Source organism: Crotalus tigris, unplaced genomic scaffold (genome assembly GCF_016545835.1).
Source record: "Crotalus tigris isolate CLP2741 ecotype Arizona unplaced genomic scaffold, ASM1654583v1 scf7180000024480.717441, whole genome shotgun sequence".
NCBI lineage: Eukaryota > Metazoa > Chordata > Lepidosauria > Squamata > Viperidae > Crotalus > Crotalus tigris.
Window position 1 is genome coordinate 238669 of NW_024100650.1, and position 288358 is coordinate 527026.

Sequence of the window (288358 nt, forward strand, 5' to 3'; positions counted from 1 at the left end):
GAGAAGATTTGGGGAAACTATCAACATCTTTATTTGGCCAGATGAGAATATTTAACACACACCCCATTCTTCATGTGTAATATATTTGTTTTTAGTTCAGTCCTGACATGCCCTTGAAACTTACTTGGCATGGTTTTTCAAAAGTGGCTTGCCAGTACCTCCTTCCTAGGGCTGAGACAGCATGACTGGTCCAAGGTCACCCGGCTGGCTTTGTGTCTAAGGTGGGGTTAGAACTCATGGTCTCCCAGTTTCTAACTAGATATTATAACCATTACATCAACTGGCCCTGGTTATTTCAAAACAGACTATTATTTTCAGAAAGTGCTATGCATGAGTAAACCTGAGCTCATGACTAATCCAACCTACTAGGAAAAAGATTGCCACTAAAGCAGTGGGACTTGTCTAAATTTGTTCCACCAATTGCTTAGACTCATTGATTTCTGATCTTCATCTCCGAAGACCAAATGGGTTATTTTTGAATGATTATCAGGTATGTTCTATGAATGGAGTACTCTGCTTGGTTTCAGCATGCAAGGTATTTCTTTTTTCTTTTTTTATTTCTGCAAAGGCACCGTATACTTTCCCACTATTACGGCACCTTCCATATGTTCAGGCAAACAGCTTGCACGTTACGATTTCTGTCAGTTTCTGAAAGATCCTAGGTAATTCATGCCACTTCTTGTAGTTAACAATACAAACAACCCTTTGAAAGTTGCCAAGGATGAAGTGATGGGAGTTTTGCATTGCCAAGTTGTTTCTTGCTAGCTTTGGATCCACCGATTTTAAGCATATGTTTCCTTTGTCAAATAGTTTCTCAACCTTTTGCTCAGTCACCTGTTCCAACAATTGTTCTCCTTAATTGGAAAGAAGATGATTAGAAACATTGTTGTATCTGATCATGCTTTGAACATTTGAGATCGCTGACAAGTTTTTGAAAATCACTCTCTTTTAAAATTAAATCTTTATAGTAACTCACTAAGTCACCCATATGATTTTCACTTCATATTGGTTTCAGTGTCAGAATATTGAAGCCAATTCTTTAGAATCCTTCACTTCCTGGTCATGTTCTACAGGCATATGTGATACATGTTTTCCTATGAAAGCTTCCTACCCAATTTTAAATGGCTAAAGATTGGGAGGAGGACAAACAATCAAGAAACAATTTTTTAAAACAAAAGTTAAAAAGAGAGATATGGGGAAAATGCTGGACCCATGCCAGAACATCACTTGCGGCTCTCACAATTTTTCCACATCAAGCGAGTTTTACCCATAAAGGAGAATATTTGAAGCTCAGAGCTGACACGAGGGGTCCTTGGTGCTCTCTGAGCTTTGTTGTTTTCTTGCAGATGTTTCATTACCCAAACTAGATAGTATCAGGACTAGCAGGGATGATGTTACTTAGTTTAGGTAGTGAAACGTCTGCAAGAAAACAACCAAGCTCAGAGAGCACCAAGGACCCACCCTCCCAAGTGAGTTTGGAATTGGGTTTAACCAAATTAGGATCTGGAATGGGATTTAAGTTTTGTCTAACATTTCTTTTGTAAACAAAAATGTTGTGCTATAATCCGGCTTAAAACCAAATAATTCTTTCAGGCTGAGTTCTTTATTCTTTCATACCTGTGGACAAAATCTTGTTAAAATGAGGACTCTACTATCTGTAGCTACGCTATACTCGGTGAACTGTTAAGGAGGGGCTGTCTTCACCTTCTTTTCTCATACATGCCACTTACTTCTCTTGGAATGAACCCCTCCCACCTGGGAATCCACCTCCTCATCACACTCCATCACATCTATTTCATAAATAGGGGTCTGTAAATTTGAACAGTTTCCTATATTAGCAGTAACTCATGCCCTTTGTTTGAGAAACAACCAAATTGAAAATATGAATTTTTAGCTATCGGCAATATATAACTTTTTCCCATGGGGCTCCCCACAGTTTTCAGCAAAAATAGGTAATCTTTAGTTTTTCTCTCCTCAATATTTGTTTGTTTGGGGGGAGGGGGGGAAGGAAGGAGCTATAGAAAAATCCATAGATTTTTCTTCCGTATAATTCCACAAGCCTGGAACAATGAACCGTCCTCTAGAAGGATAGGGATTTTAAGCTAAGTAAACGGAGGTAGCCAGGAACACTGTATTCTTAAATACATCCAAAGGGATGGCTGCATCCTTTTGCACATTTATTGGGAGTCAGCTTGATTGGATTTATTCAGATTTGGGAGGAGGGAGGCATTGTGGGGTAGAGGCAACACAGAACCACATAACACAAAAACACACAGACACACATACACACACACACACACACACACTTACACACATATGGAAATATGTTGACTGGTCTCCCTGTGTTTTAACGTTAATCTGACAGAATGAGAACATTTTTTTAAATTATTTTCACTATATGTTAACTGTGTTTAATTTTCACCAATTAGTTTGTTCATTCATTCATTTATTCATTCATTTGTAAAATTTATTTGCCGCTCATCTCATATCCATATCCATTATAACATGAAAACATTGAAAAACATTAAAATAATCCATTATAAAAACACAGCAAATTAAAAAAAACAATAACAGATAAAACGAAAGAGACAAGATGGTAAAGAAAGGAGCCAGCAATTTTATGGTTGCGGCATTAGAAAAACGCAGCTAGCTTGCTTATTTAGTATGTATTATTTTTGTTTGGCAGTGCTTACATCCAAGCATAATACAAAATCTATACTGCTCTTATTGTTATTGTTTTAACCCTCTGTAAGCATGATTGATGAATGGAAGGCTTTCAAATCAAATCTATAATTACATTTTTTGGTAGTTAGATTATGGTTTGAGACAGTGTATGAAGGGTAATAGTGAAACCTTGATTAATCAAATCTCCCTACAGTGGACTCTGCAGGCAATGGGCCAGATTTGTGCTGGACATTATATAATAACATCATCATGCAAATAGTGCAACCTACATTACTTGCCTCAATTTATCAAATTTGCACAACGATGTCTTTGTACAAACCATGGAAGCTTTCACCAACAAACATACTTTCTAATTTAGTGGGAAATAAAAGATACCCCTATTCTATTTAGTTCATTATATCAAAATTTCACTATAATTCAGTAACTGAGTTTATGCCATGAGAACCCTTCCTTTAAATAGTACTATGCATAATTTCTGTAATTAATTTTAATTATATATCGATTAAATCAAAGTAAACATTCTGGCCCTCCTGAGTCTTTGTCCTCTTTTGGCTGTTTTTGTATCCTGTTTTTTTTTTTTTAATCCGCCATCCACCTGCAAGGCTTCATCTCACTTTAGTGCTACACCTCTATAATAAACTTATTTTCCCAAGTAAATATATTTCTCAGTGTGTTTAGTATAACAATTTAAATACTGTAGACTAGTCTCAAGAATTCACCTGAAAGGACAGAGGAAATATATACAGTATGTCTAAGCTTCTTTGTTTAAGGAATGTATGATAACTTTAGTTCAACAAGAAAATCAATGCTTAGTGAGTCTAAAATCTTCTGAAGGGTAATAAAGTTGGCATTTGAATTAGATTTCCAGTGTTATGATGGCTTAGATATAAACTCTTCCATGAGGTGACAATGCAAACATTTTCTAACTGAAGTATAGTTTCATATTTGTAGCAGTCAAGAGATCTGAATTATCTAGGGTACCATTTTATGATTGACTTTGTACTTGATTATTGGTTAGTTTTTTGGGAGTGGCCAGTATTTACTTTTATCTTCTCCTATGTTGCCCACATCTTATGAGTGAGCTTTCTGCTTTTAGGAAAGAAGTCGAGACCTTTCTTTTCAGCAATGATTTCAATATTTTTAAAGTTAGATTGCAACGGTTTTATGTTTTATTTTTCTTTCTTAGCTGCGCTGAAAGACAGGATACATTCTACTAAGATTATAGATGATTTAGTTCCTAGGTGACGGTATCTAAAAATTATGATTGATTTTAAAAAGGCTAAAAATGATGAATCTGGTTAGTATTTAGATAGGAAAACATCAGAACACCCTAAAATTTTAAAGTAGACTAAGAAACTTAAGTAAGATTTTGGAAGCAGTGGTAGTGGCAAATCACTTCTATATTGCTATCAAGAAAATTGCATGAATGTGTCTATAAAATCATCAGGACTTAAAGGGCATCTTTTCCTGTATCATTATCACCAAAATGTCCAGTACCACCATTATTATTATCACCATCACTGATGTAATTGAGAAATTTGAGAACATAACATAGAGAATTTTACTAAAAGCCTACCATGATAGAATTGCCTGTTCATAATATGGCTTCCGTACAGAGTGCAGACACAAGGCAGACTGATATATTTGCTCTCCTTTATTTTGGTGGATGTTAAGACCCCTATATATTTCCATGTGGAATGGAATAGAATAGGATAAGATGGGATGGGAAGGGATGGGATGGGATGGGATGGGATGGGATAAAATAGAATAGAATAGAATAGAATGTTGTTGTTGTTAATTGCGAAGTCATGTCCGACCCATCGTGACCCCATGGACAACGTTCCTCCAGGTCTTCCTGTCCTCTACCATCTTCTGGAGTCCATTTAAATTCACACCTACTGCTTCAGTGACTCCATCCAGCCATCTCATTCTCTGTCGTCCCCTTCTTCTATTGCCCTCAATCTTTCCCAACAGTAGGCTCTTCTCCAGTGAATCCTTCCTTCTCATTAGGTGGCCAAAGTACTTGAGTTTCAACTTCAGGATCTGGCCTTCTAAAGAGCAGTCGGGGTTGATCTCTTCTAGGACTGACCGGTTTGAACGCCTTGCAGTCCAAGGGACTCGCAGGAGTCTTCTCCAGCACCATAGTTCAAAGGCCTCAATTCTTTGGCGCTCAGCCTTTCTTATGGTCCAACTTTCACAGCCATACAGTGCAACTGGGAAAACCATGGCCTGGACTATACGCACTTTTGTTGGCAGGGTGATGTCTCTGCTTTTTAGAATGCTGTCTAGATTTGCCATAGCTTTCCTCCCCAGGAGCAAGCATCTTTTAATTTCTTGGCTGCAGTCCCCATCTGAGGTGATCTTGGAGCCCAGAAAATAAAATCTGTCACTACCTCCATTTCTTCCCCATCTATTTGCCAGGAATTGAGAGGGCCGGATGCCATGATTTTGGTTTTCTTAATGTTGAGTTTCAAGCCAACTTTTGCACTCTTCTTCTTCACCCGCATCAAGAGGCTCGTTAGTTCCTCTTCACTTTCTGCCATTAGAGTGGTATCATCTGCATATCTTAGGTTGTTGATATTTCTCCCGGCAATAGAATAGAATAGAATAGAATAGAATAGAATAGAATAGAATAGAATAGAATAGAATAGAATTGGAAGGGACCTTGGAGGTCTTCTAATCCAACCCATCTGCTCAGGCAGGAAACCCTGTACCATTTCAGACAAATGGTTGTCCATGTAATCCAGATTCCCAAGATGGGGTGCCTGAATTCCAGAGGAACAAGAGACAGCCGAGTTTAGAAATGGGGATCCTTGTCAGTCAACAGAAGTGCTGATTTACCACCAGCTTATCAAGTATTTAAGAGGCGCGGGCTTGGCAGCAAAAGGAAACAACAACAATGACTTAATAGCCAGCCATCAACTCCCCAATCAACAACTAAGAAGCCACACATAACCAGGCACCATATAAGTACCACACACAGAATAGCTCAAAGCACACACTCTGCTAGAAAGACATTCCCTGAGGATTGGCTACAGCAGGAGTCTGGAAGCTTGGAACACTAAACATTTGGTCCCAGTGACTGACCCAGATTGGATCCTCCAGGATTATCCCAGGACACTTATATTTGTCTTCATTCATGAACTTTGGATAGTTTGGCTGGGAGGAAGAGGCTCAAGAAAGCTTTCCCCTAGAGGTTCTCAGAGTATATTTTTAATGATGCTAGCAGTTTGTTTTAGTTTAGTTTGGAAACTGTTTAGAAGACCCTCAGTGTACCTTTGTTTTTGGAGCCTGAAATCAGTAAACATAAGAGAGTCCATAGGAAAGGGGAACAAAGGGAAGCAAATGTGATGCAAGCTCCACCTCTTTCATGGCATTGCATGCAGATACAAAACACAAAAGGGATGAAGCTTACATTGTGATACTGCAATGCTTTTTTCATTATTCTGACTAAAGCCTTCAATACCACAGACACCTTTGGGCTTGCTTCCAAACAAGCACTACTCCAGAGTCAGCCAAACTTTTTATTTTCTAACAATGCCTGTGGGACCTACATGGAGTACAAGTATCTTCTTTTAAATCTATACAATGCTATAAGTCATTCTTTCACCCCTATGTAATTATTTGAAAATGCTTTTTAAAAACAAACAACAAAAACAGGCAGAGGGTCTAATACACCACTGCACGAGGCATTGCATATTGATAGTTTAGCATTTAATTCAGCCTGAACTTTGTTCAGCTTTTATATCCAAATACACTGCAAAAATCAAAGTCTGCAGAGCCAATTTTAGGAAAGGCATGTAATGTCTAAGGCAGGGAGGTCCATCTTTGTGGCAAATAGCCAGGAGGAATTAGCCAGTTGTAGAAAATATAGTATGTGCATCAGAGCAGAGTGAAATTAAATAACTACTTTGCTCCATTCCCAAAAGGTTATCTGTAGGATCTTTTGTTGGTAAGAGAGTTAGAACAATCAATCAGTGGAATGGCTTGAGATTGGACAGCCATTTGTCTGAAATGGTATAAGATCTCCTGCTTGAGCAGAGGGTTGAACTAGAAGACCACCAAGGTCCTTTCCAGCTCTGTTGTGCTGTTATTCTGTAATCTTGGCAATTTGGCAACTTTAAGCCAAGCGGTGGTGGTGCAGTGGTTAGAATGCAGTATTACAGGCTAATTCTGCCACATGCTAGCAGTTCGGTTCTCACTGGCTCAAGGTTGACTCAGCCTTCCATCCTTCCAAATTTGGTAAAATGACGACCCAGATTGTTGGGGGCAACATAGTGATTCTGTAAACTGCTTAGAGAGGGCTGTGAAGCACTGTGAAGCGGTATATAAGTCTAAGTGCTATTGCTATTTAAGAGGCATGGACTTCAACTCACAGAATTCCCATGCTTTAGAGCAGGGGTGTCAAACTCAATTTCATTGAGGGCCACATCAGCAGTGTGGTTGCCCTGGGGGGCTGGGTGGGTGTGGCCAGGGTGGGTGTGGCCTACTGGGTGGGCATGGATGGAGTGGGTGTGGCCTAATGAGTGGGCCCTGGCCAGCTCTACATTTCTCACATCAAAGGTGCCTGTGGGGGTCTGGGCAGGAGTGGGACAGATCTGAGGGTCTCTAGCAGAAGGGGTGGAACCGGGGCAAGTGCCACGGTATGGTCCATTTCTTCATTCCTCACAAAGGGTGACACCTCCCCAGCATGCACCCAGGGGTGGGACCAACACGGCAGGGGCTGGTTCCTCGCTGTTTCCAGATGGCCTTGTGGCACTAAGACTGAATGCATTTCAGCATAGATGGCCACCACAAAAGATGGCCAGGGCCAAGGCAGCGGGGGCCATTTCCTCACTGTTTCCAGGATGGATTCGCGGGCCACATGAAACCACTTCATGGGCCGCATCCGGCCCCCATGCCTGACATGTTTGACATGTCTGCTTTAGAATAACTGCATCAGGATTTCCAATTATCTCTATGAGTGTGGAGAAGGGATATTACTAAGCCCCATTTTTGTTTGTTGCAACTATGAAGACTTGGGTCCCTTAATCAGATTAAAGACTCTGAGAGTTCCAGGACATAACATTTATTTCAAACCTCTAATTTCCTTCTCCTTGCAATGTAGTCTGTTAAAGCCAATACCCAGTAAATGAAATTTATGAAAAAATATACATATTGAAATAACTTCTAGAAGTAGAGTTGAATTGATTATTCATTTTGGTTTCATCCTAAATAAATTCATTATTTTATTTTCAATTCCAGTCACTCTGCTGTAAAAGGAGCCTTAGTTAACCAATTCCAAACAATTTTTATGTCCATCAAACTTGCTCTGCAATTTCTCTCCCTCTTTTACTCTTAATCATGCCTTGTTCTCTTTGACCACATTTTTTTTTGCAATTATCTTTTTCTCTCTATACACAATTCAGTATGATGCAATACCTTTCTCTTAGCCTTATTGTGTGCAGCAACCATTTTCTTATATATATTTTTCTCATTCTCAGTTGCATTCTTTTTCATACCTCCTATTAATCCTACAAAGTTTTGTCAGACTATAATATATATTATTCACTCTGTTCAAAGACGTTTCTACAGCTTCTTTCCTTCCATGCATTTTCTGTTCATTGTATGGGTAAATTAATCTGTATTTTTAATACTTTTCATACAGGAGTTATTCTGTTATGCACATTGAAAAGTGATGAATAAAAAAGCATGATTGATTAAATTGTTTAAAATGAAAGACTGAAGGATACAAGGGTGAAAAGAGATTTGGAATGTGGACAGATTATTATTTGGGAGGGTCAAGATTGAATATTCTAAGAAATGAAGAAAAGAAAAAGTCAAAATGAATAATAGAAGTAGAATGCATGTAGAAAGAGAAAGAAATGGCTGTCCGACCTCATCTTCTTAAAAACATCCAGTGTTGGAGCATCCACAACTTCTGGAGGGAAGTCATTCCACTGATTGATTGTTCTAACTGTCGGAAAATTTATCCTTAGTTCTAAGTTGTTTCCAGGGCTTTTTTTTTTTTTTGTCACAGAACACCCAGAACAGAGTTCCGGCACCTTTTTTGGATGGAACCTTGTAGGGTAGGCAAGATGGGTTGTTTGACGTGTGTGAGTTCCGGCACCTTTTTTTTTTTTTAACAAAAAGCACTGGTTGTTTCTCTTCTTGATTAGTTTCCATCTTCTTGTCTTGCTTCTGTCCTGCCTTCAAGTGCTTTGAGAATCGATTGATTCCCCTCATCTTTGAGGTAGCCCCTTAGATTTTGGAATACTGCAATCATGTCTTTCTTTTCAATAAATTAGAAATTCCTGCAACTGTACTTCACACATTTTAGCCTCCAGTCCCCTAATCATCTTTGTGCTCTTCTCTGCACTCTTTCTAGAGTCTCAACTTCTTTTTTACTTCGTGGTGACCAAAACTGGATGGAATATTCTAAGTGTGGTCTTACCAAGGCATTATAAAGCAGTACTAACACTTCACGTGATCTTCATTCTCTGCTCTATTAATGCAGCCAAGGACTGCATTGGCTTTTTTGGCAGCTGCAGCACACTGTTGGCTCATATTTAAGTGATTGTCCACTTGGTGTCTAAGGTCCCTTTCACAATTACTACTACTGTGTTTTCCCCAAAATAAGACCCAAATGGAAAATAAAGCCTAACATGCTTTTTCAGGACACTCATAGTATAAGTCCCACCCCAAAATAAGCCCCAGTTAAGATCATCAGTCAGATGGACGCATTTAGTACCGTATTTCACCCAAAATAAGACCTAGCCAGAAAATAAGCCCTAATGGGTCTTTTGGAGCAAAAATTAATATAAGACCTGGTCTTATTTTGGGGGAAACACGGTATTGAGCAGGGTACCACCTATACTATACCTGTGTATTTGGTTTTTCTTGCCTAAATGTGGCTAGACTTATACTTATTTCACATGTTGAAAACTTAATCTTTCTAAATAGATTAAGGTGGAAATCTTTCTAAAATGATTCTACACATGCATTTTCCTGGCACTAGTTGCTCAAACATTTGCTCCAGCGCAGCACCCTTTTCACACGTGCTTGTTCTTTTCTCTCGACAAATCAATTATTTCATGTGGCTAAGATGGTAACAATAAAGCTAATTTAAGAAATCTCAAGGGATGTCTGCCATGTCTCTGTTTAACTAGCATTCAATAACTTGTACCTTAAAAGAAAACATGGAACTCTCCAGCTTCCTGACACAGATTTAGCATACATGTTGAATTCTCATAAAAGACTGACTTCAGTTGTGAAAAAGCTTGTCATCCATCAAAAAATCTTGAGCTTGAAAAATGGTATAAGCAGGCTTGTTGTTTTTTTTCCAGCTGTTGCTGTTATCCAGCCAGGTGGGAGTTTATGACATTTGCAGAATTTTGCATATCTGAGGTGCTACAAACCACTGATTTTTTTTTTTCTAGCTTTTTTTTTCTTTACAAGCTGCTTGGAAGTCTGTGAACAGAGCCTATGTAATGCTGCAGCTGATATTCTTGAAAATAGGAGATACTGTAATTTTGATGTCACAGAATCACACAGTTTGAAGAAAGTTTAAATCAGCGGTCCTTAACCTTTATGGCTTGGGCACTTGGTGGGGAGAGGAGAGGAGAACTGGCCCATGAAGCAGTAGGCCAGCATGTGCATGCATGTGCGTGCCTCTCTACTGCTCATGCGAATCAAGACGCTCATGCAACTGTGCCCACCATTCACGCAACTCAAGCTGTGCATATGAGCACTGGCCCACTGCTCACATAAGTTAAGCTGTGTGCATGTGCTGTCCTTCTGCTTGTGTGAGTCGAACTGAGTGAGTCGAACTGAGTGCTGCTTGTGTGAGTCGCACAGGTGTGGGACCTGTGCAGCCCACTTCCAAACCGGCCACAGCCCGGTAGTGGGACCTGGCCCCTGGTCTAAATGGTATTTAGTACATGGTTAGACAACCATGTGGGCCAGTTATGAGATTATGATGTGAGCAGATGTGTCCAAACACAAAACAGGTAGAAGACAACTTTGGTGGTTAGTAGTTTAGTTAGTTAGTTTTTTGTCACCTATTTCAAGGAGTTCTTTCTTAATTATGATTAAGGAATTAGGAATTAATTTTTCCTTTTCTTTAAACAAAATGTTTAATTTAATCTGTCATCCATTCAAACGGTTTCAAGCTTTCTTGCAACCCAACTATACTTTAATTTAATTCTTTAATTCAAGATTTTATGGTTGTTCATCCTGTGTGGTAGAAAACAGACTATAGTGAAGTTATTGAAATCAATGGCAGCAATGAAGGAAATAAATTAAATTCCATTCATTTCAATGGGATTTAGCCTTGGTACTACCCATCAATTGTGGAAAAATATATTTAGAAAGATAGTATAGAAACATATTAAATATGTAAATTTAAGCAAATTCTAGTGCTGGATAGGGAAATCTGTCTGCATGTTTTCCTATCAGTTTTCATTCAGTTTGATGAAAGAGAATACTATCAGAGTCTTTTAAAGGACAATTTCAGAGAAATTCTTACGGGGTGTATATAATATTATTGTATGGATTTATTTACTACATAAGGTAGCCAAGGGGTTATCTGAATGGCCTGTCTCACACTGTTCGATTGTTTCTCAAATGATCTGCTGCTTTCCTGGTTCCCTGCTCTCCAGTTAAGTACCAAGTAAGCATATAATGGATAAGTTCCTTCTATTGGCATTTTTTTTATAGTAGTGGTCCTACTGTTACCGGAAATGGGAAATCCTGCCTTTAAGAAAATTCTTGCTCCCCTGGAGAATACAGAGAGCTCCAAAGCTCTCTTTTGCACAGCTTTCTCATAAAATACCATTCATGTTTTGAGACATAAAGTGTATTGTTTTATTGATGTCTTGAAATGAGTTCCTTGTTTATGCACTCTACAAGTATCAACCAGCTTTCTTGTGTCCCAATCCCATCCCTTACCCTCACCCTTACCCTTTGGGACTGGTACATTTCCAAACTGTTGGTTTGGTTACTCATCAAAATAACTATTTTCTAAGGCTGCTTAAGCAGCCTGTATTACTTTTAATTATATGAATCTTGAGGAGGGGACTAAGATGGGGCAGAGAACCTGGTAAGTGCCAATAATGCTGTTTAAGAGTTATAGAATGCCACCAGACATATTTGTGTCCTATGCTGAATCAAATCCAACCCCTGCTAATTTAGAAAAACCCCCTTCCCTTCCCTTCCCCTCCCCTCCCTTACTTTAAGCTCCCTTCCCTTCCCTTTCCTCACCACTGATAACTGATATCCAAACCAAATCTAATATCATTTTATCTCTTCTTCTCAATTATTGGATGCCATAGTCTACTGTTTATGACTTCACTGCTCATCATACAGAAAATTAAGTTGTCACAATGGATTAAGAAGTCGTCCAATGAATTCAGTGTGCAGAGACAGATGTTATTTACACGAGCTGCTTGGTATTCTGAGCAGATGTAAATCAGTAGCACATACAGAAATTATTAAAGTATCTGGATCGTGATGAAGTGTATCTTTCTTGATTTATGAAGCATATGCAAAATGTATTTAGCAATATTAGACATGGAAAGAATGGAACATTTTTTTCTAAACTAATGTGTTCAATAATGTAGGGGTCACAATTGCCACAGCTAGATGTCAAAGACTGAATGTAGGCAAGTGCAAATAAAAGCCATTCCATAGATCTGAAGTGCTTTATTTTTCTTTAATTCATATAGCTTTCCCATACAAATACGAATGAGAATAGTTCACCAACTCCTCTCCATGTAAGGTTTTTTTCTTACTTGAGAGGAAAGTGAAAGACAATGTGTAAGCTATTAAGCCTAGAGTATATACAAAACATTCTTATTAAATGGAAATAGTTAAGTCCCAGGAACACACATGGGCAAAATTATTATTGAATTTGAATACATGAATTTTTATGCCATGATTCCCATTAGTCTCATGATAGCTTGCAGCAACCCAAAAAACACAAAATAAAATACATAATATATAAATCCCAAATCACAACAATAATACCAAGAAACAGTGAAATAAAAATACATTACAATAATAACAAAATGATAAGAATCATAGACAGTGGCAAGTGACAATTCTTAAAACATTTCTCTAGAACAGTGGTTCTCAATCTGTGGGTTGCGACCCCATTTGGGGTCGAACGACCATTTCACGGGGGTCGCCAAACAACGCAGTCCGCCATTTTTTCCCCTTTTCCTTAGCTGTGCTACTCCCTTTTATTCTATTGGCTTTTGAAAGCCAATAGAATAGACTCTCTTGAATAGAGTCTAATTCTATTGGCTTTCAAAAGCCAATAGGAATTGTCCAGGCTGTCTCTGCCCTGCTGAGCCCGCCAAAAGCCCCATTCTGCAAACGGTGCTGCAAGTTGTCTGCAGCGAAGGAGAGCTATCTGGAAGCTTCCACCCCTCCCTGCTGAGCAACTACTAAAAATGTAAGTAAAAGAGGGCCAGGGGTGGGAGGTGGGAGGCCGGCGGGTGCAAGGAGGGCTGCTGGTGCATGTGGGGCCCAGCGGGTGCCTTACCTCCCTTGGGCTGGGCCAGCTGGTGGCCCAGCCGGTGGTCGGCCTGCTCCATCTCTGCCGCTTGCCAGCTACGCCTCAGCCGGCACAGGGGGCAGCACCACGCATGCGCGGTGCTCCCGGGCAGGGAACGTCCTCGACTTATGACTGGTTGGGTAGTCCTTGACTTACAACCGGTTGGGTAGTCCTCGACTTATGACCGGTTGGGGGGTCACGGCATTAAAAAGGTTGAGAACCACTGCTCTAGAAACAGTTGTTTTTCACAATTTTGTGAGGGCCATTAACAAAGGGCAGTCTAATTTCAAGAAGGAGGCCATTCGAAAGTACAGGCACCATACTGGAGAACATAAATTTGTAGCTTTAGTCCTGTTTGCCTTATGGGGCAACAGAAACAACTTTTCTTGCCAGTTTCTCCTTGAATGGGCCAACTTTGAATGGAATCAAAAATATCTTGGTGGGAAAATGCTAAAATATGTAACTAAATCCTAAGATCCACTAATTAAATTAAATAAAAATTAGACGAAATGCCATTGGAATCATCCTTAGTTTTTCTTCCTAGTCCATTCTTTTTTTTTTAATTGAAAATTTTTACAGTTTTACAATAAAATACTCCCCCCTCCCACCCCCCCATCACCCTCCCCCCTCCTTCCCAGAGCTGAATACAGGGTTAAAAAAACAAGAAAAAACATACATCTTAAATAAACATCAAACAATTATAAATACATTCAAAAACAAAATTTTAAATACTTTAACTCCAATACATAAAAATTACCCTTAAGCATGAATTATTCAAAAGCTAAATAAAACTTTCTAATCTCATATTTATTCTGTATAAAATTCACCCATCTTTTCCACACCAAAATATATTTCTCTTGCGATTGGTCTTTCAGATAAGCCGAAATTTTTGTCATTTCAGATAAATAAGAAACTTTAAAAAACCATTCTTCTAAAGTAGGCAAAGAATCCTTCTTCCAATATTGCCCTATCAGCAACCTTGCCGCTGTAATTAAATTCAACATTAAAATAATTTCTTTATTGTTACAATCAACAATAATACCTAACAGAAACAATTGTGGTGTAAATTTTATCCTTCTGTTAAAAACTTTCTGAATATTCCACCAAATCTTAATCCAAAAAGCCTTTATATTTTTACATGACCACCAGATATGATAGTACGTTGCATCCAAACAACCATTCCTAGTCCATTCTTGAAGTATATCTTCAGTCTCCATTCATATGCCAAATGTGGCCATTGATCCTAATTTCTGACAATAATGTTCCAATTTGTATCTTGAAAAATCTATGAGAAGCTCTTATGCCAGTCTAGAGAAAAGAAAGACTAGGGGTGACATGATAGTAGTACTCCAGTATTTGAGGGACTGCCATAAAGAAGAGGGGGTCAACTTATTTTCCAAAACACCAAAAGGCAAGATAAGAAACAATAAATAGAAACTAATCAGGGAAAGAAGCAACCTGGAATTAAGGAGAAATTTCCTAACAGTGAGGACAATTAACCAGTGGAACAGCTTGCCTTCAAAAGTTGTAGATGCTTCATCCCTGGAGGTTTTTAAGAAAAAACCAGACAACCATCTATCTGAAATGGTATACGGTTTCCTGCTTGAGCAGGGGGTTGGACTACAAGACCTCCAATGTCCCTTCCAGCTCGATTCTGATTGATTCTAGATTTCTTGATAGTATGGAGCATGGGTGTCAAACTTGCTGCGTCATGTGTTGCGATGTATTGCAACTTTTTTTGCATTGTCGGAGCTGGGGTGGGTGTGGCCTCTGCATGATGTACCCGGCCCACGGGTTGGCAGTTTAACACCCCTGGTACAGAGGATTGCGAGATATGTTATATGGAATGTTCTCAATTCCTGTGCAGTACTAGTCCATAGTTGGACTTCACCTCCTGAATGCTCCTTAAATGTTAAAACTCATCCTCTGATCGATTACAAAACCTTGCTAGAGTTGAACAAGTGAATCTTCAGGAAGCTTGCCCACCAGTCTTGAGTTTCTGATGAAGGGATCCATAATGAGTTTCTATAGAATTGGAAAGATCCCAGAAACCAAGTGTGTGACCTAGAAAGAGTACAGAGAAGAGTAACAAAGATGATCAGGGGTCTGGAGGTTAAAGCATATAAGGAACGGCTGCTGGAACTGGGTATGGCTAGTTTAATGAAGAGAAAGACGAGGGGGTACATGATAGCAGTGTTCCAATATTCAGGGGCTACCACAAAGAAGAGGGAGTCAAGCTATTTTCAAAAGCCCCTGAAGGCAGGACAAGAAGCAATGGGTGGAAACTAAACAAGGAGAGAAGCAACCTAGAATTAAGGAGAAACTTCCTGACCGTTAGAACAATTAACCAGTGGAACAACCTGCCTCCAGAAGTGGTGAATGCTCCAACACTGGAAGTTTTTAAGAAGAGACTGGACAGCCATTTGTCCGAAATGGTATAGGGTTTCCTGCCTGAGCAGGAGGTTGGACTAGATGACCTCCAAGGCCCCTTCCAACTTTACTACTATTACTATTACCTAAGATGATATTTCTCCAATGAGAATCTTACTCCATCAACATTTGTAGGCTTTTATTTAGTACAATCAGCTCATATAAAATAATTAGACTGGAAAATTGGGGGGAGATTCAGAAAAATTTCTACTGAGATCTGGTTCTCTACTGAGATAGTCATCCCCAAAGGATTAGAAAGTAATCTAAGTAGGTCGTCAGAATGTGCCTGTCTCAATATGTTATCATTTTGTGCATCATAAATTTCTCAGAAATGCTTACTCCGTTACTGATATACGCTATAATATCGTGGGGGATAATATGCATTAGCAATGAGAAAATGAGCAGATGGACAATTCAGGAATGTTTCACAGAATCCACCTGCAGTTTAAAAAACCAACACAACAAAAGAAAAGGCTGCTTCATTTTTTTACTGGGGCCAAAGGAATACATCTGTCTTATAGTTTCTTTCCACATCATTTTAGTCTCTTGAGTCGAAAGATCATTTCTTCCCATGCTAGATTAGTGATGAACTAGAACAAGGATATAAAGTCAAACTGTCCTCAGATTGTTTTCTAATAGCATGCTAAACCTAATTGTATTCACTGGAAAGCAAAAGCTTGTTCAGAAGGCCGCAATCAGCACTTTTAATAAACTGATCTAGCCCAAGAGCCCTCCCACTTGGTAGAATTTGAGAAGGAGAGAGAGAGAGAACATGCAATGCAGAACTGCTAGTAAGAAATGGTTGGTTCCCTAAAGAGGAAAGAATTGGAACATTTCAATTCAGCTCTTATCATATACAGATATTTAAACAGATTTGGTGAAATTGTTCTTTGGGCTCTCGGGCTAAATACACTGTTGAACAAGTATAGTGAGCATTTCTTTTGTATTATTTCCTGTTCTCAAACTACAGCTGGGCACTGAATTTATCTGGAACCCAAACTCTGAACAGATGCAACATGCCTCATGCCAAGGACCTGGTTTCAACAAGGCTGAACTTCTATAAAGAGACCAAATACTGTTTGGAAAGTATAACTGAATGCTTTGATATTTTGACAGCTGATAGCCATTGGACAGATATTTTGACAGCTGATAGCCATTATTATTTATTAGTAGGAGAACACTCTTTCTTTCTTTCTTTCTTTCTTTCTTTCTTTCTTTCTTTCTTTCTTTCTTTCTTTCTTTCTTTCTTTTTCTTCCTTCCTTCCTTCCTTCCTTCCTTCCTTCTTTTTTTTTAGTGAAAATTCATGTAATAGAATGTTAAACCAATTGTGGTTGACATATTCAGCCATGCATGCATTGATATACATATCTACTGATATGGTTTCTATAGGTAGCCTTTTAGATTTTAGACAAGTTCTGAAAAGAGACCAAATCCTTTTTTGGAAAGTGTAATTGAACACTTTGATGGTTTAATGTGCTGTGGAAAGGCAAATGATGAGGATTTCCACATGAGGACCTTAGGCAGTCTGAAAGCAGTTCTGTAGCATGGTAATTCCACATGGACTGTGTTGGAAAAATGATTATTTTGAGCTCAGTTGCAGCGCAGGAGCCCTAGTGGTGCGGTGGTTAGAATGTAATATTGCAAGTTAACTCTGCCCACAGCCATTCTTCTGAGATCAATAAAATGAGGACCCAGGTTGTTGGGGAAAACATGTTGACACTGTAAACTGCTCACTATAAAGCACTAAGGGGTCATAGATAAGTCTAAGTGCTATTATTATTACTAAAACCCTTAAGTAACAGAGAAATGATATCTGTCACAAACCATATGTGGATCACTGTTGAGCCTACTCCCTTACATGCTGTTGGAAAAATAAATGCAAGCATGCAATAATACTCCTGCAAGCGAAATTTAACCCCAGGGGATAGTTTTTCTCTTGAGACCAGGAGAAACATTCTTTAAATTGGATAAAAGAAGTCAGCCTAATCAACAATGAAGAAGTAAACAATAGCCAGGAGTCAAGTCTGTCCAGGATCTGGACAGACTTGAACACTGGGCACTAACTAACAAAATGAAATTCAATGGTGAAAAAAGCAAGGTTCTACATTTAGGCAAGAAAAACCAAATGCACAAGTAAAGCATAGGTGGCCCCATGCTCAATAGTAGTAACTGTGAGAGGGACCTCGGAGTCCTAGTAGACAATCACCTAAATATGAGCCAGCAGTGTGCTGCAGCTGCCAAAAAGGCCAACACAGTGCTAGGCTGCATTAACAGAGGGATAGAATCAAGATCACGTGAAGTATTAATACCACTCTTCAATGCCTTGGTAAGGCCACACTTGGAATACTGCATCCAGTTTTGGTCACCACGATGTAAAAAAGATGTTGAGACTCTAGAAAGAGTACAGAGAAGAGCAACAAAGATGATTAGGGGACTGGAGGCTAAAACATATAAGGAACGGTTGCTGGAATTGGGTATGTCTAGTTTAATGAAGAGAAGGACAAGGGGGGACATGATAGCAGTATTCCAATATCTCAGGGGCTGCCATAAAGAAGAGGGAATCAAGCTATTTTCCAAAGCACCTGAAGGCAGGACAAGAAGCAACGGGTGGAAACTAATCAAGGAGAGAAGCAACCTAGAACTAAGGAGAAACTTCCTGACAGTGAGAACAATTAATCAGTGGAACAGCCTGCCTCCAGAAGCAGTAAATGCTCCAACACTGGAAGTTTTTAAGAAGAGACTGGACAGCCATTTGTCCGAAATGGTGTAGGGTTTCCTGCCTGAGCAGGGGGTTGGACTAGATGACCTCCAAGGTCCCTTCCAACTTTACTACTATTACTATTACTAAAGCCCAATCAAGGAACTGCCAAACAAGCTAACAGTAAACAGTCTAACCAAAGAACCTCTAAGATCACCCCCACCAAAATCGACAAGGCAAAATTGAGAACATACCCAATTCCTTTATTAGCACTGATGATGTTACCTAGTTTGGTAATGAAATGTCTGCAAGAAAACAACCAAGCTCAGAGAGCACCAACGGCCCCTCAGCCTAATCTTTTTGGTTTTTTGAAAGGCTTAATGAAGTGGAGAATAAATTGAAACTCTTTGTTGCATATACCCTACAACTATTTCCATGATCCCTATATGGCCAATAAATATTTGCAGAATGTGAATCTCCAAGGTAGGGTGCCCAACGAGAACATCTCCTCCGATTTTTTGCTTTGAAAAGAAAAAAATCAGTAGCCAGACAAGATTCAGCCATGTGCCAATGAATCTCAATATTTGTTGTGCTACTGAGCTTTGGTATGTTTATTTATTTCCTTGATTGATATCTCACTTTTCTCCTCCACTTGCTCAGAGGAGGTGAAAATCCATAACATGTAGAATGCAAATATATATATATATATATATATATATATATATATATATATTCAGAGACATAAATTTAAACCAATGTAAACTTTGTTTAACAATGAAAAGCTTGGCAAAAGAGATGCATCTAGTTTAGTTTACTTAAGAGACATCATGGAGCAACCTAGTTTCCAGATCAATAGGAAGCCCAATGCATTTTTTGTTATTTTATGCTAGCTTTCTAAATATTTTAGCGCTATCCAATTATCCTCCATTTAGGCTGCAAAAATCAAGCACAATGCATCCACCAGCACTTTCATCCTTGTCTTCTTCAGCATGTTATAAAATACAGCCATAAATCTCAAACAAAAACAAATCATTCATGAGACAAACTAGCACATACAATCTACAGAAGAATTTGCAGATGTTGGATATTATAATCTTTCCTCTAAGCTTAAGCACCACCACCCCAGTTTCTACCTTGGAATCTTTTTTTGAACATGTTTTGCAATACCATTCTGAATCTCTTGCAGCTGTTTATCGCCCTTGATTGTAATCTGCTGAGCTGAGCACAAGACTCCATATGAAATCTTAACAGGGGTGTAAATCTCCACTGAGATGAGATGGAAAGAAGTTCGAAGTTAGAATAAGCAAAGTTATCAAGGTAGTTACAAAAGCAGGAAGAAAAAAACCCACTGCCATGTACTCTTGATCCTGACCTTGCATTTATTTATTTAAAACTATTTATATATCACCTTTACAAACTACCCAGTGCTCTCAAGACAATTTGTTAAGATGGACAAACAACCCAAAATCCATAGCCTGCAAAATGCCAATATTTCAATTGTTGGAGGTAATAGGGAACAGGATGAAAAGAAGAACTTACTATAAGGCCAAACAAAAGAAACTCAATAGTGTTAAAAAAAAAAGGAAGCATGTTTCTCTATTTATTGATTTTTAATGAGATTTTGACATTATTGCACTTTTACCCCTTTCACTTTTGGCTTTCTTCCCTGTTCAGCATTGAGCTTGGACTTTATTTTTATTTTCTCACCCCACAACTAAGATTGCAGGTATATCAACTGAATTGATTCTGTTTTTATAATAAACTTGAGTTATCTTTTTTTCCCCACTCCAAGATTGATTTCATTGTTCAGAGGTGCAGCACAGAAAATGGGAAAATTATGTACCATACAGGGGATAAAATAATCGGTAATATATGCCTACATAGGGACACAGATTATTTATTGTATATTTATTATTGGAAAATGAATGCCTATCTTTTTATGTTAGCTGTGATAGGTAGATTTTGAGGGGTTTAGATGGGCACATTTGTCTAGCACTAGAACAATTGCCACAATTACTTGTTTGCTTAGGTCCTTCATCTGTGCCATTCCAACAGTCATTGGGAACAAAAATTGGTTTCCTGCTGAATGCAGATTTCAGTTAAATATTTGGGGCTTTTTCATCTGAATTTGATGATGGTAAACTCAAAACTCAGGAAAAAAGATTATTTACCTCTCATACCTCACAACAATGAATTAGACAGGGATATACAACTGTTCAAAGTTACAATGCCATTTTTCTTTTTTAACTACATATCCATGAAAAATCTACAAACTACCAGAGAGTAGTTTTGACAGTCTAAGATTGCTAGTTCATTTTGTTTGTGCATGCATGTTATCCATGATACACCACAGGGTGTGAACTAGCTTTGCACCAGCTAGTTGGGGGGCATGACAGGTCATCTGCTGCTTTTTTCTGCCAACCTCACCTCACATCCAGGCAGGTCCAGCCCTTCCTCAAGGAATGCTGCTAGCTTTTCCCACCAGAATGGTACCTATTTATCTACTTGCATTTTTACATGCTTTCAAACTGCTGGTAGGCATGAGCTAATGATAAATGACAGGAGCTCAATCCTCTACACAGTGTCATGGGCTCTAACTGCTGGAGTGCTGACCATCTCTGGCCAGAAATCCAGCATCACTAAGCCACTGCGCCACTGCACCCTCATAATGCCACTGATAAAGTGACTTATGAATGGTCCTCACACTTATGACTGTTGCAGCAAAAGAGTTGTATCTAGTCACATGGTCAAAATTGGAGGTTTGGGCAACTGACATATATTTATAATGGTTGCAAAGTCCCTTACTGATTTCAGACAAGCAAAATCAATGGGGGAAAGCTACATTCACTTAAGAACTATGTGATTTGCTCAACAGCTGATGTGATTCACTTAACAAGTGTGCAAAAAGGTTGTAAATCTACTTAAAAACTGCTTTGCTTAGCAACAGAAATTCTGGCCCCAGTTGTGCTTGTAAGTTGTGTGAGATACACAATAAATGTACATGTTGTAATTTTTCATTTCTGGTTAAAGAATAGGCATGTAGAGGCACTTAGCTAAGGTACTTTTAGAAAAGGAGATATAGTAAGCTGGAGGAACAGAGAGGGACTATATACACTGACTCAAAGCATACTTTTAGAATAGTGCACAGTATTGTAGAATAGCATATTGTTTATGAATGACATATTATTCAATTTATATAAGGTTTATTCTTTATTCATACTACCTAAAGTTAGTATTTTAAAGTATAACTATGAACCAAAGAACAGCTGTGTTTAACCGAAGCATGAACACTGTAGCTTCTAGGTGAAAAGAAGGCATTCTTATAAACAAGGGAAAACACAAATCATTTGTAATTGTTGCAATTATCCATATATGCCATTTAGGTAGACAGGCTCATCTTATAGATAAGCTACATCCTGAGTTAGCAGGATGTCACAAAACATGCCACAAACAAAGAAGGGGAGATAAGACAGGAACAAAAGAGGCTTTTGATCTAATAATTGGAAGGTCTGTTTGCTAGGTGGTCAGAAAGCATGTGATTAATCCAGATCTATCAACTGTAAAGGAAGGAGATGGCATAATTCTATGAGGCAGGGTATAAAAGTTTATGCTGAAATTATTCAAGTGTGGCCTTTTACTTACAAGTAGAAGGGTTCACCATCCTTTGCAAATGCTTCAATAAATTCTTCCAACATCCTTGGAGTTGAATCTTTATTCCTCACAGTTGTTGACTACTTGTACATGATTCACTAAAGATCTATCTGCTATGTCTCTCTGCATGTCCTCATTGTTAATTTATTCAGAGATAGGAGACCTGGAATGTAAAGTTTCCAACATATTTAATATGTATTATGTGACACTAAGGTGCTGAAGAACCATCCTCCCCAAGGCCTCTGATGTTTGGGAGTCAGCCATACTCTAGTTCTGTCCTTCAGAGAAGTAAGGAAGAAATGCATGAGCTTAATTTAAAATCCAGGATGGAAAAGATTTCAGAGAGAGGAATGGAAATTGCTTTAATAAATAAGATTATGGAAAATTCAGACTGAGAATCTAAAAAGTATTGTCCACTCTGACTGGGAAAATTTTTTCCACAATCTCAAGATCTGTTCCTTTATTGTCTTCTACCTTTATTTTTTCATTGATTTTTCAGAATTTGAACCATATCTGCTTCAGGCAAAGCACATGGGGTCCACCACATTACAGTCCATTTGCCATTTTTCTGAGAATGGAAGGGTTTGCCTTCTTGATCTTTGACTCAGACAACAGTTAGAAGAAATTCTATTCACAATAATACTTGCATGGCTCTCCGCCTCTGTGATCTAGTTACATGGGTGAACTTTAGAGCTACAGGGGCAATACAAATATATGCACCAACATGAATGCAATTTTAATGCTTCTACTTATAGTCAGTACATATGGGCATTGGAAGATCTCCAGTACAATTGCAAGACTGCTTTGTTTACAAACGTAAGTCTGTGGTACAAATAAAATACGAACACCAGGAGAGTATAAATATAAAAATATTTCAATTTCAATTTCAACGCAAGACTACGCGGGCCCTCATTAATGACCAACATAGGCGAGTCGGAGCGTTGAAACAATGGGTCCAAGATTGCCAAAGGCAATGTGAGGCCATGTTATCGAGACATCACCTCCAAGAATTGATTCACCATACTGAGACGGTGGAGAAGAAAACGAGACAAGAAACAGCAACACGTCTCAGTCACAAGATGAACGCATTACGTAAGTTAAAATATAGTAACAGCTATATGGGTGGACTGGTCTGTAACCTCTCTTCTAAAATACTTACCCATTCACAACTCACCTTGCTGCAGCGTGATATAGGCCATAACCTGATGGACGCTAGTGCTTTAGATTTCATAGCGGCCCTAGAGCCAGCTATGTATAACATAGGGGGGGATGAAGATACTAAGAGTTCGATAAGGCAACAGGTCACTGGGCTGCTTACAAGCCATAGATACCATCACGTGCTATCTAGGGATGAAACCCAAGCCCTTCGGCAACTTAAAAGAGATGATAGCATTGTTATACTCCCAGCAGATAAAGGGAGGATGACCGTTGTCATGGACAAGACGCTGTATACTACCAAGGCGCTCAAACTCCTCAATGATAGAACAGCCTATAGGATAGTTGAGAAGGATCCCTCAGTTACCCTTAGGAATAAAATCAACAAACTGCTTAATAATCTTAAACGCAGTAAGAAAATCAGAGATGATACCCTAAAGAAGATACGCCCCCGTGACACGGCGCTCGCTAGATTTTACGGGCTCCCAAAAATCCACAAGGAAGGCACCCCACTTCGCCCTATCGTGTCATTTATAGGTGCCCCTACATCGGGATTAGCGAAGTGGCTTAGCACTCGTCTGGGCCACCTTGTGGAAGGCAGCCCCACAACGGTCAATTCTGCAGAAGAATTCCTCAATAGAATTAAGACCCTTAGGGTGGAGGATGATGAGAGGATGGTATCGTTTGACGTTACCTCCCTCTTCACATCCATCCCCCAGGACTTAGCTATTTCAGCCCTGGGAGAGCGCTTGAGGAATACAGAAGGGAGCCACCACCAGGACTCCCTTCAGACAGATGACCTCCTGCGATTAGTGGAAATATGTCTTACCACCTATTTCACCTTCCAGGGTACCATCTTTGAACAAGTTAAAGGGACACCCATGGGCTCCCCCATTTCTAGCACTATAGCGGAAATAGTACTCCAACAGCTAGAACACAGGGCTATGGCATTATACCAACCCAAATTTTGGGTTCGGTACGTGGATGACACATTTGCGATTGTTAAAAAAACAACATGTAGCTACCTTTATGAGAGTACTAAACTCGATCTGCTCCGACATCCAGTTTACAGTGGAGGAAGAAAAACAAGGTCACTTAGCCTTCCTGGACGTGTCAATATACCGCCAGTTGGATGGGTCGTTACTTACAGGGGTGTTTCGTAAACCCACCCACACGGACAGAATACTCCACTATAGGAGCAACCACCCCGTATCTCATAAAGCTAGCTGCATTAAAGCATTGTTTAAGCGCGTGGACTCCCACTGCAGCACTGAGGAGTTTAAGAAGAAAGAAAGGCAATACCTTTTCCGGATTTGTCAACGTAATGGGTATCCTTTGAGGTTTATCAGACAGTACGGTCTTACACCCCAGTCCTGGAACAACCAAAAGAGAGAGGAACCATTATTACAAAGAATGCGTGTTTCCTTACCATATATTAATAACGTCTCGGAAGCAACAGCCAGACTGCTGGCCCCCCATGGAATAGAAGTGGCCCACAGACCCAATCAGACATTACGGTCCAAAGTCGTTCGCCCCAAGGACCCACTCCCTGCCATGGATAGATCAGCAGTAATTTATAAAATCAATTGCAAGAACTGCGATGGCAATTATGTGAGTGAAACAGCTAAGCGTTTAAGATCTCGCTTGCATGAACATCAGTTAGCTATAAGAAGGGGCGAGCAGCATTCTCAATTGTGGATGCATATGACACAACATGGCCATCAGTTTGACTTTGTGAATGTTCACGTTATGTCTGAGGATGCCACTAAGGGAGGCCGGCTATTGAAAGAGGCATGGTATTCCAACAAAGATGCGGTTAATCGTCACATTGACTTACATCCAGCGCAACAAGCATTGAGGAAATGGGATTTTAAACACCATGCCAATCATTATAAGTGGTCCGAACAATGCTTGTACAGCTGTAAACGTGACGAGATACCTGGCCCCCATCCTGAACAGATAGATGGAGCTTTGGCCAACCCTCTACACTCCAGGGGCACCCCTGTTTCGCCCGATTAACACCAATACCACTCTAATGAACGTCTGAGAAGGCTACCACTGTCAAACACACGTAATCATCCACCGATGGAAGATCTCCCCCTTCCCCAATATCACCACGACAGACCCCCACCCCCAGAACTTAACAACAACTGTGGAGAGTGTGGAAGATCCAGCATGAGGAGTCTGCAGCCTGACGCTGTGGGTAGGGGGGAGAAGAAGAACGAAAGCACAGCTCGATTGCCTAGGCATACGGTGAAAGGGAGAGACACGGAGTTCTGCCTGGACTCCCTGCAGACAAGGAATACCCCCACCAACAATACAGCCCCCCCTTGGGACGAACATTTTGAAGTCCCTCCAAAGACAAGCACAGGAGAGGAGAGTGAGAACGCGGGGAATCAGAATGCAGAGATCTGGAGACCTGGTGTCCGCCTGAATACCGTCCCTATCAGCAATGGGGATGAGCATGTGATAGGGAGGAGGGGGGATTATGAATTGAGAGACGGAGTAAGCACCCGATCATGCAGCAAACAAATGGAATGGTGGAGAACTGTCGACACGAAGATTGCCAGGATGGAGGAGGAGGGCATAGACCCCCAAATATGCAACACCCGTATGAAAGTTACTCATGACAGTGGAGGAGTGAGAAGAAAGGGTGTGGAGCAGGGATTGAGAAAGGCGTGTGGGGGGGGAGCGTCTGTGAGCCCAGGGAAGCTTGTAACACTGATAGAGGAGAAACAGATGCCCCCAGGGTGGAAAATGAAAACAAAAAGGGGAGGAGGGTCAGTACTATGGAAGGAAATAAGGATAAAGGGGTGGTGGAGGAGATGAATGCCAGTAATGAGATAGTGGAAGGAATGATCCGGAAGAACCATAGAAGGAAGCGTAAGGAGAGTAATAAAGAAACATCTGGAACACTAATTAACCGGCCGGGACCAGTGACACGGTCCATGAGCCAGCTGCAGATGCTGGCAAAACCCATTTAAGTCATCATTGTTTACTGGCTCCTTAGCCCTGATGATGTTTGGAGTTTCCAAACGAAAGCTTGGCAGCTTTTAGTAAAGTATATTTTTATATTTATACTCTCCTGGTGTTCGTATTTTATTTGTACCACAGACATGCCCAGGAGTCGTATTTTTATGCAAATTTTCCAAACGTAAGTCTTTATTTATTGACTCTTCTTCTTGTGCCATATCTGTTATTGGATGTTGGCGATCATATTTGCGATCCTGTTTTTATCAGCAGCTGCATGAAAAAGTGCTGCTGAGTTTTGTCCAAACCAGTTCCTTAGATTTTGAAGCCATGATGTTCTTCTTCTGCCTGGACCTTGTTTGCCTTCAATCTTTTCCTGGAGGATGAAATGGAGTATGCCGTATTTTTCTGGGTGTCGCATCACATGTGCAAAATATTCCAACTTTTGTTTTTTAATTGTTTTGATGATTTCCCTTGGCTTTCCCTCCTTATCACCTCCTCATTTCTGATCTTGTCAACCCAGCTTATATGTAACAGCCGCCTGTAAAATTTATATGATATGTAAATAATATGAGCAAGTTTTTATTTACATGCTTGGACTATGATTGGTTTATTTAAGAATGTGAGAAAGTCTTCACTAACATGCCTGGGTTTTACTAACAAGCCTGAATTATTTCTGCATATAACCTTCTTATATGTCAGTACCAATTTCTTATATGTCAGTACCAAATTTCGTCCTTGTATTAAAAGAAATTTGAACCGCATTGTGCTTCAGTCCTTTAGTAATTGATTTATTAATCGTTCTGGTGTATCTTTTCCCAGCTACTGTATTCTTTTTTCAAAGATTCCATTTCTTATATATTTATTTATGTATCAAACTTCTTAGCTGCCCATCTTTCTCCCTCTTTTCTTACAAAGAAATGATCCACCTTCCTTGCACAGCAACATGTTATCATTAAAACAAGACTACAGTGAAATGGATTAGTTATTATAGGTAGTCCTCAATTTACAACCACAGTTGGGACTAGAATTTTGGTCACTAAGTGATGTGATTATTAAGTGAGTCATCACATGACCAGACTCAATTTTATGACCATTTTTACTGTGACCGTGAAGCAAATCACATAGTCATTAAGCAAAACATGGGGTCGTTAAGCAAATCTGACTTTCCCAGTTGACTTTGCTTGTTGGAAGACAACTGGGAAGTCACAAATCAGGATCTCATGACCACAAGATATTGCAACTGCCATAAATGCGAGCTGGTTGCTAAGGTCTCAAACTGTGATCAAGAGACACAGGGGTAGCACGACTTGTAACTGTGAGGATGTGACATAAATGACTTTTTTTCCAAAGCTGTCATAACTTTGAATCATTATTAAACAAATGGTCACAAGTCAAGGATTACCTGTACTAGAGCACGGGTAGCAAACAGAAGAGACCTTATTCTATATAGCAAACATTTGGTGCTCATATCACCCAAGACCCTGGTGAAGCGGGCACAGCAGTGCCTGAATTTTCTGTGTCACATGAGAAAAGTACATCTTCCTTCCCCAGTCCTTACCACTTTCTACAGAGGGACGATTGAGAGCATCCTGTCATACAGCATCACAGCCTGGTTTAGAAGAATCACTGCTTCAGACAGGAAAGCGGTGCAGAGAGTGGTGAGGATGGCTGAAAAGATTATTGGCAGTTCCCTCCCTTCCATCCAGGACATGGTATATAAGCGTTGCTTGAGCAGGATCTACAAGATTGTCTGGGATACTACATATCCTCTTCATGACCTGTTTTCCTTGTTACCTTCCGGGAGGAGGCTCCGTGGTATCTGAAGCAGAACATCCAGATTCAGTCACATCCAGATTTGTTCCATACAGTATAAACATTGTGAACTCTAAAGCTTCCTCCTTTCGGTATGTATTCAAGATGGGCAGTGATTAATATTTACATATTGCTTATATGTAAGGGTGTAGGTCTATACATATGTTGTATATAGTATGTTTAAATGTGTGTTACATATGTGCCCACTTTGAGAGCAAGCAAGATCTATCTATCTATCTATCTGTCTGTCTGTCTGTCTGTCTACCTATCTACCTACCTACCTACCTACCTACCTACCTACCTACCTACCTACCTACCTACCTATCTATCTATCTATCTATCTATCTATCTATCTATCTATCTATCTATCTATCTATCTATCTATCTATCTATCTTAGGTGGGCAGTGGATCTGGCTTATGGCCAGGATCATCTTATTTAGACAGCAGTTCCAGGCTTCAGTTCACAAACCTTTTAAGCTAAAGTGCTGGCATTGTAAGCCAGTGCTTTAAACCAAATCCCCTTGCTCTTCTTGTTCCATAAATGACATTTAACCCCCAAATTGAAGAAATTTGTTCATTTAAGGGGATGTCCAGCCAGTGCAGAATTTTTTGAAATTAAAATCTGGAGCTGCACAGATGATATGAAATCTAGATGCTTCTCAACCATCAGCAATAGTATCTTCTTGAGCTTGGAAACTTTTTTTTTTCAGGATGAAAATTTACTAACTTGTATTCAGCAGCTGTGGTGTGTTTCCATAGTAGAACTTCCTTGGTTGACCATTCCAGACTTTTGAAATTCAAATCTGAAAGAGATCAGCTCAGTTACTTGTTTCTGTTTTGTAACTGGCAAACTTGTGTGCATTCATGCAAGCCTTCGCTGTATAATTTAGTGGGTGGGTATTGCCTTTTATATTTTTGCTTTGTACAATATTTTAAATCTGTTTCAAGTTATGCACTTAATGTGTTTTTATTTTACTTTTGTTAATCCCCCTGACAGCTGTACCCACAGCTTGGGTATGAATACAACAGAGCAAAGTAAATAAACAAAGCCAAACAGATTATTAACATATATTTCTCCCAATCAGCAATCCATAGGAATCAAAGCATAGAAATGAACCAATTTCTGCTGTTTTATGTAGCTGGAAACTAAATACAATGAGTAAATTCCCTGCAGGTTCATTCAACTTAGCTGAGTTACACTTTGTTGAGCAATACATACTTGAATTATACTTAGTTGTGTATAGCCCGTAAGAATATTGGTATTGTGCTTTCTGGAGCATTTTAGCTATCATTCTCCTTCTGCAGGATAAAATTGGTAATTTAGGAAGAAAAATAGTGGTCTTTGCCATGTGAAGAAACTTAGTCATGCGGTGATATCAGAAATGCACAGACTAATATATATATAATGGATTACACAATTTCACTGTGGAAAAGATCTTGTCAATATGTTGTGTCTCACATACAAAACTTCAAGCAGTGAACACTGTTTTGAATGTCTGGTTTACTTGTCTACAGTACAAACATTATCTAGTTAAAGGGGGGAGATATGAATCTGTAGGCAAGTCAAGTCCAATGGCGTCAGGAGATTTGTGAATTACTGTCACATCCTAGTTGAGGGAGCTTAATATACTGTATGCAGTGGTGGGATTCAGCTGGTTTGAACCACTTCGGCAGGACCGGTAGCTAATTTTTTGTTGCCCAGGCCCAGAATGGACTTCCGGACGCAGCATCCACATAGAGAACTGGTTGTTCACATATTTGAATCCCATCACTGACTGTATGTATGTGTGTATGTACATATGCTGTACATAAATACATGCACACACTCAGAGAAAAATCATTTTAGCCCTTATCTGTCCACTTGAAGATGAAGGCCTCTTCCTCATGTTCCCAACCAATACAGTCCTGAGCTTTCTTTTGCCAATTGTGCTCACAATACTTGCTGTGGTTCTTTTCATTACCCAAACTAGGTAACCTCATCAGTGCTAGTGACTAGCAGTGATGATGTGAAACATCTGCAAGAAACCAACCAAGCTCAGAGAGCACCAAAGACCCTTCCTTTATGGAACCAATTCATGGTCCGGAATGCCCATTTATAAGTCATTGTATGAACAACATAAATATGGGAACGACAATAGTACAGTCTGCTCTTTTTGTAAAAATACAGAACTACATAATGTGCAGTTTATCTTCAACTGTTCGTTCAGTGACTGTTCAAAATTATGATGGCATTGAATGAAGAGATTTACAACTCCTGCCTGAAGTTCCAACTGCTGCAGTACCCTCATTGGGGCATGTGATCCAAACCCAAGTGCTTGGCAGCATACTACCCTTACAACTACAGGGACAATGTAACTCCCCCCCTCCCACACACACCCTGGGCTGGGAGGTTTGTATGTCTTTGTGGGCCTAGCAGGCTGAAACTTCTGGGTATGATGGGGAAAGGAGAAGGGCCAGGCCTTTTTTGGGGACGGGGAGCGAATCACACCCTGACCTAAGGCAGGTTTCCATGTGCTGGTGGATGCTTGGCCTCCCAAGGCCTTTCCTGTCTCAAAGGCACCCAGTGGTGGGATTCAAATATGTGAACAACCAGTTCTCTGTGTGGATGCCACTTCCAGAAGTCTATTCTGGGCCTGGGCAACAAAAAATTAGCTACCGGTTCTGCCAAACTGGTGCAAACTGGCTGAATCCCACCACTGAAGGCACCCCTATGCAGTCACTTAACAACCTCCATAGTTATTCAACAACTGCGACAGGGAGAGCTGGGAGTGTGATCAATCAGTAATGTGGATGTCCTCCTTAACAACCACAATGACTTAGAAGCCAAAATTCTGGGCTCAATTGTCGTAAGTCTAACTACCTCTAATCATAAAATCAGGTAATGTAAAATGTCAGAGTTACAAGCCAGAATTTTGGAATCGGTGAAGAAAAATAAGTGGAATGTCCTTCTGAGGTAAGTTTGATCCTGATCACTTGATAGACCTGTTTCTATCCTTCTGTTAGAGCTTCTGGGTATGCTCACAAACAGGTGAACTGCACTAATCACATCCATTATAACTTCATAAGTATCTGTCTGCAGCAACTTTTTCCTTTTTTAAAAAAGAAACCCTTTCTTTTTTTCCGCAAATGTGCGAGATAAATACATAAAATAAAGTAAGCAGCTTTTTTCTCCCTCTGCTTCCTGGTTCTGCTGACAGAGACTTTTCCCATTCAGTTTTATAATTAGGTACCAGGCTCTTGTGGAAAGACATAATAGCAGTAGGATACACTGAACTATTTGTAAATATTTATGGAGGACAAGGGATGTTTCCTGTTGATTTTTTTTTATTTTACCCCAATGTACCTATTACATTTCTTCACTAAACTTTTCTCAACTAAACTTAAAAATAATTATCATCCCAAATGCAAATTGCTGGCTTAATGTTAAATCTCCTATAGGTGACAAGCTGGGTGTTAAAATGAGATTAGATAGCTTCATAGTTCAACATCAAATGAGACATCCAGCCATTGAATGACCCAGGTGACCACATTAAGCTACAACATATGTGATGCTATGGGAATATAGGAATTTGTTTGATTAAGTTTAGACATCTCATGTTGTAGAGTCACTCTGCTGTTTTAAACCACTAATGACATGTCAAGCCTAATCTTGTCATTTTCAGCATTTCCAAGCCTGTATACCTCCAAATGTGCAAACTTCTGAACATCCCGTATCCTAAGCAATGACCATTCTGATGAATTTATCCATCTGAATTTAAGACATTTATCATTAAAAAGGAGTAAAGAACATGTAGGCCTGTGGTGGCGAAACTATGGCACGCGTGCCACAGGTGGCATGCAGAGTCCTCTCTGCGGGCATGCATACCTTCACCCCAGTCCTAGGCCTTCAGCTGGGTTTTATAAAACCTTTTTGCTTTAAATCTCCGCCGCTGTGTACAAAAAAAGAGATTCACTCAATCAATCAATTTCAACTTCTCACGGGGAAAAAAAAGATCTTGCAAAGTTGGAATTGACTGATTGAACTTTTTAGTCCCACCCAGTCTGCCATTACCACCGCAGCGATGCCCACCCAATGGGCCACGCCCACCCAATGGGCCACGCCTACCTGACACCTGACGATACATAAGTGGGTTTTGGTTTGCAGTTTGGTCACTCAGCCTCTAAATGGTTCGCCATCACTGATGTAGGCCATAAATTATTTGTGGCAGAATCCTTAAAACTGCATTACTAAACTTAAGTGATAAACCACTAAATAATCTTAGTATAATTTTCTGAGAGGCGCTGTGGCCTAGAGGTGAAAACTCTCGCCTCCCACTCAGAAGGTTGAGAGTTCAATCCTACTGTAGATAGTGGCAGATATTTCTCTATCAGGGTGCAAAGAGAAAATACAGGTAGTCCTGAACTTATAATGACAATTGAGTCCAAAGTTTCTATTATTAAGTGAGACATTTGTTAAATGAGTTTTGCCCCATTTTATGACTTTTCTTGCCATAGTTGTTAAGTGAATCACTGCAGTTGATAAGTTAGTAATCCAGTTGTTAAGTGAAACTGGCTTCCCCATTGACTTTGCTTGTCAGAAAGTCACAAAAGTTGATCACATGACCATTTATGACAGCAATAGTCATAAATATGAACCAGTTGCCAAACATTTGAATTTTGATCACGTAATCATGGGATGCTGCAAAGGTCGTAACAATGAAAAATGGTCATAAGTCACATTTTTCAGTGTCATTGTAACATTAAACAGTCATTAAATGAACTATTGTAAGCCGAGGACTATTTGTATTGCTGCAGACTCCATATAGACATCAGGAAGGGCATCCAGCCAGTAAACACTCAGTTCCATTCAGTGGCTCTGACTCTACTTAGAACAAAAGGGATTAATACCAATAGCAATACCACTTAGACTTATATACTGCTTCACAGAGCTTTCCAGCCCTCTCTAAGCACTCTACAGAGTTAGCCTATTGCCCCCAACAATCTGGGTCCTCATTTTACTGATCTCAGACGGATGGAAGGCTGAGTCAACCTTGAGCCAGTGAGAATTGAACTGCTGAACTGCTGAACTACTGGCAGTAGGCAGGCAACAAAAGTAACCTGCAGTACTGCATTCTAACCACTGAGCTACCACAACTGGATTAAAAGGTTAAAAAAAGGAAAAAAATGTCAATGCAATTTTCTGCCTTTAAAAAAATGCTTAACTAATGTGTACGATAAATCACATCCCTATTTGAGCTTTTAAGTGTGTGTGTGTGTGTGTGTGTGTGTGTGTGTGTGAAATCTAAAAGACCTGGTTGTATTATCACTGATGATGCCTCTCATGATTACTGTGCTCCTTGTGATCCTTAGCTGCTGGGGGGGGGGGAGTTGCAGTCTCTTGCCATAAAAAAAAGTTGCCATAAGCCTTGTAAATGTCAGGTTGAGGTTGAGTTGAGGATCAGTTCATCAGCCTTTTCCAACCTGAATCCTTCCTGAAGCATCAAAGTTGTGTCATGTCATTCCCAGACATAATATCTGAGAATGAGGGGAATCAAAATCCAATTTTTCAGAGGGCATCTAAGTATACTGTATGTGCACTAGGCTGGCAAGTAGCAAGAAAAAAAGTATATATATTTTGCTTCAAGCTTGAAACAAAACAGGACCACTTTTCATAATTTATCAAAATGCCAAGAGTCAGACAGAAGAGAACTTGAAATATTTTTTTTTTACATTCTATTATATTTGAAACAAGCTCTTACGCCTATTATTTTTATTCCAGGACTATACAATTTTGGTGATTCAGTCCATGGTGATTGCTTTAGGCACTTAAAAAAAACAGGGGGGGGGGAAATGACACAAAAGCTTGCTTTTAATTTGTGTAGAAAAAAACCACTGCTTAGCCAGAAAAAGGAAAACAAAAGTAATGTGCTTGTATCTGCCTACCTTTGGTTTCACTGATAGCTACAGGATTTTAAAAGCAAAACACTTCGTGTTTTATTCTGTGCTCAGAACATTCTTGAGACATGAAGGGTTTTGGTTCTGGACTTGGAGCACTCAGTGTGGGTGGTGTGACTTAAAGCATTTCTTGTAAATGTCCTCCAATGTTTAGAATTTTTGCTGTGATGCCGTTTCTACTGCAGTATTTAAAGAAGTTGTTCCGTTTAGAAACTTCATTCCCCTTACTTTTTGGAGCAGGATTTAAATGGCATTATTTTGTAGCAAAATAGAGACACCTGGAGAAGTCAGTAGGTTTGAGGTTGCAGTTTGTACAACTGTAATATGAAATACAAATATATGTTTTTTTGGGGGGAGAGAATCATTAAAGAAAGAATGAAAGCCCCAAAGGGAATAAAAATAGATTCAGCATCCATAGAAATATGATGGATGGGTGGAAACTCAGCAAATTTAAAAGCAGAACAGATGGGACAGTGTGAGTAGAGTCTTGAATGCAGCATCCTGCATATGAATGTTTTCAGGCAAAAACCTCATCAGGTTTGCTATAATTAGAGCGGCACATAAATTGAAGTAAAATAATAAAACCCAGATTGCACATCACACTAAAAGCATGGTTAAATAGCATATACTATACCAATACTAAGCAAAACGAATTGGATGAATAAAATGAGGGAATATTTTCTTCTCCTAAGACACTTTGGCTGTCGACAAACTTCTATAGCTTCAAAGAAGGGGATGATTCAGCATTTTTCTTTCTTTTTGAAGATGGCCAAAGGTATAACTGCCATTGTTATTTTCAACCCCTCTGAAATCTCTGTGGCTGCCCAATATCTAGGGAAAATATAGTGGGAAAAAGTCCCTTTTAATAACTCAGTGTAGGGATTTAATTGTTACTTGAGAGACATGAGAGAAATGATTGCAGACTGGAAAAAAAAACAAGACAAAATAAGATATATTGGCTACTTCCTAGTACACAAGCACCCTATACCAGCTGTGACATTGCATTTTTCTTCTTTTCTGAAAGAAATTTCTAAAGCACAAAGGCATTGAAAAAACGACTTATGACTGTTTTTCACACTTATAGCCATTTCAGCATTCCCATGGTCACATGGCAACTCATTCATATTTATGACGGTTGCAGTGTCCCAGGGTCATCTTTTGCGACCTTCTGACAAGCAAAGTCAAAGAGGAAGACAGATTCACTTAACAACCATGTTGCTACCTTAACAATTGCAGTGATTTGCTTAACAATGGTGGTGAAAAGGTCATAAAATGGGGCAAAACTTACTTAATAACTGTCTTGCTTAGCAACAGAAATGTTGAGCTCAGTTGTGGCTGTAAATCGAGAATTACTTGTATAGATTTTCTATGCAATTTCAATGAATATGAACCAGGCAGCCTCAGATGTGTATCTTAGATGTGTAAGGAACTGACAGTCTTCAAGATGGTGAAATCCTGGCCTTGCCTTCCAATATGCCTTGATATCCCTCAGTTTGAACAGCTTACAAACAGTGAATGCAAATAAGAGAGGGGGGAAAAATCCAAATAGTGGTTCTAAGATAGAGCCACTTACATATTGGAAAGAGTCCATGACTGCATCTGAATTTTCTGTAAAGTAGGGATTTATCTAATTTTTATTACTGTTAGAGAACTAGGAGCCAGAAACATTTGCTGGAATACTGGAAATTGTTTAATGATCTACTGGCAATTTCTGTCCACCTCAGTAAACTGAGATGAAACACATAGTTTTAGCTTCAATATTTTTACCTTCAATTCCAGTATGGAGATAAGAATGACTTGTATTTCAGGACAAATGATGAATTTATAGCAAAATAATGTTTGGGAAGCATTTGAAAGTTTTGCGTGGGACAGTCATATTAATAATTATTCAATTTTGAGATATGTATCTTTTCTTCCATGCTTTTGAAGCATGTGGAAAAATAAATAAATCCTTTAATCGCATTTAGAATCAAAATTGTGAGAATACAAATGTAAAATTTATAGCCAGCATTGTTAAAACAGGGTTGCATTGTGAATATTCATATTGTGGGACATAAATATTCTTAACCTATCACCATTTTTTGTTTTTTTGTTTTTTTGTCCATATTATGGCTGATGTTTAAGTGTTAAAATTAAATTGTCAAAACTGACTAGCAAGGGTTAACTAGACAAAAGGCTAATAGGAAGAAAACTTAAGGTTCCATGTTCTCATTCTCATTGATTGTAGAACGTATTTTCACCTGGTTTGTGAACACACCAAGTTGGAAGATTTCTTCATTGTGGTACATGGTGATGGTAGAGATAGAAATGTATTCCACATGAAAGTGATCTAGAGGTAATGTTGGAGAATATAAAGTTCTAATGTGCAGGACCAGATAAACACAGAAAAAGCCATGGTGGTTAAAATACAGTATTGCAGGCTAACTTTGCCCATAGCCAGGAGTTCGATCCTGACTGGCTTAAGGTTGACTCAGCCTTCCATCCTTTTGAGGTTGGTAAAACGAAGACTCAGATTGTGAGGGGCAACATGCTGACTCTGTAAAGCACTGTGAAGTAGTATATAAGTCTAAGTACTATTGCTATTGCTATAGATCTTAAGTCACAGAAAAATGATATCTGTCACAGATCATATGTGGATTTCTGCTGAGCCTGTCCCTTACATGCTATTGCAGAAATGTCAAACTTGCGGCATCATGTGACATCGCACAACGTATCTGAACTTTTTCCCAATTGATGGCAATGGGGCGGGTGCAGTTTCTTTGTGACACGTCTGGCCCATGGGACGGCAATTTGATACCCCTGGGCTATTGGGAAAATAAATGCAATAAGCTGACTCTGTAAACTGCTTAGAGAGGGCTGTAAAGCACTATGAAGCAGTATATACATCTAAGTGCCATTGTTATTGCTATAGAAAACTGACGGCAGAAAAAAACTTAGTAGACCATTGAGTCTGATCTTTGAGGGGGTTTTGCTTGTTTGTTTTCTTTTTATTTTATGCATATATTATTTTTAAATATTTTTATTTCATGATAGACATGTGTTTATCCCAAGCATGTTTAAACTCAGTTACTGATTATTAACCCCATTACATCTGCTGGAAGTTGGTTCCAAGCTTCCACTACTCTTTCTGTGAAGTTATACTTTCTAATATTACTTTTGAACTTCCCTCCTGTCAGTTTGAGGTTATGTATTCTTGATTTTTGCTTAATAAAAATTACTTAAGATAGCTTTCATAGTTGGTGAGTACTCAGGGTGTGGGGATGTAGGTCAAAGGGCTTACTTATATTTCTTCCATATCTAATTCCTATCAACCATAGCTAATGCATTCCACAATCACTTGAGTAAGAGCATTATTTGTGCTTCAGTTTTGCTTTCCCCCTCTCCCCCACCGGTTTAGGGAATCAGATATATTAACATAAAATTCAGCTCAACTGGTGTTCTGTAGGAATGTACAAAATTTGTCAATCTGGAATCACAGGGATATCTGTTTTTAGAAAATGTCAGCAGTTTCCTGGAACAACATGGTCTATAAGGAGGTTCAGTATAGATCACAAGAAGTGAAACAAAACTTTTTGGAGTTTGATTGATTGTTCCTTTTTCAGATTGCTTCATTTCAACATTTCTTTTTCTGTGCCTTTTGACTTGGTTTATAATTATTGTATTGTATTGTGTTGTTTACAGTTTTAAGCACAGAATATTTAGACTTTTCTTTAAATACACTGTTGCTTTAATTGTTTTTAAGTTGTAAATTGTTTTTAATTGTTCTGCATTTGGGGATTTAATAATGAAACACAGTTTAAAAGTCTAGTAATAAATAAAAATTAAACGAGTAGGGGGAAATACCTATGGCACTGAAAATTGCTACTTTGGTATAATCGAGAGTTCAAATGTAATCTAGAGACCCATAGGGTAATGCCGTGAATAAAGTATTGAACTAGAACTGAGAAAATGCAAGCTGAAATTGTGTCTTCCCAAGGGAGGCTTACAAAACAAATTTGGATCAGACACTGCTATCTCTTAGAACAAGGTTGTTGCGGGAAAAAGTTGAAAATGCTGTAATTTACACCACTTAAACTCCTGGAGGGAAAGAGAAAATATATGAATAAATAAATGAATATATTTTGATACTATCATATTTACCAGTTCAATAGTATTTTTCCACAAAATCTATGCCAGATTTGTATATTATTGTAAGCCACAATATAGTTTAAATGAAATGGAATCTGCTGTGATGCAATGGAGGAGGTTGTGTTGTGATAGAAGGGTGGGGAATGTGATAGGTTAGGGGTTAACACAGCGTTCCCCAAACCGGATTTTTTCCAATATGTTGACTGGGATTGATGGGAATGTTGAATCCAACATATCTAACATAAATCAGATTTGTACTGTATGCATTGGATTCATGTCTCAGATATGCAGTCATCCAATCAATTATGTGATTGCCTATTAATTGTGAAAGGTATGTTGCTAGAGACTTCCTGATGTTTCCATGCAGAATATAATCCTAATCCTAATCCTAATAGAGTTGGAAGGGACTTGGAAGTTTTCTAATCTAACACCCTGCTCAGGCAGGAAACCCTATACCATTTCAAATGGCTGTCCAGTCTCCTCTTAAAAACTTCCATTGTTGGAGCATTCTCAACTTCTGGAGGCAGGTTGTTCCACTGATTAACTGTTCTAACTGTGAGGAAATTTCAATGTAATTTCAGTGTAATTTTAACGGAAACAGAAATCCTTGTTTCTATGAATATTTTGACAACTTTCAGAGGAAGTTCACAATAACGTGCCAAACCATAATTTTGTAGGGATTTGTTTGCTTATTTGATCTGGTTTCACTCCTTTTTTCTCTTAATCTCTTCATAAAACTTAAGAGGAGTAAAAGTAATTCCATTCTGTGAATCTCTTCCCAGAAAACAAAGGACATTTCCAGTATTGAGTTCATTTTTGGATATTTAATGAATAATGTAGATCCCTGAGTCTGCCTGGGTTGACTACAATAATTAGTACAGAGTAAACAAACACTTTATGCCTTGGTTTATGAATGGAATGGTGCCACTTTAAATATTAATATGTTTTGATTGAAGTGACCAATCAATTTATGCAGGGCTGACTAACAGCTTCAGTCTGTATAATGAAACCAAGCTGATTAGCAAAAGGTACAACTATTTTAACTCTTTCTGAAGTGGAATCTCTGTGGTGAATGCAAGGGGAAGAGAGGCATAAAAAAAAGTTTTGTAATGACTTATCAGGAGAGGGAGCTGATACAAAGGAGTTTCCTTTGTGATGCTTATGCAATAAAATACACACTTAATGCAGAAGATTTAAAGGCATGAAAATAAGCTGGCAAAATGCTGGATTATTTTATATCTTTCTATTCCTTTCTCTGCTTTTCTTCCCAAATTGCCCATCAAGATTCTATCCACTTTCACACTGGTGATCTCCATGTATTTCTATCTATCTATCTATCTATCTATCTATCTATCTATCTATCTATCTATCTATCTATCTGCATATTGAACTTGCTTTCCCCCCCCCATTTCACATCAAACTCTAAAGTCAGTTTGCTCCATATGGTGCATATGAGTGAAATAGTGGGCATAAGAAACATTTATAGAAGGGCCCAGCTTGATCTTTTAAAAGACATGTTTATACCGACATTAATGTTTTATAAGAATTCAGTACATATTACTGAATTAGTCAGTTCAGTAGCATTAGTCAGTACAGCTATTTTATATAATTTATTATATGTTGTATTATTCAAGACTTGTTAGTAAGACAAAGACATGTTCAGCCATGCATGATTATTTTCATAAGTAACTAATAGCAACTATTGAATTCAGTTTACGATATGATGTGTTTTCATATTTGCTTGTGTTCTCCACAATTTAAGATTGAATGAATGTATAAGAAGAGATGGATATATGATAGCTATCTAGCTATCTAGCTATCTAGCTATCTAACAATATGTTTTTTCTGATATTTTCTCACTTTTTAAGGGTCCTTATATAACAAACAGTTCTACATTATTTAGTAAAAAGGCTTGCTTCAATTTTTCATGTTTTTCCAAAGAAAGCAGAACATCACATGTAGATTCAACACTGGTAGTTGTGTTTTTAATTATTTCTTTAGAAATCATATATCCATATCATTCCATTTATAAAAGCAGTTTGGTTTAGACTGCATCATTATAAAATTAGTAAGTATCTCTAGTGTACATTATTTAATGACATTCATATGTACAGTATTTTGTTGGATGTGGCTCCAGATGTGGACTGGTAAAGTGAAACAGAAAACTCTTACCTCCTTATGGCCATTAGTGCCATCTGGATTTTTGCAGACCAGATATGATAGCCCTATATACAATAGGCTATTATAATAAGATACCACACACATGATTCATTCCTGGACTAAAATATCTGTGAACAACTTTTTAGCAATAACAGCTTAAGTTGGTTGAAAACAACCATTTGATGGACTATGAGAAACCAGGCAAGGTGTTTTCCCCACATTTACTGTGAATTTTGTCCATGATAGATAAAGAAGAATTCTTAGGAAAGAGACTGGAGAAAATTCTCTTTGTTTTTTAAAATCAAAATGTAGCTCTTTTACTAGAACCATATTAAACTTGTTGAGTTTTTATTTAGTAGTAAATGTGTAAGCTAACACAGTAATACTTTAAAAAGATGACATAGTTTAAAGAACACAGTTTTAACTTTAACCTATTGGTTTTAAATGGTAAATAACAGAAAGTGAAGGATATTATTCACAGTGCCCATTTCAAAATGTGGTCAAAGCAGAGCTTCTGTTTGATGCCTACCCAAGCCAGATCAAGTTAAGATAAACAATCATAAAAAAGTTCAATAAAACCCTTGAAGTTGCTTGTTAAATCTATAAGTATAACAGATCCACCAAATTTCTGTTTGCAATTCTCATCAATAGGATAAAGTGAACATCAAGATGATCTTGCCTGGATTTGGAAGATAAGAAGGTCAGGCAAGGTGTCCTTGAATAAGAGACAACCAGTGAATCCCATCCCAGAAGAAAGCAGTGACAAAGCACCTCTATATACTACCTCCAGGAAAATGCTTGGAGTATCTGTGAAAATAACAGAAACTTGAAGGAGAATTTAACTTTCATTTTATTTATAAATGTGCATATATTATTTGGATAGAATACAATGTTATTTTATATTATTCAGGGTACTCGAGTCTAAAACATATAAAGAATGATTGCTGGAATTGGATATGTCTAGGTTAATGAAAAGAAGGACTAGGAGTGACATGAAAGCAGTGTTCCAATATCTTAAGGGATATTAAAGAAGAGGGAGTAAACCTATTCTCCAAAGCACCTGAAGGCAGGCCAAGAAGTAATGGATGGAAACTAATCAAGGAGAGAAGCAATCTAGAACTAAGGAGAAATTTCCGGACAGTTAGAACAATTAATTAGTGGAACAACTTGCCTCCAAAAGTTGTGAATGCTCCAATACTGGAGCATTTGTCTGAAATGGTATAGGGTTTCCTGCCTGAGCAGGGAGTTGGACTAGAATACCTCCAAGGTCCCTTCCAACTCTGTTATTCTGTTATTATCTTGAAGATATAAGCTACCTGAATTGTTACTGGAAACAAACAAATAGGTAATGATAGATGACCGTAACATTATTAGATATGCAACACAGCTTCAAAAGGAGTATTGAACATACATCAGTAACCTGGACCCCAAGGGATTCTGCATGGTGTGCTGAAACAGCTAGGACTGCAAATACAATAGGGTGTGTGAGTCATATGGATGTTTGGGACATGCTGGTCCAGAGAAGGTCCATCTCTAAGGTCCCACAAGATTTAGGAACAAGATCTGGAACAAACTCACCTTGCCAGATATTACCAATTGTGTATACAGAATGAGATAGTTCTGTATATTCTTTTTAATATGTTATTTATAAATGTATCCTTTAGGCAATTTGTTTCTCTCAGAACCTCTTTCTATGGCATATATCCTCCTTATTTTGTCAATATGTAAGAGTGGCCATTCAAAAAGAAGCAAACATGGAGACATAAATCTTTCAGTTTTTCAACCAAAAGAGTAAATTTATGTGTGGGGAAAGGAATATATCTTGAAAGGCAAAGAATCTATTAGTTGCATGAATAAGCCATAAAAATGCAAGTTGAGCATTCAGAATAAATAAATATAACTTGCTGGGCAGGAGACAAAAAATGAATAAATTCTACACCTTCTAGATCATAGTGAGAATAGGCGTTGGTATTATAGTACATAACTCATTGAAAAAATAAATTGAGCACAAGAAAGTTGTTTAAAGGGCAAATTTTGTGATAGGGATTCTAAATAAAGACATTGAAAAGAAAATGGCTATCTCAGGGATTAGTAAGAAATTTTATGACTATTTATCAATCTATGAATAATAATTCTTTCTCTTTTCATCACTTTGAAAATGGGGCACCCTTTTTACTAGAAAGTATTTTTTGGGATCCATATGCAGATCAAACATCTGGTCGTTGCAGATCAGCAAAGAAATCTGAATTCCTAAATGTTATGAAGTTATTTTAGAAACCAAGGCCTCATTCTACCAGTAATGATTGATGAACAGAGTTCAACTGAGCTAGTTTTGAAGATTTGTTGCAGAAAAACACCAAATTCCAGTAATTAGTTCCAGGATAAATTTCCTGACAGTGAGAACAATTAATCAATAGAATAATTTGCCTCCCACAGTTGTGGGTGCTCCATCACTGGAGGTTTTCAAGAAAAGATCGGACAGATAAGGTCCAATGGTTGAAGATCTACTTCCTTGGGCAGGTAAGTTGGACTAGAAACCTCCAAGTTCCCTTCCAGTCCTATGGTTTCATCTTTCAAGCTTCCTCATTCAGCTTGGCAATTGCTAAGGAATTGGGGAGTTGACTCTGCATATCTGTAGAGGAGATGCTGTGCAGATGGGGAAATCTGCTTTGGTTTATGTAAGTTCTAAAATAATATTGAAATGCCATTTAAAATAAAATTTGAAGGAGAATGGACAAATGTTCAGTTAGATATAGAGGTAGTCTATACCTCAATTGAGCCCAAGATTTATGTTGTTAAGTGAGACAACTGTAAGTGAATTTTGCCCCATTTTATGATCTTTCTTGCCATAGTTGTTACCTTCATCAGTGCAGTTGTTAAGTTAGTGACACAGTTGCTAAATGAATCTGGCTTCCCCATTGACTTTGCTTGTCAGAAGGCCACAAAAGGTGATCACATGATCCCAGGACACTGCAATCATCATAAATATGAGTCAGTTGCCAAGCATCTGAATTTTTATCATGTGATCATGAGGATGCTGCAACAGTCGTAAGTGTGAAAAATGATTTTAAGTCACTTTTTTCAATGCTGTTGTAGCTTTGAACAGTCACTAAATAAACTGTTGTAAGTTGAGGACTACCTGTAGTTATATTTCGAAGGAAGAAAAATGGTTGTTAGGAATAATTCAAGATCTTGGGGAAGAATGGGAAAGAATTACATTTTTAAATTAAAGAAAAGTCCCATATTCTTGATCCTATTCCCCATATAACTTCCATATTTATTTATTAGAAGAGAAGTTACCATTTACTGAATGTGGAAGAAAGTGAAATTAATTCAACAAGCCAGGCAGAAGGCTTGAAGAGTGATATCTGGGTTTAAACTGGATTGTGGTAGCGAATTAGGGTGCCAACTATTTAATTTGTTGTTTTTCCTTTTCCTCTGACAAACACTTTGTTTTTAACAGCTTCATAAGAAGCAGATTTAATATAGCATTCTCCAAAGCTGGTAATACTATCTACCAATTTCAGTCAATATAGACAGGAAAAATTAAAAGTGGGTGTGTATGTTTTAATAAGAATATGGTAAGGAGCCATATTTTTTTTCTAATTGTGAAACAAAATATGAGATTTGAGAAATATAAGTGAAAAAATTGAAAGTACAAGATTCATTCATTTCAGCAGTGAGAAAAACGTAGGATTCAGAGAGGTATGCATACATTTTTTCATGTTACATGAAGTTATTTCAGACTTTGGAACTGGCATAAGAAAAGAACCAACAATAGCTGTGTTTGCCAATTTTTATTAAAATAAGTAGGAGGAGGAGCAGCCTACTTCTAGCTAAGCTAAATTTGAATGCTGCATGCATCATTTACATAAGTCATAAAAATGCTTTGATGGAATAACTATACACATGAATGAAGGATTAACTACATTTCAGATTTCTTGCTCCAAGCTCCAAGTTCAAAGATATTTAAAAAAAAGGGAGCCACAAAAATTAAGGGATTGGATTATGTTCACTCTCTGAAGAGCTGAAACATTTAAGGTTTAACTGAACAGGGGGGGGGGGAAGACAGCTAAAAAAAGATGGTAACATTTAGGAATTTGTTAGATTATGTAAGTTATTGAGAAACAGAGAGGAATTCTCATTCAAGATACTAGGCGGGTATTTGTTAATTAGTCTTCAATGTGGGTTAATGGAAATTGAGGACATCATATACTGCAAAAGTTATATTCCAAATACAGTGGAGTAGCTGCATAGAGAAATTACATGTGACTTGAATAAACAGCCTGACATTCATGATATTTTTTCTCTTTAAAATAGCTAGAATTCCAAGAGGAAATTTTGATGCAGTTACAGGTAGTCCTCAATTTATGACCACAAATGAGCCCAAAATATCTGTTGCTAAATGAGACAGTTGTTAAGGGTGTTTTGCCCCATTTTATGACCTTTCTTGCCACATTAAGAGAATCACTGCAGTTGTTAAGTAGTACAGTTGTTAAGTGAATCTGGCTTCCCCATTGACTTTGCTTGTCAAAAGGTCACAAGAGGGGATCACGGGGCCTGCAACCATCACAAATACGATAGAGAGATAATCTATACCTCAAAATTTATATTGCTAAGTGAGATATTTGTTAAGTGAATTTTGCCCCGTTTTATGACCTTTTTTGCCATGGTTGTTAAGTGAATCACTGCAGTTGGAAGGATAGTAGCAGGGTTGTTAAGTGAATCTGACTTCCCCATTGATTTTGTTTGTCAGAAGATGATCACATGACCCCGGGACATTGCAATCATCATGAATATGAGTCAGTTGCCAAACATCTGAATTTTTATCATATGACCCTGGGGGGGTGCTGCAATAGTCGTAAGTGTGAAAAATGGTCTTTTGATTGCATAATTAGGAAAAATGGTCATAGGTCTCTTTTTTCATTGCTGTTGTGATTTTGAACAGTCACTAAACCAATGGTTGTACTGTAAATCGAGGACTACCTGTGCAGTACACAAAAATACAATTTTTCCCTCTCTCCTTCCCAAACTGACCCTTCTCCCTTTTCATAGGAAGAAAACCCAAATGACGACACAGATTGGGTTAGGCTTGCCACAGGTTAGTATTTTGTCTTTGCAGAGGAAAAAATAGAAGTGGATAGTTGCTGTCAAACTTGAAAAAAACTACAGAATAAATTGAAAGGAGAAAAATTAGCCATTTTTATGTTCTGTCCATGATTTGTTCAAATGAATGAAGAAATAAAACATGACTTTTAAGAGAAAGACTGGCAACTACATCAATAAACAGAAGGATATTCAATAGAAAATAAATCTACTGGACAATGGAGGAATTCATTTATGTCTGGAGATTTCTGGTGATGCTTCCATCGGGCAGAGCCTATTCTTGCTTCCACCACAACTAAAGACATATTGGGACTTTTAACTGCCTGCCTGCCTGCAAGATAAAGCAAGACTTCCTTAGCTATTTGAGTTCATTCCACTGCTGTTAGGTTAAAACCAAAGCCTCTCAACATTATCCAAGTTTCTGCAGAGAGAACATGAATATTATTGATTTCTTCAAAGGAAGAACGGTTTCTTTGCCAAGGCATGCCTTCTGAAAGGCATGATTCCTTCTCAGTCATGCCGGTAACATTGCTAGAGGAGTTTAATGGAAAGTAAGAAGAGAAATCAGGAAGGCTGCAGGGAATAGGCTTTTAGAATGAAAAAGAGGATTTTTATCTAGGTCCAATAGTATGACAAAGATGGAAAACAAAACTGTATATCTCTCAGATCATCATAATGCAACTGGGGTAGTTGGCTGCATGTTCAAAAAAAACCTCTTATATAGGTGATTCCTACTTAATTTAACTATGTTGTAATCCTGAGCATCTGGTTCCCCCTTTTTCCATTTTTCCACAAAGGGGAGAAGAACTCCCTATAGATGCTGATTTCTATCTAGGTCCCAATGAAATGTGTATTTAAATGATTATTGTTGTTATTGTTTAGTTTGTTAAACTGAGCTTCAGTTTTATGTCAGCTGCCCAGAGTCACTCTTGTGAGATGGGTAGCTACAAGAACTGAGAGACTGATTGAGCAAAATAAATAAAATGTGAAATTATGAAAAGGAAGGTGTGTGAGAGGAAAGAAAGGGGATGAGCAGGAGTTCTTCAGAGGACCTTTAGGGGATGCTATAGGAGAGTTGGAAAAAAAAAGAGGCAGATTTTTCTGTTTTATAGGAATAATACACATTACTTACCACTATAATTCACTATTAGGGATTATTGAGTAGTGATGGTTCTAGAACAGAGCTCTCCAGTTAGGCATAAAGTAAATCATCAATATACAAAGTCAATGCTGTTCTGCACATTAAGAAGAGAAAGTGTCTTATAGGTGATATATAAATTCATTTTAATAGACAATACGGTGATTCATGGCTTCTGCTGTTAAAGTGGGACAAAGATTTGTTAAATTTGTTTGTTTGTGCATTTGATTAGAAAATTTTATAGCTGCTCCACTCATTCATGGTGACTCTGGGCAACTTACAAAGATAAAACTCTACTACACCCCCCCCCCCAAAAAAAAAGTTTAGCCCTCTGGCAACAACAGTCAGTTCAACCACTTGATGGGCTCCATATCACACTGGGGTCCCCACAGGTCTGTTGGCAGAACTATGTCTTTAGGGCTGTATGAAAGAGTGTTAAATCTTATCTCTAATAAGATAAGGGCCAATCTTATCTCTAATTAAGGAGAATATTTGTAACTCAGGGTTGACATGAGGAGTCCTTGGTTCTCTCTGAGCATGCTTGTTTTCTTGCAGATGTTTCATTATCCAAACTAAAACTGATGATGTTATCTAGTTTGGGTAATGAAATGTCTGCAAGAGAACAAGCAAGCTCAGAGAGCACCAAGGACCCCTCAGTTTTATCTCTGTAGGGATGAAGTTCCACAGGGAGGGAACCACCGTGTAGCAGGCCCTTCTTTTTTGGCCCAGCTAGATGGATTATATTCCCTGTTCCCCCACTCTGGCGGGTCAAGTAGATATGACAGGGAAAAGATGGTCCTTCAAATAACCTGGTTCCAAGCCATGTAGAGCTTTGAATGTTACAATCAGTGTCTTGAATAAGACCTGGAAGCAAACTGGCAGCCAATGCAGCTCCTGCAAGCAAGGTGGCACATATGCAAATCTAGACTTGTGCACAACCATGTGGGCCACTGATTTTTGGACCATTTGATACCTGTTAAAGGCAACCTTATGTAGCAAGCATTGCAATAGTCAAGACTGGAGGTGACTGGGGCATGGGTAACTGTGAACAGGGATTGTTGGTCCAGGAAAGGACATAACTGATACACAATTATGCAAAAGCCTTCCTGGCCATGACTGAAATCTGCTTCTTCAGCAGGAACTGTGAGTCCATGAGAACCCCCAGATTATGTACTAGGTACGTCTGAGGCATTGCAACTCCATTCAAGACCACAGATGACAATTTTCCATGGACCAAAGAATCCCAAATCCAGAGACATTCCATCTTGCCAGAGTTCAGTTTTAGCCCTTTGCTCCCTCCCCTTCCTACCTGTTTCTCTCCTAACCTACTATCACCAAAGCTGCCCCCAAAGCAGAACACTATGGGGTTATAAAATTTTGGGAGTTGAAATTTCATCTCCCACAGTTATGCAAAAGCCTCCCATGGCCAGGAAGGCTTTTGCATAACTGTGTATCAATTTTGGGAGATGAAATCCACATACCTTAAAGTTATCAGGTTTGAGAAACATTGGGCTTCATCAATATGAGGATGTCTCAGCCACTTCTTCTGCAACAATAGGGAGATTGGGCATGGGGTAGCAGCTGAATTACCATCATATTTTGCTAGTGAAAAAGCATGAAGGGCAACCTCTGCCTTGTTCATTTTGCACATCCCATTAAAGTCAGAGATGAAGGGATTCAGCTATGGCAGGAACACAACATGCTAAAGCAGCTTCCCCAAGGCCCATCCAATACATATTCAGTCTCAAAACTCAATAGAAATGGATGAGAACGGCATTCCCTCCAATTCAATAAGGGGGAAAAAAACAACAACATCATCAGCTGCTTCCATTGGTTGCAGTCTTATACTGAGTCAACACTTTTCAATCCAAATGAGAATTAATAGGGGAAACTTGAAGGAGAAGGACTCTAATGTGCACTAAAAAAAGGTTCTCATTTGTATGTATTAAAAATGAGCCCTATTGTTTACAAGAATCTTTCATCCAGTCCAGTCCTGTGCAAAAGCAATCAGACAAGCAAAAAAAGTGCACAAAGAAAACAATGGACAACATTTTGTCCCATTGGTGAGCCCTATGAGTGAACTAAAATTTTATGTCCTAGGCCTCCATGTGTAGTTAACAAAAGCTGAAAGTATAGTTGTGTCTTTCTTGTCACTGGCTGGATATTTGTCAGATGAAGTGTATGAAATGTTGTTGAAACATGAACACAACTGGAGGGACATGAACACAACCAGTTAGCAAATATGATTATAAAGCACTTGGACTAAGCATATTATAATACAATAAATAATGAAACCCCAGATTTAATTTAACAATGTAGGATGATGCATCCCTCGAAAAAGTTTGAAGGCTACTTCCCCCCCCCTCCTCTTCAACTGGAACCACTTACAAATTTATAAACATGCAGTTCTTCATTTGCCTGATATTTTACTTTATTTTACTTTGGACTAATGTCATCATTTATTATTTTCATTTCTCTCTTTTTTTCTGGGAGCCTTAACTGAATTATTCCTTCCTTAAAAGATTGGTTTCAGATCCCGGCAAGTAGATTTTTTTTATGGGTATTGATGAATAATTCCAGCATCTGTTTACTATCTGAAATGCTGCTGCTATCATCTAACAGCCAGACATTCTGACTCCACTCACCCCAAAGCATTACCAAATTGCTTTGCCTTTGCAATCAATGCTATTTTATACATAAATGCGCATGTGCATGAACACACAGGCAAATGCATTATGAATCTAATAAGTTTTAATTAAGTTCTGTAACACTGAAGTGGAGTATTAGGAAGCAGGTGTTCCAGTGTTAATTAAACAGTGTGCATTTTCTGCAAAGCCTTTGCACAGAAACAATGTCAAACCCTAGGGGGTAAGGAGGGTTCAAAGAACTGTTCAGGGCTGACGTTATTATGGCGTTTCTTGCAAAGTCATTTCTAGCTTCTGTAAAACCGTGAGAGGGAGAGTGGAAAACATAACCCCATTTTTAGCTCAGCTAGGGAAAACACTGCAAATTCCAGCTTTCTCTTGCCTGGTATCACACAGATATAAGAATGTTAAAAGGAGCCCTATTGGAAGCTGGACAAAAGTCATTTAGTGTGGTTATTTATGGCCTAACAAATGCATGGGGAAACTGAGAAGCAGCATTGATTCATTCACTATGAGTATTTTCACACTGACTAGCTCAAAATGAATTTACAAAGAATAAAATCAAAACAGATCAACATCTGAATGGCAAGAACACATTCCAATGCATAGATTATGCATAGCCACCTGATTATCATTTCACCTAGTAACATCAGTCTACAAATATTTTTTCATTTATTTATCAAATTTAGATACTGCACATCTCACTGTGTAAGTGGCTCTGGATGAGCCATGGTGGCACAGTGGTTACAATGTAGTATTGCAGGCTAACTCACTGCTCACTGCCAGGAGTTTGATTTTGACCAGCTCAAAGTTGACTCAGGCTTCTATCCCTCCAAGGTGGGTAAAATGACCCAGATTGTTGGAGGCAATATGCTGACTCTGTAAACAACTTAGAGAGTGTCACAAAGGTGCTTTGAAAGAATATAAATCCTTCCATTTCCCATCATCCAGTCAGATCTGAAGAAGCTTCTTGGAGGAGAAGTGAAACATCTTTGAAGAAAAACAAGAAAATCCAGTTTCCTCTTGAAAAAGCACCTTTGAAATAACCATGACTTGAATGACTGGGAATCTCCATACATACTTCGAGAGTGAATTGGATCTAGAAGCAAACTGGCACTCAATGCAGCTTCCATAGCCAAGGTGTTACATGTGCAGTCCTTGAGTCACTTAGAACTGCTGTATAGCTGCATTCTGCACTAGCTGTAGCTTCCAGATACTCTCCAAGGGCAGCCCCATATAAAACTCATTGTATTCTTCTATGGATTGTTTTTCTCTACCATTACTGATTGGGCTGATTCAATAAAGTAGGAGCAGAAACATTACTACATAATACTCACTATCAACCCATAGGTAGTTTCATAATATATTTTGGTTGCTGGAGTTCAACACTGCTGACAGGTCTAAAAGAGCAAGAATTCCATTGTGTAAGTCTGGACAAAAATCTTCTACTGTTTTTTGGTTTTGCTAACTTGGGTCTGAATTCACACTAAAAGTATATTAAAAAGTAACTTCTTTCTGTTTTTTGTAAAAACAAACTTTTTAACATTTTGGTTTTCAACATGGGAGTTTCTGCAAAAATTTCAACTTAGGCTTTTCATTAGACATTTTGGAGGCTGGTGAACTGTTCATTACTCATCCCTGATACTTCTTTCTTAGAAGAACGGGAGGGGGGGATTTAAAATAATTATAATAATAATAATGGCATTGTGAAAACCAGGACAAACTTCTCACAGAAACTTTCTATTGATAATGTCCTTTAAAGAGTCTATTATAGTGACCATGTCCTCTCCTTTTCACCAGAAAATAAAAGAGTCATGCACTTTTAGAAGTTTCCCCATTTCTGCTTATGAACCAAATTTGTTTTTCTACTTGAATCCTGGAGTAGGAATTGGCTTCTTCCAAAAGGCAAATTTTAAAGAATTTGGTCCACCCCTGCTTCCTTTTCTGTGGCCTTGTCTCTCATCGTGACAACCAGCTTCTGTCACCCCTGAGAACAATTTAGAGCAGGGGTCTTCAAAGTTGGCCCTTTTATGACTTATGGACTTCAACTCCCAGAATTGAGTGGGAGTTGAAGTCCACAAATCATAAAAAGGCCAAGTTTGAAAACCCCTAACTTAGAGCAATGATTCTCAACCTCAGCAACTTTGAGATGTATGGACTTCAATTCTCAGAATTCCCCAGCCAGCACTGACTTTAAAGTATTACCTGCCCAGAAGAAGCCAACATTTCTAATGTGTCTTACTTTATCCAGACTATGCCAACTCTTCTGACACTCCATAAAACCCCTGATCAGAGGCAGATAGCAAAGCATCTGTCCTCCTAATCCAGACATGTTAAACACAAGGCCGGGGGCCGAATGAGGCCCGCGAAGTGGTTTTATGTGGTCCATGAAGCCATCCTGGAAACAGTGAGGGAACGGCCCTGCTGCCTTGGCCCTGGCCCTGGCCCAGGACAGCCGGGAGTCAATGTACAATTTTGTGGTGGCCATCTTGGCACTTGCCCTGGTCCCACCCCCTTCTGCTAGAGACCCTCAGATCTGTCCCACTCCTGCCCAGGCCCCCACAGGCGCCAATGATGTAGAACTGGCCATGCCCACCCAGTAGGCCACACCTATTCCATCCACGCCCACCCAGTAGGCTGCATCCACTCTGGCCACACCCACCTAGCCCCCCAAGGGCAACTGCAATGCTGATGCGGCTCTCAGTGAAATTGAGTTTGACATCCCTGCCCTAATCTAATTCAATGGGCAATTCTTCAGTGTCATGGTAAGCCTGATAGCCCTTAAAAGCAAATTGAAAACTAAGAGCTCATTTGTCACAAAGCTTTTGAAAAAAATGTTGTTCTTAAATTGAAGAAGGGCATTTTCTGTACTGACTCAGCTTAACCTCTCTATAAATGTGTTTCTGGGCAAGTTGGAAAGTTGCTTAATAGAAGCAGCAGAAAACATTTTCAGAGAAATATTGTGGTGAAATGCTGGAAGATTAATCTCCTATTAAGGGTCTATAACATTTTGCTATTTTCATCCATTCTTCCCCAAAATAGAGCTGCTGAACATGTGTGTGTGAGAGAGAGAATTTGTGTGTATGTGTGTGCACATATGGGTACGTACCCATTACAATCTATGAGCAATATTTGAGGGTTCCCCCCCTCAAATTGAAGCTTGAAGCAATCCATTTTGAATCTGTCTGTTCCTAAAGTGCAAATGGAAATTGAATCATGCTCTCTTCAAATCTGAATTTTCCAATTCAAATTAAATCATGACTGATATTATCTTGTTGTCAGATTATTGGGAAGAAATCCATGTAATTTTATCAGATTTGGAGAGATCTTATTTTAAAACCACTCTCCTAAATAAATAAATATGGAACTGTAAATACTAAATACCTTTGGGAATTAAGTCATTTAGTAGCTTTGCATTAAAAAAACAACAACAACCAACAGCCAATGATCCTCAGAGTATTTAATTTAAATTAGTCTGGCCTTCTGGCAGCTAATGCATTTTGAGTTTATAAAGGGACATCCACAGTTTAATCAACTTCAAAAAGAAGATGTGCAACTGTTTCCTCTGTCAGCTCTGGTTAAAACAGATAAATATTAAATAGGACAGCAATGGCTACACTATTATCTGATGCATTTGAGCTCCAAATTAAATTCTATTAACTGCCATATTGCTTAATTCCCAGGAAACTGTTTCAAATTTCAGCTTTGTCAACGTTTTGTAGACATGTGAAGTATTTGAATAATCCTTGATTTATGAACACAGTTGGGATCAGAATTTCCTTTTCAAAGCAATTGTTAAGCGAGTCGCACCCAAATTTATGACCATTTTTGCCACAGTTGTTAAGCAAATAACTTCAGTTGTTAAGTGAATCATGTGGTCATCAAGTGAATCTGGCTTTCCCCCATTTGTTTCTCAGTAGCTGGCTCAGAAGATTGTAAATGGTAGATCACATGACCCCAGGATGCTGCAGCCATCGTAAATACATGCTAGTTGCCAAATGCCTAATTTTTGATCACATGATTGTGCAGGTACCACCACAGTTGTAAGAATGAGGACTGGTTGTAAATCACTTTTTTTCTATGCCACTGTAACTTTGAACAAATGTTTATAAGTCGAAGACTACCTGTATCATGTAGGAAAGGTGGTTCAAATCTATTGTGAGTCTACTTATTGTACATGCTGGCAGTTTGTTAAAGAAACTAGGCCTTTTTTCTGAGGTAACACAGTAATTATATCATCTCAAAAATACAGTATGTACTTATTGAACATGTATTGTGTGAAATCAAAGTATTAAAAACATTTGTCTGAGCTTAGAGCAAAACAATCTGCTTACATAGATTGGGTTATACTCTAGTAAAACCAGATTCGAAACAATTTGAGTTTTCTCCTGTTTTGTCACATGACTTTCTCAAGAGTCTTCTCAAACTTAGTCTTCTTGTGACCATACAAACAATAATAGTATGTAAAATGTTACGAGGTCAGAATGGTTATTTCATGTTTTCTGAGCTGGAAACCCAACAGAGCTGGAAACCAACCAATGTTCCAGAATTCAGAGCAAAATTGGGAAATTCATTTCTCATTGTTTCTTGTTATAAAGAATAATGGTAATAGTACATCCCTATTTCTTGATTTTTTTTTTCATATTAAGACAGAATCTGGACAGAACATCATGCTGACTACTAAGTACAGAAAGATTGGCTAACATTTTTAGAGTTACCCTGTGATAAGCTGGGTGGCCAAGAAATTTAATAAACAGTAATAATAAATAAAATGACCTTAAAAAAACTGCACAACCAGACTACAAATCATACATAGGTAGTCCTTGGCTTTCAACTATTCATTTAGTGACTATCTGAAGTTACGATAACACTGAAAAAAGTGACCTATGGCTGTTTCTCACATTTATGACATTTGCAGCATCCCCATGGTCACGTGATCAAAATTCTGAAACTTGGCAACTGGCATGTATTTATGTGACCTTCTGACAAGCAAAGTCAATGAGGAAGCCAGATTCGCATAACTATGTTAGCGAATTAAGTTAGCTATGTTACTAACTTAACAACTGGAGTAATTCACTTAACAACTGTGGCAAGAGAGGTCATAAAATGAGACAACTCATCTTGCTTAGTAAGGGAAGTTTTGGGCTCAGTTGTGGTCATAGGTTGAGGACTGTCTGTACTTATTTCTGCTTTTATTTCACTTTTTAAAAATCTTTAAATTCAGCTGCAGGTTGGATAATAGACTGAACTCTTGGCATTGTACATTTAATAAATGTTAGCATGTCTTACAGGAGAGTGCTTTGGAAGGGATTCTGTTGATTCTGTTACACAGTGTTGAGTAGTGATGGTAGGAGAAACAACCACCACAAACATTGCCACAAAAACTACTCCGAAGTAATTTTAGGTCTAATCAACAACTTTTTGTTACCTTCAAGGCCATCTGCAGGTCTAGAGGTCAGTCATTTAACTCACCATCTTTCTAACTGAATATAATACTTTCTTCCATTTTATTTCTTGGTTAAGGAACTCTTAGGCAGTTTAATCATGGACATTATAATTGATTAAGTTAGGTTTTTGTGGGGTTGACTTACATTCATTTCCATTTGTGTGTTGCTAGAAAAAAAGGGGGGAAAACTGTTTTTTTATTTATTTTACTCTATATGAGGGCTGAGCAACCTTTTAGGCTGGCCAGTGGTTAGCGTAATGATGCAAAAAAATGGGGGCTTTTTTAATGCTTGGTAGAATTAGGAGATATTCTCTGATTATTAAAAATTATTATTAAATGTATGACCTTCTCTACAGCTATTGTGTTTGTTATCCCAAATGACACAAAATCGTGCAGTCTATCTTTAACAAAGACGTGAGTCCAGAAGCCATTTGGCTGTAAAGAAATTCCTCTTACTTTGAACTGAGATGGAAAATATTATTTTCTTAACATCTTCTCATCCTTTAGCTACTGCAGCATCCTCTTCTTTTCTCTCCTCACTTCTTCCCAGCCAAAGCCGAGATTGCTACATTTGGAAAACCAAACTTATAAATGGATCTATATCCCAGCGTGCAAGTTTCTTCCAAGTGTGGTGATTGTATGAAGTTGATCATTTCAAAAGGTGTTTCCCTAATTTGCTATCAAATCCTCAAGGAAGAAAGGAATGTCATTCATCTCTAAATGATGGAAATGCATGTTGTGAAGGGTGTATGTTATAAATATAAATTAAACAAATGAGCAAGGAATTATAGAGGTGTTTCTAAGGCAAACAAAAAATACATTTTCGCCTTTTTAAAGATGAAAATATCCTCTTCCGAATTTTGCTAGTAGCAGCCCTTGAATTTAAAAGAAAGAAAGACCAGATTTATTTTCCCAACAGTATCTCAACAGTTCTACTTAGAAGCTTGCCCAACATATTATATATGCAAGGAGTTTATGCTATCCCTCATTCCATTTGAATAGCACACAATATTTCCTGCTTACCATGACAGTGTCATGACTGAGACAGAATAAATGGATGTATCCATAATTTAGAAATGCAATAAAAGCAGGCATCCTTACTAGAGGCATTTTTTTCTTTGATTTTCTCCTTCTTTTCTTTTTTGAATAAATTTTGCTATGGCTTTTCATTTTGCCCAAAGGTTTTAGCAGTTATTGCCTGGCTCTGACCATAAAACCTTCATAGGACTCAGAGAATTGCTATTAGTTTATAGATTCAATTGAAAGTGACTCCAAGCCACTAAAAAAACACAGAACTTCAGATGCCACTTCCTCCTGACTTCAAAATAGTTGCAAGCTGGGGCGAATTCACATTATGGTTTTGTCTAAGGGATTGATTTCTTAAATTGTTGCTAAATTAATAATTTAGCCAGTGGTCTTAACAGGGTTTTCTATTGTACTTTTTATAAGCAATATCTTCTGGATGTCAAAATTAAACCAGCAAGTATTAGAGAAAATTATTGCACTCCTATAGATAAGCTTATTCTCCAAGTGCTGGAAATAGAATGGTGAAGACAATCAGACAAAGCAACTCCCAAGTTTAGGGGGAACTTCAGGTATTTCAAATCCAATTAAGTTTTAGTAATTATGATATTGAATTAGAATTTGGGAGACACAAAGCCACCTCATTAGGGAACTCTGGGCCAGTCAATGTTTTTCAAGTTAGCCTACTGTCAGCTTTCCCAAGTAGACCAAACAAGAAACATGGCTAGTTCTATTTTATTGCAAGGCTATGTTAACAAGAACCTTACAAGACTACAAGAATAATTCTCCCTCCATCTCCTTCACAGCCCAATAACTCAGGGAAAGTTTGTTTTAAGCCTCTTGCTCTATCCGTTATGCAGCCATGGGTTGTGCTGCTTTTTATCTGACTATTCCCAAGGTCACTCCTATAACTTGTTGCACCCATCGTGCAGCACTGTAGTGGAGAAAACCCAGAGGAAGGTCATGGTGTATATGCTTGAATTCCTAGAAGAAAAGAGGAACGCAAATCTAATGGAATGATAAAGTTATGCAAAGCTTGGCTGGAAGATTCAGTTTGAAGGTGACACCATCAACAATAAACAATTTATTGAGGCAGGTCCACAAGGCAATGCTGCCCTGCTCCCTACTTCTAAAAGTGAACTGGTGACATTGCTTTGCATCACAGCCTCAAATGTACACTTCCAAGCATTGGGAGAAGATTCAACAGACATACCAAAGCTTCTTCTGTCTGTTGGAGGCACAAGTATCCTGTGTGTGTATGTATGAGTGTGTATATAAGTGTGTGAATGAGAATTCCTGAGAATGGGGATCTGAGCTGGGCAAGGATTAGTGGAGCAGATTTCATAACTCTAACAGAAGGATGTCTATGGAGATTCTCAGTCATCCAAGTCACGGTTGTCCCAAAGGTGCTTTTTCAAAGGCAACTGGACTTTATTTTTCCTTGAAGATGTTTCGCTTCTCATCCAAGAAGCTTCTTTAATTCTCATCAGCTTCAGCTTCTTGGATGAGAAGAGAAACTTCTTCAAGGAGAAATAAAATCCAGTTGCCTTTGAAAAAGCACCTTTGGGACAACTATAATAGAAATAAAATGTATTTATAGGAAATAGGATAGGCAAAAATCTAGCAGCTACATTCTATAAGAAGAATCAAAGAATATGGGCTCTATGCATTTGGCCCAGATATGACTTCAGATTAATAATGTCTTAGAATAAATTGAACGATGATCAAAGAGAAGCCACTGAAAAAATCTTTTTATAGCTACGCCATTCCTTCAAAATCAATAGGTGCTGAAGAAGTATGCCATTGAATTCATACCAGCAACATTATCAAGTCAGTGATAAATAACTCACTGAAGCAAATTATATCACTGTGTTTTTACTGCACCACTTCAATCCAACTGGCTTCTCACCGATGAATAACACCAATACTTCCTCTAATAATATCTAAATGGGGCAAACCAAATGGGAACAGGAACAGAAAGATGCTTTCTGAAAAATCCTACAGGCAACCAATCTAGAACTTTAAATAAAGCACCCCTTTTTTAAAGTTTATCAATTTTGTATAGTTGATTAAATCAAGAACCAACAGGGAGAATACAGTATATGTCTTAAATACTCATCTGACATACCTCATGATAAAGAACTTAGACCTGACAAGTTGCAGGCTTGTCTCAAATCTCAGTCACTGTCTTACTTAAAAGTGCTTTATTCTAGGACAGTGACTGACAGGGCATCAATCCTCCAAAGTGATTGATTGGCCACAACTCTCCAGGATGTGTCTGGCAGTCATTTTGCCTAGTCTGGTTTCTCTGAATGACTCCCAAACTTCCAGACCCCAAACAACATATTCCTACTCTTAGTTGATGTTCTTAAGCTCCCCAGCTCACAATGTCACACTGTTAGCCACTGTGCCAACTAAGCACAACAGTTTGCTGTTTTTCTGGCTCTTGCTTTGCCTTTTTTTCACTCCTGGGCAGTCAGGCAATAAATGCTCCTGGTTTTGTTTAAGCGCATAGTGCAAATGTGCATCCCCTCTCTTACCAGCTGTGCATTCATTACCAACACTGTTAATTGGCCACAACTCAGCACTATGTTTTCTCTCTTCCCTGGTTGATTTTCAGGTCTTTTAAAGCTCTGCTCCTTCCAGCTCAGTGGTAGGGCCAGAGCAGCTTCTTCCCCACCAGCACTTCCCTTTTTAAAATTCACCCCCTGGGTTAGAATATTCTTTGCCTCCAGGTTATATTTCTTCAAACTGATCATCAGAGCTTCAATGGATGTTGCCTCTGGGTTGTTCTTCTTTCAGTTCCAGTTCCAAGATCCAATCTCTGCTCCCCTTTGGGTTCTGCTTTGAGATTCAATCCTGGTGATTAAAACACCATCAGGTTTCTTGTGATAGTGCTTATCCATTTCTATTTGTGAAATGAAACCCAAAAAAGATTCTCCATTATTAATATTCAGCTTCTTGTTGAATTGAAAAAAAGAATTTTCTGGCTAGTTGATTGTTGCTTAAATTTTGTGGCTCACAGCTCGCTGAATTCACTATCAAGCTATGAAGATTGCTTGCATTAGGTCTGCCACACTGCTTCTAGCTTGCCTATAGTTGTGAGGGGGGAGGGGAAGGTTTGGAATGCACAGGTGGATTCTATCCAGATGGGAACCAAAGTCACCAAAGAGATGTTATGGCAAACAGAGAGGATCTTCTCATAACAACTGCCTGAGGGTTAATTGGACAAAATGACTTGAACTGTCAGAGAGGGGAGGGAAAGTTTTATTCTTTAAATTATCTTTTCCCCCGCCATATTGCCAGAGCTGGTTTTCAACTCTTTAGTGCCAATATGCTGTACCCAATAAAATTCTGCATTAGATATCTAAATACCTCTGGTGTATTCACTTTGTTGGGATCCTTAGCCGGAACCTTGACATTCAGTGCATAACCCTGAGAATTATGGATTCTCAAGTGTTATAAATACAGGTGTTATAAATATCTTCTAAATACAGGTAGTCCTCTTTAACTAACTGGGACCAGACTCTCCATCATTAAGCAACATGACATCATTAAGCTGAAAAACCACAGGGGTGTGCCACCTAGCAATAACATTTCCATTGGTTCTGATTGCTGGGCTTAAGCAAAAACTACATGGTTTGTTAAGGAGGACTTTCATGGCTGCAGTTTATGATTTCCTGATGGCTTCCCCATTAACTTTGCTTGTGGGAAGAGAACAGGGAAGTTTGCAAATTCAAATCCCATGATCATGGGGTGTTGCAGCCTCTTAAATATCAGGTCCAGTCAGAAATAATACTCATTCAGCACCACTATGAGTCTGAACGGTTGCTGAACAGTCGTAATTTAATGAGGACCACCTGTAAACAATTGTTTGGATCAGGAAGACAAACAAGAAGTAAATGGGAAAAATTAAAGAGAGAAGCAGGATTATTTAATGGTGAGCAGCCACTAATAAAAGTATAGTTAGGTGTAACACAGAGTTCCTTGCTTTGGTTAAAATTACCAGATCTCGGCATCAAGGAGCCAGATGGATTCAAAGATACATAATAGATCATCTTGTCTCTGAAAATGCCAGCCAGTTGCCAGGAAATCTGTTGTGTAGTCCACAATCACTAAACCCTAAAGTCAACCCCTTTCAACAGATACCAGCCATGAAACCTACAATGATGTATTAGCCAACAAAACTTTCAAATATTCTGTATTTCTTTCCTGCCATCTAATAGAGACCTACATTTTTGCTACTGGGGTAGAAAAGTGCTCTCATTGATTAGCTGATTATAATTGGTCTCTTCCTTCTCCTCTAAACAATCAGAAGGCACGGAGACAATAAAACACAAACTTCCCTTAACCCTAGGATGCCTTTAGATTCATTGCAGAATCTCAGAATTTTTCAAGCAGTTTCATTATTCTTCTACCCCTACTGAGGTTTCAGCTATGGTAAGAATTTATGAAATATACAATAACTGGAGAGTTATATAAAAGCCATGGTGACGCAGTGGTTAGAATGCAATATTGCAGGCTAACTCTACCCACAGCCAGGAGTTTGACCCTGACAGGCTCAAGGTTGATTCACTCTTCCATCCTTCCGGGTTCAGTAAAAAGGAGGACCCAGATTGTGGGGGCAACATGCTGATATTCGTAAACCACTCAGAGAATGATGTAAAGCTCTATGAAGCGGTATATCAATGCTATTGCTAATCTTTTTTTTCCATCAAAATATGTAATTGAGAATAGTTGATTGATGGGAAGGTCCACTTTGCAAGGCACTGATCTGAAGAAAGAATCTGTACAGATATATGTGCTCATAGATGTATATGTGAGATAACATGTCTCTTTCTTATATGCTCTTTTTCCTCTAGGAGTTCATTTTCTTATTCCAATTCAGGCTGAGTGTCTTTAATCATTTGGATGGGAATTTCATCAGCATAATATAATGCTCATATTTTTTTAGTGCAGAGTATCAAACAAAAGGTTTTTATTAGTGGGCTAGACCCTTAAGTTTTTAAGATTGTTTTGTGACCAAGAGATGCAGAAGCTATTTTAAATGATTTGTGTATTTCTATGCATGGCTGCACACATTTATGGCATTTGATAAGCATTATTCTGGAGACCTACTTTAAAAGAAAAGGAAATTGTTAGTATTTTTCATGGTTTTATTGTTTGTTGTTGGTTTGTAATGTTTTCATCCATAAACATCTTATCTGGATAAAAACATGTTTTCTTTAAATTATGCCTTTCTTGATAAATTTCCAGTCTATCTCAGACTGTATTTAAGATTTATTTTTCTCCATTGAGCATAATGCTTCTGTCCTGTAATATGAAACAAAAATGAAGGGCTAGGGACAAGAGATAATTTAGACAGCGATTTCATCCAACTGGATTTATAACTTGGGATTAATCCTTAATTCACTGATGGCACAAACAGATTGCATTCAGGCATGAGAACAGGAGTTCATTGTTACATGAACCAAGGTCTGCTCAAGTCACACATTTCCTTCTCTTTCCTTTTATCTAAAGTAAGGACAAATGAAACTGTTATTCTAGGAGTCCTCAATCTTTCCAGCTCCACAGACCTGCAGTGGTGGAGGCAAAGGGAGGAGTGGTTTTTCATGCACGCACGCTCGCCACTCAAACAAATGGAGCTTCACACAATTGCCCACCCCATGCCTGCCCCAATTCCCAAAGAGCTATGGACCAATACCAGTCTGCAGACCAGAGGTTGGGGATTCCTGTATTATTTCAAATGTGTAACAATAATTTCCATTTCATCTGTAATATTAGACTAATGTTCTGATCATTGCACAATATGTTTTCCAAAACTATCATGAGTACTAATAGAAGAGAATATTTATAACTTAGGGTTGTATTGTGGGATCCTTGGAACTCTGTGAGCTTGGTTGTTTTCTTACAGACATTTCATTACCCAACTAGGTAACATCATTAGTACACTATGATGTTACCTAAGTGGGCAAGAAAACAACCAAGCTCAAAGACTAAACCTCTAGTCCCGGTGATTGGATCCTGCAACATTATCCTGGGACATGTATATTTGCATTCATTCTTAATGCAAAATATGCATTAGCATGCAAATTATGAACTATACATTGGACAAATGATGATGTCATGATGAAACTAACACAAATTGCATCTTCCAGATCATTAGCATAATGATGTTATGTCATGTCATGACATGCCATTGTGCTACCAGGCATTCATGAATATTAAGTTGACTTTCTTAAATCCTGCAATATTATCATCAGTTGCTTAAAAAGTATAACATTCTGGCTTGACCCTTGTATTTTCAGGAAATATTCTAAAAAAAAAAAAATTATGAGCTAAAGCAGGGCAAGATGCAATAGAGTAATGCATAAATATGGTACGGATTAAAAATAGATTCAGCCATACATAGTTTGAGTGCTTATCAAATTTCCAGTTGGTACAAAATTGAGATAATTAATACTTTAAAAGACAGAAATAAAATTTAAGATGTTCTCGATATGCTGGAAAAATAGGCTGCAAGCAACAAAATGAAATTGAACAGGGAGGAGCACAAAACTCTAGGAAGCAATATGAAGAGTTTGCTAGGATGTGGGGTACCTGACTTTGTATCTGTTAAAAAAAAATGCAAGCAAGCTAAGTATGAGAAAACAGTGACATAGCCAAGTGCAGTTTTTTTTGCCTGCAAGAAACAAATCTTTGGAACAATTACAGGTAATCCTTGACTTACAACCACAGCTAAGCCCAAAATTTCTATTATTAAGTAAGACAGTTAAGTGAGGCTTGCTCCATTTTACAACCTTTCTTGTTACAGTTGTCAAGTGGAGCTGTTAAGTTAGTAACACGATTGTTAAGTGAATCTCTCTTCCCGGTTGACTTTGCTTGTCAGAAGGTCACAAAAGGTGATCACATAATCCCAGGACACTGCAACTGTCAAAAACACATATCAGCTGCCAGGTGTCCAAATTTTGATCACATGACCATGGGGATGGATGTGCAGCAATAATAAGTGTGAAAAACAGCCGTAAGTCACTTTTTTCAGTGCTGTTGTAACTTTCAATGGTCCCTAAACAAATAGTTGTAAGGTAAGGACAACCTGTATTTCATTGTATTCTGAATTGGTCATTCACCACCTTGAATATCATGTCCAGTTCTGGGCACCATATTTAAAAAGAATAAAGAAAATTTTAAACAGGTTTATAGAAAGTAGCAAAGGGTGGTGAAGGAAGTAGAAATTGAGGTCGACAAAAATAGGTTGAAGAAACTGAGTAAGGTGACTGAAGGGAGATATGATAGCAATCTTTAAATCCTTTAAAGCTAGATGAAGGCAGATTCTAATTGACTGCTGGGGAAAAAAACTTAACTATAAGAGCAGATTGACAGTGAAACCAATTAGTCAGAGAAGAAGCTCTTTTTCACTGGATATGCTCAAATAAAGGCACCAAGGAGGAGGCTGGATGTGATGATCTGAGTGACCTCTTCCAGCTCAATGATAGTTAGAATAATATTGCCCAGGAAAAGACTGCCTGACAGAAGCCTTTATAGACACTGGGGAAACTTTTTTGCCTATAGATATTCTTATTCTTTCCATTGTGGCTTTTTCAATCAATTTCATTTTATTTTTAAATAATAAATATTTAACATTGAAAGGGTCCATTTTGGCCAGATATAGGATACATTTTTGAATCAGAATTATATATGGAACTTTAGATGCAAGTGGTAGTTCCATTCACAAAATGGCTGCCAAGGGGATTTTTTTATTCACAAAATGGCCATCATTATAGTAATGACTCAAAACACTCATGCACTCAATCATTCATGGTGGAACTTAATGGAACCAAATGCATTTCTTTAAACACATATGTAATAGTAATAGTAGTAAAGTTGGAAGGGACCTTGGAGGTCATCTAGTCCAACCCCCTGCTCGGGCAGGAAACCCTACACCATTTCGGACAAGTGGCTGTCCAGTCTCTTCTTAAAAACTTCCAGTGTTGGAGCATTTACTGCTTCTGGAGGCAAGCTGTTCCACTGATTAATTGTTCTCACTGTCAGGAAGTTTCTCCTTATTTCTAGGTTGCTTCTCTCCTTGATTAGTTTCCACCCGTTGCTTCTTGTCCTGCCTTCAGGTGCTTTGAAAAATAGCTTAATTCCCTTTTCTTTATGGCAGCCCCTGAGATATTGGAATACTGTTATCATGTCCCCCTTTGTCCTTCTCTTCGTTAAACTAGACATACCCAATTCTAGCAACCGTTCCTTATATGTTTTAGCCTCCAGTCCCCTAATCATCTTTGTTGCTCTTCTCTGTAATCTTTCTAGAGTCTCAACATCTTTTTTACATCGTGGTGACCAAAACTGGATGCAGTATTCCAAGTGTGGCCTTACCAAGGCATTGAAGAGTGGTATTAATACTTCACGTGATCTTGATTCTATCCCTCTGTTAATGTAGCCTAGCACTGTGTTGGCCTTTTTGGCAGCTGCCGCACACTGCTGGCTCATATTTAAGTAATTGTCTACTAGGACTCCGAGGTCCCTCTCACAGTTACTACTATTGAGCATGGTGCCACCTATGCTGTACTTGTGCATTTGGTTTTTCTTGCCTAAATGTAGAACCTTGCTTTTTTTCACCATTGAATTTCATTTTGTTAGTTAGTGCCCAGTGTTCAAGTCTGTCCATATCCTTCTGTATCTGAAGCCTGTCTTCTGGAGTGTTGGCTATTCCTGCCAGCTTGGTGTCATCTGCAAATTTGATGAGTTCCCCATCTATCCCTTCATCCAAATCGTTGATGAAGATGTTGAAGAGTACTGGGCCCATAACAGAGCCCTGGGGCACCCCACTACACACTTCCCTCCATATAGATGCAGTTCCATTGAGGACCACTCGCTGAGTACGGCCGGTCAGCCAGCTACGGATCCATCTGGTGGTGGTTCTGTCTACCCCACATTTTTCTATCTTGTCAAGTAGTAGGTTGTGATCTACTTTATCAAATGCCTTACTGAAGTCCAAGTAAATTATGTCCACAGCATTCCTCTGATCCACTAATTTTGTCACTTGGTCAAAGAATGCAATAAGATTTGTCTGGCATGATCTATTTTTGACAAACCCATGTTGGCTTTTAGTAATGACTTTGTTTGCCTCTAGGTGTTCGTTGATTCGTTGTTTGATTATCTTTTCCAGGATCTTCCCAGGTATTGAGGTCAGGCTGATAGGTCTGTAATTTCCTGGATCCATTTTTTTTTCCTTTTTGGAGGATGGGAACTACATCAGCTCTTTTCCAGTCCTCTGGTAGTTCCCCCGTGTTCCAGGATCTTTGAAAAATACACTGCAGTTTCCTATATTTTATTAAAAGAATATTATTAAATAGGCAATTGTGGAAGAGATCCTTATCATGTATCACTACCTATATAACTAATTCTCGAGTTCCAATCACAATTGGGACCAGAATTGGCATTACTAAGCAAGATGAGTCGCACCTGATATTATGATGCCATGGTTGTTAAGCAAATCATTGTTAAGTATTAAGTGAATAATGTGTTCATTAAGAAAATCCAGCTTCCCCCATTGACTTTGCTTGTCAGAAGGCAGCTGGGAATATACAAATGGTGATGACATGACCCTGGGACACTGCAACTGTTGTAAATACATGCTAGTTGCCTAGCATCTGAATTTTGATTATGGGACCGTAGAATGCTGCAATAGTCGCAAGTGTGAGAACTGATTATAACTTAACTGGTTGTAAATAAATGATTGTAAATTATAAACTATCTTCAGTTTATCCTTGGGTTTAAGTTATTCTGCTCAATTTTCTTCTGAGTCCAAGAACTCACAATGAACATCACCAACAAAGGGTTGTCCTCTCCCTGCGTGAACAGATCCTGGGAATGGAAGCTTTCCACTTTCCTCAAAAACTGGTTTCACTACTGAACTCTCCTTGTCCTTGGAAAATGTCTTCTGACAATTAACTGGAACCTGCCATCCCTATAATTTAAGATAATTATTCCATGTTTTGTATTCTAGGGAGATAGAGAACAGGTCATGACCTTTGCATATTGTACCACCCTCCCAATAATAATTAGGCTCCATCCTCCCAATCTATTTTCATGTAACGTCTTTATATAAAAACAGAAACTGGGAAATGCAAAGGCGTCTTTATTCATACATATGATTCTGATCTCCACAGACATTCCTTCTATGGGAAATGCTTCTCAAAAGCAGCCAAATAAAATATGTTTGATGGGTGTGATCCAATGTTTTATTTGACAGTATGTCCATATATCTGGAGTAAGGCAAAGGCAAGCTAGGATGACAAACCACATCCTTGTGAACCACAGGAATGATAGTGAGCAACGTCATCACTTTGCCATCCAGTTAATCAGTGTTTTGTGATTGACTTGACCTACTCTGACAGTCATTTTCTAAATGCAGGCGATAAAGGTATAGAGAGCAGCAAAGGAATGCTGCATTTCAGTGAAGTTTCAATCAAAGCGCTTGCTCAAAGAGCTTTAATGAGGTTCCCTACTTCCTAAAGTCATCTCCAAGAGACTGTGATATTTATCCTTGCATAAACATAAGCAGAGCACACAGCATACAGTACTTGCTCAGTAGCCTCATTCTTTGAGTCAAGGTCAACAAGCAAAGAGGATTATTTTCAATGCTTCAGCAAAATGGAATATTTTACCAAAGCAACAAACTGCAAGTAAAACTCCCCAGGATGAGTACAATATGCTCTTCAAGAGTTTGGCTGATCCTACTTGGGAAGATATTCCAACACATTGTATTCAGAGAATTACCAAATTATGAGGAGAGCTCTGCAGGTTGTTCCAAATAAGTTGGCAGCTACAAGACTGAAGTTCCTCTTCCAATTAGAAATTTGATTGTACCATTGTGGCCAACTTTTTGACTTGGTAGATGCCTTTAACTGACACACAATCATTCCATGAAAATCTGTTCTTCTCTGAGGGGTCCAAATACCTCCAAACACTTTTGAATGAGATGCACATATAACATTATCCTTTTTGTCAACCTTTCTGGCATACCTTGGGGTTTTTTGCCCCCTTAGATCTCATACAAACTGCTGGAAGTAAGTCAGGGGGATGGGAGAAAGAAGTTAATTATTACAATTACTCCAACATCCAACTGCACGTAGTCAATCTTGATGGTTTCAAAACACATATGGGAGTTGTTATATTTTGATGGGAGAATATTATAGACTAGACTGTGCTATAGACTAGGCTGAGAAATTAAATATCCTGGAGAAGGTAGTGGTAGACTTAGCATATTATTGCTAAGAAAACTTTATGGACAGCTCATCACCACGAATTGAGCTCACCTCATACTGAATAGAGCTGGGAGGGACCTTGGAGGCCTTCTAGTCCAACCCCCTGCTCAAAAAGGAGACCTTATACCAATTCAGACAAGTCCAATCTCTTCTTAAAAACCTTCAGTGATGGAGCACCCACAACTTCTGTAGGCAAGCTGTTCCACTAGTTAGTTGTTCTCACTGTTAGGAAGTTTCTCCTTAATTCTAGGTTGCTTCTCTCCTTGATTAGTTTCCATCCTTTTTTGTCTTGCCTTCTGGTGCTTTGGAAAATAAGTTGACCCTCTCTTCTTTATGGCAGCCCCTCAAATACTGGAACACTGCTATCATGTCACCCCAGTCTTTCTTTCTTTTCTCTAGAGTAGCCACACCCAATTCCTACAACATCTTTATATGTTATAGTCTCCATGCCCTTGATCCTCTTAGTTGCTCAGCTCTTCTCAGCACTCTTTTCAAAGTCTCAACATTATTTTGTATAATGTGGTGACCAAAACTGGAGGCAGTATTCCAGATGTAACTCAAGATAGTATTTAACTTTTCTAACTATCCTCTTTCTTTCACAACCTCATGCTAGTGAAAATTGGTACCAAATTCCATGTGTCACAGTAAATTATATGCGACAGTCAGGATGGCTAAGAAATTTGCAAACCTAATTGCAGATACATTTTTTTTTATTATTATGGATCATCGCACAGCCAGATGTTCAGACTGGATTTGGCATTTTGTCTACCTATCAAGTCCTTACTCAGGACCTGGGATAGGCAGATGTGGATGTTTGATGTTATTACAGGTATCATTGCAGGATGGAAGCAGTTCCTAGTAAGGCTGCCTTTTGCAATTGACTAATAGCGAATTTGTCAATGCCAATGGTGTTCAAGTGGTGCTCCAGTTGTTGTTGTTGTTGTTGTTATTATTATTATTATTATTATTATTACTTAATTGCAATGAATTTGACAGAATTTAATAAACTAAAAAGCCAGGAGAACTGTCAAAGCATATTCTAATCTTATTCAAGGAACAACAGAGCAGCACTTTGGGGAAAGATACCACTTCCTTTTACATGGTAAAAAACATGAATCTTGTTGTCTGGCTTCTATGTTCAACATGCCATGCCAAAACTAGCATTAGTATTCTGCTCAAATCCACAGAAGTTAGAAGGAGTGGTACTTGTGTCACACCACAGCATATTCCAAATGCAAAAGACACAGAAGAAAAGATTATTTGTTTCTAATAGCTATCCACTTAGGTACAGGAGAATAGTAAGAATTTGGTTCTCTGATACTGTACTTCATCTCCATAAAGTATTTATCTCTTGAGCAGTTTGTCTACCATCACATCAATAAAGATTTGTTTCACTTTAAAAATTTGAGAAATCATTTTTCTCCAGGTCCTAGTAGGCACCAATCATGGATTTTAAATTACATGAGTTCACAACTCTAGCCACATAACATGCATATTCATATACATTTCTATCCCATTTTCATCTGACAGTCTTGTTAAGTAGATTTCCATCCACAGTTTACAACATGTTGCTCCTTATACAATGCTGATGGTGGAAGAGAGATAGAATATGAGGGAACAGAACAAGAATGAAATTGCAAAAGTGATTTTTCTGTTTCCAAGCATTGATCCTTCTGCCGCCTTAGGCAGTGGGTCATCCTAGATGACCCCAGCCCATGTTGACTCCAAGTACATCAGGAGAGATTATTAATAATTTTGTTGACAAAATCCCATCTCCAGTCATGGTTTATTCTCTTGAGGTTTTATCTGGGAATCACTTGAGTTGTACATTTTTTTGCAAATTCTTAATAGTTCAATAGTTCAGCGTAGTATGCCCTCTAATTCTTGAACAGTTTTCTGCTCAGAAAAAGGGGATTCCATCATTTTCATTTATTTTAATGGTATCTAAGATGTTTTGGAATTAGCATTACTACTGCACATTGGCTTATATAGCTATTGCTTTTCCTTGCATGTTTTATAGTGATAAGTTCCCCAGTTGTCTGAATCATGGGAAGATATGCCAATGGGGGTTAAATACCCTTCATCTCTCCCAAAACTGGAAGGAAGGAAGGAAGGAAGGAAGGAAGGAAGGACTTCTTTTGGAGATTCAGTTCTAAGGCAGTTTTGATTTTCATCAAAAAGGTAGAAGATTGAGCATTCATTCATTCATTCATTCATTCATTCATTCATTCATTCATTCAACAAGTGTATGTGGCTACCCAATTCACTGTCAGTGACACCATGTGTTTTATATCATTGTTAAAAAACCATAACCTACCCACCACCCACCATCTATCCCAGCAGCAGCAACCACACATTCACACCAACCACTGGATCAGCTCTGTATCAACCACGGGTCCATGTCTTCAGGGCCTTCCATAAAAGTAACCAGGTCAGGGCCAATCTTGTCACTGGGGGAATGATATTCCAAAAGGAGGGAGCCACAACAGAGAAGGACCTTTTCCTTGATCCCACAAGATGTACTTCCCTAATAGATGGGATCTACAATATACCTTGCATTCTTGCTCTAGTGGACAAATGAAAATGTTCAAAAACAGGCAACTCAGATCATGTGATCACAGCTTTTCTATGTGCTCCAACATGAGAGGGGAGAACAAAATGGGAAGTGGGTAGGAAGTGACCACAAATGACTATTCCAAGACTAAACAGGTTGGCAGTGGATGATGGTGCATTCTACTAACTGGGACAACAGATGACAGGTTAGTTCATGTCTCATAGTAGGATCTCTCCATGCAAACTGCTAAAAATGCCAGTTTAGCATTTTTGAAAGAAAAAAAATTACATTAAAAGTGCAACTGCTGATCTCACTTTAGCTAGGACCCGGTTCTCCCTATTCATTCAAGCGTTTCTGAACAATTATCAGGTCATTTTCTCTGAGCACTTCTAATGAATCCCTTAGTAAGAGCACCCTTAAGATCTTGCTTTGTCAGTGGTTCTGTGGATTAATAACAAGATATAATGGTACAGCACCTGAGAGTACTAAAAATCTTGATTGGACCCACTGGTGAATTAATTCCAGATACAGCCTCCCAATTATGCCACAATAGAAAGCAAGACCAACAGATATAAATATGAACACTGAACACTGAATAGAGCTGTGAATTTTAGATACCACCACCACTATTGGCTTTATTTGTTTTTCTTATTGTGGTGTTCAAAAAGAAGCATTACAAAACTCATGGTGAAATCAGGGGTTCAACACTTATAAAAGGCAGCAGCCTTAGACTTTTTAAGAGAAAATAGGAAACCGGATCATGTCATTGAAAAAGTTCTGGCTAGTGAATATTCATTGATCAACACTGAATGATCATTAACACTGAAAATGATATTAATATACTTTTGGATTGTTGCCTACAAACTTATAATTATTTGTTATTATTATTAAAATAGTGAAATACAAAAGGTTTTGTAGGAGATGACCAGGCTGAACCCAAGGGGGTGTGTGTCAAATGTGCCATCAGTCTTGAGTTCTTTCGTGCCCACAACAGACTTAAGTCCACGCCACCTTGAATTCCATTCATTCTTATCCAGCATCAATTTGCTTTGACCGTTAGTAGTTCAGATTCTTGTAGGGAGCTTAAGCTTGCAATAAACCTTTATACAGTTAGTCCTTGACTTACAACAGTTCATTTAGTGATTGTTCGAAGTTATGACGGCACTGAAAAAAAAGATACTTATGACCATTTTCATACTTATAATGGTTGCAGCGTCTCCATGGTCACGTGATCAAAATTCAGATGCTTGGCAATGAGCTCATATTTTATGAGGATTGCAGTGTCCTGGGAATTAAGTGATCACCTTTTGTGACTGTCTGACAAGCAAAGTCAGTGGGAAGCCAGATTCACTTAACAACCATATTGCTAATTTAACAACTGCAGTGATTCACTTAACAACTGTGACAACAAAGGTCATAAAATGGGGCAAACCTCACTTCACAAATGTCTCACTTAGCAACATAAACTTTGGGCTCAATTGTGATTGTAAGTCGAGGTCTACCTGCATTCGTTTGAATTGCCTGGCTTTCCTGATTTCCACACTTGATAAGCCTAGACTGAATAATAATGCTAAGTAAAGAGAAAGAACTAAATATATTGTGGTGATTAAATGAACTAAACATAACTAAATAGACATAAATAGCAGTATGAAATTAATTGCCTTTGCTGTCTCCTTTCAGGAGCCAGCTTCTCTAATGTATGTTTCCTGTATGTGGCTTCCTGAGCCTTAGGAACACTATGCTGCCTTTGTAAAGCTGTGCTGTCTGAAGGCATCTGGACAGATGATTGCTTGCTGGGGCTCTATGGGTGCGGTGACTTGGTGCTGTGCTGCGGGAATGGTCTGCCACTCTGATAAAGAAACTAGAGTGTCTGAAGCAGCCTGGAGGCTGTTGGTTTGAAAAGGCTCAGGACTGGGAGGGACCAAGTCTGAAATGGCTTGGATTGTGGTGAGTACTGTAAGGACCCACCTCAGCTAACCACAAAAGAAAGCAGAACTCTTGAAATAGGCATTGTCTCAAAAGGAACTTTTTATTAAGAGTTAGTGACAGTAGGGAGACACATTCTTCTCTCAAATGGATAGAGGCAGGAGAGGAAAGGTAGAAAGCAAAAGTTATCCCAAACGAAAGCAAAGCCCCTACCCCTCCCAGCAGAATGGCAGGCCCAAGCAAAAGAACATATGCAGAGAAGATCCAATAAGGATTTGGGGACCTGACAGGTACTCAGTTAACAACCCATGATTCTCATTTAATAACCACAATGGGGAGTGCTAGGATTGCCATCGTAAGTTGATGTGGTCACGTGACATATCACTTTGAGACCACATCGACTTACAATGGCAATCCCAGGCACAACTGTGGTTGTAAGTCGAGGATTTCCTGAATCTGTTGTGGAATAATAAAGATATAATTAGGGAGTGCTAGGATTGCCGACGTAAGTTGACATGGTCACGTGACATATCACTTTGAGACCACACCGACTTACAATGGCAATCCCAGGCACAACTGTGGTTGTAAGTCGAGGATTTCCTGAATCTATTGTGGAATAATAAAGATATAATTAGATGGAATAATAGACTAAACAGATTTTTAGAAGAACTGAAAACTTCAACATTTATGCACATGCTCACTTGGTTGGGCAGATGTTATATCTCAATCCCTTAACTTGAATCATTTCTATGTTTAGTGAATACTTTTGGTATTATTTGATTATCATTGTGCAATGAGACCCAAAAAGTCAAAGGTGTGATTCTTTTCTGTACACACAATTCTGTGTAATGAGTTATTCCTTGATGAATAAAAGCACAATGATAATCAAATAATACCAAAAGTATTCACTAAATATAAAGCCCACTAACAGAAGAGAATATCTATAGTTCTGGGTTGGTGGACTCCTTGGTTCTCTCTAAGCTTGGTTATTTGCTTGCAGATATTTCATTACATGACTAGGAAACCTCATCAGTGCATATTTACATTGTGTACGATGTGATGTTACTCAGTTGGGTAATGAAACATCTATAAAGCAAACAACCAAGTGCAGAGAGCACCAAGGACTCCAGAAACCACTAATTTTGCAAAAATGAACTTTCTTGGGACAGCAGGCATTCTATTACAAGAAATCCATGAGCCTCAAATCCTTGGCCAGAACATGAATTATAGAAGCTGATTAGACTATAGAGCTAATTTAAATGATGATAGTGGACGAGATGATAAGATGAGGAGGAAGAGGAAATTTTGTATCTTTTTTGTTTTGTTTTTGGAAAGGATATATTTTTTTAATGTTCCCATGATATTGCTCATTTTATTTCTTGTTCCCAAATTAACACTTATCTGAAAGCACTCATTTAAAACAAAACAGCATCACTATTGCAAAGAACACCTGCCCACAGAGCTATAGTGATTTCTATAATTTACTTGCCTTTCACACACAGAAAAGCTGAGTCAGTGTCAGTACTAACAGGTTTTTTCTTCTTCTTTTTACATCAAGTGAAACCACCAACCTTTATTATATCAAGTTTACCTAGTCATCTGTCACACGCCTGAAGGGAAGAATTAATTTCTTTTACAGGCTAAAGGACGCTGTTATGAAACAATTGGGCTTGTTCAGTTGTCTCCGAATGTATATTTGGTGGTGTACAAATTGGAACAAATGTGCACTAACACCTCAAAGGCAAGAAGTAGATTTTGTAGCCAAAGAAGTTTTGTACATTTTCTAGGCTAACAAAATATGTGACCAACCTGTTTCCTGGCATAGTCTGCAAGTATTCTCCTGCATAACAGAACAGATTAAAGTCCTTCCTTCCTTCCTCCCCTCCTTCCTCCCTTCTTCCCTTCCTTCCTTCCTTCCTTCCTTCCTTCCTTCCTTCCTTCCTTCCTTCACCTTCCTTCCTTCCTGAAAAATTTATATTGTTCATATGTAAAAAAAAGTGTATGTATGTTTGTGATGAGATGTAGCTTTGGTGAGTATGCATGCACCAATGTGATAATATTTTTTTTATTGATACTTGGGGATTTGACGGGTTTTGTTCAGTTGTTTGATATTGGGGAAGCTGGAGAGGGTTTTTTTATGTTCTGTAAAACAAATTAAAAACAAAATAACAGTGTGGAACAATATATCTCAATGTTCCATTATAGAACAGTTCTTACTATTAGCATAACTTACACAGTCCTTCCAGATCTGATAAAAATTTGATTCATCCCTTTGAGAAGTCTATATTAAATTTTATCAGTCACTTTTTCCATAAGAGTAACAAACCATACATTTGCATGCCCATTATTCAAGAATAGGTTATTTAGAAATTTCCAGTTTGGAACATTTCTCAATTTTGTAGCCAGGAGTAAGGATTCAAAAAGCTCCTTTTTGTTTAGTTTTGAGTTATCTCTTTCCAAAAGATGCAATAATCCCCACTCTGGAACACATTCTGCTTTTTATTTATTATTTCCATTTTTTAAAATATTGTCTTGCAATAAAGTGCTACTTTTTTCACAATTCCACCACATATGAAAAAATGTTCCTTTGTGATTGCAACCTTTATAATATTTTGATGTATTCATTGCTATGTGTGCAAATTTAGTTAGGCATTTGAAAAATATTTAGCTGGAAAAATCACTCCTCGTCACTATCGTCTTATTTTGCCATGCTCTCTTTCAGAGTCACTTCCCTGTATTCTTAGATTATTTTAAAGGCCACTCTACATCTGCTTTCCCCAAATAAGTGGAAATCTCTCTGCAGTTCCTGCTAAAGAGTAGCATGAAATGGAGACAAAACGTTAATATTCATCAATGTGAATGAAACAGAAAGTGTATTATTTTAGCTGCGTTTTGAAAGCCCTGTGGCAAAATTTAGGCAATTTTATAGTATCAAGGTTCTTACAGCAAATAAATGTGTCAGCTTTTCAGTGTCATTGAGGAAAAGCTATAATTATTATAATGTTGATAGCTATAGTGTGCATTAGAGGCTTTTAGATAGCCTTATTTTCCTAAATGCTTTAGAAAAGTACCCTTGTAGCCTTTATTTTGTATTTTTCCTGTTAACTGGCCAATTTAATTCATGGCAATAGATAATCAAACTATTTTTAAATTACTTGAAACTACTTCATTTAGTGTGAAATATTTTTGCCATTATTTTTAACTTTGCAATAGTGTGCCCCCTTATAAGATATATAGCTATAGCTATATGTCTATGTGTATGTATACTTATCTCTCTCTGTGGGTATATATACAGTATATAGACACACAGAGATACATAGAGATAGATAGATAGATAGATAGATAGATAGATAGATAGATAGATAGATAGATAGATAGATAGATAGATATAGATATAGATGATATAGATATAGATGTCTTGAGTGGGTTTTTTTGTGTGTTTTTTTTTTATGCACCCTGTCGGCCCAAATATGGGAAGAAGAAATCTTCTTTCAAAAGCAATCCAAAAATTTAGCGTATAGATATATATGCATACATACACACACATTCATGTACTGGAAAAAAGAACTGAAGCTGATGCATGGATGGAGGGAGGGATGGATGGATGGAGGGATGGAGGGATGGAGAGAGATTAATTTATAGCTTATTTAGATTCTGAAATAGTTAAAATGAAATTGATTGCATATCCATTCTCCTGAAAATTAAAACTGAACTTTATGCATTAGGTAAAAGATTAGAAGGGAGATTTGCTAGAGTAAGACATATAGATACCCAATATTGCTTTATTATTCATTTTTTTAATTTTAGAAAATACCCAGTCTTTGTCAGATAATATTTAAGGTTAATGCATGCATCTACAAAGAGGAATCATGTTGGCTGTGATAAGTGGTGTTAGGATTGATCGCACAGGGCACATCTCCCAGTTTGAATTCTGGAAGGATTCCAGAATTAGAGAGTGTTGCACAAGGCATGGCTAGCTGAACAGGTCTGAGAGAAGCTCAGAGTCCTAACCCTAAGAAACCTACCAGCTTTCAGAGTAACAGACTTACGGATGATGACAAAGATCAGCAGTCTACTGATACTTTATGAAATACAAATGATCAAACGCCATCTTCTGATGAGCACCAAGAGCATATTCTAAATAACTTGATCTAAGTTGTCACCCTAAGAAACAACTTTGCAACTTTTAGAAGTTATGCAATACAATTTAATCTGATTCTTCGTCTGATATTTTTTTAACTAGTTGCTGTGTTGTTCTATATCATCCCCATGTTCCATCCAGTCAAATACTGCATGTGAAAATAAATCATTAAATCTTTTAAAAATTACCCTAGCTTCATTCATACTAGGCTAGGCTATAGAACTATAGAATGAATGAAGGAAGGAAGGAAGGAAGGAAGGAAGGAAGGAAGGAAGGAAGGAAGGAAGGAAGGAGATTAGACTTTAACTCTGAAGAACAACAAAAAATATCTTGTTAGTTTACAATGCAGTGGTGGGATTCAAATATGTGAACAACCGGTTCTCTGTGTGGATACCACTTCCGGAAATCCATTCTGAGCTTGGGCAACAAAGAATTAGCTACCGGTTCTGCTGAAGTGGTGCGAACTGGCTGAATCCCACCACTGGTACAATGTGTAACAATGTACAAAATGTAACTATTTACAATGTGTGCACAGTGAGTATAGTCATGCCACCTGTACAAGGTGTTTTTTCCCTACACTTTCAAATACATAGGTAAATTTCTATGTATATTCTTGTCCATTCTTACAATTCACCCTTGACAAATCCTGACAAGAAGTGAGGAAGATGGTTTATTGGCTTGTAAATAAACATGCCGTACAGCATTTATGAGACATGACAAACCAATTTTCTCCTCAAGAGAAAAAGTTTGGTGAGTGACTAAGGTTTATAACTCTGATCACCATTGCTTTCCATTGTATAGGGGCAGACAACATTTATATTAATGGCAAAGTTGTGATAGTTGTTAATTGACCTTAGAGTTGAAACTGCATCTTTCTCAAGAGATGAAAACCTTTACCGATGTACTTCATAAAAGCCACCCCACATGCTATAAAATCCCTCTTCTCTGAAAGTCAAAATGCTAAAATATCCTTTTTTTTAGAGATGTCGGTTCTCTGTTCGCTCAGCTATGCTATCACTCAACCTCTAACCCTTTTTGAAGATCTTTAATTCCCCAAGTTCCCTTTAAAAAAATAAAACAAAAAATAGGCATCATGCATTATGCTGTGTGAGTTTTGTAAACTGTTAATTTCAAATGTCTCTCCTGAGTTTTTATAATATCTTCAGAAGAGGGGAGAAATCCTTTGAAGGCTGTGCTGCCCTTTAAAAAGAATCATTGCATTTAAACAACTGGATCTGGGAATTAATTGCTAAATTGTCATTCCTGTATAAGGCAGGAAATAAGGTTTATTAACAAAAGATGAATCTTTTGGAATCTTTTCCAGGGGAAAAAATGAAAGACATTGTGCGCAGAAAAGCATGTATTGGGGTTATTTATATCAAATAAGAGCATGCACTGTAATAGATAAATAAAAAAAACAGACCTTAGGGAAAACAAGATTTTAAAAGCATGCATCAAGGAGTTTATACAAATGTACAGAGAGACTGAGAGAGAAAGACATTAAATAAATGTGTATTGGTAAAACACATTTGAAATTTTGTGACAATGAGAGAAAATTGTATACATATAATCAGCAGCAGCCGCAGTCAACCTCAAAAAAAGCAGTTTTACTTGGAACAGCTTATCTTCTGTGACAATACTTCTAACACCATCAAACAAATGTGCCTGTTTCAAAACAGACAAATGTTACAGTTGTGGAATACTGACGAGGCCATAGTCATTATACGGCCGAGGTGGCGCAGCAGTTAGAGTGCAGTACTGCCACTTTAGCTGACTGTGTTCAGCAGGTCAGTGGTTCAAATCTCACCGGCTCAAGGTTGACTCAGCCTTCCATCCTTCCGGGGTAGGTAAAATGAGGACCCAGATTGTTGGGGGCAATGTAAATATATATATACATTGCTTACTGGTGTACATCGCTTAGAGAGTGCTTGCACTTAAAGCGGCATATAAGTCTCATAAATAAATATGATTTCTTTTTTAATCTTGGGAAGAATGACAGTCCCTCTGGAAAAATAAATCCATGTAAGGAATTTCTTGGACCTGATAAGATGTCAGACTGGTGTGAATTAAAAAATCATCTCAATGAAGAGTTAGGTGGCATGGTGTAATATTCAGTCAATCAGTCAGTCAGTCAGTCAGTCAGTCAGTCAGTCAGTCAGCCAGTCAGTCAGTCATATGATGCCCATTTTACTATCCGAGCAACTCTGGCTCTCTTTATCAGTCAATTTAGGCAACACAAATTGGCTTGATAGAACATTTTTTGGTTTCTTTTCAGGCTCCCATCTCTTATTCTTCCTTCTGTCATTTAAAGCAATGGTCCCCAACCTTTTGGGCAACAGGGACTGGTTCCATGGAGAGAGGTTTTTCCGCAGACCACAGGGGATGTGGTTTCGCATGCTGCCTGCATCCCGTGGATGGGGCTTTGCTTGTTTGTGCAGACTGGTTTTTGGCATGCCAAAGCCTGGTGCCAGTTCATGGAGCAGAGATTGGGGACCCCTGATTTAAAGGTCTCTTCTGAGTTTTTATTATCAACACAACAGAAGATTCAGTGAAGCCCCTCTCTCTCTCCTCAGCATTTTTCAGCAATAACTTCTTATATCTTTGGTGGTGACTGAAAGAATAGAATAGAATAGAATAGAATAGAATAGAATAGAATAGAATAGAATAGAATAGAATAGAATAGAATAGAATAGAATAGAATAGAATAGAACTGAAGGGACCTTGGAAATGTTGGAGAAGACTAGTGAAGAAATAATAATAATAATAATAATAATAATAATAATAATAATAATAATAATAATAAGTGAGGCACTACCTTGACGTGGTTGTGGGGCTTGTGTACTCTGAGGAAGATGAGAGCTATGCTAGAGGTTCAACCATACTGGACAGGTCTCATCAGAGGAGTCAGACAAAGAGTGTCTCTCCCATAAAAAATATGGTGAGACGTAAATTTCAGAATGCCATACCGGCTCGGACGTCGCCCGGGTTAACAAGGTCCGCACTAGATATTGGAGTTCCTGGATATCTGGTGAAAAATGGGTTACAGGACTCAGGACTGTTGGCTGAGCAACCAGGGCCAGCAGCTGCAGAACTACTGGAAGAAAAGGTGTTTACCCGTCGCAGATACACAGTGATGGAAAACAAAGAAATAATGATCTGTTACTACAGATCAAGTCCAACAAGAAGAGGATATCTAAAACGAATGCACCAGTTCTGGAAAGAACAACATCCAGAATCAGAAATAACAGAACAGAGACTAGCAGATCAACGCCGATTTATAACACGAAATAAAATATTCACAGAAACAGAATTGGACGAACTGCAAAGGTTTACCCAGGGCAAAGAAATCAAAGCCTTACCAGAAGTAATTCAGAATGTAGAGGCAAACCAGGGGGAGTTGGCAGTGAAGGAATCTAGCAGAGATATACAACTGTTCTCATTTGGAAACCAGGCACCTCTACCTCAGGAAGAACAAAACCCTCTAACTAAAGAAATAAAAGAATTGAAACAAAGAATAACTGAGCATCTAGAACAGCACAAAAACAACAGAATAAGGCTACCTGCATTGAAGCTTGTTCCAAAGAAACAGCTAGCACAAGCATTAAAAGATGCAAATATTGCAATATCAAGTATAAGCACCAATTCACTGCAAGAAACAAACCAACTAATGTACAGCACAGCTGCAGTTATAACAGAATACCTGGGATGCAAAATCAACAAAGAAGAAAAACAAACAAACAGTGCACCAGAAAAATGGAAGGTTAGACTAGAAAATAAGATCAGCAAGTTAAGATCACATGCAAGCAAGCTAGAACAGATGAAAGAAAAGAAGCTGAAGAACAAGAAGACCAAAGAATACCTAATCAAGAAATACCACTTAGAAACAAGGAAGATCAAGGAAGCACTGGAAATAATAAAGCAACAAATAACAGCTATAGCCAGGAAAATCAGTAGATATGAAGCTCGAATTGCAAACTATAGGCAGAACCTCCAATTTCAATCCAATCAGAAACGTTTCTACCAATCCATCAATGGAGAAACTGCAAGGAATCAGTCAGTACCTGACAAGGAAGAAACAGTGCAGTTCTGGAAGCAGATATGGGATAACCCAAAGAAATACAACAAGGATGCGGCTTGGTTAAAAGAGGTGGATGCAAATAAAACAGAAGTTGAAATGAAAGAACTAGTAATAACAACAAAAATGGTAGAAAAAAGAGCAAAGAAAATCAAAAATTGGTCAGCACCAGGTGAAGATGAACTGCATGGGTTTTGGTTGAAACATCTAACTGTTATACACCCACTCATTGCCAAAACAGTTCAACAATATACTACAAGGAGGAGAAATTGAAAAGTGGCTAACAACTGGGAAAACCTACCTAATAATGAAAAATCCAGCAAAAGGGGCAACACCAGGTAACTACAGGCCAATTACCTGCTTACCAACAACTTTCAAATTACTAACTGGTGTGGTAGCTGATGCAGTACAACAGCATCTAGTTGAAAACAATCTCTTTCCACCTGAGCAGAAAGGAAACCGCCCCAATAGCAGAGGAACAAAAGATCAACTCCTAATAGACAAAATGATCTTGGAAAACTGCAAGAGAAGGAAGACCAACCTGAATGTGGCATGGATTGACTACAAAAAGGCATTTGACTCTCTGCCACATGATTGGATAATAAAGTGCCTAGAAATAACAGGAGTCAGTAGAAACATCAGAAAATTTGTGCAAAGATCGATGGCACAATGGAAGACACAGTTGCAGATCAATGGTGAGAGGCTGGGAGAGGTTAATATCAAGAGAGGAATATTTCAAGGAGATTCATTATCACCATTACTATTTGTTATTGCACTGTTTCCTCTGTCAACAATACTGAATAACTCAGGACATGGCTATCAAACATCAAAAACATCTGCCAGACTATCCCACCTCCTTTATATGGATGATCTGAAGCTGTATGGAAAAACATCATCTGAAATAGAATCGCTGCTCAACACTGTCCGTATATATAGCCAAGATATTGTAATGGAGTTTGGCTTGGACAAATGTGCCACACTTACTATCAAACAAGGAAAAATAATGAAAACTGAAGGAATCAAGATGCCCCACGAAAATAACATTAAGAGTCTGGATGAGGAAGAGTACTACAAATACTTGGGTATCCTTCAAGCTGACAACATCAAGCACACTGAAGTCAAGAAAAAGATTAGAGGTGAATACATCAAGAGAGTGAAGAAGATCTTAAAATCCAAACTCAATGGAGGAAATACCATAAAGGCAATCAACACCTGGGCAATCCCAGTCATTAGGTACACAGCTGGAATAGTGGACTGGACTCAAGCAGAACTAAAAGCAATGGATAGGCAGACCAGAAAAATAATGACAATGAATCATGCCCTTCATCCACGCAGTGACATTGATAGACTTTATCTACCAAGGCAAATAGGTGGGCGTGGAATGCTACAAGTACATCAGATGGTTGAAGAAGAAAAAATGGCTTTGGAAGAATATCTGAAGAACAATGATGAAGATGCACTGAAATTAGTATATCAGGAAGGCTTACTAACTACTGGAGAGACCAAACTGGCCTACAAGAAAGACCAAATGAAGAACAGAATAGAGGCATGGGAAGACAAAGCACTACATGGCCAATACATGAAAAAAATAGCTGGGAAAGCAGATAATAATAAAACCTGGCAATGGCTAAGAGCAGGAAAATTGAAGAAAGAGACCGAGGGACTAATTCTGGCTGCACAAGACCAAGCCTTAAGGACAAATGCATACAAAGTCAAAATTGAGAAGACAGCAACAGACAGTAAGTGCCGCCTATGCAAAGAAGCTGAAGAAACAGTGGACCACTTGGTAAGCTGTTGCAAGAAGATTGCACAAACTGATTACAAGCAGCGGCATGACAAAGTAGCAACAATGGTGCATTGGAAGATCTGCAAAAAATATCATTTGCCTGTAAGCAAAAACTGGTGGGATCATAAAATAGAGAAAGTCATAGAAAATGATAAAATTAAACTGCTCTGGGACTTCAGAATTCAAACAGACAAGCACCTGCAACATAACACCCCAGACTTAACAATTGTCGATAAGAAAGACAAAAAAGTCTGGATAGTGGACGTGGCAGTGCCTGGAGATAGCAGAATAGAAGAGAAAGAACTGGAGAAGATAACAAAATACAAAGACCTACAAATAGAAATAGAAAGACTGTGGCAAAAGCAAGCAAGGGTAGTACCAATAGTCATAGGCTCCTTGGGTGCAATCCCAAAACAACTGGAGCACCACTTGAACACCATTGGCATTGACAAATTCGCTATTAGTCAATTGCAAAAGGCGGCCTTATTAGGAACTGCTTCCATCCTGCGACGATATCTGTAATACCATCAAACATCCACATCTGCCTATCCCAGGTCCTGGGTAAGGACTCGATAGGTAGACAAAATGCCAAATCCAGTCTGAACATCTGGCTGACTGTGCGATGATCGATAATAATAATAATAATAAATAAAAAGTTGGAAGGGATCTTGGAGGTCATCTAGTCCAACCACCTGCTCAGGCAGGAAACCCTATATCATTTCAGACAAATGGCTGTCCAGTCTTTTCTCAAAAACTTCCAGTGTTGGAGCATTTACCACTTCTGGAGGCAGGTTGTTCAACTGGTTAATTGTTCTAACTATCAGGAAGTTTCTCCTTAGTTCTAGGTTGCTTCTCTCCTTGATTAGTTTCCATCCATTGCTTCTTGTCCTGCCTTCCGATGCTTTGGAGAATAGCTTGACTCCTTCTTCTTTGTGGCAGCCCCTGAGATATTGGGGGCTGCCTGTATCCCCCCTGTAATTTTTTTATTGCCTGGGACAGGGATGTTCTGTATCAATTAACTCACTGTCCCTGTTGTTTAGTTTAAATATTCCTCCAGTAAAAGCCTAGCGGCCAAGTTGCTTTGTGAGATAATGTCAAGGGATGGTTTTCTTAAATCTTCACCAAAGCAAGGCACCCCTTTGAAAATTTGCTTAACCCTAGGCAACACACTTTAATGTTCTGGGCACAGAGCAAATGAAAATCAGCTGTGTGGCATTTTCTTCTTTTTATAATATTAAAACAGTCAATGTTTTTCCCCAATGGTCTATTCCTTTGGCCTTTAAGAAAGTATGTCCCTTCTAATGTTTATGAAACAAAATACATTTTGTAATGCTAATAAACCAGGGAGATGGCTGGCTTATCAGTTAAGAAAGAAACAGAGACAGAGAATTATAGATAAAATAAATTATAATGGTAAATTGGTTTATCAGAAAGAACTGATTAAGAAATCTTTTTTAGATTATTATCAAAAATTATATAAGAGTACCAATGTACAAACTATAGATATAAATAATTATTTAAGTAAAGCTAATCTTCCTAAATTAACAGAAGATCAGAAAAAAGAGATTAATGGTTTAATTACCAATGAGGAAATTGTGACAGCTATTAAGCAATTAAAATTAGGCAAAGCGCCGGGTACGGATGGTTTGACATCTATTTATTATAAAACTTTAGTAGAAGAGATGACTCAACCTTTATGTGAGCTTTTTAATAATATATTACAGGGTTTAGAGATTCCTCCATCATGGCGCAATGCTTTTATATCTTTGATTCCAAAAGAGGATCAAGATCTCACTTTGCCCAAGAATTATAGGCCTATATCTCTCTTAAATGTGGATTATAAAATTTTTGCAAAAATTATAGCTAATAGGTTTATGGGGGTCTTGCAGCAGCTTATACATAAGGACCAATCGGGTTTTATAACTGGAAGGTATATGAAAAATAATGTTAGACAAATTATTAACTTATTAGAATATTTAGATAAAAACAACCAAGTCTCTGCAGGGCTGATATTTTTGGATGCTGAAAAAGCCTTTGACCAATTGAATTGGCAGTTTATGTTATGTTTAATCAAGGAGATGAATTTTGGACAAAATATATTACAAGCTTTATCTAACATATATCAAAAACAGACTGCTCAACTTATTGTTAATGGGGGTTTGTCAGAGGTTTTCACAATAGAAAAAGGTACAAGACAGGGATGTCCATTATCTCCGTTATTATTTGTTTTAACATTGGAAATTTTGTTGATTAAAATTCGGGAGTCTCAAGAAATAAAAGGAATAGAGATTAATAAAAAAGAATATAAGTTAAGAGCTTTTGCAGACGACTTGGTTGTTACTTTGTCTCAACCTACTTACTTGGTAGTAAAATTATTACAATTGATTCATCAATATGGGTGTGTTTCGGGTTTTAAAATTAATAATAATAAGACTAAAATATTACCCAAAAATATGACTAATTGCGATAAACAGACCTTGGTTAACTTAACAGACTTTGAAGTTGTTGATAAGGTAAAATATTTGGGGGTCATATTATCTGCTTCTAATGTAAAATTGTATAAAAACAATTATGAAAAGTTGTGGATTGGGGTACAGAAGGATTTAAAGAATTGGGATAACTTACAGTTATCTCTTATGGGTAGAATTGCAGTTATCAAAATGAATGTTCTACCAAAATTTCTTTTTTTGTTTCAAATGTTACCTATCTTAAAGAATGAACTTAATTTAAATGAATGGCAGAAAGGTATTAACAAATTTATTTGGGCAGGGAAAAAACCAAGGGTAAAACTTAAAATTATGCAAGATTTTCGTGAGAGAGGTGGACTCAAGGTACCAAATTTGAAACTATATTATGACGCTGTGGTCCTAACATTGATTAGTGATTGGATGAATTTAACAAATGTAGAAATACTCCATTTGGAGGGTTGGGATTTACTTTTTGGATGGCATGCCTATTTAATTTTTAATAAAAAAGTGGATCGGGTTTTTAAATCTCATATTATAAGGATTTCTTTGCTTAGGGTGTGGAGGAAATATTATAAAAGTGATTTTAAAATACCATTATGGGCTATACCTTGGCATGCGATAGAGGGGATAAAGAGAGGAGTTAAGATGGATACGGTTTCCATCTACTTAGATGGGATGGTCAAAATTGGCAGTTAAAATCTTTGGAAGATTTAGTACATGAAAACATTACTTACTCATGGTTTCAATATAGACAAATAGTGGATAAATGGAAGACGGATCGTAATATGGGTTGGCTTAGAGAAGATGAAAATTTTTTTAAACAAGTAAGGGATCAAAGACCAACTCATATTAAGAGGGTTTATGGGGTTTTAGTGGAAATGGATTCAGAATCTGAATTAATCAAAGATTGTATGATTAAATGGGCACAAAATATTGGTGAACCAATCCCATTGGATACTTGGGAACTTATCTGGGTGAGGAATGTTAAATTTACACAAGCGCAGAACTTAAGAGAGAATTTTTATAAAATGTTTTATAGATGGCACCTCGACCCACAAAAAATGTCTATTATGTACCCTGATCTACAGCCTAAATGTTGGAGATGTGGTTGTTTGGACGCTACTTATTATCATATTTGGTGGTCGTGTAAAAATATAAAAGCTTTTTGGATTAAGATATGGTGGAATATTCAAAGAATCTTTAGAAGGAGGATAAAATTTACCCCGCAATTATTTTTATTAGGTATTGTTACTGATTGTGATGCTAAGGAAGTTATATTGATGTTAAATTTGATTACAGCCGCAAGGCTGTTAGTAGGACAATATTGGAAGAAGGAATCTTTGCCTACTTTACAAGAGTGGTTTTATAAAGTTTCTTACTTGGCGGAAATGGCAAAGATTTCGGCTTTCTTAAAGGAGCAATCTCAAGAGAAATTTTTTGTTGTATGGGAAAAATGGATAAATTTTATACAATATAATTTGGATATGGAAAAATATCATTTAGATTTTTCATAACTTGTATAGATTGTTTTTTTTCTTTTCTCATCTTTTGTTTTCTCCCTTCTTTTTTTCTTTTATTTTTTTATCTTTCTTTCTTTTTCTTTTTCTTTCTCTCTCTCTTTCCTCTCTTTTTTCTTTCTTTTTTAAATATTTTTCTTTTTAATGCTTATGTTACATATATCTTATTATTAATTATTTTATAAGTTGTAAAAATTTGTTTAGGTTTTTTAAAATTTTAAATAAGCCTATATTCAGTTCTGGGAAGTTCGGGGAGGGGGGAGGGAGGGGTGGGTTTGGGAGGGATTGGGTGAGGGTTGATTTGTTTTTGGTTGTTTATTTGTAAAACTTTTAAAAATTTTTCAATAAAAATAAAAAAAAGAAAGCATGTCCCTTCTAATATTAGAATTTCCTTTAAACTTTAGGAATAAAATGCTTGGTTCCTCTATTCTGCTGGTTTGTGGTTCATAGCCAAGTATGGAGCTCTGTATTTTTGATGATAAGACCACAGCCTTTGTCCTCTAGCCAACTGAAGAAAATGAGGTCCAGAAGTTCACTTAATTTTTCCTAAGGAAACATGAATGTGACTAGATCACTTTAACTCTTGGATAAAAATCCATCCCAATAGTTCTGAACAACTTTTCCCCAATTAAATATTTATAAAAGGAGATGTAACCCAACTGGGCTAAAAGCAGAGAATAAGACTTTCAATGCTTGGCAGAAGATGCACAGGGATGGCCATAATACAAGAATCGTATTCACACACATAGAACATGATCAGATTGTTTTTTGTCAGTTTGTGAGAATTTGTTACAGGGAGAGGTAAAAGTTATGGAAATGACTTTGTCTTTTAAAGCAGGGTTTCGTAACCTCCACATTTTAAGATATCTGGCCTTCATAACTTATTGATGGGTGCTAGAAGTTAAAGCTCATCCATCTTAAAGTTGCTGTGAATCCCAGGCTTCAATGTATCTACAGAATAGAATAGAGCTGGAAGGGACTTGGAGGTCTTCTAGTCCAGCCCCCTGCTCAAGCGGGAGAACCTATACTATTTCAGACAAGTGACTGTCTAGTCTCTTCTTAAAAATCTCCAGTGATGGATCACCTACGATTTCTGAAGACAAGCTGTTCCATTGGTTAATTGTCCTCACTGTCAGGAAGTTTCTCCTTAATTCCAGGTTGCTTCTCTCTTTAATTAGTTTCCAACCATTGTTTCTTGTCCTGCCTTCTGGTGCTTTGGAAAATAAGTTGACCCCCTCTTCTTTGTGGCAACCCCTCAAATACTGGAATACTGCTATCGTGTCTCCCCTATTTCTTCTTTTTTTTAGACTAGCCAAACTCAAGTCCTGCAACCATTCTTTATGTGTTTTAGTTTCCAGGCCTTTGATCATCTTAGTTGCACTACAGGTAGTCCTATAGTGACTTATGACCACACTGAGTCCAACATTTCTATTGCTAAGCAAGACAGAGTTTTGCCCCATTTTACAACCTTCCTTACCATCATTGTTAAGTGAATCTGGTTTTTCCCCATTGATTTTGCTTGCCAGAAGGTCATAAAGGATGATCACATGACCCTGGGACACTGCAACCATCATACATATAAGCCAGTTGCCAAGCAACCAAATTTTAATCACATGACCATGGGAATGCTGGAACAGTTGTAAGTGTGAAAAATGGTCATAAGCGACTTTTTTTCAGTGCCGTTATAACTTTGAACAATCACCAAACAAATGGCTGTAAGTCAAGGACTACCTGCATATTTGCTTTAGATGGTCTGAACGTGTGATCCTGTGTGTGCCTTTTTAATGAATATGGTTTTAGTCAAACTGAATGCATATTGCATAGTAAGATTGCCTTTCCTGTAATAATGCCCTCCAAATATATTGGTCTTGAGTGCTGGGATTATCAGAGCTGTGAGTCATCCCAATGGAAAGGGACCAGACTGAGTTTCCCTGCAATAATGTGTAGAAAAAGGAATATCCAGGGGATCAGAATTATTTATGTGGTTTTGTCATTCTGAATTCAGCTAATATAGCAGAGACCTGAGTAAGCCCTTAGTTTCTCTTGGAAGAAATTGCTTAAAGCTGCAGATGGAAAATAATTATTTGAATGCTTTTCCACTTAAAATCAAGTCTTCAGTATAAGACTTTTTCATGGCCTATCTATTTGCCCCTTCCCCTCCTATCTGAAAGGAAGTGGGCAGTGTTAAAAACTAAACTCCTTCCAATCAAGATTAATTCCTGGTGACATCATGGTTGTATCCATATAGTTTACACAATAAAAAATACATAAGTGGTTTTCTACCTCTTTATTTTATGATTTTATTCCACCTTCTTGTCTATCCTAAAGCCCTGGGATCTGCTAGTGCAGTGGTTCTCAACGTTTGTGTGACGGCGACCCCCGTCACACAAACGTGCCGCGCATGCGCGGCACGCATGCGCGATGCCGCCCCCTGGGGGGAAAAATGGCGGATCGCCTTGTTTGGCGACCCCTGAGAAATGGTCGATCGACCCCAAATAGGGTCGCGACCCATAGGTTGAGAACCGCCGTGCTAGTGGTTCCCTCATGCAACTACTAACGAAGTTCGCCCTACTTAGCAAGTTTAGATCAACCTACTGTAGCTGACCTTGGTGCTATGCAAATCTTGTAGCAATATAAGCTGTTTTGTGTTTTATTCCCTTTTTGAGGATGCATTTCATGTTTTGGACAGTGTTTGAAATTCAGTGATCTCCTTCATTTCTTTTGGGGAAGGATAGTAGAAATATTTCAACCTTCAACCCCTTATTCTCCACATGTGTAGATTTACTTTTAGGTTTATTATAATGTAAATCATTTATATTCAACTTTTCTTCAGATGGTCTCAAGGCATTATATAAAATATTAAAACATATTTTTTTTAAAAAAAGATCAATGAGAAGCAAAACTTAGGAGAGAAAAAAATCCGATTCATAAACTGGTCCTGAAAATAACTGATGCCACTGTGCAATGTACAAATTATCTTAAGCTACCTTTTTCCAGCAACTGATCTGACCAGGGGGCCAAAAATAAAATAAATTTCTTGCAGTATTAGAAGCAGATATGTACACAGCATAGCAACTTCCTTATAATAAAAAAGAAAAAATGCCTTTTACTTCTTTCTCCTGGAAAGTGATGGTTTTCCATTGAGTTTCCAGCTTCTGTATTAAAGACATCTCTGAAACAATGTCTGCATCAGTTGCTATGTTGTCATGCTGATTTTAAAAAAGCCCACAGCACTTTCCATGTTGATAAACCCACCTGCTCAATAGAGTAAATGATTGTGAGGCATACACTTCTAGGTAAGATGACCACACAATCCAGATATGATGGCGTAGGCAGCTGAATTGAGGGGAAAGGAAGGTTCCAGGCAGGAGTGAAAATTGAAAGAGGAGAGCAATATAGTAGGGGAGGAAGGAAATGCCAATAAAATAAAATAGAGTGACCGTATTTGGAAGCTACAAAAATTCAAATGGTCATTTTGTAGCAGTGAGTTTTCTAAGAGATACAGAAAATTCAAATACTTGGGTGCCATTTTGAAATTGTCTGAATTTGTGCAGTCCACATATGGGAGACCCAAACTGAAGTATTGTCCATTTACTGTATGAGAAGCAAAATCTATTAAGCTGGATGTCAGAAACTTGGCCCTACCACAGGAAAATATATTTGACTATATAAGTGGAAGCTAGCTTAAGAGAATATAGGATTGCATCATTTTATTTATTGATTGATTTTTATCATGCCTTTATTACTTTGCAAGTAATTCAAGGTAGCAGACATACTTAATATCCTTTCCTCCTGTTATTTTCCCCAAGAACAACTTTGTGAGGTGGGTTTGGCTGAGAGGCTCTCACTAGCCCAAAATTACCCAGTTGGCTTTCATGCCTAGCTAAGGTAGAACTATAACTCACCATCTCCTGGTTTCTAGGCTACCACCTTAATCACTACACCAATATCTCTCTCTCTTATTATTTGCAAGGACAAAGAATATACTAATTTAGTAGTTTAAATGGTGAGTATTTATAAAATACTTAATATTATAAAATATTTAGTATTTATAAAAAACTAATTTAGAATTTAACTAATATAAAGTGCTAGTTTAAATCGAGTCATTTATCCTTGGATTCAAAGTTAGAAATGACACTGTAGAAGCATTCTTGCTGATAGATAGGGCAGTCCTGGAGACAAACACATTGCAGTATTGGAAGAACACCCTCTGGGCAAAGAGGCTAGATATGAATTGAAAATATGGTAATGCCAATGTCATCGCTCTATTCATCAGAAACAAGCTCAGTGATGCCATTCTAGTTTCTGCCTGATATCTGAGTTCTTGTGATTGCTCTGTAGTTCTTCCAGACTAAGAATCTTCCTATGGAGATTTATCAGTAGGGATGTGTCTTCTTTGTAGAACAGACTTATTTTAGAGGCAAAGGGGTGCCTTCACAGCTTCGTTCTTCCTGTGCAATGAATTTTTCAGTTTCAGTCTTGTATGTGAATGGTTATACTAAAAACCTGAATTGGTTTGTATGCATGAAGCCATAAGGCACAATTTCAAGCGCACTTAGATTTCTTGATTGTATTTGGCAGTCATCAGATATGAATTTGCATCAGTTGCCGTATTGTGAAATGCTCTGAAATACTCACTGTTGTTACATATGATCTGTTAAATACAGAACTAAATTCCATTATAGGTGGAAAGATAGATTTTTTTAAAAAAAATCCTCCTTAGACTAAGCATTTGGGAGCAGAGAAGCAGAATGATATGGTAAAACGGCTCCAGGTTTGTCAGTCCCGGATTCCTCATCTTACAATTCATCTTTGATATCTGCTTTGCAATTTAAAAAAATGTCACCAGCATGTTAATGAATAATGTGTGCTTTTTTATTCACTGTTGCTAACTGTTACTGTTGCATGCTGGTTATCAAATATTTTGAATATTCAACAGCTCTGTGTGGTACCTACCAATTACTGTGAATTACAGGTAGTTCTTGATTCACAATCATTTGTTTAGCAACCATTTGACATTACGCTGACAGTGAAAAAAAATGACTTACAACCAATCCTCATATGTACAACTGTCACTACATTCCCATAGTCATGTGATTAGAATTTGGGTGCTTGGCAACCGGCTGACTCTTTTGAGTCAGCTGAGGTGAGGGGCCCAGGATATCAAATATTTAATAAACAGCTTGCAATTCTCCTAGACCCCTAACAAATACAATTCTTCAAATATCAAATATTCTCAAATATTGTTGGAATATAAACTTCTTCCCATGCCAATAACAACCTTTTCGTGGTGCCATAAGCATTCTCATGCTTTTGACCCCCTTGTCTTTAAAGGCAGGAACAAGGGATCCATGCATTGTTGTAACTGCTCTCCACAACAATAGCAATAGCACGTAGACTTATATACCGCTTCACAGTGCTTTACAGCCCTCTTTAAGCGGTCTATAGAACCAGCATATTGCCCCCAACAATCTGGACCCTTATTTTACCAACTTCTATATTTTGATATCTGTTTTTGGACATCATACTTCAGGAAGACTTCAGTGAAAATGGAGCAAGTGCAAAAGAAAACAACAGGGTAGTCAGTGAATTGCAATTTCTTAGGAAGAAAGAGGATTAGATTTGAAAAGACTTATGTGGAAGACTTGAGGCCACTTGGAAGAAAGCCATAGCTTATTCTCTATCTCTTCAGGGTGCAGATATAAAATACTGAATGTAAGTCACAAGAAAAAAGACTTCACTTGAAAATTAGAAAGACCTTCTTAGCCTAATTAAGAGCGGATCCAATTATAGGTATTCCTTGGCTAACAACCATAACTGAGCCCAAAATTTCTGTGGATGACACAGTTGTTAAGTGAATTTTGCCCCATTTGTTAAGTGAATTTTGCTCCATTTGTTACTTTCTTGCCACATTTGTTAAGTGAATCACTGCAGTTGTTAAGTTAGAGATATGGTTATTAAGTGAATCTGGCTTTCCATAGACTTTACTTGTCAGAAGGTGCAAAAATGATCACATGATCCTGGGATACTACAACTGTCATAAATACGAGTCAGTTGCCAAGCGTTTGAATTTTGATCACATGACCATGGAGATGCTGCAACAGTTGTATCAAAAACAGCCATAAGTCATCGGAATTTCAAACAGTCACTAAATGAACTGTTGTAAGTTGAGGACTACCTATACAAGGGAGTTGTGAACTCCCCTTTCACTGGATGTGCTCAGGCAAAACCCGGAGAAACATTTCTTAGGGATGCTTCAATTTAGTACGAGAGCCTGAATGAGCGGGAACAAGAACAGCTTCTCGTGGACTAAATCTGTATTGTAAAAGGCTTTTCCTTTTTTGAGGTACACGTTCTCCTAAATGAAAAAATAAATAATACCAAGATCATTCAGAAAACAAATTCCCTTTCTCTCATGACAGAATCTGTGGAAAAATGCATCATCATAGAATAGTCTTCTTGCATGTTTTAGCTGTCTTTCCATCCAGGATGTGATTTTCTCCTGTTTTGTATCTTATTCCTGCAACTTTTGCTTTCTTTTCCCAAGAGTGCAGAAGGCAGTTAGTAATCACCTTTCTCCTCAGACAGGAGGTGGTAATGAAAGCATGTGTCATGCTAACCCCATTCACTTTCCTCTCAGCTGTCCTTGCTTTCTCAATCAGATATCCATCTGTCTAGGCAAATGCAATCTCCCTGGGATGATCTAAATGTGGGATCTAAATGTGGAAACTGAGCATCATTATTTCTGAGTTCTATTTAGGAGTTGTGAATGATAAAGCAGCTTTTGTCCAAATTGAGTTCTTACAGATTACTCCTCCTGAACAGATGGGCTTGCAACATGGTAGATATTTTTGCATTGGCCCAGCTGTGGGTGTTACCAATAATTGAAAGTCAGAGTCGGCGGAGCTTAAACAGACAACATTTCCCCAAAACGGACAGCTGGAATGTGGCTAGGTTCACAAATGGGAGGGAGCATCTAATTAGATAGTACTTTCCTGTTGTTTGGTGAAGATAGTTCTGCTGTTTTTTTAGAGTTGTGAAGCTTGATTTGTCAAAGTGGCATGCAGGACCAACCCTACCATTAGGTGGAATGAAGCAGCTGTTTTGGGTAGCTGACCAGAATGGGTGGGAAGTTCTCTTCCTACTAGTCTTCCAGGGGAACATCTGGTTCATTCCCCATGATTTCCTATGGGCTTAAATCTCCAGAGCTGCTGACCATCCTAATCAGCCATCCTATATTTGACAACTAGAGGGAGGTCCCCAGAGGATGAGTGGCCACATGTTGCTGGGAAAAGGTGAATAGGAGAAAGATTGGCTACATTTGACAATCTGCAGAAAATATTTCCACAAAGGAAAAAGAGCCATGGTGGCGCAATGGTTAGAATGCACTACTGCAGGCTAACTCTGCCGACTGCCAGCTGTTCAATCCTGACCAGCTCAAGGTTGACTCAGCCTTCCATCCTTCTGAGGTCAGTAAAATGAAGATCCAGATTGTTGGAAGTAATATGCTGACTCTGTAAACTGCTTAGAGAGGGCTGTAAAGCATTATGAAGTGGTATATAAGTCTAAGTGCTTTTGCTGTATAAATCAGCTCAAAATACATTTGTAATGACAGGGAACTCAGTAGACCTTTCCTTCTCAGGATTATGGGATTCAGGGCTTGGAAAAGATCACACACCTAAAGCTGTGAGCAGTAGGGTTGTGACCAGGAACTGTTCCTCAATAAATATAGTCTTCTTTTTTTTAAGTGGATAGGGTATTGATCATTTTCAAGATGGATAATATTATTTAACCAAGAAAGAGAGAGTTAAAACTCCATATAGAGAGTTTCCTTGATCTTTTATTGGTTGGTTAGTTTCAAAGTCTATTTGAGTTCATACTGCAAGAACTTTCAATAAATTACTATCATGATTTTCAGTTTTTATAGGCTCTAATGATGACTGGTTTTATATATTTATTGGCTTTTTTAAATTCACTGTTGTATGCTAAGCCTTTGATTGTGTGGATCACAACAAATTGTGGCAAGTTCTTAAAGAGATGGGAGTACCAGACCATCTCATTTGTCTCTTGAGAAACCTATATGCGGGTCAAGAAGCAACAGTGAGAACTGGACACGGAACCACTGATTGGTTCAAAATTGGAAAAGGAGTCCGGCAAGGCTGTATACTGTCGCCCTGCCTATTTAACTTATACGCAGAGCACATCATTTTATCCATATGCAAGGATTATGGGTGACATAATAGCTACCAATATCTACGGAGCTGTGCTAAGGAAGAGGGGGTCAACCTATTTTCCAAAGCACCAGAAGGCAGGACAAGAATCAATGGATGGAAACTAATCAAGGAAAGGACCAACGTAGAACTAAGGATAAATTTCCTGACAGAACAATTAGTCAGTGAAACAATTTGCCTCCAGAAGTTGTGGGTGCTCCAACACTGGAGGTTTTTAAGAAGAGACAACCATTTGTCTGAAACGGTATAAGGTTTCCTGCCTGAGCAGGGGGTTAGACTGGAAGACCTCCAATTCTGAAGGTCTTCTAGGCCAAGATCCTTTCCAATTCTGTTATTCTGTTAAACATACACATTTATACATGTGCATGTGTGATTAATTCCTACAAGGTTGGAATTACAAGCCATTGGCCCTGTGATTATTATGAGTAGAATCATACAGTCAAGAAGTAGACTTACCATTTCTATCTTTATGCCAAACTACTTCAATCTTCTCTTATCCAGATATTTTGGGACATCTTCTAAATGGCATCAAGCTGGAAATGGCAGCATTATGACATGGTTCTCTTTTTGTATTATAGCCAAGCAATAACTAATTAATGATGAACTAATTGGCAATATGTGTGCAACTAATCAAATGGCCCATATCCTAACCCCCTCAATCAGGTCTCAGTTTAACTGTTTTTGTTGTTTTGCCATTCAAGCTACTTTCTGATCTAGAGAGTCAGGAAGATTCATTTTCCATGTTGTTAAAATAAATGTACTTTGTTGTTCCTTTGTTTAAGAGAATATTTTTGAAAAAAAAAACTCAGCTCTGGACATGCATCCTACATCATAATGGTGCTGACAGACCAGCTCATCAGCCTCCATCTGAACAAAAACAAATTGCTATCCAAAGAGTATGATTCACTCTAATAACTTTGGTAAATACAGCATAATTACCCATATGTTTCATGGTTGTGTATTATGAAGCTGACCTTTCATTGATCTCATATATAAACCACATTTTGGACTTCATGCCAAGAACCTGAAGAGTTGAGAAGAAATTGTGACAGTTAGCTTGGAGGCGGAGAGCTGATGGTTCAGTAATGTTGGTTTCCTAATTAAAGTACCATGTGAAGCTGAATCAAAGAGACTAGAGCAGTATGGTTGAACAAGCTGGTGCAAGATGAATGAGGATGTATTTGATTTAATAGTGGCATTTGCTATTCCTCCATCCTGCAACAGTTTTACTAAAATAGCTGATTGAAGTTTTAACCTTTTTTATTATTTTTGGCTTCTACTTTTGAAAAACAAATAGCTTAGAAGGGAGAGAGAGTATAATTACTTAATGAACTTTCTCAAGATTCTGCTCGGCTAATTCATTTTGTCGCAACAATCCAATCTGCCCAGCATTCTCAATTAAGGGTGAATTACTGCATTGGTGATGACATAACCTGAATGAGAAGAACTAGATTTTCTCTGCTAAATGAAAATCCTGAAAAAAAAGGAAATACTCTCCAAGAAGCAGTATTTATCTATTTTATTGAACCCAAAGGTGCTTTTTCATGAGGCAACTGGACTTTCCTGTGTTTCTTTGAAAACGTTTTGCTTCTCTTCCAAGAAGCTTCTTCAGCTCTTGGATGAGAAGTGAAAAGTCTTCAAAGAAAAACAAGGAAGTCCAGTTGCCTCGTGAAAAGTACCTTTGGGATAACTATGACCTGGATGACTGAGAACTTCCATAGATATCTTATTGAACAAACATGGAAACTTGAGAAGATCCATAAAATTTGCAGTTTAGCTGCCATAAATGAAATCAATTCAGCCTTCCCATTATCTTTTTTAGAAGACCCTAAAGAAAGATTTTGCTTTCTTATCCAAATGGGAAGAAATTCAGAGGATCATTGGGAGAGCAGAAAGTCAGAGTAATGTTATCAGCCTCTACTATCATTTACAGATGAAACTCAGGCCCTATCATAGCTCAGCTTTAGTAATGAGGCCCATCACATAGGAAAATAGGCAAGGTGTGAAGGCAGAAGAAGCACCAGACGAAAAAGGAAGATGTTATGACTTGTGACTCTTGCTTAAAAGTGTCTCATTTTGTGAGCTTTGCTTCAACAGCTAACATGTTGACAGGAGTTTGTTAACCTAGCTGCATTTTCAAGTTGACTTTTTAAAGTGTAAAGTTGCAATGATAATTTAAAACTTGAACTTCCTCTTCCTGTACATGGAAGAAAAGTTACTCTCTTTCAAACTAAGAAATAAATTTGGAAAGGAAGGAAGGAAGGAAGGAAGGAAGGAAGGAAGGAAGGAAGGAAGGAAGAAAGAAAGAAAGAAAGAAAGAAAGAAAGAAAGAAAGAAAGAAAGAAAGAAAGAAAGAAAGAAAGAAAGAAAGATAAATCTGGGACAGAGATCATCTAGAATAGGCAATACATACTTCCAAAGAGATGGTTAAAATTTCTGTATTTTCCTAGGAACTAATTATGCTTTGTGATATTATATGGTCACATGGTCAAGCTAGGAAATGCTGGATATGGTAAGTGTTGATGTCTCTATCTAAAGATTCCTATGTTTTTGTCAGTATGCCAGGCTTAAAATGAGGTAAACAAGTGGAGGAGCTTTAAACTACTCATATGCAAATATAATGCCTGTCATTTTTGCAGGGTGTAGCAAATATTTCTGCATACTTCTTGTATTATTTCTATCTTGATAAGGCAATGGAAGGAAGTCATATAAAGGAGCTTGGGATTCACTCCAACTGTCAATTAGGAGAATAACTCCCCAAAACCAGAGCAGAATAGAACCAAATTTATGGAGACATATCAAATTTCCCAGTGCATTGCTTTAGGAGTGTTTGCAGTGCAGTCAGTTGCTCTGTATTTAATCTTTTTTGTCATTTTAATCTTGTTTTTATATGTATAATTGTTTTTATACCTCTGTTTTTTATTATCTTGCAAGCAGTCCAGAATTCCCCCCAAAAGTGAGATGAGCAATACATAAATTTAATAAATAATAAAAAAAGAATTGTTCCATTCTTAAGCCCTCCTCCCTTCTCCCTTCTAGTTGCATGACCTAAAACAGAATTTCCCAAAGTTGCCAATTTCCAGGTTCGCAGACTTCAAACCTTAGAATTGCACAGTGAACCAATTGACGAGAATTCCGGCAATTGAGGTCCACACATCAAGACTACAAAGGTTGGGAAACATCAACCAAGGCCGTGGTCTTTCCAATGGTTGGAAAGAAGTTCTGCATGCTTCTCCCACCTTCTTTAAAATAAATCTTCAAATTCTATGTCAGATTGAAAAACTCTGATGCCAAAATTATTTATTTATTTATTTATTTATTTATTTATTTATTTATTTATTTATTTATTATTAAATTTGTTGGCTCCCATCTTGCTGAAAAGTGATTTGCAAAATGACAATGGAATATCCTAATGATCTTCTCAATGAAGTTCAGGAGCAAGGAGAAATGAACCCCTTATTTTTATGCAGGTTGGGATGCTCCAGAATCATTTTTGCAGATGGGTTTGAAGGGGAATAAATAAATAAATAAATAAATAAATAAATAAATAAATAAATAAATGTTAAAAAAGGCAGATGAGAAAAAGTAAACCTGGGTCATGAAGAGAGAGAAAGAGAGATGAAAGGAAGAGAAAAACAGTTTGTGTCTGGCTTGTGTTGCTCCTCTGTTACTTATATTAGTGGTCTCAAATGCATTATAGTGGAATTTCCTAATAGCATAAAACCAGACGCTATCAAATTAACTTTAACCCAGAACCTGTTTGAATGATAAATGACTCTTTGGAATAAATATACCACTTACTTTGAATAATTACACATTAATCTTTGTATCCCTGAAGTCCTTAAATATTATGGTGTTGCAATTGCCCAGCTCTGTAGGAAAAGTGAGGAGAAAGTATTGGGCTAGCTCTGAAAACAATCTGGTTCTGCCTGGGAAAGGCTGATTGGACTTTTTTTTTAAAAAAAAAAAAGGTGACCAACTCTTCTAAGAGTACTGTACATAAACCTTCAAAGAGTCCCAGCCCACCCACCCATTATAAACCATTATAATAATGTTAAAGAAAGAGATGGTGGCCTCTGTTCCACTGAAGACATTTGAGCAAAAACAAAGATCGATCTGTCAGGGATGTTGATGCTGCAAAGGTTTGGAAAAGCTGTCCTTTGAGCTACCCACAAAATCTATTATTATCCACAATGAAAAATCCATTATATAGTGGAAAATTAGGATCATGTTATTACATTTCTAATAAGGACTGAATATATCTTTATCTCATTCAAATGATGAGACAGCAGCAGTACTTTTAATATCCATTATAAATTAGTTTTAAAACTTTTTGTCCCTAAGGATCCTTTCTTCCCTAAAAGGGAAAGCAATATCTGAAAGTAAGTAGAGCAAAATAATGTCTTTGGAAGAAATTAAAACCTTTAGTACAAGAGCATGCTTATTACATTGTAATTCAGTATATTCACTTAAGTTGAATTACTAAAAATATGGCTTGCAGTCATAGTTTGAACATACTGGTAGCTATTCAGAACAAATCAGGTTGGCATGAAAATGACATGCTCAGTGATATTATGATACAAACTCTGCCTTTTTGTACTTGTATCTTAATATCTGACACAGATACATGGATCATAGTTTTAGTGTCACAAAGCCATGACAAATATTTTGTCACTTGTGTCCCTTTTCTCCTCTGCCCTCTGTAGATGTCTATAAAATTCTTGGGAGAGGAAATAGATTCAGACTAGCATTAAATATTGTTTGACGTAGATCCTACTGGAAACAAATATGGGTATTTCATTCCCAGTGGATGGTAGAGTAAACACTATAGTAACTGGAACAAAGTCCAGTTAATGCTTCTGTTCTTCCTCTGTAAAGTATCTTCAAGGGTTAAGCACATTCTTCTAAAGTTGCAAAAACCAAGAAAGACACATTGCAATTCTTCCAAGCAGATTTCTTTATTGTTTTTGACCTACAGACATTATATTGCCAAATTAAGGCAGACTACCACCCCCAACCCATTCCATCCCTACCGTTTCATCTGCATAAGTCTTTCCCAAATGAGTGCATTTCCAAAGTATTGAAATTTCAAATCCATGGATTTTGGAGAATCCTGAGTTTCCTTCAATCTTTAGCAAAGGAAGTTTTAAGTAGCAGATTAAGGACTTTTTTCAAAAACTTTTCGAATAAACAGAAAAAGGGTGATTAGAACTGGAAGGGTGATTAGATTTTGAAAGTTACAAATGGATTAAGGGTTCAGGTGGATTTGAAATAAGATTTTGGAATCCTTCCTGTGGGAAAATGCATGTTTTGAATTGTCTTTTAAAAATAATAGGCTATAACAGAGACCTTCTATGTTAAAACTGAACAGACATCTCTCAACAGAGGGAGAATGATAAGACACTATCCATCTCCTGTCTATGACACAGTCCTTCAGCAGTTCCAAGAAGGTTCCACGCCCATTTTCCCTCTGAGTCTTAGTGTACAGATAAATCTCCAAATGGCCCAACAACTCTCAGAATGCTAATGATCGGATGACTGCAAAGAATATAATTTTTTCCATTCCCCGCTATTCAGTCAGAACTGAAGAAGCTTCTTGGATGAGAAACAAAGCATTTCCAAAAGGGGAAAAAAATCCCTCAAGAAAGTCTAGTTGCTTTTTGAAAAACACCTTTGGACAACCATGACTTGCATGACTGAGAATCTCTATAGACAGATAAGATGTGACATTGAAGCAGTGGTGGGATTCAAATACCTGAACAACCAATTCTATTATGTGATATAGGCCTGGGCCTCTGATGCCTAGAATGGGCTTCTGGAAGTGGCATCATGCACTTCTGGTGGGCCGTTCTAGGCCTGGGAGACCTCCTCCAAGCCTCTGATGTCCAGAACAGACTTCCAGAAATGGCATCAACTCACTTCTGGTGGGCCGTTCTAGGCCTGGGAGGCCTCCTCCAGACCTCCGATGCCTAGAACGGACTTCTGGAAGTGGTATCCATGCACTTCCGGTGGGCTGTTCTAGGCCTGGGAGGCGTCCGAGGCCTAGACTAGACTTCCAGAAGCCAGCTGGTTCTCCGAATTCAGGTAAATTTAGCTACCGGTTCTCTCAAACTGGTGCAAACCAGCTGAATCCCACCACTGCATTGAAGGCTGGACCCTAGAAGGAACCTGAAAGAACTAAAAATTACAATTAAAGGAGAAAAACACTTAAATTTGACTTACTGATGCAGAAGGAAGTAAAACATTTTAACACTGGACATATTGAAATATCTTTTTGGTCAATGGACTCAGGAGTTAATTTTAAGATTGCATGCCTCTATAAATAGACTGTGTTTAAAAGATGTTATGAAATAGGAGCAAGTTATAGCTGACAGGATTGGGACTGATCTGGAAGTGGACTTGAAAATCGTAAGAAATGGAAAAAGATGTTACAGTGGACACAGAAAGGAAATTGATGTCTTAATAATTAAAAGGAATATACAAATAACTAACCAAGAGGCATGTTTGTGAGAAGCAGCAAAGAAAAAAAAAAGAGAAGGGAATCCTGAGGTCCATTACAGACCTATGAGAGGAATTATGAATTAGTGCATTGAGATAAGGGGGTTCAAATCTCATTGAAGTTCACTGCTGACTGTCAACTGAATCTATTTTGCAGCTGGAGGAAAAAATGCTCAATGTTTTTGTTTTAAGACAAAGAGAAAGACCTTTTACTACTTTCTAAATGGCATACCGAAATTGAGATAAATGAATTCCTGTGACAGAAATTACTGCTATAAATGTTAAAAGGATAAGAAGAGGGCAAGATGGTACCATTCAAGGGCAGAAGACTTGCTCTCCATGCAAAAGATATGAATTCAATCATGAATGAAAGGATTAGGGAACAGGTGCTGGGAGAGAGATCTGTCTTCTACAATAGAAAGTTGCTTTCATGAACAAGAACAGAGAAGACCAAGAGAAATACCCAAGGCAGGGTTATAGGTGTGTCACTCTGGAACAGCAGCATTTATGGGAAGGAGATTAAGAAAAATCAAGATAATGAATGCAACTGCTTCATTGTAACCTCTTTTTACCATGTGTTGCATGTTGTATGTTAAGAGCAAGTCTTGTAGTTTTCCACCATCTTAACATTTTTTGACCCTCTCATCAGCGTAAATGTCCTATTCTGGTGTCTGAAGGCAATTCAGGTGTGGATAGGGCAAAACAGGCACTGGCTAAACCCCAGCATGATGGAGTAGCTGTGGATATTTGGATCTTCTGGAGACAAAGTTCTTCCATCTTTAGTTCTGGATGGGCTAGTACTACCCCAGGCAGACGCAGTGCACAATCCTAGACTCACAACTCCTATTTGAAGAAGAAATGGTAGCTGTGGATAGGAGGGCCTTTGCACACCTTTGGATAGTGTGCCAGCTTTCCCATTCCTGGATTGGGAGGCCCTGCTATCATCACCCTTGACCCTATAACCTCCTGCTTAGATTTTGGTAATACATTCTACATGGGGCTACCCTTGAAGAGCATTCAGAAATTTCAACTGGTGCAAAATGCAGCTGTAAATGGTGCCAGCTACATGGGACATATAATACCACTATTTCATGAGCTTCACTAGCTATCTGTGTGCTTCCAGGTACAATTACTGTAAAGGTACTGATTGTCACCTTTGAAGCTCTACATGGCTTGAGACTGAGGAACCATCTTTTTCCAAAAGTTTCTACCTGTCCAACACAACCCAACAGATAGGGCACGCTGCAGATCCCATCGACCAAAGACTGTTGACTGGCAGGAACTAAGAGATGGACTTTTTCTGCTGTAGTCCCTGTCTTATGGACTATTCTCCTCTCAGACAATAGAACAGCCCCAACCCTGCTGGCTTTTGCAAAGCTTTAACTTGGCTATGGGTTTTGGAATGTGTGTTAAAGCCACATTACTTAGCTTTACTATTAGTTGATTAATTGTCCTGCTTGCTGTTTCTATGCATTTATTTTGTGGATGTTTTATTGTTTTAATGTCTTTTGTTTTATAATTTTAGAACTGTAAGCTGGTCAGAGTCACTTGGAAGGAAGGAAGGAAGGAAGGAAGGAAGGAAGGAAGGAAGGAAGGAAGGAAGGAAGGAAGGAAGGAAGGATGGATGTTTTGTGGGGTTTCATACCTCCCAATTTGAAAAGGCACCCTGGAGAAGTTTAGTCACAGTGCCTTCCATAGAGATTCAATGCATGGAAAGCTATGATCTCTTGTAGCCAAACTCAACCAAAAACAAGATACTTGCAGTCTACTTTAACAAGATGTATGGTCAGGGTAAAGAGTAAAATTTCAGAAATGTCAGCCAGTGGATTGCTATCCCTTTACAAACTGATTTATCTTTCAGTTTGTTATAGCAAATACTTTTTTCAGGGTGTTTCTAATGGCTTTTTTGTGAACTGCCAAGCTGGCAATTTTCTTACTCAACACTTACTGTAAGACTGTGTAGGTCACAGTCAGTTAAATGTTTCTCAGGCTCTGAACAGACCATAACAGAACATTATATCATGATCAATGAACAAAGCGTATAAGAAAATATTTGTTGTCCTTGGGAATATTGACTTTTACCATCAAAGGAAATTAAACTTGACTAGTTGTGACTATGTTGGCATTTTCTGAGGATCAGAGGGAAGGAAGAAAGGAAAATGGAATACATGCTTTGAAATATAGAAGGTGCTAGGTTTGATTCCTACCTTCTCCAGATAAGGCTGGCCCTAGGAAACACTCTCAACAGTTTTGAAGTTGTTTTCTAAATGGTCACTTTCAGACTTGCAAGATAATTTTAATGTAGCTTCACCACAAAGTAGAATTAGTTTATCTGATCATGTTTCCTGTCTGGTTTACCAGGTAAGTAGGTTTTGATTCTAACTTCATCATCCAACCTTCCAGAGGTTGGACTTGACAAAATCCACCCTGCAAGAAGACAACTAGATGAGATGGGTGGCACATAAATCTAATGATAAATAAATAAATAAACTCCTGATGAAAATAGGTCAGGTGGACGGTTATCGGGATACTTTAAACAAGGCTGCAAAGTTACTAAATGAGAGATCATGCTTATCTCCCCCCCCCTTTTTTTTCCCTTTAATTTAAATCAGACTTCTCCAAATCACCATCCAACTGATACCATTTGGGAATGTTAGGGGTTGCAATGCCACCCCATTTTAATGCACAAAATGAGAATTAGAGAATATAAGCCTATTGCCTGCATAAATATTCCAGGCATAACTTCTTTGTTTCAGATCAAACCACCCGTTCCATCACAGACATTATATTTAACAGTTTCATTTAGGTAAAATAGCAGCACAGATGGGAGCCCCAAGCACTATATTCTCTAATTGTTGAGCAACTTTTAAATAATTGCTCATCTTTTTTCTTTTCTCGCTCTTCCTCTCTTTTTTTGCCAAGGAACCTTCAAATGCGTTTTGGAACCAGGCCAGTCTATTTTCATTTCAAGATAGATGCTTTCATAATGCTACCGATCCATTTCATATAAAGTACAGAACAGAAATTAAATATATATTTGCCCCATTTGCCAAAAACAGCTATCATTTATTTTTCCACTGCTCTTTTGTGAGAGCTCATTGGAATTTCATGGTGAGACTTTATTTTAGAGTCCAAATAATATAATAATCTCTGCTGATGTTATCAGCAGATATTATCAATACCCAGCATGCTTTTACTGTGTTTTTTTTCCCCTTGGGAGTGGGGGGAAAAACTAGGCATAATGGCTGGACTTCCTATAGTGATTCTAGGGTCTAATTGTGTAATATATATTAATATTGAAGAGCTAAGAAGACACTTTTTTGCCAAAAGGAGAGAACAATCTACAGAATAGATTATAAACCTCCTGTTCAGACTGTTTGCCTGCCTTTGTCCCTTTCCAAGAGCAAAAAAGAAATGTAAAAAGGCACCAAAGTCCTCATTGTTCAACTCTGAGCTACAAATATACTCTTCTGTGTATGACTATGTTCACACATCACGTTGAATACAGTCTTGGCTTAGAGCAGGGGTAGGCAACCTTGGCTCTTTTATGACTCATGGACTTCAACTCCCAGAATTCCTGAGCCAGCCATTCTGAGGGGAAAGGGAGAGGTTTCCAAGCTGAGCCATGCTAGCTCAGGAATTCTGGGAGTTGAAGTCCACGAGTCATAAAAGAGCCAAGATTACCTACTCCTGTCTTATATCATTGGATATATCCAGCCATGATATTTCATTAAGCAATGGAGCCTTGGTCAGATTTTGCTGGATACTTCATTATCAAGCGATTCCTGAATTGTGGCATTTTTTCCAGGAAAAGTGTTCTGCTTCGCAGGTTCAAATAGCAAACTACTACTATGTTCATGTCAGAAACATCTACCACAGTGCTTCTGAGCTGAAAGGATTAGCCATTGAATCACCATTGCTGAGGGCATGTCTGAGAAAGCTCCTTTCATGTCTCTGTTATTTTCCCACCAAAATGGTACCTATTCATCTACTTGCATTTGCATGCTTTCAAACTGCTAGGTGGGCAAGAGGTGGGACAAATTGATGGGTGCTCATTCTGTCACACAACTCAGTCTTGGGTTTTGAACTGCTGAGCTTTTGGCTTCTCAATGGTCTTCTGACTTAGCGTTCTAACTACGTGAGCCACTGTGGCTCCCTAAATGGCAAACCGAGGATCTATGATTTCAATGGGCAAATAGAACTAGTAGCTAAATCATTTTTCCTGGTTTCCTAATTGACGTTACTTTTACTCTTTGATTTGCATTTGCCTAAAAATAAATATAGCTTTGTAGGGGGGAAAAAACAATTTCCAAATCATTAAGACAATGGAACTTTGAAGATGACACATTATTTTTCAGCAAGTTACTAACCTTCAGTTTTATTTCTGTGAAGTGAGAGCTACCAATCAGTTGCAAATCTTTGTTGTTGTTGTTGTTAATTGCGAAGTCGTGTCTGACCCATCGCGACCCCATGGACAACGTTCCTCCAGGTCTTCCTGTCCTCCACCATCTTCTTGCAAATCTAGTAAAGGCACAAACCTATCCATTTCTAAATGTAAGTGTTCACTTTTGGCAGTATCAATCAACTATTTGGAGGACTGCCTGTCCCCTATTACATCCACCCAGTTTACAAGTGGGAAGGCAGGGCATGTTATGAGTCCCATTAATTAGTCATTTCCATCTGGTGGGACCACAAAAAAGGGATTTCTCAGTGATGGCCCCTTCTTTATGGAACATCATTCTCACCAAGGTACAGAGGGCTCCACTCTGCTGCTTTTCTGAAAGGCCCTAAAACATGGTTTTGTCAATGGGCCTAGAAACCATGGAGATGGAGCTAGTTGATCTGGTTGTGTTGCTGCTGCCATTGAGGATGTTGTGTTTTTCTTTTAATGGGCCTTATTATATGGGCTTTTAAATAAAGTTTTCTAAGCCATCTGGAATCACCTATGTATGCTTTGATTGGCTAAATAAATTTATTTAATGAATAATATAAAATAATTTAGATGGAGAACTTCTAAGAGACCTTTGAATTTAACCAGTGTACTCAGCCTTGGCAAGTCCCGGACACTGAATCTTCTCTGCTGTGACATCCATGAAATCTTTTCTCCCAGATATTAGGTTAGCCTCATCGTTTTTGATGTTAAAGTCCCTCAAGATCTGGCTATGCCATCAGGCCTGGGGTTCTGAAGAAATCGGAGACTTCTTTAGATGGCCTCTATCTTGAGGCAAATGTACTCATTCCCTCTCTGCTTGGGATTTATATATATTTCAAGTTTTAATTATCTCCGTTTTTAATGCTGATTTTTTTGGTTTTTAAATACTTGTTTTATATGTGTGCTCTTTTGTATTGATTACTGCACGCCACCCAGTCATGTTTCATGAGATTAACAACTATATAAATTTGATGAATAAATAAACCAGCTTCTCCACAGTGCCATGCAGCTTTCCCTAACTTCCCTTTTCGACAGAAAGAAAAGTCCAAGGATTCCCAGCCTGCTATGTAAGAAATGTAAGATGCTGCTTTAATATAACTAAAAACATAAGCATCGCAGATCCATTTCTTAGGTATATAAGTGGCTCTTTCTTAGGTATATAAGTGGCTCTTCCAATGTGAAAATCTCACATTCAGAAGTTATTATATTATGCACTGTAATTGTTTTGAAGAGTAAAACAGGCTCATTTTCTAAGAAAAATGAAGAGGTCAACTAAACAGCTGCTTGGCATAACAGCTTCTTGGGCTGGGAGCCAATGAGGTGCAGAAATTAGGAAACAGTAATAAATTCTACTTATAATTCTAATTCTACAAAAATCAAACTCTTTGAGTTTTTTTGGACAGTTCCTTTCTTCAGACATCCCTAATTATATTTCAGACAATATTCTGTGGAAACTCTATTATACTCTACAGGTTTCAAGGTTTGCATTTTGGCATCTTGCAGCTCCTTGTGTGAAGATAAACTCATGTAAATAACTTTTTTTTCCCTGTTGATACTTTGCATGTTTCCTTTTATTCACTTTCTAGCTATTATGCCCAGTGGGGAAGAAGCAGATTTAAAGGAAGTCATATAAGCTTTGGAATCCTCAATTTGGGGTCTGTGAACGTCAAGCTGCCCATAGAGATTTTCCTTATCACTTACTAAATATTATAACCCATTATATTTTTTAAAAAATATTTTAAACCTATTATATTAGTTTTATTTTTTTAATGAAGTTGGACAGCTTCAAAGGAAATGAATTTTCTAACATATTTTCTTTCCAAAATACTGTTGGATTTCATACAGACCCATACATTTTCTCTATTGTTACCTGCCACTTAGTTTGTAAAAGTGCTCAGAACAATTTTTTCTTATTTCTTTATTTATATAAGGAGACATTGTGGAACAATGGTTAGAATGCAGTATTGCAGGCTAATTCTGCCAACTGCCAGCAGTTTGATTCTCATCAGTGCAAAGTTGACTCAGCCTTCCATCCTTCTAAGGTCAGTAAAATGAAGACCCAGATTGTTGGGGGCAATATTCTCCAAGGCGCCTGAAGGCAGGATGAGAAGCAACAGATGGAAACTGATCAAGGAGAGAAGCAACTTAGAACTAAGGAGAAACTTCCTGACAGTTAGAGCAATTAACCAATGGAACAACCTGCCTCCAGAAGCGGTGAATGTTCCAACACTGGAAGTTTTTAAGAAGAGACTGGACAGCCTTTTTTCTGAAATGTTGTAGGATTCCTGCCTGAGGAGGGGGTTGGAATAGATGACCTCCAAGGTCCCTTCCAACATCATCATCATCATCATCATCATCATCATCATCATTATTATTATTATTATTATTATACTATGAAATGGTATATAAGTCTAAATGCTATTGCTATTGCTATATAGCTACCTTTATTAGTCTTACAAATCACTCAAGATGGTGAAAATATCCAACATACCTTCCTCTTCCTATTTTCTCCATATTGAGTTGCGCAAAGGGGGGGGGACCCAAAGTCATCCAGCAGGCTCTCATGGTGAAGGCAGAACTTGAACTCATGGTCTCCTGCTTTTTAGCCCAATCCCTTAACCACTAGACCAAACTGGTTCTCCTGGAACCATTATTGAAATGGAATTTCCTAGGGATTGTTGAAACAGAAAAAAAAAAGCCAAAGTAAATATCTTGCAAGGATAGAGAGCCCTGAAGATGATCTTGAGAGAAATATTCAAAAGTCTCTACAGAACAAAGCAGAAATAAAAAAGGGCTAAAACATTCTTGAAGCCCTGAGAAAAGAGATTGCATTAGGAAGAGCCTCAGTCAGATTCCTCTCTCATTCATTGATGGTTAAAGAGGGGGAGAATGTAAAACACAAGCCAACTTTTAAGATTCTCTTAGCTGATCTCAATATAGTTTAGTTTTAGTATTCTGATGGGGTCTGTTTCTCCATCTAGAGAACTTCAAAGGGCTGACAATAATTTCCCTTTTTGTAAATGTGGTCTTAGACAGGCCACCATTTCCCTGACCACACATTGTCCATTTTTAGAAACATTTAATCTGCCAACTGGGCCTAAAAAGCTGCTTGTTGTTACTAGCATGGCTAAATTAAATAAAAGACCTTCAGTACAGATAGTCCTTGACTTACAACAGTTCATTTAGTGACCACTCAAAGTTACAACAGCAGTGAAAAAAGTGACTTGATGAACGTTGTTCACACTTAACAACCATTGCAGCATCCCCATAGTCATGTGATTAAAATTCACTTGCTTGGTAACTGACTCATATTTATGACGGTTGCAGTGTCCCAGGGTCATGTGATCAACTTCTGTGACCTTTTGACAAGCAAAGCCAATGGGGCAGCTACAATCACTTAACAACCGTGTTACTAATTTAACAACTGAAGTGAGTCACTTGACGACTATGGCAAGAAATGGGGCAAAACTCACCTAGCAAATGTTCACTTAGCAACAGAAATGTGGGGGTCCATTGTGGTCAACAGTCAAGAAATACTTGCATTGGTGATGCTGATAATAATAGAGAGCTAGTGTTAGCTTTGCTACTATTGTAGCGTAACCCCCTCAGAGGCTGCCAAAGCCCAGACCCTCCTAGCCCTCCCCCCCTTCAGTTACGCTCAGCAGCTGCGCTCTCAAGGCGTTGATAGAATGTCCTTTTTAGCGGGAACTCACTCGGACTGAAGGGGTGGCAGGTTCTCATCATCAAAGAGGTTTACAGGAACAAAGATGACCAACCCCTAGCCACGGCAGTCAGTGTGGGACAGTTTTTACCAACACCCTAACAGTCATGACAATAATAGTCAATGGCTTGTAGCAGGCGCTTGGGAAAACAGGGGGGAAGGCCCTTTAGCTCTGGGCAGCATCAGAAAGCATGAGTGAAGATAGTCAGCACTCCGCAGCAACAGCTCACCCTGTGAGGGCAGCTCCCCACAACATCTACAGCTTGCACAGGTGATAATGATCAAAGTTCCGATGGCCACTGGTCTCTGAAGCAGTAGCGACCAGCCTCTCCTTCTCTTCTGTTGGCACTCGTAGTCCCAGGTCTCTCTATGCCAAATATCCCCCTTCCTTTCTAGTTAAACCCTGAATTTAAAATCCCGCCAAGCTTTCCCTCTTCTCACTCTCATTCTTCCCTTCTCTCGGGATATCCGCCTGGATCCAGATTGTTGGGGGCAATATGCTAACTCTGTAACCACTTAGATAGGGTTACAAAGCATTAGGAAGTGGTATATAAGTCTAAGTCAGGGGTCTTCAAACTTGGCCTTTTTATGACTTGTGGACTTCAACTCCCAGAATTCCTCAGCCAGGCATGCTGGCTGTGGAATTCTGGGAGTTGAAGTCCACAAGTCATAAAAGGGCCAAGTTTGAAGACCCCTAGTTTAAGTGCTATTGGTGTTGCTATTGTAGCACTTACATGCTAGGAAAAAAAATGGTGTTGGTTCCCAACTTCTGTGACATCAGGGGATTGATGCATGGAGGATATATAGAATCATAGAACTGTAAGTCTGGAAGGAACTTTGGAGGTCTTCTGCCCATCCATCATATTATGGGTCAACTCTCACTTGAATTTAAACTTGCTCCATTCTTGATGCTTTACAGGAAGCAAGTTAAAACGGGACCCTTCTGGAAGGGCTTTTTAAAATTTGATTAATGAAATGACAACATCTTTCCTTTTAATGTATATCCTTTTTTAAAAACTGAATATTGTTGTTTTGACTATTATTCTTTGTAGTACCATGGAAATGTTTTGTTTCTTCCATTGTTTATTTGTATAGTTTTTTTGTTTTTTGTACTGCTGAGAATTTTACTATTATGAAAGTATGGAAATAATAATAATAATAATAATAATAATAATAATAATAATAATAATAATAATAATAATAATAGTAATAAAGTTGGAAGGTACCTTGGAGGTCATCTAGTCCAACCCCCTGCTCAGGCAGGAAACCCTACACCATTTCGGACAAATGGCTGTCCAGTTTCTTCTTAAAAACTTCCAGTGTTGGAGCATTCACCGCTTCTGGAGGCAGGTTGTTCCACCGGTTAATTGTAATGATTTAGTAAATTTAGTAAATAAGTAAATACAATTATCTGATGGGTCAAAGTGGATCACTGTAGTTTATCGAAAAGGGCCTTCGGCTGCTATAAGTGCTCAGAGGAGCATATAAACCAGGGGTAGGCAACCTTGGCTCTTTTATGACTCGTGGACTTCAACTCCCAGTTCAAGTCCACAAGTCATAAAAGAGCCAAGATTGCCTACCCCTGACCTAAACTGATGTGTTGCTTCTAAAGTGAACACCGGTTCTGCCTGATGCTACATTTCAAAGAGTTGCTTCAGTTGAAATTTCATCAAATCAAAATGCCTTACAGCCCTATTGAAGGAGTTGTAAAATTGTTCCTAAATTGTAACATTTAGTATGGCCAAAGGGACAGAAGACATTAAAAACATAAATAGATAATAAGTGTATTGGCTACACTTGATGCTCTAAAATTGGTTTTGTGTCTTTTACATTATGATTTTTTACATTATTTCCCTCAGCGTGCCACTTTCTCTTTTCTTTTTAACAGAAACACACACAAAGACACACATACACACACACACACACACAAACAAATACATACAGAGATTCTTGGTGCACTATCCAAAGAAATAAAGTGAAAATATTTATTTAAATCACTAAAAAGAAAAAAATATAATCCAAATTTAAATGGGAGAATATCTCCCCAGAAGGTCTGTCCAGATTTCTTCCATTTTTATAAGGTGTAAAAAAAAAAAAAACCCACAATAATATGAACAAATGTCCATTTGTATCTTTATCCTCCCCACCAGCTTCCTTAATGAGTTTTTGAAGAATTAGGGAGAATTGACTAGTAAGGGAATACGTACGCATTGCATAGACACAGCCTGGAATGCCATAGTTGCCACAAATGCCACAATTCTACACATCCCTGGTCACAGGTTATGATAAGATAGCCAAAATCTGATCAGAAATATGTCTAAAATACTGTTCAAAACTAGAATCTGTACCTGGGATCCTTGGAAACCAGCCTCACCTTTTGGTTAAACTGTATAATGATGGTATTTGTGAGTGGAGATCTGCAGTGAAAAGGTGAATGTGTATTCATTAATACCTCTGAAATTACATCCTGTGGATATAATAACATTTCTTATGGTTGTGATTAAATATATTAGGAAGCTGTTCCCCAGTGCTTTCTGAATAAGAGCCGACCTCGCCAGGAGACAAGCTGTGGTACCAGATAATTAGGGAACAGAAGGGGTTGTTGCTAAGTTCTGAAGGGTGGAAAAATATGTTTCCTATAGGTGCAGATCTATCCTGTTTTTATTGCACAGGGATGCAGAAGTACTTATGCTGCAAGAAAAGGGTACAGAAGTCAAGAGGAGAGGAACATAATAGCAGTGTTCCAATATCTCAGGGGCTGCCACAAAGAAGAGTCAAAGCGCCTGAGGGCAGGACAAGAAGCAACGGATGGAAACTAATCAAGAAGAGAAGCAACCTAGAACTAAGGAGAAACTTCCTGACAGTTAGAACAATTAACCAGTGGAACAACCTGCCTCCAGAAGCTGTGAATGCTCCAACACTGGAAGTTTTTAAGAAGAGACTGGACAGCCATTTGTCCAAAATGGTATAGGGCTTCCTGCCTGAGCAGGGGGTTGAACTAGATGACCCCCAAGGTACCTTCCAAACTCCATTACAATATCTTGGTTATTATTATTATTATTGATCATCGCACAGTCAGCCAGATGTTCAGACTGGATTTGGCACTTTGTCTACCTATCGAGTCCTTATCCAGGACCTGGGATAGGCAGATGTGGATGTTTGATGGTATTACAGATATCGTCGCAGGATGGAAGCAGTTCCTAATAAGGCTGCCTTTTGCAATTGACTAATAGCGAATTTGTCAATGCCAATGGTGTTCAAGTGGTGCTCCAGTTGTTTTGGGATTGCACCCAAGGAGCCTATGACTATTGGTACTACCCTTGCTTGCTTTTGCCACAGTCTTTCTATTTCTATTTGTAGGTCTTTGTATTTTGTTATCTTCTCCAGTTCTTTCTCTTCTATTCTGCTGTCTCCAGGCACTGCCACGTCCACTATCCAGACTTTTTTGTCTTTCTTATCGACAATTGTTAAGTCTGGGGTGTTATGTTGCAGGTGCTTGTCTGTTTGAATTCTGAAGTCCCAGAGCAGTTTAATTTTATCATTTTCTATGACTTTCTCTATTTTATGATCCCACCAGTTTTTGCTTACAGGCAAATGATATTTTTTGCAGATCTTCCAATGCACCATTGTTGCTACTTTGTCATGCCGCTGCTTGTAATCAGTCTGTGCAATCTTCTTGCAACAGCTTACCAAGTGGTCCACTGTTTCTTCAGCTTCTTTGCATAGGCGGCACTTACTGTCTGTTGCTGTCTTCTCAATTTTGACTTTGTATGCATTTGTCCTTAAGGCTTGGTCTTGTGCAGCCAGAATTAGTCCCTCGGTCTCTTTCTTCAATTTTCCTGCTCTTAGCCATTGCCAGGTTTTATTATTATCTGCTTTCCCAGCTATTTTTTTCATGTATTGGCCATGTAGTGCTTTGTCTTCCCATGCCTCTATTCTGTTCTTCATTTGGTCTTTCTTGTAGGCCAGTTTGGTCTCTCCAGTAGTTAGTAAGCCTTCCTGATATACTAATTTCAGTGCATCTTCATCATTGTTCTTCAGATATTCTTCCAAAGCCATTTTTTCTTCTTCAACCATCTGATGTACTTGTAGCATTCCACGCCCACCTATTTGCCTTGGTAGATAAAGTCTATCAATGTCACTGCGTGGATGAAGGGCATGATTCATTGTCATTATTTTTCTGGTCTGCCTATCCATTGCTTTTAGTTCTGCTTGAGTCCAGTCCACTATTCCAGCTGTGTACCTAATGACTGGGATTGCCCAGGTGTTGATTGCCTTTATGGTATTTCCTCCATTGAGTTTGGATTTTAAGATCTTCTTCACTCTCTTGATGTATTCACCTCTAATCTTTTTCTTGACTTCAGTGTGCTTGATGTTGTCAGCTTGAAGGATACCCAAGTATTTGTAGTACTCTTCCTCATCCAGACTCTTAATGTTATTTTCGTGGGGCATCTTGATTCCTTCAGTTTTCACTATTTTTCCTTGTTTGATAGTAAGTGCGGCACATTTGTCCAAGCCAAACTCCATTACAATATCTTGGTTATTATTATTATTATCGATCATCGCACAGTCAGCCAGATGTTCAGACTGGATTTGGCATTTTGTCTACCTATCGAGTCCTTACCCAGGACCTGGGATAGGCAGATGTGGATGTATGATGGTATTACAGATATCGTCGCAGGATGGAAGCAGTTCCTAGTAAGGCCGCCTTTTGCAATTGACTAATAGCGAATTTGTCAATGCCAATGGTGTTCAAGTGGTGCTCCAGTTGTTTTGGGGTTGCACCCAAGGAGCCTATGACTATTGGTACTACCCTTGCTTGCTTTTGCCACAGTCTTTCTATTTCTATTTGTAGGTCTTTGTATTTTGGTATCTTCTTCAGTTCTTTCTCTTCTATTCTGCTATCTCCAGGCACTGCCACGTCCACTATCCAGACTTTTTTGTCTTTCTTATCAACAATTGTTAAGTCTGGGGTGTTATGTTTCAGGTGCTTGTCTGTTTGAATTCTGAAGTCCCAGAGCAGTTTAATTTTATCATTTTCTATGACTTTCTCTATTTAATGATCCCACCAGGTTTTGCAGGCAAATGATATTTTTTTGCAGATCTTCCAATGTACCATTGTTGCTACTTTGTCATGCCGCTGCTTGTAATCAGTTTGTGCAATCTTCTTGCAACAATATTCCAGCAGGAGCTGCAGTGAGTGACAGAGAAAGAAAACCCAACCACAGATCTCTAGCATTCCCAGTAATCTGGATTAGAAATGCAGAGTATTCAGAAACAAAGTGAGCAAGGGTGCTTTGAATTTGCCATGGGAACCTTCACTGTAGTAATAGTAGTAAAGTTGGAAGGGACCTTGGAGGTCATCTAGTCCAACCCCCTGCTCGGGCAGGAAACTCTACACCATTTCGGACAAATGGCTGTCCAGTCTCTTCTTAAAAACTTCCAGTGTTGGAGCATTTACTGCTTCTGGAGGCAGGCTGTTCCACTGATTAATTGTTCTCACTGTCAGGAAGTTTCTCCTTAGTTCTAGGTTGCTTCTCTCCTTGATTAGTTTCCACCCGTTGCTTCTTGTCCTGCCTTCAGGTGCTTTGGAAAATAGCTTAATTCCCTCTTCTTTATGGCAGCCCCTGAGATATTGGAATACTGCTATCATGTCCCCCCTTGTCCTTCTCTTCGTTAAACTAGACATACCCAATTCTCGCAACCGTTCCTTATATGTTTTAGCCTCCAGTCTCAGATCCCCAGAAAGATCTAAAGAACCGTTACTCATTTGAGATGTAAGTCCCATGTGTGAGGGTGAACATCATTTCCTCAGGAACCTCCTGTTTCCTGCTACTTTTCTGAATCCATTTGAAGATAGCAAGAAGGCTCAGCCTCTGAATTGGAGATATTAGCCACTCACTATAAAATGGTTGCATCTTCCTTCAGCCAGTCCCTTCCTACCAACCTAGTTATTTAGGCTCTTCAGGTGAGTGTTGAAAAGCATTGCAGTGACCCAAAAGAGCAGTCATGGGCAAAAGAAAGAGAACACTCCTTTTTCTTCAGCAAAAGAAAGAGAGGAAAAAAAACTTTTCTAAATACGCACAAAGAAGCTTACTAAGATGCCCACTCTGAACCTTCTGGCCTCTGGGAGAGTGTGAGTGGTGAGGAGATGCCTGATCTTCAAGGTAGAGTGCAGGTAACTTAGCAGGTACAGCAGCACCCATGCCTCCTCTTCAGGTGGAGGCAAACATGCATTCTTGAAAAAAAAAGTAAAGTATTGAGAAGAGTATGATAGAAACCCAAGAAACAGCTGTCCCTTATGTCCATGTGATCTAAGATTGTGGCTCACTTAAACACTTCTTAGGGCTGTGGTGGAGTAGTGGTTAGAATACAATAAATTTAACTCACTGTCAGGAGTTTGATCCTGACTGGATCAAGGTTGACTCAGACCTCCATCCTTCTGAGGTCAGTAAAAGGAGGAACCAGATTGTTGGGGGCAACATGCTGACTCTGTAAATCTCTTAAAGAGGGCTGTGAAGTGGTACATAAATCTAAGTGCTATTGCTATTGCTATTGCATGGATCACAGCGAGTGCAAATATTCCTGTTCCCCAAAGACAGATCAAACAGACAATCATCCACAAAAGTTCATTCATCTATTCTTTACTTTAGTCAACTTTAGGCAATATGCATAATGTTCTCAGCTCCTAGTTCTCTACTATAACAATTGAGTTCTAATGCAATAAATAGGTTGGGCTGAGTGAGAGTCCACTGGCCCATAATCACCCAGCTCCCTAGTCACTCAAGATGACTAGTAACTGAGTCTTTCCACTTCTACTCCCCCAATGTATGTGTGTTTGTGTGTGTGTGTGTGTGTGTGTGTGTGATTGTTAGGTTTCAGTTTGAAATATAACTGGTTCTGATTTCATACCATGCAGGCAAACTGAGACTCTTTGGTTTTGCTGAAGCCACGTCTCAGTCATCCTATATTTTTTCTCACTGGCCACAGAATTTGTATCAACCAAATTGAGTTTTAAAAGGACCCTGCAGGAAGTTTAGAGCTTCCTGCTGTAAAATAAGTACAGCAGGTACTTTCTTCCTTTGCTTGTACTTGTGTGTTTCAAAGCAGGCATTGACCTCTTTGCCATGGAGACTGGCAGTGATGGCTTTGTCAGTTCCATTAGGCTTCCTAATCTCAGGCCATTTAGTTCTAATGCAGTTGTCAAGGGGAATCTGCTACAGGCACTTAGCTTTTGCTCAACTGCTTCTCCAGCTAAGCAAGCACAATGCCAAGATAAGTATAAAAAGGAAAGGAGGGGTGGGCAGAGCAGGAGAGACCCTGTAGGGGATAGTAGGCATTAACAGTTCAGAAAAAGTAAGTAATGGATGAAAACTTTTTCCCTCAGGACACATGCTTAGCACTAACTCTTAGCTTTATGCTATATAAGCCAAACATACTACCATTATTTACACACTGGTTATGAATAGGCAACACAGAGAGTTATTTTCAAGATAGTACAAAGAGCAGGTTAAATATCACATTGGACAGAAGTCTACAAATTTTGCCTAGTATCTGATCAAAGTTTTAAAAGTTTCTTTCTTTGAAATCTTGCCTCCTAGCCATGTGAATAGTGCTCAAATACCGTCTTCCCTGTTTCTGCCATTCTTTTACTAGTTACCTCTCTGAAAATTATTACTTTGAAGTCAAACCAATGGATATTTTACTCTAGAGGGTCAAACTTAAGATAGCAGGATCATTCACTCCTTCAGGAAATCTTCAGAGTATAGTCCCCACAGTCTTTCAAAAGTTATAATGTAGCACATAACAAAATAAAGGAAAACTATACCAATTAATTGCTTTAATTTAAAGTGAACAAATATTTTTGATTTAATTTGGGCTCTGGATTGCCAACAGCTTGCCCCTCTTCCCCCAAACACCACTCAGAGGATGCTTGACCCTGGTTTACATCTATCTAGAGTAGACATCAACTATCTCCAATTAGATAATGGCTTTGGACAACTGCTGTCCAATTATCCTTTATATAAAAGTTGATCTTTAATAGATGGCAACATCAAGGGAAGATTATGTTTTAATTTTACACAATGCACCTGCTGGAATATGACCCTAGGATCATAGATAAGTTCCTTACAGTACATATTTCTAAAACTGTTACTCTGCCTGAGTAGGAATTCCTGCTAGCTTAAGATTCTATTTCACCACATCACATATCATAATATATGTATTATCATATACAATTCTGTATATGTATTATTTGATATTCCTCTTATGACCAACAATTGTCAATTGCTGGGGAAATCAGGAGATTTGGGCAGTTGAAATGAATATAAAGACGTATTGCAAGCTTAACCTCTCTACAAGAATCTGAGCTACTAATGGTCAAGGCTCAAGGGAAATGAATGGGAATTAAGAAGGCATTCAAGATGGGCTGAACATAGATCTCTTGTAGGTGTGCAAGGATTCATGATTTATTACGTATTTGATTCCTCCCTTGGGCTCAGCCTGGTCATCTCCTACATCAATAGAGTTGTTGAGAAATCTTATGGTGGTTTGGTGGTTAAATACCATCCCGCTCATGTTCTTCTGGGTTGAAAGGATTGCCCAGGGGATGCCCAGTTGGGGGGGTCCTTTTATGTCCCTAATAAATTGCCCACCAAAGTGGTATTCATCTATCTATTTGCAGTCATGTGCTTTTCAACTGCTGAGTGGGGTGGAGTTGGAATGAGTGACAGGAACTCACCCTGACTCTCTGGTGGTCCAGTTAGGAAATGATGTAATCCTGAACATGATTTGGAAGAGTAACAGAACGTTCAATTACTGAATTTTGCATCCCCAGTCAAAACAAGTATCCTGTTTTTTAAAATGTATATGAACTTCTGAAAATGAACCACAACTTTTAGGGGGCATCTTTCTCCTCTGATGTTGCAGGTCTCTTGCTCATTCAAAGATTCTGCCAACTCCATCTCCTATAGAACAGATGCTGATAAATCTGCTTTCAAAGGTTCTTCAAAATTAGGTTTCTCTCTTGCCACTTAGGAATATTGTGATTGATAACCAAACAGTGCATTAGACATGTAAGCTCACAGTACCTCAGGGATATCACACCTTCAGCAATTAGGAAAAAGCACTGCTCTCCCTATTGGGGATCAGGGGATTCAAGGTGCCAGCATTATTTCTTTGGACAGTAATAGTATCAGCTGATCTGATTTTGTTCTTGCCTATCTTTTTGCTGAGAAAAGGTTTAGGCTATCAACCCTCAAAGTTGATTTATTTGTTAATGCCATTTCTGTGTATGATCTTCTAAGCCCTCAGTATATTTTATGGACACAGGGAATCCATAGTTTGTGTTTGACCCAGAACAGGATCTCATCAAATGGAAAAAAATAGCTAAAAAAGAAAGAATTATAATGAAATATTTCCAATAATGTTTAGTTGGTCATAATCTTTTCAGGGGGGGAAATGATTTGTCTGGTGGTCCTCTTCACATATATCTGGCCAGCATGATGTAAAAATAAAAAACAAGTTGGAACAAATGTGTATGTGTTTGTGTGTGTTTGTGTGTGTGTGTGTGTAATTTCAACTTTAATGTGTTTTTTTAATTTCAGATTTATGTCATCTTAATATCATTTGTCATCTATCATCTTTGTGTGACTTAACTGGAAAGTTCTGTTCTAATGCTTTTACACTGAATGAAATGTTCAGACAGATTTCAATTTCTTTTAGAAAAAAAAATCCCCTTTTCTATTTTAAATAATATTTTGCTGTAGCAAAAAGATAATGAAACAATTCAGATCTAAGGACATCCATGAGTATCATGGAACTACAGCTGGAGAAACCCAAAAACATTTTTCTCCATGTGTTATAATGAAGCAACAGCTGGAGTGTTGCTCCCAAATTGCTTACACAGTTGTAGCCTTCTGGCTACGGTATTTTACTGGCTACACATTAAATTCAGATTCAGTACAGAACAGGTCTTGCAGAGTGTTAGAGTGAACTGTAATATAAAATGTACACTTATGAGCAACTATCATAGAATTAGTAATTAGCACAGATTTGGAGACTTTCAACTCTTTGAGATTAAATTCTAACAGCCCTGTCATTGAGCTTATAGGATTTATAATTCTCGCTCATCTGGAAGGACCCAGACTGAAGAAGGCTACATAAGGTATTGTTTTCTGGAGCGATTGCATATTTAATAATACAACAGCACATGTCATTTTAGTTCCCTTTATATATGCACCTGGCCAAATGTCATGTTTAAGCTAAGATAGCTTGGTTGAAATCAAGGATCCCTGAGTTCTCAGATCAGTTCACCCATTGGCCAAGTAAACTGCAATTACTTGGCCAATGGAATCCAGAGCAAGCCTTCTTCTTCTTCTTCTCTAATGCCTGGAGTAGGCTAATCCCATTGGGGTGAGAGTTCCTCAGGTAACCTGGATCCATACCATAAGGTGTTTTTATGATAGTTCTATATTGAAGTCCCTTTAACAAAACAGTTAATACCTTGGTGCTCTCTGAGCTTGATTGTTTTCTTGCAGATGTTTCATTACTCAAAAGAGGTGATATCATTAATGGTTGTAGCTAGCACTGATGATGTTACCTATATTTGGGTAATGAAATGTCTGCAGGAAAACAACCAAGCTCAGAGAGCACCAAGGACCCTTCATTTCAACCCTGAGTTACAAATATTTTCCTTTATTAGTTAATACCTCAATGGATGGTATTTTCAATCAAAGGTCCTACCTATGAATGATGTGTTCTCAATATTTCAGGTGCCTATCTAAACAAACTGTAGATCCCAGGGTCAGAATAACATAAAATGTGACTCTCACAAAATAAGTAAAGATAATTCAAACTTGGATTGGAAAATTCCTTCCAGGGGATTTCAGGCAACATTCTAGACTAGAAAGCTGGGGAAAAAAAATCATGGATAAAGACCGTGTCAAGCTGGTCCTATTGCCAAGAAAACTACATAGATTGTCCACTAAATCTTCAGAAGTTCATTTTGCATTATTTCCCCAGCTCCACCCCATGCAAATACATTTTCAAGGTCAAAATACTGGAATATACTTAATAATTTCATGCCTTCCTGGATCAACACAATTTTGCACTTTGGTCTGCAAAAGATTGGTTAGAATATAGAATATCCCAAGAAGATAACTGGATTACTTTAATGTCACTGGCTGACCTGGAGACATAATACATTAGCTATACCCAGCCTGATGCCCTTGAGATGAATTGAATTTCAACTCTCATTTGCATATCTGTTTGGGGCAAAAAGCTTACAAATAAATATTGAGGATGGTGGAAGAAAAGAATCAAGGAAAGGGGGAATTATATGTATAGCTGGACAAAAGCTAAAAATAAGTATAATAAAAGATATAAATAAAGTGGTTTGCTTGCATCTCTGTAAGAATATTTGAAAGTCAGGAGAGGGAGAAGAAAAATCACACAAGCGTGGTTGTGGCACATAAGTGTGGCATATTGGATTAAAACTACCAGTGTAACAAAGGCTACAGTCTCCTATACCCTGGGAAGTTGTCACTATTAATTGGCCAAAGTATTTCAGAATTGCAAGAAAAAGAATGTCTTCTTATAATCTGTGTTAATGGGTATAAAAATGAATGTTACAATATGCAAAGGAACTCTAGTCTTCCTTATTATTGTCCAAACCACCATCATTGCACATTTCTGTGGTTCCCAAAGAACATTCTGGGGAACCAGGGCCAGTGGTGGGATTCAGCCAGTTCACACCAGTTTGGCAGAACTAGTAGCTAATTTTTTGTTGCCCAGACCCAGAATGGACTTCTCGAAGTGGCATCCACACAGAGAACCGGTTGTTCACATATTTGAATCCCACCACTGACCAGGGCCCCTCTGTACCCAAAATGGTGCCCCTTGTTTTGCTCTTCACTCCAATCATTAAGAACATACCATTGATTGGATAAAACAGTGTCAGGATTAACATTTTATTTTCAAATAAATAGCAATAGCACTTAGACTTGTATATCACTTCATAGTGCTTTACAGCACTCTGTGAGAGATTAACAGAGTCAGCATATTGGAAGGATGGAAGGCTGAGTCAACCTTGAGCTGGTTAGGATCGAACTCCTGGCAGTTAGCAGAGTCAGCCTGAGCCACCATGGCTCAGTCATAAAATCTTTATGAGACATTTCATTTTATACCCAGTTGAGAGTCTTTTAAATGCTATCATATTTATGGGGTTTTTTTTTCCAGAAATCATTATCCATTCCTGTTATTTAGGAATAGGAAAAAAATATTTTCCAAACCACCAGTGTAAACAAATCTCTCTATGCCATTAAATAAAATGCCAATTATCTATTTGCATCTTTTTATATTAGGTGAAAATGATAAAGCCCTAAAAAAGATACATTTAAAAAAATTTTTTATTAGAAATGGCTCAGTGTTAATTTTTGACAAAGTATATTACTGGTGTGAAAAATCATAATTATGGTATGGCAAGAAAAGAACTTGTAGTTGTCTGCAACTCTTAGGTGAGATATGCAAATATGTTATATTCTAGCCTTAGTAGTGTTTAAATGGTAAATAATTTTCCACCTCCATAAAGTGTGATACATTTTTATATAGGACTAAATGTAGTTTTAAATATAGCTTTTGATGGTTGAATACAATTTATGAATACAAATCACCACACTCATAGCAAAAATCCATAGTTGATTATCCCTAAACTGGGGCTGCCTCTGCATGTATTCTCCTAACCATTTTTAAATTTGTGGATGATTATTGTAATTTCCAAATCTGTCTATTGAAATTTAGTGACAAATTATAGCACAATACTTCCTCCTCCTCCTCCTCCTCCATTTGAAAACCAATAAAATCTGCATCTCATGCGTTTGGTAGATTGAATAAAATCATAAAATGTCCCATATCCCCAACATAAGAAAATTCCCTTTTTGCCCTTACACAATACCATTAGATCAATGTTACATTTCCTGAACTTGTTTTTAGTTTTCAAAATAAAAAAAGTGATTTGTCCTAGTCATAAATCTGAAGTGAGTCCCCAATAAGTGAATTGTTACTTTCATTTCCATTTCCCATTCCCATGTTATTTTGCTATGCTTAATGAGCCATTTTATTAATTACTTGGAAAGAAAAGGGAATTGTCTTTTTGCATGCTACCCAGACTACATAATTTATGTTGGGTGGCCATATAAATACACAAAAAAGTAAATAAATCATTGACTTTCCCTGATGCAGAGGTAACAGCTTGCCTCCAGAAGCAGTAAATGCTCCAACACTGGAAGTTTTTAAGAAGAGACTGGACAGCCACTTGTCCGAAATGGTGTAGGGTTTCCTGCCCGAGCAGGGGGTTGGACTAGATGACCTCCAAGGTCCCTTCCAACTTTACTAATATGAACATATGAACATTGCACATGTTTTTCCTATAAATGTTTGTAATGCTGCAGATCAAGAAAGAATTGTCATCCCATTCTCTGTATTTAATTTTGTCCATAGATTCTTGGTCAAAGTTTACAGACAGATTATGAGAAAGAGTTAATAATTTATGTTCTTGACACAGGAGATCAGCTCTGTACTGCCCCCCTTTAAATTGATTTCATCTTTAGCTTCTAAAGCATTCATTCTGATTATGATTTAGTTGCAGGATTCCATTTAAAACAGCAAAAGTTATGGTAAATAAAAAGCGAGACAGAGAAGCAAATAAAGCTGTGGACACATTTGAAAGAGCTTCTCTGTGTGTGTCTGTGTTTGTGTCTCAGTTTCTCTGAAGATAGGCAGACTTACAAACAAAGTCCTGCATGTTTATCGCTGTATGTTTATTGGCTCTTTATGCATATAGAATCCTTTTTGAAAATTATGATAGAAAAGTCTTTCACAAGTTGGATATTCTCCAGATGTTTAGAAATGAATGAATTGGCAAAGGAATTTTAGGGAATAAAGCCCATACATCATCTGTTTCCAACTTTTCAGCTCCATGAACCAGAGGTGGCAGTAGAGGGGGGAGGGGATGGATTTGCGTATGCACCTGCCTCTTACACAAATGGAGCTTTGCATGCTTGTCTGCCACTTGCGCAACCCAGTTTCCAACGGGCCATAAACCGTTACCAGTCCACAGTCCGGGGGTAGGGGACTCCTGCCATACACCCAATGTTAGGAAGGGAGGGAGGGAGGGAGGGAGAAAGGAAAGAAGGAAGGAAGGAAGGAAGGAAGGAAGGAAGGAAGGAAGGAAGGAAGGAAGGAAGGAAGGAAGGTATATCACATGAATGAAGGCAAATATACTATAAGTATATTGTCCCAGGATAATGTTGCAGGATCAAATCTGGGTCGGTCACCAAGCTTTTGGAATCACATGAGGGAGAGGTTTATTTATTTTATTTTATTTATTAAAATTTATAGACCGCCCCACTCCCACAGGACTCTGGGTGGCTAACAACAAAAACACAATATAACTTAACAAGACAAACAATACAGTAACATTCATCCAGGGGTCAGATTTTATAAACCCCAGGCCTGCCGGAAAAGCCAGGTCTTAAGCAGCTTGCGGAAAAACAACAGGGTGGGAGCGGTCCTAATCTCCGGGGAGAGCTGGTTCCAAGATGTGGGTGCCATCACAGAGAAAGTCCTTCCCTGCGGCCCCGCCAAATGGCACTGCTTGGCCGACGGGACCTGGAGGAGACCCAGCCTGTGGAATCTAACCGGACGAAGGGAACTATGAGGTAGTAGGCAGTCTCGCAAATAGCCTGGCCCTGAGCCATATAGAGCTTTAAAGGTAATAACCAACACCTTGAATTGGACCCGGAGACCAATAGGCAACCAGTGCAGCTCGCGGAGGATAGGTGTAACGTGGGTGTACCGAGGAACATCCGCTATCACTCGCGCGGCTGCATTCTGTAGTCTCCGAATACTTTTCAAGGGTAGCCCCATGTAGAGTGTGTTGCAGTAGTCCAGGCGTGAGGTGACAAGGGCATGAGTGACTGTAAGGAGAGCCTCTCGATCCAGGTAGGGTCGCAACTGGTGCATGGTGCAACAGACGAACTTGTACAAAGGTCCTCCCAGCCACAGCCATCAAATGATGTTCCAATTTCAGCTGTGGATCAAGGAGAACACCCAAGTTGCGAACCCGCTCCGAAGGGGGTATATTTTCCCCTGCTAGAGTCAACACTGGACAGTTAACATGATCCTTGGGAGGCAACATCCAAAGCCACTCGGTCTTGTCAGGATTGAGCCTGAGTCTGTTAACCCCCATCCAGATCCTCACGGCTTCAAGGCAACGGCCCATCACATCAGCTGCTTCACTGAGAGAGCTCGGGGAAGAGATATATAGCTGGGTATCATCAGCATACTGATGAAACCTCACCCCGTGCTGTCTGATGATCTCACCCAGCGGCTTCATGTAAATGTTAAATAGGAGGGGGGAGAGGACTGACCCCTGTGGTACCCCGCATTCAAGGGGCCTCGGGGTTGACCTCTGCCCTCCCACCAGTACCGATTGCGACTGGCCAGAGAGGTAAGAGGAGAACCACTGTAAAATGGTGCCTCCCACTCCCACCCCTCCAAGTCGTCACAAAAGGATACCATGATCGATGGTATCAAAAGCCGCTAAGAGGTCAAGTAGCACCAAGGCAGAGGAATAATCCCTGTCTCGGGCCTGCCAGAGATCATCCATCAGCACGACCAAAGCAGTTTTTGTGCTGAAGCCGGGCCTGAAGCCAGATTGAAAAGGGTCTAAGTAATCCGCTTCATCCAGAGACCGTCGGAGCTGGAGCGCCACCACTCTCTCTACAACCTTCCCCAAAAAGGGGAGATTGGAGACTGGATGGAAGTTATTTAAATCAGCTGGGTCCAGGGTAGGCTTCTTGAGAAGGGGCCTCACAACCGCTTCCTTCAAGGGTTGCAGGAAAGACCCCTTCCTCAACGAAGCGTTGATCAACACCTGGAGCCAGCCTCGTGTCACCTCCTTGGCGGCCGAGATCAACCAGGAAGGACACGGGTCCAATAAACAAGTGGAGGTGCTCATCGCCTAAGGATGGGCTACAACACAAGTCTGAAAGCTTGGAAGACTAAATCTCTTATCTCAGTGAATGACCCAGATTGGATGCCGCAGACATATCACAACTTAACTTACACTACTTCTACCAATAGGGGTTTTGTTCATATAATCCATAAACTCTGATAGCACTGTCTAATGCCTATTCAGATAATCCTTGGCATCATAGACAGCAACATCCTGCATCTGCATACCTATAGGCAGAATATCAACCATTAAGACATAATTATAGAAACTAGGAAACAAATGGTTTATTTTGAAATGTTGGTCTTATAGACACATCTTTTTCTACCCCACCAATGCATAACGTTTGAGCATAAAAATATTTTCCAAAGATTACTGTAACATGTCTGTTATCCCAACTAATACCTCTCTGCTCTTCCTTTGGTAGGCCAATCAACTGAAAAGGTGGCGCACAATAAAAAAACAGAATTAAAAGTTGAAAATCCATTAACCATAAATAGAACTAAAAGCATAGGAGACAGCCTTCAAGATGGTAACTTCAATATTGCTGTTTCATGGATCCCATTTCTTCACAGGATTCCAAAACAGGCTGACCAAAGTAATTTTAAGGAATATCTGGAAAATCAGTAGAGTTGAGACCTATCTTGCTTTTTTTTTCCAGAGCTAGCAGCTTTAGGAGACATGTTTCTTGTTCTTCAGCTTCTTTTCTTTCATCTATTGCAGCCAGCTTGGCTGCATCTGATATTTTAGCACATTGATCTTATTTTCCAAACTGATCTTCTATTGTGTGGATTTTTTTTTTCTTGGTTGATGATTTTGCTTCCAAGATCTTCAGTTATAACTGCAACTGTGCTGTACATCAGTTGGCTCTTGCAGTGACCTGGTGAATATTATAGTATTTGGATCTTTTAATACTTGTGCTAGCTACTTTTTCATGACAAGCTTCAACGCGAGCAATATTTATTCTGTTGTTTTTGTATTGTTCTACATGCTCAGTTATTTTTTGTTTCGCTTTCTCTTGTTTTTCAGTTGGAGGATTTTATTCTTTCTGGGGAGAAGAAAGTAGGAGAGGGTACCAGGTTTGGGAATGAGAACAATTCAATAGTGATGCTGGCTTCCTCTGTCGCTGACTCCCTGGTTTGCCTCTACAGTGTGAGCTACTTCTGTCCAGGTTTAGATTTCTTTGCCCTAGGCCTAGGTAGACCTTTGCAATTCTTCCAGTTCTGCTTCTGTGAATATTTTATTTTGTGTTAAAGTCAGCATTCATCTGCTCTCCTTTATTCTGTTATTCCTGATTCTGGATGTTGTTTTTTTTCCAGTTATTGTTACTGTTCTTTGAGTTTTCACACTAGCAATGTAGATTGTGACTGCAGCTTGAATGGCTCCAGTAAGGTGTTTGAAAGTGGCAGCAAGTGTTAACACTCTGGCAGGCAAGATGCCATGAACAGTATTTAAAATTCCAAGATGAAAGGCTTCTGGATGAAAGACAATTTCGAGAGATACTTTCACTGTTGAATTGTATTCTACAACTTCCATTGGAACATTTACCCATTAAAGTATTTGGGTGTTACAAGAGTCCTGTCATATTCCAGCTACTCAAAATATGCTTTGCCAGCCCTGAACTACTGAAATGAAATCCCTTGACTCTTTCTTTTATAACCCTCTTAATTAAAAGGAGACGAGAGATGGAAAGAATAGAATAAAAAAATCAATGTTTCCATTTCCTTTTTATACCCTATCTTAGGAACTTAGAAGCCATTATAAGTTCTGCAACTTTCATTGTTTCTTCCAACCCCCATTACTTTGCTGTCAATTCTGCTCTAGCAACCAGCTGCTCTTGAATGTTCAGATGTTTTATATTGTGATTCTTTAATAACACAATTGGAAATATTTTTTGTGTCTACTCTGTGACCCTATCAGTTTGATTACCGAGGACAAAATCTATTAATTTAGGGCTATCATATATCTGGATTCTCTTGGGTGGATTCTGTTTCTGCTGCTAGACCTGCTCTATTAGACTAGGAAGGAAACAATAACCCCAAATATCTGGGTCTGAGATAACAGCCATGGCAAAGAATAATAGCAGGTAATAAGAGGAAGCTGCACTGCATATGGCAATCATTGAACAATGCTTTTTTGTTGTTGTTGATCTCTCTAGGAGAGAAGCATCACACCTGTTCTTCCTGATTGGTATACGACAGAGAAGGTATATGGCCAGCAAGCATATAAACATTGCTACAAGACATGATCCATGAATAAGGTGGTTTCTGAATGCCATCTTGTTGTTACAGCAGTTGGAGAAATATCTTGTTGGAAAATCATAATTTAGATGATGACTTAAATGCAGTCTGTTTGATTTCATATCACAAACACTGGTTTAGTGGTAGAGGGTTTTTTTATAAAGCAAACAGAGTTAGTTCTCAGATACTTTTTTTGATCCTGAAATGCTCCTTCTGACCTGGTTAGCTCTGTTGGAAGTGAAATTGTAGCTGATTTTATGAGTCATTTGTGGTTTCATTGTGGTTGAGAAGAATGGATGAATGAGTGAATTTTGTGCAGCCAACTATACATGATGTTCCCTGTTTTGAAATGTGATGAAGTTGTTCAATTTAAATATGTTTCTTTTTTATTTTATCCCAAACTGACATTTTACTGTTTAGAAAAGCTCATATATAATTGGAAGTGGCTTAGAATTGCAGTAAGTAGATATAAACAGCGGTGCTGGATCTCACATAAGGTACATCTTTAATTTAGAGTTCAATGGATCCTGAGATGAAAAGACCATGAGGAGGAGATTAAAATAATACAATCTCTGATACCAGAGCAATATATTAACATGACATATAACCTTTAGTAATTGGATCCTCCAAGAATTTGTCCATTATCCTCTGAAATTCATCCAAATTACATGCTAAGACCGCCACATCTTAAGTTACCAAATTTTATCTTTCCATTATGTAAATAAGTGATTTCCTGTAAGAAGAGCTTTTGCCGTGAAGCATTACTATGTTTCTTAATCTTGAATCTCTATTCTATAGCTTCATTAAATAACCCTGGGATTTAATATAATGAATGAGGATGAAAATTTTTTTATCGACTTTCTCCATAGTAGGGCTACTGTATTTGCCAGATGATTACTAAATGGCAAGAAAATGATATAAAAATTGAACTCACAATCTATTGGTAGTCTAGTCTGAGTAATCCTACCTATTCCCACAATACATGTTACTGGGTCAATGGGGTGTAGTTGGAACAAATTAAGTAAGGTCCCAAAGATGCTTTTTCAAAAGACAACTTTCTTGGTTTTCCTTGAAGATGTTTTGCTTCCCATTCAAGAAACTTCTTCAGAAGTCCAGTTGCTTTTGAAAGAGCACTTTTGGGACAACCATGACCTGGATGATTGATAGTCTCCATAGACAAATTAAGTAAGGCTTAATTGACCTAGTTAACTTTTCTAGGAAATTGAAAGAAGCTTTGTCATGCAGCAGTTTAAGCTAATTTCCCCAGAAACAAGTCATAAAAACGAGAAGATTAAATCCAGATAGCTGACTCATTTTGCTGACCCAGACCTCCAAGAAATTGATCTGGGAAGAAAGTACCAAAACTAGTAATTTTCTCTGTAACAAAATTCATTACTGAGGTCCAATAGTAGAGAAAAGACATCACCATGCTTAAAGTCTTGAATGGTCAAGCTATGTCAATTGTTGCCTACTTAGCTAATGGGGAAGAGATAACTACTGATATCAAGAAGCTTTATTAGCACCATTCTGCTGGTGCAAGATATTTATAGGATATCAGCCACAACTACCAGATCTTGGAGACAAAACCCCAAATGACCACAAAAATACCAATACTATTCTGTGTGCTTATGCTGTCATATAATGGCAATCTAGATTTGTACAAGCTATATATATTAAGAACATTGAGGAGAAAATAGTTAGGTATTTTTGAACTGCTAAATGGTGAAAATTTCTGCCCCCCAAACCTGGTTAGTTTGATTGTGTGCTATTAGAAGATTGAACTGGACTAGTATCTGACTGGGTTAAATCACTAAACTCCTAGCATTATCTTTTTCACAGTGACCAGAAGTAAACATAGCATGCCAAGTGTAGATTAGTCTCATACATATTTATGTCATTATAATATTAGCAGGTTCTTTTCTTTATTATTACTATTGCTTTTGTAATGATTTTTCATATGAAGTGTGACCTTTCCATAGCAGCCTCATATTGGCTCAAAGTTTTCATTGTTATTTACTGTAATTGCAGGATCTTTTCTCTGACATTAAAGAAAAAGAAGTGAACTTTCTTCAACCAATCTCCAGTATTATCTGGAGGGGGGATGTTTTAATTGTTCTCTATTATTGTATGCCACCCAGAGTCACATTTGTGAGGTGGAGGGGCTATATAAATTTGATAGATAATGTGGACAATTTCAAGAAAACATTTTCCCACAGCAATTTCCTGGCAAATACTACTACTACTACTACTACTACTACTACTAATAATAATAATAATAATAATAGTAGTAGTAGTAGTAGTAGTAGTAGTAGTAGTAGTAGTAGTAGTAGTAATAATAATAAGTAGCAACAATGGTGCATTGGAAGATCTGCAAAAAATATCATTTGCCTGTAAGCAAAAACTGGTGGGATCATAAAATAGAGAAAGTCATAGAAAATGATAAAATTAAACTGCTCTGGGACTTCAGAATTCAAACAGACAAGCACCTGCAACATAACACTCCAGACTTAACAATTTTCGATAAGAAAGACAAAAAAGTCTGGATAGTGGACGTGGCAGTGCCTGGAGACAGCAGAATAGAAGAGAAAGAACTGGAGAAGATAACAAAATACAAAGACCTACAAATAGAAATAGAAAGACTGTGGCAAAAGCAAGCAAGGGTAGTACCAATAGTCATAGGCTCCTTGGGTGCAATCCCAAAACAACTGGAGCACCACTTGAACACCATTGGCATTGACAAATTCGCTATTAGTCAATTGCAAAAGGCGGCCTTATTAGGAACTGCTTCCATCCTGCGACGATATCTGTAATACCATCAAACATCCACATCTGCCTATCCCAGGTCCTGGATAAGGACTTGATAGGTAGACAAAATGCCAAATCCAATCTGAACGTCTGGCTGACTATGCGATGATCCATAATAATAATAATAATAAAAAGTTAGAAGGGACCTTGGAGGTCATCAAGTCCAACTCCCTGCTCAAGCAGGTAACCCTATACCATTTCAGACAAATGGCTGTCCAGCTTCTTCTTAAAAACTTCCAGTGTTGGAGCATTCACCGCTTCTGGAGGCAGGTTGTTCCACTGGTTAATTGTTCTAACAGTCAGGAAGTTTCTCCTTAGTTCTAAGTTGCTTCTCTCCTTGATTAGTTTCCATCCATTGCTTCTTGTCCTGCCTTCAGGCGCTTTGGAGAATAGCTTGACTTCCTCTTCTCTGTGGCAGCCCTGAGATATTGGAATACTGCTATCATGTCCCCCCTCGTCCTTCTCTTCGTTAAACTAGCAACCGTTCCTTATATGTTTTAGCCTCCAGTCCCCTAATCATCTTTGTTGCTGTTCTCTGTACTCTTTCTAGAGTCTCAACATCTTTTTTACATCGTGGTGACCAAAACTGGATGCAGTATTCCAAGTGTGGCCTTACCAAGGCATTGTAGAGTGGTATTAATACTTTGCATGATCTTGATTCTATCCCTCTGTTAATGCAGTGTAGCACTTGTTGGCTTTTTTGGCAGCTGCAGCACACTGCTGGCTCATATTTAAATGATTGTCCATTAGGACTCCGAGATCCCTCTCACAGTTACTACTGTTGAGCAAGGTACCCCCTATACTATACCTGTACATTTGGTTTTTCTTGCCTAAATGTAGAATCTAACTTTTTTCACCATTTAATTTCATTTTGTTAGATAGTGCCCAGTGTTCTAGTCTATCCAGATTCTCCTGTATCCTAAGCCTGTCTTCTGGAGTGTTGGCTATTCCTGCCATCTTGGTGTCATCTGCAAATTTGATAAGTTCCCCATCTATCCCCTCGTTCAAATCATTGATGAAGATGTTGAAGAGCACTGGGCCCAGAACAGAGCCCTGGGGCACCCCACTACACACTTTAACACTTAAGGCCTATTCATTTAAAAATGGAGTCACATTCTCTAGAAGGAATCTAAGACAACTCACTGGCTGATTTGCCACAGCCAATTCATCATAGCCTACTTACCATGGGACAACTCATCATGGCTAATTTGCCGAGGGACAACTTGCTGCGAGACAACTCATTGGGATAACTTAAGAGAGGGACAAGTGAATTGCAGTGGCCCTTGTCTTGCTTTAGGTTTGAACCTTACCAAGTTAGAAATCCTCAAGGCTGGGTGAGCTGCAATTCTACTTGCAGGAGGCATTGGTAACAAGTCGTTGTGTGGCAAGTTGTCCCACAGTGTCGAATTCCACTCTATAAGCTCCTTGTAATATTTATAGGTAGTCCTTGATTTAACAACAGTTTGTTTAGTGACCAAAGTTACAATAATACTGAAAAAAGTGATTATTATTATTATTATTCAGATTATTTTTCACACTTACAATCATTGCAGCATCTTTGTGGTCATGTGATCAAAATCCAGGCCCTTAGCAACTGGAATATATAATGTTGCATTGTCCCTGAGTCATGTGATCACCATTTGTAACCTTCCCAGGTGACTTCTGACAAGTCAATGGGGGAAGCCAGATTTGCTTAATGACCACATGATTCATTTAATAACTGGAGTGATTCACTTAACAACTGTGGCAAAAAGGTCGTAAAATGGAGCAAACTCACTTAACAACTAACTTGCTTAACAATGAAAATTTTGGACTCCGTTGTGGTTGTAAGTTAAGGACTACCTGTATTATTATTTTTCACTACCATCTATCATAATTTGCTGCCAGTGGAAAATGTGGCCTTTTTTTCTGTTCACTCCTACACAGGTAATTCAACAAGAAGCTAAATGGCACACCCAGTATAGATGGGATGGGAAACTATTTGTGCGGTTGTAGTTATTAAGTTTTCATTTTAATTTATCCTTCATTTTTTTCCCATAATAAGAATGCTAAATGGCCCAAGGCCCTTATTAGACTGCTACAGCTGAATCTGGACTTCACCTTAGCTTCGTGGATCCTAACTGAATCTTTTAAAAACTATTTTTCTTGGCTCTTTTATATGTCTGCAATGTAGAACTATCCATGTTTTCCTACTTTCTATTTCCTATCCTTTAATAGCTCACAATCTATAAAAGGCTCACAGGAACATCTTCGGGAACATCCCAACCTCAGGTTGATAGGTATGTACACACAACTGAAGCTTCAACACTTTTTAACATGTTACACATGTTAAAAAAGTGGGTGAGAATTGATCAGATGAGTGTGCCCACCATCTTGACATTTTTAATCATTCCCTGCAAATATCCTGCAGGATTACCCCTGCTAAGTGGGAAGGGAAAACCTGTGGCAAACAATCTTTCTTCTTAGTATCTTCTATTTGAGGATGATAAAGAGAAGATTAAAGAAGAAACATTAATATTTTAGAATTTGTCTTAATTATTGCATGCTTAGTTCCCATTGCTATACAATGGCAGACACCAAGTAATTATTTCTGCAAAGTCTACCTATCCCCCAGGCACTCCCAAAAAATTCTGAACATCTTTGCCAAATGTGTTTATAAATATATAAGCTAAGACAGTTCTAGCTGCATTAACAGAGAGATAGAGTCAAGATCATCTGAAGTGTTAGTACCACTCTATAATGACTTGGTAAGAGCACACTTGGACTATTGCATCCAATTTTGATCACCATGATACAAAAAAAAGATGCTGAGACTCTAGAAAGAGTGCAGAGAAGAGTAACCAAGATTATTAGGGGACTGGAAGCTAAAACATATGAAGAATGGTTTGGGAATTGGGTATGTCTAGTTTAACGAAAAGAAGGATTATGATGACAAAATAGCAGAATTCCAGTGGGAATATTGATTGCCCCAAAAAGAGAGGATCAATTTATTCTCCAAAGCATCTGAAGGCAGAACAAGAAGCAATAGATGGAAACTAATCAAGGAGAGAAGCAAAAAAGGAGAATATTTGTAGCTCAGGATTGAAATGAGAGGTCCTTGGTGCTCTCCTAGTTTGGGGTGATGTTACCTAATTTGGATGATGAAACATCTGCAAGAAAACAATGAAGCTCGGAGAGCACCAGGGACTCCTCAAGGACAGAACCAATCTAGAAATGAAATTTCTTGAGATTAATTAACCAGTGGAATGGCTTGCCTTCAGAAGTTGTGTGTGTTCCATTACAGGACGTTTTTAAGAAATGGAGGCTTTACCATTTGTCTGAAATGGTATATGTTTCCCAGTGCTTTTTTTGTAAGAAAAAGGGTGCTGGAACTCACATCTTGTTAATCTTTTATTGGTTGAGAAGTAATTAGTTTTTTTTTTCATTTTTAAAGTTGGGGTCACACTTTTCTACTAAAAATTTAAAAAAGATTTTCAATTCACCAACAATTTTTTTAAAATAAAGAAATTATTTACCTTTCGCATGTAGTCAATTACTGTACACATACTCACACATGTCAGTTGTGTAATGAAACATAACAGTCACTGCCCACAGTAAGCACTTAGTGCGCAACCACATGACCAATCATATGGCATGCAGCACCATCACAACTAGAACGGATGAAGTACGCATGCGTCAGACTTGATATACAAGCACCGTTTTAATGATTTTGCTGCTGACCTGCTATGCCAGACAGGGCGATTCAAGTCCATGTGGACCAAACATCAAATTTTCAAAAGTTACTTCTAAAACTTGGAAAATCCATTAAAAAAAAGTTGCCGGAACTCCGTTTTGGTGTGTTCTATGACAAAAAAAGCACTGGTGTTTCCTGCTTGAGCAGGGAGTTGGACTAGATGACCTCCAAGGTCCCTTCCAACCTAGTTATTCTATTATTTCTGTTATATAGTACAAAAAAAAATTTGCCTCCACCTGTGACCAACCCAGTTGTCTGTTTGGATGGCAAAAGTCATTTCTAGGACTTGTGGGTTTTACAGAGAATATGCTTAATTTGTTGTAGGCAAATATTTGCACTCAGACAAATATTTAATCGCAATGATAAGTGTTTACATATTGTATTTCCTGGATGCCATGACATTTGAATTATGCTGCAAATGAGAGACATTTTTTCCCCAAAGTTGGTTATACATAGAAAGCAGAACACTTTCCTTGGCATCAACTATGTGTTCAATTAAATTCCTTAACAAGCAGACTTCTTTTATTACCTTTTCATAGTTAATAAGCTTAAGTACTTGAGGAGATTTTTCTTCAATATTATTGAGTAATTAACATTTGAATTAAATCAAATTATATCCTTTTCCCATCAAATCGAGCACTTTAGTAAGATGCCCTTTCAAAAATTCTCACTTAAACCTTTCCCCACCCCAGCATCTGCTCCAACCTGCTAAATGAAAGGCTTGCTTTGATACACCAGTGTTCAGCTACAGTCAGCAGAGCTCTCTAATTCAGGGGCAAGTTTTTCTCCAGCACCTTTTGTCCATTCTAATCTGATATAATTAAGGAAACATTTCTTTTGAAGGTTTCCAAAGAGGTGAAATTGCAGAAAAATGCTGCGGGTTTCTCCTGATCTAAGCTGCAAAGTGATGATCAGCTTAAAAGCATCCTGTTTCTCTTTGCAGATGCTCACATATTATTTAAAGCCAAGGAGAAGACCTTGGTCACAGGGCAGAGCAAAGAATTTGTTGGGATATGTGGAACACTTCCAATCACATCACTAGAAGTATCTTCGGGATCAGATGTTTTCATCAAAATAACAAAACAATAACAAAACAATAACAATAGCAACAATGATGATATGTTATTTTGCAGGTGCTTTTCTGTTTGAATTCTGAAGTCCCAGAGCAGTTTAATTTTATCATTTTCAAGAAAGTCATAGAAAATGATAAAATTAAACTGTTCTGGGACTTCAGAATTCAAACAGACAAGCACCTGCAACATAACACCCCGGACTTAACAATTGTCGATAAGAAAGACAAAAAAATCTGGACAGTGGGCACAGCAGTGCCTGGAGACAGCAGAATAGATGACAAAGAACTGGAGAAGATAACAAAATACAAAGACCTACAAACAGAAATAGAAAGACTGTGGCAAAAGCAAGCAAGTGTAATAACGATAGTAATAGATACCTTGGGTGCAATCCCAAAACAACTGGAGCACCACTTGAATACCATTGGCATTGACAAATTCACCATTAGTCAATTGCAAAAGGTGTCCTTATTAGGAATTGCTTCCATCCTGTGACAATATCTGTAATACCATCAAACATCCACATCTGCCTTTCCCAGGTCCTTGGTAAGGACTCGATAGGTAGACAAAAATCCAGTCATAACATCTGCCTGACTGTGTGATGATCAATAATAATAATAATAATTGGAAGGGACCTTGGGGGTCATCTAATCCAACCTCCCACTCAGGCAGGAAACCCTATACCCTTTCAGACAAATGGCTGTCCAGTCTCTTCTTAAAAACTTCCAGTATTGGAGCATTCACAGCGTCTGGATGCAGATTGTTCCACTGATTAATTGTTCTAATGTCAGGAAATTAATTCTAGGTTGCTTCTCTCCTTGATTAGTTTCCATCCATTGCTTCTTGTCCTGCCTTCAGATGCTTTGGAGAATACCTTAACTCCCTCTTCTTTGTGGCAACCCCTGAGATATTGGAACACTGCTATCATGTCATCCCTCGTCCTTCTCTTCATTAAACTAGACATACCTAATTCCAGCAACCGTTCTTTATATGTTTTAGCCTCCAGTCCCCTAATCATCTTTGTTGCTCTTCTCTGTATTCTTTGTAGAGTCTCAACTTCTTTTTTACATCGTGGTGACCAAAACTGGATGCAGCATTTTGCAAAATGCTGGAAGCTCCATTCATCTTGTTCATGCTCTTCATGAGACACATGCAAAAGAATTTGTGCTGTGGTGATGCAAAACTCAGTGATGTGATAGTATTTGGGCAACCATCTTGCCAAACCTTTGAAGACAGCTCTGCACATCATCATCTTGTAGTTCTTATTCATCTCTGTCTAATATCAGACACAACAATAATAGCCCTGATGACTTTTATTCCAAATGGTGCCTTCTTCTGTTATCTTTTCCTGTCTTTCTAAGATCTCTTCTTTTTTACTTCAGCCTATTTTTTTAAAAAAAAAATTACTTTTTTGAACTAAAACTTATATGTTACACTTTTATATCTGGGTTTTTTTAGAGTTGAATGAATTTTAAAAAAATAAATCTTAGAAAGGTCTAGAATTTACCCAGTACAATTCATATTGATCTCCAGGATTCCCTTCTAGAAAATGTCAGTTTTCAGTTCAGGACTGGATACTGTATTTGCCTGACATGTTTAGTGAAATTCAAATAACTTAGTGTTGTGTGGTTGGAAAAATTAGAGGGATGGCATTCTACTTTAAACTTCCGATTCAACGAAAAGCCTTTTTGTTTTACCATAATTGTGAGATTAGTGGACGTGAACTGCTGTTATTAAGCTATCCATAACCAAGATTACTAAACTGACAAGGAAAGCTGTGAATCTCAAGTGATAAACCATTATCACTGAGAATCTTCAAGCTATATTCTTGTTCCTCACCAGGTAGACCAGACCAGAAAATCAACTCCATGGGAAAATTAGAACTATATGTTACTGAGATGGGCAATAATAACCCAGAATCTTGCAAGTATGATTGTGCTTTGTATCCTTTCCTTTTTATAACCCCACAAATCAGGGAGGCTTTGCCTGAACCAGTACCGTAGTACCTTGTTTCCCAAGGCTTAAAGAATTGTTCAGCCCTCTTTGCCTCCCTTTCATACTTCTATCAAAGTGATCTCTCTTACTCTCTACACAGTGGGAATAAAACACGCTTTAGGTTTGATCCCAATTTCTTGATGGAGAAAGTGCCTGTAAATAATGCCTCTTATTGGAAGGATTTAAATTTATCTTTTTAACTTTTGCCAATTTGTAGCAAAATGGTGGTGCCTGCAGATTAAAAGCCTGGAGGATCCAAACCTTTTTCCCCAGAAGTCTTCTGGGAACTCCTTCCTGCTTTGGGGTAAGAGCTTGGTAGTTTTTGTTCCCACCACCTATCTTCCAGGGATGCATCACCTGGCTTCCACTCTACACCTGATATATGAATGAGATAAGAATGTCACGCCTTCTGCTACTTTTCTGGCAATTAAAAAGTAAAATTGTTAGTACTTTAATAATTTTAACAACTCCTGCCCATATAGTGCAGAGACTTGATGATTAGATATTCAGACTTTCTTCCGCATCCCTGGGAGATAAATCATTCTTATAGGAGATAAAACAATTTAAATAAAAAGAAAAGAAAAAAAGCATAAAACTTCTTAATTTCAGATATTGTAATGTGGAAATTTATTATGATAAGAACTAAATACATGGCTTTTATGATCATTGTGCCAACATCCAGCTTGAGAATCCAAATTAAACTCCAGGTTCTTTCCATCTCTGAAAATCTTACTGTTTATTGAATCCACTGCATGGTTATGTCGAAGCAAAACTAACTCTGAGGTTCCAACATTAATTCATAGATTTAAAACTATAATTTCCCCAGCCAAACCCCCAACGTCTTACATAGTCCATATAAACAAGTTCACTTTGTTATGGGAATTGCCTGCTTCAAATCCACACCTGTTCTGGTGTCCTTGAAAAAGCTTCAGGCTCTCACAGTCTTCAGCTGAATTATAGAAGTTTTGTTTCTCCATCTAACCCACTTGAAAGTAACACCTTCTGAAATGATGTCCAAACTTCTATGCTTTCTGTATTCACCATTTTCTAATTTTCAATGGGGAAACATCTGAACATAAAAAATAAAAATAAAAATCAGTATTTGTTTACATGTGCCAAAAGATTCTGTTTAATTTTCTATTACATAGCGATTGTGTCATTTTCTGTTAATATAGAAATTCTGTGTAACATATACTCTGACCCTGGGATGATGCCTGAATATTTGCATTATGTCCAAATCTACCAAAGACCATTGCTACCCACTATAAACAATATTGAATTAAACAGTTTTCAGTGTTCTTATTCATATTTAAGCTGAAGTTCATTTATTTTAATGTAATTAAGATCAAGTATTCCAATGTTGTTGCTATGCTCGTTTCAGTTACATTCTGATTATATGAGCCATAGCAAGTTTTTGATTTGGCTGGTTTAGCAGCATAAAAGCCTCTTTACAATAAATAAATACTGTAATAATAGAAGACACATAGAATCTCAAAACAAAAGGAACAAAAGCCTTTCTGAAGAGATGTAAGGCATGAGAGAGTTTGGGGCAGTAGAAGTTTCTTCTTCTTCTGTTTCTCTACCCATCAACCCATAAACACATTAGACAAGGCAAACATGATTAAAGGCAACTGGCAACTACTTCACTGAATAAATATAAAACATCAAATAGATTTCAAAGCTCTTATCGTCTTTCCTTTTCAATTGTGGCTTAAAAACCCAGGAAAATATATCCAAAGGCTCAACAACCAAGCATCATTATGAAAAACAGAAAGTGGAGGAAGAATAAGATCTCATACCAGGGGCATGACCTAAGTACACATTAAAGAGGTTATGCAGTTTTTGCATTCCTTTGAAATAAATTGGTCCAGGTACTGGTATAAGAGAATAACAGAGTTGGAAGGGACTTTGGAGGTCTTCTAATCCAACTCCCTGCTCAGGCAGGAAACCCTATATCATTTCAGACAAACTCTTCTTAAAAACCTCTTTGGAGCACCACAAGTTCTGGAGACAAGTTGTTGCCCTGATTAATTGTTCTCACTGTCAGGAAATTTTTCCTTAGTTCTAGGTTGCTTCTCTTCTTGATTAGTTTCCATCCATTGCTTATTGTCTTGCCTTCAGGTGCTTTGAAGAATAGGTTGGCCCCCTCTTCTTTGTGGCAACCCTTCAAATATTGGAACACTGCTATCATGTCACTCCTAGTCCTTCTTTTTATTAAACTCAGCATACCCAGTCCCAGAAACTGTTCCTTATATGTTTTATCCTCCAGTCCCCTAATCATCTTTGTTGCTCTTCTATGCATTCTTTCTAGACTAGAGTCTCAGCATCTTTTTTACATTGTGGCAACCAAAACTGGATGCAATATTCCAAGTGTGGTTTTTGGATCCTATTTGTAAAGCAGTGATGGGCAGCTTTTAAACCAAGCAATAGTCTGAAATGGGAGGGGTCAAAAAGGTCAAGATTTTGGTCATCATTGTGCAATCAAAATCCTGCCCCTTATTTACCTGTGTTCTTTGGTATATGCAAAAGGTAATGGGTTTTTATTGCACTTTCATGGCCTCCCTGCAGATACCATGTTCAGTTTTTAAAAGTGGATGGAATCAAGACAAAGCATAGCGAGGCTGCTCCACCAACCTTAAAAGTGTCTTTTACTTTTAGGTTAAAGTCATTAAATGTAATTAATAGGTTTAGTCTCCAATTTTCTTTTTCTGATACAGAAATACTAGGTTTGCCTAATTTGCAATACATCTGAGTTCTTTATTATTCATGTAGTTTGGGGAAACCCAGCTATTTTTCTGCCTGATATGTTAATAACAATAACACTTAGACTTATATACCATTTCATGGTGCTTTACAGCCCTCTCTAAGCAGTTTACAGAGTCAGCATATTACCCCCAACAATCTGGGTCCTCATTTTACCAACTTCGGAAGGATGGAAGGTTAAGTCAATCTTGAGTGGGTCAGAATCGAACTCCTGGCAGTGGGCAGAGTTAGCTTGCAATACTGCATTTTAACCACTATGCCACCATGGCTCTAATCTTGTTGCTTGGATATAATATATTATGGAAAATTAATTACGATCTGTTAACCCAGGCTTAGAATTTAGCATGTTGCATAAACCTGGATTATGAAAACATTATGAGTTGACAGCTATTTTGGGGAGTATTTGATGAAGGAATGGGATGGTTATGCTCTTGGAAACACATAATTGTTCCTTCTGTTGCACAGCAAAGAAGATCCAGAGAAATATGATAAAATTCCCATGTTCACTGAGCTATATGTTATTTAGAGATTAAAAACCAAAGCTGAGAAGGTTTTACCAGTGTATCCCTGAAATCAAAAGTAGGAGATTGTGAAAAACCATCTCTCTTGGTATTGCCTTACTAAGTTAAAAGATCGTTATTTCAAAAGAGAAACAAATTTTAATCAATCCTCTTGCAGTGAGTGTGCATTTAGATAATCCTTTCTTCTAATCTTCCCCAATTACCCTGTTAATTTTCCCCCTGCAGATCTTAACATTTTAAATATATATATTTAATCCATGCTGCCTTTTAACAAATGTCATCAAGGCAAAGTACAATAATTGCACACTTTAGGAATAACTTAAGACAGTGTTTTTTTTAACTTTGGCAATTTTAAGATGTGTGGACTTCAATTTCCCAAATTTCCCACTCAGCATTCTCCAGGGAATTCTGGGATTAAGCGGAATCATACATCTTAAAGCACTGATTTTAGGAGAGGGACTCTATAGGGGTGCTTGTGAACAATGAAATTTTCAAAAGGCTTTCTTTTGCAAGTTTTAAGGGCTGAGAAAGTTCAGTTAGATTTGTGGTCTACCCATTACAAGGGCAGACAACTTTATGAGAGCAAAGATCATATATATTTATTTTTAGAACATGGAATATAGAATAACAAAGTTGGAAGGGGTCTTGGAGATCTTCTAGTCCAGGGGTGTCAAACTCAATTTCATTGAGGGCCGCATCAGCATTGTGGTTGCCCTCAGGGGGCCGGGTGGGTGTGGCCAGGGTGGGTGTGGCCTACTGGGTAGGCGTGGATAGAGTGAGTGTGGCCTACTGGGTGGGCATGGCCAACTTTACATTGTTCACGTCAAGGGTGCCTGTGAGGGCCTGGGCAGGAGTGGGACAGATCTGAGGGTCTCTGGCAGAAGGGGGTGGGACCAGGGCAAGTGCCAAGGCATGGTCCACTGGAGGAGCCTCACTGTTCCTCTCAGGTCATGTGGGGGGGGAGCTGGATGGTGGTGCGGGCTTCCCGGAGCCCTGGGCAGGAGAGGTCAAATCCCCAGCCTGGCCCTTGAGCACCCATGGCACCAAGCCCAGCCCCACTTCCTCAAGGCTGCTGCTCAAGTGTCTCCTGGTTCCTTGGTGTTTCCAGACAGCCTTGTGGAGTTAAGACTGAATGCATTTCAACATAGATGGCCACCACAAAATTGTACATTGGCTCCCGGCTGGCCTGGGCCAGGGCCAAGGCAGAGGGGGCCATTCCCTCACTGTTTTCAGGATGGCTTCGCAGGCCACATGAAACCACTTCGCGGGCCGCATCTGACCCCCGGGCCTTGTGTTTGACATGTCTGTTCTAGTCCAATTCTCGCTCCTTGAGCAGGAGATTCTATGCCATTTCAGACAAATGGCTGTCCAGTCTCTTCTCAAAAGCCTCTAGCAATGGGGGACCCAAAATTTCTGAAGGCAAGTCATTCCACTGGTTGATTATTCCCACTTTGGAAATTTCTTCTTGGTTTTATGTTGCTCTTCTCCTTAATTAGTTTCCATCCATTGTTTCTTGTCTTGCCTTCAGGTGCTTTGAAAAAGAGGTTGGTCTCCTAATCTTTGTGACAACCTCTCAAATATTGGAAGACTGCTATCATGTCTCCCCTAGTCCTTTTTTTTTTTCACTAGACTAAACATACCCAGTTCCTGCAACCTTCCTTCAAATGCTTTCTTTACTAATATTTTCAGCTTCAAGGTCAGAGCAATAATGTCCCATTTCTAACTAGTGTTTAGAAATACATGTTTTCATATTCACCTTTGGTATTCATTTTCACACACCAAGTTTCATTGTTTTTATTTGTCTTTCAAAATAGGCAGAAAAAATATCTTCAGAAGTTCAGTGTTTGCTGGAAAAAAATGCAGGCTGCAATTCCTGGAGGGTCTGAAGTTCATTTGCTGTAATTTACAGCCTTGCATCCAATCCTTAAAGCTTAAAGACAGAGCAATCATTCAACAACAGCAAATTCTTTTTATGTTGTAAGATTAGTTAGCAGCCTTGCTGTTTTCATCAGTTCAAATTTATGGATTACTTTCAAAGTTAATGATCCTATAGAGGATTGCTATTTATATAGACAACAAGACATGGGTATTTCTTATCAAATTATACAATTCAAGAAAGCCTAAACTGGCAAACAATGCAAATTAATTCTATAAGTAAAAATATTTTTTGTCACAGCTGATATTTCAGGAAGAATGTAGTTTCACTCAAAGCAAGTTGAAGTCCAAACTGGGTTTCATCTTGACTGAATTTAAGATTAAGAGGATTTAAGTTGCAAATCAACTTGGTGTAATAGTTAAAAGATCAGGAAACCTGGAGATGGTGACTTCTAATTCTGCCTTGGCACAAAGCCACATTTGGGCCATTCACTCTCTCATACTCCTGGGATGAAGAAGGCAATTACAAGCCAGTCCTAAATATGTTGCCAAGGATATGTTATTAGGACTCAAGACTAATTTAGACACACACACCCCAAAAGAAGAAGTTGGCTAGAAATAACTTGTGTTCCCAGTGACCAATTTCTACCAAGAAAGATAGGCCTCATTAATTAATTAGTTATATTAGTTATATTTATATCCTACTTTTCTACAGGAGATCAGGGCAACATACATAGAAATCTACTCTCCTATTTACCTAGACTATAGCTGTGTGGTAGGTTGAGCTGACAGAATAACTGGTCCAAAGTCTATTCATGAGTTTCTGTGACTGAGGATGTAATAGAACCTAGGATTTTGCACAGCCAGTCCAGCAGCTTCACGACTATACCACCCAGGGCCTTATCTCAAAGTCTGATGCTTCCATGTAAGAATGACCTTTTCCTTCCTCAGGGAAATACGGTTTGGCCATTACTTTGAAGAAAGAAACCAGTTTTGAGAAGGCTTGACTGCCATTTAGTGGTGCAAATTGCATGTCTATTAAATAAATACAATGTATGGAGTTCTCTCCTAGTGCCTTCTTTTGAATTGGAAGGAAAAGTTAAAGGCTAGGAAGGCTTTCAAGTTGATTGGGTGTTGAAATGCAAGACATTCACACATATATCTTACATTGTATAGTATGATAGATCGGTCACTGCTCATGAATTATGTTATTTAGGACCAAACATTCATGTGGCAGTCATTCTAAATCTTATCTTTAGGAAGAAGAAATGGCTGTTAAATCCTGGATTAATTGGGAATGAGTTATTCGCACACCCCTGATGTGAAGACAGTAGCAGAGTTGGAAGAAACCTTGGAGGTCTTCTAGTCCAACCTCTGCCCAAGGCAGGAGATCTTATACCATTCAGATAAATGGTTGTCCAATCTCTTCTTAAAAACCTCCAGTGATGGAGCACCCACAACTTCTGGAGGCAAGTTGTTCCACTAGTTGATCATTCTGATTGTCAGGAAATTGTTTAGACAGTGTGTGGCACTGTGGTGCTACGTGTTGTAAAACGGTTGATTGTAAATAGCAGGTATTGTAATGGATGAGTATGATATTGGGTTAGGATACTAAGTTTAATTGTTCATATCCTGCTCAAATATATGGGACACTGAGACTCATCTATGAGTTGAGTGTAGTGCCCAAGAAGCACTCTTGATACATAAATGGATCGCTGCTAGACAAAAAGGAGAAAAAATATCCTTCTCATTTAAGTGTGCCTAGAGTCTTCGAAACAATCAGACTGTTGGAAAAAAAATATTTCCCAATATATTATAGGTAGCTTGTGACCAAGTAAGTTCAAGAATACTACCCATTACTCATCAGATAAAATAAAAAAATGAGATCATAAGAAAAAGAATTGGAATAGAACCAATCTTAAAATACATACAAAAACAGCAAATTAAGTGGCTTTCTCACCTAGGAAAAATATCTTGGGATTCTATAGCATACAAGTCATATATAAAAAAAGGAAAAGGACAAAGACCAGAAGGCAGACCCAGAAGAAGATTGAGAGAGAACATCAAAGACATATTGTAAAAGCATCAAATAAACAATGATTGAGGCCACCCGAAGTTCAAGAACCAGAACTCTGAGTCTCCATCAACCTCCAAAGAAGTAAAAGAGGAAGTAAAGAAGAAGACTCATGATAATGTATATTCTCCATTTAAAGTATTTTAAAAAAGACATTTTCTGTCATCAAACTGGATGAGACTTGATGAGTAATATAGACAGTTCTTCTATCCATCTTTGAATAAAAATATCTGGGAATATCAGCAATAGTATTATTCTTGCAAGGATATACTGTACATTGTGCATAATCAGTGCACACTAACTGCAGTTTCTGAATACTTATTTCTCCTTCTTGCTTTTCATTCCAGCTATTACCATGTTGCCTGTAATTCAGAAAAGGTTAAATACACTTTCAATGCAACCAACCCATGCACTAATTGTAAGTGTAAATTGAATATATGGCAAAGGGATTAAGTCACTCATACGGGAATAATTAGACTTATGCCCAAAGCATCTAAAATAATGTAGATACTCTGTAACTTTGTTAATTTGAACAGGAAAAGCAAAAGTTATTAATTTCCTAAGACTTTGAAGTTAAATGAATGCTCACAATTCAGTTATATAATTTTATGCATCCAAGAGAAATATTATGTTAAGGCCTCAGGTCATACAGGTCCCTACTTGAAAAAAAGAGAAAGAAAAAAACCTGTAGTTTTGAGCAAAAAAAAGTTATACGGAAATTTATTCACACAAGCATATAAAAAGGAGCAAAAATCATTAAGCCAAAATGGGCAAATAAATTCCAGATGATCTCATAGCACAATGCAAAATGACATTTTCTCATTACCTTTCTCCTTCTTTTCTTCTCCCCAGGTAGTATTAAGTATTTTAGTTTAAATATCGAAATTTGCATTATTAAGGAACTCAGTTGAAATAAATAACATTCATGCTTTATTTGCATCTTTAACAAGAGATTGCTAGTGGATGGAATGGAGAAATAATGCAAAGAAGAGAAAGATAATCAAGCATTAAAAGGAAGTTTCAGAGACATATTAAGGGTATTAGAAGTTATGTTACAGTTACATGAATGTAACTGGACAGTTACAGTACTTGAAAAGATGTCCCATTGAAGACGGTCAAGACTGCTCTCTGGCATCCCACACTGAAGGAGACAGAGAAGAAGTTTCCAGCTGAATATTAGAGGGAAAACAATCTTATTGGTCAGAGTGGTTCAATCAGTTGACTCCTGATTCCCAGTCAGGGAATCAGGAGTCAACTGCCCATAACTGGGTATCCTCAAAGAGGGGATGCTTTAATTTGGATTGATGGCATGAATTTGATGGCCTAAATGATTCCTTTCAACTTTGTGTTGGGTCAGACTTTAAACTAGGATGCTTACTAAAGGCAAAGGCAATGAAAACTTCATTGCAGTTTAAAAGATGGAATGTATCAGATGGTGATGCCCACACTATCCAACCCTCAAGATGGTGAACCATGACCTACAGCATTAAAATAAAGAAAAGCCATAAGCAGAAAATGACAATATGATGATTAATATATCTTGCCTTTGCTTATTTCATTTCAGAAAAATCTCCAAATATGTAGAGAAAAGACTTTATATCTGCACAATACACTCTGTCAAAAAAGGTCTCTGAAATGTCCCTAAGTATATGTAGGGGGAGAAGCTTTTATTCAGATATTTAGAGAGCTTCTGTGTTAGAATCTTAGATAAATCCTGAAAGTAATAAATCCCAGGTATAATTATAATTATATTAGCATCAGCAGAAATGTGGAAAACTGAAAGTTCCCAATCCTCTTTACACCAGCTTCCAAGTAATCATGAAGGTGTACAATTAAAAACTTCCCAATATTCTCTGAGGCTTGCATTTTACAGTATTTCATTGAAGAGGTTACAAGAATATGAATTGTCATATTCAGAATCATTACAGTTGGTGAAATATCCAAGTCTAATCAGAGATATTCCATACACTGAAGTTATCCAGGCCACCAGTGACAAAATTTGATCAAAGAACACCCTCAAATACAAACATAGTTCTTAAGTGAATATTCAATCTGGATTTGACCAGATAAACATCTATCACATAGTCATGATGGCCACCAAACCAAAACATCTTTCTCTTCTCCAAATACCAATTCATTTCATTAATTCTTGTCTGGACTCTGTGACTTGGGCATTTCCTGTTCTGAAGCCATTGGTCTACTTTGCCACCTGATTCAACATGGTCTCTTTTCACCTAAGGCAGGGGTTTTCAAACTTAGCCCTTTTATGACTTGTGGACTTCAACTTCCAGAATTCCTCAGCCAGCCTTGACCCAACTATTCCAGACTATCACTGCCCAGCCCTACTCATATCCAAAACAGACATACCGTAAATGCCGGTGTACAAGCGACCCGGCATATAAGACGACCCCCGTCTTTATAGCCGGGCCACATTCCTAGAACGTCGTCTTATACGCCGGAAACTACCAGTATTTCCGGCGTATAAGACGACTCGGCGTATAAGACGACCCCTGTCTTTGGCGCCGGTTTCAGCGCTTGTGGAAGTTGTCTTATACGCCGGCATTTACGGTATGTTTAATGAGACAAAACTAGTAGACTGATAGAAAGAGGGGGAGAATGAGAGAGATCATAATTTTGTTGCTTTGAAACAGCATGTTTGAGAGTGCTTGGCAGGAAGGACTTGGCACATCTTCTCATAGACATATGGAGTCACAGAATATCATGTACAATTAAATGGTGATTTATACAATAAATCAATCACTAATGTGATTGTACGTGGTAAATTAACTTGGTAGTTTAAAAAAGCAAAAATAAGAGATGAAGTTAATCACCTGATTCTGTTTAGCTTTCTTTTCCTGGAGGCTATGATTCATTAAGAACTGGAAAGAGAGAAAGGAGAAAAAGATAATGGGAGATCATACAGTGTGGCCATGGTGGCATTAATCACAAAATTAGTGCATATATGAAATGTCAAGTATTTATTTCAATTTACACTGTAAGTCTTTTCCAAGCTCATGCCTACATTGGTTATATCCTGCAGATATGATGACCAATCCATAATTCTCAATCAATACAGTTGTGAGGTAGAAACCAAGAAGGAGTAGAACTGAAGGAAGAATTAAGCTTTGGCCTTGGAAAGTATTGAAGGAAGTCCTTCATCTTTTGAATGACTGTTATCAATACACCTTCTTCCTATTTTATCTGCCTACAAAAAGCCTGAGAAAAAAGAGAGGCTTTTTAGGCATAATTATGAAGAAAACTGTGAAAATTTGATGTTTAAAGAGAGGAGGAGGAGGAGGGGATGGTGGAGGAGGATAACAGGGATAGTCATAGTTGTTATTTGAATAGAAGACAACCTATTGCTCCATCTGAATATGTTTTAGTAAAGTGAGCTTCTTTAGCACTAGCACTTTGACTTATATACCACTTCACTGTGCTTTATAGCCTCTCTAAGTGGTTTACAAAGTCAGCCTATTGCCCCCAACAATCTGGGACCACATTTTACCCACGTCAGAAGGATGGAAGGCTAAGTCAACCTTGAGCCGGTCAGGATCGAACTCCTGGCAATGGGCAGAGTTAGCCTACAATACTGCCACCACAGCTCTTTATATTCCTTATATTCTTGATTTCATTGTAAATTGTACTTCATTTTGAACTGTTGAGTTCCTCTTGAATCTTTTAATTCCAAAATTAGCAGGGATCAATGTCATTGAGGTCAATTGTTCACAAGATTAGACAACCAAATGGACAATGATCACAAAATAAATATATTTTATTGGAACAACTTTTATTTTAGCTAAAAATACATGACCTAGTCTGGAAATATTCGGAAGACAACAAGAAAACTAACTTTGCAACCATTTTAGCCAAATTTTTGCAGCCAAGACCTGATAGGCCTATTTTAGAAAAAAAAAACAAATTCTTCTTAGCATTTCTTGAAGCTATTTTGCATACACTTGTATCATTTGAGTGGGTGAGGGAAGAAATACTGTAATCAAGTTCACAGATCCACCTGAACTACTGTGTCCCAGTGGAAATTGAGACTAATTTGAGAAATGCTGCTGTAACTGATACTTTGCATTTTTATTTTTAAAGGCCACATTTATATTTTATTTTGCATAATTATGATTTTATGAAATAGTTTTTAGTATGATAGATGAGTTTTAACTACAACATAGATGTTGCATGAATGTATTTATTCATGTATTTAACAATATCCTGAAGGACTCTGGGCAGTGAACTACAAAGCATAGCAACAAAGTACAAAACCAGGAAGCAACTAGTGTCATCATAACATTAATAAACATGCATGTGATGGACAGCCATAGTTAACTGGCCAATGCAGGACTAATATAGTTTTCATCTAGTTGCAAAATACAAAATATGATGCAGTCAAAAGTATCTTTAGGGACAGAAGAGAATTCTCCTTCAGAGAAGCATTGACTACTTCCCCCTACTCTCCTATTGCTCATAAAGCAGTGTTTCTCAATCTTGACAATTTTAAGGCATGTGGACTTCAACTCCCAGAATTCCACAGCCAGCATTGTTGGCTGTGGAATTCTGGGAGTTGAAGTCCACATGCCTTAAAATCATCAAGGTTGAGAAACACTGTCATAAAGGAACAAGGACCACAGAGAATACAGAATAATAAAATTGGAAGGGACCTTGGAGGCCTTCTAGTGCAACCCCCTCCTCAAGCACTATATTACTTCAGACAAGTGGCTGTTCAGTCTCTTTCCAAAAGCTTCCAATGATGAAGCACCCACAATATTTGAAAGCAAGCCATTCCACTGGTTAATTGTTCTCACTGTTAGGAAGTTCTTCCTTAGTTCTAGGTTGCTTCTCTCTTTGATTAGTTTCCGTCCATTAATTTTTGTCTTGCCTTCTGGTGTTTTGGAATAGAATTTAAAGGATAGGAATAGAATTTAAAGAGGATAGAATTTAAACTACCGTATTTTCCGGCATATAAGGGGACCTGGTGTATAAGACGACCCCTGACTTCGGCGCCAAGTTTTATGCCTAGAAAGTCATCTTATACGCCGGAAACTACCGTTATTTCCGGTGTATAAGATGACTCGGCATATAAGATGACCCCCAACTTCGGCGCTGATTTCTAAGCCTTAGAAAGTCGTCTTATACACCAGAATACACAGTACTGAGAACCTTATCCACTTCCTCAGTCTCTACAAGTTCAAACACAGAAACTATCTTACTCATTTCAATGACTCTGCCCAACCCAGAGAACAGATATATATATATATATATATATATATATATATATATATATATATATATATATATATATATATATATATATTCTGCAGCTATCAAGAGAAGAGGAAGTCCAGCAGCAAAAAGAAAGAAGATGGGGGGAAAAAGAAAGAAAGAAAAGAAGCACAGATGGCACAATGGTTAAAGTACAGTATTGTAGGCAAAACTCTTCCCACAGCCTGGAGTTTGATCTTGATGGGGTTGAAGGTTGACCCTTCCATCCTTACAAGGTCAGTAAAATGAAAACCCAGATTGTTGGGGGCAATAAGCTGACATTGTAAACCACCCAGAGAGTGCTGTAAATCACCATGGGGTTTTATGTAAGTCTGAGTGGCAAAAAAAATGATCAATAAATAATATAAAATCATATGCTGTTGAAATCCCTTTCTTCCATTTTTGATGTCCATTGAAGTTAATGGGAGTGTAGGAGATAAAAATACTGAAGTAACTTTATGGTTAATATGTTAACTAATTAATTTACAGCTTGAATAAAAGTACTGGTTCAGCCGATCAATTGTTAACCCATGGAGGACACCCAAAGGTACCTTCAGTCAGAAAAATCAATATGGCAACCTCATTTTTTCGGGCATAGTCATTTTGATTTGTTTAAATTCCCTGCAGGCACTCTGACTGACCCTCTTTTAGTGAGGGCTTGAGATCAATTGTCCTAATTCTTTCCTTCAAAAGCAGGGGTGTCAAACTGCTAGCCCGTAGGCCGGATGAGTCATGGTGAAACCGTGCCCATCCCATTGCCAACAATGGAAAAAAAAGTCACAATACATCGCGACATGTCACAAGACATTGCAAGTTTGACACCCCTGCTCAAAAGGCTCTGCTGGTCTTTCAGCTCCTAACAACACCAGGAGAAGCTTTTCTCTAAGTCTCTCCACCTTCTAAGAGACGTTTGATGGGAATCCAGATGCTTTTAATTTCTGGAGCTTCTGCTGAGCATTAATCCATTGTTGTTCCATTGGCAGACAAGGTTTCTTTTTATCTAAGCAGACCTTTGATGTCTAAGCTGGTTTTAGCTATTAAAATTATGTAGCGATGCTGAGAGATTTTTTCCCCCCTTTAGTCATGTCTTTTTTAATGAGTTTTTAATTATGCTCTTCCTGGTGATTTTTAACTAAATTAGTTTTACTAAGCTCCTTGGATACCATTTATTGGTAGAAAGGTAGAAGAGAGATTTGGATAAATTCTGTATTTTTAATAAGTTCCCTTTTAATTTAATGAAAAAAAAATTGCTCTTAAGTTTCTTCCGGTAGCAAGAACCAACCTTGGTTATTTATTTATTTAGTGTATGGCATCTACAGAGGTCATGCAATCAGTGATATACAAACATAAGTTTAGTTGTTATCTAATTGCTGCCTCTGTAGTTTTTGACCATGAGGGCTGCAATATCCAGTTTGGTCACTGTGTGAGTAGACTTTTAATCAGTCTGTTAAGACAGAATGTTGCCCTGGTTATACCATTGTGGAGAAATTCTCACAGGAACTATGGTGCTTTCAACATGCTATTTATTTAGCATTTTCTTCCCTAATGAAATGAGAAATTAATGCTTTAACCAGGAGGCATAGCTAATATGGTCCATCACAAACATGCGATAGACCCAGATGGGTTCAAAACCCACATAGTGAATTTTGTTGGAAACTTGGAAGAATTGGAGCTTGTTGATCCTAAGGAAATAGACAAAATCCTTGGAGAAATTCCACTGTGAACTGATGCTCCTAACTTTTGAGGGCAGTCCTGGATGGAACAATGCTTATGTCTGAGTAATTTTGAGCTCCTGATTATGACAAAGAGGAAGTACCTTGCACCTGGTTTCTTTAGATAATTTGCCACCCAATCTCCAACTTTGGCATTGGGTGGCTTCTTTGGCAATGCTCTTTTGGAGAATGTTGAGAAAATGAATAGCTACAAAGGATAATAAATGGATTATATCAGACCAGCATTGGTTACTTTCATAAAGGCAGAGTTAGGTAAGGGGAATGTGATCTTATTGGTCCTGCTAAATCTCTCAGTGATCTTGAATACCATTGGACATTGTATACTTCTGGACCACTTGCAAAATTCAGGATTTGGAACCAGAGATATTATAATTTTGCGATAATTCTACTTTTTCACAAATGGATGGTTCTAGTTGCTGGGGGTGAGAGATGAGTTGGAGCCTAATGCATATTCTAAGGATATAATATGTTTATTATGGATGTTGATGACATTCTTGTTCCTTTTTTTTTTCAAGCGGCTGATCTTATACTGTTTAGATTTGTTACAGTTGAAGCAGCAGCACAAAAATCCCACAAATAAATAGCATCCATTGATCCCTGTACAGAATCTGTGAGACAGGCATTTGAAAAGTTGTAATTTCTAATGTAGCATTTTGAAATTTGAATTTAATTCAAAAAAGGCTGCCTATTGATAGAGTGAAATAAGAACTGCAATTGCAATTAAAAAAGTTATAAATTGTTTTTCCAAAGGCTCACTAAAATATAGTCTTATGAAGTGGTGAATTGTTCCATTTTGCTACTGAAATTTTAAAGTCTAGGCCTTGAGAATTTGTCATGCATGCTTTTAATAGTAATACTATTATGTAGCTGCTACTGCTGAAAGTTCCTTCTGCGTGCCCCTATCAGCTCTCTTTGTTAAGGGTGTAAACACACAGCTCAGTTCCTTCAAAGATGTGCTTTGATTGTACAATAGAAGCTAATGAATCACCTCCAGATCTCAGGTTACAATTACCTTCCCTTATGATGAAGTATTTTTGGAAAGGCAGAAGGTGGCAGGGCGGAGGACTCAGCTCCCAGTTGTGAGGCATTTTATTCAGAAATATAAAACAATCAGTTTAACATTTTGTTTTATTACTGTAAATCAAAATGTATTTTGGTAACTTTTAAGACAAGCATAAAAAACTCTAGAGCCTGGGTCTTCAAACTTGGCCCTTTTATGACTTGTGGACTTCAACTCCCAGAATTCCTCAGCCAGACAGATTGAAGGATTCAGATAGAAACCTTAATTGTTAAGAAGGTCTGGAGGATGTTCCATTGTAGGTAATCCAGGACTAAATATGTGATGCCATATTGAGGTGTTTTTTTCTTTTACAACGATCTTTATTTTTATTAAAAACAAGTAAAAATACAAAACTCAAAAAAAAAAAAATCCACAGGAGCAAACAGAAAAAAAAACCAAAAGAAACAAAACAATAAAAAGATACATTGAGGAAAACAAACACAAATACACATACATATATTATCCCCTCCTAGTTGAATACTGATCAATATATTGTACCAATATTATTTTTCCACCCCTTGCAAAACCTTAAAATTTCTATTTCTGTTTACAAATGATTAACCTTTCATCTATATTAATAGGCAAATAGTTAACAGATAGAACCACAAACAAAAAAGAGTAAAATATGAAAACCCTCTATTAACAAACTATTGTATTCAACTTGTAGGAAATTTACCAGGGCTTCTTATCTGTCCAATGCCATATTCTAAAAAAATATTTCCAACCGAATTCGCTTTCTCCTTCTGCAATTGCCCTCATGTTCCACATGCCATATAAATGGCTATGGGTTCTTAATTGTATAGATTTCCTATAATTGCTATTGTAACTAAGTGTTTTCCCCATGTAAAAGGCATCCTATCAACATAACTGCATTTTCTTTTCTCCGATAGTTAAAAAGGGAGCAAACCAAACAAGCTGAATTGCTACATTTGACATGTTTCCCTGCATATCTTGCTTGGCCACCAGTGTTTTGCCAGACAAAACATCAACATTCAGTCCTGAGCATTATCACATGTTGCAGAATTCAGAAAAAAAAATACTGCAAGCATTATTTAATCAAGCTTTCCTATGTGCATGCTTATTCTTCTTTTCAACAATTCCTCCAGCCAGTAAACATGGCATAGAATTGATATGAATGGCAAACAGTCTATTCTAAGTTTCTGGGCTGGAAGAAGAGTCATCCGTCTTGATTTGGAATTTCCTGGCAATAACAAGAGCAAAGGAAGGTGGAAATTCATATTCATCCACAAATAGAAAGCAGAGTAAAATGAAGCTAAGGGGCCAAAACGTACCAGAATCCTTCTCCCACCCCACATTTAATGAAAATTTGTAATAATCACAATTGAAGCAGCCAATTCTAAGGATCTTCCCAGAAGTTTCTAGATTGTTTGGACAGAGATTGACAACCTTATACTATGTTTTTGACCCACAGTTGGTGCCTGAAAGAATTTCCCAGCTGTAACTGTCCCAAATCATTAGCAGGATTTCCAAGGAAGCAACACATCTAAAAGGTAGTCTCAAGCTTACCTCTATAAAATGATGAAAATCTTCAATATTTCTTCCCAAATCCCAGAAAAAAAGAGAATGTTCTGGTCTTATCCATATAGGCCATAATCCTATTTTTTATCCTATTATACCCATCGCTTATCTATCCTTGTCTTCTCCAAAAATGCATTCTTGGTCCTACATTTTGCTTACTCCAAGCCTAAAGGTGTCAAAATGTATACATTTTTTTTCCTAGTCTAGTCCTCAAATGTGACTACTGCTCAAGCTAGCTGGAATCGGCAGTTTACAGTTCAATCCAAGTTCTTGGATTTTCCATCATGTTCTGGGGGGGGGGGGATGACAAATTTCAGAAACTTCTTATCCTGTCCTGAAACTGAACAAAATTCATTTAAATTCACCTCAAGTTAATGAATATAACATTATTTAAATACAATTCATTTGATTACTCCCTACATTTTTTAATGCAATGTTTGGAAGAGATTTGGGGCTCCATCACAGTCTTTAGTTAAAATGTAAACAGATTAACTTCCAGTAAGATTTTTTTTTTTTTTTAATTCTAGTCTACCTAACAGCTTTGTGATTTTCTGGTAGTCTCCTATTCAAGTACTAGACCTCCCCAGTAAATAATAATAATAAATACAAATACAAATGCAAAGGTTTAGCAAGGACCAGTTAGGTTACCTGCTGGAAATAAATCCCATTCTATCAAGTGTAATTTATTCCCTGGTTCCTACAATTATAGCAATGGCATTATAACCTTGACTATCTGAGTGTATTTTTTTCCCCTTAAAGAGTTGTGCTGTAGGAGATGCCGAACATCTGGGTGGGGAGAGAACTTGCATCCTATAACGTTGTGGAATAATTACAGGGACCATCCTCAAGGGTAAAATGTCAGAAACTGCTCTGAACACTCAGTTAGTAAATTAACCCTCGGGAGAATTCACTTGCCAACAGAATGAAATAATCACTGGCAATGTAATCACTGCGTTGTCGGCTGCACAGTACGGTACCAAACAGACCACAATGGCAATATGCCCCATTGCCCACAGCATTATCTTCTGAGAGGAAACATTAATGTTTGCTTTTTACTTCTCTGGATGCCAAGCCTCTACTCTGCAGGTAAAGGATGATGGTTGAAATCCGATTATGGGCAGCTTGGGGTGATTTCTTTCACTTCTCCAACAGAGAGAATTTCCAGGAGAAAGAGAAGCGGGTTGGTTAAGGTTATCGGAAAAGCAGGCAGAGGATATAGAAAACAATATCTTATTTTTCCAATACTTCTCATGGAAAAGTATGCAGTGGAGGGGAGGGAAGAGTGGAAAAGGCACAGGATAAAAAAAGAAAGAAAGAAGATATTTTAAGTAAGAATTGCTACCCTCTCTGGAGTACTTTGAGTTGAAGAGAAAAAAGATTAGGAAAATTTGTGCACTCTGGTGCATCTTGAGATGCCCGGGGCCACCACTGCCTGCAGTCAGACCTTCCCATTAATATTTGATAATTCTGTGTAGGGTTTCCTGCTTGAGCAGGGGGTTGGACTAGAAGATCTCTAAAGTCCCTTCCAACTCTGTTATTCTGTGTTCCTTTTATAAACATACCAGGTTACCATTTTTTAGCTCTGTAACAAAAATATGAAGCAGGGCTATACTAAGATATTCCAATCAATGAACCCCCACCTAATCCTTACTCCCCCCTTCCCTTCCCAAAAGGTCCCAGTTTCCCATGACAACCTTCTCCCAAGTCTTCGAATATTTTCCCTAAGTCTTTGAAAAGTTTGAATGCTGTTATCTTTTGTGCATAGACTGTTTGTATTGCTTAATTTTATTTTTGGTTTTGTGTAGCATTTCCTCTCTTTTTCTGTCTCAGAGTCCAAGTCCAAGGTACATCTAGGGGGGCCTAGATGAGAGATAATAATATTTTTATTATTAATTTTTAAAGAAAAAAGTAATATGTCAAAAAATCTGTGCCCATATACACATGAGCTTAGACATATATACAAAATGTTTTGATAAACTGGTGTTACATCGCTGAATGATAACAGAACCATAGGGACCTTTGTGCCTAAAGAGACAGGGGGAAAAGAAAAAAAAGATTTCACACTGAAGAGGATTTTTTATTTTTTTAATGTGTTTTATTTTCCGTATTACTGAGATATCGCAAAGTGAAATTTGCTGCTATCAAATACTTTAAAGCATGTTTAGCTAAGATTAATTTATAGCAAGCCCACCACACTAGTTTGAAATATCACTAGATTGAGGCCACATAGATGTTAAACTTTTATAATATGCTAACTACTCAACAATGTGTCTGCTTGTGCTGCAACTAAATTAATACCAAAGGGATTAACCTTCAGCTGTATGCAATGATTTAGATTGTAATAATTGTAATAGGAAAAGCAATTTCCATGGCAATGTTGACTAACAGGCTTTGTTGTTGTTGTTGTTAATTGCGAAGTCGTGTCCGACCCATCGTGACCCCATGGACAACGTTCCTCCAGGTCTTCCTGTCCTCTACCATCTTCTGGAGTCAATTTAAGTTCACACCTACTGCTTCAGTGACTCCATCTAGCCATCTCATTCTCTGTCGTCCCCTTCTTTTATTGCCCTCAATCTTTCCCAGCATTAGGCCCTTCTCCAGTGAGTCATTCCTTCTCATTAGGTGGCAAAAGTATTTGAGTTTCAACTTCAGGATCTGGCCTTCTAAAGAGCAGTCGGGGTTGATCTCTTCTAGGACGGACCGGTTTCAACGCCTTGCAGTCCAAGGGACGTGCAGGAGTCTTCTCCAGCACCATAGTTCAAAGGCCTCAATTCTTTGGCGCTCAGCCTTTCTTATGGTCCAACTTTCACAGCCATACATTGCAACTGGGAAAACCATGGCCTGGACTATACGCACTTTTGTTGGCAGGGTGATGTCTCTGCTTTTTAGTATGCTGTCTAGATTTGCCATAGCTTTCCTCCCCAGGAGCAAGCGTCTTTTAATTTCTTGGCTGCAGTCCCCATCTGAGGTGATCTTGGAGCCCAGAAAAATAAAATCTGTCACTACCTCCATTTCTTCCCCATCTATTTGCCAGGAATTGAGAGGGCCGGATGCCATGATTTTGGTTTTCTTAATGTTGAGTTTCAAGCCAACTTTTGCACTCTCCTTCCTTACCTGCATCAAGAGGCTCTTTAGTTCCTCTTCATTTTCTGCCATTAGAGTGGTATCATCTGCATATCTTAGTTGTTGATATTTCTCCCGGCAATCTTAATTCCAACTTTACTTTACTAACAGGCTTACCTCTTTACTAATGGGATGCTCCAATTTTGGACAAAGTAGAAAGAGGTTGCACTCAGGAAGAGTGTCATGTCCAGGTGTCAACTAGTCTAAAAGAAATGTGAATATTCTGCATGTAAGTTCACAGAATCACTTTGTGTGGTGTTCAGAAGTGAATTATAAAATGAGGCAGGGAAATTAAGACTTAAAGAGGGGTTGGTGATGAGCATAGGCTGAATAAAAAAGTCAAAATCACGGAGATGCACATGGGTTGTTGAGGATACTACACGGTCTGAATATATGATCATAATGCAAGTCAGGCTATCATGGTCAAATCAAGACAGTAGTTGCTTACAGATGGCAGAATCTTATTAAACATCAGGTGCAAGAAGTCAGGACCCGAGTTAGAGTTCACAAGTACTAAAAGTTTATTTCATGCTACTTATACACAAGAATCTGAACTACTAATGGTCAAGGCAAATTAGCACCAGATAAGAGACAATGGATTTCAAAAGTAGGGTGGACTAAGGTCTCTTATGGGAGCATAGAGACTCCAAATCTATGGTCCCCTCCTACACTAACCTTGGATAATCTATATGTGGTTAGGATTATTTATTCATTTGTTTGTTTGTTTGTTTGTTTGTTTGTTTGTTTGACAAGGAAACACCAAAGTTGAAAACTAGATTGGAAAGTCAGAGAAATATCCCAGAAGAGGTTGATGTCCACTCATTTATCTATTTCTGCCAAGATAACCATATGGATATATGTCAAGTTTTTAATAGTTGAGTTGACTTGAGAGAAACTTTATGTAGAGATACCAGATCTTCTGAAATGTCATATCCAAGTTGTTTACCTTAAATGTTGTTAAAAACATGCACACATTCTTATTTTCAGGTTGCCCGCGGTTTCTTTTGAATATTGCAATTGTTTGTTTTTAATCAAATGTGTGTGATTTCTTAGTTATGATACATGTTCAGAAGTTTGTTAAGGTCACTGATGGATTTCTCTAGGTCATAATTTGTGAAGTTGTTGAGTGGGACAAACTGGAGAGATTTCACATGTCTTTTTAGTTTGGCATGATTGTGGTGCGATTCCTAATTCAATATACTATAATACCATCCATATTCATCAGCTCCGTTTTAAAAATATTTTTCATATATTGGGAGAGTGTGAGATAATAACGTGTTCTAACTTCTGCCAAAATGCCCTAATTGCCTCCTTCTCAAAGTGTACAGTCACCAAAAAGGAGTTTGAAAAATGAATATACATCTATAATTCTTCTTGATCTGATCACTACTTTCTTCTATTAAAATTCTATCAGAAGGAAGATCCACAGTAACAAAGGGGGGAAAAATTAAGACTTTGTTTGATCTAGTTCCATTGGATCATGGATTTAGGTACTATATGTGTGTATTTCTATTTATGCAGATGACCTTTTTGCCAAAGTTAGAATTTAAAATTAGAACAATATAAATAATTCCAATAAAACCCACAACATGTAATGAAAGAAACAGAAATGACAGCTAAGAATAAAAAAAGAAACTGAAATTAATGACAAACTAGTTGGCCTTCATTAAGTACCAACTCCTAAATTAGAGTAATAGCCAGGCATCAAGCAGTATCAAAAAGCCAGCAGGGCAGGCACTGAAACCAAAACAATACACATCCTGGATCTCATGAGACTGCATTCTTTAATTGGTGAGATCATACTCCTCCTAACTGATATCATATTGTATCATGCATCTGATCTAACACTGATCTTTATCTTTACTTTAAGAAATTTCTGTATTAGGATATGAATCCTACTCCAATATTTCTTTGCTTTATCACACCATAAGCGTAAAAAGGTCTTCTTTTTACATTTACATTTCCCACATTCATTTGAATAATAACAATGATGATGATGATGATGATGATGATGATGATGATGATGATAATGATGATGAGGATTGTTGTTGTTGTTAATTGCGAAGTCGTGTCCGACCCATCGCGACCCCATGGACAACGTTCCTCCAGGTCTTCCTGTCCTCTACCATCTTCTGGAGTCCATTTAAGTTCACACCTACTGCTTCAGTGACTCCATCCAGCCATCTCATTCTCTGTCGTCCCCTTCTTCTATTCTATGATGATGATAATTAATAATAATAATAATAATAATAATAATAATAATAATAATAATAATAATAATAATAATAATAATAATAATAATAATAATAATAATAATAGAATTGGAAGGGACCTATTCCAATTCCCTGCTCAGGTAGGAAACCCTATACCATTTCAGACAAATGGCTGTCTAGTCTCTTCTTAAAAACTTCCAGTGTTGGAGCATTCACAATTTCTGGAGGCAGGTTGTTCCACCGATCGATTGTTCTAATTGTCAGGAAATTTCTTCTAGGTTGCTTCTCTCCTTGATTAGTTTCCATCCATTGCTTCTTGTCCTGCCTTATTCTTGTTGTATAGTTTAATCTTTCCCATGTGATAAAATTCATACCATTTCTTCTAGATACCCATTTTCAGAAATCCTACTTCATACATGCCACAATGCTAATGCAACTTATATATAGCATAAAACTGTTTTATTCTGTAAAATTCATTATTATTCCAACTCAAACTTATTCCAACATGATGAGTGGAGATTTTAAAAAATGCAAGAAGCGTAGATTCTACAGGAAATAACAATTGGGGTGATATCATAGTAGTTACCAGAGCACCAAAGAATAATCTTTGTAGATCTAAGTTTTATTTCATTCTAAAACTTTAGAATGATGCACTTGTATCTGGATACAATGGGTCATGCTCCATGTTGTGTAGCATCTCAGTGGATAAACATTTTCTCATATTGCTGGCTGAAGGATGACATATCAAGGACTTCTTGATGTTATGGTTATGTTGTTAATTTTCTATGTTTTAACAGTATGTTAGTAATTTTAATACACTCAAGAGTCCTAAAAATAAAATAGCATGATGGATGGATGGATGGATGGATGGATGGATGGATGGATGGGCATTTCAGATTTTCAGAAGTTGCAAACAAAAAGGTTGGGTGTAAGAAGGAAGAGTGTGTGTTCACTTTGCAGAAATGAATTTTGATTTGCATTTTATTGCACACTTACCTGAATCACAAACTTGCTGTCTAGTTCTTTGCTGTTTCTAAGTTTTTGCACTATAAGTACTGAATTAAAAGGCACAGTAATGCATATAGTAGGTGGATGAACTCTGATACAGATCTGTAAAAAATAGCAATAAAAATATAAAACATTAAAAAGTTATTCAAAGCACTCTTAGGAGTTGCAGGTAATCCTTGCCTTACAACTGTAAAGGAGACTGCCCATTACTATCATAAGTTGTGATGATCCTAAAGCAGGTCATCCATGTGACCAATCTGGTTTTACAGCCTTTTTTGTGGTGTTCATTAAATGAACTAATTGTTTGTTATGAGCCGGTTTTGCTAAAAAGCAGAAGTATTTTGCCAAAATAGCTTAAAACTCAATCATGTCATCGCAGGACACTGCAAGCGGTTGTAAATGTGGGCTGGTTGCCAAGCACCCAACATGTGATCATGTCATCAGAGGAGAAGGCAGCCATTGGGACTTTGCGAACGAATTGTTAAGTATTTCTAGGGAGTTCTGTTGTCTGAATGGTTGTAAGTTGAGGGCTTTCTGTAGCAGAAGAATTTTGCAAGAAGAGATGCACTTCTTTTATTCTTGGATGGAGAATATGCATTTCCAGCCTAATGTGGAAGTGGAATGGAGAAAATGAGAACCAGTAAAACAAAAAAGTACAGATTTACCATTGTGTTCACTGATGACTCAGTGGTTAAAGGTGCTAAGCTTGTCAAGTGGAAAGCTAACAGCCCAGGTTCAAGTGCTGCACAATTGAGTGAGCTCCTGTTCCTAGCACCAGTTCCTACCTACCTAGCAGTTTCAAAGCATTCAAATATTGTTTTGCTTGTGAAAACACGAACTGGGTTAAGTATGTCACATTCTGCAAACGAACCCCAAATACTTAATCTTTATTCAATGAAATCAGCATGTTCTAATATTCTTTCCAATTTTTTTTATTATTATTAGCTGTGGTTCATACATCCCTCTTCCCCAACAAAAAAGTCAAGCTGTGAATTGATGCACTCATTTATCAGACCCGGCTAGATTATGGAAAGGTCAGACTGTCTTGGATTTGCATGTATTCCATCTAAAATGGATTTCTTCCCACATATCGCTTCTATCTGCATTAAAATAAAAATGTGGATTTCTTCCTTTCAACATTGATATTCCTTTTAAAAAGCTCCAAGTAAATAGAACCTCTATTGGCACAAATATTCAATTGTAGTTTACAGTCATATGCACCTTTACATGTACTTATGCAAAATGCATTTATTTTATTTTATTTTTCATTTATGTTTGCAGTTGAACAGCATCTCACAGAATTCAAATAACCATAGCCCAATCTGAGTACATGGGTTCTGGGAGAGCAGATCTGATTATTTCATTTTTAGAGATGATCTGAAACCTTGGATATTTGCACACAGCAATCCAGCTGGCTGAAATTAGAGGGGAAGAGAGAGAGAGAGAAGGGGAGAGAAGTTCGGGAAAATAACAAAAGGATCAGCAACATTATCAAAGGGATATTAACAAATAGGTTGTAAATATTAATGTTAGTGCGGTTTTTTTTAATAATCTGCATTAAGTAGAGACACAGACTCTATCAAATAAAAGAAGAATAAAGCCTTTGCTACTTTGGGGAAAAACAATAAACGTGAACTTATGCTTAATTTCTGGAAACCTATTAAACTTTATTGCATTCTATTACAATAATCGGTAACAATAAATCTGAAAAGCCGTTATAAATAGTTTTCCATTGGAAAAACAATTTAGCTTAACCAACTTACTATTTTTTTTTAAAGAAATCAATGGTAACTTTGATTTCTTCAATAGCCATTGCCTTTGCCATCTGTCTTGCCTCTGACTTTTAAATATATAATTAAAAATGAGTAGATGTTTTCATATATGGATTGGCTCCTCTCACTCTTTCAACTCTCATTGTTACTTTAAAAAGCAAAAAAGAAAACTGCTTTCTAAAAGATCTGAATATCCCCTGTGAATTTAATCTAACACATAATGACTGATACTTGGTTAGTTAAAACTTGATGTTCTGCTTTTAGTTAAGAGTTAAAGAATATTCTCAAGATTAAGAAAGGCAATGTGGTATAATGTGGTTAAGATATTGGACAAAAAGACACAAGTTTTATTCCTCCCCCAGCTCCCCATACACATGTATACACACACACACACACACACAGCCATGAAAACTCCCTGATTGTATTAAACAGCTTCAAGTCCAATTGATCTCAGATTAGTGAGATTAGTGAGAATGAAATGAAGGGAGATACCCAATACAGGTGGTCCCTGACTTACAATCATTCATTTAGGGACTGTTCAAAGTTACAACAGCATTGAAAACAGTGGCTTATGACTATTTTTCATGCTTGTGATTGTTGCTGTATTCCATGGTCATATGATCAAAATTTGGATGCTTGGCAACTGGCTCATATTTATGACGGTCACAGTGAACTGGGGTCACATGATCCCCTTTTGCAACCTTCTGACAAGCAAAGTCAATGGGGAAGCCAGATTCACTTAACAACCATGTTACTAACTTAACAACCGCTATGATTCACTTAACAACAACAACAGCAATAATAATAATAATAATAATAATAATAATAATAATAATAATAAATAGAAATAGAAATAGAAAGACTGTGGCAAAAGCAAGGAAGGGTAGTACCAATAGTCATAGGCGCCTTGGGTGCAATCCCAAAACAACTGGAGCACCACTTGAACACCATTGGCATTGACAAATTCGCTATTAGTCAATTGCACAAGGCGGCCTTACTAGGAACTGCTTCCATCCTGCGACGATATCTGTAATACCATCAAACATCCACATCTGCCTATCCCAGGTCCTGGGTAAGGACTCGATAGGTAGACAAAATGCCAAATCCATTCTGAGCATCTGGCTGACTGTGCGATGATAATAATAATAATAATAAAGTTGGAAGGGACCTTGGAGGTCATCAAGTCCAACTCCCTGCTCAGGCAGGTAACTCTATACTATTTCGGACAAATGGCTGTCCAGTCTCCTCTTAAAAACTTCCAGTGTTGGAGCATTCACCACTTCTGGAGGCATGTTGTTCCACTGGCTAATTGTTCTAACTGTCTTAGTTCTAGGTTGCTTCTCTCCTTGATTACTTTCCATTTTGCTTTTTGTCCTGCTTTCAGGCGCTTTGGAAAATAGCTTGATTCCCTCTTCTTTGTGGCAGCCCCTGAGATATTGGAACACAGCTATCATGTCGCCCCTTGTCCTTCTCTCAATAGTAGCAAGGAACGTCATAAAATGTGGCAAAACTCACTTAACTTCCATAGCAACAAATATTCTGCACTCAATTGTAATAATAATAATAATAAAGTTGGAAGGGACCTTGGAGGTCATCTAGTCCCACCTTCTGCTCAGGCAGGAAATCCTATACCTGTATCCCTTGAGCAGCTAGAGAAAAGGCAGGTTATAAATCAAAAGAATAGACAAATAGATAAATAGTAAAAGCATAAAAATGAAGCTACAAAAATATTCAAATGCAAATTCTTCCTCAGCTGGGGAGGACATCATTCATTTAACATCCCTCTGCCCAACCTATTTATTTATGTTAAATAAAATGACAACTGTTATATGTTGGGCCAGTTATGTGTGTGTGTGTGTATGTGTGTGTGTGTGTGTGTGTGTGTGTGTGTGCATAGTCACACAAACACATACAAACATAGAATCTAGGAATGACTCAAACAGTAATATATACCAATAGTTTGTATGGAACAGCCAAAGAAAACTAGTTTGGTGTAATGGTTAAGATGCCAGATTTTAAATTAGAATCATTACAGACATAATTTTAATATTTAGGTTTTTATCTCTACATAAATTACCTATGCTGCTATGTTTATAGCTTTGCCATAAATATTTGAAAAAATATTATTTTGTGAATCTCTTATTTCAGTTGATATATGATAGATGTGCAACTTTAAGAGCTGCACTGAAATTTATTCTGGTTTACTGAATAGCTCCAGATATTTTAAAAATAAGTCTTTGACTTTATACCTTCTTTAAGATATTTTAGCAAGTCAGAAAAGAAACCCTTTTGACAGTTATATGGAACATACATTGAAATTAAAATTAATATGTCTTCTTCTTGATAGCTCCCAGCAAAATATATATCTGGTATAATTCTTCATAACTTCAGCATCTTGAACATTCATATTTTAAACTTAAAATTTAAATTGTCTTCCTGGCGCCAAGCAATACATGCCAAATTGCATGCTTATGGCTTTTCATGGCCAGCCATCACTATGATAAGCCAAGAATGTGCCCTAACTGATCTCAAATAGTGATCCATTGATTTAGACCTGGAAGCAGATTTTCCCATTCTACCCAGTTCTAGAGTAATTCTGCACATCCTTTCCAACCAATTAGATATCTTGACCACATAATGATCCAAAAATTCAGAAGGGCTTTATCATTAGCCAGATTCAATGTGTCCCTCAACAGCTGTTATTGAAAGAAAACACCAAAAGATCCTCTTTGAACAGAGACTGCATCCATGCAGTGGAGGAATAACTCATAAAATGAAATACATTACAGTATTCTGTAGTGACCCCTCTACATAGGTGCTCACCAAGAATTATTACCTCTATTATTTAATAAATATCCTGGTGGTTCTCATTTGTTTTATCTTAAGTTGTTATTATGGCATCAGTCTGATTTTATTTTTCAATTTTTATTTAGAAGGATTTTATTTCCTTGAGCACAGCTAGGTTTGTACAGTTACAACATAGTATTTCCTATGTGGTGTACTGTACAAACTTAGCAACATAGAAATAAGGAGAAAATTCCGAAAGGTGAGAGCAATCAAGCAATGAAATGGCTTGCCTTCAGAAGTTGTGGGTGCTCCATCACTGGAAGTTTTCAAAAAGGGACTGGACAATAATTTGTCTGAAATGGTATAGGGTGCCCTGCTTGAGCAACAGGCTGGAATAGAAGACCTTCAAGGTCCCTTCCAACTCTGTTATTCTATCTAATCCTTTTTAGATATTTTAGAACAATTACATTTTTCTTTTTTATCCTAATTAATTGTGACTTTCGTATTTTATCCATTGTCTATAACCAAATAAAGGTTGATCGATTAATTGATCGATTGATTGGTTGGTTGAAATCTAGATTGGTTTAGTTTGTGAGTTTGTGGGGGAGGGGCACACTCACTGCTACTTTTTTAGGTATGTTACTTTAATAATTACTTTAGAAAATTAGAGCAAAGTTGCTGGGTATATATGTGTGGGGGCATTCCTTACAATGCATATTAGACATATCCATGTATTCCATTTCCCTTCCGTTTCATTCAGATGACTTTTTGGGCTGCTATGACTTCCTAGTATTCCTAGTATGAACAGTGAGTGAGCCAAGGACATGTTAATGATGAGAAGAAATAACAAAGAGAAAAGAATCCCAGGAATTCTTGTTGGAAGACCCAGTATACTCACTCTTGCCTCCTGTTGACACTATCTTCTCCGTACAAAATTCAATTTGTGATTTACTATAAATTCTTCAATTTACTTAACTGAATGTGACCCATTCCTCAAATCAGCACAACGTTTACTTTAGACAATACATGGCAATCAGCTATGAAGTGGTACAATCTGACATCCTTCTTCTATACTTGTGAGTCATTATTAAACTGAGATTGCATTTCTTTTGCTATGTTGTTATGTATATATTTATTGGTATCCGGCCTTTATTATTTTTATAATTAACTTAAGGTAGCAAACATGTCCAGCATACTTGCTGTGATGACACAGTGGTTAGAATGCAGTATTGCAGGCTGACTCTGCTCACTGCCAGGAGTTCAATCCTGACCTGCTCAAGGTTGACTCAAGCTTCCATTCTTCTGAGGTTGGTAAAATGAGGACCCAGATTGTTGGTGGCAATATGCTGACTCTGTAAACTGCTTAGAAAGGGCTGTAAAACACCATGAAGTGGCATATAAGTGATCTTGCTATTATTATTCTTCCTATTTTCCCCACAACATTTCCCTTGAGGTGGGTTGGGCTGAGAGAGAGTAATGGCCCAAAGTCATCCTGCTGGTTTTTATGGCTAAGGTGGGACTTGAACTAACAAATTTCCTCGTGTCTAATCACTAGACCAAATTGGCTTTTGATTGATTAGTGGTTCTATTCAAACAATGCATAGGAATGCAGCCTGATTATACCACTGATATTTGTGGTTCTGGTTTATTTTGTTGTTTTTCTGTCTTACCAGATATTCAAGGAAGAGTCAGCTCAGAGAAAAAAAAAAGTCAACATTTGAAGTAACATCTCCCACATAGATCGACCTATTGTTTGCAACTTGTACTAGCTAAGCTTGTCTTTGTTCCCTGATTCAAGAGAAGTGCACAGAAATTCTTCCTTTTGGTGAATTTAGAGATCTATTAAGCTATCTTATGCTGGATTAGATCTTGGCCCATGGAGTTTGCTATTGGTTGAACTTCTTCAGGTGTCTTTGGCAAGTCTTTTCCTGTCCTTTATGCAGATACAGAATTAGAGACTTGGTCAAAAGAGGGTTTGATGAGATTTAAAGCTGCCTTCATAATACAGCTCATCTCATAATGGCATTCCCACATAAAGAACTGTTCAAGACAAACAATTTTTGCTAGAGTTTTGCATTCATTATAATGTACAGTAGGAATTCTCAGCATAGCCAGGAGGAAAAGCTATGAAATTACAAATAAAAAGAGAAGACAGGAATAAAAACATAAAACAGGATTATAAATAGAGAATAACAGAGTTGGAAGGGTCCTTAGAGATCTTCTTACCCAGCTTAAGCAGGAAACTCTATGCCGAGAAATCGGTGTCCAATCTCTTCTTAAAAACCTCCATTGTTGGAGCACCTACAACTTCTAATTGTTCTATCAGAAAAAAATCTCTTTAGTTCTAGGTTGCTTTTCTCCTTGATTAGTTTACATCCATTGCTTCTTGTCCTGCCTTCAGGTGCTTTGGAGAAATGGTTGGCCCCATCTTCTTTGTGACAAAGAATAGACAATGAGATATTATTGCTAAGAAGCAGATTGTTATTGACAATTCAAACAAATACCGAACATTTCTCTTACCCATCTTTCTTTTTAGCTTGGTCCAATTTGACTCATTTCAGGAAGTTTGATTCCTTTTTGTGTTTCAACAAAAAAATGGCAATTTATATGTCTTTTATTTTGCATAGATTTGGAGGGATTCCAGGTTCTCCTAGCTCTGGATCATCCAGAGATTGACCAGCTGACAATCTGCTTAGATCCTTGACTTACATTCTGTCCAGAGTCGTGCATTTACTCAACTTAGAAAATGTATATGGCCCTCCCCTCTTAAATACACAACTCCAGCTTGCTTACACTCAGAAACATAGTCCTCATTTAGCAACTACAATTGAGGTTAGCATCTTGGTTGTTAAATGAAGTGGTCATTAAATGAAAACACACTTGTGCTTATGAGCTTTCTTTAGCTTTCCTTTGCTTTATGGAAATGTGATTTTTTAAAAAAACTCTATAACTAAACAAGTTATATATTTATTTTAAATAAATATGAATAATAATTAAAAAGAATAAATTAAAAAGAAAACAAAAACAAACAAACAAAAACTCACAGGGCAAACTCAATGGACCACTGGGTCTTTTTCTGCCATCAGTTTTCTATGTTTCTATGTTAAAATAATCTAATACAAAGAAAAAACAAGAAACTATAACAAGCTCACAAAACAAACATGCAGATATTGGATGTAGGAAATGACCAGGCTGAGCTCGAGGGAGAGGTCAAATGCATCATTAGTCATGAGTTCCTGCATGCTCACAAGAGATCTAAGTTCAGCCCACTTTGAACCTTCTTAATTCCCATTCATTTCCCTTGACAATTAGTACCTCAGATTCTTGTAGCGAGCTTAAGCTTACAATAAATCTTTATACTCATTTGAACTGCCTGAATATCCTGATTTCCTTGGCACCTGGCATTAGGCTTTTCTAGCATTCTAGCTCTCATGATTGGGAAGAAAAATAACCCTCTGAATCTCAGGGAGGAGGCTGTTCTAAAGGGCAGGTACCATGCAGACAAGGGATGTTTTCTTGGTGGGCAGATGATACTGTTTAATAAAGGAGACTGGATCATGCCTACTTTTCAGATCTGGCTAAAAGCTTTCCCCCATCCCTACCTCTGAAATTATGTATATTTATCAATTTTCTAAATCCTGAAAAACTAGGAACCAAATGAAGCTCCCAAATATTTCATTATCTGGCAAACCTGTATACCAGGAAGAAGAACCTGTGAGAACCAAAACATCTTCCTCCAGATTTCATTAACTTGATAGGATCATCAAGACGGAGTCAGATCCTTAAATATTCAGTATACTTCTTCTGGTAAGTAATTGGCAACTAATTCCTAAATTTCCAATTGGCAACTAAAACTAGCTCTCGCATTTTGCCTTGTTGAAAATTCTGGATAATTTTTAAAGGTAAAAATTATAAAATGCTTCCTAAGGCACATTTCCTGAGACGTGGCAACTTTTTTTACAATGTTGGGGATGTTAATCTCTAAGGTCCTTTGGAAGATGGTTTGTGGGCTGAAAAGCTTTCAAGTCACATATTTGGATTTATTATGCTCTAACATCATGGGTTTACACCGCTGGAAATAGTAAACCCTGTTGTTGTCATTTTTAAAGCCGCATAAAGAAACTTTATATTACCCTGCTTTTATTAGATATTTGCATCAATATGATAGTCAGTGATTCTGCACCGGAAGGCAAAATAGAATGCTCAAATCAATAATTCATGATCTGGAAGATAAAAACTAATACAACAAGTTACTGAAATGTCAGTGCATGTTGATGGGATGATAGACAAAAATTGGAGATAAGTTAAATAATTGCTACTCAGAACACATAAATGCACGTCTAAACATTTACAGGTAGGCAGGGAGCCTTGAAGGCTCAATTCCCGGGGCACCTTGAAAGAATGTACATAGGCATTTTTTTATTAGTGGTACATCTGATAGAGTCGAAGGTGTATAATATCAGTTTAACTAATGCAAATAAGCCTCTCTGACATACTCCATCACTGCAGAACATTCTGAAACAGATTCCTTTGCAGAGATGATGGCGCAGCGGCTTGATGACTGCATTCCAGTGGTTCGAGCCCAGCTCCATGAGATGGGTGAGCTCCTGTTGCTCGCTCTCCAGCTCCTGCCCACCCAGCAGTTTGAAAGCATGCAATATTGGAAGTAGATCAATGGGTACCACTTAGTGTGGTGCCCATTTGTCTACTTGCATTCATGTGTGCAGAGAGCAGAAGCCGGCATTGGGCCTGGTCAGACACGAGGCAAAACTACTTGAGGCAATCCAAGGCAAGACTGGCAGAGGAGCCTGAAAGAACCAGCAACCTGAGTGCTGCTAGTCAGCTAGTGTAAGCTAGTGTAGCAAGGATAGGTACATGCATGCGGAACAGAATGAACTAGCAATTTAGGCCACACATGTCAAACTCGCGATGTCATGTGATGTCACGCAACGTATCAGGAGTGTTTTACCATTGCCGGCAATGGGGTGGGTGTGGCTTCCGCGTGACGTGTCTGACCCACGGGCCGGCAGTTTGACACTCCTGATTTAGGCTGTTAGGATGGCCTTGTGTCTAGCATTTGTAGATTTCCCTGACATTGTATGTCAGATGCTAAATAAATAATAAATATATCGTTCTTCTCAGGAACCATTATGTTTAAGTCAAATTTCAGCTTATTTGATCATTAACACTGGACCTTTCGCATTCTATTCTTGATTGTGAAGGAGTGCATGTTGTGTGCAGGTGAAACAAATTTAAATTATCTTTGTGACTAAGATGGATAAACGTGGGTTAGAGGGTACTGAACGTCCAATGAACTTTCAATTGGATGAGGATCCATATCAAAGGATGAAATTGTTTGTTTGTTTGGCCATCCAATTTATCAACTTTTCAACAACTGTAAAAACCAATAAATTAAACAAATGAAAATTTTGGTGGCTGAAGTTTGCATTTAGCTTTTTTTCCTCTTAAGATACAGGAAGCACCATAGCCCATTACTATGATGCAAAGAGGACAGAATTGTGTCATACATGTCTACAAAGCCTGATGTTCACCTCACCCAACTCAATTCAAGTCGACATTAACTAGGTTATTTCTGTTTGAGAGATCACTGTACTATTTCCATGTATTCCAGGTAAATACAGGAAAATATGCCACCAGTTTTTAGCAGCTCTGATAAAATAGGGCTTCATAGATGGCTTGAAAATAAAAGGATTTGGGGATTAACCTCTGGCTTCCCAGGTTATCTACACCTACCTTAGGGCAACCTTCCTCCAGTATTTAATGTTCCTCCAAATCCACAGCTTTATACATTCTCAGCAAACATGTTCAATTTTCTGGATGGGGTGGTCAAACTTGGGAAGCATAATAAATCCAAATATGTTAGAAAAACCTCTCCATTTTTCTTTGAACAGACAGCTTGCAAGCAATTATACACTGTGCATTACATAGAAAAATGGTGATAAATATGTTATCTTATGCAACTGTTACTCCAGAATATGTTCCAGGTTTTATCCCATAGGGCAATTTGCAAAACAAGCTTTTAACCTCATGTGGCTTTCATGCAGGGTAAACTTCAAGTTAAACAATTAAGCTGCTTACTGAATTAATAGGGATGTTCACAGGTAGAATTCCATCTATCATATATTCCCAAGACAGTCCTTTAAGAAAATGTAGGCTGTGATTTATGACTTTTGGTAACACAGTACCTTGTTTTCTTTCTTTCTTTCTTTCTTTCCAATATAATATTCATTATTGGAAACTGAACATTTCTGAACATTTCTAAATACTCAGTGGAGAAAAGCATTTGAATGATATTTAATCAATCTATACAATACCTGGTTGCAAAGTGTATGGTTCATTAAGAGATAGGCTTCATTTATTAGAACATATTTGATAGTTCTAATAAATGAAGGCCATTACTGAAAACTAAATATTAGTATTAGTGTGCGATTTATATCTAGATAGAATTAGTGGCATTAAGATCTTCTCAGTAGTTTTTTAGCTTTGGAGAATTTATACCCTGGTGTTAATTTGTCTGTTTGTGTGACTGAAAAAGTGTAATTGAATTACAAACATGCAATATGCAAGAGATGTTTCATTTTGATTTATTTTTCCTTTTTAGTTCATCGCAATCCAAATGCAATTTTATTTAAAGTGAATCTTAATTTCCCCATTTTGAAGATAAAATGTTAGTCAGCTATCATCAGTTAACTTCTTCAGTGGGTCACTTTAATTCCAAAAGCTGCGAGTTTATCACATTTAATATAGCTCAGGGGTGTCAAACTGCCGGCCCATATCATGGCAAAACTGCACCCACCCTTTGCTAGCAATGGAAAAAAAGTTGAGATATATCTCGACACATCACGTGATGTGGCAAGTTTAACACCCCTGATATAGTTTCTATTCCTCTTCCTTCTTAAGTTGGATGCTAGAGAGCAAAGTTTTTGTCATAAATACATGAAATTTTTAAATATGGTGAGCTGCTGAAATTTCAAATCACAACAAGGCAGCATCATACCAAAAGCATGCAGCATTTCAAAATAGGACATTTAAAAATAAACAAATAAATAGATAGAAATGTTAAAATATCAGCCTTTTCCTTGTGTTTGTTTGTTTGTTTGGAAAAATAATTAGAAATAAAATGTCAAATGGATGCTGTTCTTTACCTCAGGTTGATGCTCTGTTCAGGAGCAAAGAGATTTTGAATGTCATGTTATGCTGGATGTAAAGTAGGTTTTGTAAAGTGGCTTTCAAGTTTAGAAGAAAATTGTCCTCAAAATGTTGCCTTGTCAACAAATGCAAACTTTGAGAAATTTTCACAGTAGCATCAACCAGCTCTTATTTCCTTCTCTCTCTACTGTGAAACTTCTCATAATTTCTTTTAACTAGAAGCCATAGATCATTTGACTATTTTTTCACAGACATTGGATACCATTTTGTGATTGTGCTTGGTTGATTACCAATAAATAATAAACAAATATAAACAGTTGATATCTTGCAATCACCAAACTGTTTGTTTGCGTGACTAAGACTATTTTTGCTTAAACTTTCATTTAGAGCAATCTAAAGCAAAGTCAAATTAATAATAAGGAGATTAATATTGCAATGTGAGAACAGAAAGAGCTAGAAAGGGATGACTAGGATTTCTTCTCATACTGAAACAACAAAGACTGTGTAAATAACCTGCCAACTACTGTGAGCTGGTGAATATTCCCAGGAAATCTCAAACTGATGTTGATAATTGGCTAAGGGAATTTTGGTAAATGGGTAGACAGAATGCTGTTAAGCGGTTGCTCTCTTGTGGTAGAATAGGTCCACAGAAGCCCCCTGTTCAAAAGTAGTGGGTGTTGACATAGGATGTGTGTGTCAGGGGCATGTGGGGATAAATATGGAAGATTGAACTATGGGATAATCGGAGAGAATTGAATTATGATGGCCAAAAGGAGATATGATAAAGTCACTGGATAGGACTGTTGAAAAAAAAAATCAGGTCCAGTTCCAAGCTGGGAAAAAATAAAATGGAGGCTAAGACACTGGAAATAAAATGGAGGCTAGCTGCTTAGGAAAGAAGGTTTAAGGAGGAGCAGAACCAGCAACAGCAAGCAGTTCTGGGACAGCTGACCAAATGAATTTGAGAGTGGGTTGATCTTTATGGGGCTCTGTGACTTTGAAGTGGAAATGTTTTTGGGTTGTGCAATGAGGTGAGCTTTTGTGTCTTTTGCTAGTCTAATGGTGTGGGTTAATCCTATTATATCCTAAAGGTAATGTCCTGTCCTTGGAGCTGGGTTGGGGAATGTAAATTCTTAATCTCATCAGATGTGGGGGCTGAAGACATTTTGCTTATGAATAGTGTGCCCCAGTCTTTCTGAATGGATTACCAAATCTGCATTTCTAAAGGGCAGCCTCTTCCATTTCTGCTTGAGGCAGGCTGGTTTCTGCCTAAGATTTTTTTTTTCCTCCATTGCTCCTTTAGGAGAAATATTCTATCCTGCCTTTTTTAATATTCCCCAAAACATTTCATTCTCTGGGGGTGGGGGTGGGGCGCTGACTCCCTACTAGACATTGCAGAAGAAGGAAAACCACATATTATTCTTGATCTTTTTTCCTATTCATTCTAATGCAATTCTTCAGGGGAAACATTTTTTAGAGTTACTGAAATTCTTGGTTTTTAATTTGTCCCTTGTTGTATACCAAACTTTGTATATTTTCACATTTAACAGAATGTAAGTGAATATTGAACGAAAGGTTAACACATGGAAAGACCTGTATATCTGTTAGAACAGCTGCAGCTTTCAGTCCCAGCTGTTGTATGCATACACACATTAATCTGCAAATGCAGAGATTTGCTGGTATCCTGACTAATTTGTAAAAAAAAAAAAAAGGATAACCTAGACCTTATATTCAATTTCAGCTTACAGGTAGCGGATTTTGATCAAAGCCATTACCTTCAATTAGTTGTCCTTCCCCACTATTTAAAATCCTCATGCTGGAAGGAGGTGGGTTACAAAATAGATGGATGGAGTCTTATTTTATTCAACATTCTCTTTTTCTTTTTTGATTATTTATATTAGCATGTGCTACATGACAGATGGTCCCAGCAGGTGGCAGCACTTAGCTGACCTTGACCCAATCTAGAAAGCTAAACAGCATTTGAACTGGTAGCTGCAAGTCCACCAGGGAATGCAAAGGCTGCAGAATGGAGCAGGAAACAGGAAGTCAAACTGTAGAGCTTAAGGTCATCTTTGACTTTTGTGTCTGATAGATGGGCATTGATACAATGTAAGAGACATGAAGAAATATCCAGCAGAGATAAATATATGTACATCAAGCTCTGATACTTGTGAGGATGTGCTGGATCTTGTGATGAAATTTAGGAAGTTCAAGGTTTAAAAAATTAACCTGTTTATATTTGTTTTTTTTATAAAAAGTAATAGTTTTCGTTATTCAATCAAATAATCAAGGCTTACTTGCCCTTTTGTATGTTATGCAACTCCAATAAAACAAGCTAATGGTAAGATTTCTGTGTGTGATTCCATTGTAACAAAGGATCTGCCTTGTAGAATTACAAATGGTTGTAGGAAGGGCTCTGTGGACACCGACCTGGGATGCTGACTTATTGCTGTGTTCTTGTTTAATTATTTTGTTCCTTGTTCTTCAAAAAGTGGGAAAACTGCAATACAATCCTAATATCTAGCATTCCTGTTTTAATTATTCCACACCCGCTCTGTAAGCTTTCTTAGAAATGGAGTATTTCACAGCTCCATTTGAAAACACCCAGCAAAACCAAAAAAATAAATAAAGATTTCAAGGAGTAATTTCACAATTTCTCCTTTGGGCGTTCAAGGGTTCATGAAACAGAGGCTGATGTAATTTATATTAGTCATATTTAAGAATTAGGCTACAAATCACCACATTGTTCAATGCTCAGATTTATTTGCTGAGTTTATAGGACATTCCAGTGGCTAACAGCTCTTGGCAGCATCCACAGGGAACACCCACAAACATAAGAACACAAAAATATCAAACAATGTTGAAATTATTTGAATAAAATATCTTTAAGAACCCAACATTTTGATACTGTTTATTGTTTACTAAACATATACACATACCAAAACCCAATAGCTCACAACAATGCAACCCCCATAACCTATTGAAATGGTTATTGTTCTGACATGGTCTTTCTGAAAACTAGTAGGGTAGGAGCTATTGAAATTTTTGCAAAGCAGAACACAACATAGGCATTCCTAGCAGTTGATCATCCAGCTTGCATTTAATTTTTTTTTTCATGAGGAAAAGCCCACCAATCTCAAGGCAAGCTGTTTCACTGTCAAGCAGTTATTATTGTTAAGACAATCCCCTCAGTGCTTAGTAAAATCTGCATCTTCACTAAATAGTCGTAGTTCTGTATCTGGAGTAGTAGAAAACAAGTGTGTTCCTTTTGCTCTATGACTGTCCTTATTTCAATATGCCTAAGGCCTCCACCTACTCTTCCCTTCTGTATCACTAAACATATTTAGCTCTTTCAATCAGTTCTTAAACAACTTGAATTCCAGTCCTCTCATTAACCCAGTCAAGTGTTGGGGCTTTTTTTTTTTTTTTTTTTTTTGAAGATGCTCAACAGTGTCAATATCCTTCTGAAAAAGTAGCACTTCAACCTAAGCGTAATATTTCACATACACTTCAGTCAACACATCATGAAATGAAACCATGTGTTTCTGATACTCACCCTTACAAATACATGTTTTTTTTTTCTTTTTAAGCAACACACCATTGGCTTTCTAAACAACATTTAGGGTCGCCATTTTATGCATTCCACCTCGATTGGACTCTGTTGAAAACTTTCATGAGGACTTATTTCTGAACAAGTGTGGATGAAGTGGTGCTTCATAATTTGCTTGTGTTCTGAGCTGAAAAACTGTGCTAAACTGAGCTCATCCTGAGCTCATCCTTGTGGGTGATTTGTGTATTTATTTATTTGTCTAGATGTATTTCATAAGGGAGAAGGAAGCCTCATGGTGTCAGTTATACAACTTTTAAGAAGTCATGGAGTCATTCAAAGCAAACTCGTAATGTTAACGGAACAGTGCACGGCGTCCCAGTTATATTTGTGTACTTCTGGTCCAGAGGGAACAACCGAATGGAGGCAGTAGAGTGGAAGGAACAAATATATATTCTATTGTCTGAAAATATATTCTTATCCAAGAAGAAAGCTTAATAAGGAAATCTCTGCCAGCTCTTGTGCCATTGTTTTAACAGTAATACAACAAGCTCTTTTCTCCACTTGATAGCTTCTGAACAATGTTATCCACATTTTCAGTGGGAACACCCTTGAGAGAGGGGGAAAACGAGACTATGGTGTATAGGTCCAACAGTTGAGCGCTGCAGCTGCCTTGAGGCATGGTTCACCCATCACTGTGTGCTGCAGCATTCAGCTTTGTGTGTTAACTTCACAGAGCAGATTGCCTGTGAAACAAATATAATCAAACACAGAGAAGTTTATTGTGTAAAGCCAGCTCCGTAGGAAGGATGTAAAACCAGCTCCGTGCTGAGGTAAAATAATTATATTGTTAAATCGAGCTCACTCAGATGTGATAAATATAGCTTTTTTGATTCCCCTGGGCCTTAGAAATAAAGAGAGTTTCCTTTTTAAAAAACTTTACCTTTTATGCTCTTGATTAACAGTATGATATTATGTTAATCCTATTAGTTTAGTCTTGATTATTAATATTGGAAGCCCTATTCATGTCATGCACAATGCATATGCATCCCTGTGATGTTTGGTAAGCGTATTTCTATTAAAGAAGTTGCAGCTTTTTGGAAACAGTGGGCCTAGTTAGGATATGTTGTAAAGGCATGCTAAACAGGAGGGGTGGCAGATTTTAGGGCACTAAATGGGTTGAAGGGAAAGCTTGCAAAAAATGGTGATGTGGATGAGGACATTAAATTCTTCTTTGATTTTAAAATTGTGTCAGGCCTCTTTTTAAGACAGGGGTCTTCAAACTTGGCCCTTTTATGACTTATGGACTTCAACTCCCAGAATTCCTCAGCCAATGTGCTTGGTTGAGGAATTCTGGGAATTGAAGTCCACAAGTCATAAAAGGGCCAAGTTTGAAGACCCCTGTTTTAAGACTTCTTAAAGGTGTTTCCACTTCTAAATAGTGAGAAACTGCCATAGACCTATGAGTTGAATGCACTTCTGGAGTTCAGCCTGCTTATCCCTATGTGGGTAGTATAAATTGCATCTAATAAGAGGAAGAAAATACCCAGAACTCTTGTCCATAGCATAGTAGCCTTTGCTAGTCTATTTCCTTTAAACATATGGTCATATCCATATATATATTAGAGAGAGAGAGAGAGAGAGAGAGAGAGAGACAGACAGACAGACAGACAGAGACAGACAGACAGACAGACAGACAGACAGTTTGGTCTAATGGTTAAGGCGTCGGGTTAGAAAACAAGAAAACATGACTTCAAGTTCTGCCTTAGCCATGAAAGCCAGTTCAACTCACCTCACAGAGTTGTTGTGAGGAAAATAGGAGGAGGAAGACGTGCTGAATATATTCACCACCTAGAGCTAATTGTAAAAATAACAAAGGCAGAATATGAATAATTAAATAATAAATAAATAATATTATTTATATTTAAATTTATTTAACTATAAATATATTATTATTTATATTTAATTAATTTATTTACAAATAAAATTATTGGGGATGAGATTGTTGAATTCTGTATATTTACATAAATAATTTTTCTTCCCCAATCCGTAGCCTCTGGTGAACATACATTTTCTTCTTTATTATCATTTTCAGACATCCAAGAGGATTTAACCCCCCCCCCCCAAAAAAATAAATACTGAACAGTATTTATTTATGGACAAAAAAGCCAGCTGAGTGACTCCGGGCCAGTCACTTTCCCTCAGCCCAACCCACCTCACAGAGTCATTTCTTTTTTTTTTTTTTTTATTAAAAAGTTTTATAAGTTTTACAAAAAGAACAAAACCATACAAAGACAAAAAACAACATATACAAAAAAAACTAAACATTACATAACAAAACCCCCTTTCCCCACCCCCCACCCAGACATCCCCCCTTCCCCCCCCCAGAGCTTCCCAGAGCAGAATATAGGCTTAATTAAAAAACAATTAAAATTATATTTATAAAAAAGGAAAATATAACATTAAAACATATATATATATATATAAATGAAGATTATGAAAAGGCTATATAATATTTTTTTATATCCAGTTTAAATTGTATAAATTTCATCCACTTATCCCAAACAGCAAGAAATTTCTCTTGCGTTTGTTCCTTTAAAAAAGCCGAAATCTTTGCCATTTCCGCCAAATGAAACACTTTAAGAAACCATTCCTGCAATGTAGGCAAAGATTCCTTCTTCCAAAATTGTCCTACTAACAGCCTCGCAGCTGTAATCAAATTTAACATCAATATAACCTCCTTTGTATCACAATCAGTAACTATACCCAACAAAAATAATTTCTTATAGGGAAAATAGGAAGAGGAATGAGTATTATGTATGTTCACTTCCTTGAGTTATTTATAAAGAAATAAAGGCAGAATAAAAAATATCTGCAAAAAGCAATAAATGATAAATACTTCTCACCTTTTAACATTATAATTTTTAAAATTTGCTTTTTAAAATCTTTATTGACACGAAGTTGCCAACTAAAAAAAAAGCAAGGCCTTTATTTAAAATCCTCAGTTTTTCTGCAAGTTAACAGAATTATTTGTCTACTATGTTCCTGAAGAATACTTGTTCATCAACAAGAATAGCAAAAGAAGCTGAAAATGTGTTCCCTTGTGAAGGTTCTTATTAATCATTAACACGAGCAGCAGCAAAAGCATTCATGCTATCTCATTGCTCTCTTTTATCGTCATAAGCAAGAGGGGTGGGGACAGGATTTCAAAGGAAGAAAAATACTTCTGTAAAAGAATAGTTGATTCATACCCACTTGTATTTTAACCACTTGATGATTGTAATATGAAGTGAAGGGCTACTTATGTGATCAGACACTCTTGTCACCATGAGAGTGGCAGAAAATAGTTTATTCATGGTTTCTGAATGAACAGGACAGGACATAGGTATCAAGTCTTCCTCTTCAATCTAGCGCCTTCAAAATGCTCTATTAATAGGTGGCCAATAAGGCAAACAAAATGCTTATTGCATTTGCAGATGTTCAAGATTGATTGGAGGAGTTGATATTCTGAAAAAAAAATATTGGAAGTGAACTTGAGGGAATAGAGAAAACAGACTGAAAATTATAGCAAGGAAATTAACAGGGAGAGAAATGCTAAGTTCTTCATTTAAAATAAATAAATGGAAAGGCATATTTGTAGGATAAAAGATAGTTTGCTTGGCCAAGTGTGCATGAAAGGAAGCATGAAATTGCAACACATGTGTGAACAGTTTATTGAAATTGTAGTTTAATAATTATGTAAATTTAAAAAATGGAATCACAGGGAATAACATGATTAACGTAGCTTGATGCAGCTGTGAAGAAGGAAAATGTCACTGTAGGCTGAACTGATATACTGTAACTCTTATTTTGGAAAAAAATTAGAAAATTCACTCTTCAAGACATACCCTACAGACTAGTAGTTGGTAGAGTAGGAATGAAGACTTTTGAAATTATATTCAAAGTTGATGATGTATCTATATCTACAAATATCAGAAATAATTCAGGCAATTCTAAACCTGTGATACTCTATGGATATGAAAGTTGGAGTAACAGAATTGAAAAAAACTTTTGAAAAGTTTTTGAATTTTGGAAAAGATTCCTGAGAATACTGATAGGGAAAATTATCATAGAACAAATCAATTCAGAGTTCATGGCACAAATTACCAGGCTAATTTATCATATTTTGGATGCATTATGCAAAGACCTAACTCTCCTGAGAAGTCCATAATGTTGGGGAAAGTGGAAGGAAAGAGAGGAGGGTAACCAGAAGTAACCTTGGCCAACTGCATTTCAGTGGCAATGGGTGCACCCTGGAAGATCTGAAAGGCCAGAAAAGGGAAAAAATAATCATAGAAAAGGTTTAGCTATGGGGTCATAAAGAATTGATATCGATGGCCTCTAATCAATCAAAACTAGATTGCTCTATTATATACTTATAATGAATAGTGATTAGTTCTGGATACATTAAGAAAGTCTGACAAACTGGGGCAGGTTCAAAGAATGGCAACAAAGGTGATGCTAAACAAGCAATTAGGTTCAATGGCTGAAATAGGTCCTTCCATTTCAGGGATGCTATAATTTCATAGCAAGCTTTATTGTTGATAACGTCTACACATTTCTTGTCATGGACAGTGTTGTACTAAGATGAGCCTACCGGAGTGTATCCATTGCACAAAAATAAAGGTTTGGGAATAAAGAAACTGCATCTGGTTCTCAATGAATCATTGCTTCCAATTTATGTTTAGCAAGGAAGAATATAGATTCTTTCACATTATTATCATTGTTTTAGCCACTGGCAATGAGACAACCATATTGAAAGTTAATTGGGAAGCTTGGCTCTATTATTTGGTACTCTAATTACTTGCCTCAGTGAGCAGCGGAGCCGGAGGACAAAGGAATTAGAATAGACACTGTGTGGGAGAGTTGGGTAAGAGCAGCTGCCAGCAAAGGAATTGGAAGTATTGCAATATACTGTATGGAAAGGTCTTGTGTCTCTATGCTTCGTCTTTCAGAGGTCTTCTTTGTTCCAACCACCGGCAAATCATTGCTTTGATTTTATGCAGCGGTTTTCTTAGTGGTTGATTGAGTAATCTTGTCTTTGTCCAACTGATATGTAGCTGGAATTGTTTCAAGAATAAATAATTTCCAGAACAGGTTCCCATTAGAGAAGTGAAAAATTTAGCCTAATTTACCGTGCTTTTTATTAGGCTGGAATTTTGTTCCAGTATTTTTTTCTCCATTTTTTTTTTAAAAAATTATAGCAAATGTCACTGTTTATGTTCATGAAATCTAGTAACATATGGAAGCTTTGCATTCCATTTTTTAATGAAAATTATCCATGAATATTTTAAATCACCCTGCTCTCCTCATTTTATGTACAAATTAACTCAAAATGGAAGTTTTGAATGAAAGTTCACTTAATGTAAGTACCTTTTAAAAGTATAAGTATTGCTGTTTGTACAGAACCTTTAGAAATACACTGTATCTTTTATTGAGAAGATGAATCAGTGAATAAATAAATAAAATGCAATAATTGATAAATTGTTTGAGACCTAAGCTCTAACACAGTTTATTATTTAGATCCCTGACATTCAGTACAGTTTCATTGTATTTAGATTTTAAAGCAGTGAAGAAAAAATATTGTCTGCATTATTATGCTGCTGGCATCCTTTATGTTTTTATGTATGTATGATGTATCTGTGAATGAATTAATGCATCAATGAATGAATGAAGCATCCACAAGCTAAAGAGCTTATGTCTTTGCATATCCATTCTTTTATTTTAACACTGAAAGACTCCAGAATGAAATTTAATTATGCTCCCTTCTTGTTTCAATAGCGGCAGCCTTGTCAGTGTAATTGATTCTTGGTCAAAGTATTATTGATCTGATAAAAGCAAATCCATTCCTCTCATAACAATTAAAACATTTCAGTGGGCATTTTCTATTCTTTCAAAAATGGACATGAAACCACTGATGTCTTCGCTTTATGAGAAAAATTGATCATTAGCAAATGAATTAGTGTCCATTTGCATTGGCGTCTGTCTTGATATTCAACCCTGCATCCAGTTGTCAAAAAATAGGTTTAAATTTGATAGCTTAATCTGAAGAGCTTCTCCAAGGAAGATTATTTTTGTATATTTGTGTGTTGTGTGTATGCATGCATGTTCACAGTTACAGCGTCTGTCTCTCTGTCTCTCTGTCTGCCCTAGATAGATACATTACTATTCAAACAGAAATTCATGGTAATTGAGAGAACTGAATCAGTCTGTCAATGGAAACCATGCAAAACTTTACTTTATACATATTTTTTTTTATTTCTACTCTAAAAATGGCAGTTTATGCTAAAATAGAAAGTGAAATTAATTTAGCTAAGCTGTACCCAACCTGGTGTTTTTAGTAGAATTAAAGCTATTACTTCTCAGAGAGTTGTAGTCACAATGTTTGAAATAAAATAAAATGTCTTGTGGTTAAAGACCAATAGAAACTAAACACACAATTGGATGATAGATAGTTAGATAGACGGATAATAAATTGTAAAATTAACAGGACATATCAGTCAGTTGTGCATTTTCTATATGATGCAGCAAGATTTAGCTCTATTAAAAGTGTTGTTTGTCCATCAATTTTCAATGAAGACCTTGACATCTTGTGGGTTATTGGCCATCAACGACGTGTCCGTAGGTGGCTAATAAGACCGATGTTAGCATGGAATGTTCTGCCACATACTGAACAAAGAAATGTAGACACTGTTACTTCAGCATTTGCAGCGCTGGCTTTGCGGAGTGCTCGCTTTTCTTGTGCCAAGATTGTCCTTCTGTGTTCATATGTCTGGCAACCCTGGTACACCAAGGTTGCCAGACATATATTAAGAGTAACAAATGTATGAATGGTGGAGTTCTTGGTGTTCTCTCAAGTTGATTGTTTGCTTGAAGACATTTCATCACCCAACTAGGTAACATCATCAGGACAAGTGAATATGGGGTTAGCTGCGACCTATTGACATCATCACTTGCACTGTTGATGTCACCTGGTTGGATAATGAATTGTTTGCAAGGAAACAACCAAGCTCAGAGAACTAAAAACTCCACAGTTCAATCCTGAGATGCATATTCTCTTCTGCTGGGGGAGTCATGTGAATATATGAATGTAAAATGCCAAGATCATCTAGGTATTGCTTTCTGCTGTTGTCTATGGTCATGATTCTCCTAACATTTAACAAATATGTTTTGCATGGCTTGGAGCTCCAAAGAAGTTTCCAGTGCATGAAGTTTCAGGACCTTGGACAGATTCCTATCTTCTCTATATTCTTGTGGTCATTTTCACATTCCTGGGGTTCTAAATGTTTTCTAGCCTTTCCTATCATTTCATGAAAACCAGAAGAGGTGCAGAGCTAGACTCCACTGGAACCTTAAAAATATTCATAACCAAATATTTTTTATTTGTAACCATTTTGACAATATTCTGAGAAGGCTGTTTTTTTTAAATATTTGTAAGCATCTGCTTGCTCCTCTTGCAAAAACTGCCTAAACACACGGTGGTTATACAACCATTTTCTTTCCCTAAGCACCAACACAGGCTGCTCAGATGTGATCAGTTATGGAAAGAAAGAGAGGAGATCCTTCTTTACTCTAAATAAGGACCACTGATTTGCTAGGCTATTTACAAAACATAATAGGTGATTTTTTTTAAAGTGCTTTTTCATCAAGTTCTGTTATTATCACTCTTTGAAAGTCTGGCAATTATAATGGCCTAAGTGTAAAAATCACTCCTGGTTTAGTTCAGAAAATCTTATCCTCTACAACAGCTTTCTCTAAATTGATCAATCTCTAACTATATGAAGTTTAATTCCCAGGATTCTTAATCATTATTTGACTGGCTGGGGAATTCTGGGAATTAAAGTCCACATAGCTGGAGGGCACCATGTATGGAACATACCATTTTTCCAACAATGGTTTCATAATATGGCAGGTTTAAGAGTAGATTAACTCGATTTATGTGGTCTCTCTCTCTCTCTCTGGAACTCCTACCAAAACCTTTAACATGCACTGCAGACCTCATTAAAACTTTGAATTAATCTCTTAGCCCTTAGGTATTATAACACAATCAAAGCCAATGTAATCTTATTTGCTTATATTAAGCTTTTGTCTTTGCCTTCTTCTTTCCCAATGTCGCCTTATTTCCATACATTTAAACTTCCGAAGGCAGGTGTTCTCTTTGACTGATTGCAAGTTGGTTCAACTCAAAAACAAAACAGGATCATAGCATATCTTGCTAGTATTAGAGTGGGAAACCACCAGGAATTTCAGGGTAGTGGGAAATTTAAAAAGCATTGGGGAATAAGGCAATGACAAGCCACTTATAAACCCAAATGGACCTTGATGGAAGAGAATCTTTATCTTTGTGAAATCCCACAAAGATTGAAATTGCAGTTGCAGTCATTTTTTCTGAAACAAAATGCTACTGAATGGGCAACCAAAATAGCAACACTGCCATGCCGGAGAAAGAAATAGAAACATCTTTATTAAAAATGTAAAAAGTGGCGTTCTAAATTTGGTGCCAAAAACCAAAAATAAATTTAAAAGAAATTAATGAGATAATTAAATACGTTTAGCCAGACTCTCGTGATATTACCCAAACTACTAGGATTTCAGCAATTGCATGAAATCACATAGAAATTTCACAGTCATTGAAGTGTTTTTGGTGTTCAGCCATTTTGTCTTTAAATTTATTTTTATTTTAATTTGAGGCTTCCTGGATGCTTTGAACTGTGTCATGGGTGTCTCGATACCACTGACCTGCTTTGTGAACCAATGCCATAATGCTTTTTTTTAGTTTTATTTTTTTTTTAATTTTTATAGGCCTTATGCAGATAGTCCTCAACTTATGACCATAATGGAGCCAAAATTTTCATTGCTAAGAATGACAGTCATTAAGTGAATTATACCCCATTTTTGCCACAGTTGTTAATTGCAATTTTCAAGTGAATCATGGGGTCATTCAGTGAATCTGGCTTTTCTCCTTTGATTGTGTTTTTTGGAAGCCAGCTTGGAAAGTTACAAATGGTCATCACATGATCCCCAGGCAACACAATTTTCATAAATACATGCCAGTTGCCAAGTACCCAAATTTTGACCACATGACTGTGTGGATGCTGCAACAATCATAAGTGTGAAAACCAGTCATAGCCATTTTTTTCAGTGCTATGTGGAGATTCTCAGTCATCCATGCCATAGTTATCTCAAAGGTTCTTTATCAGGAGGCAACTGGACTTTCTTGTTTTTCTTTGAAGACTTTTTGCTTCTCATCCAAGAAGCTTCTTCAGCTCTGACTGGATGGTGGAGAATGGAAGGATTTCAGTAGTGAAGGGACACAGGGCAGAAAACATCCTGCAGCCAAGAAAGCTCCACACCCATTTGCACCACTCAGGTGACCCTGAGGGGACAGAAAAACCTCCAAGTGGCCTCATTGACTCTCTAAAAGAATGCAAACGGCCAGCTGTCTGCAAGGAACACAAATCCTTCCATTCCCCACCATCTAGTCAGAACCGAAGAAGCTTCTTGGATGAGAAGCGAAACGTCCTCAAAGAAAAAAACAAGAAAGTCCAGTTGCCTCCTGAAAAAGCACCTTTGAGATAAAACTGCCTTATTCTTTGTTCTTGCCTTCTCTTTCCCATTCCACAAATTCTTCCATTGGAATTGTCTTTTAAATGTGATACTGTATGGAATGATGACAGTGATCACATTCTGTTATTATGCCCCAAAGCATCTGTCCACATAGTTTCATCTGGAAGCTCTTTAATACACTCCTTGTGTTCAACTTATGTCACACAACTTGGAAAACACACAAAGATCAAAGACAAATGGTACTCTTTTGCCACTTCTGAATGGTTTGTTCCATTAACAGGACATCTGCTGTTTTTTTCTACAAAATCAAAATTGAAAACTTTGGGTTGAATATATTTTTATTTTAAATATATTAATACCACTCTCTTTTCCATGGTTTCTTTCATATAGAGGTGTATCTCGATTGACTAGTTAAAACTTCTTTGAAAAGGTAGAGTTCAGTGTAGGAGCCTATGAACAAGGAGATGCTTAAAGAAAACTATGAAGTGCACAACTCTGGATGATGGTGGTGGTGGTGGTGGTGGAGGAGGAGGAGGAGAAGGAGGAGAAGGAGGAGGAGGAGGAGGAGGAGGAGGAGAAGAAGAAGAAGAAGAAGAAGAAGAAGAAGAAGAAGAAGAAGAAGAAGAAGAAGAAGAAGAAGAAGAAGAAGAAGAAGAAGAAGAAGAAGAAGAAGAAGAAGAAAGAAGAAGAAGAAGAAGAAGAAGAAGAAGAAGAAGAAGAAGAAGAAGAAGAAGAAGAAGAAGAAGAAGAAGAAGAAGAAGAAGAAGAAGAAGAAGATAGACTGGAATGCATCTAAAAATAGCTTAAACAGGAAAAGGTTTATGATCTGTCTTCTAGACCTCAAGTTGGTTATTACTTACTCTTCTTAATAGTGCATCATAACAGGTTCACATTAAACTGGCAACATGCTGAACTTTGCACAAGGTATGTGTTGAAAGGTTTAGAACACATGTAGTCTAAGCTTTCAAGGGTAAACTGTACAATTTCCTCCCACTCACTTTCATAAAATTATTTCCTCCCTATGAAAACCACAGGTCTTTTTTCCCCTGTATCTTTTCTTTGAAATAGGTGAAAATTGCATGGTGTTTCAGCATTGGAAGCCTGGAACTATGACTTTAAAATAACAACAACACACTTCCCAGGGAGAAGATGGGATTGTATTTGTGTTATTAACAAGATGAAATGGGAAATGGCTGTCTTTTAATTTGGATTTACTTGTGTTTTTCAACAAACCCATGCCCATAGCAAAACATTGATTTAATTGACAATTGCAGCATTTGCTTAATGACCACTACAAAAAAGGTGGTAAAATCAGATCAGTCATGTGACTGATCCATTGTAGGACCATCACAACTTAAACTGTGATGAGCAGGCTCCATCACAGCCATAAATCAAGGATTATTTATATTTGTAGTCATAATGTAGTATGTAAATAATGTATTTGTGCTAATTTGTGAACTGCACTGCCAATGCAATTCAGGGTATTGATTGTCCTTTTTAAAGCCTTTCATGGTTTAGAGCCATTTAAGTCTAGTGGTTGAGGCACCAGGCAAGAAAGCAGGAGATCTTGAGTTCAAATCCCATGTTAGCCATGAAAACCAGCTGGGTGACCTTGACTCAGAATCTCAGCCCAACCCATATCACAGGTCTGTTATTGTAGAGAAAAATAGGAAGAAGGTATAGTGGATACATTTGCCACTTTCAGTTATTTGTAGGCTGGGTACACATAAACAAACAAATAAGTAAAGAAAATTTTATTTATTTTGACCAATCCAGATAGGATCTTGAAAATAAAATTTATTGATTACATTTATTTTCCACCCATCTCTCCTCAAGGTAACTATCATTTCATGGTTTAGGGCAGGGGTCTTCAAACTTGGTCCTTTTATGACTTATGGACTTCAAATCCCAGAATTCCTCAGCCAGGCACGTTGGCTGAGGAATTCTAGGAGTTGAAGTCCACAAGTCATAAAAGGGCCAAGTTTGAAGACCCCTGGTTTAGGGCCTGTTTATTGGGAAACTGCTTCTTTTCAAATATCTCTGCCTGCCCCATATGATGATTGGCATATTCAAATCCCTTCACTATCATCCATGGTTTCCTGGAAATTTACCTTCTTTAGCATCCCAGCTGACCTTGGGATGATTGTTCCTCTTGAGGTCTGCATGGCTCAGATCTGCCATCTTCAGGAAAAATATAGAGATATAGTTTTTTTCAGAGAATTCTGGCACATGAATTTTGTGAACCTACTAGTATGCTATTACTGTTTTAATTCTTTGTAGGCCCTGGGCAATTGCTCGCTATTTTGATTCCTCTTTCACTATTTACTTATAGTTTTAACATATCCGCCTTGAGGCATTTTATGATTTGTTGGCCTTTTTACATGTCTGGGAAATAAATTAACAGATAAAATATTCAGCAGATTTATCACATTCCCCAGAAATGTCTTATTGTTTTAAATTGTATTTGTTCTTAAAAACCTACCCTGAATAAGAAATTGTTATGGCCAACATTACAAATTCAGCAAATGAAATTGTGATTGTGATTGAAGCACAACTAACTACCACTCAAACCATCTTTAAAATTGATTGCATTTCAAACTCTTTGGCCTTGTCAGTTTACAGAAACATGAAAAAAATTAGATGACCCTATGTAGGAAAATGGTTATTGTTCAAAAGAAATGCCACTGCCTCCTTCTAAAGCTGAGTGGCTTAGTCTTCTTACTGTTCTTAGTATAAGCAGTCCTCGACATATGGCTGAAACTGAGCCCAGAATTACAGCATAAGTTGTTACAATCATGTCAAAACATCATATGACTGGATCCAATTTTATGATATTTTCTGTGATGGTTAAGTGAATGACATGGTTGTTAAGCAAATCCATTTTGGGTGGTGTTTTTGTTGTTGTTGTTGCCAGAAATTGGAAGTAAATATCAGAATGCAATCATGTGATGTGTTGTGTGTGTATGTGTTATAAGTCTCAAAATAGCTTGTAAGTAGCTCTGGGCAGATCTGTCAATATATGTTAGTAATAGTAGTAAAGTTGGAAGGGACCTTGGAGGTCATCTAGTCCAACCCCCTGCTCAGGCTGGAAACCCTATACCATTTCGGACAAATGGCTGTCCAGTCTCTTCTTAAAAACTTCCAGTGTTGGAGCATTTACTGCTTCTGGAGGCAGGTTGTTCCACTGGTTAATTGTTCTCACTGTCAGGAAGCTTCTCCTTAGTTCTAGGTTGCTCCTCTCCTTGATTAGTTTCCATCTGTTGCTTCTTGTCCTGCCTTCGGGTGCTTTGGAAAATAGCTTGATTCCCTCTTCTTTATGAAAGCCCCTGAGATATTGGAATACTGCTATCATGTCCCCCCTTGTTCTTCTCTTCGTTAAACTAGACATACCCAATTCTAGCAACCGTTCCTTATATGTTTTAGCCTCCAGTCCCCTAATCATCTTTGTTGCTGTTCTCTGTACTCTTTCTAGAGTCTCAACATCTTTTTTACATCATGGTGACCAAAACTGGATGCAGTATTCCAAGTGTGGCCTTACCAAGGCATTGTAGAGTGGTATTAATACTTCACATGATCTTGATTCTATCCCTCTGTTAATGCAGCCTAGCATTGTGTTGGCCTTTTTGGCAGCTGCAGCACACTGCTGGCTCATATTTAGGTGATTGTCTACTAGGACTCTGAGGTCCCTCTCACAGTTACTACTATTGAGCAAGGTACCCCCTATACTATACCTGTGTATTTGGTTTTTCTTGCCTAAATGTAGAACCTTGCTTTTTTCACCATTGAATTTCATTTTGTTAGTTAGCGCCCAGTGTTCAAGTCAGTGTTAAGCAATCAGTCATAAGTTAAGGACTACCTGTAAGTTCACATATTTGAGATTGGAAGATATCATTGGGGAATGAATTGTTTCTTTGCTCCTTGACCTGACCATCTTACTCTGCAGCATGCTTACTTATAGTTCTCCTTATACTTTGAAAGTTTGTTAGAAACTCTATTCCACTGATACACCAGGCAACACTTTGACATAATTCTATCTGCCTCTCTACTCTGTTCCTCAAATAAGAGTATGCTGAAAATTCCATCTCCTGATCAGGTCCATGGGGCTTAAGAGAAGATATTAGGCCTCTTTGTAATAGTCAGCACCCTGTGGAATAATTTTCCTTCAAAAGTACAAACAGCCCCTATCATGCTGCAATTCCACAAACAAGATGAAGCAGTTTTATTTCCAGATGCTTTTCAGTCCCAGCTGACTCACTTTGGATGCCTCTTCCCTGTTTGTCTTCATGGTTTGTGTTTTCTTTTTTGGGGTACTTTCAAATCTTTTCTTGGCTTTTGTACTCTGCCTGGATTCTAATAATCCTTTCCTTGGCACCTAAGAAAGGAACTTTCATGTCATCTCTCTGGTGGTAGATTAGGAACTAAGATGTCACCTCTCATTGGAAAGAGGTTTCTTCTAAAATTGACTGTTCTTTCATGCTTAGGGTGTTTACATGGTAACAGAGAAATACTGTGTATAAATGCAGATAGAATTATGATCTATGCTGGCTTCTGCAACTTATTCAGCCACCCCAGATTGGTACGTTGAAGACACAAGACGTGGATATTTGATCTGGGACCATTTAGAGTTAATATTTAGAATGACTTGGGATTGAAACCATGGTAAATTTTCTATGAGTTTATTACAATAACAATTTGTTAACAGAGTTTTTTTTGGAATTTCAGTTTTGTCTTTCTTTTATTATTATTAATAATTCTTATACTTTTATGTCATATGTTTATTATTATTATTGTTTTTTTCCTGTTACCCATTTTGTTATTAATAAAGTATAAAGATGACAGGCTAACCATTTGTAAACAGATTTAGTAGTTTAGTAGTTTAAAATTCTTTTGGCCTGTTTCTCAAAGGGTGGGAAACTAACTGCTGTGTTATATTAATCGACATTCAACTAGAGAGGATATTATGTGTATATCTGTTAGTCTCCTGTGCCCTTTTTTGGTTAAGACACCTTTTCTTTTTAATGTTTTGTTGGTTGTATTTTTTATTCTTTTTTCTTTTTAATATTTTGGCATTTTGTATTTTAACTCTCTTTGCATAGAGCAAATATTATACAGCGAAAACACAAGAATTGATCAAACATACTTAAAAGAACTTTCTTACTTGCAATGATTCCTTGGGTCTTTTTTCTCCTTAATGGTGACTGCAGTGGGGATCCTTAGATCCTAAAGCAGTGATCAACAACGGAACACAACTAAACTCTTGCTTGAGTTGCCAGTTCTTGGTTGTCATTGAACAGATGTTAGGAGCTTCTTGTTAGTGTCCTTGTGGGTCCATTGGGAGGGCTTTTGCTCCCTTTTAAATCTGTATAGAGCCATTTTTCTTGTACTATGAAATGTATTGATTTCTGCCTGCTTGTTTCTGTTTTTATCAGCACCTTGTGCACCAGCAAAGGAAACTAAGGACAAAATGTGAGGCTTTATTTTTTTCCTTTTGACATTGTTTTTTTTTTTTTTTCAAACTCCAAAATTATCCTCCACAGACATTCTAATCAGGTTTTTGGAGCAGTTCTCCTATGCCATCTAAAAAAAAAAAAATACACAATCCAACAAATCAGGCTGCAGACTTGCACATATTTGACTGAAAAATGCCTTGGTTATTGCTGCACACCAGTCCAATTTGTCAGCATAGCTTAGTCTGAACTACAAAAGGCCATTCAGAAATTTTAATTGGTTTTGAATTTGCCATGTAAAACTCTAACTACATTAGCTGGTTGGAGCTACATTCCATAAATTTCAAAATAATTACATTGGCTAATTTCTTTTTAAGATACATTGGCTTAAATGTTTTAAGGAATCATACTGACAAATATTTTGGCAATCTTTTAAAATATTTCTTCTTTCTCTGATTTAGTTTTATTATTTGCATGCTAGAATTTTTTTTCCTGGTTTTTGTAAACTGTTTTTTTTTAAAAGAGCTGATCATCAATATTGAATCAAGTTTGGATGAACAGTTGATCAGATTTGTATTTGAAATAACATGTACATACTGTCAATGGCTTTTTAAAAGCTGGTATTAACCATCTCCAAATATTTGGAGTTTCAGGATTTTCAACTCAATGGGTTAGCTGGGTGTTCTGGGAATTGCAGTGTTATTACTTCTGAAGGACACCATGTAGGAAAAGGCTGCTGTAGAAATTTCCATTTCCTGTTATTTGATTATTTTAAGTGTAGAGAATTAATGTGCAGCTGTATGAAATAAATGATTTCATTGATCAAATCTTATTATCCTTTTACTAACAGATAATGACCCCCTTTTCATTAGTCTTTCTCTCTTCTGCATTTCTGTGAATTAGATGAGATTGCATAAGTAAAGAAAAGCTTCTAATAGCACCAAAATCTATGTCCCAGGAATCCTGGTGTCATTCTGTTAGTGATTTTCTCCTGAAAAGATTCATTCATTCATTCATTCATTATACCACTTGATTTCTGAACACTTGAGTGGCATTAGGTACCAGCTGGTTCTATATCATAAATATTCAGTTGTGTTTTCAATTGGCTTTATTTCAAGAAAGAGAGAGCAGCACAAAACTAAATAGAAAGTAACAGCAACAATTATATATAACAAAATAACAGAGTTGGAAGGGACCTTGGAGGTCTTCTAGTCCATGGGTGTCAAACTCGCCACATCACATGACGTGTCGCAACGTATCACGACTTTTTTTTGCATTGCTAGAGGTGGGGTGGGTGCAGCCTCCATATGATGCAACCGGCCCACAGGCCAGCAGTTTGACACCCCTGTTCTAGTCCAACCCCCTGCTCAAGCAGGAAACCCTATACCATTTCAGACCGGTGGCTCTCCAGTCTCTTCTTAATAATATCCAGTGCTGGAGCACTGATAACTTCTGCAGGCAAGTCATTCCACTGATTAATTGTTCTAACTGTCAGGAGACCTCAGAAAATGCAATGTTTCAATGTATACAGGAAAGACAATGGACAAAGAGCCAAGGTGGCGCAGCAGTTAGAGTGCAGTACTGCAGGCTACTTTAGCTGACTGTGTTCAGCAGGTCAGCGGTTCAAATCTCACCGACTCAAGGTTGACTCAGCCTTCCACCCTTCCGAGGTAGGTAAAATGAGGACCCAGATTGTTGGGGGCAATGTATATATATATATATATATATATATATATATATATATATATATATATATATACATTGCTTACTGGTGTACACCGCTTAGAGAGTGCTTGCACTTAAAGAGGTATATAAGTCTCATAAATAAATATATAAATAAATAAATGTAAGAATGATTTCTTAAGGTAGGGTATGACTCAGGAAATAGTATGTGTATAGTATGGATTTTAGAGGTAGAAGGTATTACAAGGTAGACATTCTGCTCAGGAAGCTTTGAAATAAAAATCCAATAATGGCAGTCTTTGATTTATGACCGGTTGCTTAACAATGAGATGATTTGAAATTATAATGGGCTAGAAATAGGTGCACTTCTGGCCATCGTAAAATATTATGCCATGCCCCCAATAATCATGTGACTACATTTCAGGTGCTTGGCAATTCATGACAAGGTGCAGCATCCTGCAATCATGTGAATGCGATTTGCACTGTTTTTTATCATTTTCCAGCAAAAATGGGTTCACAATTAATGGGCGTAGCATGCATGTAATGACCATGGTAATTTGCTTAATGATCACAGCAAAAAAAAAAAAAAAACTTTGTAAACTTGGGTCCAGTCATGTGGGTGCCTCAATTTACATCCATTATGGCTTAAAATCAAAAATGCAGTCTCAATAGTGTTGTAAGTCAAGGATTTCCTGTATCTGCAATTTTGGGACTCATTGTTTGTATCTACAATATTTCAATCAGCAGAAGTCCTCTAAATTTTGCAAGTTCCAGCTGGCTTTACCTGTCTACATATCCATTTTAATCAGTATGAGAGCAGATAAGAAGAGTTTCTTTTTAAACAAAAAGAAAAAAAATCTTAAGAAATACAGTGGGTTTTTTGTACCTTGCTTTTAAAATATTGTATTTCTTAAGCTTGTTTTGCCAATAGAAATACTTACAGAATATATAAGGAAGACAATTTTTAGAAGTGTGAATAGTGGGGAAATCTATATTTTTAGCAACTATATTCTTAATTATGTTTCAAAAGGAAAGAAATCCCCATAGTTGTATCTATGCATGTTTTAATTTAAATTTTGAATTTGCATAAAAATACTGAATGCCATTCTTAGTCATTATTTTTTAATAGATCAAAGGTATTTCATTTCAGGATTTCTTCATAATTCAGGTTAAATAAAGTCTGGTTTCAGACCTGATAAAGACTAAAGAAGTTGAACATGAAAGAAAACTGAGGGGAAAGTTGTCATAATGGAAAGAAAGATATTGGAAAGAGATTGACTTAATTTGCTATTGATTATGGTTTATGGAAGATAAAAATATTAAAATTATGTAGAAATATAATTATTATATAAAGTATATACATACAATGTAAGAAAAGCTAAGGTGAAAAATTGGGACCTTAGAACATTGGAAAAATGTTTTGAAGAGATGTAGACAAAACAAATGTTCTGGTTTGTGGGTGTTATGAAGTAGGAAAAGAAGCAGAGGTGAAGGAACAACTGATTGTGATGATTTTACTAAAAAAAGAATCTGCTGTCTTAGTCATGCTATTACATTAGGAAAAGAAATCCACTGATTATATTGATTAAAATTAACATTGCTTTAAATCTCTTGTTTTATAATTATGTATGTGTGTCTGTAATGATATAGCCAAGCTTATCTCAATTTTCCATATTCATTTCTACTTTTCTAGACACATAGACAGACTCTAGTGTTGGAGCATTCACAACTTCTGGAGGCAGGTTGTTCCACTGATTAATTGTTCCAACTGTCAGGAAATTTCTCCTTAGTTCTAGGTTGCTTCTCTCTTTGATTAGTTTCCATCAGTTGCTTCTTATCCTGCTTTCAGGTGCTTTGAGATATAGCTTGACTTTCTCTTCTTTGTAGCAGCCCCTGAGATATTGGAACACTGCTATCATGTCCCCCCTTGTCCTTCTCTTCATTAAACTACTAGACATTTCCAATTCCAGCAACCGTTCCTTATATGTTTTAGCCTCCAGTCCCCTAATCGTCTTTGTTGCTCTTCTCTGTACTCTTTCTAGAGTCTCAACATCTTTTTTACATCTTGGTGACCAAACTGGATGCAGTATTCCAAGTGTGGCCTTACCAAGGCATTGTAAAGTGGTATTAATACTTCACGTGATCTTGATTCTATCCCTCTGTTAATGCAGCCCAGCACTGTGTTATTCTCTGCTCCAGCAATCTCTGATTTCACCTGTATATAGCTGTCCCTTATCAGATTTGGATTTCTTTGATAGATTAACAGAATAATTGAGTTGGAAGAGGTCTTCTAGGCCAATCCTCTGTTCAAGCAGGAAATCCTATATCATTGGTTGCCCAATCCCTTCTTAAAAACCTCCAGTATTGAAGCACCCACACCTTCTGGAGGAAGCTGTTCCACTGATTAATTGTTCTCACTGGCAAGAAATTTCTCCTTAGTTCTAGGTTGTTTCTCTCTTTGGTTACTTTCCATCCATTGCTTCTTGTTATGCCTTTAGATTATTTCTGAGAAGGCACAGATAGGCCTCAGCATTGCCAAGCATTCTTTTGCCTCATTATTTGTTGATGTGCTTGATACATACACCAGCATTCTGCAGAAAATTTCCAATCTATGTCAGTCCTTCAGGCAGCTTTCTAAGATGCCACTTCCTAGTCTTCTCTCATGTTTGAGGGAGGTTCTTGAGATGAATCATGACAAGGATATATAAAATGCAACTACTCCACAAGTTTGGGTTATCCTTTTTCACTATGTTTCATCTAGACTATGGCTTCCTGATTTTCATATAGTGTTCACATAAGGAGAGTAAAATGTTTTGGAATTCCCATTTTCCTAAGCACATTTTAGGCCTTGTCAATACAATTCCAGCACTACAAAAATCTATATCAAATACTGACAATATAAAAAGGTGCTTCCAGCTTTACAAAGATCCCGAGAAAAGTAATATTGTAGTGGCTGTTTGAAAATGAAAGCATTCAGACTCTAAATGTATGGAATGGGACCCCTCTCCTAGACCCCCAGATGTAGTTTATAATTTTAAGACTTGGACCTAGATGGGGAAAAGCTTTAAAATCTGAGGTGACCATTCTGATTCAAGGCCAAAGTAAGTGACTCTGATTGTACTAATTCCTGCATAGGAACCAGAAGTGTAATTTTTCATGCCTATCGTTTCACATTCCATTCACTCAGCTTAGAGAAGTGACGATTAATTAGGCTATACTTTATAAAACTAGGAGAATCCTTAATACTAAGATCAGGAATGTGTATTTTTTTTGAACCTGCAATGTACTCAGGAGTGCAAAATAACAAGGAGACAGGTCCAAGATAAAATGGATAGGCCAAAAGGTACCTTTGATTTAATGGATTCTACACTTAATTTTAAGTTGAAAACAGTATTGCTAATATTCTCAGATGTTTAACAGTTTTCCTTTGTGTTACACTAGCTTGTTTTTTGATGGCAAAATTTAGTAGAATTTGGAAACTTTAAGGAGGGTGGGGACATGGTCCCAGGTCCTTATAGTTTGCATGCCTATATTAATTAATGAAAAGAAGGACTAGGGGGTGACATGATAGCAGTGTTTCAATATCTAAGGAGCTGCCACAAAGAAGAGGGAGTCAAGCTATTCTCCAAAGCATCTCAGAGCAGGACAAGAAGCAATGGATGGAAACTAATCAAGGAGAGAAGCAACCTAGAACTAAGAAGAAATATTCTGACAGTTAGAACAATTAATCAGTGGAACAACTTGCCTCCAGAATGCTCCAACATTGTAGATTATATACATCAATGACTTAGATGAGGGAATTGAAGGTGACCTCATCAAATTTGCAGATGACACCAAACTGGCAGGAGTAGCAAACACCCCAGAAGACAAACTCAGGATCCAAAAACACCTTGACAACTTGAACAATGTGCCCTATCCAACAAAATGAGTTTCAATGTGGAGAAGAGCAACATTTAACATTTAGGCAGGAAAAATCAAAAGTACAAGTATAGATTGGGCAAGACCTATCTTAAAAACAGTAACTGTGAGAGGGAGCTTGGAGTCCTTGTGGACAATCACTTGACTATGAGTCAGCAGTGTGCAGCAGCTAATACAATCCTTGGTTGTATAAACAGAGGCATAGAATCAAGATCACACAAAGTATTAGTACCACATTATAAAACCCTAGTAAGACCACACCTGGAATACTGCAGCCAATTGTGGTCACCATATCACAAAAAAGATGTTGAGAGTTTGGAAAAAATTCAGAGAACAGCAACTAAGATGATTAAAGGCCTGGAGACTAAAACATATGAAGAACGGCTGCAGGACTTGGGTTTGGCTAGTCTAAAGAAAAGAAGAAATAGGGGAGACATGATAGCAGTATTCCAGTATTTGAGGGGCTGCCACCAAGAAGAGGGGGTCACATTATTCACCAAAGCACCAGAGGGCAGGACAAGAAACAATGGTTGGAAACTGATCAAAGAGAGAAGCAACCTGGAATTAAGGAGAAACTTCCTGACAATTAGGACAATTAACCAGTGGAACAGCTTGCCTCCAGAAATTGTGGGTGATCCATCACTGGAGATTTTTAAGAAGAGGCTAGACAGTCACTTGTCTGAGATGGTAGGTTCTCCTGCTTGAGCAGGGGGCTGGACTGGAAGATCTTCAATGTCCCTTTCTATTCTATTCTATTCTATTCTATTCTGTTCTGTTCTGTTCTGTTCTGTTCTGTTCTATTCTATTCTATTCTATTATTATTGTTTGTTAAGCAATAGGCATTTGACCATTATTAATATATCCATAGAGCGATCCAAAGGCTTAAAAAGAAATGCAAAGCAAGTTTCTACTTGATTTACAAATGCAATAGAAAAAAAAATAGCACCATTTCCATAATTTACCATCATTTCCTCTATCCTTTCACTGGATTAACAGCTGCTTCTGCCGGTGATAGATTTATTATATACTGTATCTTGCTGAAGTGTTGATGCTCAAAGCCTCTGGCTTCCCTCCCATTTCCTGTGAATGAAATAAATGCCAGGATGCTCCTGAAAAGATCCAGTTTGGAGCTTGCAAACTAAACTGAGGGAGCAACGACTTGCCATTTGTCGCACACAGAAATATGATTCCTGGGCTGGAATTCAATTGGCCTTGTTTTAAGCAGCCCATGAGATCTTCCTCATTGAAATTGGCATGCAATAAAATTCATTGCATTAAAAATGCAATGAATAAAAGAGATATCGACATTAGGGGATATAAATTCAGGCTCCAAGTTTGCATAAAGTCAGGGTCATCAATTTGTCTGTGTGTGAAAAAGTCAATATGCTGAACATGACCAAAGGTTTGAAATACTCTTCCTTTCTCTCTCTCTCTCTCTCTCTCTCTCTCTCTCTCTCTGTGTGTGTGTGTACTAATGTCATATGCATATACAAGAATTGGGGTCTTGGTGATGTAGTTGCAACTTTCATTTTGAATTTAGTTTTTAACTAGCCTCTGCAGATGTGACAATCCTTTGAGACCTCTGAAAGTGTCACCAAGTTATAAGATAACAGAATGCAACCATATAGAAGCATCATTCAATATGTGTCTGGATAATATTCATATTAAGTTAGTTTCAATTTAATTAAGTTTCAAGAAATCAAATCAAATCAAATTATTTATTTATTTGTTTGTTTGTTTGCTCAGTTTACATAGCCACCTATCACTTTTGCATAACTCTTGCTGGCCAACAATCAAACAAATAAAAACCACACAATAGACCAGATAGATGATGTTGTATCCCTCCCCCTCTGTTGGTGTATAAATCCTTCCATTCCTCATCAAGCTTCTCGAATGAGAAGCAAAATGTTTTCAAAGAAAAATGAGAAAGTCCAGTTGCTTCTTTGGGACAGGGGCATGAGGGATTGTGAGCAGGATTGCCTGCTCCAGGAATGGGTGCAACTGATGCCAAGGCCTTCCTAGTCCCATCTGCCACCTGGTCTTCAAGCAGGAATTATGAATTCAAGGGACCTCCAGATTGTGCAGCTGGTCTGTCTAGGGCAGTGCCACAAAGAACATCAGGGGAGCTAGGCAGTGCTTTCAGACTTGCAAGATTCTGTTACTATAAGTTTGCAATATAATATTAGTATATTGGGTTAGATTTGGTCTGGGCTACCTTGAAAGGCTGACAGCTCTGTTTGAGCAGAGACTTGAACCTGGGTTTTCCTAATGTGATACTTGAATTACTCTACTATACTCTAAAGGTCTATGATTCTACACTTTTTGACACCTGATGATAAGAGTATGGACATAATAACCCTTCCATTTTTGGACAACTGTAAAACTCCATGGAGTCTTGGAAAAGATAATGTTTCTCAGGCTTATTTAATACTATTTTCTCAGGCTCTCCTATTTTGTAACTGTTAAATCTGTGCATTTTAATGTGCACAACTGTCTTTTTCAAATGGTTGCCCAGAAAATGTTGTTGGAGAGAAGCAGCCTAGAACTAAGGAGGAATTTCCTAACAGTGAGAACAATTAACCAGTGGAACTTCAAAAGCTGTGGCTGCTCCATCACAGGAAGCTTTTAAGAAGAGACTAGACAGCCACTTGTCTGGAATGGTATAGGGTCTCCTGCTTGAGCAGGGGGTTGGACTAGAAGACCTCCAAAGTCCCTTCCATCTCTGTTATTCTGTTACTCTGCATTATCTATGTTGTCTTCATGCCAGAAATATACATGCTTCAAATTCTCTGCCAGATTTGGAAGCTGCATCCCAATGCCTAGCAAGCTTTCCCAGATATATTTCCTCCAAAGATAACAGAACCTGTTTCTCACATTAAATTTTAAGTTTTCTAACCTAAAAAAACACAATCCAGTGCATTGTACATTCATGTTTGAAAGAACCCTGGGAGTAATTTCCATGGGAAATTATTGACTGTGGAGCTGCCTTATCTCATACAGTAAAAGCATTTCTCTCCTCACAGTCATCTTCTATATTTTGAACTTTAAGGAACTAATGGGTGGGCAACTAAGGTCATAAATTCATAATGTATGACCTTGATTCAAAGCTTGAAGAATTGATTCAAATTCAAAGCTTGAAGAATTGATTCAAAGCTTGATTCAAAGCTTGAAGAATTCCAGCAGGAAAGTTACTTGTTGAAAGAAAAATAATTCAGCGTGGCAATATTATTTCTGGGAAGAATGTTATTTATTTTATTTTACTTATTAAATTTTTCTATGCCACTAATCTCACTAATGCAGAGCTTACAATGTAAAAAGTTAAAAAGTGCTATAAATGTTTAAAATTAGAAGAAATGGATTAAAATTTAAGAACCACGATGATGGGTGGACTGGGGTTGAGAATCTTCTTTATCCTGTCAGCCATCGCCAATTGTAGCAGGTCCATGTCAGGGCCCAAGGCCGAGACTCAAATTTTTAGGTTCTTCTTAAAGGCCAGGTTTCTTGTCTGTGATTCCCGCAGGAGATGACTAGGGTGAGCCCAAGGAAAGGGTCAAACATATCAGCAGTCATGAGTCTCTATGCACCCACCAGAGCTCTACGTCCCACCCATCTTGAATTCCTTTCTTAACTCCCGCTAATTTCCCTTGACTGTTAGTAGTTCAGATTCTTGTAGAGAGCTTAAACTTGTAATAAACCTTTATGCTCATTTGAATGCCTAAATCTCCTGATTTCCTCAGTGCTTGACAATTCCATCAAATTCTTAGCCAGGCTCAATTCTATTTAATCTTTCCAGTTAAACCAAAATTGTTTAGACGCTGCTCCATACCAAAATGCAAATAAAAATAACTTCCCCTTTTATATTTGTGCATTTTGAGAGGGAATGTGTTCTGCAATTGTGTATGTGGTAAGAAAATTAATTCAAAAGTACATTTTAAAATATATATTTAAATATAAATGTTTGCCTTTTTTAAAGTAACATACTGGTATAAAAATCAGAGAGAAGCAATTTATAAATAAATACATGTTAAATCAACATGGCCAAGAATAAACTGATTTATCCATAGTTAAATAACTGGCAAAATATTTTCTCCAGGGAGTCCTGTATCAAACAGGACCAATTCTGCTCTTTCCATGCTTCTGACATTACACTCAAAAGTTCAAATGGAGAATCACAACTGATAAATTGCAACGACTTACATATAAACATTATTAATTGCATAAACTTGGGTTTTTGTTTTAAGAGCAAAAAGACTGGTCCCCCCTGAGTTTTCTTTTTTAATTTTAGTAACAGTAGGCAGTATTACATATTCCAGCAGGAATCTTTTTATCACTGGAAGAAGTGTGATTCTTCCTAATTAATGATATCTCTTTGTAAAATATTTTTCATTTTTAATGTCTGGTTTATACAATCAAGATCCAGTGATTAAGAGAATTAGATTGTTGGTTGAGGATTGTTAATGTCATAATAGCCAAAACTAACCAAACAGGAGTCATGGACTTTCCTGACAAGTTAGTCCAATTTATCAGTGTTTACCATGAATTCCATCTTCTGAAAGGAATCCACGTAAACATTACTTCTTTTTTTATTTGATAATGTTATTCCATGTCTTCACCAAAACATAGAATGATGATCTGTTATTAAAAGGTGGGGTATTAGGTAGGTGAAAGTCTGTTGATTTTAATGGTATATGCAGTATGTTGTTGTTTGGTTCATTTGTAGTGTGCTTTTATACGTTTGTAGTGAACTAGAGTGCGATGGTGAGATTGGCGGTCATAGAAATTGAGTGAATAAATAAATAACATTAGTTGCTCAGTTTTTGCAGTCTGAAGTTTAGGATAAGGCTTTTATAAGAAAATAATCTAGATGTCAAGTGATCAAACAGTCCTTCAAAGCCTAAAGATTTCAAATCAGTACTGGAACTAATTGCATTGGATGGTTCTCTCTCAATTATCTGCTCCTAAAAATTATTTCTGCTCCTGTCTGTGTGAAATCTCCTGTACTCCATGTCACATTAAATGGAATGATGACCCCCGCTGTACTTTTCTACAACCTCTTGGTTAACTGTGGTATTTAATTGCATGATATAAGGGATTTCACATAAATGTCTTCATAAACTGGGTGCGAATAAAATTCTGCCCACTCTGTAGGCTGCTCATCCAATCAAGACAAATTCAGTCTTGTCGGTATCTGATCAGAAGATAATTTTTAAATAGAATAATCCAGTTAAAATGGGCTACTCATTTCAATCTCTGTCTCTGTCTCTCTGTCTCTGTCTCTGTTTCTCTCTCTCTCTCTCTCTCTCTCTCTCTCTCTCTCTCTTTCTCTCTCTGTGTGTGTGTGTGTATGTGTGTGTTTGTATGTACACATACATCCATACATATGCACAATAGCTTTAAAAAGCCTGAGAGTGATAGCTCCACTTGTATGAGGTTAGTTTTTAATCACCTCTTCAAGGCCTTCACTCCTCAGAGTGAGATGACACTTTAGAGACATCCTCACTCATTCATTCACTGCAATATAATAATCAGATTGGAAAGAAACCAATATAGGACATTCATTTTCAAGAGCATCAGTATTTTAACTTCCATTACTAAGAGAACAAGAGATGCTGTTTTCATCTCTGTGGAAGAACTGAATTATAGCATTTTCACTCCCAAGGACAAGGATAATGCAGAAGAGGCGTTTCTTGTCTATTGACAAAGAACAACTCCCTTATTCCAAGGTTTATTCTGAGCTTGTTTATGGTTAATTGCAAATTGTCCTGTTTTATTAACGAAACATCGTTTTCACATCTGTTCATTCATAAGTTTCTTTATGAAATGTGGATCAACATCTCCAAATCTTCCTGCTTTCTACACACTTTTGGAGAAACAATTGTGCAATGGAATATCTGCATATGCTATATAAATAAATACATGCAGAAAACACCCTATCCAAGTAGTTTTCTTTAAAATTCTATTCCCCTTTGAAGTAATTTTTAAACTAAATCCATTTCATCAATTCGCATAGAAACTTGTTGGGGGAAAAATCATGTAATAGTACATGTGTCACATTGTGACTATCCATTTCTCACAAGATTTTTTTCACAGCTGGAAAAGTTATTTCATGCAACTTTGTGAGCTTCTCTCTTACCAGAAAGTTTTATCTCAGTTTTGTCCCATCATACCTGCATGTAAAAATGAATATATTAGTGATTAATGGAGATAAAATTCCTTTGTTAGTGAAAAAAGTACACCAGAGTGCATCAGTTTAAGGAAGTACAGAACAGATCTGTTTTACACATAGTTGTATATAATATGCATCTATTAGAATTAAACTGAGTGAAAATAAAAGCTTTAAAAGAAAAGCCTTAAGCTAATTTGTAAAAAAAAGTGTATATTACAGAAAGGTACATGTAATATGCATTTATTGACAGAAATATGAGTGAAAATGCATTTTCATAGTCTTTTGGAAGTTCCTTAAAATGTAGTTTTTCCAGCAGACTTGGGAAAATTGCAAAAAGGTTATATTGTGTTTAGAGGGAAATTCTTCTCCCTCAGTTTTGCTTTTGTTTAATTTTTTAATGATATTGATTTAATTATTGGTTATACGCTACCCAGAGTAAGGTTCATTGAGATGAATGGACATAAATTAAAAGAATTTAATAAATAAATAATAAATTTCTTAAATTAGACGTACAGACATTGAATGTTCTGTCATATCTATGTGGATACCTTGTTGGATCAGCTAGGAGCCGTGGTGGCACAACGGTTAGAATGCAGTACTGCAGGCTAATTCTGCCAAATGCCAACAGTTCAATTCTCACCGGCTCAAGGTTGACTCAGCCTTCCATCCTTCTAAGGACCCAGATTATTGGGGGCAATATGCTGACTCTGTAAACCGCTTAGAGAGGGTTGTAAAGCAGTATGAAGCTTCATATAAGTCTAAGTACTACTGCTATTGCTACATGAATGAATGGCATGCTATACACAAAAAAAAAAGCTTTTCTTTCACCTGCTGTCAGAAAACCACCTTGATCCATTTGCAGACAGAATAATTAATCAGGACTTATATTTATGTGCAATATTTGCTAAATGCTTTAGCTGAATTCCCAGTCTCCTACATTTAAAAACAAAACAAATAAAAGAAAGAAACAGCTTTGGAAAATGGATTACCCAAGCTCCCTTGTGCCCTGACATATTTCATAACTGTTTCATTTTTAGTACCAACAAATAGGCTTTATCTATTTTTGCATTTTTAACATTATTGTTCTTTCTTCATTAGAACTTCTCTAGAGATACTATCGGGTGCAGAATCAACCATGGGTTTGAGTAACTGTTGCAGAATTTTTCTCTCTTCTGGAAAAAAATATTGGACAATTTATCCTTAGAAAAAGACAGCATTTTGAGCTCTCCTAATGAGATTTCTGCATAGTTTCCATCCTTCTATTGAAGTTGATGGAGAAGATTGCTTGTCATAGCTTCATGCATTGCATAACTATATATCCGACGTCAGGCTGGAACTCCTGACAGATCATCTTTCTGTGTTCTTATGCCTACTTTGATTGCATCCTTGTGTTGTCAACCTTCAACATAGACACTTTTTGCCTTGATCCTAATCCATTCCCTGTGTTTGATCTTTTTATCCTTTTCTTGTCCATCACCTGGAGGCTAGAAGTAAAGTATACTCATTTTATTTATCTAGCAAAAATTTTTCAAAGCTATCGTATGGGGTGTAAAAGCCTCTCAGGATCACTGATTGAAAAAAAAAAACAGTATTCATGATGGATAGTAGAATTCATACAAGCTGGTAGTATTCATAACATGAATATCCTACTTCCAAAATATTACAATCAGAAAGACATTGTAGTCTCAGGGTTATGGGTCAATATGCTTTGCTTAATAGGGTTTTGCCAGTATATTAATTATAACAAGGATAACTTGGGCCATACACTTTGTCCTCCATCAGTGACTTAGCCTGCATTATCTTACATTTCCAAATCGTCTTTAAAGAGAATTTATTAGTATAGGCCTAAATGACAAATGTTAGATTTTATAGAAGCTATGCAAGTAAATCTTCCTTTTTTCTATATTTTTTTCAGAGAATTTTTGTTGTTGTTGTTTGTTTTGGTCTAAAGCTACATAAGTTCCCCTTAAAAGGAGCAATTTAAGTCTCTAGAATGAGTCTCAGAGCAATCAAATTATTATCATCATCATTACCACCACCATCATCTCTAGTATGGAATCGCTCAAGGGAATGCAGCCAGTTTGCAAGATTCTTGTACTATAAGTTATCAACAATAAAGCAACTGCTTTGGTCTATTCGCTGAGTTGTCCTGGTTCTTTGTGCTTACACATAGCTTCTGTAAGACCTCACTTTCTTTAAGCTACAGCAGGAAAGCTAGCATAGCTCTAAAAGTAAATGTGCTGTATAGCCATTAGTGCAAGGTCTGTGGCTTGAAATTACATTAAAGGGAGGAACATGGACTGTCCAGTTTGGAGGATACCTATGTCTGGAGTTTGCCAGTAAGGAGGAAACTGGCCATAGCTAATATAATATCTAATGCTAGACTATTAAGGTACTACCATAACTAGTCTACAGGTAGTCCTTGACTTATGACTACAATTGAGCCCAAAATTTCTGTTGCTAAGCAAGACAGTTATTAAATGAGCTTTGCACCATTTATGATCTTTTTTGCCACTGATGTTAAGAAAATCAATCAATCAGAATAGAGATGGAAAGGACCTTGGGGGTCTTCTAGTCCAGCCCCCTGCTGGACTAGGTGAAGGACCCACAACTTCTGAAGGCAAGCTGTTCCATTGGCTAATTGTCCTCACTGTTAGGAAGTTTCTCCTTAATTCCAGGTTGCTTCTCTCCTTGATTAGTTTCCATCCATTGTTTCTTGTCTTGCCTTCTTGTGCTTTGGAAAATAAATTGATCTCCTCCTCCTTGTGGCAGCCTCTCAAATACTGGAATACTGCTATCATGTCCCCTCTAGTCCTTCTTTTCTCTAGACTGGCCATTCCCAAATCTTGCAACCTTTCTTCATATTTTTAGTCTCGGGGCTTTTAATCGTCTTAGTTGCTGCAGTTGTTAAATGAGTAAATACAGTTTAAAGTGAATCTAGCTTCCCTATTGACTTTGCTTGTCAGAAGGTCACAAAAGGTGATCACATGATCTCATCATAAATATGAGTCAGTTGCCAAGTGTCTCAATTTTGGTCACATGACCATGGGGGTACTGCAACTATCATAAGTGTGAAAAATGGTCATAAGTCACTTTTTCCAGACCTGTAACTTCAAATGAATGAATCGTTGTAACTTGAGGACTACCTGTATTTGTCTGAACTGATAAAAAGCACTTTTGACCGCCACCAGAATGTTTAAGAAATTTTAGCCTACCATGATTGTGATGGTGAGGTTCCCTTCCCAACAATGCATCATTTTCTTTCAGCATTTTTTAGAAGAAAGTAGCATGATTTCAAATGCAGTGAAAAATAATGGTAGCCCTTGAAAGAATAATAAGTTGACTTAGAGGTGGACTACCCACAATCGCATTTTACTCACAGTGTCAGAAAGTTCTGACAAAGAGCTAATTACAGCCTGAGGCAAGGATTAAACACTGACTGATAATGGTCTAGGTCAGTGTTTCTCAACCGTAGCCATTTGAAGATGAGTGGATGTAGACGGGAATTCCACCCTTCTTCAACTGGCTGAGGTTGAGAAACATTGCTCTAGATCAGGGGTCTTCAAATTTGACCCTTTTATGACTTGTGGACTTCAATTCCCAGAATTCCTCAGCCAGCATGGCTGGCTGAGGAATTCTGGGAATTGAAGTCCACAAGTCATAAAAGGGCCAAGTTTGAAGACCCCTGCTCTAGGTAATATTCTACATTAGCATTCCAACAGAATACTATATGGCAACATTGCACAACTAACCATAGTGCAGAAATCAATCTCATATTGTAGATTAAACACTGTGCATGTGTGCTGGCTTGACTTACATACTATATTCCCCTTGTAGATGGTAATTAATAATCTGATTATTTTTTTATAAGACAAATATGCTGCGTTAGGATGCCTCCTGTTAAGTGGGACCTTGGACATCAGCTCCAAACTCTTTTTTCTGACAGCCTTTTCATTAGTGTTGTGCAAGCAAGAGGAAAAACAAGCAATTTGCTACAATTGTCAGTTTTCATTCTGAAGCGAAGCAGAACATGTTACCCAGCAAACATATAGAACATTAAGAAAAGTAAGACAATCAACCCATCTGTAGAGTTTGTGTTAAACTCAAATTGAAAGTTCAGTGTTGATCATTAACCTGCTTAAGTACTTTACAAACGGCACAAATATTTAACATTTTCAGTGTACTTCTCTCATTCTTTTATTAAACATGATCAAAGAGCAAGCGACTGGTACTCAGAATTGAATGTGGGGTTGGATTATTTTGATATATACCATATACTGCTCTCTAGGAAGAAAAAAATCCTTCATTTGCATTGCTGGGAAATTTATTAGCAAGAGGCACAGATATCATCCAATGGTTAGATTACAGTTGGATTATCATTATTCTATTCACTAGCAGCTTCTTATTTGAATCAATAGGAGGCCAAAGAGCCTTGACAGACTGATTTTTTTCTAATATTGATCTTGATGACCAAGCTGGTGCTCAAGAGTCTAAGCATCGATTTCTTTCTTTTTCCTCCCCTAAACAGAGAGAAAGCTGTCAAACTAACACACCTATTAAAAATATTGAATCTTATAATTAAAGGAAATACCCAGCTGTCTTCTTTATTAAGAAAGACTAGCAAGTAGGAATAATTTCACAAGCACCTAATAAATTTCTGCCCAGTCCTGCTGAAATGTTCTACAACTTAATTGATGTTGATTCTTGCCTGTTTACTTGAATTGCCATTAGTTGGAGGTGAATGAAAATGCAACAGTTTTAGCCTCAAGGGGGTGGTCTCTAGACAAAGAAGAAAAAGAAGAAACATTCCAAGAAGAATGTTTTCAGCAGATTTTTCTAGGCCCATCACAGACTCTTTGTTTTTTTACATCAAGAGAGATTTCAGTACATGTGGGATGGTCCTCATCTCTGATTTTTACAAAAGGCTCAGCCTTTGAATCTAAGAAGGTACACTAAATGCAGACAGGCTTTTCAAACAGGGATGGGTAGTGTTTTGTTTAGCCAAAAGCAGATATGCTGGGAAATCCAACTGACCTGAGACAACAACAAATTTGCAGGATGGACTTTCTTTGGATAGAAAAGGGGCTTGTACGTGTGTTTGTGTGTATTTGCAATATGTTTACATTATGTTAGGGCTTGAATTACAGCTACCACTGATTTCCTAATTGAAACATTGGGAAAGAATTGCCAGTTTTGAATTATAGTAGAAGGGACTGTAAATACCCAGAAAAGGAGACTGAGGAATTATTTGTACAGGATCTTAATGGTCTTAATTTAAGATTGTTAAATCTAAATTGTGATTTGTTTGGGCTGCCATTCCTTTAAGTCTCAAAACTTGACAAAGGTAGTGTTCAGAGTAATGAAAGAGGACCTGGATTTGAAACAAGCTTCTTGAAGTTAAAACAGATCTAAATAGAAGCTGGAACTTGCAGGGTAAAACTTCTTTAGTAGCCAGATAAAAAGCCAAAATCAATTTCCTAGTTTGTAGAATTATCCTACCTAGGGCAAAGACTTCAATCTATTGGTCAATCACAGGATCCAGTACAGTGTTGCTGTTTCCTTTGGGTTGAACATATTTGAAACCTGACCTTACTCTGATTTCCTTAGTTTGCTAAATTCGGCCAATAACAACAACAATAGAATTGGAAGGGACCTTGGAGGTCTTCTAGTCCAACCCCCTACTCAGGCAGGAAACCCTATACCATTTCAGACAAATGTCTGTCCAGTCTCTTCTTAAAAACTTCCACTGTTGTAGCATTCACAGCTTCTGGAGACAGGTTGTTCCACTGATTAATTGTTCTAACTGTCAGGAAGTTTCTGCTTAGTTCTAGATTGCTTCTCTCCTTGATTAGTTTCCACCCATTGCTTCTTGTCCTGCCTTCAGATACTTTGGAGAATAGCTTGACTCCCTTTTCTTTGTGGCAGCCTCTGAAATATCATGTCACCCTTAGTCCTTCTCTTCATTAAACTAGACATACTTAATTCCAGCAACTCTTCCTTAGCCTCCAGTGCCCTGATCTTCTTTGATGCTCTTCTCTGTACTCTTTCTAGAGTCTCAACATCTTTTTTTACATCGTGGTGACCAAAACTGGATGCAGTATTCCAAGTGTGGCCTTACCAAGGCATTGTAAAGTGGTATTAACACTTCACGTGATCTTGATTCTATCCCTCTGTTAATGCAGCCTAGCACTGTGTTGGCTTTTTTGGTAGCTGCAGCACACGGCTGGCTCATATTTAAGTGATTGTCCACTGATGAGTTTAATCAAAGATGCTCATATCAACAGATAACCCTATAAGAATTCTTGTGAAGACAAGGTAACTGCATGAGGACAATCTAATAGCATCAAGGAATGTCTCTTCTAGATATCGCTATGGATTGGCAGAAATGCTGTTGCATGCATTACTCTCCCCACACTTATCCAGCTGTAACCTGGAGTAAATCCATCATCTAGTGGCTATAAAGACAAAAATGATGTGCAAGTCTCAGAAACATCCTTTTTGCTTATTATTGTATTTCTCAGTAGTTCGTATCCTAAAGGAAATCAGTATATTCATTAACATGATTTCTAACTCTTAACAGTTTAATATTCATTCAAATATTTTATATTGATGGATGATATGACAAATCATTTGGAAACATTGTTAGGGTCAACATGTCAGAGTCACGTAAGAATGAATGTCAGATATTCTAAATAAAAGCAATGATTATCCTTTTCACTTCAGTTTAATGCTTCGTGATCTAAATTATAAACCCAAAACTGGACTCAAATCTCACTTAAATGTTAAAGAACTTCATCATATTTGTCTAATTTGATTCTCAGATCATTTTGTTTTACAGCTTTTACTTTCTTCAAGGTTCTTTTATTATTATTATTATTATTATTATCGATCATCGCACAGTCAGCCAGATGTTCAGACTGGATTTGGCATTTTGTCTACCTATCGAGTCCTTACCCAGGACCTGGGATAGGCAGATGTGGATGTTTGATGGTATTACAGATATCGTCGCAGGATGGAAGCAGTTCCTAATAAGGCCGCCTTTTGCAATTGACTAATAGCGAATTTGTCAATGCCAATGGTGTTCAAGTGGTGCTCCAGTTGTTTTGGGATTGCACCCAAGGAGCCTATGACTATTGGTACTACCCTTGCTTGCTTTTGCCACAGTCTTTCTATTTCTATTTGTAGGTCTTTGTATTTTGTTATCTTCTCCAGTTCTTTCTCTTCTATTCTGCTATCTCCAGGCACTGCCACGTCCACTATCCAGACTTTTTTGTCTTTCTTATCGACAATTGTTAAGTCTGGGGTGTTATGTTGCAGGTGCTTGTCTGTTTGAATTCTGAAGTCCCAGAGCAGTTTAATTTTATCATTTTCTATGACTTTCTCTATTTTATGATCCCACCAGTTTTTGCTTACAGGCAAATGATATTTTTTGCAGATCTTCCAATGCACCATTGTTGCTACTTTGTCATGCCGCTGCTTGTAATCAGTCTGTGCAATCTTCTTGCAACAGCTTACCAAGTGGTCCACTGTTTCTTCAGCTTCTTTGCATAGGCGGCACTTACTGTCTGTTGCTGTCTTCTCAATTTTGACTTTGTATGCATTTGTCCTTAAGGCTTGGTCTTGTGCAGCCAGAATTAGTCCCTCGGTCTCTTTCTTCAATTTTCCTGCTCTTAGCCATTGCCAGGTTTTATTATTATCTGCTTTCCCAGCTATTTTTTTCATGTATTGGCCATGTAGTGCTTTGTCTTCCCATGCCTCTATTCTGTTCTTCATTTGGTCTTTCTTGTAGGCCAGTTTGGTCTCTCCAGTAGTTAGTAAGCCTTCCTGATATACTAATTTCAGTGCATCTTCATCATTGTTCTTCAGATATTCTTCCAAAGCCATTTTTTCTTCTTCAACCATCTGATGTACTTGTAGCATTCCACGCCCACCTATTTGCCTTGGTAGATAAAGTCTATCAATGTCACTGCGTGGATGAAGGGCATGATTCATTGTCATTATTTTTCTGGTCTGCCTATCCATTGCTTTTAGTTCTGCTTGAGTCCAGTCCACTATTCCAGCTGTGTACCTAATGACTGGGATTGCCCAGGTGTTGATTGCCTTTATGGTATTTCCTCCATTGAGTTTGGACTTTAAGATCTTCTTCACTCTCTTGATGTATTCACCTCTAATCTTTTTCTTGACTTCAGTGTGCTTGATGTTGTCAGCTTGAAGGATACCCAAGTATTTGTAGTACTCTTCCTCATCCAGACTCTTAATGTTATTTTCGTGGGGCATCTTGATTCCTTCAGTTTTCATTATTTTTCCTTGTTTGATAGTAAGTGTGGCACATTTGTCCAAGCCAAACTCCATTACAATATCTTGGCTATATATACGGACAGTGTTGAGCAGCGATTCTATTTCAGATGATGTTTTTCCATACAGCTTCAGATCATCCATATAAAGGAGGTGGGATAGTCTGGCAGATGTTTTTGATGTTTGATAGCCATGTCCTGAGTTATTCAGTATTGTTGACAGAGGAAACAGTGCAATAACAAATAGTAATGGTGATAATGAATCTCCTTGAAATATTCCTCTCTTGATATTAACCTCTCCCAGCCTCTCACCATTGATCTGCAACTGTGTCTTCCATTGTGCCATCGATCTTTGCACAAATTTTCTGATGTTTCTACTGACTCCTGTTATTTCTAGGCACTTTATTATCCAATCATGTGGCAGAGAGTCAAATGCCTTTTTGTAGTCAATCCATGCCACATTCAGGTTGGTCTTCCTTCTCTTGCAGTTTTCCAAGATCATTTTGTCTATTAGGAGTTGATCTTTTGTTCCTCTGCTGTTGGGGCGGTTTCCTTTCTGCTCAGGTAGAAAGAGATTGTTTTCAACTAGATGCTGTTGCACTGCATCAGCTACTACACCAGTTAGTAATTTGAAAGTTGTTGGTAAGCAGGTAATTGGCCTGTAGTTACCTGGTGTTGCCCCTTTTGCTGGATTTTTCATTATTAGGTAGGTTTTCCCAGTTGTTAGCCACTTTTCAATTTCTCCTCCTTGTAGTATATTGTTGAACTGTTTGGCAATGAGTGGGTGTATAACAGTTAGATGTTTCAACCAAAACCCATGCAGTTCATCTTCACCTGGTGCTGACCAATTTTTGATTTTCTTTGCTCTTTTTTCTACCATTTTTGTTGTTATTGCTAGTTCTTTCATTTCAACTTCTGTTTTATTTGCATCCACCTCTTTTAACCAAGCCGCATCCTTATTGTATTTCTTTGGGTTATCCCATATCTGCTTCCAGAACTGTACTGTTTCTTCCTTGTCAGGTACTGACTGATTCCTTGCAGTTTCTCCATTGATGGATTGGTAGAAACGTTTCTGATTGGATTGAAATTGGAGGTTCTGCCTATAGTTTGCAATTCGAGCTTCATATCTACTGATTTTCCTGGCTATAGCTGTTATTTGTTGCTTTATTATTTCCAGTGCTTCCTTGATCTTCCTTGTTTCTAAGTGGTATTTCTTGATTAGGTATTCTTTGGTCTTCTTGTTCTTCAGCTTCTTTTCTTTCATCTGTTCTAGCTTGCTTGCATGTGATCTTAACTTGCTGATCTTATTTTCTAGTCTAACCTTCCATTTTTCTGGTGCACTGTTTGTTTGTTTTTCTTCTTTGTTGATTTTGCATCCCAGGTATTCTGTTATAACTGCAGCTGTGCTGTACATTAGTTGGTTTGTTTCTTGCAGTGAATTGGTGCTTATACTTGATATTGCAATATTTGCATCTTTTAATGCTTGTGCTAGCTGTTTCTTTGGAACAAGCTTCAATGCAGGTAGCCTTATTCTGTTGTTTTTGTGCTGTTCTAGATGCTCAGTTATTCTTTGTTTCAATTCTTTTATTTCTTTAGTTAGAGGGTTTTGTTCTTCCTGAGGTAGAGGTGCCTGGTTTCCAAATGAGAACAGTTGTATATCTCTGCTAGATTCCTTCACTGCCAACTCCCCCTGGTTTGCCTCTACATTCTGAATTACTTCTGGTAAGGCTTTGATTTCTTTGCCCTGGGTAAACCTTTGCAGTTCGTCCAATTCTGTTTCTGTGAATACTTTATTTCGTGTTATAAATCGGCGTTGATCTGCTAGTCTCTGTTCTGTTATTTCTGATTCTGGATGTTGTTCTTTCCAGAAACTGGTGCATTCGTTTTAGATATCCTCTTCTTGTTGGACTTGATCTGTAGTAACAGATCATTATTTCTTTGTTTTCCATCACTGTGTATCTGCGACGGGTAAACACCTTTTCTTCCAGTAGTTCTGCAGCTGCTGGCCCTGGTTGCTCAGCCAACAGTCCTGAGTCCTGTAACCCATTTTTCACCAGATATCCAGGAACTCCAATATCTAGCGCGGACCTTGTTAACCCGGGCGACGTCCGAGCCAGTATGGCATTCTGAAATTTACGTCTCACCATATTTTTTATGGGAGAGACACTCTTTGTCTGACTCCTCTGATGAGACCTGTCCAGTATGGTTGAACCTCTGGCATAGCTCTCATCTTCCTCAGAGTACACAACCCCACAACCACGTCAAGGTAGTGCCTCACTGGGGGTATTATTATTATTATTATTATTATTATTATTATTATTATTATTATTATTATTTTAGACCAACAAAACAAAACAAAGCACAACATTACACACATACACACGTAATATATCCTTTTTTGTTAACAGCAATTTGTAACAATACTCTTCTATTCTTTACATTTCCCCCCTCTTTCTTCTTTGAAATATTTGTCCTTATTGCCCCATTGTTTCTTATTTACATTTTCCAACATTATTCATTGTAATAACACTCATATTTTTTTATAAGACTCGACCGGAATTCCATCTAAGCATGGTAATCATACAAATATTCTCATATTATTTAGTGCATATACTGTTTTTACTCTAATACTATTTCCAACATTAAAATTCACCCCTTTCCATCCAAGTATATTTATTTAATTTTATTTTTCTTTGACATATATAATAATTCCTCCTTTCTTGTTTTATGCTAATATTGTGTATAATGTTTCTAAATTTTACTTTCTCTAGTAATTTTCTATAATCCTATTTTATGTAAACTTCCTAAAGATACATCATATCTACATCCAATTTCCCTTTGATATTTATAGAAAAGTGCTTAATTACGTCTCCCATTTTTAACTTGATCTATTTTTTTTGTTTTTATTTTGTTTTATACTTCTTGTCTCTATAAGTCTTCCTTTTACTTCTCTTTCTAACCTTTCTCTTTCTTGTAACTTTTGTATTTCTCGCTCTCGATCAACTTCCTCTAATAGATCTTCATCATAACTTTTACACTTCGGCTCTTCCCTACTTTCTTGTTCTTCTCCTTGTGAAAAGTAACTCTCATAAAAGTCCCGTGCTTTCTCAAGTGTATCTATCTTGTATTTTTTCTCCTGCCAAGTTAAAGGTATGCCTTCAGGTATTAACCCAACGAAACTTAACTTTATATTTAATTAATTGAGTCGTTAAAAATTGGTATTCTCGTCTCTGATTTCGTATACTACGTGGTATTTGTTTTAATACAATTATTTCTTTACCCTTATACATTATTGATTCGTCTCTTGTTTTTTTATATATTTCATCCCTTATTGATCTTCTAGTAAACTTTATATGAACCTCTCTCGCCAATCTATGCCTTCGTGCATAATTTGTGTATACTCTATATGTTTCATCTATGTCTCTTTTTACTTCCAATTTTTCCTTCTTCAAGGTTCTTTTCTTGATTCATCTCATATGCTTTCTTCTTTTCAGTTTAATATTCTGGCTAGCACAGAATATTTTATTATTTTTTTATAAATAAGTCAAGGTAGCATACATGCCAAATGTTTATTCCTCTTTCTATTTTCCTTACAACAACAATCCTGTGAGGTGGTTAGGTCTGAGAAAGAGTGACTGGCCCAAAGTTATCTAGCTGCCTTTCATATCTAAGGTAGGACTAGAACTCACAGTCTCAAGGCTTTTAATCTGGTGCCATAATCACTCGATGAAATTTCTTGATTTTTTTTCTTTTTAGTTTTCAACAGAAAAATTCTCTGTACTATGCCCTTTTTTGTAAATTTTAAAACAGATTTAAAAAATGGTTTCAGAACCTAGGTTTCTGTGTTTTTGTTGGCTTATTTTTAAATTTTTCTTTTGTTTCTCTGCCTACCACATTCCTATCTATTTAGTCAATGTTTATAGTGTGCTCTTGCAGAGAAAAAAAATTGTCTTTAAAAATATTATACTGGAATACCTAGTTATTTCAGTACTTTATAAATAAAATATGCTGATGATAAATTCCTCAGATGGAATCATTCTAGCAAAAGGTGGTAAGGCCAAACCATCACCCTAGGAAAAATGTATGTTTCCCTTTTAAGTAATACCTAGATTCAGCCTCATTATGAATTTCTAATAATTAACTGGTTATTGCTGGAACCTGGCTGGGAACGGATCTCATTAGAAAGGTGATCCTGTTGTGTTAGCCGTCTCTCAGCTGGAAAACATCCTTTCTTGAACATGTAGCCACTGGATGTTGATTCTTTTTTTGTTCTAGGTTGCAATAAAATAGCATCCCAAAATAGGTCCCAATAAAACTGCAATGATTCTCCTTTAACAATCCAAGCTGAGTTAGGTGCCTATCTAGCTATCTGAATTACATATGCAAAACTGGGGGATGGAAAGGAAAGGAAAAAAATAATCCTGTCCTGAAGGTATACATTTAATAATTGGTATTATCACTTTTTTGCTGTTATCAAATTTATTTCACTGAAGTGCTGCTTCTCTTTACAGTGTGATTTAAGAGAAACAAAGAAGTCCAGATATGAAATAAATGTAGGGATACAAAAATCACAGGGATTATCTTACTATATAGCATCTCATTCATTTATTTGCAGAGAACCCCAAAAGAGGGCAAGTAATATTTAGTGGTGAACTGCTTTTGAGAATTGAGTATGTAATATTCATAACTGATTAACAGAACACAAGTCTGTCAGCTTTTTCTTTCTATGGGCAAAGTCTCCTTCAGTTAAGTTCAACTGCTGGTGACTAGATTGACGTATCCATGTTGTGTTCTTAGTAACAATGCAGAAACAACAAGGGCTTCACTGTTCAACCCTGAGCTACAAATATTCTCTTTTATTGGAATGCAGAAATTGCTTGCTGTTGCATGGGAGTAAGAGAGGGGTGTTAGCATCAGATCAGCCATCAAGAAGTAAACAATATCCCAATCAAGCTAATAGTAAACATCCCAAACAAAGAACCACTAAGACCACTCCCACCAACACTGACATGGCAAACCACTAGAACAGGGGTCTTAAAACATGGCCCTTTTATGACTTGTGGACTTCAACTCCCAGAATTCCTCAGCCTGCATGGCTGGCTGAGGAATTCTGGGAGTTGAAGTCCACAAGTCATAAAAGGGCCAAGTTGGAAGACCGCTGCACTAGAATATGAAGTGAGAGCAAACCCCGCTCCCTATTAGCACTTATGATGCTATCTAGTTTTGGTAATGAAACATCTCCAATAAAACAATCAAGCTCAGAGCAATTAGGAGTGTTAACCCAGTTATCCATTTTTTTTCTTCACCCCTTGAATTTTTGGTGGATTACCTTCCAAGCATAACTAAACTGGACTTGGCTTAGCTTCTCAATCCATCAAGATACTTTTGCTGAGATATGCCTTTAACTCAGTTTGTTAAGTCAGTAAGCTGGTGATAATCATGGCAATTCTTAACAGTAAAATCCCAGAATGAATACATTCCATGAGTGTACTCATTGACAGACATGATCTTGATGCCCCTCTTCTCCCATCGACCAGGTTTAATTTTTTTATATGGGTTTCCCTTATTTTGAGACAGAGTGAAATAGCTGCCTTGAATGACAGATCCAGAGAGGCAGGAAGCATGCTGTCATAGCGTCAACATGGCAGTGCTTATAAAGGTTAAGAATGTCATAACTCTATCTCAGCAGACTCAGTGAGAAGACAGACTGCAATAGGAGCAGGCAAAAACCAGAATCAAATAGCAAGGAAGGTTTTTGCGATCCTATAATGGGAAATCACAGAGCTTTTCATGGACCCAAATTGTTCCAATAAACTGGTGTAGTTTAAACACACCTCTTATTCTTCCAAAGCCAATTCCAGTCTGTGTTGGTAGGGAGAGACTAGATCTTAGATCAGACTTGGACATTTTACAGCCCACAGGTCATGTCTAACCCTTTGCCTATCCCTTTAGCCTATCCCTTTATAACCTGCTGGGGTGACAATGGGGAGAAGCAGTGGTGGGAAGAGGCAGCAGGGGAAAATTAATTGTCCACCTTAACTTAAATCCCTGCATTGCGGGAAGGCTCAGATTTCACTTTCTTCTGTTTAAAATTTACCTGAAGTTGTTGGGTATGATCATTTGTTATCACAAGATTAAGTATTATTAGTATTTTGATTATACTTGATTGGGCATTTTGGCCCCTCACTGTTCAAGTGATGTTATAAAGGCTTTTCCCCCCAGACACTCTTGGAGTCTAGATGAGGAATGTTTGATATTTCAACTCAATATAGCAAGGTTGGGTAGCTGTGGGTTTTAAGGGCTTCCAGATCTGTAACTCTAGATGGAGTACCATCTCATAGACTCACAATTTCTTCTCAAGGTTCAGGTTGCAATCATGGTCAAGAAAGCCGTTGCATAAATCCATCTTGTGCTTCACTTGTTCAAGTTTCTATCTAGATCAGGAGGCTTTGCCCCTGCCTTTGTCACCTCACAGTTAGACAGCTGCAATGCAACTAGAATGCAGAATGCAGCTATATGTATTCTTCTAGGTCAGGGGTTCTCAACCTTGGCAACTTTAAGACTTGTGGACTTCAACTCCCAGAATTCCTCAGCCAGCAAAGCAAAGCTGGCTGAGGAATTCTGGGAGTTGAAGTCCACAAGTCTTAAAGTTGCCAAGGTTGAGAACCCCTGTTTTAGGTGCATCTTGGTGCTCTTGTATAACACCACTGCTTTATGAGTCACACTGTTTTCTAGTAGATTTCTTAGTGCAGTTGAAGGTGCTCATTAACTAAAAGCCTTTCCCAGCACAGGGTCAAGTTATGTCAGGCCCAAGAACCAAGAATCACATATGGAGTTTCTCATGAATAATTTTTTAATTGCTTACCTAGGGACCGAATTTTGCCAGACTATAGCCACTGTCTGTATAACTACAGATATACTCTGTGAACTGCTAGGGAGGGACTATCTTAGAACTCTTCCTGACTTCCAGACTTTCCAAGCTCTGCTCCTCTTTACCCTCTGGGAAGCAGACTCTCCCTCCTGGGAATCCAAACTACATTCCATCACAGGTTACTTGCTAATTCTAATAAAGTGCTAATACTAATCAGTTTTGCGCACTCCTCAGATCTGGCAGTGTAGGCTTTCTCCAGGTTCCTTCTGTAAATACTGTTGTTTGATTCGACCCAGAAGGTGTGCCTTCTCTATCATGACATTTGCTCTATAGCAGTGGTTCTCAACCTTTTTAATGCCGCGACCCCCAACTGGTCGTAAGTTGAGGACTACTCAACCGGTCGTAAGTTGAGGACTACTCAACCGGTCGTAAGTCAAGGACTACTCAACTGGTGCAGCACCGTTTGCAGAATGGGACTTTTGGGGGGCTCAGCAGGGCAGAGACAGCCTGGACAATTCCTATTGGCTTTTGAAAGCCAATAGAATTAGACTCTATTCAAGAGAGTCTATTCTATGGGCTTTCGAAAGCCAATAGAATAAAAGGGAGTAGCACAGCTAAGGAAAAGGGGGGGAAATGGCAGACTGCGTTGTTTGGTGACCCCCGTGAAATGGTCGTTCGACCCCAAATGGGGTCCGGATTGAGAACCACTGCTCTATAGAGTAGCCTCCCCTCAAAATTTGAGAAGCTCCAACCCAAACAGATTTCCAACATTGGTGCCAGGAGCACACTATGTATGTTTTACAGTGCATTATAAACAAGCTTTTCTTGGAGCTTCGGTATATTGTATTGTATCTTTTTTCATTTAATCTGCTGTATTTTATGTAATGCCACTCGGTTGAGATGGACAGCCCTCTATGATAGATACTTAATAGATGATTATGATAGATAGATAGATAGATAGATAGATAGATAGATAGATAGATAGATAGATAGATAGATAGATAGATAGATAGATACAGACAGACAGACAGACAGACAGACAGAGACATATGATGGATGGACATTCAACAGATTGAGTAGGATTTTCATATACCTGCTGAATATGTTTCAAGCATTATGAGTGCAATATTTTCTAGGGAGTAATGTTATAAAACAAGAAAAATGAAAAAAAAAAGGAATAGAAATCTCCAAATGTTTTAAATATAAAAAGTTACAGGGCTCCAATATTTGAAAATAATATTCTTCAGTATATTTAAATGGACATTTAATAAATCCATTATCACCTCTATCAGTGGCTTGCTTTTTAGAAACTTCTGAACAAGAATTTTAATTTGAAAATTTATTGGACTAATAAAACTGCTATTTCAGATTTTATCTCACCTGTTCATTCTTTGGGAAACTGGCAGAAAGAGAGAATTGGCATTGTAAACATGTAATTCAGAACAGTAAAAGTATCACTGGCATCATCATCTCTGTTATTCACAAAGAAAGTGAAAAACACCCAAAGTTGTCATGGAAGACAAATCTCCTCCATACATGAAGCTGAAGTGCATATGAAGCAGAACAGGCAAACTGAAGCTTCTTGATGATCCTGGAAGCAAAGGAGAAATAATAACAAAAACAGGTTGTTGTCTTTTGTAGTTTGAAGAGAGTCACTATATGAGTACAACAAAATACATTGTTTATATTAGAAATACTAGAATCAGTAAAATGGGTGGGCTTGGAGTTTATTTAAACAGCAGAATTTTTCCCCTCCTGTTGTTATCAGATTGATATTCCTGCAGGAAATGTCATGTTTACACTGGTTTTGAAAGTCCTCTGTATCATTTCCAGAAAGTATATGAGATGTAATTTTGTGGGCTTTGGGGTTCTTCTGCATTTCTTTGCTGAGAAGTCTAGGGATCACTGTAGTAGTGTAGATCAGTAAAAGGTACTGAGTCGCATCTATCTCCACATTATGCGGCTCCTTATTTAATGGCCATTTTACTCACAATATTGTGAATATGCACTTTGAGAAGCTGATGTAATATTAAAAATCAAATAGCCTCGTAGCATATGGCTTTTCCATAATATATCTTATGGGATATGTCTGCATTTGTATATATCATACGTTGTTGCATTCAGTTCTACATGAATAGACTTTACAAAGAACAATTCCCAGCTTCCATCTTCTGTACTGCAGCCTTCATACAGTTGGAGGATTTGAAGAATGGTCTGCATTGTGTGGCTTACAGTGTTTGCATTATGATTGACAAGAAGAAATCATGGACTTCTTTGTTGGAGGATATAATAGGATGGAGTTTTGGTAGTGTTGAATAATAGCATGCTGAAATGGAAGCTATAATACAATGAGCCACAGGTAGTTTCTGGCCGTCATTTTAGCTGGAACCATTTGAAGATTTTCATCCAAAGAACTACCTGTGTTATAAAGAATCAGGTTAAGAGTCATCATCAGGTAAGATATATCAGGAGAAGGAGAAGGGTAAGAATCAGGATCAGACAAGACTGCAAGTTCATTCAAAAATAGCTTTATGCTAGATCAACTTAGGGTCTCATCTGCCCCAGAAATGTCTAGGCTTCTATGGGTCTTCCATACCTATGGGTCTCCCTTACCATTTAGCTCTTTTTGAAGGATGAGGTTCCACCTATTTTGGATTTTACTTCCCTGCTTTGGAGAATAGGTTGACCTCTTCTTCCTTATGGCAGCCCCTCAAATATTGGAATGCTGCTATCATGTCACCCCTAGTCCTTCTTTTCGTTAAACTAGACATACCCAATTTCTGTAACCATTCTTCAGATACTTTGGCCTTCAGTTCCCCAGTTATCCTTGATGCTCTTCTCTGCACTCTTTCTAGAGATTGAACATCTCAGTGATCTCACTTTCATAATCCATTTGACTGCTCATTCAGTTACAGATGAGAGTCAACTGTTTTAAACCCCTTTTCTGGAACAACTACCATCAGGCCACCAGAGTTACTTGATCTCTGAATGTTCATTCTTCCCAATTCTTTTCTCTAACCCCCCATGTTCCCTACATGGTCAACTCCACATGAGCCAAATAAATAGACTTTGGGAGCTGTTCCTTCCAAGTTCCCATAATTAGTTTTGGCTGCACAGTGGAGCAACATAATGCAATTTTCCTTATCAAAAGTCACTCTGTACATTACTGAATTGGCTTATATGCCTTTGCACAGCAGACAATTACATCTACAGCTGTGAAAGTGTTTTTTTTTCCACTTCAAAAAAAGAGATGCAGGAAAAAACCCTTTAACTTGTGTTATTTCTACGAACTAGACAATGTCAGTATCATTAGTTCTATTCTGGAGTCTCTCTCTATTTATAGTCAGTATTTTCTCAGGATCTTCATTCCTCTTGAATCTTCATTCAGTCTCCTGGGCCAAGAGATAGAATGGGAATTTTGAGAAAATGGACACTTTAACAAACTGTGGCTGCTAGCCACAAACATTTCTCAGCAGGCAAACTGGTGAGATGGTTACTTATCAAACCTTTCAAAACTGTGCCTTTCCAAATGTTCCTTATGCCATCTATTCCCCTCCCTTTTTTTTTCTGGGTGAATAGGCATTCCATCACTCAACTCCCAAAGTCATTCCTGTATATCTGTTATCTATCTGTAATCTCCTTCTTTCCTTCCTTCCTTCCTTCCTTCCTCTTTCCTTCCTTCCTTCCTTCCTTCCTTCCTTCCTTCCTTCCTTCCTTCCTTCCTCCCTCATTCCTCCTTCCTTCCTTCCTTTCTTTCTCTTTCTCTCCCCTATCCTTTGGGATTCTATATAGAGAATAGAAACATTTTTGAATTTCAATGTAAGCCCTGAGCTTACTTATGCTAGAACTATGGTGGTGGTAGTTGTGGTGGTGGAGGTAAAGGTGGTGATGGTGATGGTGACGATGATGACGGTGGTGGTGGTGGTGGTGATGGTGGTGGTGGTGGTGATTGAAGAGTATGAAAGGGATATTGCTGGAAATATTGGCATCTACAGGAACCATGGTAGAGATCTATAAACAATAGGAGAAATGTATTTGCATTTTTAAGAATTTCAAGGTTTTTATTATGCTATATAAAGCCCAGTAGAGCCAACAACTTGAATATCAGATGCGATATTACCGGTATCCCAAAGATGCTTTTTCACGAGGCAACTGGACTTCCTTGTTTTTCTTTGAAGATGTTTCGCTTCTTATCCAAGAAGCTTCTTCAGCTCTGACTGGATGGTGGGGAATGAAAGGATTTATGCTCCTTGGAGATAGCTGTTCATTTGCATTCTTTTAATGAGTCATTAATGCTACCTGGAGGCTTATCTGTGTCTTCAGGGTCACCTGAGTAGTACAAATGGGTGTGGAGCCTTCTTGGAACTGTTTAAAGGACTGTGTTGTAGATTGGAAATAGATGATGTCAGATCCCTCCCCCTCTGTTGAGAGAGGGCTGTTCAGTTTTGACAAAGATGGCCTCTTTGACCCCTCTTTCAAACCAGTGGTCCTCTCTGTCCAAAATGTGGACTTTGCTGTCTTTGAAAGAGTGGCCTTTGTCTTTTAAATACAATGGACTGCTAACTCTTGTCCTGATGGGTTTGTTCTCCTATGTTATTACTGGTATATCCTCTCAGTCTTCAAGGCTGGTAGGATGCCCTCTTGAAAGTAGCCAACAGATATATATTCACTATTTAGTAACCCGTAAGAATGTTTTTGATACAGGCCTCTGAATGATGAAATTCCCTCTGATCGAGTTATGGCTAGCATGCCTCCAGTGCCAGCTGAGAATTTATTTATTCACCCAGCATTTTAATTGAATCTACACTGCTGTGTCACTTATATTCTAATTGTCCTGGTTTTGATGTTTTAATGATGAGTTGTAATTACATGACTTTAAACTATTGTGATTTCATGGATTTAGATCCTATTTTGGCACCTCACTTTGGGATTAGGGTTTAATGAAAAGCAAATAATAAATTTTATAAATAAAAATGCATACATAAATTTGTCCTGACACACAGAATTTTGTATTCCCCTAATGCATGCATAGTTATACTCTTGCTTTTTTTAAATAGAATCAGAGAACTGAATCACAAAGTTTAAGGAATTGCAGAAGGGAAAAAGATAATTATATTCTGGTTCTCATATTAGTTTAGCAAGTGAACAAATGAAAATCCTAACCCTCTCCCTGGATTTTATAAAAGAATAGAATAATTATGATCATATTCTTTCTCTCTCTCTTTTCTTTAGCAGATTACCTCAAAGGATTTGGTTTTGAGGTAACACGTCATTCTTCTTTCAACAAATTGCACCCTTTAAGGACTATTTTTCTGTAATTGGATTCATCTCAAAGGTACTTGTCCACACAGTTGAAAACAACAAGCAGGTAAGCTTTACACCGTAGGCTTTTCTGGGGTGGTGCTGGAGAAGTTACTTGTTTGTAAAGCATTTAATCTGAGATAAACAGGGTTTCTTGCAAGAAAATATTTCCAAGATGTGATTCTTCCCATGAGTCTTAAAAAGTTGTGTGAGATCTTAGATGAGCAGGAAGATAAGGCATTTTTGAGTTCATAGGTATGCTTAACACACACACATCCTTTTTACTTTCTTCATTTATTCATTATGAGGTCTTTGGTGCTCTCTGAGCTTGTTTGTTTTCTTGCAGATGTTTCATTACCCAAACTAGGTAACATCATCAGAGCTAGTAAGGAGTGCAGTTTGCTGTCAGTTTATATTCTAGTAGCTTGTTCTGTCAATGTTGGTGGGGTGGTCTTAGAGCAGGGGTGTCAAACTCAATTTCATAGAGGGACACATCAGCACTGTGGTTGCCCTCGGGGGGGGATGTGTGGGTGTGGCCAGGATGGGCATGGCCTACTGGATAGGCGTGGCTGGGATAGGCGTGGCCAGCTCTGGCGTCCTGGGTGAAGTCAGCCTGCGGGACAAGACAGCCAGCAGGGACACCAGACTCCACTTGCATGCGCACCCAGGGGCAGGGTGGGGCTGCCCGTGGATTTAAGACTGAGCGTGTTCTGGCTTTGATGGATGCAACCAGGTTGTAGATCAGTGCCCGGTCAGCCTGGGCTGGGCCAAGGTGCAGTGGGCCAGTCCCTTGCTGTTTCCAGAGCAGGTCCCTGGGCCGGACAGAACCACATATCAGGCCGGATCTAGTCTGCAGGCCTTGTGTTTGACATGTATGTCTTAGAAATTCTTCAGTTGGGCTGTTTACTCTTGGTTCTTTGGCAGTTTCTTGACTGGGGTATTGTTTATTTGATTATTGGTCTGAAGTTAACCTTGAAGCTAATCTATGCTGATCTGGGTGCTGATTGCTGGTGAGACAATCAAGAGACAATCAACCAGCCCAAAGAGGAACAAAAAGACCTAAGCATCTCTCCACTAGTAATTAGCACCCAGATCAGCATAGATTAACTCCAAGGTTAACTTCAGACCAACAATCAAGAAACTGCCAAAGAGCCAACAGTAAACAGCCCAACCAAAGAATCTTTAAGACCTCCCCCACCAACACTGACAGGCAAGCCACCAGAATATACACTGACAGCAAACAGCACTCCTTACTAGCATTGATGATCTTACCTAGTTTTGGTAATGAATGTCTGCAAGAAAACTAGGAAGCTCAAAGAGCACCCAAGGACCCCTCATTTCAACCCCGAGCTACAAATATTCTCCTTTATTTATTATTTATTAAATGAATAACAGTAAACAAGTGACTCCGGTAGTTGGACAGCGTATACATTTTATAAATAAATGAATGAAATAAATATGTGGTGGTCATGATTTGCGAATGACCAACGCATTTTCACTACATGCCAGTTCAACTAAACAATTCTCCCCCGGCAATGATTTTCACAGTGTGATGATATAGTGCATGTTTTAAAATTGTCACCTTTCCCCCCTGAGATAGCTACTTGGACTTTAAGTGTTTGCTATTTAATTTTATATGAAGATGGTGTCAGAAGCTGCTTTATTGCTGTAGATGGGTTGCATTTAATTAATCGGGGAAAGGAAAGTTAGAGCTATGATAAATGAAGAATAACATCGTGTGCATCTGCTACCTGATAAGTACAAAAAAAAACAACTGTCTTATATTTGTTTATTATCCAAAGACACAGAATCATAAATGTATAGATTTATCCTGTTGGAAATGGCTATTCGATGGATGTTTAATGTATAAATCCAGTATGAAACAGCTGCAAATAATCTTACTGTTTCTAGATCATTGTTTTTTTACTTTCAAGCTGCTCTTACTTTAGGAAGTTGTTTTTAGCATTCAGTTAAAATTTGCTTTCCTTTTACACTAAACCATTATACAGTATTCTATTTTAATGGCATGTTAGGAAAAAAGTTATGGCATTCACTGTGACATTCCTTCCATTATTTGAAAAGTGCTTTTACAATCTGCTCAGTCATCCTTTCTCATGATGATTTTAATGATTTTCATCATTTTAACCTTGGATTTTGACAATTAGACTTATTTATGATGTTAGAAGTACTATTAGTAATGGTTTCTTCTAGTTCAAAGGGTCATTAATCTACTTACATCAAAGGAAGTCCAACGTTTTTCTGTAGCTTTCCCCCTTTTTTGTTTGCACTCCTGAATTTTGCTTTTCCCCTGTCCCTCTGTTTTTCCTTTTTTTTTTTTTTTTGCATTTTATACTTTTTGAAATCTAATAATTTTTTGTGGGAAAATCATTTTCTTCAGACTATCTTTTTGGTGGGCAAAATCCTTACTTGTCTTTGTTTTTCTGTGACTCTGTTCCAGTTCATTCGACTCTTTCTTAAAGTATGCCACAGACATACACAAAATTATTATAATACTTCCAGTGATTTGGAAACTCATTATCTCTTGATGAATTCTGAAACTGCATTTCCCTTGGTCTTTTCTACAACCATACAACCATGTCACACCAATTATTTAAAATGGTATAAATAGTTCCATCTATCTGCCACCACCTTAATTTTTCCCCCTACCTTTTAAAATGCTTTATATTCTTAAGACTGACTAGAAATAAGAATTGTTTTTAGAAGCAGCAAATAATAAAAGACCATTTTGTCTGTGTTCAAGAAAGATTAGAAATGTGTTTCTTGCATCCCAAATATTTTCTCTCTGAGTGTTTCAATGTGAATCATATTGACTGATGACAAATTCTAATAGAAAGGTGCATAGACTAATCCCATCTCATTGTTTCATAGTTTTAATTTCCTACAATTGTTGTAATCTGGAGAATCTCTAGCTGTATCACTTCTAGTGCTCCTTCCAATTAGAACAGAGGTCCCCAACCTTTTGGGCACCAGGGACTGGTTCCGTGGAGAGAGGTTTTTCCATGAACCGGAGGGTGCATGGTTTTGTGTGCTGCCTTCATCCCACGGATGGGGCTTTGCTTGTTTGTGCGGACCAGTTGCTGGCATGTCACAGGACCCCTGAATTAGAAACGATGACCAAGACATCTAGGACAGAATTACCACAATCTGAAAGAGAAAGTTCTCCATCCATCCCCGTCTTATTCTGTCAGAAAGTGAACTGGTATACCCTTGATTCCACCAACAAAGTTTATGCTACTTGATTTAAGTATCTTCTTAATTGTTTAATTATTGTGCTAAATGCAAACGTGCAAACTGCCATGGATAGATCAGTCCTTGAAGTTGACCTAGTTGTAAATGAAAGCAATATTGGAAGATTTCTGATGTAGATAAGGATTCCCATAGGGATCCTATTGAGCATTTGGCCGGTGATCCTCTTCTGCTACTGCAAACATTTACACTGCAGGCACAGATATTTATATTGCCACCTGTCTGCTTTAATGGTAGCCAGGTATAAAATGCAAATCAGATCACTAAATGTATCCAGCTTTCATGTTCCCCTCCCCGGAACCACTAAATATCATCAATATTTTTTTAAAAAATTAGGATCTGTTCTGTGTTAGCAGGATGATAATAGCTTTCCTTCGGATGAGATTCCTAACAAAAAAAAATCCCACTAAGTGTCTCAATTCAGACGCAACTTCTGATGCTCCCTCCTCATCTTATTTCATGTAGTCTTAATTTATAGGAAGCGTGCATGTGTGATAAATCAGAAGATGCTCTAATTGTTCTCTCTCCTGCCTTTAATTCCTTCTCGCAGGCTGCTCAATTAATTGCACACCCTCTTTTTGCTTTTAAAGCCATAAACTGTGCGTTCTTCCTCCCTCTCCATGCACCAGACAATTAGCTGAGCTGTAACAGATACTTTTTTCCACCTTCTTTTTCTGATTCCCTAATCAGGGTTGGTTTGAATTGGTTGGATGCAGCATTAATTACTATAAAACTACTACAATCATTACACTTTAAAAATGATCATATCAATTTCATTTCAGAGTTGTTACTTTCAGCTCTTGGGGCAATTTTTGTATAACTTAAGTGACAATATTGCAAGGTTGGTTAAACACAGATGGTTGCAAATGAAACTAATATCTTCTGTGGGAAACTTTGAGGGAAGTATGCACTGATTTGGGGGAAGGTTTGAATGTACAACTAATAGATGAGAGCACTACCTGGATCAAAACTGTCACTGGATTCCAATGAAGTCTGTCAATTTTTAAAGACCATATCACTGAGTTACTCTGCGTTATGTTCAATGGTACTTATCACTGAACATTCCCCAGAATGAAGAAGTTTGTTGCATTCAGATGCTTGAGTGAGTTTAAACAGTTCCTACATTTTGGACCACAAAAAAACAAAATGGAATAGCATGCCACAATTTGTACTGTTTTTGAATCTTATAATCCAATTAGCAGCTAAAAAACAATGTATATGAAACTCTTTCAATAAATGTATTTTACAGAAAAATATACAGAATTCAGAAATGAAATTTGTGTTTACAGACTTTTCATAAAAACTAAAACCAGAGGGATGGAAAAATAAAAGCTATTGGCTACAAAGGACAATGGAAAATATACAGAAAAAATGTACACATTTGAACAATGTACAGAAAAAGGCACATGTATGGAAGCTCCTATGAGTGTGTACCAATGCTCATGTGGCTAAATTGTTGTTGTTGGTCAACTGCTAAATCTTTTTTGACTCTTCATGACCCCATGGACTACGGCACATGAGGCCCCTCTGTCCTCCAGTGTCTCCCAGAGTTTGCCCAAACTCACGTTCATTGTGTCAATGACACTATCCAACCATCTCTTCTTCTGCTGTCCCCTTCTCCTTTTACCTTCCATCTTTCACAACATTAATGTTTTTTTTTTCAGTGAATCCTCTCTTCTCATTTCATAGTCAAAGTATCTGAGCTTCAGCTTCAGTGTCCAAAAACAGTCAGGGTTTATTTCTTTTAGGATTGACTGATTTGTTCTCTTTGAAGTCCACAATTTGAACAGCTAAATTAGCAACTTCCAATTGGGAGGAAGTCTGAATTATCAAACTGATACAGAAATGAAAACAAAATGAACTTTTGACGGGTCTTGTTTTCTTGCAGACATTTTATTACCCAAACTAGGTAACAGCATCAGTGCTAGTTTGGGTAATGAAACATCTGCAAGAAAACAACCAAGCTCAGAGAGCACCAAAGACCCCCCCATTTTAAATCTGAGTTACAAATATTCTCCTTTAAAATCAACTTTCGTTTGGGAAAGTGGGGATTTGAAAAATATATTTATCCTTGTGTTCAGAACAACATTAAATATATTAAAATTGAAAATGCAGCAAGGATAGAATGGTATGGATGACACAATGAATAATATTGATGTAAAATAACAATCATTTTTATTATCTCAGGCCTTTAGTTTCTTTGTTCTACTATGTTTCTGCACTACACATAACATTATATATGTTGTGTACATGATACATATGTACTTAGGTGTTGAAGCAAGAGGGGGTTCCATTCATTTTAATTGTATTTTGTCTGAATGAAAAGGAATTATATAGTGATTGACTTCTTAGCACCATTTTATAATGCCTTGGTAAGGCCACACTTGGAATATTGCATCCAGTTTTGGTTGCCTTGATATAAAAAGATGTTGAGACTCTAGAAAGAGTGCAGAGAAGAGCAAGAAATTGGATATGTGTAGTCTGTTGAAAAGAAGGACTATGGGTGATGTGATAGCAGTGTTCCACATTTGAGGGGCTGCCACAAAGAAGGGGGTCACTCTATTCTCCAAAGCACTTGAAAGCAGGACAAGAAGCAATGGATAGAAACTAATCAAGGAGAGAGCCGACTTAGAGCTAAGGAGAAATTTCCTGAAACTTAAAACAATCAATCTTGCCTTCAGAAACTGTGGGTGCTTCATCACTGGAGGTTTTTAAGAAAAGATTGTAGTCATTTGTCTGAAATGGTAAATGGTCTCCTGCTAGAACAGCAGTTGGACTACAAGACCTCCAAGATCCTTTCCAACTCTGTTATTCTTTTTTTTTTCAATTAAGTCTTTTTTTTTTCATTTATTCCAGATAACTTAATTTGGTCCAAAGCAGCCTCAGGTTACATTTTAGTTTGGCTTAGAATCAACTTATCCTTGGATACTGAGAGTAGTTCTTCTGGAATCATGTGGTCATTAAGCAAATCCAGATTCCCCCCCCCCAATGAACTTTGCTTGTTGGAAGCTGTCTTGGAAGGTTGCAAATGGTGATCACATGACCCCAGGATGCTGCAACCATCATAAATATATGTCAGTTGACCCTCACCCAAATTTTGATCACATGACTGTGGATATGCTGTGATGGTTGCCTGAGAACCTGTTGTAGGTCAGGTTTTTTTCAGTGTTGTTGTAACTTCAAAAGGTCACTAAATGAATAGTTGGAATTTAAGGACTATCTATAGTAGATTCTTGCCCATTTCCTCAAGATCATGTCCCATACTCTTCACACTGAGAGGGCTGACTATGAATACATGCAGTCAAGAAGGATGAGAACTGAGAAAATCACTTATAAAAATGAAAATAATGCTAAGGAAATCCAGTGGTTAAAAAAAAGAAAGAAAAACCTTGCATTCTCCTCAGATTAGTATAAGACTTCTGGGTTATTGTTTTTAAAGAGCTCATTTGATGAAATTGTGATCTGGCAACCTACTGTAAATCAAGACACTTGTGAGCACTTTTGGGTCTCAATCTCATTATCCAGATGGATGATGGCTATCCAATTAAGTTTTACTGGGGCGGAATAAAAAAGTCCAAATGCTTCATCGTTTACCCAAAGAGTGAGCGATATTCCTGTAATTCAAAACACCTCCAATTAATTTGTAGAGGTATTTTGCTCCCTCTCTTCTTCCTCTTCTGGTTGACCTGTTCCGCAAGGAAAAAGAAGCCTTGTAAAACATACATCTTTGCCTCTGCACGAACAGAGTTAGGAGGGCATAGTTCACTTGCGGTTATGTCAGGCTCCTTACCTGTCTGTCCGCCTAATTGAGAATTATATTGTAGGGGTAGAGAGCTGTTTAAATAAATGAGATCGGTGGACCACTCCAAAACAGACATAAGTGAATTAGAATTGATGAGTTTGATTAGAGTGAATTTGGTGTGTCACTTTAAATATACTTTAGTCTCATTCATCTCATTTTGCCTAACCTGTCATCGCATGACCACTTAAAAAGCATTCACGAAGTTTAACTTGATGATGGATTTTGATATGCTCCATAGAGCATGGAAGGAGTGGTTTGAAGGGTAATCCATGCCATTCAGGGATTCTGGGTGGATCCTTTTTTGGCTTCTAATTGGTGCTAACACTTCCAATGGTTGAGAATATATATAGGTGAGAAAACACCTTTAAATGTGTATAGGTTATGCAAATGAAAGGAATCACATGACCTGCTAATCCCAGAGCATTAGTCTCTTGCTTGCTGTTTAATATGCATGACATGCATTAAAGCTAATAAGTTGTTTACATTTTAAAAAGTGAATAAAGATCAAGTAAGAATGTGAACTAAATTCTTATAAAAATAAAGGCAGTTCAAAGGAGTGTAATTTCTGATATTGACCTTCCTCCCAAACACATCTCTGAAGGATGGGGGGGGGGCTCTTCTAATTCAGGCTGAATATATCACCTGGTCCATATTTTGACATTAGCTACTTTCCCATTTTATGAAATATGGCTATTCTTTTGGGTTTTCTAAACTTTGCAATATATGTATTTTTATCTCTCTCTCTTTTTTTAGCATAAAAATACCAGGATCATGCACACTTTGAAACTAATTCAGAGGTTCTATGCTGCACCCTTCTACTTATCAAGAGCCATGGTGGCTCTTACAGACTAACTCTGCCCACAACCTGGAGTTCAATCCTGACAGAGCTCAAGATTGACTCAGCCTTCCACCTTTCTGAGCTTGATAAAAAGAGGAGCCAGATTGTTGGGGACAATGTGCTGACTTTTTAAACCATTCAGAGAGTGCTGTAAAGCGCTGTGGAGCGGCATATAAGTGTATGTGCTTTTGCTATCAAAGCAGTCTTATCTTTTTCTTATTTTTAACTTCTGCATATTTGCTGAAAAATACTCCTGTGACCCAGGGCTGATTAAAGACATCATGCTCCCCAGACAAAGAATATGATGGAGATCCTCTTATTTCATTCAGAAAGGGCTGTGATATTTTGGGGAGGGGGAATCACAAGCAAATTTAACATGAAGGGGATGAGAAGAATAGGGTGCAGAGTAATGAAGGGAATTGGGTCTGGTCATATCAATCACGAGATGCAAGCCTAGGTCCTAGGTCCTCTATGTGGTAGCCAAGTTGTCTGATGTTAGAACTAATTCTGAAACGAGATGTGAAGACTGGATTGGTGGCCATAAAATATTGACTATGTCAGCTACCACCTTATGCTTGCTGTGCTTTGCTGCTATGCATTGACAGACTGCCATGAACTGTGGGGAGGAGGAATGAAGCGGGGAATGCTTGGGGAATAGAAAGTAGAAACTGTACTTTCTTGAGACACTGCCTCAAGTTCACCCAGCTGGAAGAAGGAGGGAACTGCATACCAAACTGTGCTTGGTCTGACTGTTATGAAAACATCTTGCATAGACTTGATTGATCATTGGGATGGGCAATGAGAGACAGTAAGAAGTGGGGAGAAGTAGACCTTAGGGATTTTGGTGCACAATTCTCAGTTCTGGCTATGCAATGGTGCAATAAATTCAATCTCTAATAAAACTATACATTTCTTAACAAATGGAGTCAAGGATCATTTCTACCTAGAGGTTTAGGTTGTGTACAGTCGGACGGCTATCTGTTGTGGGAGCAGAAGAAGAGGTAAATTAAAACATTCTTTCTGAGCTAGATAGAAGACAAGTCTTTAGCTTCCACTGTGATGAATTAACATATTTTGCACATAGAAAAATGTTCAATGAATTGGATACTCTAGATGCTTAGATGGCTTGGGAAAAAGTTGAAAGCCAAAATGGGGGCAAATGACCTTTGCATTTGTCATTTCAGCAAATCATGTTGTTCCATTGGCTCAGCGATGCATAGAACTGGAAATAACAAAGATGAGTACAATAGACTTTCCCACAGACTGAGTTTTCCAGGTCATTTAATTCTCTCTTGTGTCTTGAGAGCCTTTCCCAACACAGTTAATGATAACAGATTGTCACATTGTCCTGTCCTATTCACAAAAAGTTATGACTGAGGGTTAGCAAAATTCTTTCACTGCTAGCTAAAAATACGTCCACCCACTGAGAATTTAAAAAAAGTAAATATATCTTACTGTTCCGATTAAAATGCTGAATGTCTGATAACTAATATTAGGGATGCTCAGATGTAATAAATAGGTATGAACACCTCCAACCCTGTGAAGTGAACATGCTAAAACTACCTATTGTTATGAAAATTTCTGAGGTAGGATTGCTACTACCTGTTTAATAATTTTTTCCTAGAGAGATATGGATTCTAATTTATTTCCTGTCTGTCAACTTCAGCAGGGCAAAACTTCACTCTCCTTAAAATTATAATAACCTATATGTCCAGCAATCTGACACATGAATTAGTCTAGGCAGAAGAACTAAATTAACACCAATTTCCATCTGAGAATATTCATTATTAAAGAAAAACCAGTGTTAGGTTGAGAAATAATAATTTATTTTTATAATGAAATATTCTTTTTTAAAAAATATGTTTTATTGGTTTTTAAGATGATCACCTTAATATTTGGTAAACAGCATGTTGTCTGGGTTAGTATTTAAAAAAACAATAACAATTAATTTCTATAATTCTATAGTTCGTATAATGGCTTTGCTTGATTTTCTCTTCTTCCAGTAATATTCTCCTTTGCCAATCTTAAATTAATACAGTTCTTATTATTTGAATAAATGGCAATTAAATATAGACATTTGCTCATGTTTCTGCAAATAATAACCACATTAATTTTTTCTAATTGCCTCGTCATAGATCCTGTTTACAGAATTCTTATTTAAATTTGTTTTCCTCACAATATTCAAAGCATTCTTACTGGTTAAGATTTTCTCAAAATTAGCCACACTTAAGTATTTAAGTCATTTTTCTCATACAAGGCATCCCAACACTTTTATATCTTTCTCATATCTTAAAAAAAGAAAAAAAGCAGAGAAAACATTTTTTTTATATAAACCATCCCAACATTTTTATATTTCTCATGTCAAAAAACAAAACACAAAGAAAAAAGAAAGAAAAAATACTATGTTACTTGAGGGGATCATCCCTCTTAAACTAATCTTTTTTTATATCCAAAATCTTTCTATTTCTTTAACCATATTCAAACAGATGTTTAACTTTTAAATCTTCCCTCTGGTAATTCCCATCATCTAATTTTTTAATTCTCACTTTAGACTTTTTTTTTTTTTTTTGCCAAACATCTTTGCTGATCAATATGCTTTGCTGAATCAAAGAATCTTTCTTTAATCTTAAAAGTGTTGTTGCAGGTATAAAAGGCAAAACAAGTAAGATTTTATAGGAAGGTTTCACCCCTTCATATTCACTGAGAATCTTTTATAATGAAGTATTCTGTTGAGTAGCGACCACTTATCAAGCATCTGAATTTTAGAAATATCATACCAAAAATACCTTTTAACTAAAGGTCCCTTGGGCTTTGATACACGGTAAAGTCATAATATTTTGCCAACTGCTCAAAGGCAAAGCTTTTTTTAAATAAAAGAATTATATTTTTCTAGAGACTGTAAGTTAATTTGGTTGACTTATGGATGCACTTTTTGGATAGTTCTGTAAGACTATGTCACATGAGTCTGTGATTTGGATAATCGAAACAGATTCTGACTAGAAAATGTGGGTTTCCTTATCAACATTTGTGGACCTTTCTTCGCCATTCATTTTGTTTGAGAAGGATTCTCAGAATGCCTTGTTAAGATTTTAGCATAGTTTATTTCAATTTCAAAATATTTGGAAGTTTTTGATCTGACACATGAGTTTCAGGGTGGTACCCCCCCAAAAAAAACCCCCAAATGGCATGAAGTTTATCCCATGTTCGGGTAGTTCTCAACTTACAACCATTCATTTATTGACTGTTCAAAGTTACAACGACACTGAAATGACAGTCCTCACATAACTGTCACAGCCTCCTCATGGTCACATGATCAAAATTCAGGCACTTGGTGAGTGCATATATTTATGATGGTTTCAGTGTCCCATAAGATCATAGGATACCACTTACAACTTTACAACCTTGTGGTTTCCAACAAAGTCAATGGGGCAAGTCAGATTCGCTTAATAACCCCATGACTCACTTAAAAGCCGCAGTAATTTGCTTAACAACTATTGAAAAAAAAAAGATTGTAAAATTAATTAACAACCATCAAGCTTAGCAACAGAAATTCTGGTCCCAATTGTAATCATAAGTTGTGGACTACCTGTATCTACTTTGATTCTGGACTATATTTTCCTGAATGGAGTAAATTTAGAACCTGACACTAAATGGAGAGGTGGTACCATACAGTAGCAATGGAGAATATTACAGATAGCATTAATTGGTCTACAAACATAACCCTCTTATAGAAAACCACAGAATTGAAAAGGACCTTCCTCAACATAATACCGTGTTACAGATCCATCCTTTGATGTCTCGCCAAATTGCCTCTTCAATTTGTGCTTTTATTTGGTGTTCTTTTAATTTACATCCATGGGTACCCAATGTGTTTTACATTGTGATAGCGTACAGTTGGCTTTTTAAATTTCGAGTACCGTATATTCCGGCGTATAAGACGACTTTCTAAACACTTAAAATCTTCGCAAAAGTGGGGGGTCGTCTTATACGCCGGAAAAATATTACTCAGCAAGTTTTCTCTTCCCCCCCCCCTCTCTCTCACTCAAAAAGAGTCCTAGGGTTATTATTAAAACCAGCCGATCAACTAAAGATATCTCTGAGAGTACGATAGGCATTATCTGGCTGTTGTGACGGTAAGATTTCCTGGAGGTTTAATCCCCATTCTATAATGCTACATTGCAAACCGTCTCCTCTCTTCTTCCCTCCCTTTTGCATCCCAATTCCTTGCCCACCCCTCCAGAACTGCGGATTGGTAGTGGCCATCCCCTGATTAATTCATTCAAAGGAAGTAGAAAGGGATGGCCCATGTAATGGGGAAGGGGGGAAAAGAATTGTAGGGTGGTTTTTTTATATAATGAAAACAAACCTAAGCATCTGCGTCCATTCGAGGCACTTTTCAGTGCTTCTTCATGCAAGCTTTTCAGCGTTTACCTCTCACTGCCGGTGAGAGTAGCTTGGGGGAGGCGGAGCTTATGGGTCTGGAAGGGGAGGGGTGTCAGCTAAATTCCTCTCGGAGTTAAGAAGCAGGAATGGAGTGGGGACAGAAAACAGCTACACAATCCTTTTGCCCGAGCTTATGCAAGCAGTTTCTCCCCCCCCCTGCCTAAATAAACTTGCATGGTGCATTTGTGGTGTTATTTATGACAGATCCTGGCTGGTCAATCTGGCTCCCATCTATAAGTACTGTAGTGCACTGAGTTTTAATAACAAATTAAAAGGAAAGCATTTACTCCCCCCCCCATTACCTGAAAAGGGGGCAACTTATCACATTTATGGAAATGCAAGTTTTCGAAGGGCGAATGCCTTTCTTACTTAGCTTATTAACTGCTTCCTTTCCTTCTTCCCTAAACATTCTGGCTGTCTCCAATTTCATTCTTGGTAGTGTTGCTTTAAAAAACTGCTGAGAAGTCCTTTTGCAGGCAGGGCAATTTTCATCAAGGTGTGTGTGCGATTGACAAGGCAGAGCCTTTGAAAAACAGGCAGGCTTTCTGCTCACTCAGCTTGGAGAGGCTGTGGAGTATTCGCAGGGTGGAAGACTGAGAGGAGGAGATCCCTGTGTGCAGCCTGTTTGCTCCAAGCCAAAGCTTGCTACTGGGGGGAGGGCAATGGAAGGGACCCAGGGAGTCACACGCATGCCTACATGTGCACGCACACACCCTGAGCTACTCATTTGGACTTACAGGTGGCCAATGAGAACTCAGAAACTGTGCTCCCTTTCCCCCTCCCTCATGGAATTAGCTTGTCCATTTTTTCCCTAGGGCCTATACAGGAGTAGGCAACCTTGGCTCTTTTATGACTCATGGACTTCAACTCCCAGAATTCCTGAGCCAGCATAGCTGGCTCAGGAATTCTGGAAGTTGAAGTCCATGAGTCATAAAAGAGCCAAGGTTGCCTACCCCTGGCCTATAAGATGACAGGAAGGGTTGGGCAGGCAGGGAGAGCTGATCCACCCAATCCAAGCAGGCTTTGTATACAACAACCAGCTAAGGTTCATCGCTTGCTGTGATTGGCTGGTTGTTGTATACTGGGTACATACAGTACAGCACCAGTATCTGTACCAGTTCATACAGTACAGCACCAATACATACAGTACAGTATACAAATGTCCAATAGTCAAGACCCTATCATGGCTCCACCAGCAAGAAGAAGGAAATATGAAGCCAGTTTCAAACTTAAAGTTGTAAACTTTGCCATGGAACATAATAACTGCGCTGCTGCAAGACAATATGGAGTAACAGAAAAGATGGTTCGGGACTGGAAGGCAAATGAAAAAGCATTAAAGAGTATGCCAAGGGGTAAGTGTGCATTAAGAAGAGGCACCCCACATTGGCCAGAACTTGAAAAACATGTAGCAGACATGGTGAATGAGCATCGCCAAAACGGTTATGTAGTGACACGAAATAAAATACGTTTGTTTGCACTTCAGTGGGCCAAATCTAACCCAGATCACAGCAACAGATTTAAGGCCACTGCATCCTGGTGTACTAGATTCTTGGAAAGGCATAATATGGTACTGAGGCAAAAGACGAAAATTGCACAAAAATTACCTGCAGATCTTGATAGCAAAGTAATTAGTTTCCATCAATACATAATACAACAGCGCATTAAACATGGCTATGCATTAAGTAGTATTGGAAATATGGATGAAACTCCAATGAATTTTGATATGGTTGGAAATAAAACTGTCCATCAGAAAGGTGAAAAAACAATTTTAATTAAAACAACAGGACATGAGAAGTCCAGTTTTACAGTGGTACTAGCATGCACAGCTGATGGTGCCAAACTGAGACCAATGATTATTTTTAAAAGAAAAACAATGCCAAAACTCAAGTTCCCTGTTGGTTGTTTTGTACATGTGAATGAAAAAGGCTGGATGGATGAAGAAGGGGTAAAGCTATGGCTTGATAATGTATGGAGCAGGCGACCAGGTGGACTTATTCAAAAACGTAGTCTACTGGTGTGGGATATGTTCAGGGCTCATTTAACTCCCAGCACCAAGCAAAAGCTTGCAAGACTAAACACAGATGTGGCAGTTATTCCTGCAGGATTAACATCGTTAGTACAGCCACTGGATGTATGCCTAAACAAGCCATTTAAAGATCGCATTCGAGAACAGTGGAATGAATGGATGGTTAGTGGCGAAAAGTCATTCACAAAAGGAGGAAACATGCGTGCTCCACAATTGGATGTTTTGTGCAAGTTTGTCATAAAAGCCTGGAATGATATTGATGCAGAAACAATAATCAAGTCTTTCAAGAAGTGTGGCATATCAAATTCATTAGATGGTATGGAGGACGACTACTTGTGGCAAGATGAAGAGGAAGCCGAAGCTGAGACCACACCATCTGATACGGAATTCGATCCATACGATGACTGCCTTGCAAATGTATCACAAGATGTCATTGATATTTTTATGATATCAGATGATGAACAGGATGATTTTAAAGGCTTTTAAAGGGAAAGTATTATGCCAGCAAAACCTATAAAAATAGCTTGCAGTTATGATGGGCGTTGCTGACTCGCCAGGGACTTGCCCGGCACTTGCTCTCTCTATTGTTTGTTATCTTCCTCCTATCATCATCAGTTCCAGTTTGGTTGACAGCTTAGAAAACAAATAGCATGGCAGCTCCCATGGGTTTATTGTCTTATCCTTCCTTTCAGCTTTAGAGTGAATTAGGAAAAGTTTAATCACTTGCACTGTTTTATGTTTACATGTTTGATGACAAACAGCCTTATGTTTATAAGTGACAGTTTTCCTGCTAAGTACCTTTATGCCATAAGCATTTGAATTAAAATTACCATATTGAAATCAAATCTGATGTTTTTTAATTTTTATTTGGTGTGCGTTGAAAGAGGGGTAGTCTTATACGGCGAGTATAGCCCAAACTCTATATTTTAACTGGAAAAGTTGGGGGTCGTCTTATACGCCCAGTCGTCTTATACGCCGGAATATACGGTAGCTTTTCTAAAAATGCTATAGCCTTAACCCCATTTTAGATGTTACAGCTTTGAGCAAATAACTTCAATCAAGTACATTTAGAGTTAGCATCTGTGAACAGGGATATAGCTCCATGAATTTCACACTGCTCTGGTTTTCTTCCTTGCTAATAAAAACTGACAGCAGTGAGCTTATGTTAACAGTTGTAGAGCAAGGAAAAGCAAATAACTAATCCGTTTATTGGATGGCCACTAACGTGGATGACTTTAAAAAGAGATTGGATAAATTCATGGAGGAATTTTCAAGAGCTATAAATTAAGAAGATATTAAGAAGATTCAGTGTAGCTTCCTGAATGTGGCAACAGTAGATGAAAAATGACATAACAGGATCATAGAAGAATTTGGTTGATCAGAATACTGTTTAACAGAGTTGGACGGAACCTTGGAGATCTTCTAGTCCAACACCGTGCTCAAGCAGGAGACCCTATACCATTTCAGACAAGTGATTGTCCAATCTTTTCTTAAAAACCTCCATTATTGGAGCACTCACAACTTCTGGATGCAAGCCGTCCACTTGTTAATTGTTCAGGAAATTTCTCCTTCGTTCTGAGAAACTTAATTCTAAGAAATCATTCTGAGAAACTGAGGCTGAACTTTAATGGTTCTTTTCTGAATATATGCGAACAATCTATGATTACTACAGATGAATAAAAAAGAACCCAGATAAGGAGTGCACGTTCCATAGAAACAAACATTCTTTCAAAGCAAGAACTTTAATTTTACAAAATAAGCTCTTCTCTCATCTTCATGGACTACCCAAGAGTGAAGGGAAGGTTTACTGAAGCAGACAGTTACCATAATAATGTTTAATATGCAGGCAGAACCCTAGACAGTCTTATCTCAGGAATCAGTCACTCGATTCAGAGAATAAATTCCCAGACCAGTAATAAGGCAATAACCTGAATAGGAAGACTGAAGATTTGCTAAGTACTTTGTAACCTTTCCATTATCTAGGATTTCATCATTAGTAAAGATAATTCATACCTGGGGCAAATATAAAATAAGGAAATGAAGTGATTTGGCTAGTCTCTCTTGGGAACTGATTTTTGGTTGGACATTTTTATTTCATTTTTTCTTTTTAAATTTAAAAAAATATTTGCAAATCAGATTAGGGCAAAATTATCAGCCCCACTAGGAAGAACAGACCAGAAAATCAACTCCACAGGAAAGCTAAAACTACTTTTACTGAGATTGGTTATAAAAACAAAATCTTGCAAGTCTGATTATATTGAATCATCTCCTCCTCCTCCTCCTCCTCCTCCTCCTCCTCCTCCTCCTCCTCCTCCTCCTCCTCCTCCTCCTCCTTCTCCTCCTCCTCCTCCTCCTCCTCCCAGATTCAGTGAATTAGAGAGGTGTTTGCATGAGTTGTAGGAATTGGGTACCCCAGAGGTGCTTTTTCATGAGGCAACTGGACATTTTGCTTCTCATCCAAGAAGCTTCTTCAGCTTCTTGGATGACAAGCAAACATCTTCAAAGAAAAACAAGAAAGTCCAGTTGCCTCGTGAAAAAGCACCTTTGGGGTAATTATGACCTGAATTACTGAGAATCTTCATAGGCAGGAATAGGGTATGTCTAGTTTAATGAAGAGAAGGATGAGGGGTGACATGATAGCAGTGTTCCAATATCTAAGTGGCTGCCACAAAGAAGAGGGAGTAAAGCTATTCTCCAAAGTGCCTGAAGGTAGGATAAGAAGAAACAGATGGAAACTAATCAAAGAGAGACCCAACTTAGAGCTAAGGAAAAATTTCCTGACAGTTAGAACAACTTGCCTCCAGAAGTTGTAGATGCTCCAGTACTGGAGGTTTTAAAGAAGAAACTGGACAACCATTTGTCTGAAATGGTATAGGGTTTCCTGCTTGAGTGAGGGGTTGGACTAGAGTCCCTTTCAACTCTGTTATTCTGTTAGGTATTTATCGATATTATCTTGTTCTGGTCTTAAAACAATCTATCACTCCCTTGTGTCTAGGCCACAGCTCCTACATATCTCTGTCAAGGTCATCTTTCTTACTCTCTACAACAGTGGTTCTCAACCTGTGGGTCGGGACCCCATTTGGGGTCGAACAACCATTTCACGGGGGTCGCCAAACAAGGCTGTCCGCCATTTTTTTCCCCTTTTCTTTGGCCAAGCCCCTGACACCCAGTGATGTATAAGTGGTTGGGGGTCACCACAACATGGGGAACTGTATTATGGGGTCGCAGCATTAGAAAGGTTGAGAACCACTGCTCTACAAGATGGGAGTATATTCTAGAAAGGATGAAATATCTAAATATCTTGTTTTCTACTTGTATTAAAACACCAGAGGTAAAACAGTGCCAGTTCTTTGGAGAGCAAAAGCTTCTTCTCTTGGACTTCCTGGACTGATTACATGTTCCTTCATGCGATCTCAGCCACCTTTTTAATTTTAGAGAATTTTAGAAAATAACAGCAAGCCTATCTGCCCCAAACATGGATTATTTCCTGAGAAGAATGACTAACCAAACTTTGCTCCAGAAAATGTGCATCCTGTCTGGACTGAGTAGCACCAAGAAAGACCCAAGCAACAGAAATCTTCTGCTTTTTATTAGGTTACTTTCTCATTGCTAGACTCGTGTGTTTTGCTAAGACAAAATCAACTACCAATTAAGCACTAAAAATTCATGACTTTAGAGTCATAGATACATTCATTTATTATTTCCAACTTGAAGCTTCCTCAGAATTAATGTTTTCAGTAAAAAAAAATTACTTGACATGGATAGTAATTTTGCATTTCAGAGAGCTTATTTTTGAGAAGCAATTCAACATTTATCTTTTTATGAATGTGAGAGCCCTGGGAAAATGAGTGTACTTTGCAAGGCAGGAAAAAGAAATGCTTGGATTAGATGACAAAAATCCCATTTTAAAAGCCTGCTTTATTAAGATCACTGTCTAGCCTTTGACCTAACAGAGTAATGAATGGTTTTACAATTGTCTTAAATTCAAGGACCCCACCTGGCTTTTAGGGGCATGCAAGGAACTGCACTAAAAAAGGAGAGGGGAGGGGAGATGAATCCAGGACAAAAACTAATATAATCAACCTAATAATTCTCTAGTTCTATATTTGCAGTGGCTCAGCAACTAAGACACTGGATCTGTTGGCTGGAAAGCTGGCAGCCCTGGTTTGAGACCCAAGCACCATGCGATGGAGTGCGTTCCTGTCCTTGCCTCAACTCCTCCCAACCTAGTAGTTCAAAAGCATGCAAAATGCGAGTAGATAAATAGGTACCACTATGGTGGGAAGGTAACAGTGCTCCATGACATCATGCTAGCCACATGACAGCACTGGCTCAATGGCCTTGAAACAGAGATATGCACCGTCCCGTATAGTCGGCAACAACAAGCAGAGTAAAATCTACATGAACTCCTTATATATAATATCTGTTTCTACTCTAAAATTATAGTGACCAACTAGCTTTTTGATTACATCTCTAATATGATGTAATGATTAAGATATCAGGCTAAAGAACAAGAGACCATGAGTTCTAGTCCTACCTCAAGCTCAAAACCAGCTGGTTGACGTTAGACCAGTCAATCTTCTTCTCCAGGATGCAGTCCTGGGAAGAAGTCAATAGCAAACCACCTCCAAAATCATAGTAAGAAAATTGCAGACTAGTCCAGGGAGTCACCAGAAGTCAAGGATGAATGAATACACATACACACACACACACACATACACACACACGAATATGTCTAGCAAGGGTTCTATCAACTTACTACAATTCTTCATCTTTCAAAGGCCTTGCTGAATTTGAGTTTGCAGCCTTGCCATTATATAGTTCATCATATTGCATACCCAAGACCCTATGAGCCATGCCTCTGTTGTCAACACAATCTTGCTAATCCTGTCTGCTTTGATTGTATATCAGAAGGAAAGGCATGTATCTGCTTTGCCCACTGGTGTGTAAGAATAGAGGGAATGATATAGCAAGAAGCAAAATATAGAGAGGTCTGGCTTCTGTTGCTATATTCTACTTGGATTGCCAGTGACAAGAAGACCAAGCTAAGTAGCATGAGGTTGTCTTACAGAGCATCACTTCACTTAGATTCCTAATCTACAATATATTACAGAATAGTCTGGGACCGTAATTCATATTTTGCCTGAGTTCAGAACCTGTCCTCTTTCATTTCACCTGTTCCATTAATCCAATACAGACAGATGAGAGTTTTTTGCCAAACAGGACTGAACTAATCTCTGTATTACGAGAAGCAATTCCATGCTCTTGCAGTAAGTAGGAGGGCTATATGCATTGGTTTCTTAAGATAGCCATCATCTCACTACAGAATTGCTGGACTGGAAAGCACATGGAAAACCATGTTATTCAGCTTTATGCCTGCTTTGAATCTTGAGCTATTTATTATGTCTCAAGCATGTAGCATCTTTGAGCATTTTCCAGAGTTGCAAGGACTTATCAGTGTGCTGAGACATGTCCTTCCTAAGAATAAAGAACTGTTTTGAGCAACCAGATTTTGGAAACACCAATCATCTATATTTCATACATTGCTTCCCACATATTGTCACTCTCATATATTACAGGTCATTCCTTTGACAGTCTCATAATATCTTGGTCATGTTTTTAAACATTATTTTATCCTGGCACTTGTCCACATTGTGCAAAATTGTATAGAAATGTCTGCTGCATTAGAGTAATGAGATCAACGGGTATCTGTCATGATGTTTAAGTGTTGATTCTAATAAAGAGTCCAGCTTCTGCTTCTCAGAGGTATCTGCCTGACCATTATAAATTAGGATGCTGGACTATATAATATAACATCTCCTCTCCTCTCCTCTTGTACCCCACCCCACTCTACCCTCCCCTAACTTACTCTAATCTACCCTAATCTACCCTCCTTTTCCTCCCCTCCTCTCACAAAGTTAGGTATGGAAAAAGTCCATATGAAGATTTTTTTTTTATCCCAAGGAAAGTATAAAATTAGTTTGGCTGTTTCAGATCTCCAAGGTTTAATATAGTCCCAGAGAAGAAGAATGGGAATTTCCTGAAGCTCTCTGTCCTGTCCTGATGGAAGGACAAAGAGACATGTGTTTTTCTGCTTATCTTGCAGCCCTAGCAAGATAATATATTTACTTAGCTAACTTTATTTTCACTAACAGCTAGAAATGCATGTTTGTAGTATGTCCATGACTCAGAGGATCCATCTGTGCAGAGCTTTCAGCACAACCCTTTCTGAGATGAAAATAAAATATAGTTCACTTCTATAATTTTGTGCCTCTAATTTGATTCCATTCAAAAAAAAAATCCATGCCTGTGGAAGGTGGCAGTATCCAGTCAGGGAATCTGTGAGGATTTAAAAGGGACTCTAGATCCAGTAGCCTTGTCTTGCTTTCCCCAAGTTCCAGTGCAGAAAGAAAATAAATTTCCTTCTATTGAGGGGCTTAGGAGAATTCTGAAGAGACCTCAAGCTGTTGGTATAATAATATGGTTTTTATTCAGATGATAGGAGAGCATCTGCTTTGCCCTGACATAGGACTAGAAGAGAGGCCTTTCTGAAATTTCAGAGAACATCTTTTTTAATCAAACCAGTGCTACTGAGCTTGACTCAGCAGGGGCTGCCTTTCCAAGATGTTGTTTATTTCCAACTGCAAACCTTTCTCACCATTAACCAGCTGTTGTAAGTTGTATGACAACGTCTTAGGGAGTCACAAATTTTCCACTCATAGTGCAAGCCATGAAGATTAGCCTGCAAAGGAATGAACACTGTCACTCTAAAATGTATTGCATTCGCATGCACATTGGCTGTCAGACCACAAAAAAAAACAATCCCCCCCAAAAAAAACCATTATTATGGTATGTCCGCCACTGTCAAGTGTTGATATTGCTACATGTTGATTTTGATGGCTACTGAATGCTAGATTTTAGAAATTGCCAAGGGCTGATCAGAGTTTTGGGCAATATTCCAAGATGTCCTGCAATTCAAATCATGTATGAAAAATCTCCACACCAGAGATGTTTAGGGACTAGTCACAAAATGAGGAAGGAGGTGTTAAAGAGATCTGTGTTTTAAACAAACGGAAATAAATGTGTAAATAATAAAATACATAAGTGTTAGTGGAAGAAGCTAGAATTATAATGTTTAAAACTTGAAATAGATCTTCCCCTAAAGTGATAATGAGTGTTATGAATACAATCTGCCCTAAATGTTATAAATTCCTGTGCAATATATCTTTATGTGTTTATTATGGGCACAGACAAATATATCAGCTTTCCTACCTACCTATTATTTCGCTTCTCCATATCTCCTTCTTTCCTTCCAGTGATAGTACTTGTACAGACATCATCTATCAGTGTCTAAAACCCACGTGTATTGTTTAATCTGTCTTAAAACCAGCAGGTTTTAACATCAGTGCAAGCCGCATTGTGTTGATGCCTTCTGGATAATTTTGTCCTTCATTTTTTATATCAGATTCTCCCTTCAGCATCATTTAATGAAGATCCATTAAATTTATTTTAGAAGTGCCCTTTCTTAATCTTTCTCTTTCGATCAATTCTATCTCTTCTTAGTTCAGATGTTTTTCCTTGGGCTATTTCTTTCATTTGCTGGTGTGTCATTCTTCTGGTGGCGTTGTAAGGTTCCTTCACCAGACTTATGGTTGAAAAGGGTACCATGGCAACTGTTATGACCCTTAAACAGTAAAGCAAAAACTCAATAGTTAAACAAAGAATAAAAATATGCATTTTCCCATCCCTGGTAGTTATCACCAAGAAGGTAAACAACCAAGGGAAAAATGTATGCAAATGAACGATGGGGGCATGAATGAGCAAGGAATCCTAATTTTCCCTGCTATTTTACATTAGCTCACTTTATGAAGAGTGCAAATATAGACCAATATCTAAGAAAAGAGATAGTTCTGCTTAAAATGTTAGTATAATGTATGACAATTTCTAATAAAGAAGTGTTTGTTAAGTCGGGCTCACCACTGTATCTTTATTTGATACACAGTTTTTCATAAACTGATCTCATTGTCAAAGCATTTTAACAACCATGCAAGGACAATTATTACCTCTGATCTCATCAATGTTAATTGGGGTTGCATCATGCCTAACTCTAGGCATGAAAAGCCTAACCCAGGGGTGTCAAACCGCCAGCCGGTTGCATCATGGTTGCACCCATCCCAACTCCGGCAAGGCAAAAAAAGTCACAATATGTCACGACACATCATGTGAGTGAGTTTCACCCGTGGCTAGCCCTGTGCTATTGTATTGCTTTAGCTACTGCATTGTATATTATTTGTGCAAGACATAAGAGCTGGAGTCAATCTCATCTACTGTGAGTGTGTATATGCTTAGGTTTTTTTCAGTGCAGGTACCGTATATGCCAGCGTATAAGATAACTTCCGGAAGCGCTAAACTCGGGGGTCGTCTTATACGCCAAGTCGTCTTATACGCCGGAAATACTGGTAGTTTCCGGCATATAAGACGACGTTCTAGGAATGCGGCTTAGCGATAAAGACGGGGGTCGTCTTATACGCCGGGTCGCCTAATACGCCAGCATATACGGTAGTCCTCAACCCACAACAGTTCATTTAGTGACTGTTTGAAATTATAGCGGCATTAAAAAAACCTGTCTTATGACCATTTCTCACAATTATGACCATTGCAGCATCCCCATGGTCATGTGATTTATATTCGGATGCTCGACAGTTGGTTCACATTTATGACGGTTGCAGTGTCCGAGGGTCACGAAATTCCCTTTTGCAACTTTCTGACATGGAAAATCAATGAGGAAGCCAGATTCACTTAGCAACCATGTTACTAACTTAAGAACTGCAGGGGTTCACTTAACAAATATGGCAAGAAAAGTGATAAAATGGGGCAAAACTCATGTAACAAATTTCTCACTTAGCAACACAAATTTTGGTCTCAGTTGTGATCATAAATTGAGATTACCTGTACATGTTTGGAATTAATGTTTGTGACAAAACCTTATACTACACTGACAAGGACAGCATTCAAAATATTTTGCTTAAATTTACATAATGCCTGTTTCTCACCAACTTAGAACACCTGGAAACAGTAAACTTAAAGGTTATCTCAAAATTAATTCTGTGCTTAGATTTGTGCAGTTAAGTCTAAGATTCAAAGATTTAAGTGACTTCTGAATTTTGCCTGAAACATGGAAGCTCTGAAAATTCCTGAGGAGTTGAAACAAATGATATTTTAAAGGGCTATTTTTATAACAAATAGAACAAAGGATTTTTGTTATAACAAAGGTTTTCAGTAAAAATAGAAACATTTTTCTCCAGCAGGGGAAGAAGGTGTTCTATATATTCATAAATGGTTACTAAATTATTACTAAATTTTCAATGAAGGAACATTTGAGACAGATCTGGAAACTGCTGCTTAGCTAAAAAAAACAAAACAAAGAGTTTTCAAGTTAAACACACATCACTAAGACTAATGGGGTATACCTAACCTGAAAATGAACAAGGTAAGCAGTATAATTTTTGATCATTCCAGGTTTAGAATTATATTTCATATACATCCATGTGATTACCAATTGGGGTTGAAATCTGATTTATTTTCTTTGTCTAATTTGTTTTAGGACTAATAACTAAAAATAAAAACCACAGTGAGGTCAACTATTGCCAAATTTAATGGTATTTTCAATCAGCATATACCCACATATTTTTGTACAAGCATTAAGGGAAACAGCTCTGGGTTATCCATTACCAACTCAGAATTTGCCAGTGCTGATCACAGCTGTTACCATAACTGTGGATCTTCCAAGCTCCCATCATTTTCAACAATATGTCAAGTAGCCTCTATTTTGGCTCCATTCAAAACTATTTAGTTCTGTCAATTTGCTGTAGGCTTCAATCTCTGTTTTTCAGTTGTTCTGGATTTTCAGTTATCTTAAATCTGCCTCCCTCACCCTGGGAATGAATTTCTTACTCAACATCAAGCATAATACCTTATCTAAGGCCTGGTAGCAGATTTTAGAAAGGGAGTCTACATGTTGATGCAAAATAAGATTAACCATTCCTGAAATCAATATCCAGGAAGCAAAATAATTACTAGGATCCTTCTGATTAGCTACTTTGTCTTTCTGAATGATATATATATCATTCAGAAAGACAAAGGTCTTTTCCCATGTAAGATTAAGAGTATCTTGGCGACGTTTCGATGAGGTCCCATTAGTCATCTTCAGGCTGGGGTCTTCGGCTTCATGCTTGTGTGAGCAAAGTGTGATTGGAGCTGCCGTCTCTCTATAACAGTGTTTCCCAAACTTGACAATTTTAAGGCATGTGGACTTCAACTCCCAGAATTCCATAGCCAGCGTTGCTGGCTGTGGAATTCTGGGAGTTGAAGTCCTCATGCCTTAAAATTATCAAGTTTGGGAAACACTGCTCTATAAATATTGGTGTGTGTGTGTGGAGTGCTGGCTTAGTTGCTGTAGGTGGATTGGTTGGCTTTGTTGGAGTTATTGTTTGCAGATTGTTTGGCTGTTTTGTAACATCCTGAGTAGCTGAGGTGCTGGCTGTGTGCCCATTAGTCTTTTGTCTTGTAACGACCTGGGTAATGGGCTGTGTGGTGACATCCTGAGATCTAATGTAGTGAAATATACTTCCAGCTTGATAGATTTAACAAGTGTCTTACTAGAATGCCAGCATTTGTTTTGTATGATTTGATGGCCATTTTATAATTGTTCTCTGATTTATAGATAGTGAAGTGCCTGGAAATTCAATCTTTTTCATTGTTACTTAACCAACCAAATATCTAGGTTTCATAAGGAGTTTAATGATATTAGCTCGGTATTTAAATTGAGTACATTATGATGCTCTTTTACTTTTGCAAAGGTCAGATGGCTGTAAAATTTAAAGGATGTACTGAAGGTGGTTGGGGAGGGGGAATTTTCCGGCTTCAAAGTCCTGTAATCACTGCATTAAGTAATCTTATTAGTAGCAAGCACAGTGCTCAAATTTAATAATTATGGCTGGGTGACCATCAATGGCATTATCACAAGACTTTGCATTTTATTTTTTTAAATGATTACATGGGGATGTAAGGAAGCTACAGAACCATTGAAATTGCATCCTGAAACAAACAGAGCAGAAATGGAAATGGGTAGAGTTGACCTAAATGCCAATCAGATTTAAATTGGTGAGGCACTACAGCAAAAAAAAAAAGCTTTTCTGGAAACTTCCATTTCAGGACCAAAAGCTTAACCTTTCCTTTAAACCATATCTCTTCATATAAAGCAGAAAATGTTTGTAAAATTGCTTCTGTTCATGCCCTCAGAACATAATAATTGACAAATTCGCTATTAGTCAATTGCAAAAGACGGCCTTACTAGGAACTGCTTCCATCCTGCGACGATACCTGTAATACAGGTAATACATCCACATCTGCCTAGCCCAGGTCCTGGGTAAGTATTCGATAGGTAGACAAATGGTAGACAAAATGCCAAATCCAGTCTGAACATCTGGCTGACTGTGCGATGATCCATACTAATACTAATACTAATAATAATAAAGTTGGAAGGGACCTTGGAGGTCATCTAGTCCAATCCGCTGCTCAAGCAGGAAACCTTATACTATTTTGGACAAATGGTTGTCCAGTCTCTTCTTAAAAACCTCCAGTGTTGGAGCATTCACTGCTTCTGGAGGCAGGTTGTTCCACTGGTTAATTGTTGTAACTGTCAGGAAGTTTCTCCTTAGTTCTAGGTTGCTTCTTAGTTCTAGGTTGCTTCTAGGTTCTCCTTAGTTCTAGGTTGCTTCTCTCCTTGATTACTTTCCATCCGTTGCTTCTTATCCTGCCTTCAGGCGCTTTGGAAAATAGCTTGACTCCCTCTTCTTTGTGGCCTGTTATGTTATCCCAAAGAGATATTTATCTTGGCTATGAATCTTAATACATTGAATTGTAGGTCTTAAGTCTTTACACTGATTGCCAAAGTGCCTCTTTAATTTATTTTGTCCAATCCTGATGCCAATCGCTGCTTTGGGCCACTAGATGAATCAAAGACAGAGGAATTAAAAGCTTCTCCTTCTAGCATCAAAGTTGCTCTCTGACAGGGCTGTTTTCAAGACTGAATCCCAGAAGGCTACAAATCAGGCACCGTTTGTGAAAAGTCCCCAGAGCAAAAACCATTTAAGCATAAGGTCTTCTTCTTGAGCAAGCCTGAAGAATGGGACATCTGAAGTGCTCTTACAGAGCTCCTGTTTGTAAAACAGGATGCAATTGTGAATTGTTATTTATTTGTTGGAAGGTTTGCTTTAAACTTCTTGCCTATGGACATTTGTATTTGGCAGATGACTGAGTTTTCATAATTAGAGAATCTCTATGGAGATTCTCAGTCATCCAGGTCATGGTTGTCCCTAAAGTGCTTTCGAAAAAGCAACTGGACTTTCTTGATTTTTTTCCTTAAAACATTTCACTTCTCATCCAAGAGGCTTCTTCAGTTCTGACTAGTAACTGGCATTCTGAACTGAAGAAGCTTCTTGGATGAGAAGCGAAAAGTTTTCAAGGAAAAAAAAAACAAGAAAGAGAGAAGTTCCCTGAAGATGGGCTCCGACTCATGTTGGATTCTGCAAAATCAAGAAATCTAATTACCTTTTGAAAAAGACCTTTGGGATAATTACAGATAGTTCCATATCTCAAAGTTTAAGATGTTGACATATTCAAGAGATTAAGTTTGTTTTGGTCGCTCTCAAATCTGTGGTAACTTCAAACAATCATGAAGCACTGAAAGGGTGGCCCAACTTAATTTTTTTAATGTGGATGGCTATCCCAGGCAAAGAGGCAGAATGCATCACAGCACTATGGGTTTTATTAGAATTCTTGGTTTTGCTGTATATAGTAGATTTACCCAGGTTAAAAGCTCATCCTAGGGTTGTCTTATCAAGACGCCACTATGTTTCCAGAGTTAGAGAGCTCCTTTTTTATTTATTATTAAATTTATTTGCCACCCATCTCCTACTGAAACAACTCTTGAGTGTCTTACAGCATTAAAACATTAAAATAAAATTGATAAGTATTTCTAAAACAATAAAAAAATGGAAAGCACGATCAAAACAAAATTATAGTTAAAAGATGGGGTGGGAGGGAACAGGATGTGCAATGGGGCTGGAGGGCCCCAGGCCAGCTGGCAGTGCCAGGTCTTCAGGCTCTTGCAGAAGGTCAGAAGAGTGGGAACCAATCTCACCTTATGAGGTAAGAGGTTTCCAAGGGTAGGACCCTTGACAGAGAAGGTCTTTCTCCTGGATCCTGCCAGCTAGAATTCTTTGACTGACAGGGCCGATAGCATGCCTTCTCTGCTGGCAGGAGTGGGACGGGCCAGTTCTTTCCTTTTCCTTTTCCTTTTCCTTTCCATTTTGAATCATGGTGGAGCAAAGGAGCAGTGGTTAGAATGCAATATTGCAGGCAAACTCTGCCCATAGCCAGGAGTTTGATCCTGACCTGCTCAATGTTGACTCAACCTTCCATCCTTCTGAGTTTGATAACATGACGACTTGGATGGTTGGGGACAATTTGATGTCTTTGTAAACCACTTAGAAAGGGCTGTAAAGCACTATGAAGCTTTATAGGTATATAAGGTATATAAGTCTAAGTGCTATTGCTGTTGGGAAAAAAAAACAAAATGTTAATGATTGTTTGGACCCATAATAACAATGGATACCTATTGCAGGTTCAGAAATAAATGGATGAACAGCTAGAACAGCTGCACAACACAATGGTTAATAAATGAGAGTGCTTTTCAAAACATATCTCCCCCACCCATGTCTGTTTCCCTGTCTCTCTTCATTCATTCAACATTTCTGATGTTTCAGTGTTGACAGCTATATGCTAAAACTAAGAACAAAATTTTAGACAGCTAAAAATTTTATTCCCTTTGTTTGTTTGCCTTTTTTAAAGGGACTTGAAGCACTTGGCTCAAAACATATGTGATAAGCCTATCTGAGATCTCAATTCATTTTGTGAAAAATGAAAAGAAAATCACGCTGCTGCAAATAGCCATTTTGCCAGAAATCTTAATAGGATGGTTGGAGACGGGAGTCTGGAATTCACAAAAATGCAACTATAGCTTGTCCAACTCTTTTTTGCTCAGTCCATCTAATTAACAGCATTGGAACAAAGTACCCTGTGATGGATTGGGGGGTTGGGGGGGAATTGGATGAAAGCTTTAGGCATTTCAGATTCCTATTAAGTCGTAATGCTCAATGAATGACTTTAGAACTGTCACTGTTTGTAGAGTTTATGCCAACGTAGGAGAAAAGTGATATGTAATAAGTTCAAGGAGAACATCTGGAAAGCTTTGATCTAAATACATGTCATGTTATCGCGAATAACAACAGAAAAGATTACTGTGGCCGCTTGCAGGTAAAGCAATTTCTTCCCATCCAAAATAATCAATGTTTGTTTCTGAAGTCAATTTCTATCTATTTTAGAGGGCAATGCAAGTCATAATATCGGCCAGGCGTTCTTTGTCCAGTAATAAGTGGCAAAGTAGCATTTATTTTGTCAGTTGGAAGATTGCAAATTGTTTGAAATTTACACAAACTTTGCAAATGCCTGCAATGTGATAGGTGAGAGATTGCACTCTTGATTCTTCAATATTTTAATGGACTTTCAGAGACAGCATGCAATAGCTTATTAAGTTTGCCATTAACCACATGACATAAGCCATTGTACAAGTCAACAGACAAGTTAGTTAATGTTAACAAATGTGACAGTCACACACCATTGCTTCCTCCTTGCCTTTCATCTTTTATTATGCCAATATTACAGAAGTTCAGGCCTCAGGAGATGAATCAGCACAGCTGTAGCTAGTGTTTGACACCATCCAAAAGGCAGGATTATTTGTACATACATTGTTTTAGTATCTAGGAACAGAAACAAACTCCTGTATTTTCTAAATGGAGCAATGAACAAGTTGTTCCTTTGAAAATGTCATTGAGTCACATTCAGACAATCATATAAAAGAAAGAGAATGAGCAGATCAAGACTTGGACAGGAAGAGCACCTCATTAAGCAATAGCCATAGCACGTAGGCCTCTATACCACCCTATAATGCTTTACACCACTCTCTGGGCAGTTTACAATGTAGGAGCCTTATTTGCATATTGTCCCGGACAATCTGGGTCCTCATTTTGTCAACCTCAGAAGGATGGAAGGCTGAGTCAACCTTAAGCCCTGTCAGGATCAAACTCCAGGCTGTGGGCAGAGTTTTGCCTGCAATACTGCACTTTAACCACTTTAACCAGGGTTCATTCCTCAAATGTGCTTAAGATCAGTGCTTTTTTTCTAAAAAAAAAAAAAAAAAAAGTGCCGGAACTCACACCCATCATACAATCCGCCTTGCCTACCCTACAAGGTTCCATCCAAAAAAAGGTGCCAGAACGGAGTTCTGGGCGTTCTATGAGAAAAAAAGCCCTGGTTAAGATAGTTGGGATTGCTTTCTGAAATGCCTTTGGTTTGATGGTCAAGAGGAATGAAGAGTGTATACTTTCCTTCCTTAATTTCTCTCTATATTCTGCAGTTCAATCACACTTGGATTTCCAGGTGCCACAAAGGCTAATAGTCATCTCAATAAGAAACACAGGATCAGTGATTTACAGATGAATTCTAAGTAGAAGGGTATTATCTTCTTTTTGTGTAACTTCCTCAGAGGGTATTAAATTATTTTTGCCTCTTTGAAAACCACAGGCCTCCCTTCCCTCTAGCTAGTTTTCAAAGTTTTTTTTAAAAAATGGATCTCTGTGTGTTTGTGTATGTAAACTGATCAAATATGTAAGAAAAGCTGCAAAGGTAGAAAAGATTTCTGCCTGAGGCTTGGAACATCACAACTAGATTTAAAAAAGTAAAAAAAAACAACAGGAAATTCAGGTTTTTTTTCTCAGTTTCTCATTTTTCTTATCTGTAGTCCATTCTGTCTTTCCTCTGCATTGCAATAAAATGTCCGCCTAAAAATTGTACACATCATCATGCATGTTATCTTTAATGTACATATTTTTGCTTTCCCAAACATTTCTGTTTTGCTAAGAAGTTTTCTCTTATAGAAAGCTTTTGCATATGCTGTCTCAAAGATAAGTTTCTTTAATATGACCTTTCTTTAACACGTTCATTTTTGCATATATTTTGGGTTCAAAAAATGGCATTTCAAATTTTGACTAGCAAAAGGTTTTTGTGTGACATACAATTTATAAATGTTGTAAGGTCATATCTAAGCTGAACTGAAAAAAATATTTATCTTTGCTAAGCAATATTGGAATAGATGTTACTGGTACGTATGCATGTACACATGCATGTGATTTATATGGCAACCCATCATACAGCAGTGACTTTGAGCAGGGCACAAAATTAAAACAAGAATTCCACATCTGTAAGATAAAGATTTCCCCTGTTTAGTCATGTCCAACTCTAGGGGGGCAATGCACATCTCCAATTCAGAGATGAAGATCCAGTGTTGTCCAAGACTTTTCCATGATTGTAGCCAGCATGATTATATGCTGAGACTTATTGATCGCTGTTACCTTACCACTTAATTGGTACCTATTTATCCACTCACATTTGCATGCTTACAACTACTAGGGGGGCAGGAGCTTGGGCAAGTAATGGGAGCTCACTCCGTTGCATGGTGCTCAGGTCTCGAACTGCTGACCTATCAGTTGACAAGACCTACATCTTAATCGCTTGGCCACCTTGTCCCCTTCCACATCTGTAGATACATCCATATCTATAACTGTTCTAATTTGTATGCATGGACAAAAAGTACATGGTCTTTGGCTTGGGGAGAGTGACCACCTTCTTTATGCTGTCAGAACCCTCTTCCTCATAGTAGATAGAAATTTTTGGACCTATTTTTATTCAAACTGGAATAATTTTAAATTGATAAAATAGATGTCTTAAACTTAAGGGGCCCAAGGTATCTTTAAAATCCTGAAAAGCAAATCATCTGACAAATTCAGTAGCAAAGAGCTTTTAGATGGAATGGCCCTGGTTTAGTTTTTTGGGGTTTCTCCAGCAGCTATGGTTGGTAGTGTCATGGCCCCCTCAGAGGCTGGTTCAGAGGAAGAAAGAGTTGGAGCTGGGGCAGTCCAATAGGGAAGGCATGCCAGGGGACGATGCTGGCCACCTCAGGCATTGGGGGAGGTGGTGGACCAGATGAAGAGCTGCCTGCCTGCAAGACACAGGGAAGGATCAGCTACTGATCAGCAGTAGTGCTGATAGGCAGCCAATCTCCTCTGACGAGGAATAGCTGCCTCCTCCACTGATCCCAGAGCAAGGAGAGTGGAGCATAGGCAAGCCCAGAGAAGGGCTGCAAGGCTACTTGGGAGGAGGTCTCCCCACCCCTCCTCACACCTGGAGGGGAGTAACGTAATGAGAAGTCCCGGAGAGTTAGTCTTTGCCAGGAACAATTGTTCCTTTGGCTTATTCTCCCCCAGCTTTTATTCACGCCTGTTGCTGTTTGCCTTGCCTCATTGGGAAGAGGCAAATATTAGTACTAATAAGCCTACTAATATGTGTATTAATACATGAAGTTTTAGTACGATCATGCAAAGAATTAGTACCGCTTTATAAAACCCTAGTAAGACCACACCTGAAATACTGCAGCCAATTTTGGTCACCACATCATAAAAAAGATGTTGAGAGTTTGGAAAAAAATCAGAGAAGAGCAACTAAGATGATCAAAGGCCTAGAGGCTAAAATATATGAAGACTTGAGTCTGGCTAGTCTAATGAAAAGAAGAAATAGGGGAGACATGATAGCAGTATTCCAGTACTTGAAGGGCTGCCACAAAGAAGAGGTGGTCATGTTATTCACCAAAGCACAGAGGGAAGGACAAGAAACAATGGTTGGAAACTGAACAAAGAGAGGAGCAACCTAGAATTAAGGAGAAACTTCCTGACAGTGAGGACATTTAGCCAGTGGAACAGCTTACCTCCAGAAATTGTGGGCGCTCCATCACTGGAGATTTTTAAGAAGAAAGAGGCTAGACAGTCACTTGTCTGAGATGGTATAGGTTCTCCTGCTTGAGCAGAGAGCTGGACTAGAAGACCTCCAAGGTCTCTTTCAGCTCTATTCTATTCTAAAAATTGCTTTTTGGATTTTGTTTTGGACTTTGCCCTTTTCTTCTGGCTATGTTTGGCCTTTACTTCACTGGAGCTTTGGAACTGCTTCTTTTCTGGGACCTGTTTTTTGTGCTGAGAACTGCCCTGGTCTTGTGCCTGGACCCTGCCTGGTGGATTGGACTTGGAACCCTGGACCTTGCCCTGTGAGCATGCTCCTACTCTGGGGGCTTTCTTTGTACTATAAGGGCTGTTGTTTGGGGGATTGAGGGTGGAGCCTTACTGATTGTTGAAGGCTCATTGGCTGGAACTTTGATTAAGAGAAATAAAGGAGGCCTGCCTTGCCTTGACCACATGGGTCATAACAGGCACCTTCAGAGACAGAATGAGTCACTTTGTAGTGTACCCTTCATCAGCAGAAAAGCAACTGAACAGGGAGTGGCTGGACTCTTTTATCTGTGACTGGTCTGTGATTGGTCCATTGCAGAGAAGTCCAAATAAGATTATTCATGAGAGATCAGAAGCTGTGGAAAAGTTCAGCATCACTACAGAAAGTAGGATTGGAAGTTGAAAACTGTATTTGCATTTAACAGCAAAATATTTTGGAAGCCTCCTTTTTCCAACCATTCTTTTGCCTTTAAATCCTCTCAGGTGCCATTCAGTCTTAAGAGAAGACTAAGGAAAGAGAATTTTGCGTGCATGGCTGAGAAGCCTACAGGTACTACACAGAGATCGATCTGTGATATAGTTGAAGAAACACAGAAGTGTACAAGTTAAAAATGTGTTAATGGCATTCAGTGACAATTTCTCATTAATCACACTAACTGGAGGTCATAAAAGGAATTATCCTAGTACCCCATCCAATGACCTAAAATGTTAACATGCCAGCAAAATCATTCAGCATTTGCAAATAACGGTGACATAACATTTAAGAGGGGAGAAAGCAATCTGTTTGGGAAATCAATGATGTTTCAGTTGAAAGTTCAAAAAGTTGAACTAGAAAGACAACAGAAATGTTCTGGTATGTAATGGGTGGGTGGGTGGGTGGTGGGTAGAAGGAAAGAAGAAGGGAGGGAGGGCAACAGAACTTAGAGAAATACACTGCATGTTCTTTACTGCATGTCTGAATTGTGTCTATAAAGTTATGAGAAATACATAATTTTTAACCTAATAAAATATGCAGGAAGCCTTTTGTAAAATGCTTTAAGCATAGGAGTCCAACTAGATCATGAAAAGATATAAATCTTCTGGGCTATTTAGGCACAGAAAGCTATTCCCCCCCCCCCTTAAATTTTAAAACAAACAAGATTTTGGGGGGGTTGGCTCCTTTTCCCCTCTCATAGTAGTGTGAGGCTGTCTTCCTTTCCAAGATATTCAAAATACAAATTAAGTGAGCCTTGCCATATTTGAGACCCAATTGCCTGAATGGACTTTGAGGAGTCCCCCCCCCCAGCTTCACCTCAAATGTTCCTAGAGAAAAATGAAGTATTTATTCAGTTTTCTGGCTGAGCTAGAGGAAAGGACACTCTATTGACAAGTCTTGCAGGGAGATTAAGACAAAATTGTAAGCTAGAGAAACACCAGCAATGTTTGCTTGCCTAGGTGCAGCTCATCCAATGATGACACACATTTTTTTTACATCATAAGAAGATTTGCATTAATCACTTGTGAACCGGGAGGTGAGGTCTTACGTGCACTAATAGGAATAGAAGATGTTGCTTTGAAAACAAAGAAATAAACAAGCTGCATCTAAACATTGCAGGCTGTTAAGTGGAACGTTTCGGTGCCTTTGAAAATTAATTGTTGCTAGGGAGGGTTTGTCTGGTTGCAGAATGTGATCCTTTCTTTAATCAATAAAAAAAGTTTCCTTCCCTTCCCATTTGTTGCCATTTTCTTGTATGTGTTGGGAAGGAGTACAATGCATGCATGTGCTGGGTTTGTGCACTTGTAACTTTCTGCATGAAATGACATGTATATCCATGAAAAAGAGATAGTCATCGGTTATTTGCATAAAGGGATTGATCAGTTTTGAAAATGGGGTGGGTTTTTTATAGGCAATTAGTTTTAATTAGAAGTTATTAATTCAATTAATAAGAAAACCAAAATCATGGCATCTGGCCCTCTCAATTCCTGGCAAATAGATGGGGAAGAAATGGAGGTAGTGACAGATTTTATTTTTCTGGGCTCCAAGATCACCTCAGGTGGGGACTGCAGCCAAGAAATTAAAAGACGCTTGCTCCTGGGGAGGAAAGCTATGGCAAATTTAGACAGCATACTAAAAAGCAGAGACATCACCCTGCCAACAAAAGTGCTTATAGTCCAGGCCATGGTTTTCCCAGTTGCAATGTATGGCTGTGAAAGTTGGACCATAAGAAAGGCTGAGCGCCAAAGAATTGAGGCCTTTGAACTATGGTGCTGGAGAAGACTCCTGCGAGTCCCTTGGACTGCAAGGCGTTCAAACCGGTCAGTCCTAGAAGAGATCAACCCCGACTGCTCTTTAGAAGGCCAGATCCTGAAGTTGAAACTCAAGTACTTTGGCCACCTAATGAGAAGGAAGGATTCACTGGAGAAGAGCCTAATGCTGGGAAAGATTGAGGGCAATAGAAGAAAGGGACGACAGAGAATGAGATGGCTGGATGGAGTCACTGAAGCAGTAGGTGTGAACTTAAATGGACTCCAGAAGATGGTAGAGGACAGGAAGAACTGGAGGAACATTGTCCATGGGGTCGCGATGGGTCGGACACGACTTCGCAATTAACAACAACAGCAAATTCAATTAATATAACTTTTCCATTCATCAAAAAGTCTATTTTGAATCCTGTTAGTACTGAAATTTGCCTTTGGAGATGCATACATGCACATCCAAACACACACACACACACACACACACACACACGATTATGTACCATCACATCATTTTCAACTCCTAGTGACCACCATCGATTTTTTTCCATCATGACTTGTTCTCTTTTTCTCTTCCCTTCCATCTTTCCCAAAATTAGAGTCTTCTCCAGAGAGCTAGGTCTCTGCATAATGGATCCGAAGTAGTATTTGTGCCACAAATGAATCATTTGTGCCTCTGGTGGAAACTATGACTTGATGTGTTTAGTTTGTTTTCTTGACTACCCATATGCTCCCAGGAATCTTTTCCAAAACAAAATTTAAAAGTTATCAGAACTCTTCCTGTCCTACTACTTCAAAGTATACACACACACACAGACACACACACAGACACACACACACACACACACACAATTTATTTAAAGAGGAGAAGGTAGAAAAAAGATATAACAAAGTACTGGATGGATATCCTGGATATATCTGAGCAGGGTTGTGGCTATAGTCCTGTTACATAAGTCCATTAAATATACAGAAAGTCCTTGACACAGAACCATTTGTTTAATAATGGTTTGAAGTTACAAAAGTCTCAGAAAAAGTGATTTACAGCCTGTACTCATAATTACAAATATTGTAAATGTTGTAAACTCCTCCCCCATGTAATCACAATTTGAGCCCTTGGCAATCCAGGTTGCATTTACAACTGGTTGCATTGTCCTGTGGTCATATGATTGCAATTATCCTACCCAGCTGGTTTCCAACATCAATGGGGAAGTTAGATTCTCTTAATAACAACATGATTAACTTAAAGTAAAATGGTAGTAAAACAGAGTCCGGTCACGGGATGACTCACTCTGTGACCCCACCAATTTACAACAAAAATATTACTCTCATTTGTGGTCATAAATCAAGGATTATCTACTCTGAAGCTTTACTTCAGAGTAAACCTATATAAAATTGCAGTGTGCAGTGAGGAAAAAAATGGCACTGTGAAACATAGCCAGTTGATGAAGCCACTCAGAATAATTGGATATTAGTCATTTGGTGCAGAAGTCTGGGGATAAATCAAGAATTCAATTAAAATGATAATAGTTTATTGTTTTTAAAAGAGGTTTTCTATCTCAGTTGAATTGTTCGTTTGCAAAACTTATGAAGCGAAATCAGTATGTTGCATTTATGCTTGCCTCTGAAATAAAAGGAATAAAAGGCTACTTTTACTGAAGTTATATTAGCAACATACAATACAAAAAACAAGTCCAACTGGAAAGCACTTATTATGGTCTTATAACATTTGTTGTGCAGAAAAGGACAATTATTGTTATTGCACATATGTAGCTATAACAGCTTTACTTTAATCTATTCAACTAGCAATCTTCTTGTAATAACAATAATTCAAATCCCTCTAATGGGTGAATATGATGCCAACAATGGGCCAATTACAATAGAGAGGATATTTTTAGTCCTAAACAATTGAGAAACTGAATTCACAAATTAATAGTTAAACTCAGAGGAGAAAAAGACACAGGTAATGTGGTTGGTTCTTCAGACTGGAAAAAGTGATTCAGTCTATTCTAGAAGTTGTACTTGTCCTAAAAAGTTTGATTTAATATCTTGGAGTGCTTTTGTTATTGACTTTAGTGGCTCTCATGGACCTCTGGGTGGTGTGTGTGTGTGTGTGTGTGCGCACGCGCGCGCATATGCATATGTATATGATCACAATAAAATTGAAATAAAAGTTCAGGTTATAACTAAAACTAAAAGATGAGGAGAAAGGGACGAGGAAAGTAATAAATAAGGGATTAAGAGCCTGTGTGGAGCAATCTCACAAAATGGTTGCATCACTAAACCAGAAAAAAACCATCAACAATTTTATTTTCTAACAATGCTTTTAATAAATCCTGTAGATTTTATTAAAAATATAGGTTATGCTTGAGACTGGTGCTATTCATTGTCCTGAAACCATCTTACATAATAGAAAATGTAAGAAGGTAGAATAGAATAGAACAGAACAGAACAGAACAGAACAGAACAGAACAGAACAGAACAGAACAGAATAGAATAGAATAGAATAGAATAGAATAGAATAGAATAGAATAGAATAGAATAGAATACAATAGAATAGACAGAATTGGAAGGGACCTTGGAGGTCTTTTAGTCCAGCCTCCTGCTCAAGCAGAAGGACCTATACCATCTCAGACAAGTGACTGTCTAGCCTCTTCTTAAAAATCTCCAGTGATGGATCACCCACGATTTCTGGAGGCAAGCTGTTCCACTGGTTAATTGTCCTCACTGTTAGGAAGTTTCTCCTTAATTCCAGGTTGCTTCTCTCTTTGATCAGTTTCCAACCATTGTTTCTTGTCCTGCCCTCTGGTGCTTTGGTGAATAATGTGACCCCTCTTCTTGGTGGCAGCCCCTCAAATACTGGAATACTGCTATCATGTCTCCCCTATTTCTTCTTTTCTTTAGACTAGCCAAACCCAAGTCCTGCAGCTGTTCTTCATATGTTTTAGTCTCCAGGCCTTTAATCATCTTAGTTGCTGTTCTCTGAATTTGTTCCAAACTCTCAACATCTTTTTTGTGATATGGTGACCACAATTGGCTGCAGTATTCCAGGTGTGGTCTTACTAGGGTTTTATAATGTGGTACTAATACTTTGTGTGATCTTGATTCTATGCCTCTGTTTATACAACCAAGGATTGTATTAGCTGCTGCACACTGCTGACTCATAGTCAAGTGATTGTCCTCAAGGACTCCAAGCTCCCTCTCACAGTTACTGTTTTTAAGACAGGTCTTGCCCAATCTATACTTGTACTTTTGATTTTTCCTGCCTAAATGTTAAATGTTGCTCTTCTCCACATTGAAATTCATTTTGTTGGATAGGGCACATTGTTCAAGTTGTCAAGGTGTTTTTGGATCCTGAGTTTGTCTTCTGGGGTGTTTGCTACTCCTGCCAGTTTGGTGTCATCTGCAAATTTGATGAGTTTGCCTTCAATTCTCAAGTCATTGATGTATATAATCTACAATCTATACCTATTGAAACATTCCATTACAATATTTTTTAAAAAAGTTTTGCAAATGAAGCAATGAAGGTTTCAAAACATGTCTGGTCTTCTAAAGCAAGTGAGGTGGTAGATTATTGAGATACTGGTGTGACCAAACTTGGAATCTTATTCTGATATCAGTAAGACAAAGACATAGATGCATTTGCCATTAACAATATTTCTCAGAAGTTATTTTCCAGTTTCCTGAATGAAGTGGTTACTTTTTTCCTGATTGATTGGTGGGTTGGATTGATTATGTGCCATCAAGCTTTTCCAAAGCACCAGAAGGCAAGACAAGAAACAATGGATGGAAACTAACTAAGAGAGAAGCAACCTAGAACTAAGAAGAAATTTCCTAATGGTGAGAGCAATCAACCAATGAAATGGCTTGCCTTCAGAAGTTGTGGGTGCTCTATCACTGGAGGCTTTCAAAAAGAATCTAGACAGCCATTTGTCTGAAATGGTATAGGCGGATGTTCTGTTCAAGAAGGGGGTTGGACTAGAGACTTCCAAGATACTCTTCCAAATCTGTTATTCTATATTCTAAGTCAGTGGTTCTCAATTTTTTCTTCACCATGGACCCCCTTTAAATATCTTTTGTGGCCACGGACCATGGCCATGGACCACCAAGTCTTAGCTCAAGATTTAAATTGTAACATTTCTTCAAGTCTTTGCGGATCCCATGTGATGACATCACAGCCCCCAGAGGTGTGCAGACCACAGGTTGAGAACCACTTTCCTAAATTGTTTTTGAATCCCAGCAACCACACAGATTTTTCTCTTCCTTACTACATTCTCAAATTGTTTTCATGTTTATTTTGAATTTCTTTTATTAGTGTTTTTGAATATACTATTTTTTATTAGAAAGATGATAGATACCATGTTTCCCTGAAAGTAAGACTGACCCCAAAGTAAGCCCTAGCTTGATATTTGGGGGTGGGCCTAATATAAGCCCTACTCCAAAAATGAGCCCTAGTTTGGGGGCGAAGTGCATGCCTAAAAACCAAGCTATGGAGCGGATGGAATTTACCATTTAAACCAGGCCTCCCATGGATTGACACTTGCCTTGCTGGCCCACTTCTTCTGTGGTCAAAGGAGCAGCTTCATTCTGCAGCTGAGAATGGAGCTCCGGCCTGCATTTTGCAGTCAGAGGCTTGTCCAGAAGGCCACTGCAGCCGAGAACTGAGCTACAGATTGAATCCATAGCTCGGTTCTCAGTTACAGAGGCCTTCCAGAAAGGCCTCTGACTGCAAAATGCAGGCCAGAGCTCCATTCTCAGCTGCAGAATGAAGCTATTCCTTCGGCCACAGAAGAAGTGGGCCATCTGGGTGGGGCTGTCAATGCCGTTGCCGCGAGGTGAGTGGAAAACACCCCCCAAAAAATAAGACCTGGTGCCTCTTTTGGAGACAAAAATATTAAATAAGACCGGGTTTTATTTTCTAGGAAACATGGTAGTGTGTATACATCTATCAAACTGTGTCAAACTGCCAGCCTGCAGGCCGGTTGCACCATATGGATGCCGTACCCACCCCAGCTCCAGCAATGCGAAAAAAGTTGCGATATTTCACGACACATCATGTGACGCGGTGAGTTTGATACCTGTGCTCTATAGCCTTCACAGCAACTTCCTCCTGATCCAATCGACCCTATGGGAGACATTTTTTCAAGGATATCTTCCTTCAGGTTGACATTCACGAGGCCAAGATCACTGTAAATTGTTGCACAGTGAAAGAAAGTACATTTACAGATGCCTCTTGGACACTGTCTAATTAAGGACTCCACACTTCAGCCATGAGAAATTCACAGGGGGTTTCTTTTCATTGGAAACATAATTGAAAGCAATTTCTTTTCTTCAAACTAAAGAAAAAGATAAAACAATGCAAAATAATTTTTCTGCACTTTGCTGGACAAAAGCTTCTGGCTGCTATAGCAGAGGAGAATATTCTCTGCCTGTATAGCTTTCAGCTGTGATGATAGATCAAAACTAGTCTCATAAAGAAATGCAGCACAATTGATATGCATGCCTTTGACAAAAAGAAAAGAGAAGAAAAGAAACCACACCATGGATAGAAGAAAGATTGTTTTTCTGGAAATCTCCTTTCTGTTACTTCAACCCAGTAACTCTTAGGAAGAACCACAGTTATGAACTACAGTCCCAACATTGCCCTAATAAGTTTGAAAAAGGGTTCAGAGAGGTAGCTGTTATTTTTTTTTAATAACATGACATTTGAACCTGTATTTATCTGCACCAATATTAATATGAAACCATGATTAGGCACTTAGTTTGTTTTTTGTTTTCCTTGAGTTAGGTGAAAACAATCTTGATTATAATTATAATGGGAAAAGTGGAAAGGAGAGCAACTAAGATGATTAAGGGCCTGGCAACCAAAACATATGAAAAACGGTTGCAGGAACTGGATATGGCCAGTCTAGAAAAAAGAAGAACTGGGGGGGACATGATAGCAATATTCCTGTATTTGAGGGACTGCCACAAAGAAGAGAGAGTCAATTTTCCTTTGTCCTTTTTAGAAATTACAAATGATTTAGAGCAAGGTAATTACACCCTGCAGTTTTTAACTAATTAACATTAACCTGAAATAGGTGTCCTGATGACCTGGATTACTGAGAACCTCCATAGACACTTAAATAGAATGGAACAAAGGTAAACTATCTTCTGAAACATATTTTTTACAATTTGAGAAAATGTTTTCCTATCATTTGGTCTAAATGTGGACAACCAAGTCAGGACAGTTGTTAAGTGATTTTTGCCCCATTTTATAACCTTTCTTGCCACAGTTGTTAAGTGAATCACTGCAGTTGTTAAGTTAATAACACAGCTGTTAATATGAATCTGGCTTCTCCATTGACTTTTCTTGTTAGAAGTTTGGAAAAGGTGGTCACATGACCCCTGGACACTGCAACCATCACAAATACATGCCAGTTGCCAAGCAGCTGAATTTTGATCAATTGACCACAGGATGCTGCAATGGTTGTCAGTGTGAAAAACAGTCATAAGTTTTCTGTGTCATTGTAACTTCAAATGGTCAATAAACAAATGGTTGTAATTTGAAGACTACCCATAAGTACAATTCTCTGTTCCCAGAAAGCTTCAATGAAAAGGTGGACTTTGTAGGAAGTCAACTGCGCATGGAATTGCATGTGTTTTGCCTAGGAATTTTGCAGGCCTAATACCTGTTGGTCAGAGCTGATTTGAAACAAAGTTTTACACTGTGTCCCCAATAATCTGGAAGGTTGACCCACCAGGATTTTTGTCTTGTCAAATGTTTTTTATGTTCTTTCTAGTTTTATTGTTGTGAGCCACCCAGATGGGCAGGCATACAAATATTTTTCAAATAAATAAAGTATAAAAATACTTGTCCTACCTTGATTGGCAAAGTTGTGTTTGTACTGAATATATTGGTAGCCTAATACTGAAAATACTTCTCTGACAAACCTTAAGTAGCCCCAAAGGGAGCTTGTCCATCATTGAAAATATACAGATAGACATGACATAGCCAGCCTTTCTGTTCCCTCTTAATTTTTTAAAGGTACAAATGGAAATATGTATGTTCTATTATGTAAAAAATAGTGTTAAGGAACTGGAAGACTTATTCTATATTGCATAGGCAATAAAATTCATTGTTCCAAAATATTGCTGATGAGTTGCTATAGACTTTCTTTCATTTACAGTATTGGAATGATGACAGAAACTGTTCCATCCTGGAGAAATTGTTCTTCCTTATCTCTAAAAGCTTTTTACACCAGCAGAAGTATAAATTGGTCAATTTGTTAAGCGTTTTTGTTTCACCGAGAAGGCTTCCTTGTGTGGCAGTAAAGAACTATGTTAATGAAAATGAAGTTTTAACACTTTGCTTTCCTAGCCTTATCTAAAATTCCTGCAACTGAAATGTCATTTTATTATGGACCTCAAACAGGAGCTGCCAAAAAAATATGTGTTTCTAAAATATGAAATCCGCTTTCTTCACCTTCTGAGTTCTATTGTTTGTTTTTTTTCCTAAGTCCTTGGAGGTTCATTTTACTTGAGGGTTGCTTTACAGTCCTTCATAATTTACAATCTGTGGCAGCCTTAAGGTTAACACTAAAGCAGAGGGAGACAACCTTCTCAGGTTCTTGTGTTTGATTATTGCTTCTTCACTTTTCTATACTTGGCTTTGGAGTTGTGGGCCATATTCCCCAAAAGGTAGGTGCAGTCAGGAAAAAATTAGACAGGATCAGAAGAAAATCTGAACGATCATTTTCTTAAATGTAGGGTTTCATAAAGAGCTGGGAACAGCCCTCTTTCAGACCTGGACCAGAAGGAATTTCTTGTTGTTGTTTTTAAGAGAAGAGTGAGATTTTATTTTGTGACTTAACATGTTGTGTGTGGGTGGACAATAGTGATTTATTGAATAATCTATAGATGCATATCTGTGCAGGTAGACCAGAGATGGGCCCCAAATCTCTTTTCGTTGCTAAGTGAGACATTTGTTAAGTGAGTTTTGCCCCATTTTACGACCTTTCTTGCCACGGTTGGTAAGTGAAACATTGCAGTTGTTAAGTTAGTAACACAATTGTTAAGTGAGTCTAGCTTTCCCATTGACTTTGCTTGTCATAAGGTCAAGCAAAGTCACATGACCCCCTGGACATTGCAACCGTCATAAATACATGCCAGTTGCCAACGGTCTGAGTTTTGATCCGGTGACCATGGAGATGATGCAATGGTCATAAGTGTGAAAAACGGTCATAAGTCACTTTTTTCAGTTGTAACTTTGAATGGTCTCTAAATGAACTGTTGTAAGTCGAGGACTGCTTGTGTTCTCCTCTCTTCTGCACAGAGAGAGACCAAAAGACATAATAGCAATGGAAGTAAATACAATTTGCCTCTTTGCTCAATATAAAATCACTCTATCAGTAAGTAAAGGCAAATGAGGAAAAATCATTCTTTTGATACTTAAAGGGAATCTGAAGGAAGAATAATTTCGATTCTATAGGTGAGATGTTTTGCCCATTCACCAAGGGCTAAATTTTACACGCAAAAAAGCACTTATGTTAAGTGTGAATTTGATCATGAGGAAACTGTGGAATGGTTTGTTTAAAAGAAAAAAGAAAAAGACCAAGCCTGTCCCAAAAATTGCAATCTTGCCCATTTTTTTGCTGTCTCCAAAGTGGTTTTATGTCACTTAGGTCACCACTGTTCTACCCAGCAGTAGTTTTTTTTATAACCTTTCATCTAAGATAGACTTGAACTTGATGGTGTCAGGGTGAATAGGGCTGGAACTTTTTACAAAACCCCAGGCCTCCCTTCCATAGAGATAAAAAGACAGAATTCTAAAAGCATTCTTTTCTCTCTTAGTCTCTCAAAGCCAAATGATTTTTTCCCTTAACTTCTTCATCCCTAAAGTATAACCTTCTGACATGAAATTATTCTTGAGAGGAGGGAAATGTACCACTTTGAATGTGGCACTAGCTCAATCCTGCCTGTCAAATAAGTGGAAACGGTTGCTTAGAGAACAGGTTGATGAAAAAGGGAATCTTGAAGTAAAAATAAAATGTCTTGGAGACTCAACACTGGACTGGTGATTAGGCATTGATTTCTTCTTCTTCTTCTCCTCCTCCTCCTCCTCCTCCTCCTCCTCCTCCTCCTCCTCCTCCTCCTTCTCCTCCTCCTCCTCCTCCTCCTCCTCTTCTTCTTCTTCTTCTTCCTCCTCCATCTTCATCTTCATATGCATCATTCTGTATTGTTTGCAACAATTGTATTTTTTTTTTTTTTGCAACCAATTTCTTCCTGAAAGCAGCAACTGAAGGCATGGTAGAGATAGAGTAAACATGGAGTGAGCATGCTCTGGGTTTCATTCATGCTCTGAGTTCTATTCATGAAGAAAAAGTCCACGTCTTGTATATGAAACAAACTGAGCATTCGGGGGGGGGGGGAGGAAGACACTGAATATATAGTACCAGAATCTCTACCGCTTTTCAAAATCTCCCTTAAGAACTTGCATATTTATTATTTAGCTCTCCTTATACTACGAACTCAGGGATAAAAAAAAATATGTGGTTGCTAAAAGTCAACAATGACTGATGGAATACAGTATATCAAGCAAAAATCAATTATTACAAACATCTTTTATTTTTTGCCTACATCGTATATATGGAATAAATATTTAAATTAATGCAAAACAACTATAAAAACTGGATAGATTAGATATATGGTCAAAAATTTTTTTTAAAAAAAGGTAAGGTAAGGCATTGCCTTACATTAGTGTTACCCTAATAATTATGAGTCTACTGAGAAAATTCTAACAATCTTCTAATCTGGTGAGTAGCAGGACTCTTGGACTAAGGCTGAACCTTTGTCTTTCTCTGAAGTTCAAAAGCCACATTCCAAGAAATGGAATATACAAAGAGATCTAGGGGACTAATACATTGGTTCACTTTGGATTAATGAAAATATAAATGAACTTAAAATTAAAACAATCTAATATACGTGCAGCATTTATTCCCCTCATGGTTAATAATGTTTTCCATTACATTAAAAACTCCATTGCAGTGGAATCAGCTGTAAAGGCCCCTGAAGTCTCATTTAAAGCCTAAAGGCCACATGTAGCTTGTAGGTTTGGCCTAATAAAGAAAAAAATGTTTGCAGAGAATAATATTCTTTTTTTTTTTTTAAGTGCATGTTCAACAACCAACATTTTAGGCAACTAATGATGCTCTTTGAATATAAAAAGTGGTTTCTTCATTCAAAAGTCTTTTTTTTTTTCCTGCATCATCTTTTATGATGGATGAAAATTACCTTCCACAACCCACATTGTGAGGTGCAATACACTAAAGAACACTTTCTCTGAATTAAGAATGCCTCTTTATTCCAGGTTTCTGGTAAGATCAAGGATATTAGGGATGATTCATAATGAAAGTGTTGAGACATACCTTTGATAGGACTGTTTTCATTTGAAAATATTCAGACATTCTGCCTGACCTTTTCTTTTATAGATGCCAATCTGCTTATATCTTTCATGCCCCGAGGCTAGAATAAATGCTATTTTTTTTCCCTCAAATTGTCCTTGAAATCCCTTCAAAGATTTTCAGCAGTAAAGCAGCAGGCATGACTGTCCTAAAGAGGCCAACAAGATTTCTGAATGAGGGTCCTTCATCAGAAGCTGTCTAGCTAGAATTTACTTTCAAGTAATTATTATATTCATACTACAGGTAAGGGTCCTGATGACACACATTATCTCCCAGATAAAGAATAATAAGATAATTGTGGCTTCTGATTTCTTTTGTTTTTCTAAACCATGTTAAAACCTGTCTTATTGTTTCCTCAATTTGCAAAAGAGGGCTTCTGTTTTGCTACACTATTGCCAGAGTGCTGGACAATTTTCTTTTGAATCCCACCTGTTATTTTTGAGATCAATTTTTAAGGAGGATTGTGCTTGTGCTGTAAAGCTTTCTTTTCCTTCTTTGCATCCCTTTTTCTGAAGCCTTCCTTGCTGCCTTCCTTTTCCTTCCTTCCTTCCTTCCTTCCTTCCTTCCCCCTCCTCCCTCTTTCTTTCTTTCTTTCTTTCTTTCTTTCTTTCTTTCTTTCTTTCTTTCTTTCTTTCTTTCTTTCTTTCTTTCTTTCTTTCTTTCTTGTTTTCTGTCCATCTCGCTGCCTGTCCTTCTTCCTTATCCAAAACCAATCCCAATGATTTTTTTTCCTTGGGGATTTAATTGAAGTATGAAAAATCAGTAAATCTGCAGATTGCTGGACAGGTAATGGTACAGTGAATAACAGTAATTTTACATACATCCAATGGCTCTTAACTAGCAAAGTGAATTCCTGCACTGAGTTGACAGTTGGAGTCAGCGGTTTCTAAATCTATAATTCTATGTTTTCAAGTGTGCCACATTTCATTCATCTGAGATTTACTGTAAGATGCTAAGAAAAAGACACAGGCATGTCTTGAGCAGAGGTTTGAAGCTGCAGGACACAGCTTGACAAACTCTGAGTTTATTGCTTCTTATATACTTGTTACATACATAGGCTTTACCATTAAATGCTGACAAAGGTTTCTTCATTGGAAAATGTCTTCATGTAAGCAACTATTTTCTAGTAACACATTACACGGTCAAAGACCAGGTAAGAACAAATACAGGGAGATGAAAAGCAGAAGGAACTAACAAAGACAGGAAGAGATAGGAAGGAACTTAAGCATATTATCTGTTTAGGTAGGTGAGGCATTAAGTCAAAAGGGTATGACCTTCTGGCTGCTTCACTGGGACAAAGGGTATCAAAAGGTTATGAGGTTTGACCATATTGATGTTAAATTCAATTACAGCTGCAAGGTTGTTAGTAGGACAATGTTGGAAGAAGGAATCTTTGCCTACTTTGCAAGAATGGTTTTTTAAAGTTTCTTATTTGGCGGAAATGGCAAAGATTTTGGCTTTTTTGAAGGATCAATCGCAAGAGAAGTATTTTGTGGTATGGAAAAAATGGATAGATTTTATACAATATAAGTTGGATATAAAAATATTATTTAGTTTTTCAATAACTTATATTTAAAATTTAAAATATTTTATAGACTTTATTCTTTTTTATTTTTATTTTTTTATTTTTATTATATTTTCTTTTATCTTTTTCTTTTTTCTTTTTTTATTCTTTTTCTTTAAAGCATTTTTCTTTTGGTATTTATGTTTTTCTATACATATATTACTGTTAATTATTTTATAATTTGTTCAATTAATGTACTTAGATTTATTCATGGTTTATATCTTTTTAAAGATTTTTTGAAGAAATTTTAATTAAGCCTGTATTCAGCTCTGGGAAGGTCGGGGGAGGGAATGGGAGGGTTGGGGAGGTTTGGGGAAGGGTTGTTTTGTTTTTTGTAAAATTTTAAAAAATTTTCAATAAAAAAAAAGGTTATGAGGTTTGTGGAGGGGGGGAAAGCACGGCAGTTTGCTGTGTGTGCATTTCCCCACACAATTTACTAAATGTTTTTCTCCCATGGGAGATATTTCAAACTCAGTGACAACAAAGTAATTTCTTTGTGTAATGCTAATTTGTTCTATTTTGCTGTCAGAATTTGTTATGTACAATTTTAATCAATATATCATTGGTTATAATTTAATCACTATTTAATGGTTAATTTAATTTAACCACTGTTATGAGTTACTGTATACTATTTCAAGTGTCAGTGAATCAGTGAATCTATCAGTAAAAATGAATCATGATGTTGTTTAAAGAATGACCAAGTCTGGTCATTTGCAGGATAACTTTTATTCTAACAAAAATATGTAGGCCTTTTTGTGTGCTAATCTAAATGGATCCGTTTGATGTGACAAATGGATCCTCATGCCCAATCTTGTAAAATCCCCTCTTTGTTATATATTTTGATGTAAAAGTGGATGTAAAATGTAATATGCATTAACAAAAAGAGAGACTTTCAAAGTTAGCTTTATAGATAGTCCATAATTTGCGGATGTAAATAAGCCTGGAATTATGGTTATAAGTCATGTCAGTTATTAAAAGATCACCATTTGACCACGTAGGTTTTTATGACCTTCTTGTGACAGTTGTTAAACAAACACAGTGGTCATAAAGTGAACAATATACTCATGAAGCAAATCCATTGTCCTCAATGGGCATTATTTTGCCAAAAAACAAAAATAAATTATGGTTTCCAGCAAAAATGTCAAATATAATGGTCACATGACCAGGGGATGCTGCAAATAGAGATTAATATGGGCTAGCCAAAAATGTGATCTGAATCCTGATAATTGTATGGAGGAAAATAGATTTAGTTAAAGTATGTCAGAACCCACATATTTCCTCTGCAACATTTTATTCTAAGACTTTCCTGCTCAAAATGTTTTCCTATCACTACTGTGATTGCTCCTCTCTAACTTTGTGTTATTATTCTGTAGAGTTAAATTTTTAATGCCTCTGAAATAAGAAAAAGGAGAATAAACTTTCAAAAACAGTGCCACCAGAACGTTGCATTAAAAAAAAAAAATCCTATTTTTTGAGGCACACCATGGGACTCTCTTCCCTTGGTAACAATCAGCAGAAGTTCTCATTAGAAGGAACTTTACAGCAGTTGCTGATCTGCGAAACAGCATATGACTGATGTGGACATTATTTGCATAATTGGTTTGGTGCCTAAGAGGGCCACACACTGGCTTTAAAATATCCCCCTCCGTGTGTTCATTATATCCATCTCTCATCCACTCTGCAAAAGACATTTATGGTTGTTCGTTGCTTTTTGTTGTTGATGTTGAAAAAGCAATGAATATGCAGTGCCATGCTTTGTGTCTTAACAGCCTGGTATTAGAAAGGCATGAGCTAGTTAGGAGAAAGAGAAGAAGTTACCAAATTGTTCCATTATTAAGGGCTGCAAGTTTGACACAGGCTCAAGATGCATTTATTTTTCTTTGCATTCAAAACAGGTATTCCAGACAAAAGGAAATTTACTTTCTGGTACAGTCTCAGTTCCATAATGTAGCGATTAAAGAGGTGTATAGAGTATCCAGCTGATATGGGGCTTGACTCTTCTGTGTAGGAGCAGAGCATAAATGAAGGGACAATTTCTCCAGATGTCTCTAAAAACTATCTGTCCAACAGTCTATCAATCTTTGTCAAGGGTAGCATTGCTACCTCTGACAAGCCCTAGAGGAGGACTTAATAATAGTGATAATTTTAAAAACTTATATGCCACCCAATTCTCAATGACCATGGATAGCTCACAATAATAAAAAAATACACTTAAATCAATAACAGTAAAAGATTAAGATAAAAGTTGACAAACTCAGTGATACGAGGGGTCTCACTCTCTGTTATCAAAGACATTGGCTCTTCTAAACAACAGTCATCCAGATCTTGGGGGGTACCTAGTTCTAGATGACAGATGTTGCTAAAGAGAAGGTTCAGTTCTGGAGTTCCAACAGATGACATTATTTCATTGAAGGAACATAAAACCTCTCAATCCTTCTGGATCATTGACTTGGCAGATAATATGGGAGACAGGTGGTTCCTCAGTGTTGGGCACAATAGGTAGCAACTAGCATCTTGAATTACACATGGAAACAAACTGACAATCAGTGCAGCTCACAAAACAAAGATATTATATGGATATCCCAAGATGATCACTTGAATATGAGCCAGCAGTGTGTAGCAGCAACCAAAAAAGCTAATACAGTCCTGAGTTGTATAAACAGAGGCATAGAATCAAGATCATGCGAAGTATTAGTACCACTTTATAAAACCATAGTAACACCACATCTGGAATACTGCAACCAATTTTGGTCACCTTACTACAAAAAAGATGTTGAGACTTTGGAAAAGGTTCAGATGATCACACTGGAGACTAAAATGTATGAAGAACGGTTGCAGGACTTGGGTTTGGCTAGTCTAAAGAAAAGAAGAAATAGGGGTGACATTATAGCAGTATTCCAGTATTTGAGGGGCTGACACAAAGAGGAGGGGGTCAGATTATTCTCCAAAGCACCAGAAGGTAGGACAGGAAACAATGGTTGGAAACTGAAAAAAGAGAGAAGCAACCTGAAATGAAGGAGAAACTTCCTAACAGTGAGGACAATGAAACAGTGGAACAGTTTGCCTTCAGAAATTGTGGATCTTCACAATCTTTCACAAGAAGTTGGAATTGATTGATTGACCTTTCCCCTCCCCCCCCAAAAAAAACTTCCTTTGTTTCCTTGCACACAGCAGTGGTGGATTGCAAAGGAGAAATGGCACAGGGCTAGGAGTCTAAGGAAAGAAAGGCAATTTCTGGGGGGAGTGAAGATTTCTTTCCTTACCTGCCCCACTTGTTCTGAGGCCACTTTCCGCTCAACCACGTTGCTCTTACCAATGGCCTGACCGCCCACTTCAGCACCCTCCCTCCCCGAGCCTCCAGCACTCGACCTGCTGCTTTGGTCAGCCTGCCAGCCCCCACTTCAACACCCTGACCACTTCTGCCTAACATGGCCGCCCCCGGGCTGCAGAGGCTGGCCTGGTATGGGAAGGGCACGTGCTCCACTCTCCCGCCACCATGCAGGGTAAGGTTGCCATGCCCACCCCCACCCAGATGACCTCGCCTCCCCCAAGCATTTTTTTTTTAACTAACCTGCCTTTCAGCTGCATTCCGTTTCTCTGTTCACTTCTCAGCTTTCGCAGCATGTTTGTGGAACTATCGGTAAAAACAAAAGTTCCATCAGACTTTCTAACTTCTTGAGATCTCATGAGAAATTAGAAAGTCTGTTGAAACTTTATTTTTACACCGATAGTCCCACAAACACGTGGCAAAGGCTGAGAAGTGAATGGAGAAACGGAATGCAGCTGAAAGGCAGGTTAGTTAAAAAACCGCTTGGGGGAAGCGAGGGCATCTGGGTGGGGGTGGACACGGCAACCTTACCCTGTGTGGCTTCAGCAGGTGTCTGGCAGGGGGAGGGAAGCAACTGGTCTACCACCATGTTAAGTGCTGCTGCATTGCTTCTCCACCCCATGCACAGGTCCCACCCCACCCCACCCCCATATGGAGCACGCTGCTCACGCTGCTCCCCCTCATTTGACACCTTCTTTCCAGCTCCAACGCATCACTTCCTCCGCCACTGTGTGGGACTAAAAATAAAGTTCAATCAATCAATTACAACTTTACAAGATCTTTTTTTTCCCATGAGAAGTTGAAATTGATTGATTGATTGAACTTTTTTTTCCACATGGTGGCATAGGCCTAAAGTGAAAAGCTTTTATAAAAACACAACTTAAAAAGCTACTTGGCTGGGGAGATTTTGATGTAGGTTGCTCATTGATGGGACTGAAGGCCTAGGACTGGGGCAACAGTGCGCATGACCACAGAGAGATTCGCCACCACAGGTATAGGTTCTTCTGCTTGAACAGGGGACTGGATTAGAAGATCTCCAAAGTCTCTTCCAGCTCTATTCTACTCTACTCTGCTCTGCTCTGCTCTGCTCTACTCTACTCTACTCTACTCTACTCTGTTCTGTTCTGTTCTATTCTATTCCCATTACTACTTTCAGATGGTCTTTATAACAATAAGACCTTCCTTCAGGATTTAACAGAAGGGTGGGAAGGCAAGGATACTACAGACAGAAATATAGGACATTTGGAAATATCCCTTCGCCACTATGTAGCTAGGGCAAAACATTATACTACACCAATGTAATTTCTTCAAAATATTACAGTATTTCATGACATGGAATAAGAATGATTGAAAAATTGTGGAATATATCTCTGATCAGATCTGTTTTGTTTGAGGAAGGATAATCTGGTTTAATCCTGCCCTCCATAAAGACCTACACACAAACTGCTAATGGAATTTTTAGAAAATAACCAAAAATCTGCTACAAACTTTGATGATGTAGAAACTGACAAAATGTGAACAATGATGTCACAGCACAAAGATCACATTTTTGTACTTGGATCCTTATGTCAAATGCAAAAATCCAAGAAAGAGTTTACCTTGAGATATCTAGAAGTTCCTTTTTTCACTACAACCTTAGCATGTGCTCATCAAAAGTTAATAGAAGAAGAGTCATATTAGTCTATCTTGTCAAAATAATCAGATGTCAAGTAGCATCTTAGTACCAACTAACAAATTTTATTGAAAGATGTAGCTGTCGTGGAATCTCCATCTAGACTGGAGGGAGGTGTTAAGATGAGGACTAGTTTAGAATCCTTGCACTGCAGAAAGCAGCACAGGCCTGACCTCCCCCAGAATCCCTTATCTTATATCTCATATAGGAGAAGCCAGGAGCTGGAATGAACAGAGGAATCAGCCTACAATCTCTAGATTGCACAAGTGGAATAAGTCCAAACATTCTTGAATTCCTTTAATTCTTATCTAGTGCCAAAATAGGACTAACCACTAGTTAACTAGATTCCTGTGCATAGGCCTGAGCAATAAATCAGTTTAATTGGAACCTAATGTGTGGCACTAGTTTTTCCGTGCTTCCCAGTTCCCAAGGGAATGCAGTCAATTTGGAGAGATTCTTGTAACACAGATAACTAACCATAAAGCTTCTGCTTGAGACTATTCACAAGTAGTTCTGGTTGCTTGCACCTGACAGTAGCTAATGAAAATATTTGCCTTTTAATAAGATTTGTTAGTTAGACAACTACTACCAGAGTGCTTCATAAAAGGGATGTAATTGTTTATATATTAATATAATCCCAAGTGATAAATTAATTGTAGGCACTAAAATGCACAAAAATAAGATGAAATTCAAGATCAATACAGGGGAAGCAGCTGAAACTCAAAAATTTCAAGGTCCAATACAGGATTTAATCTCTTCAGATATTTCACTTCCTTTCAAAAGGCAAGAAAAACAATTTTCAGTATAGCTAACATTTCCAATAGCACTTTAAAAAAATGAAGAAAAAATGCCAAAATATAACATACTGAGTCCTAAAATGAAACTGCCTGGGCCTCTACCATATTAATTTATCACTTCCATCTTGTTAATATGTAAATCAGTTTGGAAACTCTAAATGACAAAATATAGAACTTTAGTACTGTGTTTTTACAGATTAAATTTCATTGCTGAATAAAATGAGGAAAAAATTGTGCTCTTTAATTGACAGTTTTGGAACAGGAAATATATATATATAATCTTTTATTTATGCTTAATATGAAGTTCAAAGCACAGTAACATTTCTAGAAACAGGTGCCTACATCAAAATCATAGTTATAATAAAGTTTATATGTTAAAGCTATAATAATGATATTAAATGTTTGCACATAAAACCTGGACAGTGGAAAATTTTAGTTACCTTCATATAAATTGATAAATGTCACCTTTATCTCACAATAATCCTTAGCTAAGCTGATGTTTTATTAATATTACTGGAGGGGTTGTTTTATGGGCATTCTGGCTATAGACACAATGAAATTTCAGTATTAAGTCATAAATAACAGATATAGGTGATTCAAAAGAGTATTGTCAGCCTCACTAAAGAAAAAATAAAAATATAGACTAATTACGTCCAGCTTCCTTGAAGAAAGAATCAAGAATGAAGAATGACCAAGAATCCAGAAAGGAAAGGAAAGGAAAGGAAAGGAAAGGAAAGGAAAGGAAAGGAAAAGAAAGGAAAGGAAAGGAAAGGGAAATCTGTATGGAATTCTTTTACTTTCCGGTTTTAAACTAGAGATCGAAGGGTTGCCATCAAAATACACAGAAAATAATTGATCTAGCTAGAGACAAAGGACCAACTGAAAATAAACAGGCATATATATTGGACTGGTGGAATTTTGAAAGCATTTTAATGTCATGAATAAATAGATTCCAAGATTTGTGCAAGATGGACTCCTTACATATTGAGGGCAGAACTGAAAGCTTCAAGGATTGAAATTTGCCAACAATGGTAGCTATATTGTAAGAATAAAAGTAAGGAGTTTTTTCGTCATGTGCATTTATCATTATGACCCAGAAATGAAGCAGCAATCCATGAATTATAATCACAAAGTTTAACCTGTAAAAAAAAAAATCAAAATCAGGCTTCAGCAGGAAAGCACAAAGAAAATAGTTCCTTGAATTTGGCACCACTATACTGCAGAAGGAGAAGACTACAGAAGCACAGAAAAAAAAAATGTTGCGGTAACTCAACAATGCTCACATCTCCAAAAGGCAGTTGCAAAGTTGGCTCTCACTGTTTTACCTCATCTTCCATAAAATCTAGACCTGGTGCCATGCAATTTCTACCTTTTCCCAAAATTGAAGGAATATTTTTGTGGACATCTATTTGACCCAAAGAGGTGAAAAGATCTCTAAGGATCTGGTTGAAGAGATGAAGTGTGAGTTTTTTTATGAAGCTGATATATCTTTAGCAAAACTGTGTAGTGAATGGTAGTGAAGAAATAAATGCAAATAACAAAATAGCTCATTTGAAGGATTATTTCCTATTTCATGACACCTTTAAACTTTGGTGTTGGAGAAAATTCCTGAGAATACTATGGACAGCCAAGAAAATAAGCTTGATGGATCTTTGAACAAGTCAAGCCAGACTTCTCATTCAAGCTAAAAATGATCAGGCTTAATTTATCCTATTTCAGGTACATTATGCAAAAACTTAACATTCTGGAGAAGGCTTTAATGCTGGGAAGATGGAAAGAAAAAGAAGAAAAGGGTGGACTTCCTTACAATAGTCTCTATTGGGAGACTTGAAAGGAAGACTAGGGATAGGTCATCATAAAGAAAATGTATGTCATTTCTAGAAGTCAAAAACAATTTGATTACACATAATTTAAACTAAAGTCATGGAGGTGGAAGTATTATTTTTCATTCAACTATTAAATGCCTAGGGGAAGTCATATGTTCTGGGTAGCCCAGAATTGTATTGCTGACTCCCAGCTCATATAGAATAGAATAGAGCTGGAAGGGACCTTGGAGCTCAAGCAGGAGGACCTATATTCAAGCAGGAGGTCCCATCTCAATCAGATAATTGTTTAGTCTCTTTTTAAAAACTTCCAGTGATGGAGCGCCCATGATTTCTGGTGGTAAGCTGTTCCATTGGTTGATTGTTCTCACTGTCAGGAAGTTTCTCCTTAATTTCAGGTTGCTTCTCTCCTTGATCAGCTTCCAACCATTGTTTCTTGTCCTTCCCTCTGGTGCTCTGGTGAACAACCTGTCTCCCCTCTGTCTTGTGGCAGCCCCTCAGATACTGGAATACTGCTATCATGTCTGCCCTGTTTCTTCTTTTCTTTAGACTGGCCAAACCCAGGTTCTGCAGCTGTACTTCATATGTTTTAGTCTCCAGGCCTTTGATTAGCTTAGATGCTCTTCTCTGGATTTTTTCCAGTCTCTCAATATCTTTTTTGTGATATGGTGACCAAAATTAGCTGCAGTATTTGAGGTGTGGTCTTACTAGGGCTTTATAAAGTGGTACTAATACTTTGCATGATATAATGATATATGATATAGTGATCTGCATAAAGGAGATGATTGGGAACCACTGCTCTGATGATTGGCTTAGAATAAATTTTCATTTATTAAAAAAGTCATTATAAACATTCATATAAAAAGACATTACAAAAATGTCTTGCTATCGACTGTAATGATACAGACTTAGGTTCCAGCTAATGATAGTTAAACATCTCTGACAGGGCATTAGAAACAGTCCTAGGCAGTTCAACAATCTGCTGAGTGCACGACAGCCATAAGCAATGATGACAAAATGACTTGGCCTTTTCATAATTGCATTGCAACACTGCACACTGTAACATTGCAACATGTCATTCATCACCTGCCTTCCTTGTCTTCCTTACAATGGATACTCATAAATTGCCAACCAAAACAAATTAAAGGAGGAGACATTTTGTCCCTCCCCCCCAATCCCTTTTTAGACAGTGCTTTATTGCTCCTCTTTTTATTGAGGCTAACTGGGTGTGCTTAGCACACACAGCAATCCCTACTTCATGGCAGGAAAGAGTCATTGGTCACCTACTTTACTGTCTCCATTGAATTTAGCCATTTGGTAGAACAGAGGTCCCCAACCTTTTGAGCACTCAGGACCGGTTCCATGATGTAAGGTTCTTCCGTGGACCAGGCAGTAGGTGTGCTACCTGCATCCCACGGATGGGGCTTTGCTTGTTTGTGCAGACCAGTTGGTGGCATGTCATGGACCGGTTCTGGTCCATGGACTGGGGGTTGGGGACCCCTGCGGTAGAAGATTTTATGATGCTCAAGACCTCATTGTTATATTTTCCAGGAAATCTGATGTTAGAATCATGAAAGACCTGATATAGTAGTGAATATTTGACAATATAATCCTAGAGTTTATGCTACCTTGAACTCTGCATTTGATACGAAAGATACTGGGTTGTCTTGTGTATTGTGCATTGTTTGATATGATTACATGGGATTATTTTTGGTTTAGGAAGCCTGAGAATATACAATAGGCAAAATTATTGGAATCACCTGGCTTACTACATGCTGTTTTCACCCCTATCTTTTTGCTGGTTGAGTGGGATTGGCTATGTAGCTGTAAGGCTGATCAATACTTGTGTATGTGCAAAAGTGATACCATCAGCCAAAGGTGATATCCTGAAAAGATTCTCCCTGAATCTAGGTGACTTAATGCACTCATTCATGTATATCTAATTTTGAGGCAAGATGATTGAGAAAAATACTATCTACACAGATGCAGAAATTTTTGCAAAGAAGTAGCTACCTTACTTTTTTTTTGCCTAGGTTCCATATGGGTTCCAGTCTAGCAAGACTTAGTAGCTTTGGGTTTAGGGCCTGCTAGTTCTAGGATTATGCTACCTTTGGTGCTGGATGGGGTTGTATAGCCCCAAACTTTCCCAAGATGCAGTCTGGGGGTCTTCTTGAATGCACAATTTATGCTCAGAGAGCAAATGGCAATCATGTCTATGAGGACATTTGCACAGCTCGTTCATAAATTGAGGGTTTCATCCATCCATAGATACTCATAGATACATGTGCCCTAATTACTTCCTGACTGGATTGTTGTAATGCACTCTACATGGGGTTGCTGAAAGAGCATCTGGATGCAGCAGCATATGTGTTTCTAAAGCATCACCTGTTAAGTCTCTGTTCCACAAGCTGCATTGGTTACTAGTCTATTTCTGCTCCAATTCAGGGTACTAATTTTGACCTTTTAAGCTCTTTATTGTATGAGGCTGGGTTGAGGGACCACCTCTCTCCAGTTATATGGTTATCCTGTTAGATGAACTTCTGGAGGACAGGATAATACAATACTGTTGTCTGTACATTGTTATTCTAGTGTTTCTGGATCAGGTACAAAGGTAACCACACATATTATTTATTTATGGAATTTTAATTTAGTTTAATTTGTATGGCATGCATTTAGTGTAGAAATTGCAGTCCCATACAATATAGTGGCCAGGTTTAGAATGGGACTATAGGTGATATCTTTTTTGAAGGAAGGGCATCCACTTCCAATTAGCTATTCATTCTGCTTATGGTCCAACCAATTGGGATTTTCAAATATATCAGTCCTATAGATTTATATTCCTACCATTCTTTGAATCCTATGTTGTAATATTTATTTTGTGCCCTTCTAAAATGGTATACACCCAGAAAGCTTTTCATGCATCTCTTTTAAAAAATTTCCCCAATATCACTTCTGCTATTTAAGGCAACAGTGTGCTGAGATGTGTCAAGTACTAGGTCAAAGCAATAAAGTGTCATCATTACCTCTCTCTATTGAAGAAGATAGATGGGAAGGAAGAGTACCATATTGCTGGGCGCCATGCTGTCCTGCAAACAAATCAGCTTTTTATCATAAATCTGACACACGTTACAAATTAGCAAAAACAATTTTGAGCCTCTTAATATAATCCCTGGAAGAATTGCAGCTGTCTATTCAGGTGCATTCAGTCTTTCCTTGATGAAAATAATTATCTTCTGCCCTCACTAAGTAATTGGCAGTTGATTGAGGTCATCGGGGCAATCAAGTCCCCAAGAGATACAACATACTGGTATGATGAAAAAGAAAAAATCTATATAGGTTTAGGAAAGTATGGAAAGATACATTAGGCAACTGAATGGAACAAAGAGCCTATTGCTTGTAGCCCTCTTTATAAAGGGAAATTGAAATCAAAGTCAACTTGTTTCATGAAGGTATTTGCAGAATGTAGGAGAGTATATGAGAGTCATGAGTTGTAGTCATGTTGCTTATATCTCCAGATGTACCAAACCAGAACCTCAAGTCCCCTACCTCTCTCTGTTGAATTGAATTTGAAATAAGTTTCTGTTGTTAATTGTGAAGCCATGTCCGACCCATCGCAATTCCATGGACAACATTCCTTCAAGCCTTCCTGTCCTTTACCATCTTCTGGAGTCCATTTAAGCTCACTCCTACTGCTTCAGTGACTCCATCCAGCCACTTCATTCTCTGTCATCCCATTCTTCTATTGCCCTCAATCTTTCCCAGCATTAGGCCCTTCTGCAAATACAGGCAATATCTTGCCAAAAAAAAGGAAGCTATGTAGTTTGGGACTAGAATAAAGATTTCCATTTAGAAATAGGCTGAGTGAAAAAAAGAAAGACAAAAGACTCTCTAGCCATGAGAATAATTAATCATTAATCAATAATTAAGTTTGGTCCAATTTAGCAGTGTCTGAATAGAGCAGTTGTGTTCTGAAACATCATCATCATAATAATAATAATAATAATAATTTATCTACCAAGGCAAATAGGTGGGCGTGGAATGCTACAAGTACATCAGATGGTTGAAGAAGAAAAAATGGCTTTGGAAGAATATCTGAAGAACAATGATGAAGATGCACTGAAATTAGTATATCAGGAAGGCTTACTAACTACTGGAGAGACCAAACTGGCCTACAAGAAAGACCAAATGAAGAACAGAATAGAGGCATGGGAAGACAAAGCACTACATGGCCAATACATGAAAAAAATAGCTGGGAAAGCAGATAATAATAAAACCTGGCAATGGCTAAGAGCAGGAAAATTGAAGAAAGAGACCGAGGGACTAATTCTGGCTGCACAAGACCAAGCCTTAAGGACAAATGCATACAAAGTCAAAATTGAGAAGACAGCAACAGACAGTAAGTGCCGCCTATGCAAAGAAGCTGAAGAAACAGTGGACCACTTGGTAAGCTGTTGCAAGAAGATTGCACAGACTGATTACAAGCAGCGGCATGACAAAGTAGCAACAATGGTGCATTGGAAGATCTGCAAAAAATATCATTTGCCTGTAAGCAAAAACTGGTGGGATCATAAAATAGAGAAAGTCATAGAAAATGATAAAATTAAATTGCTCTGGGACTTCAGAATTCAAACAGACAAGCACCTGCAACATAACATCCCAGACTTAACAATTGTCATGGCAGTGCCTGGAGATAGCAGAATAGAAGAGAAAGAACTGGAGAAGATAACAAAATACAAAGACCTACAAATAGAAATAGAAAGACTGTGGCAAAAGCAAGCAAGGGTAGTACCAATAGTAATAGGCTCCTTGGGTGCAATCCCAAAACAACTGGAGCACCACTTGAACACCATTGGCATTGACAAATTCGCTATTAGTCAATTGCAAAAGGCGGCCTTATTAGGAACTGCTTCCATCCTGCGACGATATCTGTAATACCATCAAACATCCACATCTGCCTATCCCAGGTCCTGGGTAAGGACTCAATAGGTAGACAAAATGCCAAATCCAGTCTGAACATCTGGCTGACTGTGCGATGATCCATAATAATAATAATAATAGTAAAGTTGGAAGGGACATTGGAGGTCGTCTAGTCCAACCCCCTGCTCAGGCAGAAAACCCTACACCATTTCGGACAAATGGCTGTCCAGTCTCTTCTTAAAAACTTCCAGTGTTGGAGCGTTTACTGCTTCTGGAGGCAGGTTGTTCCACTGATTAATTGTTCTCACTGTCAGGAAGTTTCTCCGTAGTTCTAAGTTGAAATAAAAGTTTGTGGCTTTTTACATATCATGATCCTTTGTCTTTCTTCCAGTCAATCTTTATTCTAGTCCTTTGCTTCAAATATTTATTGCCCATTTACATTTCCAGTTCATTTATTAACACTTGTGTTTCATTCATTGGTACTTGGCTTCTTAATGTAGTTTGTGCCTTGTTATAATTTAGTTATCTATGCAAAGTCAATAAAATAAATCAGAATGGAGCTAGAAGGGACCTTGAAGGTCGTCTAGTCCAACCTCCTACTCAAGCAGGAGGCTCTATACCATTTCAGATAGATAGCTGTCGAGTCTTTTTTTAAAAACCTCAGTGATGAAGCACCTCCAACTTCTGAAGGCAAGTTATTTCACTAGTTAATTGTCCTCACTGTTAGGAAATTTCTTCTTAATTCCAGGTTGCTTCTCTCATTGATTAGTTTCCATCCAATGTTTCTTGTCTTGCCTTCTAGTGCTTTGGAAAATAAGTTGACCCCCTCTTCTTTGTGGCAGCCCCTCAAATACTGGGATACTGCTATTGTATCACCCATAATCTTTCTTTTTTCTAGACCAGCCATACCCAATTCCTGCAGTCATTCTTCATATGTTTTTGTCTCCAGGCCTTTAATCATCTTAGCCATCTATCTTCCTCTCCTCAATAGCCATAGTTAGGTTTGACTTAGATTGTAACTGTATTTACTGATTTTTATTGTATTGATGTCATCAGTTTAGGGACATATGTAAGAGCATTATTAGAGAGGATGAATGTTGGTTCTCCAAGCTTGTGGGTTGGTTTCTGAACATTTCATTACCAGATGAGGTAACATCTTCAGCAGAGATTAGTGTTCTTCTGTTTAGAAGGGCTTCAGGAATGGGTATGTCAAGTGAGGGTCTTGTGAGGGGTCAGGTGTGAGTCATCAGTGAGAGGCTTGTGGTGGGTCTTGTGATAGGGAGGTTACTTGGTGGGTCTTGTGATAGGGAGGTTACTTCAGATCAGGGTCATTAGGAGGTGAACTTCTGGTGGGGGGAGGGGACTTGTGTGGGTTGGTTGGGGGTTGGTGCTATCCCTGGTTGGCTGTGTGGTTGATTTGGATTCTGAGGGGTTCGTAGGCTGATTGTAGGTCAATGTGTCTGATGATGGAATTGCTTGTGGAGTGCCCAGCTTTGATGAACTCAGGAGCGTGGCAGGTGGTAGCATGGCCGATGATTTTAGTGTTGCTCCAATTTAACTTGTGTTGTTTGGTGTCTGTGTGGGTAGAGATTAAGGATTTGGGATCGTGGCATTTGACTGCCAGCTGGTATTCATGGATCCTATTTTTTAATTGATGTGATGTTTGTCCTAATTAGAATTGGTTGTAATTGTTACAGTTGATTTTGTAGATTACATTGTTTCTTTTATCCTTCTGTATCTTGTCTTTGGTTCTAGATAATTCCTGGCAGAGTGTAGTTGTGGGTTTGTGGACTATTGCTCTTCCCAGGGGTTGGAGAATTTTGGCTGTTATTTCTGACACCCCTTTTGTATATGGTAGGGTTAGTATATGGTAGGGTTAGTAATAAACAGTAGTATTAGTATTGTACACGTATGTGCTGCTGTGCAGCCTTTGTGAGGTATACAATTTCTTTGTGTGTGTGATTTGCACTGGAAGTGTTCTAGTCTGCAAGGGACTGGTTGTTTCAACAATATTTTCAATTACAGATTATCAATTATCTTTCTCAATTTACTTTCTCTATAAGAGTCAGTTGTTAATGTTTATGAATAAAAGACTACATCAGGTGAGAGGTTAAGAAACTATAGCCAGAATGGTTCACTAAAATTTCTGTTTAACCTTTTCTTCTTTTGAATGATTTTCATTTCAACCATTTCTACAAATATTTTTTCCCAAATGCTCTTAATTAATGGCTTGCAATGCACATTTGTATCAGAAATATTGAGATGTAAATCATGTTGGATTCAATAGAATATGCTTCCAAGGAAGCAAGTGAAGAATTGTATGTCATTTTGCTGAAGTCTTTCTCTCTGTGAATATAAGAGTCCATTTTGAAACCCAGAAACAAGAAAAGAATAATGCATATCTGTAAAATAGAAATGAATGGCTTACACATGGGCAGAATTTAATGAGTCTTTCACAGAAACACTTCTGAGAATATCCATTCAAAGAGAATAATGCTATTGCAGAAGAAAACCATAATATGAAGTGGCACACCTATGTCCCTGTGGTTTTTTTTTTTTTTTTTTTATAAAATGGCCTCTTCTCTGACGCTCATGCATAATATGATTTTAGCTTTCTCTAAAGTACACAGGACCTTATCATTCTCCTCCCCCCTCAACCTACACATAGATACAAATTGTGAATTGGCAATTTTTTTATGAAATTTACTTCAAAAATGTTATCTTTTTTTCCTTTAGAATTGCTTTGCCAAAATTGGGTGCCTGGCAAGAAGGCAAGATGGATGAGCTGGTACTATATCACATAAACTTTTGATAATTATTAGGTTAAAAAATATAAGCAATAAATATGCAGAACTAGGATATGATATAAACTTCAGAAACTTGACAACTTGATCCTGTTTATCCTAATGCATACTCTTTAACTCAAACCCCGAAAAAAGGAGCATAAACAGAAATATGCTAAGGAAGATAATTTAGTGGCAATGGCCCTGGCAATTACTCAAATGTTTGCTTTATTTATACCCCTTACATTTTGTAAATGTACAGAATTGAGAGACATCCAAAGTATTTTGAGTCGTACAGAGCGGGCCAAGGAAGGCACAATGCATAAGGTATAATTATGCCATTAAAGAGATATGAAATTCATCCAGTATTTAGACTTCTTATTGAATGTTGCCATGCCTTGCTTTATTGCCTTGTTTGTGGATATTTTCAGTGTAGATTATGTTTTGCAGTTAAAGTGTTTATTTTGCAGTGCTTTGCCTCAGAAATCCTTTCAGCTCTTATCTTATTTGCATTCCATTTGCCTTAAACATCCATGACTCTCCCACCTCCCCTGACTCAATATTTTGTTTGGGCAAAACAAGTGGGCATATTAAACCAGATATTTTCTCATCTGCATGATTTTAGAGGGTTTTATGTTTCATCGAATAGGTACCATGTTCCACTTTATGTCTCAAATGAAATCGGAGTCATTTGTGAGGCAATTGGAAGATTGGAAAGTCCTCCTCAGCCTGAGACCACATGCTGAATTTTCATTAGCTGTTTAGCGAAAGATGATACAAGGATTTACTTGACCAAATAAAAAAAAAACCCTGACCTCGTTTTCTCTCAGCAGTGTCCTGAATAAAAAAATGATGATGACAGCAATATGGTGGCACGTGCACAATGACCCATCATGGAAATACAGCCATTATTGTGCCTCAATTGTGTCTTGAGATGTCATGGGATGAAGTAAAGCATATTCAAAAAATGTATGCCCTCATTTGTTATTGGGTAGTTTTATAATCATTTATAATTTTTTGTGATCTGATAAGACATGACTTTACCAGGATTATCAATTATTGCTTATTTTTGAGTTCTTGTAAGATCCTGCTTCATTTAATGGTATGTACCTGATATTTTGAACCTGGGAATTTTCTGCTCTGTTGCTTTCTTCAACTTTCTGCTCTTAGCCATTGCCAGGTCTTGTGGTTTTTTTTAAAAAAATGTACTGGCTTATCATGTTTCTTTCTTATTCCTTACTCTTTCTCACAGGGCAATTTGGTCTCTTTGGTCTATAGTTGAATTTAAGTCCAGTCCATTTTTCCAGCTGTATGTCTAAAAAGAGGAATTGCCCATTTTTTAGTAATTGTTTTGATGGTATTTTTGGCACTGAGTTTCGGCTTTAAGATCTTGTTGATCCTTCTGATGTATTCACTATTAACTTTGTTCTTGACTTCAGTGTGCTTGGTGTTGTCAGTCTAAAAGTTACTCAGGTATTTGTAATGATCTTCTCTATCTAGACTCTTCAAGTTATTTCCATAGGGCATTTTGATTCCTTCAGTTTTCACTATTTTTCCTTTGTTGATGGAAAAATAGCTCATTTTTTTCGGTCCAAATTCCATTGCAATATCTTGGCTGTATATTAAAACAGCGTTGAGCAGCAATTCTATTTCAGATGTTGTTTTTCTTTACATTTCACACTGACCATGTAAAGAAAGTGTGATAGACTGGCAGATGTTTTTGATGTTTGATAGCCCTGGCCTGATTTGTTCAATATTGTTGGCAGAGGAATCAATGCAATGACAAACAGTGGTGCTGATAGTGAGTCTCCTTCAAAGATTCCTTTCTTGATGTTAACCAGTTTCTCCTTCTGTTCAGTCTTTGTATATTTGTGACAGCTGAGCAATTTTTCTTTCCCTAGTCCTATAGCTCCTGGTTGCTAAGCCAACAGCCCTGAATCCTGTAGTCCACTTGTCACAAGTTATCTAGGAACTCCAACAGTTAGCAGAATCCTTGTTGACCTGAGTGACAGCCAATCTAGTATAGGTTTCTCTAAGTTGCATTACATTATTACATCTATGTCAGTGGTGGCAAACCTATGGCACATGTGCCAGAGGCGGCACTCAGAGCCCTCTCTGTGGGCACGCACACCGTTGCCCCAGCAGAGTTCACCAGAATAGTGACTATGTGGTGTTTGGAAGCGACGGGGCAGGAAGTGAGTGAGCAAGTGGCATTGGCCCTCTGGGGATGCCCCAGAGATGGCGAGGGATTGGTCCCCGCCAGCCTGGTCCTAGCCCGCCCACCCTGACGTGACCACCACAGCTGTGACCACCACAGCTATGCCCACCCAGTGGCCACACACCCCTGCTCTCCCTGAGAGCACCACAATGCTAATGCGGCCCTGGCACTTTGCAATAAATAAGTGGGTTTTGGGTTGCATTTTGGGCACTCGGTCTCTAAAAGGTTCGCCATCACTGATCTATGTTATAAACATATTGTTTATGGAAGAGACACTCTTTGTCAGCTACCACCTTTCCTTGCCTGTGCTTCGCTGTGTGTGGTGACAGACTGCCATGAACAAAGGGAAAGGGAATGAAAGGGGGGATGTTTGGGGAAATGAAATTAAGTGCTGTATCTCTTCAGGGTCACCCAGCTGGAAGGGGGAGGGAACAGTATACCCACCTGCATTTGATTACACTGGTGTGAGCAATGACAGTTAAGAGAGGGAAAAGAAGAACTTAGGGATTTTGGCACACAATTTTCAGATCTGGCTCTGCAATATTGCAATAAACTTGATCTCTAATAAATTATACCTTTTTCAATGAATGGAGCCAAAGATCACTTCTATGTAGAGATTTAAGTTCTGGCAGGTCTAACACTCTTCATCTGGCTTCTCTAATGAGACCTATCCAATACAGTTGACCCTCTGGCATAGCTATCATTTTCTTCAGAGCATTCAAGTCCTGCAACTAATTATTAGTATTAATATTAGTCTCCAACTGAACTATATTCTGCATTAGAATTACAAAACATGAGACAATATATGACACATGTGCCCACCAAAACCTCCTGGTATGACCTGTATGTATATATATATATGTTTGTGTGTGTGTATATATATATGTATGTATGTATGTATGTATGTATGTATGTATATTAAGTCTGTTGTTCACTTTCCCAAATTATTTTTAAAAAGGCTTTCTCTTGATTTCATAACAGTTCTCATTAATGATAGGCTCCCTCCTAAAATACTATAATCAATTGTACATCTCATACTTGAATAAGGGTTCAGATAAACTGCAATTATTTCTAAGTTGGCTAATAAAGATAATCAGGGAAGTTGGAGAAAAGACTTTATGGAAGTTGGAATAATTAGCCTTAAAAAGACAAGAGAGAAAGAGGATATTTTTCATATATGTGAAATATTGTCATGCAGGAAAAACTTATAGCCATTCTCTATTGTTGCAAAATATAGGACATAGAATAATAATATTAAGTTATCGAAAAGAAAAAAAATATTAACAGTGTGGTGTTGGATTCCCTTTATTGCATCTAAACAGAAGCTAAAGAGAAATGTTTAAATTTGGATTGTTGCTTAAAAGACTGTGTCTAAATAGTCTTTTTCAACTTCATGATTCAATGTTTTTAAAATGGCTTCTTTTAATAATAATAATAATGATAAAGTTGGAAGGGACCTTGGCGGTCATCTAGTCCAACCCCCTGCTCAGGCAGGAAACCCTATGCCATTTCAGACAAATGGCTGTCCAGTTTCTTCCAGTGTTGGCGCGTTCACCACTTCTGGAGGCAGGTTGTTCCACTGGTTAATTGTTCTAACTGTCAGGAAGTTTCTCCTTAGTTCTAGGTTGCTTCTCTCTTTGGTTAGTTTCCACCCTTGCTTCTTGTCCTGCCTTCAGGCACTTTGGAAAATAGCTTGACTCCCTCTTCTTTGTGACAGCCCCTGAAATATTGGAACACTGCTATCATGTCCCCCCTCATCCTTCTCTTTGTTAAACTAGATATGTTAGACTTCAACAACTTATCTAGCATTGTTATTTGTTTCTTCCGAAATCCCAGAAGTATATTTCTAAATGCATCTTCCTAGCTTACTGCTGTATGTATCTCGGCACATAAATGATTGCCATCTTTTAATGCTATACTTAGGATGCCATCTGATACTTCTTTTCATTCTTTCCCTTATTTAAGTAAACTTGATTGAAGATACCAAAGTTAAATAAAGTTATTACATTTTTGTGCCCTAAATTTTCAGGTTGTGTTGACTCTTTATCTTGTTACCTTCTAACAGATCAGAATAACATAGTCTATTGTAAGGTCATCAGCTTCTATTGAATAACTGGCAATACCCATCAGGAACAATTTTATTTGATTATATTTTATATACTTATATTTGCCTTTTATAACTTTTTACCCTATTTTATTTCATTAATTTTTATTCATTTTATTCAGCCATG

General features: G+C 37.9%; 1 protein-coding gene across 1 annotated transcript; it reads left to right on the forward strand.

The window, feature by feature from the left end:
• Positions 1-22910: 22910 nt before the first annotated feature.
• LOC120303718 lies at positions 22911-220455 on the forward strand. The gene is made up of 2 exons (XM_039333422.1): positions 22911-23719; positions 220284-220455. The coding sequence occupies exons 1-2, from the start codon at positions 22986-22988 to the stop codon at positions 220453-220455; spliced, it is 906 nt and encodes a 301-aa protein (XP_039189356.1). The 5' UTR covers positions 22911-22985.
• Positions 220456-288358: the final 67903 nt, after the last annotated feature.

Coding starts and splice junctions, on each gene's coding strand:
- LOC120303718 (XM_039333422.1), top strand. CDS start 22,986: ATGTTATCGAGACATCACCTCCAAGAATTGATTCACCATACTGAGACG. Junction 23,720..220,283: donor CCTACATCGGGATTAGCGAA/GTGGCTTAGCAC, acceptor TACTTATGCTAG/AACTATGGTGGTGGTAGTTG.